General features: G+C 37.2%; 15 protein-coding genes, 7 long non-coding RNA genes and 9 pseudogenes across 39 annotated transcripts; 11 read left to right on the top strand and 20 right to left on the bottom strand.

The window, feature by feature from the left end:
- The first annotated feature begins 8,093 nt into the window (after positions 1-8,093).
- Positions 8,094-10,402, top strand: LOC147508258 (uncharacterized). Its single transcript, XM_086597035.1, has 5 exons — positions 8,094-8,293; positions 8,398-8,876; positions 9,042-9,223; positions 9,329-9,448; positions 9,920-10,402. Exons 1-5 carry the CDS (start codon positions 8,094-8,096, stop codon positions 10,400-10,402), a joined length of 1,464 nt encoding a protein of 487 aa, XP_086453161.1.
- Positions 10,403-11,823: 1,421 nt separating this feature from the next.
- LOC147508257 (uncharacterized) lies at positions 11,824-15,146 on the top strand. The gene is made up of 2 exons (XR_015217978.1): positions 11,824-14,055; positions 14,282-15,146. It is a non-coding gene; the product is annotated as an uncharacterized LOC147508257 (long non-coding RNA).
- An 18,720-nt stretch (positions 15,147-33,866) lies between these two features.
- Positions 33,867-45,969, bottom strand: LOC147508256 (uncharacterized). 2 transcript variants are annotated; one of them, XM_086600810.1, is made up of 12 exons: positions 44,626-45,969; positions 44,319-44,350; positions 42,060-42,103; positions 41,519-41,578; positions 41,038-41,086; positions 40,812-40,945; positions 39,806-39,921; positions 37,123-37,168; positions 36,912-36,990; positions 36,221-36,293; positions 34,250-34,314; positions 33,867-34,150 (listed from the first exon to the last, which is right to left on the bottom strand). In XM_086600810.1, the coding sequence occupies exons 1-9, from the start codon at positions 45,717-45,719 to the stop codon at positions 36,958-36,960; spliced, it is 1,608 nt and encodes a 535-aa protein (XP_086456936.1). In that variant the 5' UTR covers positions 45,720-45,969; the 3' UTR covers positions 33,867-34,150; positions 34,250-34,314; positions 36,221-36,293; positions 36,912-36,957. The 2 variants fall into 2 exon arrangements, with proteins under 2 accessions (XP_086456936.1, XP_086456937.1); XM_086600811.1 differs by having other exon boundaries at positions 41,534-41,578; positions 44,626-45,855.
- A 14,284-nt stretch (positions 45,970-60,253) lies between these two features.
- LOC147508255 (uncharacterized) lies at positions 60,254-61,601 on the top strand. Its single transcript, XR_015217979.1, has 2 exons — positions 60,254-60,424; positions 60,754-61,601. It is a non-coding gene; the product is annotated as an uncharacterized LOC147508255 (long non-coding RNA).
- A 13,200-nt stretch (positions 61,602-74,801) lies between these two features.
- LOC147508254 (ubiquitin-conjugating enzyme E2 7-like) lies at positions 74,802-78,576 on the top strand. Its single transcript, XM_086599117.1, has 6 exons — positions 74,802-75,091; positions 75,187-75,289; positions 75,712-75,809; positions 75,892-75,992; positions 76,883-76,960; positions 78,178-78,576. The coding sequence occupies exons 1-6, from the start codon at positions 75,049-75,051 to the stop codon at positions 78,253-78,255; spliced, it is 501 nt and encodes a 166-aa protein (XP_086455243.1). The 5' UTR covers positions 74,802-75,048; the 3' UTR covers positions 78,256-78,576.
- A 1,036-nt stretch (positions 78,577-79,612) lies between these two features.
- LOC147508253 (syntaxin-61-like) lies at positions 79,613-82,201 on the top strand. Of its 6 annotated transcripts, none has more exons than XM_086600803.1 (8): positions 79,613-79,670; positions 79,759-79,860; positions 79,932-80,045; positions 80,206-80,319; positions 80,568-80,764; positions 81,200-81,290; positions 81,759-81,824; positions 81,928-82,201. In XM_086600803.1, the coding sequence occupies exons 2-8, from the start codon at positions 79,807-79,809 to the stop codon at positions 82,036-82,038; spliced, it is 747 nt and encodes a 248-aa protein (XP_086456929.1). In that variant the 5' UTR covers positions 79,613-79,670; positions 79,759-79,806; the 3' UTR covers positions 82,039-82,201. The 6 variants fall into 6 exon arrangements, with proteins under 6 accessions (XP_086456929.1, XP_086456932.1, XP_086456930.1 ...); XM_086600806.1 differs by having other exon boundaries at positions 79,630-79,670; positions 79,772-79,860; XM_086600804.1 differs by having other exon boundaries at positions 79,632-79,670; positions 79,766-79,860.
- On the bottom strand, positions 81,925-84,630 carry LOC147508252 (short-chain dehydrogenase/reductase 1-like; annotated as a pseudogene). Its single transcript, XR_015217977.1, has 5 exons — positions 84,530-84,630; positions 84,187-84,429; positions 84,028-84,105; positions 83,766-83,951; positions 81,925-83,617 (listed from the first exon to the last, which is right to left on the bottom strand). The product of XR_015217977.1 is annotated as a short-chain dehydrogenase/reductase 1-like (transcript).
- A 15-nt stretch (positions 84,631-84,645) lies between these two features.
- On the top strand, positions 84,646-90,624 carry LOC147508251 (E3 ubiquitin-protein ligase UPL4-like). Its single transcript, XM_086597029.1, has 4 exons — positions 84,646-84,710; positions 86,080-89,407; positions 89,496-90,286; positions 90,420-90,624. The coding sequence occupies exons 1-4, from the start codon at positions 84,646-84,648 to the stop codon at positions 90,622-90,624; spliced, it is 4,389 nt and encodes a 1,462-aa protein (XP_086453155.1).
- A 2,292-nt stretch (positions 90,625-92,916) lies between these two features.
- LOC147508250 (uncharacterized) lies at positions 92,917-93,982 on the bottom strand. Its single transcript, XR_015216332.1, has 2 exons — positions 93,248-93,982; positions 92,917-93,158 (listed from the first exon to the last, which is right to left on the bottom strand). It is a non-coding gene; the product is annotated as an uncharacterized LOC147508250 (long non-coding RNA).
- Positions 93,983-94,416: 434 nt separating this feature from the next.
- Positions 94,417-95,721, bottom strand: LOC147508249 (protein FAR1-RELATED SEQUENCE 5-like). The gene has a single exon (XM_086597027.1). The coding sequence runs from the start codon at positions 95,719-95,721 to the stop codon at positions 94,417-94,419; it is 1,305 nt and encodes a 434-aa protein (XP_086453153.1).
- A 3,751-nt stretch (positions 95,722-99,472) lies between these two features.
- LOC147508248 (uncharacterized) lies at positions 99,473-99,991 on the top strand. The gene is made up of 3 exons (XR_015216331.1): positions 99,473-99,549; positions 99,637-99,688; positions 99,958-99,991. It is a non-coding gene; the product is annotated as an uncharacterized LOC147508248 (long non-coding RNA).
- Positions 99,992-100,999: 1,008 nt separating this feature from the next.
- On the top strand, positions 101,000-103,397 carry LOC147508247 (carotenoid cleavage dioxygenase 7, chloroplastic-like; annotated as a pseudogene). Its single transcript, XR_015215640.1, has 6 exons — positions 101,000-101,051; positions 101,239-101,370; positions 101,668-101,940; positions 102,104-102,189; positions 102,624-102,942; positions 103,267-103,397. The product of XR_015215640.1 is annotated as a carotenoid cleavage dioxygenase 7, chloroplastic-like (transcript).
- A 10,107-nt stretch (positions 103,398-113,504) lies between these two features.
- Positions 113,505-117,418, top strand: LOC147508246 (subtilisin-like protease 4 pseudogene; annotated as a pseudogene).
- A 198-nt stretch (positions 117,419-117,616) lies between these two features.
- Positions 117,617-120,321, bottom strand: LOC147508245 (eukaryotic translation initiation factor 5A-4-like). The gene is made up of 5 exons (XM_086600802.1): positions 120,126-120,321; positions 118,502-118,624; positions 118,310-118,366; positions 118,117-118,188; positions 117,617-118,037 (listed from the first exon to the last, which is right to left on the bottom strand). The coding sequence occupies exons 1-5, from the start codon at positions 120,246-120,248 to the stop codon at positions 117,933-117,935; spliced, it is 480 nt and encodes a 159-aa protein (XP_086456928.1). The 5' UTR covers positions 120,249-120,321; the 3' UTR covers positions 117,617-117,932.
- Positions 120,322-122,178: 1,857 nt separating this feature from the next.
- On the bottom strand, positions 122,179-125,420 carry LOC147508244 (putative LRR receptor-like serine/threonine-protein kinase At2g24230 pseudogene; annotated as a pseudogene). Its single transcript, XR_015217973.1, has one exon. The product of XR_015217973.1 is annotated as a putative LRR receptor-like serine/threonine-protein kinase At2g24230 pseudogene (transcript).
- A 6,605-nt stretch (positions 125,421-132,025) lies between these two features.
- LOC147508243 (uncharacterized) lies at positions 132,026-132,702 on the top strand. Its single transcript, XM_086597017.1, has 3 exons — positions 132,026-132,167; positions 132,416-132,543; positions 132,595-132,702. Exons 1-3 carry the CDS (start codon positions 132,026-132,028, stop codon positions 132,700-132,702), a joined length of 378 nt encoding a protein of 125 aa, XP_086453143.1.
- A 2,670-nt stretch (positions 132,703-135,372) lies between these two features.
- Positions 135,373-139,284, bottom strand: LOC147508242 (protein POLAR LOCALIZATION DURING ASYMMETRIC DIVISION AND REDISTRIBUTION-like). 3 transcript variants are annotated; one of them, XM_086600799.1, is made up of 3 exons: positions 138,960-139,284; positions 138,405-138,871; positions 135,373-136,146 (listed from the first exon to the last, which is right to left on the bottom strand). In XM_086600799.1, the coding sequence occupies exons 1-3, from the start codon at positions 138,976-138,978 to the stop codon at positions 135,700-135,702; spliced, it is 933 nt and encodes a 310-aa protein (XP_086456925.1). In that variant the 5' UTR covers positions 138,979-139,284; the 3' UTR covers positions 135,373-135,699. The 3 variants fall into 3 exon arrangements, with proteins under 3 accessions (XP_086456925.1, XP_086456926.1, XP_086456927.1); XM_086600800.1 differs by having other exon boundaries at positions 135,373-136,128; XM_086600801.1 differs by having other exon boundaries at positions 135,373-136,125.
- An 887-nt stretch (positions 139,285-140,171) lies between these two features.
- LOC147508241 (uncharacterized) lies at positions 140,172-149,214 on the bottom strand. Its single transcript, XM_086600795.1, is given in 16 exon segments — positions 140,172-140,572; positions 141,680-141,775; positions 142,137-142,809; positions 142,909-143,427; positions 143,513-144,498; positions 144,601-144,877; positions 144,879-144,929; positions 145,032-145,076; positions 145,078-145,158; positions 146,142-146,468; positions 146,555-146,620; positions 146,622-146,728; positions 147,105-147,146; positions 147,149-147,214; positions 148,586-148,700; positions 148,861-149,214. Coding segments are annotated over 15 exon segments (3,651 nt in total). The 5' UTR covers positions 149,110-149,214; the 3' UTR covers positions 140,172-140,572; positions 141,680-141,728.
- Positions 149,215-160,964: 11,750 nt separating this feature from the next.
- Positions 160,965-172,735, top strand: LOC147508240 (uncharacterized). The gene is given in 21 exon segments (XM_086596995.1): positions 160,965-161,190; positions 161,748-161,851; positions 161,924-161,945; positions 162,855-162,925; positions 163,018-163,093; positions 163,190-163,264; positions 163,415-163,468; positions 164,556-164,615; positions 165,129-165,245; positions 165,792-165,886; positions 165,982-166,184; positions 167,094-167,191; positions 167,701-167,740; positions 167,743-167,803; positions 167,887-168,052; positions 168,227-168,349; positions 168,945-169,027; positions 169,633-169,666; positions 169,668-169,775; positions 169,975-170,005; positions 171,633-172,735. Coding segments are annotated over 21 exon segments (2,280 nt in total). The 5' UTR covers positions 160,965-161,151; the 3' UTR covers positions 172,253-172,735.
- Positions 172,736-177,363: 4,628 nt separating this feature from the next.
- On the bottom strand, positions 177,364-182,062 carry LOC147508239 (U3 snoRNP-associated protein-like EMB2271; annotated as a pseudogene). The gene is made up of 7 exons (XR_015217975.1): positions 181,486-182,062; positions 179,996-180,338; positions 179,551-179,775; positions 179,237-179,466; positions 178,909-179,087; positions 178,054-178,118; positions 177,364-177,638 (listed from the first exon to the last, which is right to left on the bottom strand). The product of XR_015217975.1 is annotated as a U3 snoRNP-associated protein-like EMB2271 (transcript).
- Positions 182,063-183,348: 1,286 nt separating this feature from the next.
- Positions 183,349-191,555, bottom strand: LOC147508238 (putative disease resistance protein At4g27220). Of its 3 annotated transcripts, none has more exons than XM_086600797.1 (4): positions 191,427-191,555; positions 184,357-187,969; positions 184,198-184,271; positions 183,349-183,704 (listed from the first exon to the last, which is right to left on the bottom strand). In XM_086600797.1, exons 2-3 carry the CDS (start codon positions 187,850-187,852, stop codon positions 184,246-184,248), a joined length of 3,522 nt encoding a protein of 1,173 aa, XP_086456923.1. In that variant the 5' UTR covers positions 187,853-187,969; positions 191,427-191,555; the 3' UTR covers positions 183,349-183,704; positions 184,198-184,245. The 3 variants fall into 3 exon arrangements, with proteins under 3 accessions (XP_086456923.1, XP_086456924.1, XP_086456922.1); XM_086600798.1 differs by lacking the exon at positions 191,427-191,555 and adding an exon at positions 188,917-189,188; XM_086600796.1 differs by lacking the exon at positions 191,427-191,555 and adding an exon at positions 188,924-189,187.
- Positions 191,556-192,562: 1,007 nt separating this feature from the next.
- On the bottom strand, positions 192,563-195,253 carry LOC147508237 (caffeic acid 3-O-methyltransferase-like). 2 transcript variants are annotated; one of them, XM_086600794.1, is made up of 5 exons: positions 194,764-194,903; positions 193,825-194,669; positions 193,333-193,643; positions 193,082-193,146; positions 192,563-192,973 (listed from the first exon to the last, which is right to left on the bottom strand). In XM_086600794.1, the coding sequence occupies exons 2-5, from the start codon at positions 194,232-194,234 to the stop codon at positions 192,677-192,679; spliced, it is 1,083 nt and encodes a 360-aa protein (XP_086456920.1). In that variant the 5' UTR covers positions 194,235-194,669; positions 194,764-194,903; the 3' UTR covers positions 192,563-192,676. The 2 variants fall into 2 exon arrangements, with proteins under 2 accessions (XP_086456920.1, XP_086456919.1); XM_086600793.1 differs by lacking the exon at positions 193,825-194,669 and having other exon boundaries at positions 194,764-195,253.
- Positions 195,254-201,814: 6,561 nt separating this feature from the next.
- LOC147508236 (uncharacterized) lies at positions 201,815-203,863 on the bottom strand. The gene has a single exon (XM_086596994.1). It carries the CDS (start codon positions 202,595-202,597, stop codon positions 201,815-201,817), a length of 783 nt encoding a protein of 260 aa, XP_086453120.1. The 5' UTR covers positions 202,598-203,863.
- A 19,811-nt stretch (positions 203,864-223,674) lies between these two features.
- LOC147508235 (uncharacterized) lies at positions 223,675-224,226 on the bottom strand. Its single transcript, XR_015217972.1, has 3 exons — positions 223,991-224,226; positions 223,875-223,900; positions 223,675-223,719 (listed from the first exon to the last, which is right to left on the bottom strand). It is a non-coding gene; the product is annotated as an uncharacterized LOC147508235 (long non-coding RNA).
- Positions 224,227-225,403: 1,177 nt separating this feature from the next.
- On the bottom strand, positions 225,404-227,454 carry LOC147508234 (general transcription and DNA repair factor IIH subunit TFB1-1 pseudogene; annotated as a pseudogene). The gene is made up of 2 exons (XR_015217970.1): positions 226,614-227,454; positions 225,404-226,540 (listed from the first exon to the last, which is right to left on the bottom strand). The product of XR_015217970.1 is annotated as a general transcription and DNA repair factor IIH subunit TFB1-1 pseudogene (transcript).
- Positions 227,455-233,504: 6,050 nt separating this feature from the next.
- LOC147508233 (glutathione S-transferase U17-like) lies at positions 233,505-234,639 on the bottom strand. The gene is made up of 2 exons (XM_086600792.1): positions 234,113-234,639; positions 233,505-234,028 (listed from the first exon to the last, which is right to left on the bottom strand). Exons 1-2 carry the CDS (start codon positions 234,440-234,442, stop codon positions 233,639-233,641), a joined length of 720 nt encoding a protein of 239 aa, XP_086456918.1. The 5' UTR covers positions 234,443-234,639; the 3' UTR covers positions 233,505-233,638.
- An 8,669-nt stretch (positions 234,640-243,308) lies between these two features.
- LOC147508232 (uncharacterized) lies at positions 243,309-244,192 on the bottom strand. 2 transcript variants are annotated; one of them, XR_015216330.1, is made up of 4 exons: positions 244,128-244,192; positions 243,921-244,028; positions 243,742-243,830; positions 243,309-243,380 (listed from the first exon to the last, which is right to left on the bottom strand). It is a non-coding gene; the product is annotated as an uncharacterized LOC147508232 (long non-coding RNA). The 2 variants fall into 2 exon arrangements; XR_015216329.1 differs by lacking the exon at positions 243,309-243,380 and having other exon boundaries at positions 243,518-243,830.
- Positions 244,193-245,266: 1,074 nt separating this feature from the next.
- LOC147508231 (uncharacterized) lies at positions 245,267-246,316 on the bottom strand. Its single transcript, XR_015216328.1, has 4 exons — positions 246,253-246,316; positions 245,797-245,849; positions 245,529-245,641; positions 245,267-245,440 (listed from the first exon to the last, which is right to left on the bottom strand). It is a non-coding gene; the product is annotated as an uncharacterized LOC147508231 (long non-coding RNA).
- Positions 246,317-261,548: 15,232 nt separating this feature from the next.
- LOC147508230 (uncharacterized) lies at positions 261,549-263,043 on the bottom strand (annotated as a pseudogene).
- A 342-nt stretch (positions 263,044-263,385) lies between these two features.
- On the bottom strand, positions 263,386-264,460 carry LOC147508229 (glutathione S-transferase U18-like; annotated as a pseudogene).
- Positions 264,461-274,133: 9,673 nt separating this feature from the next.
- Positions 274,134-275,177, bottom strand: LOC147508228 (beta-ureidopropionase pseudogene; annotated as a pseudogene).
- Positions 275,178-288,358: the final 13,181 nt, after the last annotated feature.

Genomic DNA, 288,358 nt, shown 5'->3' with positions numbered 1-288,358 from the left:
TTTCCCAGCCTTCCTTCTCTTCCCTTTTCTATTCTCTTCCTCGCGAACTCCAGCTCATCATTTGGTGTAAATCTCATCCATCTCGAATAGGTAATGGTCGCAGTACTTTTGCTCGAAAGCGACGTGCGCGAAGGATGGGGTGGTGTATGAATTGTCAAACACCTTTCTGTTCAGGTCTTGATTTACTATCCGATATGAGCCGGTATAAGGTATATTATCGGTTCCGACACCAGCTCAATGGGATAAACTTAAATCGTCGTCCGTTGCTCCCACAGGGTGGGATTCGTCTTGAGGATCTGACGTTAAAAGACTCACATTCGTCTTGAGGATCTGACGTTAAAAGACTCACATTCGTCTTGAGGATCTGACGTTAAAAGACTCACATTCGTCTTGAGGATCTGACGTTAAAAGACTCCACATGTATATACTCGTGTATTTTATTTTCACCCTTGCATTGTGCACAAAGAGAGTCGTGATGAACAGCATCGGATAGTCCCACGTTCGCACAGGCAATGGATTTCACCAGGCCAACCCCGTTCAGTTTTCTATGTGACTGTTTCGGGGCGGTTTGAGGCTATACCATATGTACTAAGGGTAATATTATTATTAGACCATTGCACATTGGTCAGGGATGGTACCGTCCTGAACCCTAGGCCCCCAAAACATAAAGGTTAAAGCCACGGTCACGGGCCGGATTGGGTTAAGCCCTTTGAGCCGACATGACGATATTGCGGGATTCGATTTTATTGTAATGATTTTCTTCTTGTAGTCCGGTGTTGTTGTCACGTTCTTTTGTATAATGACACATATATCTTCCCTTGTACATTGCCACGTTCATCTCCACTTGTACATTTGTATATAAAAAATAAAAATAATAATAAAAAAAAAAAAAAAAAAAAAACATTCTTCATATTCCAGTGGATGGCATTTTTAATGCCGATCATTTTAGCATTCGATTCGTTTAATTTGGAATTGAAATGAATTGAAATGAATCGAAATTCCGTGTTTGAAATTTTGGGACATAAGGGAAATTTCCGGAATTCATTTGGGCTTGGACCAAAAATTAGAACCGACCCAAATCACGTGTCTGGTCACAAAACCCAAATATTATCTCCATCGTAATTATTACAAGGCACATAACGGTCGGATATCCACATAACGGTCGGATATCCACAAAAGCGGTCGGATATCCAAAACGGCCGATTTTTGCCTATAAATTCCGACACTCCTCATCACCCTTCCTCACCTCATTCTCTCACTATCCAAAGCTTAATCTTCACATATTATCTTTTCATTCAAAACAATGGATCCGATCGGCGATTGGAAAAGGAGCAACGATGAATGGGCTGTCACAAGATTAAGTGATAACAAAAGTATTTGTCATTATTCTACTGTCGATCATGCATAACTTCATCCGGAATATCTAGATCTATGTAACATCAATATCTCTTCCCCTTTGTCGCTTTGTATATTACTATGGTGTGTTAAATAATTCTCAACCATTTATACGGGTTACGTATTAAATGGAGGAGCATCTTTTTTAATAAATTGTGTATATTAGTTGTATTTTTACCTTATCATAAACATAAAATAGTTATCAAAACCATAACAAATAAGAAAAATCAATAACGTAATAAAATAAATCAAACTCAACTTATTGTTTTCAGAGAAGATCGCGCACGCTACACGGTATGCCTAACACTTCTCACGCACGCAGCTCAATTATTCTATCCATCTTCTATTATTGAGGTATGATCATAAATTTTGAAATTACGTGTAGGTCTAACTGCCCTGTGAAACTTTCCTCCGTTTTCTCTATCATTTTAAGACCTCATTAATTGTTTTTGGACACCTGACATGAAAAGACATACTATGGATACCATAGTTGCTGTACATAATTAGGGATACCAACATCACATGTTTCACTTGTAAGTTGAGATCTAGATGCACTTGGCATCCTAATTCGTACCAGTTCCTATATTTGCTATAAATCTCTTCTTTTCAGCCATTCTCATTTCACAATTTTTACACTATCCTTCCATCAATTATCTTTCCAAATGGATCAACCAAGAAAGATAGTACCGAGAAGAACTACACGAAAATTTTTGATGATGGCCGATTTTCTCCCTTTTTATGACACGAAATTGTATGCGTCGAGGATGGATGCCTCTTCTATATAATGCGTATGGCCTATTCAGAGATTTGGTCTTGATGTTCTACCAATTTAGCGGAACTGAAAATGGAAAATTCTGTTTCCATGCCTATGGACAACGTTTTGAATTAACTAAGGAAGTTATCTCCGACATACTTCAAATTCCAATGAATGACTCGGGGTTCGATCTTTCAGAATCCCCTTTTAATTCCGTCAAAAAGTTACTACGGGCCACCGTATCTCATGGCGAAGTCGGAAATAAAAATCACGTTGTTCTTCAACGCTCTTTGAAACAAAATCAACGAGCTGTGCTCCACTGGTTGGGACACAATGTGGTGGGTACGTCACACCAATCTGAAGTCACCAAGCCTCAATTACACCTACTTTGGATTATGCAAAATCAAAGAGATGATTTTTGTATAATCCAACACCTCTGGAACGCAATCACCAGAAGAACAAAAAGGTTAGCACCTCTGCCTACTTTAGTCACGAAAATTATGATCGTTGGGGTTATCCAGCCAGGTTTCTCGAAATACCTCTTCAAAGAGCATTTGTTACTATACTTCACAAAGACTGTGCGGTGGTTCTTGGACGCCGGATGATACTCGCGGATGAAATAGATGGCCAAAACTCAAACTCGCACATTTCTTTGATGAAAGTGCCATGCGAGAACATTTTTAATCCCATGGAAGGTATTCAATTTCTTCATCAAGGAATGAGGGGAACTCCACATACGTCGGAAATCATCATCAAAAGTCTTATGGATTTCCAAGAACGCGTCAAGCGATGCATGATCTTGATCAAGAGGCACTATTGGAAACTCACTCGGGTCATTAGAAAATCACACTCTTTTAATAGAGAATCAAACTACGATCTCTGGCAACCAGGGGAACCTTCAAATCCAGCTTAGCCAACAAATTAATGACCTGAACAGTGTTGTCCACAATATGCATTCCTATCACCATCCTTATCATCATTCTGAACCATAAAAAAAGGGGGTTGCGTTATGTTTTTACAAAACTCAACTTTCCCCAAAAAAAGAATTATTATTATTAAGTATTTCATCGTGTGATCCTTTAATTACAATTTTTGTTATCTTTGTATCTTCTTTTGTAAGGAATGCCTACTAGGAATGTCATATTTCAAGTTGTGATAATAACAATTTTAACGTGTTCTTTTAAACTTGATTACAGGAGGTTTTATCTTCTTGCATACTCATTCCTCCATCCAGTCAAAATTCTCTTGGACATATTTCTTCTCATATCTTTCCCCATCACTCCATTCCATCAAACATGGCATCTTCATCAAACGTAGCATCTTCATCAAACAGGACACCTCGAAACTTCATCCCGAAAGCAATCATTTCAAGGCCATGATGGATTCCAATACTTATGGATTTTATTTCCGTGATTGCATTACTAACATCGGGTGGTCTTCCCTTGTTATTTGCCCTGACCAAACTTATTCTCCAAGTTTGGCGGCCTACTTTTATGCTAATATGGAAGATACACCAAAGATTCAACGCCGCTCATGCTTTTTCTTAGACGGATTCACAATCAAAGTTGGTGGCACAAACCATGTCTTTTCAGAGGCAACACTTGCCGCGACCTTAGATCTTCCATATCGCGAGGCGGCAACAACATGGCCATACATTTATCACAACTCTACTCGTTCCTTTTCATGGCGCTTTTAAAGCAAATATGGTGTGATGCGGGAAATTAAAGATGAAGGAACTAAACTTGGCGGATGGCGGACATCACCATTCCTTAGCCGACATGACCATGAACATGGGAAATGCGATGTTGTTTGTCCTTCTTAACATCATGGGAGATTGGCATTTTTCCGCCAATGATCGCATGTGTAGTAGTCTTCAATCGCGCTTTGCTTTCGAGGTCATACATTCTTTGATATCTTAAAGCGTGTTATCTCAATTTGAACGAGCTCGTACTTTTCGGGATCAGTATATACTTTTACATGTAAATCGCGAATTATGAAGACACATTTCCCACGGTTTTCAGCTACTTTTCATGACTGGGTCAAAGTAGATTCTATGTGCCAACAAACAAGATAATTCGTTCATTAAGGTTTAGGCAATGGAAACGCGTCTCACGACGATACTTGAGACATGTTCGTTGTTATCAAGCGATGATAAGATGATGAAACATTTGAGCGAATCGGTGAACAAGAATGGGCCACCATTTGGGAATACGTTATCTTTTGGCGATACTAAGGAAATGCATTTCATCGAAGAAGAGCCGGACCTTCACCACATCTGGATGGTAAACTTGAATAGGGGAATTGTACATATATAAGCGTATATAATTGTATATAGTGTGCTACTCTTTTTTTTTTTTTTTCAGATAATATATTATGTTACCACAACTTTACGTTCCAAGCAATCCGGCTCTAATTTTGTTCACGGTTATCGGGTAATTCCTTTCTTTATCTATTTCTATTTGAAGACTAATCATCACTGTTTTGGGAGTGATATATATATATATAATGTTAAGCAACTTGTAGTGCGTATATAGTTTCTATTTTCTTGTTAGTAAATGTAATTAGTGACAAGGTCTTGTTTCTTTTCAATGATGAAAATTATCTAGAAGTCTCACATTAGCATTGAATGATGATTCGCTTTTAAGAAACTTAAGCTAATCGTCGCACTTAATAGTTTTTACATCTTTTCATGAGTATTCATGCATCGAGTATCATTGATTGTACATGCCGGTAAGTTTGGAACCCAACCCACGGTTAGTCTTTAAACTATCAATCCTGTGAGAATCTAACCAAAAGCCTCGATATGAGTGATTTGTGAGTAATGATGACCGAGGAGTAGTTTTTTCGAATAGAAAATCACACATCGACTTACTTGATCACCATCCGAACCTAGGCGAGAATTTAGGCATTCTTTGGATCGACATAGCTATAAATTATTACATTTACAAATTTTACCGCTAGTCACTTTAATTGAACCTTTCATCAAACCTTTCACTTTCACCAAAAATTCCTTACCCATATATTAACCCCAAATAAAAGAACCTACTAAAGAGATGAGTATGAGAAATAGGGGCCTAAATGTAGAAAAAAAAAGAAGACTTGTTCCAAATAAAAGTTAGTTACCTGCTCAAAAATAAAAAAAAAAAAAATAAATAAATAAACAGAATCATGTTTCTTAAGCCTTACAAAACGGAAGGCTTAAGAGCAAGGTGGGAAAACTTCGGTGGGAGCGGAAAAGAAAACAAGGATTTCTCGAGTGTAAATATCTTGAAGACCTTATTCTCTCATACTTATCATTTTTGATCTTCCACTTCCATTTCTTTCTACACTATCACCTAAGCCCCATAATACCTAATAAAGACCTCTACCAGCTCGATTAGGAGTAGGATGGTGTGATAATAAGTAGTAGATGTGATTGATCGACCTCGGCTCCTCCGACTGTCATCGAAAGTATGCGAGGAAAAGTGTGCCCATCGCATTAATTTGGAGTTAACAAAACACGAGTGGGAAAATTATGAGCTTAATTTGTGTTTCTACACATACATGTGAGAACCCATTTAGGTACACTCTCCAAAGGATCGAAATAGCCCTGTTTGTGCAATTCAATGTAAATTCACTGTATGCATGCTCATATGTAGATGTTTTACTTATTGTATGTATATTAACTTGAGTTTGAAAGAATTAATCCTCGTTCCCATTAAAGAGATGTATAGATATCCGAGATTAATTTAGGAAACAAGCTTTTGTTTCTTGAGTGTCGTTGTAGTATAAATGAAGTTTGTGAGTATCTTCTCTGGAAAACTCTCACGAGGTTATAACTTCGTCCACTAGGGAATTCCTAGTGGTTTAAGGCCTTGTTGCATATGGTCAATGCAACCAACTCTGCTGAAAGCGGGACTTAGCTTAGAATGCAGATTTTGGCAACTTATCCTGTTTTTTAATGTCTCTTCTTTGCTTGAGGACAAGCAAAATGCTGTTTGGGAGTGGTGTGATAAGCACCCAAAACTGTATTATAAAACACTGTAGAGACATAACATTTCGGGTCAATTTTGTGCTTAATAATCATGAAATAATCGCGATCTTCGTGTTTTTGCGGGTTGGGGCAACTAATGTAAAATTATGATAAAGCCCGGTATTTAAGCACGGAATAGGGAGTATACGATGTCTTCCGATCAAGCCCATGTGAAGCCCAACAAATCAGGACTAAAGCCCAAAGACTCAAATAGTGAGAATCCGGTCGAAAGCGGGATTACGCTGCGAAGCATCAAACTTCGAAGCTCATATCTCTTGAACCGGGACTCGAATCACGGCGAGTGAGCTGCTCCGACGATCAGTGCGACGAACTCTACGAATAGGCGGGGAAGTTGTAAAATGTCAAAAGACCGGTTGCCATCTTTGGACCTTTGTCGTGGGCCCACTCAAAGCGGCCCATAAGATTTGATGAGTCATCATGCAAGTCAAGACAAAAGTGCAAATAATTGGTGCAAATTTGACACCTTGCATGAAGTTAATGAGTTGGTTGGATTTAGGTGATGATTATCTAAAAAAATGAAAGGTGTCAAATGGGGGTTAGTTGTGGATAAGTGAAAAATAAATGAGAGGAGAGTGTTTCACGTGGGAGAAGAGAAAAAGGCTTTCTTATGTAAAGGGGGGCTGATTTTGGGAGTTGGCAAGCTTTTACTTCTTTGACTTTTACTTTTCATTTACTTCTATGTCTTTAATTTTGGTTTTGGAGTTCTTAGTTTTTAGAGAAAAGCTTGTAACTTGTTAATGGGGAACTCTCTCTAGTTTTAATAAACTTTTCTTCTTTTTAGGTAAGCGGTGGTAGTTTTCTTGTTTCATTCTCTTTTTTTTTTTCATTTCACTTATCTTCTTGTAGTTTAATTCAATCCTAGGATCATGAGCTAAAAAACTCTCCCAAGGGAGGGTTAATGATGCTCATGTGAGGATCATGCTACAAATTTAGGATTCAAAATCACTACTTAAAAGACTTAGGTTCTATTTTTTTCATCTGTCCCAAAATGACAGAGATTGACAATTATCGATCAATTGTTGTAAAAGTAGAACTAGGAGTTGGAATGATATTTCGAGATGAAATATCATTTCAATTCTACATTCTAGCATGATATGTTTAGAGATAGGTATATTATGTTAGGGATTTGAGATGGTAGTGACTGTTTTTCGAAATAAACTTGTAGCTAGGCCTTGCATGAGTAGGATTAATCCTTCCCTATCTTTCTCTCTCTTTCATTTAACTATAAACAAACTTACAAAATTTAGATAACTTGTGTAAAAAAAAATCTATCTATCAAATCCTTCTCACTTAGTTCTCCAAGGTGTAGATTTCAGTTGTGATCATTTAAATTCTTGTCTTAGAAGTTGGAACGAAATCCCTACTCGAACTAGATTGACATTCTAAAAGAAAAACAGTGAGTAAGGAAATATTGAGTTTTAGCACGTAGTAAGTCAACTTCTAAAAACACTGAAAAGTGCTAAGATCAGGTGGTAACGTCGAACATTACTAGTTGTTCCCCATAATAACTCTCTCATGATTCTTTCAAGCATGTTCACAACACTTGTAGGAATAGTGAAAATTAAGTGAGAGATAGCATTTAGGGAGACTCGAAAGTATAGATTTGATTAGGATCAACCTTCCACCTTTTGGTAGGCATTTTCGCTTCCAAATTGCCAACCTACAAGTGAATCTTTCAATTATTGGAACCCACACAACTTTGGACTTGAATGGGGCAGCAAGTGGAAGCCCAAGATATGAAGTTGGCAGACTACCAACTTTGCACCCCATAAGATTTACTAGATCAGGAAAGTTTGGTTCCTCAATCACATTGAAGGTCATACTTTTTCCAAGTTCACATGAAGCCTGGATACCGCTTCAAACCACATTAGAATTGCCCTCAAGTTCAATACTTGCTCATCCTTTGCATCAATGAAGATTAGAGTATCATCTGCATATTGGAGGATCGGAATCGGAGAGCTAGAAAGTGATGCACTAAAACCTGAGATCAAGTCCCTATACTCATTATCCGTGAAGTGCAATCTTAAAACGAACAGTTTATCTTGGCTCATGAGTCGCACCCATTTTCTGAATGAGCTGGAAGATATAAGGGCATGGTCTGATTTACCATGGTGTATCAGTGGTGAATTTAATATTATATGGTTTAGTCATGAAAGAAGTGGTGGGAGTAGACTTACAAAATATATGCGTAAATTTGATGATTTTTTTTTTCTAGGAACTGCTTGGTCGACTATCCTTTAAATGGGGCCTTGTATACATGGGCAAATAGGCGAAGTTTGAGTAGGATAGATAGGTTCCTTGCTTCAGTGGAATGGGATGAACAAAATCCTCAAGCTAAGGAAATTGCCTATCCTAAATATATGTTTGACCACCGGGTTATACTGTTGGATTGCAATCAGTCAACAAGAGGACCTTTACCGTTTCGTTTCGAGCATATGTGGTTCGAAGATGAGAATTTAATGCATTTGATTGATGAGTGGTGGTCTTCTTTTGCTTTTGAGGGTCCTCCAAGCTTTGTGTGGTGGTGCAAGATAAAAAAACTCAAGAAATATTTGAGGGTGTGGAACAAAGAAGTTTTCGACAGGGTGGACTTGCTTATCAAATCTAAGTCTCAAGAGATTGATGAACTTGACAAAAAAGATGAAACATCTACACTATCACTAGATGAAGAAGTGTACAGGGCGTGTCTTTGGAGTGAGCTGAGAAGTCTCATGAGGAAGAATGAAATATGCTAGAGGCAAAAGTCTAGAACTCGGTCGTTCAAAGAAGGTGAAGATAATACTAGCTATTTTCATAAGTTTGCTCACGCGAGAAGAAGAGTTAACAATATAGACCGTTTGGTTATTGGGAACGATGAAGTTAGCGATGAAACAGCTATTCGAGATCATATTGTTGAGTTCTACGAAGCGCTTTATTCAGAAGAACCACTAGTGAGGCCCGAGATGGATGAAATGGAATTTATCAGAGTTACTAAAGAGCAATCAGCAGGTATTGAAGTCCCAATTGATGAAACTGGGATATTGGCTGCAATTAATGAATTGGTAGGGGAGAGAGCTCCAAGGCCAGACGGTTTCCAAATGATTGTATTATGAAAGTGTTGGCAAACATTTCGGGTAGATTTTATGGCTGTTGTAACCAAATTTCAGGAGCTTACGTCTATGAACAGAAGAAGCAACTCAACTTTCATTACCTTAATCCCTAAAAAGGAGGGTGCATTATCTATTGGTGACTATAGACCAATTAGCTTGGTCGGTGGTATTTATAAGGTAATCTCCAAAGTCTTGGCTACACGGATTAAGGCAGTTTTACCGACAATTGTGTCGTGTGTGCAAAGTGCATTTGTTGGTGGTAGATAGATATTGGATGGCCCTCTTGTTGCCAATGAGTGTATCGATGCCCGTTTTAGAATGAAGGAGTGTGGCATATTATTGAAGGTGGATATAACCAAAGCATACGATTGTGTTAATTGGGATTTTCATGATTACTTGATGAAAATGATGGGTTTTGGTGATAAATTTTGAGGGTGGATCAGATTGAGTATCTCTTCAGCCTCTTTTTCTGTGCTCATTGAAGGTTCGCCTATAGGGTACTTTAGAAGCCAGCGGGGTTTGAGGCAAGGAGACCCAATATCTCCTTTTTTGTTCAATATTGTGATGGAGGCTCTCGGCCGTTTAGCCTTAAAAGCTATGGACCTGGGATATATGAAAGGCTTTAAACCAGCTCCTACTGGTCTGTAGGTGGGCATTCTACAGTTTGCCGACGATACGTTGTTTATGATAGATTCTGCAGTGTCTCAACTTTTGGTTGTCAAAGCGGTACTTCTGATTTTTGAGGTGTTGTCAGGCCTCAAGGCTAATATGACGAAGATTAATTTGTATGAAGTGAGTAAGACTGATAACCTGGAAGAGTTGGCTCAAATTATAGGATGTGGTATTGGTACTCTACCTTGTCGATACTTAGGTTTACCTCTCGGTGCATCATACAAGAATAAGAAGATATGGGATCCCGTGATAGAAACCGTTCAAAGAAGAATGGGTGGGTGGCAAAGGAAACTTCTTTCTAAAGGTGCGAGATTGATTCTTATGCAAAGTGTGTTAGCTAATTTGCCAGTTTACTACATGTCCTTCTTACAATCCTGGTTAGTGTGGCTGAGAGAATCAAAAGAAGGGTTAGAGATTTTCTTTGGGGTTCCACAGAAGTTAAAAGGAAGTACCATTTAGTGAAGTAGAAGACAGTATGCACACCCAAGGAGAGTGGTGGTCTTGGTTACCGCAACCTTGTGACAATGAACATAACACTTTTGGGACGTTGGTCGTGGAGATATGGAAATGAATTTGATCATTTATGGAAAAGGGTAATTGTTGCGAAATACGGAGTTAGTAGGTATGGTGGATGGCCTAACCAGGTTACACACTCACATGGTGTATGTCTATGGAAAGGAATTCTCGTAGCTCTCCCTGACTTTCGAAACGGCATATCCTTTGTCTTGGGGAATGGTAATAGCATTCGGTTTTGGTCGGACCCATGGATTGGTGTTGAACCACTACGAGTGAAGTTTCCTTTCATTTTTTAGGCTTTAAGTTTGAAGAACGGCATGGTCAGTGAGTTTGGCAGTATGGATTTGACTAGTATCTCTTGGAACCTTCATCTCAGGAGAGCTAGCAATGAATGACTGGGAAATGCAACAATATGCATAATTTATTGCTATGTTAGTCAACATTGTCTTAACAAATCAACATGACTCATGGTGTTGGCGTTTGACTAATAATGGTATTTTCTCTGTTAGTTCCTTCTATGACACCTTGACGAGAAGTAATACTGGAAATGCTCACGGCAGTACAAGCTTCCCCACAAAGTTGGTCTGGAAAGTCGCCATTCCACTTAAAGTCAAGTTCTTCTTTTGGGTAGCAGTGCATGGACGAACTTTAACAGCAAACTCCCTTATTCATAAAGGAATGGACATCTCCCCTGTATGCTCTATGTGTCAAGCCTTTCACGAGAATATTTTTCACCTTTTTTTCATTTGCTCTTTTGCATTGGAATTGTGGGCGCTTATGATGCAGTAGGTATGCATTGCATTTCCTCGAATAGCTCAGGTAGATTTTTTTGAGGAATGGCTAGTGGCATGGCCTAAACTCAGAGGAGTCGGCTTCGCTGCTAAGGTATGGAGAATGACTCTGTATGCAGTGATTTGGGTATTGTGGAACTCAATAAACAATAAAGTCTTCAGAAACAAGTGTACTACGGCTGAAAGAGCTTGTGTGGAAGTGAAGGCTTTCTTATGGTATTGGTCCTCGGCAACACTAGAAAGGAAGGACTACAGGTTCAGGGACTTGGTGCTTAATTAACTGGCAGGGGATCATAAATAGTGCTTTGTAACTGGTGGAGTGTTATCCTTCAGGTTGGGGTATTCTTCTAGTTGGTGTAGGTCTTTGCTTCTGTCATGTTTGTGCTAAGGGTGATCCTCTATGTCACCACAGTACATCAATACTGTAGGTTTGTGTGGTAAGTATATGTAGGTATGTAATTGATTCTTTCCATTAATAAAATTCAATTATAAAAATAAAAAAAAAAAAAAAAAAAAAAAAAAATCCCTATCCTGAGCTCTCAAAACCATTCTAGTAAGAGCTTCAGCCACCAACACAAAGATGAGGGGGGATAGGGGATCACCTTGTCACAATCCCTTTGAGTTAGTGAAAAAGCCCGCAGGACTTCCATTGACGAGCACCGAAAAGTGGGCAGTACAAAGATAAGTCCTGATCCACCCTCGCAATTTAGGCACAAACCCATATCTCTGGAAAAGGATAATCTACAAAAGCCCAACTCACACTGTCGAAGGTTTTCGCAAAGTCTAGTTTGCAGACTAGACCAGACATACCACTTCTTCTTCTAGAGTCGATCAATTCATTTGCTACCAGGACACCATCCTGAATTTGACGATTTTCAAGTGATGACCCCTGATATTCTCCCACTAAAAGATGCATCACCTGTTTTAATCTGAGTGTTAAAGCTTTTGCCATGGTCTTGCAAATACCACCCAACAAGCTAATAGGACGATAGTCTGATAACGAGGATGCACCATCCATCTATGGGGCCAAAGTGATGTATGTCGTGTTATGTTGTCAATTGATGAATGAGTTGTTTTGCAATTCCTTGACCGCTGCCATGATCTCATCTTTCATGAAGTGCCAACATTTCTTGTAGACAATCATAGGCAAACCATCAAGTCATGGTGACTTTTCCCCATCAATGAATCAAGTGCTGCCTTCACTTCATCTTTCCCTAAGTCCCTTTCCATCCATGTTGACAAATCTGTGCCAATGGTAGGAAATTCCAGCCCATCAAGAGTAGGCCTCTCAGTGTTTGTTTCCTTGTATAAGTTAGTGTAATATTCCACAATATGCTCCTCTATCACATGTTGATTCTTCACCCAGCTCCCATCAATTTTTAACTTAGCAATAAAGTTTGCATGAAACCATGCATTTGCAATTCTTTGGAAATATGCCGTACATCTCTCCCCATCTTTGGACCATTCAGTCTTGCATCTTCGAAACCAATAATCCTCCTCCAAGTTTAACTGGTCATTCAACTTTGTACGAGTTTCAGCTTTCTTTTTAATCTATTGTATGGACAAATCTGTTTGTTCCTCTTTATCTTCTAGACCCTTTAGAATTAGCTGGAGCTCTTTAATCTTAACATCAAATCTGCCGAAATGCATTTTGTTCCTATCCTTGAGTTGATGTTTAAGATGTTGGAGCTTTTTGAAAAGAACGTACCCTGCTCTGCCATTAGTACTTTCCTCATTCCACCAAGTTTCCATCAGACCAAGCAGTTCTTGTTTCTCCATCCACATTAATTCAATTCAAAACGAAATGGCCGCGGTCCAGCCCCACTATTAACATTTTGTCAGAAAGATTATATCCTAAAGCAGTTTCGACATGATCGTCGAAAAACTCCATCCAAGTAGGTGTGACAAGGAACCTATCGTGGCTGCACACGATGATCTGAGTAAGTAATTTAACCCCATCTAAACAGAAGTCCATCAATCCAAAACCACTGACAAAATCATCGAATCTACGCAGATTGGAGCAAAGCCTACCACCACCTCTTCTTTCTTCACTGAATCTGATAGCGTTAAAATCGCCACAAACACACCAAGGTCTATCCCAATACCCACCTACAACAATGAGTTCTGCCCAGAATTGTTCTTTGTCCGCCATATCCATAGACTGGACCATAGACTGTTGTAAATACCCAACTGAATTCGACCCGAGCATAGTACAGAGAATCGAAAGAGAAAATGCACCTTTAATGGAGTCTTCCACCACTACCCTGTCAGTATCCCATAACACCAACATACCACCTGATCTTCCAATCAACGGAACAGCTTCCCATCCATGCGGTTTTCTGCCCCATATGTGTCTCGTAAACCTTACAGTCCTCGCGTTTTGTTTCTTGTAACCCAACTACTAACGGCCTGAATTTACGAATTACACACCTCACCCGACGAGCTCGAGCTTTGTCCTTGCTTGCCCTCATATTCCATGTTAGAAAGTTACTCGACATTGGCAACTGAAGTGCCCTCAGATCAACCAAAGAAACGTCGAGCTTCTCCCCAATTTGTCTCTTGTATGCTGCCAACTCCCACTCGGCTCTGCGATTTATTTCTTGTAAGGTTTTAGCAGCACATATGCATCCAGTATCCAAACATACACCCAACTCTTGCCCAAGAGGGACCACTCTATTGTCCACCCACTCATCAGATAATTGGAGTTTTGGAGTCCTTGACGATACCTCCAAGTCCGCTGACATTGCATCATTGTGTGAATTATAGTAATACTTGTGTAGTTCCAGTACAAAGATGGGCTATAAGGTACAGTCTCACGGATTAGATGTATTGATGAATTGACATGGCTTATGCAATTTCACTATTGCTCATCCCTATTAAAACTGGTACTTATGCCAGCAAAACATTTTCTTTTAGATTACGTATATCTGTCTCGTTGAATTTAGAAGCCATATTAGAAAGATCTCTCCTGAAGATATTCTGATATTGGTTTTCTGCTAAACCTGACTACAAAATGTTTTTTTTTATGCAGGATTATTGAAATCACTCTGCAGAACTTGATCGTGTTAGAAGTCTGCATGTTCAATGTTGAGGTGGAATGATGGTTATCAAGTTTGCCGAGTTGAATGGGATATAATTAGTTGTAATCTATGTTCTGATTGTCCAAAACAATGAATTTATGAAGATGAATCATTTAATGCTTGTTTTAAGACGATTGAAGCCATAGACAAGAGTAGGAATTTTGACAAACCGAAAATTCAGAATTCTACTTAGTGCCTCTTAGCAACTAAGCAAAAGCCAAAAGCTATCGAGCTAAAAAGTTGCTACGTTCTGATAAGCGTTGTAGATTTCTCACAGATAGTAATACCAACATGTTATTTGGTTTTTGTCGTGTGTATATTGGAATGATCAGCAGCTTTAAGGTATAATTCTGGTTGTCTGTATATTGGGGTCGAGAGTCTTTCTGTGATTTTCTCTCCCCTGGCCCGACCACCACCCCCATCCCCCTCTGGCTGAGCCATGCTGTGGTGTACTCTGGGCATCTATCTTTACCTTTTCTGTCTGTGGCTTTGCTCATCTTAGTTTTCTTTTTGGCCACGCCTAAAGAGTTCCCAATGAGGAAGTGCACCTCTGACCATTTTCTCCCGCCCTTTCTTGGTGTTATAGTTGGTGCTGACACCTGCTTGAAACTTAACGAGCTAGCAGATTGCGGTAGGCTCTGGGTAATGCAGTGTTTGGGGAAGGTTAAGCGTTAAAAATGGTGTCAAACACCTGCTTGTAGCATGTGAAATATTTATTTTGTGGTCGTCTGAAATTTGAATTCAATTTTGCTGGCATACATGTACCTGGAGTGATGGTATTATCAAGAACTTAATAATGTACATAGCTGCTTCTGTTTCTGCTTCTGTAAACAGTTTTTAATGTTTCGAAAATGATTTTGCTTTTGCATCTGCACTGATGCTTAGTGGTTAACTAGTCTTTTTGTTGACTGGTAAATTTTCGAGAGGGGTTTGTGCCTCTTTGGTTAGCTTGTGTGTGGGCGAAGAATTTTTTAGTTGACGATTTGGTAAAATCTAGTTTTTCTTGTTTGTGGTAATCAACATTTTATATATACATCCATTAGCCATGGTGGAGGTCTATCGACCGAGATTGAGTTACCTGTTCTTGACCCCCAATCAAAACTAAAAACATCGTAAGTAGTAAAATTACTAAAATATACACCGCATCATCTAGTAATTCCAGGCCATGCTACCCTTATGCTGTTTTAGGTAAGTAATAGCAAACTTTGCATCCATTTGTACTTCTAGTTTGGTGACAGAGAACTCCCAGTTCGATTCAATTGCTCGGAGTAGGCACTTGAGAGTTGAGACATTTGAGAGGTTAAGAAAAGTGGTTATATGATTTTAGAGAATTTTATTTTATTAATCCCAAGCAGATAATTGAAATGTCAAATGTGACTAAGACCTGGGCCATAACATTTCTTTACTTCGTAAGCCTACTTCATTATTTTTATTCAAAATCTACCCTGGGCTTCGATCCGGGCTAGCCCTCTCCTGGGTCCGCCAGTTTTTTTTTTTTTTCCTCAAAGATTTGCATATTATTATACTAAACGTGCCGTTGACACGCCGATATTGTCGTAATACAAATATTTACAAATGAAAGCAGGTGGCCTGGCATGCCAGCTCATGTAACGGGATAAAGAAATTCCATGTTGTGCTAGAGTATCAGCTGTGGCGTTTGCCTCCCTGTAGATGTGAGTTAGAGATAGATTGGTGAAGGAGGAAAATAGTTTGCGGATATCCTCTATAATTCCGGCCGCCGCCCATGGAGTGTCCTTGTCATTTCCTTTAATACAGCTAATCAACGCCTCTGAGTCGCTCTGGATGTGTAGCTGTGGGATGTTGTATGAGGCTGCCAGAGAGAGACCAAGTTTCATTGCCAATGCTTCTGCAATGAATGATGTGGAGATAGGGACAAAATCGACTGCTGCAGTGACGGAAGTCCCGTCAGAAGTCCGTAGTACACAACCCAAACCCAAAGGACCCGGGTTTCCATGGCAGGCGCCGTCTGTGTTCAAAGTGATGTGTGGAGGTGCATTCGACTTCCAGCAGGGGTGGACTAGCTGTTTCGTTCTCTTGGGTTTAAGGAGTAGATTTTGGGCTTCCTTTGTACTTCTCCAAAATGCCAGACTAGCTTGTAAGGTGCCTTGTGGTGTTACCCTTTTTTGCTCAAACAGTCTCTCGTTTCGACTATTCCAGATGCTCCAGCAGAGGATGGCGAATAATTCTATAGCAAAAGGGATAGTGCCATGCGTGTTCCGCAGCAACTGTTGGATCTTTGTTATCCAAATTTGTGGGGTCTCAATGAAGGGGACATAACCTATTTGGGGAAGTGGACTAGTTTGCCATACGGTCTAGGTAAAAGGGCATTCATGAAAGAGGTGTTGTGCTGTGTCCGGGTGGTTGTTACAGAAGATGTAGTCGGGGTTAATGTCCAACCCAAATCGGAATAGATTTGAGGATGATTTCAGAGCATCTGGGGAGAGTTTCCACATGAATACTTTCACTCTAGGAGGACACTTGAGTTTCCAAATGATCCTCCAATCAAAGAGAGGTGTTGTGTTGGTGGAGTGGAGGCGTGGTAGCTTTGATTTGCCATATATTTCCCATTGACTGAAAGAGTCCAAATTCTTTCTTTAGGGTTGGATACCGAGGGAAAGTGGGATGGAGATGATCTGTTTAGCAATATCTTCCGGCAAAGCAATGGTAGATGATGTTTGAACACCATTTAAGCGTTGTACTATCAATTAGGTCGGAGGCGAAAGGGGGTGATCTTTGTTAGTCAAGGTAATTGGGCGATGACACCTTCGTTTCACGGAATCCAATTTGTCGGTGGAAAGGTTTATAGAAGTGCCATCACCTATTTTCCAGCCCTAAGCCTTTATGTAGGACCGAGCGAGCTTTGAGGATATCTTTCCGGACTCTTGAATCGGTCCGGGTTTGGGCGCATCGTTAAGAAATCATGCTTAGGAGATATTTTGCCTTTACAATATCCACCCATAGGGACTTGCCGCTTGCAATGACTGCCCATGCTTTTTTTGCTAGGAGGGTGAGATTTTTATGTTGAAGATTGTGGACTCCCAAACCTCCCTGAATCTTTGGTTTTTCAATAGTATCCCAGTTAACCGAGTGCACTTTGCGAGTGTTGATGTCATGGCCCCATAGGAATGCGCGCCGATGGACATCAATTGGCTGTGTGATCATTTCCGGTAGTTTAAAAACCGCCATTTGGTGATTCGGAATAGCGGAGCAAACCGCGTTGATGAGTGTCAGTCTACCCGCTTGAGAGAGGGTAGATGCCTTCCATAATCTGAGTCTTTGTTGCAGTCTCAGAATAATTGGGTGGAAGGACTTGCTTGTAACTCTGCTAAGGCAAGTGGGGCTCCCCAAATAGATTGTGATTGGTAGCTGTTTTTTGATGCCAAATACTGATCGAGCGTTGTGCTTGAAATCTACCGTCGAATGAGGGCTGAAGAGCATGTCAGATTTATCAAAATTTATTTGATGGCCCGAGGATCGGCAAAAAAGTTTCAAGGCAGAGACCGTTTCATTTACTTCATTGAGGTCGTTGTTGCCAAAGAGTACAAGATCATCTGCGTAGAGCAGGTGGTGTATAGTTGGCACACCACGGCCAATGGAGATTCCCTTTATCAAATTGGGCTGTTGGGTATGAAGGAGATAAGTGGAGAGGACCTCCATACCTAGGATGAAGAGGTATGGTGACAGCGGATCCCCTTGACGAATACCTCGCTTTGGGCTTAAATATCCGCAAGGTCTACCATTGACGATGACCGAGTAGGATACGGACTGCACACAGAACATCACCATATTGCACCAGTGGTCATTGAAGCCAAAAGAAGAAAGAGTTTTCCTAAGGAAATTCCAGCCTATACGGTCATAGGCTTTAGATAAGTCTATCTTTGCATCCCATTTTTGCGAAGCTTTTTTGTTTCTGGTGTGGATGTGGTGAAATAGTTCATTTGCAATTAGGATGTTATCATGGATGCTCCGAGAGGGAATGAAAGCGCTTTGGAAAGGTCCTATAATCTTGTGCAGCAGTGGACAAAGTCGATTCACTATTACTTTGGACAAGATTTTATAGGCCACATTACAAAGGCTGATAGGACGAAAATGCGACGGATGATCAGGTTTTTTCGTTTTTGGTATAAGGACGATGTTGGTGTGGTTTAGAGGTTTAGTGAATTGAGTAGTGATGTAGAATTGTTGGATGAAGCTAGTGACATCTTGACCGACGGTATCCCAGTAGGTATGAAAGAACTTCCCAGTAAAACCATCGGGTCCTGCCGATTTATTTGCTCCAATTTGGAAAGCTGCTACCTTGATTTCTTCCTCCATTGGGATTTTGATCATGTCAATGTTGTCCAGTGCAGATACCCGTAATGTAAAGGAGTTGAAAATTTTGCTTGTCGGGTCATCATCCGACTTGTCAAAGGATTTGTGGAAATGTTCCACAAAAACCTTGGAGATGGCTTCTTCTTCATGTTGCCATAGGCCTGCCGTGTCTTTGATTGCAGCTATACTGTGTGCTTGTCTGTTGATGATAATAGACATATGGAAAAATCTTGTATTATCATCGCCGTCTTGGTGCCAGGTAGTATTCGCCCGTTGTGCCCAATGTCTTTCTTCTCGCAGCACTAGGTTGGCAAGGATCTTTGCCAAGGCCTTTTCTGGTTGGTCCGTAGTTCGAAAAGGGCTGAAGGAGGGGTTTGTTGGATATCGATAAAAGTATTTCCTCAATTTCACATATTTTCTTTGCGGAATTTCCAAAAACATCAGCTTTCCACCGAATGAAGTTTTTCTGGCATAGTTTTAGTCGCTGTGAGAGTTGATAGGAACTAGAACCTTTAAAGTTTTGATTCCAGCTGTTTTGTACTGGGGATTTGTTGTCATGATGTAAAAGCCATTCATTTTCAAAGCGAAAGCGGTGAAATTTATGGGAAGGTGGGTTTATGACACTAGTGAAAACCAAGACTTTGTGATTTGATTTCTGAGAGAATACATAGTTAAGTTGGGAATTTGGATATAAAGAACGCCATTCCACATTACAAAATAAGTGATCAATGGTTTGAGCAACTCGAGCTAGGCCATCGCGCTTGTTTGTCCAGCTGAAGCATTTCCTGTGAGGTTCATACTGCATTAGATTGCAGCTATCTAGCATGTCTGTGAGAGAGAGGAACGACTCTTCCCTATGTAATTGGGACACCACCTATCTTGTCTTCCTGGGAAAGCGCCTGATTGAAATCACCAAATATTGCCCAAGGACCCCGCATATGTATACCAATAGCCGAAAGTAGCTGCCATTGAAGTTTTCTTCCATGATGCTTTGGGTGGGCATATATACCAGAGAAGGTCCAAGTAACTGTTGGTGTGGCGATACAATGAGCAGAACCATGTATTATCCAGCTATCAGATTGCTCGATGGTCACCGACAGATTATTTGTCCATAACAAACTCATTCCACCAGATCGTCCATTTGAGGGGACATGAAAGTAGTTTACAAAACCTTGTCTTTGGATTGTTTGGGATATCTTTGGAGATTTTACCTGGGTTTCAACAATAAGAATCATCTCCGGTCGAAATTTGCGAATTTTCTTAAGCAAATCAGCACCTGTCGAGGGGTGACCAAACCCTTGACAGTTCCATGAAAGGAGACTCATTTTGGGGGTGGGGGTTGTTTACGGCCAGCCGCCAGCACCGTTTCAGTACACTCGGGTATCTCCGTGGAAGTGGTATCATCATCATGGATTTCCGTAAGGGAGACCGATGCATTGTGGGTAGAACTATCTTCAGAGAGTTTCATGAGAGTGAATTTTCGTTTGAGGCTTGACGGTTGAAAGAAACAGCTTTCTAGAACTTGGTTAACATCTAGGATGACTTGATTTTTTGAAGCATCTAGTTTCTGTTTCTTCATGCCTTGAATGGGTATCGGGCATTTGCCTCCGAGGAGCAATTCGATATCAGAAGTGGGTGAGAGGTGTGAAGGTGAGGGATGATGGGAAATAGATGTTGGAATAGGTGAGTGTGTTGGTTTTGTGGGTATGGATGAGGGTACAGTTGTGAACATGAGCTTTGTCATTTGCATCTCTATAGGTGGGGTGTCAGGGATGAAGTCAGAGGAAGGTAGAAATGTTTGATTTGGTTCAGAGATAAGTTGTGGGGTATGATAGGAGGCTGTGTGGCGAGAGTAGTTGGGGTGGGATTTTGGATTTTTGTGCTGATCGGTTGGCCCCTCAAGATTCTGGATGCAAGTCTTGGCTTATATTTCCTGACTGGGAAGGGTTTGGTGGGTGTAGGGAAAGTGTCTAGATCCTTGAAAGCAGGGTGCATGATTGGTAAGATTTGGCCAGATCCTTGAAAGCAGGGTGCCTGTGGTGTCACCCTAAAATCAGGTGGTTTGAGTGTTAAACATGTGGAGTGGGTAGTAGGTAAAGGTGGATGTTCCGTGACAGCCGGGGTTATGATGTGTTGACTAACTGTTGATTGAGGTTGGGGGACATGATTGATCGAAGTTTGAGGAATTTCCGGGTTACTGTGATGTGCATTATTGGTTATGTTTTTTGTCCGGATCTGAGTTTTCATGGGGTTGTGGAAGATCAGAGGGTGTCGATCATTGGTGGGGGTGTGGTGATGTTTGTTGGAATTGAACCGGAGGTTTGATGTGAAGAGAGGTTTTGTTCTAGTGAAAGGGTCAACCCGTTGATAGCCTGGAGGGGGTATATTTGCAATGCAGTGTTTGTAGCTGTGCCCGAGAATGCCACATCGAAAACGGACCAGAGGTAGATGTTCATATGCATATTCAACCCAGATACCACCAAATGTGGATGGGAGTGCTGCACCAGCGGCTGCTATTGGTTTATCCACCGTTATTTTAATTTTTGCTTTCACCATGCAACGAGGTGGTGCATCATCTTCCTTTCCGGTGAGGAGAATGCTAATGAAAAGAACTTCGCCACACTTTGGGACGCTTCTCTGATCTAGAATACTACGAACCGTTTGTTCGTCATAATAGCAGTGAGGGAGGTTTACAAGATGAATCCAGAAGATAGCTTCCGGAAATGCTCTATCCAGAGAGTAGTCCTTCCATGGCCTTAACTGTAAAGTAGTTCTTACTGGATTCCATGGCTGATTTTCTAGGATGAACTCTGTATCCTCCTCGTTATTGAACACAAATTCAAAGAGGCCTCCTGGGTATACCATAGATTTAACTGGTCGAATTAGGTCCCAAGCTGTAGTGAGATCCAATTTGATAGTGTTGTACCCAGTTTTGTCCACAAGTATCTTCCCCATTAGAGTGAAACTGTTATGCTTATTGAAAAGTAATGCCATCCGATTATCCAGTGGGAGAATATTTTGACCATCTGAAGGTAAAAGATATGTGTCCTGTGGGGTGGAAGAACCCTCCGTCAGTGGTGCCTTACCTTTGTCTTCGTAGTTGGAGGGCAAAGCATGGGTTTCGTGGCCAGTAGTTGTAGTGGTGGATGACCCTAAATTACTCTGCAGGGAAAGATGTCGGTGGTCTTTATTGGTAGTATCCATTGGGTAGACGTTGGGTGGTATGTGAAAAGGTGTTGATGTTGGAGTGGAAGAAAGGTGAAGAAACCCTTTTATAGGTGGTTGTACCCAGCAGGTGGTACTGATGGTTATGCTTTGAAAAGATTTGTGGGCACAAATACTCTGATCAGTGAAGTTACAGATCATCCAGCATGTTGCGTGGGGGGTCATTTGATTTATGTAGAAGGTATAGTGCCAAGAGTGGTGGTGATGATAACCTCCTGAAAAAAAGAAGTGGACTTGATGTTGAGTGGTTGGAGTGATTTTGGGATATGGTGATGGGTGATACAGGAGCGTGTACAGTTTAGTTTTTGGGGGGGATGAGTTGAAATGGTGAGGAAGAAAGGCCAAAATTTGATTGGAAAAAAACTTTCAGGTTAAGTTGGGTATGGACACATGATTTGCTCCCAGCAAAATAATCGGGCAGTATCAAGAAGGGATTGTCTATTGCCGTAATTTTTGGAAACCCAGCAACAATTCAACTAACCCTGTGAGACCTTTCCGATGTCCAATGGGGGTGATGATCATGTTAAGACACAAAACACAACCTTTATCTAATGCATTTTTTTAAAACCATCCAAATTGACCCTCATCATCAAAACATTATCCTACTTCATCTCCACCAACTACCTCTTGAAACACACTTCTTCATCATCAAAAAACAGTATCCTGCAATCTCTGCAAAACTTGACCTTCTCCTCCAAACTAAAACTAGACGACCCATATGCCTTAGGAAGAATATAGAAAATTTGGCACTCCAAATGGTCCAACGTAGAATACAGTGTCCGCCAGTTATGCCCCTTGGAAGTTGGAAGTGATACTTAAGCAAAATACATCTTATATGGACAATCTCTTTCCTATGTGGCGCATTCTTGAGACATAGGTATGCCCACATGGACACTCTTAATTAATCAGAAGAAATTTCCTAATATAACATGAACTCTTAATCTTAATAAGTTTCCTAATACATCACAACTCTAATAAGTCAATCAACATTTATACCACTCCAATAAGAAAACATTGCTAAATCAACTCCAAAAACTTATGATAATAATTATCAGTCATTTAGTTTCTCACAAAAATTTAGGGGATGTGAATTTTAGAAATGATTCCGGCCATATGGCTGGGTCTAAAACCTTGTCTATATACTAAAGTAGAGACCTCCAATAGAGGAGAGTTAGTCTTTTTTAATAACTCCTACAATGCCACATAGACTTCTCTCTAAATTAAAACTCTTGATTTCTTGAGAAACCTAAAGACCTCCAAATTAGCAAAACTTTCTATACTGCCTCTGCTTATCTCTCTCAAATATCGACTTATATATATATTTTCTTGATGGGTTACATTGGTTACATTTTTTTAAGAGGCAATATTTATGAGTTGGGAACTTTTTGATATAAACCTTTACATGGGAGAGTGTGCATAAACGTCTATTGGGATCCTCAGAAATTGTTGACCTTAACTCTTCAGATATTTTTTTATCTTCACCACTGGTAATGTATAACCAACGACAAAGAATAATTCATCAATATTAGCGATGATTATTGAAAATTTGCATTATTTCAATTATTAGTTTGTTTGTTTACTTAAATTTACACAAAATAATAGTCAATTATAGAAATTATATTATACGTTGAAAAATAGTCTAGACACTATGTTTTCTACATTAATTTTTGTTTAATATGTTATTGTTCCACTCAATCCAACATTACATGAATCACATTATAAAATTGATACTTGAGGAGAGAGATTGTGCAGATGAAGCAAATTGTTAGTAATGTTAGTAGTGGGTCACAGGTTTAGTATCTTATACTCATAAGAGACTTCCATGAAAGAGCCATATAACTTAAATCTTTTGTGCCATATGCTTTTGTGGTTTTAGGTACAAAAATGTATATTATTGGTGGTATTGAGAGCACTATATGTGATTTCACATCCTCCCTAGTCATTAAACCTTTTCATTTTGTTCCATCTTCCAAAGTATTTGTATATGCATAGATGGATATAAAGGGGGTGTTGCACTCTCTGAGATTAGAAAAGTTCCACATAACTAATTGCCTAAAAAAAATCTTCAAACTATAAAGACTCACACCACCCAATTTTTTTTAGCAAACTTCTACTAAAATTTTCACAATTATAGTAAGAATATAATCAACAAAAAAAATAGTATGAAAAAAAAACTAATAAAAAACATTCCAATAAACTAACGTTTTTTTTTACTTCTCTTTTTGCTCTTACAAAATTATCATTTATCATTTATTTTGAGTCCAAAACTATTAAAGAGAGACAAATGTGTCTTTGAATAATGTTTGATGGGTTAATGAGACTAAAACAAATAACCAAATGCCCACAGCCCAACCGGTCAGTTTGTATAATTCTAATCACCCATAACAAAATTGTAAGCTCTCTCTCATTTCTTTCACTCTCAATTCTTAAACAAGCGTTAGACCTCTACCCAAACAAAAAAAAAAACAAATTCATAAAAGAACTTGCGGCGCAGCTTGTTACACGCTTGTCCTAATTATATGTAAAACTCATTATCATTATCAATAAAATTTTCACTTAAAAAATAATTATAATAATAATTTTTTACTTCAATGTTAATATTTTATAGTTTTCTCCACATGATAGTAGGGTTATATAGACTTATATATAACATTATAGGAAGTAAACAATTTGTTAAATTGTAATAGACTTATGGACTAGATTATGTAGATATATATAGACATAGTAGTATTAATTAAAGGCTTAAGTGTTTAAGTAGCTAACTTTGTTAGTCCATATTAAATTCTTAGTAGTCAACGTACTCTAGTTTTGTGAATTGAAATAAATACATAATTCTGTTAATCTTTATTGTTTAGACTTTCTAACAAAAAAAAATTGCATACTTTTATTTTTGGGTGGGGTGTGCACATAATCTCGCACCCCTTGGCTTAGAATCCTGGCTCCGTCCCTGTGTATATGATATCCGTTTTTCTAAATGTTGTTAGACTTTCGAGGTTCCTATGATAGGTGGAAAGACTAACCCAATAGTGGCTGCTGTTGATGGCAAGATTTTTGTGTTAGGCTTTAGTCATTCTTCTTTCTATAATGTGCTCGGTTTGGAAAATGACTCTAATTCCATTTCGTGGTACCAAGTTGATCCACATACATATTCATTCGGGGACGATTCGGCTACTTGCGTGTCTCGGATACCGACAATACGTGAATGTGGTTTCCCAGTGCGATATGCTTCCGTGGTTTTAGGTACAAAGATTTATATTATTGGTGGTATTGAGAGCACTATATGTGATTTAACATCCTCCCTAGTCATGAAACCTCTTCATTTTGTTCCATCTTCCAAAGTATTTATATATGATATCCGTTTTCCTGAATGTGGTTGGAATTTGGGGGTTCCTATGATAGATGGAAAGGCTTACCCAATAGTGGCTGCTGTTGATGGCAAGATTTTTGTGTTTGATCGACTCTAGTCATTCTTTTTTCTATACTGTGTTCGGTTCGAGTTCTCCTACCACTTCGGTTTTCACTGTGCCTGCTGAGCCATGGGCTGAGGTGTTCGATCCACTCTCTTTTATGTGGTCTGCCTTGGCCTATCTTCCAAACTCTGTTTTTGACTCCATAACAACTGGTATGGCCAAATCGGTTGTTAGTTATAGTATGAAAAGTTTTCTACTAAGTTGCCTAGGGGTTGGTCTCACCGCATTTGATGTGAAAGACTATTCATGGACGTGTCACCGCGATACACTGCATAAGCATAGGTCTATTTATGAAAGATTTGATTCCTCTTTGAGAGCGTCATTGTTGGAGCAGTTGTATATATGTTTTGTGCGTTGGTTGCTCCAAGGGGATTATCAGCCACACACGTCTCATTTTCAAAAAAAAAAAAAAAAAAAAAAAAAAAAAAAAAGTAGTTACCCCTCAGACAAAATCTTTAAAATTCCCGATTTTACTAGTTTGTGCCTTAATCATAACTAGAAAGGAAATAAAAAGGAAACCGAGACAAAACAAAACACAGAAATCAAAATATAAAAAATATGATGGATGTATTAAGAACAAGCTAATAATAAGATGATATTATTGTTATTAACACATTTATGCGGGAAGAAGATAAAGAAGAAATACACACATTTGTTGGTTTATTTCACTTTACAATTTTTTTATTTCTTCTTTTTATTTCCTTTACGAGGGACAAGCTCTCTATCCATTTATTTCACCTTCTCTTTTTTTTTTCTTCATCAATGCAATTGTTATAGGTGCTCGACCTAGTCTGGTCTCCATCTCTTTGGGGTCTACTAGTACTTTAATATTGCAATTAAGATTTCCATAGATGAAGGAGAAGACAAACGCCCTGGCTGAGCTTTGAGCATGTAAGATTTCCCTAGTTGGGAAACAAACGCCTGGCCGAGCTTATAGAAAGCTAATATGCGCTAGATCAATTACTTCAAGAGTCTTTTAAATTTTGAGAGAGAGAGTGAGAGACGGAGAATGAAAAATTAAGTTGGGGCAGTCTTTTGCCATTAAAAAGGGATATAATTTTGCTTTTGAAGTTTTTGCAGAAAACTTTACCCAAAAACACTCACCCATGGAGGGGCCTGCACTGGCCTTTATGGTTATTAACCCAACCACAGTAGGCAGCTTTTGTTGATTTATAAACCAAGTGTGATTAAGTTAATCACCCATAGGAAAACTGCACAACTCAAAGGTGCGGATCCATTGATGTTGCCATGTCAGAAGTAGGTAATCTAACTTGGGAGCAATTAGACATGGGAGCTTGTGAACTTGTTTCTGTCTAGGTAGTTTAAAATTTTCAGAGGAATCAAACTTGTAGATTTTGCTTATTTTCTCTTACCTATGCAGTAACTACTGTCATCATCATACCAAACATTGTGGCATAACCGCCACTTTCATATAATGAGAGAGACAATTGAGAGTAACATATAGAATGGAGTGTGGTGAAGGTTTGGTTATCGAATGCTTTACCCTGAGGATTTATTTTATCCAATCTACCATGGAGGTCTGTTCACATAGGGGGCACAGCGGACTTGTTGATCTTGCATTTTCCCTCAAATTGCTCTTTCAAGTTCAAGAAATAAAATCCTCTCTCTCTCTCCCTCGTCACAAATCTTAAACTCGGTTTTCTCTTCACAAATTTCACTCGCAGGCAACAATCACATTTGTGTGACTGACTGCCTGCCGGTCACACTGCTTGGGTTTACTAGTATATAAATAGTTAACAGTAATGAATTTACAATATAATCTAATATCATAATTATACGCACTTGTAGGTTGGTATTTTTTGTATCCAAAATCTTCAGCTAGAAAGGAAGTACAATCTGTTCAGATGCACGAACATTTGACACTTCAAAATAGAAAGATGAACATAAATAGAGGCATGACTGCACTATGACCCCTAGTGTAGATTTACGTTACCAATGGGTTCCAAACCTGCACTACTATTAGTGTTTTTTTGCCTCTAAGAGCATCTTTAGCAGATAAACCAAAAAAACACTAAAATTTTAAACAAAAAAAACACCAAACTAAAAAACACCAAGCAATTTTAGGAGCAACATAAAAAAAACACCAAGCAACTACGTGGTTTTGCCAAAAAAACCTTATATATAGCCCCACGCGTTTTGCCAAAACCGCGCCACTAAAGCCCAACCGACAAAGCCCAAGCCCACGCGGTTTTGGCAAAACCGCTACTGTTCGTCGTAACACCGCGTGCTACTTCTATATAAACAACTCCAAAGTCGAGCGGTTCAGTCACTTTCACCTCTTCTCACAATTATAAAACCCTCTCCTTAGTTAAAAAAAAACAAAAACCTACCTAAACTCTTAAAATTTAATATGGATCATTTTGAACCTTTCGACGGTGATGATTGGGCAATTATAACGCATCTATACATTGGCGATGAGGGAGAAGAACCTGAGAAAGTAGAATACGGTGGGGAGAAGATAGTGGGGAAGAAGAACCCGAGAATGTTGCGCCGACTGATAGACATCCCTATGTACTGGAGTATCAGATGAACGACTTCGATTGGCAATTTGCACGTGGAGAAGCACTTGATATGGAAGTTGTGTCTTCTACACGTGATACAAAAACGCGGTCGAAAGTGCAAATGGCTAATACTCGTAATTAATTAGGTTTGATATTTTGAATATTAATTGTTGAGTTGGACCAATTAATTATTTATCTTATCGCATTATTTTTTTTTTATAATATCAAAGATGTTGTTGACTACCGAAGTTAGATCGGCTTTACTTGGTGTTAGAGAGTGGTGGAAGGTTATTAGGAGTTTGGATGAGTTTGTACATATTAGAGATAGTATTTTGTATACACCTTTGGGTATTTTGATTGATACTGATTATGAGAAGGCCGATCAAGTGCTGGTCATAGCTTTAGTAGAAAGATGGTGGAGTAGAACTCATACATTTCATTTTCCTTGTACGGAGTTAGGGTTCACACCACTAGACTTCACTATAATTTCTGGGTTGAGTATCGGTATAGGCCAACCGATACCTTTTCATACAAATTATGAGAATAATGATAGTATGCTTATGAGTTTTCCTCGTTTGGGTGCGGATGCTTATGATTCTTCTGAGATTAAGCTATCTCATATTAAGACTGCATATATGGAACCCCTCTTGCATCCTGATACACGAGCGGAGTTAGCTTTGACTATTCTATTGGGTAGTGAGGGTGCTGATCTGATCAGTATGTTAGGGCTTTTTTAATATTTTTTATTGGGCATGTTTTGTTTCCTAATGGTCATTCTACGGTACGACTGAGATATTATGCTTATGTATCTGATTTGCATACTATGAGAGATTATGACCTGGGTAGCTCAGTATATGCCACATTGATATCGGCGTTAGATAAAGCTTCACAGACATTCGGAAGTAGAAGTCCTCAGATTGCAGGATTCACAGGACTTTTAGAGATTTGGTTTTATGAGTACTTTCGATGTCTTTGTCCTAACATATACATGATTGCGATGCGCCCTAGATTTGCTAGTTGGTCGGGCCTCATTTGACTCATATGAGAGGGCGATTAGGAATAATATCCGTATGGCTCGTGCTTTCGATTGATATTAGATCATTGTCATCTATTGAGTGGAGACTTGGGGTTTTCTCACGCCTTTGATGATCGGGACAAAGATGCTTGTGTGTTGTCCACGTCCACGAGTTGTTTTGCCGTCGACGTATTTGTTAGGTTTAGTTTGGTTGTGCGGACGATGATGTGGGCGTTATGGAGTTCCATGTGCTCCCATGCCGGATATTAGTGATGCAAAGTCGTGGGGTAGAATTCAAGTTCATGAAATTCATGCCGGTGGTGGTCCTTGGCGGACGCGTCTTCTTTTGTTGTTGAAAGCGCATCTGCCGATCAAGATATAGATGGTGGAACCCGTGTCTCCATGGGTCCGTTGTTGCCTCCCGTTGGTAGGGCTAGCAACTTCGAAGTTTGTGGGCTGGAAGGGATGAGGCGTGAGCTACATATTCCTCATCCGCCATACCGCTGTTTACAACCCACAACCTCGAATGGATATCATCCACTCCTCGGTTCCGCCAAGAATCCTCGGATGTTTGCCGTGTGTGGGACGATGGGGGAGCCTACTTATATTTCCATTCCTGAGGTGCCTCATGCTCGTTTATCTGAATTAGAGCCGCATATTGATCAATATACCATAGTGAGTTTAATTGTTTTATTTATCTTCTTCATTATATATATAATATGTACTCACACTGTATTTTCTTGGATTTTTAGGCTGAGGTTCTAGAAAGATATGAGAACCAGGTTCTTATGTTTGATGGGATGAGGACAGCCCTGCATCATTATTGCCAAGAAAGAGAGGAGGCATATTCTCAGACATATCAGCAATCTCAGCGTGCATATGACGACACTTTCGAAAGCGTGATGAGGATATGCAACACAAGTGTACACTTAAACAACATTAGGGATATGAGGAACTTGGGGCTAAAGTAGTTAACCTCCGTGCGCAGAGAAGATCATAATTCTCGATTAGGAACTTAGAGGGAGCAAGGCTTAACGCCCAAATAGAGAGAGAGGAGGGATCGAGTGGTAAGGGGCGTAAGAAGAGAGTTAAATAAATTTGATGTAATATGATAGATTTTGGATTATTTTGGATATTATATGATTATATCATAATCATAGATTTTGGACTGCATAATCATAATCATAGGTTTTTAATTTCTTTAATTTTTTCGATTTTGAATTACAATTCTTAATTTCTTCAATTGCACAATTGTTAATTTATTAACTTCTATGCACAACTCATAATTTTTCAAGTTCTATGCACCACAATTCTAATTTTCAGAAAAAACGCACGCGGTTTTGACAAAACCATGCCCATTGAAGCCCAAGCCCACGCGGTTTTGCCAAAACCGCGTCATAGAAGCCCATTTAGCAGAGCCTAAGCCCACGCGATGTTGGCAAAACCGCGCTGTTTTGCCAAAACCGCGGTTTTGCCAAAACCGAGTGAGTGATTTGATACAACATCAAACCTAGAACTAAATATTGGTCGATTTGGTGTTTGGTTTGGTGTTTTCATCACCATGTAGTTCTCCTGAAGTTGAGAATTTGGTATTTGATACTAGATTGATATCACTGCTAAAGATGTTCTAATTGAAATTTTGATGTATGTCTAGTCATCTAACATTTCCCTGGCATATGCAGTTGTGGAGTTCTGTAATCCGTACTATCTTAAAGTTCCTATGATTTCTCAAACATCTTTAATTGTCTTTGGTTATGTTAAAATTTTGTATATGAGTATGTAAAACCAAATTATGAAGGTGGTATAAATTGGATTGTTAACGTTTAAATAAGTTTTTTGGTTTTCTGATTCCATCGTGACGATGTCTTTTTAAATTTCAGGGACAAGACAAAACATGGTCCCATCTCCACAATTTCATTTTGCATTTTCAGACACGAGCCAAGTGATGATCCCGTCACAGTTAAAACAGGTGCTAATGCCCAAGCAGATTCACGTCTGTAATATGTTGCAGACAACTCATATATTTATTTAGACAACTCATATATTTATTTTAGAACTTTTATCAATCAACACACTATAAGAAACTATTAAGCAATGCACTGATGAAGAGTAAGAAGCTTTTACGCCATATTTAAAATTTGTTTGGCCTCCATTCACGATGCACAAACAATTGAATAGATCTTTATTTGATTTTCGTGTGTCTTTCCAAATTTTTGTACAGGTTACGAGGCATGCACATGTTGGTGACCTTCCTACTGGGGCAGATAGGCAGGCACTTTCTGTTGTTATTTTCCAGCAATTTATTCATGTTGCAAAAAAAAAATCATGTCATCATATTTGTAAGATAAACTCTGATTGCATTGTTTAAGTTTCTTTGAGGTATGTCTTCTACATTTTTTTTGTTTTTTTATTTGAAATAAAAAATCTTTAGTTGTAGGATGAGATAGCTACTACTATATGGAACCAAAAAGACGAAGACAATCTAAAGATAAAGCTACAACAAAGTAGGCCCCAATCGGTCCTGCCCTTCAAAGAATCCACTTAAACACAACACGTTCTTTTGGCAATTTCCTATTTTCCTCACAAATCTTTGACCTATGTAACATAAATCCTTCGATTGCAATAATAACCTCCGTGAAAGCTAGTGATCTGCCCTCGATCTGTCTCTTGTTCCTTTCCTTCCAGAGACTTCACATAATTGCGAATAGTTTAATGTTCCACATTGTTTTATACTCCAAGGTATGAGCTATGATGATCCAATATGCTAAGAAATTCCTCACTAATTAGGGGATACTCAAACAACTCCTGGTTGCAGGGGCGGATCCAGTGGGGGGTGCAGCACACCCAACTTTTCTGTCGAAAAAAAAAAATAGTTACAATAGTGTATAATTCACCTAAAAAAAATATATTTGTAGTATATGTTAGTTGTAGCAGCCCCCTTGAGTGGCAATCCTGGATCCGCCCCTACCTTGTTGATGGACAAAATAGCAACATACGTGCCAATAATACTTGGACTGAATGAGAGTGTGAATAACTGACTCTCCAAGAATCCATCAGACATACACAAAAGACAAAAATGCACAATGGTTTATGTCCTGTAATTACTTCCAGAAGTAATGTGTCTTGCCATCAATGCTTTCTCTCGGCATGTGCTCTCAGTTGTAACCAATGTCATTGTTTTAAGAGAGTGATGCTTGTAGTTATATGTTTTCTAGGAGAAGGGACAATTTAGCTATATTTATTTGTTTATCTTTTCTTTTTATACTTTAGAACCTGTACAGAGATGGATTTTCAATTACAATTGGGGTTTTTAGACTTTGGTCTTATGTATAGTTGGTTTATTAGACTTTAGTTCAGAAAAGTTTAAATATTAGGGTTTAGTCCTAATTCTATTAGTTGACTTGACATTATTTGTGAGAACCATTATCTGCTCTATTTTGCACCTGTTACTTGACAGTCGTAAACTACTAGACTTGCCTGATCATTGGTTACTTTCATTTATAAAGTTGACAAGAAAATCTGCTATTTATAAGGCAACATGGCCGCGTCGTAGTTTATTAGATCAAGGCGTGTGATTGAAATAAAATATTTGGTAGCCCAGTAGGCCATGAAGATCAGTATCAATCGGTTTGGTTCGATCTCAATTATTTTGATATACATTCGTTGGACGCTACAGTTTTCCTTCCCCTAATATCTCAAAAAAATCTGCTTTCCATGTCAGAGCTAATATGAATAAAGATGAAATTGAATCCTCTACTACAATCTCTTTACAACGTAGCAAACAGTTCGGAATCTCAATATTCCTCCTAGAAGAAAGCTTTCGGTCTGGAAGTTTGGTAAAAATATATTGCCTACTTGAGATGTTCTAAGAATGCATAAGATCAATGTGGATACCGTCTATCAATTATGTGTATTGCACAAACGAGTCCGTTTTGCATACTTTTTTCACTCAAAAAATTAGGCCCATTTCGTTTCAAAACAATTCTAAAAGACATGGTTTTTTCAAAATAATTCACGTGGACAATTATCGGGTGAAAATAATCCAGAGAACCAATTTTCGGGTGAAAATAACCAATATCCTAGATTTGAAATAATTTTTTTCCGATTTTATTTTTTATGTCGTTTTGGTATGAACAATTCCTACATAATGTGGGGATGGAAGTGGAGGTAGAAGTGGAAGTAGAAGTAACAAGGGGTGAAAAGAAGAGGATGAAAGAATTATAAGATAGTGGAGGAGTATTTTGCAAAAATGACGAATGTCACCGCCTATAGGGTGAAGTTGATAGAACTCAAGCAAGAAATAGAAAGAAAAACAAAATATTAGCACAAGATATTTGACACATGAGCCAGAAGTTGTCGAATATTTCAAAATGATGAAATTAGAGATAATTTGGCAAAAAGTAAGAGCGGTACGTTTGGAACTCCAAGTGATGCATCTAGTGGTGGTGGTGTTCCTACTACTTAGACTAATTTCAATATTGTTAGTTATTTTATTTTCATTTAGTTCATTTTCTATATTGTAATTTCAATTTTAAGTTTTGATATAATTTCAATTTGAATTGTTTCGAAACAACATGAAATCAAATGAAATTAGTTGAGACGGTAAGAGTTGAGACTTTGATAACAAGTAAATACATGTCCGTGGAGAACTGGTTGAATTTGGCTAAGTTAAAACTGGGTTGAGTTTCTGGAAAGCACAGACAGCAAACTTTCTACCATTTGTCACATTTAATTAAAACGGAGTACAGACGACACAATTTATATCGTCTATACGCAATTTACCAAAAGACGGCACAAACTGTAATATGTCAAGCTAGGGACTTCCTATGTGGTAATCGAAGGGGTTCCCTTCCACGCAAAAGCACCTCTGTAGAACCCACAGACGTAGCAATATTGGCAGATTTGTCAGCTGAGAAATTTGACTCGTTGCTGTAGTCAAGCATTGTGCGAAGCCTGTTAATCACAGATTAGATGTTTGAAGCCGAGGCATGTGAATTTAATAGTCATTAACTACTCTCACTATATGAGCACAATGGAACAACCATATAACAAGTGTAACTAATTACACATTCAATCCTACATCTAGTACAGACCAGGCATCTATGGTAGTAAATTGGCGAAATAACCGTAGTCCCCATTCAGGTATTCTTCTTCAGGATAATAGACAGCAATGTGACGCATATTTTTTAACATCCTCCCATTGATTCCTTTCACCGCCTTGACGGAACCAGCAATATCTGTATACTCGAAGAATACCTGAAACAGTGGGTTCACAAAAATATTCAACAATCAACATCGAACAAGCGTGCTTTATAACATATATCCAAAACTGGACCTCAAGAACAAATAACATACCGTTACAACTGTTGAATTCTCCTCGTTAAATATTAAGCGGGGACTATCAGCATCTTTCAAGGTTCCTGATTGATTCAACAGAGTAAAACATATCAATGATAGCACTTGAAACCTATTACTTCTCTATAAGACAACACAACTTGATTTCAAGTTTATATGTGCCTAGTAAGTAGTAACATTACTTTCATTTCCAGATGCGCAATAAAATTGAACGAATTGATGCCTAACACCTAATTTCACACTAGTTGGTAGATGGCCCAGCCAGGGCAGCAAGGTCCTTTAAGAAATGGCACAAAGGTAAATATAGCAACATAAAGCTTGGATACCCAATTTGCTTTTAAGCTATGTAATATGGACACGCCATATTTCAAAAATAATCTGCGTCGGACGTGTTCGTGTCGGGTGTCGGACAAATATCGGACTCATATTGTATGTGGTATTCCTCAATTTTTAATATTTAATATTTCGTTGTAACAGACACTTCGTCTTTGTGTCGGATACAGACACACCTATCTATGTCAATGTAACTTAGCTTTTAAGGCTTAAGCGACTCTCTTTACTTATTGACTTAATGGCCTAAAAAGTAATACAATTATACGAGTAACTTCAATTTGATGCCAAGTTTTCCCTTACAAAGGAACTTTTGAACCGTACCCCATCCTTCCTTAATATATAATATATAGATAGATGAATGGAATATTATGTTGGATTTTGACAACAGTTGGAATTCTTGAGGTCGCTAATGCAAATGTTTCTTTTCGAATAAGGAGTAATTAGTTGGTCAATAGCAAATAACACTTACATAATTATCTGAATATCTAGGCTCCATCATCTTATTATCCCCCTTTTGTGGAATTCCCACAAGAGGAGGTTGAGGAAGTGGTTGGGGAACCTTTTGTTATCAAAGAAGTTTTTGCTATTTGTGGAGATCTGGTGGTCTTACTACTTCATAGGAGAAGGCGGCGGTAGAGGTAGGGGAGGTGTTAGAGGGTGCTGTCTCTGTGACGGTTCCACTTAAGTGGGGAAAGGATCAAGAGTGGTGTTTGTTAACTAAACGTCTATGGGCTGGTAGACTATTCACTAAAGGAAGGTTACATGTGGACTGCAGTTGGCCCATACCCAAAAGGAAAACAGCAAAAATCAGAAAGAAAGAAAGAAAAAGAAAAGAAATAAAAAATAAAAAATAGACACGCACACACACAACAAGAAGAAACCAAAACACTTGTGCAACCTAGACGTAGGCCTAGACCAGCTGTGTCAGACTAGAACTTCTGGAAGTCATCTAATTCCACAACTGTATTTGGTACACTTAGCTGTCGATACTATTGAAGATAGGCATCCAACTTAAAACCAATTGGTGACAAGTGGTGAGGCCCAAAAACTTATATATTTAAATGCAAAACTTAACATATCCTATGTGGGACTAAACATCTCTCAACACGCCCCCTCATGCGTGGCATTACTTGAGCCTAACACGTGGACCAACATATTAGGTAACGTGGAGAGGAAACAGGCCCTTTGGGCTAACAATAATAGCCCGCTCTTATACCATGAAGAAGATAAGCATCCAACTTAAAACCAATTGGTAACAAGTGGAGAGGCCCAGGATCTTATATATTTCAATACAAGGCTTAACATATCCTATATGGGACTAAACATCTTTCAACAAATACATATGAATGGTGATCCTACTCTCCAGAACACAACAGTAAAGCCTGATGGAATTCGTGGAGAGAACTACAATATTGGGTGCTAAACTGGGAAAACCAAAAGTTAGTCATTACTGGTCCTTCTTGGGCGCAACAGATGACAGATAATTATTTCTTCAAGTCATGGTTGTAGCATTCAAAGCAGCCCAATATTAGAATAGGATACGCTTAAATATACATTGACACATTATGACATGATTTACGTGGAAACCCCAAGTCATAAGTATATATGTAGTAGTTGCAAAGATGGAATTGTGCATACCGTATGTCTCTGCTTCACTTCTTAAATACTGCGAGAAAGAATCTTGGTCATCCCATATATCAAGAAGAACAGCCTTCGCATTACATGACAAACATGTCAGGATGAGTAAACAAGTCAAACATTACATAAACACGAAAACAAACACAATTTCCATCAGATGTTGCTTTAGTTTAGACTCCTACTAATGAATAATTTTAACATCACATCACCCCAAGTAAAGATATCGTTTAGAAATCCCACAGTACTGATGTTCCTGGTAGCTGTAAAGTGCCAAGTAAACAATTTTATGGCCACGACTAAAAAAGTGATCCTATGAAAAAAAGAAAGTCAATCTTATTGCTATTTCCATGTCAGATAAACCTTCATGTCCAAGACAGGTTTAGCTAACACTCATGGACCTATTTGTGGATTTTGCGATGAAAACAACAGCTTTCCGTGAATAAGCCTCAACCACAAGTCACACTTTTAGCCCACAGTTCAGCAATTGGCAAGAAAAACATTATGGGGTCTGTGGAAACACAAAACTGTATCAATTGATAACTTTTAGAGACGTTTTGAAAGCGACAACTGTATAAAGGACAAAGTGGCGGGTACAAATGTACTAAGAAATAAAGAAGAACGGAAACAACAAACCAAATAGTGAATATGACTTGAAAGTTGAACAACTTACTAGTGAAGATATAATTAATACCTTTAGCAAGCAGAGAACACGTGATGGCAAAATATCACATTCATATTTAATGCTGGATTCTAGCTTGCAAGGCCTGTGCCTGCATAAACACCAAACGTCAGAGTCGAGCAGGAACAGAGAACTACAGTAGAACCTCCATTCCATAATTTAATACTTTGGGACCAGGCAAAATCTGCTCTATTATGTAACTGCCCGAGGCATTGGGCCTTACCTGCAATGTCCGTCCAAATTTAGTATCCAGATCTATCAATGTATCACTGTAACCAAGAAAAGATGATGAAATTTATCAAATAATAAGACATGATACTCCTCAAGATATTCTATATTTTACTTAAAGTTGCATACCCGCAACATGACCCAATTCCAAAAAGATTATAGATAATAAATATTCATACAATAATATATACATAACACTGGCGATTCTCATGGGGTTTGAGATTGTGTTGCATGGGTACGGGTATGGGTACGAGTGTCCGATTTGGACACGGGTACGGCACTTTGGACACGGCAAGGTGTAAATATCAGACACGGGGACACGGCTACTATTTTTTATTATATTTATTTTTTTTATTAAAAAAAAACAAAAACATTTGATTAGGCCCATTAGCCATTTAAACCAGTTAACACTAAGTTTAGGTCTTGAATATAATACCCATTCTAGAAGAAAGGCCCAAGTCCACGTTAACTGTTAAAGGACTAGCCCATTTAATATTGTCCATCCATTTTATAGTTGCCTTACGTCAGCTATACATAAGAGCATCTCTAGGTGGTAGTATAACCTGTCAAATTCTTCAATTTTGAAGAAAAACTTCGAAATTTCTCGGAATTCCATCTCTAGGTGGCCTCAAATTCGATCGCATCACCTGCTTGTTCGTATTCTTGTTCGCAAATTTGGCAATTTAGATGCGGATGCGGTCGCGCGCCATTGCAAATGTCACCCCAATTTTTTTTTTGACTTTGACCAGCACCACGCGCCACTACTAATGTCGTGTGGTTTTTTTACTTTTGGAATGGTTGCGCGCCACTCCTAATGTCACGTGGGTTGTTTTGGAATTATACATGCGACACTCCAACTGTCGCGCAACAGTGGTAATGTCGCGTGGGTTGTTTTTTGCTAATGGAATTTGCGACCACCTAGAGTTGGTCGAAATTTGCGACCAGATTCTCCAAATTTTTTCTTCAAATTTGAAGAGTATACTACCACCACCTAGAGATGCTCTAAGTTTAGGTCTTCTTTTTTCTAACATAATAGAAAGTAGAAACCCTAGATCTGGGTTGGTACAGCCGCCATGAAAGAATTGGTCTTAAGAGAAATGAGAACAAAGAGAAAGAAGAGGGTGCATAAGGAGAAGAAGACACTGCAAAATCCCTATCTCTCTTTCTTTCTTTCTTTATCTTCCTTCACTTTGAATGTTTGGCGCGATTTTTCTTTGAAATTGAGAATCACTGACTTCCGGCGAATCTGTGTCGAGTCGGTGTCGACAGACACGGGACACGCCACCAATATCGTCGTACCCATGCAACACAGGTTTGAGAAGAGAAAACCCAGCAGCAAATTATATAATATGGAAAGGAGATTGGAAAATTGAACTAAAACAAAAGCACTTTGCCAAGAGTTGCTGCCAGTGCCAGTGCCACTGCAAACTAAAGATACTAACCAAGGAGAAAGGAGTTAAGTAATTCTTTCTTTTTCAAAGATGAGCTACGATGTAGATTATCCTCATCAAAGATCAGCTATCAAGCTTAAGAACTCATCCTATGTGAAGAACTTTTCAAATTGATATATTGTTAAAATGCATTATATTGATACAACTAATGACATTACATCAACAACCAAAAGCTACCAAGAGCTACTTCCCAGCCAGGACCATAGAACCCTAACCCAATAGCCCAACCCTATATAATACCCCAAGTACAATAAGTGCAATACAACAGAAAAGAGAAAGAAAGGCTAAAAAAGAGGCAAAACTCAAAAGGCACCACCAAGATTCCATAGATGTGCAACTTGGGCTGGGCAAACCCAAGCCAAAACGGACTGAAACCCGACTGCAGTCCTGGGATTGGAAAGTTCGACCTCGACAAGCACTTGGGTTAGACAGGCTAGAGCTGAGTTGGGCTCGGGTTGGGACATCAAATGACAAAAATAACAAAGAAATAGGATGAGATATCCTATAGTACAACTGTACAAGTTACAAAAGCAAAACAAAAAGACAAAAATAGCAAAATCCTCCATCAGCTCATTCTAGACTCCCATCTACATACGAAAGTCTCAAAACTCGTCGTGCACTTCCAACCAGAAATACAAGTGCTGGCCAAAATCACTTTCTCCATGAACAACAAAGTGTCTTCAAAATATCTATTATTCCTCTCCAGCCATATACCTCACAGAATCGCAAAAGGAAGCATGCCTCAAAGATGGTATCCCTTCAGAGAATGGATTCTCAAGTTCCATGAGGCTAAAAGCTTTTTCACTGACCTAGGACAAACCCAAGAAACACCAGATTCTAGAATAAAGAACCACCAATTTCTCCAAGAAAAAGGCATAACAACAAGTGATGATTCATTGACTCTCCGTCCCTCTTGCACAAAGGACAAAAGTTGACGATCATCTCTTTGATACGTATTTTTCTAAGATTATCTATTGTCAAGATTTTGCCTAAGGAGGCACACCAAACAGAGAAAGCTACTTTCGAAGGAACTTTGGAACACCAAATAGTCAACATTCAGCAAGAGCGAATTAAGAATAAACATTCAAGTTGGCATTGACTCCTAAATGTTAACTCATCAACCTTAACAGTCCAAACTATGATCATTGTTGTATCAAAAAGTCACCAACCTACAACCCACTAAAAGTTATCCTTTACAAAAGAAAACAATAACACAGTAAAACTTACAGTGCTTGACGGGGAACAACCTCTAGTTTCAGAAAACAACTTGGTTGCGTAGGTCCAAGAGCCGCCGCTAACCAAGGGTTGTAATCATTAGGCCTTCGAATTCTCAAAGGGGATCCCTGCTCAAATAGAACAACAAGTGCGCTTAGCAACTACAGATTTAGTATTTGTATCAATCCTATTTAACAATTGATCCTTGGAAGCCATCCATAATGTGACTTCACGATGAAGCATTTGTATATATCATATTTCTTTTATGTAGATTTGTCAGCTTGAGGACGACTTCGTGTGACCATAGATGTGTGTGTTTTTTTTTCTTAAGGTTTTGTTGTTGTAGTTGTACTGCAGAATTTCTCATCCAGTCATCCGGTAAATCCTTGTCTCTCATGATTACACCTAATATGTATCAACATGCACCAGATGTACCTATTGAAAATGGGAATCAAGTTCACTTTGCTCATCTATGTAGGAACTTATCAATAAGCATTTTTCACCCCCATTTCATATTACTCATGAATGACCATCCCCCAAAAGTCCAAAATAAACAACTAAATCCTCTGCATCACTCACATTTGCAACAGATTCCAATTTCTATCTGAAGGCTTGACAGGAATCTTGGTAAAAGACTACAAATGTTTAACATGCTTATAATTGAAGCACAATTGCCTAAATTTCCTTACTTTCCTCATTCATTTAGGTATATAAACCTTTCAAACAATAACCTATTTAAGAAAATATACTTTTATTTTAAAATTCCATAACATCTAGAATTAGAAGGGGCAACTAGTTATAATTTAGTGGTTTTCTATACGTTGTAAGTATCATATTTCTTTTTATCTGTATATCTGTTATAACTTGTAACAAAAAAGCCCTCCCTCCCACCCACACACATACACACACAAGTGAGTGATTGCAAGTAATCAAAACATGTAAGGAAATCAATCAAATCATGACAAATGACATATCAAAATTTTATGCTTGAAAGAAGAAAAGAATATCTTAATGTTACCTCAAATACGACACCATCGAGCGCCATTGCATTGCTTGCTAGTTCCACAGAGCTCACTTCGACAATAGCAAAGTTCATATCACTGTTCATGTAGATGTCCAGTACAACATCATACATTCTTTCCCTTGAAGCGTCTACACGCACAAAAGCCAAACTCATATATCATATCCCCTGGATGTATGAGAGGAAATAAGACAGCACATACAGAAATCTTATTATGAATCACCTATAGAAGCAATACGAGCCATGAAGAGGTTGAAAAAATTCGCCAAACTCTGTTGAAAATAAGTACTGAACATCAGCAAAACAGACCAGGGAAATTTAAAGAAGGAAATTTCGAAGAGAGCTAAATCATTTAAAAAAAAAAAAAAAAAAAAAAAAAAAGTCTTAAAATCATGTCATTGTCAAATGCAATTACAGAAGGCACGGCATGGAGGTCACTTTATAAGAAGGTTTAACACCCGGTTGCTTAAAATACCATTTCATTTTACAATCTGTGGTAGTCTACATTCACAAAAAGGTGCTAACAGCCCATAATCCTCAAAAGTTAAAACTATCCAGGTCTCACAGTAGGAATGTTCCCCGACCTCCCCAAGAGGGCAGAAATGCTCAAAATATCCCCAACTGTCATGCCATTATGAATGCCAACGTCCCAACCTACGTCCATTATTAAAACGATAAAAAAAAAAAAAACATTATAGCAAAACCTGCTTGTTTGCCACCTTAGGAAGCCCACCAACAAATACTCGACGTGCATGCCTTGAGACCTACAACGAAAAGTTAAGAAACAGAAACAAATCAAAAAAAATTGTTGTACATACACCCTAAGCAGTAAGGATCAAAGTTACCATCTTAACATGCTTGTTGCCAGAGAGAAACTAAGGGCCTATGTCATATTTTATGCTTATCTGAGGAGTTCAAAATTTATTTTGACAACTACAGAAGCTGCTCTAAAATGAGGAGAATCCCTTTCAATATGCAACTATGGGAATCAGCTGTCGTTGAAGACACTGTTGTGTTGTGGGGACGTACAAACTGGGTCAATTTTTAAGATAAGAAGCTACTGCTGCAGTACTAACAGAATATTTCGTGATGTCATACATTCAAATGATGATCTCCGTGGTATGTCTCCACAAAAAATCCACTCTTAGTTCATTGTATATCAAAAGAGACGAAGAGACTGGTATGATGTTTGTATGTGTATCAAAAGCATGTCCAATACCAAATGTACAACATACTAATACATACCAAACTTTGCTGATCTCTACTGACATTGGGCCATGGGGTCGTCCCTGAAATTTCCACATAGTCAACAAGGACGATATTAAGAAAAGAAAGAAAGAACCTTTACAATTGCAAATCCAGAGAAATATTTGAAGTCTAATCATATGCCAAAATTCGACTGTTGAAGGCAAACAAATCCAGTCCAACTAATATAGCTTGCAAGCAGATTACAAAATATAAAGATATCACTTGGGGCCCATAGGTCGCACAAGGGGTATGATACACTGCATATGGGTTCATATAGAATTCAATACTGAAATCAGCAGTTCAGCACCCAACTGAATTAACAAACCTTAATTTACACAACTTTGAGATGAAATCTTAACATTGAATGTATTTTTAAATCACAATTCCCAATTGAATCAATTGAGAATAAAGAAGAAAGAAAATCAGATTGGTATGAAAACCAAACATATATTCAGATCTATAGACCAAGGTTTGGGGGTGTTTAGAGGACAGAATATTAGTAATTACATATTTACACAGAGTAAAAATTGGTACCCTGGCAATGCGTTTTCTTTAAAGGATTATGAAGATGTGCATAATGACTAAAGTTTAATTGTGACTTGAAATAACGCACCAAACTACCAATGGAGCATAACCCAACATACTGTGTAACGATCCCAAGTAGCGCACCCTGCATCCATACCACGCACTGGAAGAGACCCAAGATGCCAGCCTTCCAGGTATCATTGCCTTAGGCAGATATATGTAAGTATCCATCACAAATTTGTGTCAAGGCCTTTTGTGAAAAAGCTTACACCCGTGATGGGCTCTGGACCTTTGGGTGGCTAAGTAGGCTTTTAATATCGAATATGGTGAGGTGTTGGTCGTTACTAAGATGTATCATAGCAGAGGATGACTCATTCCTAAGCTAGTTAGATTGTGGTTAAATCCCAATCTGATAAAATGTTTTCTCAGTTTTCTTTCCCTTATCCCCCCACCCTCTTTCCAACTGATATATCCAGCTTTCCTAGCTCCATTATCTCTGTTCCATCAAAAGTAGTTTTTTTGTGTGGTCTGCTTCTCTGGGTCTTGTTTTAACTATTGATAACCTCAGGAGAAGAAAGTTCAAGGAATTTTTAACCAACTTCTGTCCTATGTGTTTAACCAATGGTGAGTCAGTTGATCAAACCCTTTTATCTTGTCCTTTCACAGGGCGAGTTTGGAGTTTCTTTTCTTGTTGTTCAGGGGAGGTACTTCTAGCCTCTTGGAATTAGAATGTTCACTCTCGGAAAGAAAAATGCTTATGGAGCATGTTACCATTTGCAATTTTGTGGGGTGTATGGTTGGAGAGAAATAGAAGACATTTTGAAGGCGTGGAGGCATCTTTGGAGGAGGTTATTTGAAGATTAATGGTCTATTGTTCTTTTGGTCGAAAGTGTGAGGAGATGGGAGATGCTTCCTTTGAGCACTTTGTATGTAGATGGGAAGCCATTATGGTTTGATTTGGCTACCTTGTGCAGTTTCGCGTTTGTATGTCTTTTGTTTTTGCTTTCTTGTAATTAAAGGATATCGCTTCTTTTCTCTTTTAATTGATTTATAAAAATATATGATACTTTAATGATAAAAAATAATAACATGTTTTCTTGGATCATGGATACAAAGTGATCATCTGTCTACTCTAAGTCCCTAACAATACTAAAATGCTATCCCAAAGGCTATCATCATTTTACAAGAAAGCTACATCATTAGCTTGAAATCTTAAATTGTATGGCCCAAAACCTTGCATATCGCTTTTCAAATTTTACGGACATTAACAGAACCATGAGTTGGGACTTGGGGTGGTTCTCAGTTCTGACCAGTCATTTATCTGAATCAAAACGTAAACAACAAATACAACCTATATATTTTATTTCAGGTCATATGTTTTCATTTACCTGAATCAATACGTATACAGTTTCAAAGTTTTCATAGAACTCCCATAAAGAATACATGTATTTTTCATTAATCTGCAAAGATCAACAGTTTAAATCACTTCAAATTATGACACAAAATGACCCATGACATGATAATAGGTGTGACTTAGACTAACCAAGTAGGAACCAAATAGGAGCATACATAGACAGAAAATAAACACAACACATATGAATTACAGAATGCAACCACTATCACGAATCAGAAGTGCTAAAATATGATACTAAACAAGAACACATACAAGTAGCATATGACCTAAGAAAATTCAGTCAGACAATGAGTGAAAAGCAGGTTTAAAGTGCGCACCTAAGACAACGGGACCAGAAACTGCTTGTTTTCTGTAGATAGAAGTACATATGAGACGAGTTATGCATCAGTAACTCCTATTAGGAAAGTGGAATCTGCGTAACAAGTAACAAGTGAATCTAAAAACAATGGTCTCTTCTTATCTATGCTTCTTTTCTCCCTGCTCTTCCCTACATCTCAAGTATTTTTATTTATTTTTCGACAATTATGTGTCTCAAGTAACTACAGTAAATGTGTGCATCTACTTTGTCTCATATAGGAAAGCAATAATCCCATAGAGAGAAAGAGAGAGATCAAGTATACTTACATTGATATGCAATCCAGAAGCAGACTTCCTGGAATGATATAGGAATCGAAGTGATGGATTACAGCATGCAGTTCATGGTCCTGTACTTGTATCCCAAAAGTTAAACAACAAAGTAGTTGTTTTTCAGGAAAGCCCCTCACAGACCAAACCAAACATAACTTTCCGTTGCCTAAATAAAATAGAAATGCATCAGTGAAATCTGGATCGAAATCCTCAATGGCATCCTGCAGACCTTGAACTTGAGCAGATGAGATTACCCCAATTTTAGCCTCCAAATCATAGGCATATAGTTCTCCATCATTAAAAACATATAAAACTTGATTCACAACTAATTTTGCCGACCCAGGTGATGAAAATTTGCGAGGTACAATGATCTTGGGTTTTCTCTTCCATGACTGCGTACTCAGATCGAAACCATACATGCCATGGCCATAACATTCTACAAGAACTTCCTTGTTTCTTTCATTAAACACGTGAGCAGTTGTAAACAAGGAAAGAGTATGCATGTTTTCAGGGGAAGGATTAGAGAGATGAGACCATGAATTTTTGGCGGTATCAAATACTTCACCCCAAAGTTCAATTGGTATATCATCGGGACCGATAGGGTAACCTAACACAAAAATTTTACCATTGAAAGCAACGACTATAGGGCTACCACTTGTCTTCCCTCCGATCATTGGAACTCCCTCTACCCAACCAAGCTCAGGCGAACAAGTATCAAACACAAAGACTCTGGGTGAGTAAACATACATTATAGTTCTGTTAGTGATGGAGTGGTAAGAAGGATATGTATATTCACCAACCCCAAGTAGATATATTTTTGAACCCAGGGCTACAAAGTTCATTCTGGAAAACATATTATTCGGCAAAGGTATCACGCCGATTCGAGTTGGGTGACCATACTCTGAACGCTCCTCAGAATCGGGGTCTATTTTATACAATGCCAATTCATCACCATTATCCTCCTTGGAAAGAGGCCTGGAGAAACACACGTAGAGAGTTACCTTCTCCCCACCCTTGTCCTCATTCATCCGCTCGATTTTTGAAAACAAGTCATTTTTATGTCTCATCTTGTTCCTCAATGGCATCGACATCTTCAAAAAAATTCCAATCCTAGCCCCTTCGTATAAATGTACCAACGGATAACTAGAAAACCGCTATGGGCGGTGGGTGTTGACCGACGTTACGATAAATATTCAAACTTGGAAGAATTTTAGATGATGGAGAGAGTTTTAAGTACGTAGAGTGATTCCTAAATTAATTAATAGTTATTAATTTATCCAAATATTTATAAATTTTCAAAATTTATTCTACCGATATTTTTTTATGAGGGGTTAGAGACCCATTTTATATTTACACATAAACAAACTTTTAACACATTTATAAGTTTTGGATTCGGCTAATTTTTTGTAGTTATGATCTCCTAACTATTCTAAAAATTAAAAAATTCCAAACTTGCCGTATCAAAAATAGTGAAAATGAACGGTTTACAATTAACCAAATTTTGTAACTACATTTGGCAAGTTTAGAAGTTTTTTATTTTTTTGATTATTTGTGACAATATTTAGAATAGTTAGGAAATCATATTTACACAAAATTAGCCTAATCCAAAACTTATAAATATCATAACGATTTTGAATTTGTTTACTTGTCAAGATGTTAAAGATCATATTATATTATCTTCATATATATAATATATTTATTATAATATATAATGCATTACAAAAGATTAGAGATAACATTTCTTAGCGCATTACGAAAGATTAGAGATAACCTCCTAATGTCGGATAACGTTGCAAATACACACTGGCACGTGTGTCAAGGTAAATCAATGATTATCGTTAGTATGTCAGTTAAGTAGGTCAACTTAGTAGGTGTAATAGCCATTTTCATAAGATGGGCCTTTGTAGGTATTGGGCCCAGAGAATAGGCCCAAGACCCTACTAGGCCCCATGAAGTAAACCTAAAGAGGAGATATAAAAGTGAGGAGAGGAGGACTTGAAGGAGGAGGAAAAAGTGAAGGGAAGGAGAAAAGAAGAAATGGAGGAGGCACCAGAGAGAGAAAAAGAGAAAGGTTGAGGGGAGGAGGAGGGAGGAGACAACCAGAGTAGGTGGAGACGACGGCCAGAGGAGACGTCGGCCAGAGAGGAGGAGGAAGAGGAGGGGAAATCTAGAGAAGGGGAGTATGGAGACGTCAGCCAGAGAGGAGGAGGAAGAGGAGGGGAGATCTAGAGAAGAGGAGAAGAGAGACGTCGATCAGAGAGGAGGAGGAAGATGAGGGGAGATCTAGAGAAGGGGAGTATGGAGACGTCGGCCAGAGAGGAGGAGGAAGAGGAGGGAAGATCTAGAGAAGAGGAGCAGGGAGACGATGGCCAGAGAGGAGGAGTAGTGAGATGATGTCCCGAGATGAGGAAGAAGAGAGGAGGAGATATCTATAGTAGAGAAGAGAGAAGACGACGGCCAGAGGAGACGACGGCCAAAGGAGACGACGGCCCGATGATACAACGGCCAGAGAGGAGGAGTAGGGAGATGATGTCTCGAGATAAGGAGGAATAGAGGAGGAGATATCTATAGCAGAGAAAGGAGAAGACGACGGCCAGAAGAGACGACGGCCAAAAGAGACGACGGCCAGAGGAGACGACGGCCCTAGGATACGACGGCCAGAGGAGACGACGGCCCGAGGATATGACGGCCAGAGAGGATGAGTAGGGAGATGATGTCTCGAGATAAGGAGGAAGAGAGGAGGAGGTATCTAGAGCAGAGAAGGGAGGAGACGACGGCCATAGGAATGGCGGCCAAAGGAGACGACGGTCAGAGGAGACGCCGAGCAAAAAGGAGACGACTAGATGAGACGACGACCCGGAGAGGATGAGGAATAGGAGGGGAGATCTAGAGAAGAGGAGAAGGGAGACGACATCCAGAGAGGGGAGGAAGAGTAGGGAGATGATGTCCCGAGATGAGAAAGAAGGGAGGAGGAGATATCTATAGCAGAGAAGGAAAAAGACGAAGGTCAGAGGAGACGACGGCCGAGGATAAGACGAAGTGGAGGAGGAGTAGTGAGATGATGTCCCGAGATGAGGAGAAAGAGAGGAGGAGATATCTATAGCAGAGAAGAGAGAAGACGACGGCCAGAGGATACGACGGCCAGAGAGGAGGAGTAGAGAGATGATGTCCCGAGATATGGAGGAAGAGAGGAGGAGATATCTAGAGCAGAGAAGGGAGGAGACGACGGCCATAGGAACGGCGACCAAAGGAGACGACGGTTAGATGAGACGCCAGCCAAAGGAGACGACAGCCAGAGAGGAAGAATAGGAGGAGAGATCTTGAGAAGAAGAGTAGGGTGACGACATCCAGAGAGGAGGAGAAACCTAGATAAGAGGAGCCAGAATGAGGAGACAACGAGAGGAGAATAGGGAGACAACCAGAGGAGATGACATCTAGAGAGGAGGAGAATCCAAGAGTGAGATAGAAAAGAGTGGAGAGAGGAGAGAACTACGGTGCAGCTTGATCCCTCGATAAGGGGGTACGTAGGCAACCCAAATGGGTTCAGCTGATGAAGTCAGATTAGGTGTATTGTTCGCCTTTAGCATCTAACCAAGTAGTCGAGAATTATAAAAATAAAAAAAATTGTGAAATGGGTTGCAACAGTAGGTTTGTGTCCCCTCCCCTGCAAAAAAGAATATAATACCTGATCTGAGAAGTCGATGGTCTTCAAATAGATCAACTGTAAGAGTTTTTAATCATTTGGTTATTCAATTTTTATTGCTATGTAACTCTATTGTGGATGGTTTTTGAGACGTAAAATATGTTTTTCAGACATATATTTTTTGTTAATTTTGTGAAAGAAATTTGGGTGCGAGCTCGAAAAATTGAGAGAAAATGAGATCACATTTTGACTACAATCATATTCGTATCTATTTATTTGATGTACCGTCTTAATCATTTTCAGCTGAAAATGAGAAACACCATTCGAGCAAGACTAAACACATTTCCCTATAAAACTTTTCAATATATAAGTCAGTCTCAAAACTGCAGTACGCAGGCGAAACAAGAGGATTTCAATTTCTGAAGCCTTGAACAAAATTAGAAGCAAAAATTATGTAAAATGTGCACACTCCAAGGGAACCCAAAATCAGTATTTACTTCTACAAACTACAAAATCATTTCTCCATCTCAGAAGTGCTGCCCAGCAAATCTCTTTGCATCATCCTGTTTCTCGTGGTTGTTCTTCCACTACAGAACCCCCCACCCAAAAAAATAAAATAAAATAAATAAATGATGTAAATATTAGTATCTTTCGCACAAACAACAATGAAAAATAAAGTCAAAGTTTAATAGGACTTATCATTGCAACTCTTACCACAAATCCTACAGAATCCAAAATATCTAAATCGTAAAATCACCCACGTGCGGCATCAACCTGGCAAAAAAATTCCCAAGTAAGCATCTTATGCGAAGAAAATATGTACAATAGCGATACTCAATGTTATTATTCTTACCAAAACTTCGAGCAAAATGAATAGGCTGGTCACGATTTTCAACTAGAACATGCACTGTTTGCAAAATGAGAAAAATGAAACTGAGAATGGGCATCTTCCATTACAAACTATAGTTTTTTCTGTTAGCATTGTTAGGGCAGGTAAGTTTGTCAAGTCCTTTAAAACACACATGAAACTTTATTTTCTTCTTGGTTTGCTCTATATCAATACCACCTTTATATCTTTTCAGATTCTTTGGGTGACGCAGGACAGTCTGAGTCTTTTATGAAAGGAAAGCGGCCTTGGATGCAACTATGGAAGTACTTGGAATCTTTGAAGGAAACTTTATGAGCGATTGGAGAACTAGGTGAATGTGACTGAGAAAATACGGAAAAGAGGGAATGAAGCAAGTGAAAGACAAGGAAATTCGGAGCCCATACTATATTACGCTTTGGCGCTTTGGAGGGGAATAATGAGTGGTTATATAAATTCAACAAGAGTTATTTCTTTTCTCAACCTGGTGAGTCGGTCAATTTTGTTTCGGCCTGATGCATGTGGAGTCACAACTCTTTGTAAACGAGGGCTTGTATGGTTTGGCTTCGGAGAAACCAAATAACAACATATGTATCTTAATATTAAAGCTCCCACAAGGGGTATTTTTCGAGCTCTATTAAAATTTCACATCATCTCCTATTAAAACGGAAATTTCTCTCTTATTTGAAAGATGAGAATCTTTTTTTTTACAACAGGAATTCATCTCCTATTATAACGGGAATTCCTTTCATATTAAAACAAATTCTAACACTTCTAATTAAAGCGGGAATTATTATTCTATTAAAATGAGAATTCCTCTCCTATTGAAAAGAGAAAATCTAACATATCTAATTAAAACGGAAATTATTCTCCTTATTAAAACATGATCTCTCTCCCAATTGAAAAAAATGGGTTTTTAAAATTTAATTAAAATTTCATTTAAAACAATTTATTAGAAAATTAAAATGGGTTAGTGACTAAAACGGTAGTCCCAATTTTCTAAAAAAAATCTAAATGTTTTCAAAAGAGCCGGTTGAAAAACGGGAATCTTTTTTTACAACGGAAATTTCTCTCCTATTATAACGGCCATCTCCTATTAAAACAAATTCTAACACTTCTAATTAAAACGGGAATCATTCTCTTATTAAAATGGGAATTCCTCCCCTATTGAAAAGGAAAAATCTAGCATATCTAAAACGAGAATTATTCTCCTATTAAAATATGATCTCTCTCCCAATTGAAAAAAATGAGTTTTTAAAACTTAATTAAAACAATTTGTTAGAAAATTAAAAGGGGTTAGTGATTAAAACGGTAGTCTCAATTTTCTAAAAAAAATCTAAATATTTAAAAAAAAAAAAAACGGTGCATATGCACGGGCCTACAAGCTAGTATGGTTTTAAATCTATCCCCCCCCCCCCCAAACTGATTTTTTTTTTTGGGACTTCTCAAGAGAATCCAAACTGTGTATAACTTTTTTTTTTTGAAAAGTTAAGCTGGGGTTAAGACTGACCCCACCTGTTTTATTGATAATCAACTTGTTACATATGGAGTTCCTGAGGCATCATCCTCATACATACCTTCTCTAAGAGTATAGTCATTAGAAGGAGGTTCAGCAAAAACACAAGTTCTAAGGCCTCAAGCCTAACACCAAATCTATTCAAAGTACACCATTACTAGAAATACCTCATTCCACTTACTTTCCTTTCGAGAATTGTTTTGCCAAAACTAGGTGATCTTTCGAAACATGCTTTTGGGCCTGATCAAACTCTCGGAAGAAGGTTCCACAATGGATGCAAGGAAATGTCTGACTCATTCGCTCATCCCAAATCTCTTTAATATAACCATCAAGATGCTTGGCTAAAGAGGAAACTTTCTTCATCATGGCGAGAGTGGGATCATCAATTTCACCATGAGATCGTTGAACGTGCTTCTTAGTTTTCTTTTTCTTCTCAATAGTTCTCCATTAATCAGAGGTGTTACTGCCAAAATTTCAGAAGTAACCTCAACAGAATCTTGAGGATGAGTGCCTTCAACTTGGTTTGTAGTAAGAATAATGTGGTCATTGAAGAACTCATTCTCTTTCTCTCTACCAACCTCACCATCGATAGTATTCGAGCACTCATCCTCACTTGTATTCACAAGAGCTTCATACATTTGGTGGTGTTTGCCTTGGAGAAAACATAGTCTATCTTGCTGAGTTTCTATGCCAATGGCACATTCTCTCATTGTAGTAGCTTGAACAATATCAAAGATAGTAACTAGTGTTGTGTCATTTGCAAGGGCAGCAAATTTGTTACCTACATTCAAATTTGCATTACACAGTTTTTTGAATTTCTCACTAGAGGGAGGGAAAAAACTGTGTAATGCAAAAAGGAAGCATAGTAATGATGATTACACAATGCAATTAAAACCACAAAAAGAAAAGATAGAGATAAGAATTGCAAATACGATCAAAGAAACGAATGGTACTTACTTTGCCGCAAAACACCAGATATTGGTCGCATTGACATGATATTTTGCAGTGGAGAAGATCCTAGCATTAATATAAGGAAACCGTTTTGAGTCATCTATAACAACCTTAAATGCCACGACGTTGAGATAACTGGTACTAGACCAACCATTCTTTGGTGTAATCCACACTAGACACAAGTTCCCACTCCCCAAGTCCAACACAGATCATACCCCAGCCTCTGCCCTTGTCATGGATCCAAAACTTGGTCGAAACCAGGTACAGGGCATATACATATTTTCTCTTTAAAATCATAAGCAGCTAAAGTCCCAAACCAAAATGTCAATAGAAAACCATAAGCAAACACGTTTTGCTGGGAAATATGAGGAAAAGTTTGATGAATTGTTGTGCAGTCTTCCTAGAGGCAACTGATAAGATCAAAAGCGAAGAGCTTCTGATCAGCCTCAATGTATATACGGTCTCCACATGCTGCAACATGACCTAATTTCGAAGCTCTAACCAGCTCAGGCGGAGGTGGATTGTCGCATCCCAAATTTCCAGACAATATTTAAAACAATGATATTCAATCATCTTGAAACCCGAGGTGCAACAAAACCCAATACCCTGTTATCAAACACGATATAAAAAAAACTGAAATCAAAAGAAAACTAAAAGGAACAACTTTTCATCACATTATTAAACTACAAAGAAACTAACCAACTATACATCTGTCTCAAAATAAAACCGTACACTTCAAAAAAACTTAAACTAAAAGACTCCAAGAGCAACTCCAAATCACGTGTCCTCATCCACTGCACTCCACTATCTATGTTTCCAAGAACACACCCACGTTGCAAAACAAATCAAACATGGGTCAGCAAATTGAATTTGCTTGTATGAGTAAGACTAAATATAAAATAGCAATACGTTTATATCTTTCGAATAAAAAAATATACTATTCAATCATTTCAACTTGGAAGACAAGTTAGTTCCGTATTCTCAAAACGGCATGCAGTTTCTTCCTAAGTAAAATTTCAACCCCCAATATACATTCTAAGAAATCTCAGATAACAGTATTTATCATGCCTAATTTCCAAAATAACTCACAATATAATTTCCACTTACATTCAACTTATTACATACACATATGATAACTTATTTAAATATGAGTTTGATACACTTTATCTTTAAGCCAGCACGTCGTCTTAGGGTAGGACAACGTCTCTGCATAAAAAGTTAATAAGTCCTACCCTCCTGCAAAACAAAGTTAGATTTTTCAAACCTAATCATTTATAGTATACCTTTATTTCACTCTCACTGCAACCATCATAGGTATATATAATCTGACATAATATATTGCCAATATTAATTAACATTCATGTTACATTCCATTATATCATAATATATCACCAATATTAATTAACATTCATATCACACCACCATATCCATCATATCACGCTAACCCTATTCACATTCCTCCGTAAGAAATTATATGCATCAGATCATAATATATCACCAATCATATCCAACCACTCGCTCATACTTAAAGCCAATATTTTTCTTAAAAATCACTCGTCTACTTATGAGAACGAGGAAATATATCACAACCAGGGAGTACATTCATCCCTCGTGAGTATCAACTCACACAAACCACGCATACATTTCCTTGTAAGAAAATCATGTACATCATAATGCATAAATATTCATATGCAATAACTCAGTCATACATAAAATCATGTACATCATAATGCATAAATATTCATATGCAATAACTCAGTCATACATAAAATCAATATTTTACTTTAATATCATTCGTCTATTTATGAGAACGAAGAAAAAGTCACAACCAAGGAGTACATTCATCCCTCGTGAGTATCAACTCACACAAACTACATAAACATTTCTCATAAGAAATCATATATATCATATGTAATAGCTCCATCACACGTAAAATCAATATCTTACTTTGCTTATTAATTATCTCTTGACTCATTTATTAAAAGACACAGCCCAACCTTTAGTTCCTACTCCACGATTTGCACTACACACATTTGCCAAATCACATATATCCGTGTGCCTCACTCACACCGAATACCACTACAAGACATATGTCCCAAGCAGGAATATCACCTCCAGGAAACATATTTTCATCTTGTAAACTCATAACTTGTGAGTCACAACCATCTCTGGGCTTTCCATACACATAATCATAAAGCCTCCTTTGGGCATAACAAAATATCAGGTCATTCATGTCACATTCAATAAATACCTTGGGTCATTCCCGCCACATTCAAGGAATCAAGCTGCCTACGTATCCAAATCAGCCACATTCAGGAAGTATAGTGTAGTGGCTGCACTTTTGCTCAAAGCTGCCTACATATCCAAATCTTTCAAGATTGGAATCAAGCCTTCGTAGTTCTTATCAGCCACATAGTCAAACTATAGCTTTTTCTACATTCATCCAAATGATATGTAACTTAATTATTTAGAAACTAAGGTATGTAGATATACGTTTTCATGTAGAACTCGAAGTCCCAACCTCAGCCCATCTAGAAGAAAACTTAGGTCGAAAACGGTAAAAATCTTAATATTCAGCAAACTAGATTTCTGACGGACTATCTTCCGAATGACACAACTTTTTCCACAGGTATCCAAATGTATCAAGACTTTTTTTGTTGAAAATATAACACACAGAACGTACTTTCTTATGTTTTACAAAAATACCCAATCTCATTCTAAATGTTCGAAAACTAAACTCGAACACAGTGCGCAGAAACTGATTTCTGACGCACTGTTTTCTGCCAGTCAAACTTCCAAACACCATAATTAATTTCACAGACCTCAGAATGCGATGAGGCTAATTGGAATAGAAAGTAGACTTCCAAATATTACTTTTTCATGTTTTCATAAAAATCTAGTTCAAACTCTAACTAAATTAAAACTGGACTTAAACATAGTGCGCATAAACTGATTTCGGACGCACTGTTTTATGTCAACCACACTTCTAGACATCATATCTACCACCCCAGACCTCGTAATGCAACGAGGCCAATTGGAATAGAAAGAAAACACAGAAAACTCACTTTTTAATGTTTTGGCGAGAGTTTGAATCTGAGCTTAACTAGGTGAAAACTCGATTCCAACACAGACACAGATCCTGATTTCTGCAGTCAACAAATTCTGACGTGCCAACTTCCGAAGGGTGTAACTCCTTCTACATAAACCGAAATGCTATGGGGCTTTTTGAATTTGAAAGATGGAGGATAACACTTAGTTAAAATGCTTTAAAGAAAACCAAAATTAATCTCTAAACACACTTAAATTTGTCTCCAAATCAGACAAAATTCATGACTTGAACAAGACCAAACAACACCAAATTTTACAACAACATAGACAACCATGTCAGTACTTATACATCCGTTATTAGTATTAGATATATACGATTTGAGACCTCATATGATTTAATAGGAAGGGTCATGCTCATCTAGGGTCTATATACAAAAGCAAAGGTAATAGATAAGTTCAAAACTAAAATAAGGTTAAGCTAATGCATTACTAAAGTGTGACGACTTAGCCTTGTACAATCCATCTGAGTAATCAAAACTCATCTAAAATACCAATATGTTGGCATCCCATGTCATGGTTTATTTCTTATAAACATTCACGTACACAAGCAAGATAAACAAATAGTCGGCAGTGTATTTTAAGCACACATAATCATCATTTTCCAGATGTTAGATATCATCTTGTGTGTCAAGTTAAATATGACAACACTGTATTAAATCATTGAACAGGGAGAAATATTTTCATGTATAATAGCCAAATATTTCCGCTATTGAGCACGTATCATCAATCAAAGTCGGATCTAAAAATATTCTATACGGTTGTACCTAAAACTATCTCATGCATGGCAAATAAATATTTCCGCTTATAACCTAATAACACTAGTTAAAGTAGTAATCTCTAAAGTTCACACCTGTAGCTATAAACAACCTTTATATATATAAATTAAGCACTTCAACCTTTAAAGTTCGCATCTGTAAGCTTCTAACATGAATATATAGACACTTTAAGCCATGCACTTTACTTCACCATATTCCCATTGAGCAAATAAACGATGCCCATGAAACCCATATTCCACAATTAAATAAACTTTGGCATTTGTAACTCAGTATACCAAATGTGTCTTTGTTCAATTCAATAATTTTTTACTTCAAAGTTCTAACAATTAAATCAATACACAACTATTATAAACCACATGATAATCAATTAATTATACATATATATACAGATTTAGACTACTCACTCGTGATACGCTCCTGTTGCCAGCAAATCCCCAACAAGAAACCTCCCTTTTCTTCTTTGAGTAAAACTCTCTCTCTCTCCACTGTTTAAAACTCTCCGTGTAAACTCCTGTGTAAACACTATTTTTTTCAAAAACCTTAAAAATAGGGAATGAGGTTTATCTTCTTTACCCTATCTCTTTCTAATCTTTATCCTTTTTATTTTTATCTATTATTATTATTGTTTAACTTTATATATATTTAATTAAAAAGGAAAATAAAAATAGGGGTGTTATATGGATGAGATGCTGCGCCATGGAGTTCATTCTTGTCCTTACCTGTATGGAAAGTCATTGCCCATGACTTTGCGGGATGGTCCCGCCTTGAGTAACTTCCAAATACATGGATTCTGTCTTGGAATGCAATCACTACTGGCACAAACCTGGCCATGGTCATTTCACCTATTCTCTTCCAACAAAATACATCACGAGCAACATCAGGATCTTTTGGGTCGAAGACCAAGATATCCTTGTTTCCTTCCACATCAATAGCCGTATGACTACCACCCCCACCAAAAGCATACAATACTGAGTCGTGTGATGGTGATTGGATACAAGAAAAACCAGGACAGTACCCATGAGAATCACTTACACGCTCCAGAGGAATGAGTGTGTCGATTTGCACATTAGGTTCGATTATATCAATGCGGCACCATTGAAAAGGATCTCTGGCCAAGCACACATAGAGAGATTTCATCTTATTAAACAATGTCGTATAACTACATAGTTTTTGCTACATATTTTGGAAGCTCTGTGGCTAATCGCAATTGAGGGACGCCCAGGAGGTTTAAATTACAATACTGAATTTCGAGAGAAAACTCCGTTCACCGCTCGGTAACATGTAAAATAACTTGCTTTTATGATATTGTTTAAATCAATTTATAGTTAGATTTTAAATTGATAGATAGTTTTTTCTTCTTAAAGTTTTGTTTATTTATTTATTTTATAGGAAATAATATGTTATTAACAACCATCACTTTATATTGACTAGTTCGGAAAAAAAGAACATAATCTAAAAAATACATGAAAATTTTAAATTTGAAGTTCATGTGGCACTACAAAGAGCTCCATGACTCTTCGACTATAGAAATCTAAAGGGTTTAATAAAAGAAATGTTGGATGCGGCAGAAGAAAAATCAAAATTACAATCTTTCGAGTTTTATAATAGTATAAAGGTCGCAAGAAATTACTATTTTCACAGCGCTGATTTTAAAGTAAGATTTTTTTTTTTAATTTTAATGTTTTTATTTATTTATTTAATTTTGATAATAGTTATTTATTCATGTCCGACATTTATTTTTCATCATTAACAAAAAATCAAGATTTATGATGATGAACATCCCAAGATCGTATTTCACATAGATTACAATTATGAACATGTGGAGAACATATTTTATGAGTATTACCCAGACTTTTGGAAGAAACTATTTGATTGTCTGATGGCTTGCGACCTCCTATAACACTTTGTTCGCAGAGAGGTTCTTTTCTACTTTTGTAATTTCATTTTATTTTGTTTTTGTGAACTATAGTTTTTTTTTCTTAAAGTTTAGTTTTTTTTTACAGAAAAAAATATGCTCTTAACAACCATCACTTTTTACTGACTGGTTCGGAAAACAAGAATATAATCCAAAAAATACATTAAAATTTTAAATATAAAGTTCATGTGGCACTACAAAGAGCTCCACGACTCTTTGACTATAAAAATCCGAAAGGTTTAATAAAAGAAGTGTTGGATGCGGCTGAAGAAAAATCAAAATTACAGTATTTCGAGTTCTGTAATAGTATAAATGTTGCAATAAATTATTATTTTGTCAACCCTTTTTTTGTTTGTATTATTTTACCTTTTAGAGTTGTGCGGATAGATTTAGAAACTGTGGTTCGATGTCTTCATTCACACCACGTTAATATTAGATTAACTCGGATTTGAAACTTCAATGCAGGTGTGTGCACTTATACAATATCTTCTATTTTCATTTATATACCGTAATTAGTATCGGTTGGATTAATGTTTTTATTTTATTTTTATTTAGAGAAATTTTAAAGGCACTAGGACTTCATCATATACAAGAGAACAAAGGCCATGGTAATCTCACCCTACAAAATATTTGGTATATTACATCCAAGTAGTAAGTATTTTTGTTTTTTTTTTTGTATATCGACTTTAACAAGTTTGTTTTTTAAATTAAAGCGGAAGCAATTCGATAGAACATGACTACATAGTTTTTGCTGATATTTTGGAAGCTCTGTGGCAATCGCGAATTGAGAGACACCTGGGAGGTTTAAATTATAATCTTGAATTTCGAGTTTTAGAAATACTCCGTTCACCGATAACATGTAAAATAACTTGTTTTTATGATATTGTTTAAATCAGTTTATAGTTAGATTTTAAATTGCTATATAGTTTTTTTTTGTTTTTTGTTTTTTTTACAGGAAAGAATATGTTATTAACAACCATCACTTTATATTGACTGGTTCGGAAAAAAGAATATAATCCAAAAAATACATGAAAATTTTAAATTTGAAGTTCATGTGGTACTACAAAGAGCTCCACGACTCTTTGACTATAGAAATCCGAAAGGTTTAATAAAAGAAGTATTGGATGCGGCTGAAGAAAAATCAAAGTTACAGTTCTGTAATAGTATAAAGGTTGCAATAAATTACTACTTTCATGGCGACGATGTTAAAGTAATATTTTTTTAAAAAAAATAATGTTATTTATTTATTTTTTATAATAGTTATTTATTCATGTTCGATGTTTATTTTTCATTATTAGCAGAAAATCAAGATTTATGATGATGAACATCCCAAGATCGTATTTCACATAGATTACAATTATGAACATCTGGAGAACATATTTTATGAGTATTACCCAGACTTTTGGAAGAAACTATTTGATTGTCTGATGGCTTGCGACCTCCTATAACACTTTGTTCGCAGAGAGGTTCTTTTCTACTTTTGTAATTTCATTTTATTTTGTTTTTGTGAACTATAGTTTTTTTTTCTTAAAGTTTAGTTTTTTTTTTACAGAAAAAATATGCTCTTAACAACCATCACATTTTACTGACTGGTTCGGAAAACAAGAATATAATCCAAAAAATACATGGAAATTTTAAATATGAAGTTCATGTGGCACTACAAAGAGCTCCACGACTCTTTGACTATAAAAATCTGAAAGGTTTAATAAAGGAAGTGTTGGATGCGGCTGAAGAAAAATCAAAATTCTGATCTTCGAAGTTCGTAATAGTATAAATGTTGCAATAAATTATTATTTTGTCAACCCTTTTTTGTTTGTATTATTTTACCTTTTAGAGTTGTCTTTGGATAGATTTAGAAACGTGGTTCGATGTCTTCATTCACACCACGTTAATATTAGATTAACTCGATTTGAAACTTCAATGCAGGTGTGCACTTATACAATATCTTCTATTTTCATTTATATACCGTAATTAGTATCCGGTTGGATTAATGTTTTTATTTTATTTTTATTTAGAGAAATTTTAAAGGCACTAGGACTTCATCATATACAAGAGAACAAAGGCCATGGTAATCTCATCCTACAAAATATTTGGTATATTACATCCAAGTAGTAAGTATTTTTTGTTTTTTGTTTTTTTTTTGTATATCTGACTTTAACAAGTTTGTTTTTTTAAATTAAAGCGGAAGCAATTCCGATAGAACATGACTACATAGTTTTTGCTGATATTTTGGAAGCTCTGTGGCAATCGCAATTGAGAGACACCCAGGAGGTTTAAATTACAATATTGAATTTCGGGAGTTTTTAGAAATACTCCGTTCACCGCCCGGTAACATGTAAAATAACTTGTTTTTATGATATTGTTTAAATCAGTTTATAGTTAGATTTTAAATTGCTATATAGTTTTTTCTTCCTAAAGTTGTTTTTTTTGTTTTTTGTTTTTTTTACAGGAAAGAATATGTTATTAACAACCATCACTTTATATTGACTGGTTCGGAAAAAAGAATATAATCCAAAAAATACATGAAAATTTTAAATTTGAAGTTCATGTGGTACTACAAAGAGCTCCACGACTCTTTGACTATAGAAATCCGAAAGGTTTAATAAAAGAAGTATTGGATGCGGCTGAAGAAAAATCAAAGTTCTGATTCGTAATAGTATAAAGGTTGCAAGAAATTACTACTTTCATGGCGATGATGTTAAAGTAAGATTTTTTTTTTAAAAAAAAATAATGTTATTTATTTATTTTTTATAATAGTTATTTATTCATGTTCGATATTTATTTTTCATTATTAGCAGAAAATCAAGATTTCTGATGATGAACATCCCGAGATCGTATTTCACGTAGATTACAATGATGAACATCTGGAGAACATATTTTATGAGTATTATCCTGAATTTTGGAAGAAACAATGATGAACATCTGGAGAACATATTTTATGAGTATTATCCTGAATTTTGGAAGAAACTATTCGATTGTCTGATGACTTGCGACCTCGTACAACACTTTCGTTCGCAGAAAGGTTCTTTTTTACCTTTGTAATTTTATTTTCTTTTGTTTTTGTGAGCTGTAGTAATACTTGTGTAGTTCCACTACAAAGATGGGCTATAAGGTACAGTCTAATGGGTTTGATGTATTGACATGGCTTATGCAATTTCACTATTGCTCATCCCTATTAAAACTGGTACTTATGCCAGCAAAACACTTTCTTTTAGATTACGTATATCTGTCTCGTTGAATCTAGAAGCCATATTAGAAAGATCTCTCTTGAAGATATTCTGATATTGGTTTTCTGACTGCTAAACCTGACTACAAAAGTGATGTGTGCGTGTGTGTGTTTTTTTTATGCAGGATTATTGAAATCACTCTGCAGAACTTGATTGTGTTAGAAGTCTGCATTGGTGGGATTGTGCGGGGTTCAATGTTGAGGTGCAATGATGGTTATCATGGTTTCCGAGTTGAATGGGATATAATTAGTTGTGATCTATGATCTGATTGTCCGAAAGAATGAATTTATGCAGATGAATCATTTAATGCTTGTATTAAGAGGATTGCAGCCATAGACGAGTAGGAATTCTGACAAACCGAAAATTCAGAATTCTGCTTAGTGCCTCTTAGCAACTAAGCAAAAGCCAAAAGCGACCGAGCTAAAAAGTTTCTACGTTCTGATAGGCGTTGTAGATTTCTCACTGATAATACCAACTTGTTATTTGGTTTTTGTTGTGTGTATAGTGGAATGCTGAGCAGCTTTAAAGTCTAATTCTGGTTCTGTATATTGGGGTCTAGAGTCTTTCTGTGAGTTGCTCTACCCATGGCCCGCCCCCTCCTGGTGTGCTTTGGGCATCTATCTTTACCTTTTCTGTCTGTGGCTTTGCCCATCTTATTTTTCTTTTTGGCTATGCCTAAAGAGTTCCCAATGAGGAAGTGCACCTCTGACCATTTTCTTCTTGGTGTAGAAGTTGGTGTTGACACCTGCTTGAAACTTGATGAGCGCTAGCAGATTGCGGCAGGCTCTGGGTAATGCAGTGTTTGGGGAAGGTTCGTTAAAACTGGTGTCAAACACCTGCTTGTAACATGTGAAATATTTATTTTGTGGTCGTCTGAAATCTGAATTCAATTTTGATGCCATGCATGTACCTGGAGTGATGGTATTACCAAGAACTTATTAATGTCCATAGCTGCCTCTGTTTTTGCTTCTACATCTAGCATCCTCTGGAGTAAACAGTTTTTAATGTTTTGAAAATGATTTTGCTTTTGCATCTGCACTGATGCACAGTGGTTAACTAGTCTTCGATGGAGCGACTATAACATTATTGCAAAGGAGACCTAGGGTGGTGTTGTGCTATTTGTTGATTTTCTGACAAAGAATTGCTGTACTGGCGTTCTGGGAAAACATTGCTTAACCCGAGATCCATTGATTTTCTGATGTCTATAGTTTTTCAGTAAGATTTTGATTTCCAACTCGTCATTCAGTTATCTGAATACATCATTCAGTGAATTGGGCGTCATCCCCAATTTCTGTTGGATTGAAAAGGGCTGTGGGTAGGCTAATTCAGTTTCTAGTCTATATCTTAGTGTTTATGCAAGAAAATGATCCCAATATCAGCCTTCCACCGCCTAAAAGGCTGATTGAATGGGATGTAACAGATTCTCCCTAAAACAACAAGTAAGTGCTGTGAATTGATGAAGTAATAATTTTGTCACGCATCATGCATTTGTCTGTTGAAGCATAATACATCTGCTCACATTAGGTTGCATGATGCATTAGGATGCATTTTACGCAATTGCATATGCATGTCACACAAGTGGCCATAGGCAACCTTCAACATGCATCTATCTGATAACTGCCTCGCAATACGTAACAGGGATGTAATATGCAAAACGAAGTGGCAAATACAAGTCATAGACATCACAGATTTTTTATTAGTTGACCACATCACATATTGGAATTTATACCGAAAAGGTGCGACCTTTCGAAATAAGCACTGGTTCGAAATAGTGTATCATGCCGAAAAGGTGTGACCTTTCGAAATAGTGCTTTATGCCGAAATAGTGTGTCTTTTCAAAACATGTGACTTTTCAAAGAGTTGCTTACTTTTTCCCAGAAGTCACTATGTTGTTACAAAGAGGCACGACTCACCTATAAATAGTGGATGAATTTAGAGAGAAAGACACACCAGATCACACAAAGTTCTGATCTTTCTCTTCTCCCCCTGTTCTTAATCAAATACTATGTTGTGTTCGCTGATTCTATAGAATTGAAGTGCTAGCTTTCTATAGAAGGAAATCCGTTCTATCTTGGGAGACAGTTTCCCATCAACCTTCAAGCACCGTGAGGGGGGAAATCTGTCTTAAGGACATAGTGAATCTTCACTAGGCTCGGATTTAATAATTGGTAAATTAAGTTCATTAATTTAACTAAAAGTTTGTTCATGATATATTTGTTATATCAATTTGATTTTCTTGTTTATTTAACAATACCGAAAAGGTGCGACCTTTCGAAATAAGCACTGGTTCGAAATAGTGCATCATGCCGAAAAGGTGTGACCTTTCGAAATAGGCACTGGTTCGAAGAAAAGGTGCGACCTTTCGAAATAAGCACTGGTTTGAAATAGTGCATCATGCTGAAAAGGTGTGACCTTTCGAAATAGGCACTGGTTCGAAACAGTGCTTTATGCCGAAATGGTGCGTCTTTTCAAAACATGCGACTTTTCAAAGAGTTGCTTACTTTTTCCCAAGAGTCACTATGTTGTTTCAAAGAGGCACGACTCACCTATAAATAGTGGATGAATTTAGAGAGAAAGACACACCAGATCACACAAAGTTCTGATATTTCTCTTCTCCCCCTGTTCTTAGTCAAATACTATGTTGTGTTCGCTGATTCTATAGAATTGAAGTGCTAGCTTTCTATAGAAGGAAATCCGTTCTATCTTGGGAGACAGTTTCCCATCAACTTTCAAACACCGTGAGGGGAAAAATACGTCTTAAGGACATAGTGAATCTTTACTGGGCTCGGATTTAATAATTGGTAAATTAAGTTCATTAATTGAACTTAAAGTTTGTTCATGATATATTTGTTATATAAATTTGATTTTCTTGTTTATTTAACAATAAGTATATTTTTTGAAATAAGTTTCCTACAAACTTAAGACAGATCTTTTTTTTTTCTTGAATTAATTTGGCCGAATTAATTTTGGCTATACTTATTGTTTAGTACAAATGCACTAACAATTTTGAAGCGGATTTCGTTCTTTATTGGTAAAGACGTTAGCGGAAAAGATTGTAATGTGACAGAAAATTTTAACACCATAAATATTGGATTTGATGCATGGAATTGGTACAAATATCAGGTATGTCATATGTGAATTGGATTTCTTTGATAGCGCCAAAAATGGTATTTGCATAACTACAGGGCAGTTGCTTCTCGTTGGTTAAAGTGGGGTTTGTTAATTAATTTACGTTATAATTGTGAAAAGTTGTGAACAGGTACATTTTTTTTTCCAAACCCGTTATGTTGGCAGTTATATTTGTTGTGAATAAGGGCATCACCAATGCAGGCCCTCATAATAGAGGGCCACATCAGCGTTTTGAAGATATATATAGGGGAGAGAAGGGACATAGAGGACCCTTATATTTTGTGTCCTACAATGCTAACCTTTAAAATTAATTTTAAATCTTGTATTAACTTTCAATTCTTGTGAAATTGGCATGGTGGAAGTGTAGATAGCCCAAGACCCGTAGGTTCTGGGTTCGGGTGGGGTTTCGAACCTGGGATATTTCCCAATATATAAGCAATTTTGACCAACTTTGCTGGTACCACTCAACTGAAATTATTATGACCCATTTTGGTGTTATATCGCGAAACGGACCGGGACCTCTATAAATGTGATAGAAATAGAGATAGTTTTAAAGGATGGTAATTATAGGGGCCAATATAGAGGCTGCATTGGAAGCCCATTTATGTATTGTTCTCTTAAATTTGAAGATACAGGGCCATATCAAGGTCCCATTGGTGATGCCCTAAGATGGTTTAAGGTACAAATTTAGAGAGTCTAATGTCCTAACCGCTAGACTTACTTAATAGATGACATGTGTTAGAAAGTACAATTGCACATGCTAAACTAACGATTCAACTTTAATAAAGGTTTTGTACCTATTACTCTATTAGAGAATTGTTATGTTCTCCACGTGACTTTCAAAGCAAATTGTTTCTACACAGTAAAAGACAGAAGTAGACAATCGTTTCTAATTAAAGTCTCGAGGTTTTGAATTATCGACTTTTACCAGTTGGTAATAACCAGCAAGAGAGTCACAACAATACTATAAAGTGATAAAGTACTTTAATTATTGATGTGATCAAGGAGGAAACGGTGAAGAACTGAAATCATCCATTGGTTCCAGTATTGAACTGACATAAAGGAAATTTGACAACAAATTACTTTTCACACTTTCCATTTTTTAACCTTATGAAAAGGACATCTCATGCACTGTTCTTTCTCTCTCAAACTGAAGCAAGTTCACATATTAGTTTGTGAGTGTATCTTTTTTATAGAATTCGTTTCTGTTTTCCTTTTTTTGGTTTTAAAGAATAGCAAAGTGTGTTTCTATTTCAGAATAGAAATGACAACACCACCAGGTTCTCCTATTCATGTTGTTCCTATTTCATTTGCTAGCCCTACTAGTCCGTTGAATGGTATGAACATTTTGGTCCCCGATGACAACCTTATGTTCATAGAAGTGGAACTCAACAACTACGGGTGTCTACTAGCAATGGTGGATACTGGTTCAACTCATACGTTAATCTTTGAGTATGTATCCGAGGCTATTGGATTGAAACTCGCAGAATATACAGGCTCTATGAGAGGCTTGAACTAAGAAGCCGAACCGGTGAAAGGACTCGCTTTGGAAGTTGACATTAAGATGCACAACTGGCGAGAAAAGGTGAACCTGATGGTAGCTCGCTTAGACCATTTTCAAGTCATTCTTGGAATGGACTTTTTGAAAGAGAACAAGGTGGTAGTAATGCCACACTTGGGGGGAATTATGATCCAAGATTCCGAGAATCCTTGTTTCATTCTAGATGTTATGAATGGCTGGTGCTAAAAGGGTTCTAAAAATATTTTATTATTTGTAAGATGTATGCGTTTTACTATTGCGCCAAAGAGTGCCAATAAAGAAGATTGTTTAAGATATTGTTACGTAAGCATACTTATCGAAGAAAATTGAGGTCTTATAAGTGTTTTCGACACTATATGAATGATATGTGATGATCTTTAACAAAGGCATCACTTACTAAACATATATCTAAATGGTTTTCCAATTTATTGACTTTGTCATGAGAAATTGGAAAATGTGGGGGATTATGAATCTCCTTAAATTAATTAATTTAAAATTGGAAATTTGTTGAAGCATTACTCAAAAGACATCAAATGTGGTGTTTTACTCTAGGAGAGATGCATAAATTTTTTGGAAATCCTCAAAACAAACGTGCATAGCAAGGTCCACTATGAAATCAGAATTTATAGCGTTGGACAAGGCTAGAGAAGAAGCTGAGTGGCTTCAAAATTTCTTAGAGAATATTCCAAACTGGGCTAAACCTATGCCAGCAGTGTGTATACACTGTGACAGCCAATCTGCTATTGGTAGAGCACAAAGTAGCATGTATAACGGGAAGTCTCGACACATACGTTATAGACATAACACCGTTATACAATTGCTCTCAAATAGAGTTATCTCAATCGACTATGTAAGGTCAAAAGATAACATTGTGGATCTACTTACAAAAATAAGAGAGCAAGTAGAACGATTATCAAGGGGAATAGGCTTAAAGCCTTTAGAGATAATCAACCAAGAGTCCTCATAATGGAAAAACCAACCTAGTTGACTGGAGATCCTAAGATCTAGGTTCAAAGGGCCAACTGAATTATGTCTGTGACTTAGTTAGCACTGGATATAAAACAGTGCATATCTGCCGCGAGAACCAGGATAAGTCAAGATTTTAATGATTTACTATATCTTGGAAAGTTATGTTATCCAAATGGAGTATTGCAGGATACTCTTTATAGAAATCACCTATGTTAGTGTGGGAAGTGGAATATTCTATGAGAATTTTAAAGGCAAATGTCTCAAAAGCACTATCTGAAACCAAAAAGTGTTCAAGGCCAAAATGAACACAAACGTGAGAACCAACAGTATTCGAGAAGGTACTGCGTGAAGATGATTGTCTAGGTTTATACAAACGGCTAACAGTTCAAGGACATTAATCGAAGTCTACTGATCGTCCAATTAAATCCGATCGTCTTTCACTAAGGCAAGTTCAAGGCCTCCCATGCTACTTGACCGATCGCGGTATCTTTTATTTGTAAAAAGAACGTAAATCCGATGTTTATGCTAGAAGAAGCCAAATCTTCATTCATGTGGGGGATTGTTAGAAAAATAGATTTATACAAATCCATTGAGATATGAATGAGTTATTTGTCTCCCAAGTTACCCCACTTGAGATGAAATGGGTTTCTCTTGAAACAGTACGTAAAGTGAGAAAAACCTTTTCGAAATGGTGCACTGGTTCGAAACAGTGCATTATGCCAAAAAGGTGCAACCTTTCGAAATATGCACTGGTTCGAAACAATACATCATCTTAAAAAGGTGTGACCTTTTGAAATAGGCACTGGTTCGAAACAGTGCTTTATGCCGAAATGGTGTGTCTTTTCAAAACATGTGACTTTTCAAAGAGTTGCTTACTTTTTCCCAAGAGTCACTGTGTTGTTTCAAAGAGGCACGACTCACCTATAAATAGTGGATGAATTTAGAGAGAAAGACACACCAGATCACACAAAGTTCTGATCTTTCTCTTCTCCCCCTGTTCTTAGTCAAATACTATGTTGTGTTCGCTGATTCTATAGAATTAAAGTGCTAGCTTTCTATAGAAGGAAATTCGTTCTATCTTGGGAGACAGTTTCCCAAAATCTGTCTTAAGGACATAGTTAATCTTCACTAGACTCGAATTTAATAATTGGTAAATTAAGTTCATTAGTTGAACTAAAGGTTTGTTCATGATATATTTGTTATATCAATTTGATTTTCTTGTTTACTTAACAATAAGTATATTTTTTGAAATAAGTTTCCTACATGTTGTCTTATTCAAATACCATCCAGACGCTGGATAATTAGGAATCCTCTGTGTTCAAAATTGAAAATCGCTTATTCCAGCTTATTCATTCTGTTGCAACATAAATTTTACACCTTAAGTACCTGTGTGATGATTTTTCCTAATCAAGAAACACAAATATTTTGTTGATGATCAAAGAACAACTAGAAATATTGAATCAATAAGAAGAAGAGATTTAGAAGATGATGAGTTGAACCACGTCCTTTAATGGCTGCCTACGTATCCTGTGTATAGGAATCAAACTCAAAGCGTAGTTCAACTATTCTATTTATAAGAATAGATGAGATTTCCCAATTAGTGTTTAACTAGGAAACCGTCTCTTGTTAAGTATCATCTTGATGAATAGATGAGGTTTCCCAATTAGTGTTTAACTAGGAGACCGTTTCTTGTTAAGTCTCATCTTGACTCTTCTAGAAGCCCCATGTTTCCCAAGTCAAATAGGTCTCCTTTATTGACTTAAACAATATAAAAACATGTTTAGGTTCGGAGTAGTAGTTAGAGCTCCGAGCCTAGTAGTTGAGCTCCGGATTTGGAGTTCATAATTAGGAGTTGGTTCTCCGAGCCTACTATTCCGGCCAACCAGTTCCGAACCTTCAGTTCTCCAAGCCTACTCCAACCAATTCCGAACATCCTCTTCTTATTTCACTCCCGAACCTAGGAGGTGAGTTAGTCAGGACCTGGACTTAAAGTGTGTTCTGGTACTTCCTACCCACACTAAGACCATACCCGAGCGTTAAGAAAATGTTGTCACGTGTCACATATTTATTTGCTAAAATATGTACACACAGATGCCCCTCTTTTTTCTTCATGGGTTGTAGTTTAAACCCTTAAGGAAAAAGGGTAAAAAGGGATACGCTCGTCACGGCGCGCAATCATAGAAAAAGCAGCGAGCAATATACCTATATCTGCTCCGTGAAATTCATACATAAAATCTCGCATTATTTCAACTCAAAAAACTATGTTATCCGAACATGCCATAACCATGACCCGGACCGTATATATTAAGCGGGTCGGCTTGCATATTAGAAGATTTCAAGGCGGCAAGGAATTAAACTTTCTCAAATCAGGACATGTCCTGCCATGAACCGAACTCGAACTGATCAGCACATGCCCATAAGCCCATTATCACTTATCCGGAATTGACAAACAAAAAGTCAAAGTGTCAAAACTAAAAACCACACTCATTGCCTTTGTATTATCTTCAAAAGAGCAAAAGATTATGGTGGTGGGGTATTCTCACTTCGCAAAGAATCCGTCATGAGCGATCTCATTCATAAAGATCTTACTCGATTTCCTATCTTAGATCTTTGCTGATTTGCCATCCGCTTTCACGGAGGCTGTAATTGATGGTGTTATTGCTCTCTTTGAAAAGCTGCATTTGCATGCATACCACATCGCTTGGATGCATTGTGCTTGAATAACAAAGGGCCGCAAGGCGTTAAGGATTGCAAATGCTTTGAGGTCCTTTGTAAGAATATTTACTTCGGGGCGTATATGCGGGATCTTTCGGGATGCTCTGGGATCATTGTCATTTCAAAGATTGGTCATGGGGTTGAAGCTCCTTCCTTGTCCACTGAATCAATAGGTTGTTCCCCCGATGTTCTAATGGAAACCGATGAGGAAAGAAAGTATTCGGTTTATTTGATGATGATGGGGAATTTTCAAAGATGGAAACTTCATAACAAATAACCGAGGCATCTCGATGGTTCTTTAGCAAATATTGAGTCTTTCCTTCCTAGCATAAATAATCTTTGCCCGTCTTCTTGAAACGATTCTTCATAATGCCGATACATGCCATATTATTTCCTTGTAAGCAATGCCAAAATCCTTCAACACATCAAAGATCTGTGGACCCCAATTCAAAACCATATTGCTAGAACCTTTCAACACCAAGTTGGACAAAGCCGGGAAAGAATTCCCGACGACCTCCATTTGCTTTCGAGTCAAGCTCAGCTAGATGAATCCCACTCACCGAAATTAAAGTTTCATTTGTTGCCTTGAGACGTTCCCTCAAAATGTGCATAGTGTTGAACTAGAGTAGCGAGAATGTTGAGGTGAAAAGTTCCTGAAAGCAACAGATATACTCTGCCCAACTGAAAATGTAAGCGGCATTAGTGGTAAGGTGAACAACTGCAGAACAGCTTCAATCCCTTTCTTATCAATAAATATACGGCAACGCTCAAGTACATGCATCCGTCGTTAGTTCATGAAACTCTGAAGATCTTGTTGCAAACTACTCATCCGGAATTGAGTCATCAGTATTCTAATAGCTTGTTGCAAACTACTCATCCGGAATTGAGTCATCAGGAGATGTGAAGCCCACTACCTATCCGGAATTGAGTCATCCGGAATTGAGTCATCAGGAGATGTGAAGCCCACTACTTATCCGGAATTGAGTCATCCGGAAGAGAGAATAAAGGAGAATCTTTATACTTGTTGAAGCCTTCCTTGAATTCGTTTCCTTGCTGAACTCCTTTTCTCTTTCTATTTGTATAACTCCTTTTAGTTATGAACACTATATAAACCTCCTGTGAGCCTCCATTACCACCTCAAATTTATAGTTAGACTCTTCTGTGATAATTTCTCCAAATAAACTTTACTTTCGAAATCCAATCTCATACATACACTCTTGCTTGCTGCCACCACTTAAACGGTCAAGGTGTTTTCGAAAGCGTCTTGTTTCCGCCGTTTATCGATTAAAGTCGAAATAAAGAAAACAAGCACGAAAATATTCATAACAGCTTTGAATTTGTCTCTCGCCTATCGACTTTGGGTCCGATGTTCCTCTTTTCGACCGCTAATAAAACTAAAATCTTTGACTGGAATATTATTCCATTCGGTGATATTTCAGATTTGGGAAAGATCCTTAACACATTTGCAATTCCAAAAGAAATCAAAATTGAATATCCATGGACTTTGAAAAGTCGGACTCGACTCCCCCCTTCGCGTTTATGGCGGATGCTCTCGAAAGTACTTCCAAGTCTCGATCAACAGAGTAATGCCTTGGTTTGTTCGCAACCGTCACATACATACACATATTGGCCCGAAAGCACAATATATTGGTGACTTAAGGAAATTGAAGTTTTGGTAGGTATAGCCAATAACCACATTAAGAACTTAAACAATCAGTTCCAGTGTTGGTCAGTACTCAGTATCGGCTTTGCTAGTGAACCAGCACGTCCATATTGATCAAGTTAGTACCATTGCTATCACTGCGTATTCCCAAATCCAATGTCTCACCAATCAATGTCGGGCTCTTCAATCCACAAATTAAAGCAGTTCCGAATCCAGTACTGGGCAATGCTATTGTTGAGGCAGTTCCGGATATGTTAAGTTACAATGCAATTCGGATAGGCCGGGTACTATAGTTAACAATATAGTTTCGGATTCTTCCGTCCACAAAACAGTTTCGGGTTTGTTATTCGAGAGAACAGTACCAAACTTGGACATTATGTGTTCCTTATTAGCTAGGAAGTGGAGCTCTGAACTTAGACAAGTTCCGAAAGTGGAGTTCCAGGCAAGCTAGGAAGTGGTGTTCCGAACTTGGACAAGTTCCGAACGTGGAGTTCCAGACTAGCTAGGAAGTGGAGTTCCGAACGTGGAGTTCCTAACTAGCTAGGAAGTGGAGTTCCGAACTTGGACAAGTTCCGAACGTGGAGTTCCAGACTAGTTAGGAAGTAGAGTTTCGAATGTGGAGTTCCTAACTAGCTAGGAAGTAGAGTTTCGAACTTTGACAAGTTCCGAACGTGAAGTTCCAGACTAGCTAGGATGTGGTGTTATTTTCTCCTTATTTGCATAAATATGTATACACAGATGCCCTACTTTTCTCTCATACGATGGTTGCACATTCGACCGTTGAGGGAAAATGACAAAAGTGTCAAATTATATTTTATACAAATTCATATTCCGAATCTTAGAAAAACAAGGTTTTGTAGAAAAATAGGGTTTGCCCCTATGTCAATTCCTGTAAATACCTTTAGTTTTGTTAAGAAATAAGACTTTGTATGAACGTAGGGTGTGCCCTCAGATTATTTCTGTAGAGTCTTTAAATGATCGATATCTAATGCATAAACCAACACTTATAAGCATAAAGCATTAGAACTGCTCTTAGGAGGATAAAATCCAAGCTAAGTTAAACTTTCTCCATCACACGAGGAACAACACATGAGATCTTTCACTCATTATCCCGAGAAAGCTTTCTAAAGGTTCTGATACAACTTTGGCCAACATATGGGATCTTTCACCCAACATCCAAAAAGTATCCCAACAAAAAATTATAAAAGAAATAATGCTCTGAAAAGAGAAATATAACTTTTATTGAGAATTGATTGGCATAGATCATGCCCCCAGTATAGTGGAAGCAGATCCAAATTTGTGAAATTTTTGTCTCTTAGAAGCTAAGAGTAGTATAACATTACTTGGAAACAGTACATGTTAGCATCGAGATTCACCGCTGGAGGATCTTTCATAAACATCTTGTTCCTGGTTAACTTCAAAGATGTCCTCATAAGGATAAGTTAAAGTGGTAAAGTCCCTATCTGTGGGGGTAATTTATTACTTCGAGCGTGTCACTAGTCTTCGTCTCTTGGACTTATCTTGATAGGAATTCTGTCGACTAACTTGTGCTCGATTTGTGGTTCCTCGGACTTCCTATCATTATAATGACTAGCAAAGCTCCTACCAACAGGAACGGAAGTGACACTGGTTATCACTCTTTTATAAGAAGATTCCCTATCCAATTGGTCTTCTTCTAGTTCTGCATACTTATCGATCCGAGCATACAACTCTGTCATGTTCGTAGGCTCCTCTTTCTTCAAGGACATGTATAGACCAGAAGTGGGATCTAACCCCTTTCTAAAGGCCACAATGGCAAGGGTCTCATCGACGTTGTCAATATGCAATTGCACCTTGTTAAATCTTTTGGTGAAATCCCTAATATTTCGTCCTTTCGGATCTTCATGTCAAATAGTGCATCGGCCGGTTTTAATATAGAATTCGGTTGCAACTGAATTTTCACAATGAAATTGATGGATGACACCTTAAACTTCGTGAATGCTGCCCTTGGGCTTCGTGTACTAGATGAGTGCCGAAGTCCGTCAAACTTGAAGCAAAATACCCGCGACAAATAATGATCTTTCTTAGAAAGACCCACCATTGCTTGACGATAAACGAGCACATGAGAGACTGGATCTCCTTGCCATTAAATTTAGAGAACTCCGGTGGTTTATAATAATGGGGGATGTATCCACTCATAACATGTCGTGAAAAAGGAGTTCCAATGTCTCCCTCGATTGCTGACTGAACAACTGACTCATCCATCTTAGTTGGTTTCGAACCTCTCAATTCCTCCAGTATTTGCGCCTTGAGCTGTGTAAGAGTAGTCGGTTAATGAATTTGAGTTCTCTCGTTGTTATACCTCGGACCTGGACTCTCGTAGTTCTCATCTCGATGATAACGTGGTTCCGGATCCCAAGATCGAGTGGAGGAGTTTGCAAAACTGGATCGGGGAACTGAGGGATTCTGAGGCAATGAAGGTTCCCTTGGAACTGAAAGTCTTCTTCGTACTGAGGGTGACCTTGATAGTTGTGGATTCCGGGAAAACACATTCGGACGTCCATCCCTCGTACCTTTAGAACTTGAATACCAAGAGAAGTCAGTTTCGTGTGAACTCGAGTGTCGGGTTGGATCCAATTTCAGATTATAATCCGAATTTGGTTGGTCGCTATGATACCCAACGAAGTAAGGGATATAAGGCGTAGGGACGTAACCCTCACTATGGTCAAGACTTGGTGGCGGAAACGCCCTCGAAGTTTCCATCAGTAGGCAACACTACTCTTGGGGGTGAACGACCCTCCTGCATGCGGTAGTAGTCTTGTAAAAAACGTAAACGAGCCTCTTGTCGACCACGTTCGGCCATCACAGCATCCATGATGGCTTGGTTGGTTATGGCAGATTGGGGAGTATCGTTGTTAGGCTCATCTTCTTCACGACCCTGTCCAAAACGATGATCTCCTCTACGTTCAGATTGTCTTTGAGAAGTAACATGTGGGTTATTGATCTCGTTATTCCCCTCGTTACTTTGATTCACATTGGCTCTTGTAGTAACTATGATTTTGAATCAAAGTGAAGATAAGAATTATTTTTTTTTAAAGAACAACAACCCAAGAAAAATTGGTGGGTAGGAGAACCTAGAATCGAAAAAATTTCAACCAAGAAATCAAATCAATTCTGTATGGTGTTCCCACAGACGGCGCCAATTGTGTGATGATTTTTCCTAATCAAGAAACACAAATATTTTGTTGATGATCAAAGAACAACTAGAAGTATTGAATCAATAAGAAGAAGAGATTTAGAATATGATGAGTTGAACCACGTCCTTTAATGGCTGCCTACGTATCCTGTGTATAGGAATCAAACTCAAAGTGTAGTTCAACTATTCTATTTATAAGAATAGATGAGATTTCCCAATTAGTGTTTAACTAGGAAACCGTCTCTTGTTAAGTATCATCTTGATGAATAGATGAGGTTTCTCAATTAGTGTTTAACTAGGAGACCGTTTCTTGTTAAGTCTCATCTTGACTCTTCTAGAAGCCCCATGTTTCCCAAGTCAAATAGGTCTCCTTTATTGACTTAAACAATGAGAAAAAAACATGTTTAGGTTCGGAGTAGTAGTTAGAGCTCCGAGCCTAGTAGTTGAGCTCGGTTGGAGTTCATAATTAGGAGTTGGTTCTCGAGCCTACTATTCCGCCAACCGGTTCGAACCTTCAGTTCTCCGAGCCTACTCCTACCAATTCCGAACATCCTCTTCTTATTTCACTCCCGAACCTAGGAGGTGAGTTTGTCAGGACCTGGACTTAAAGTGTGTTCTGGTACTTCCTACCCACACTAAGACCATACCCGAGCGTTAAGAAAATGTTGTCACGTGTCACATATTTATTTGCTAAAATATGTACACACAGTACCCATCTGATCGAGAGCTGTAGAAGTAGAACTTTGTAAAATTGCTTATGGCGAAAAATGGAGACTCTTCAATGACTATATCCGTAGTAACTGGGTTGACGCAGTATCAGTCCATGCACCATGTTGGTAACATTTTCCCGACTACTGCATCCAAGATTTAGATATAAATTAAGTACAAGTCTTCTAACATGTTACTAAATCGTGGCAGCAGGATAGAGTGATATACGTTTAGGGACTTCTACTCAATTTTCCTATACGGTGAGAACTCGAACAGGCATTATATATACAACCATAACAGTAAGGCTGACAATAGAATGGGCGTGGTAATATCGTACTACACTTGCTAATAATATCAGGTTTCCCGAATTGTGCACCTTCTGTCTCTCTCCAAATCTACTTATATAAATCCAGTGTCGGCGTCTTTAGGAATACCTTTGCTTTAAGTCTCTTTGTTTTCTTTTCAACCTTAAAAACACACACACACACTCTTCTCTCCAAGTTAGTGTGATTACCTTGCAATGGCTACTCAAGCAAGCCTTCTTTTGACCAAGCAACTCAATGGTATTAATAAGATCATCTTTTTGTTTTGTTTTGTTTTGTTAGAAGAAGTTTGACTATGTTAAGAAGTAGTGTAATATCAATGGTTACTATTGCAGATCTTAGTAAGCATCCAGTGGATGGTTTTTCTGCGGGTTTAGTCGACGACAGCAATATCTTTGAATGGAGCGTCACTATCATTGGACCCCCCGACACTTATTAGTAAGCAGCAGCAAGATTGTATATTTCCTTTTTCGTTTCATGCATGTTTTTCATGATTAATTAATACTTTCTTTTGTTTTTTATGTTGTTTACAACGATTGATCATTAGGCTTCCTTTTGTTCTCTTAGGTTGTAGGGGGTTGATGTATTTGTTCGCCTATTTTGCAACTTTTTGGTATTCGGGGTCGTATTTTAATTCATTGTTTCATACTTGTATATATCCAATCCGTTTGTTTGTTCGGATTCAGTGCGATTATGAAGGGGTTTGGTTATTGACTAATTTGCAAGCATTGAGCTTTGTTATTCACCTAATTTAAAACCTAGTTTATCTCCTAAGTATAATTTGAGAGTAGGTTTGAGTACTTTACTGGACGTTCTTCAGTTTTACCTAAATAATTAAGCGTTGTTTTTTGTAATTATAGTGACGGAGGGTTTTACAATGCCCTCATGACATTTCCATCCGATTATCCAAACAACCCTCCTTCAGTAAAGTTTATTTCCGAGATGTGGCATCCAAATGGTGAGTTGATTTATTTTCTTGTTGGCTACATACTAATTTGTAATAGACGATTATTTGAAATTAAATTCTGTTTTGTCTACAGTTTATCCCGATGGAAAAGTTTGCGTATCTATTCTTCACGCTCCTGGAGACGATCCAAATGGCTATGAGCTTGCAAGTGAGCGGTGGATGCCAGTCCATACGGTACAATTTCATCTTATTAATTCAACTTTACCTTTCTACGTTTCATTTTCCGGGGCATTTTTTTGTATTATATGTTGTTTGTTATTAGCGTTTTATATGCATATTGTCTGAAGTCCATACTTAATATTTAATATTAGACCATGGTATATATTACTCTAATTGTGTTAAAGCTGTATTAGGGTGCTCATCAATGATTGGGGTAAAAGTGGTTCTGTTACAATCCTTTTATGACATTTTTAGGTACAGGGGTCAGCTATAGACTTGATTCAGGTCATGTTATAGTAGTCTAGTGGCATCGATTGTGAAAATTAGTGCAAGCATGAAGAATCTGGTTCCAGTTATTGTGTGTCAAAACAAGATGGGAATAGTGATCTTGGATGCATAGGCTCATTGTTGAAACATGAAATTGAACCAACGTTGATGTAGTAGATAATGGTTGTCTCACGTCAGGCTTTGCCGAATTCATATCCATATTTTGACACCAGTAGAATGTGACTAACTTTATACAATTGCGATGGACATCATAACAAGAGCTTCATGGGTATAATTTTCTCCACAAGTAATTATAGTAGGGAGGTAGTATCCTTGGCTGAAATTGCAATTTCAAGTTCTAGATATGTCGTCTTTTAGTCTGCTTGCAAATATTGGGACGTCTGACATAACATGTACTTTGTAGCAGTTGTTGGCTTGTTTCTCACTAGGACTTTTAGTGTGATCCTTATAACTCAGTTCTGTAAGTTTAAGTAAGAGTTTGATTGTCATACTGTTTTTCCTATATAATAAGTTCTGTTATAGGACCTTGTAAGGTATTTCTCCATTTCTTTTTAACAATCAACAGTTGTTTATTTATATATGTATCACTCAGTAACTAGGTAGCTTATTTTCCACAGGTGGAAAGCATTGTTGTCAGCATCATCTCAATGCTCTCATGTCCCAACGATGAATCTCCAGCAAATGTAGATGCTGCGGTACGTTAGAATATACTTATAAGATTGCACTGTCACCATATTCCAATTGTATTCATGTAGCCGTTTAGTAGTTTCTAATTTTATTTTTTGATCTTTCTTGTTTCCTGCCACACACATTAGCATTACAGATCAAAAGTTTGCAAGTGCTAATTGGGTGGGATACCTTACAAAATGATAACCTTTTTAGGGTAGGCTTAACTAGTAAGAGTACTGACCAGAAGAAGGGTTTGTTCATGTTCATGAACCTCTGCTTGTTGGATTGCTACCTGAGTTGGACATGGGCATTGTCACACAAGGCACACAACGCTTTTTTTTTTTATGTGGTCCGTAGTTTAGCTTTTAGGGGTAGACGGGCACCGGTGTACTGCTGCTTGGGTCATGCTACTGCAAGATCCCTGGTAGACTTATATGTGTGTCAGTGTCCTGAGGGAGCTCCTCCTAGCGGAAATGTCCCTTAACGAGGGGAAAAACACAGCCCTTCTGTTTTCCCATAATTACTATTAATCTTCTTTTAGAACAAAACTGAGGGAAGGAGAGTAGCAAGTGGGATTAAATAATTTCAGGAACTTGGAGGTACTTGTTATACTCGTGCTTTCATGTGCATGTGTTTTTCTTAGAAGGCACTAGAAGCCTAGAAGGTGGCTGTTACAGATATTAGATTTCCTAGCAAGGTCTCTCACGAATGTGGCACATCATGCTAAAGGTGGTCTGAACGACATACTCCATCATTGGCTATGTATTATTCTTCAGTGTACCTGACACTCTTTTCCATAATATTTGGCGCGCAAGTACTTTTCCCATTGCTGTTCTTAATGGAAGAAGGCTCAAAATTAGTAGATAAACATCGAAACCAATTTTGTGCGCAAGATTCCTTTAGACCTCTTGGCTAAGACTTGAAACATGAGATCTGTGCACCTTGTTCATTGGAAAATGAGGAGCTAGATGCTGACCATAGGAAGGATTATGCTTATTCTTCATCATATAATAAGTTTCGTAATTTTGTTTTTGTTTTCCTTAGAAGTGATTTTTCTCTTGTAGAGTTATTCTCGTGGTAAACTCGCATGTGTCCCCACTACCATTTATAATAATTGGGCTTAAATATGTGTGCTGCACGGTGTGCCTGTTGAAATATCTGAGCTCTGTTAGAATATGCTAGCTATATGAGTTTGGTTTTACAGGGTTAGTTCCTCACATATCATTATATACACACTTTGCAGATAGAATGGAGAGATAAGAAGGATGCATTCAAGAAGCGCGTTGGCCGCATTGTGAGGAGATCCCAAGAAATGTTATGAATATGGTGCAAACTACAAAGCTGCGTTCATAATATTTTTTCTCTGACTCGTGTGAAAATCTCCATTAGAGTTCTTTAGTTGTTTCCCATCTTTTTCCTTTACGCCCCTATTTCTCTCCGTCCAAGTTTTCCTTAGTATTGATGTAACCTATTGGGCAGATTGCAAATGGTACGGGATTTTTAAATTTTCTGGTGGGGAGTTTGGACCCTTAACTTCTGGTATACATTTGATTCTGGGTGAAGTCATCATCCTGACTTCCTTGTGTGAATTTTCTTAATACTGTTAATGTAATTAATGGTGCTGTAAGGGAATTTTTATTTCTTTTCATGCCATGTGGCTAGGAACTAACTAAATTGAGGAAACATTTCGCACGAATACAAGCTCCCATTATTTGACAAAACTGCGATTGAACTGCATACAATGATACAACGTACCTGGACCCTCTTGAGTAACCAGCAAAACAACACTGCTCCCAAATAGGACGTCCGTATCTGGCTATAATCATTGTTAATCCCAGTATCATGAGGTGGTTCCCAATTTAATATGGTCCTATTATTGACAGACCCCATATTGTGTTGGGTAGACCCCGGCCCAATTTGGGGTCTGTAATTATGTTGGGCACTAGATAGAGTCTCACTGTCTCGTACCCCCCCTCCCAAATTAAAAAAATCCAACTTAAAATAAAAGGTATTTGTTACTGTCAGACCCCAATTTGTGTTGGGCGGACTCCAAAAAAAAAAACGACTATTACAAGTGTGTCATTGGTTTCAAAAAATCCAAAAAAATAATAATTATTACAACTATCGCCATTTGATTCCCAAAAATTGAATTTGAAACCCCAAACTTAAGCGTCAATTGGCTTCGTTTGGATTTAAGTCCCAAACGACTTGGCCACATTTGTTTGGGGACTTAGTCTAAATGACCCTACCACACGGGTTAAGAGCCCAAAAAGCGAACTTTGAATTTTTTTCAAAGTTCAAATCCCAAACGACGTGGCCAAACCGTGCGGGTCGAGTCCAAAACGATGTGGTACGTAATCGAATTTGGACTTATAAAAAATAGTCATACCGTTTGGACTTAGAAAAATCCCCAACGATATGGCCACACCGTTTGGACTAAGTCTCCAACGATATGGTCACACTGTTTGGACTTAGTTCAAAACGACCTGCGCACCATAGATTTAGCCTTAATATATTAACTCTATTCCGCTTTGTCAAAATCAGTCGTACTGAGTTCGGGTAATCGGGTCGTTTGGATTGGTAGATTTTAACCCATGGGCCAAACGTTTTGGGCTGGGCTGAATATATTGTGGGCACCCAAGGTATAGTATTGGTTTTGTTTTGACAAAGTTTGATTTGACAATTTATTAAGTTCCAGTTGGTGCATTCCTCTCGCTTCCATCGCGCACTACGTAGGTAACGCTTCTCTTTCCAGTCAAGCTTTTTCTTTGACTTCAACTCAATCGGATCTATATTAAATTATATATATTTCATTAATATTCAGTAATCAGTTGCAGAATGTTGTTGTGACTTGTCAAGGGAAAGAAAAAAAATGTCTTCAGCTCAAGATCCGTTTTACATTGTTAAAGAGGAGATTCAGGATTCTGTAAGTGCCTACCTGACTTTTGAGTTTGTATAATGTAACTCTATATGTTGAATTTGTTATTTTCTTTTCAGATTGATAAATTGCAATCGACCTTTCACCAATGGCAAAATATTTCTTCCAATACTGGAGACCGAGTTCGTCTTACAAAGGAGCTCCTTGCTGCCTGCGAAAGCATCGCGTGGCAGGTACAAATGTGTTTTTACTTTTGTTATGCCCTACTACTTATGTGAATATATACCAGCTCCAATGGAATTATATCTCTTTAATCCTTTTTGGTTATAGATCGATACGATTCTTTGTAGAATTATCTTTGCCTTCTGAATTCTCCAACTTTTGCATAGGAAGGTGGATGAATTGGATAAGACGATAGCTGTCGCTGCCAGAGATCCTGCCTTTTTTAGTATCGATCAAGTGGAGCTAGAAAAACGAAAAAGATGGACCAGCACTGCTCGTACACAGGTATGATATTTGACGGTTCACTAGATACTCTTGTTTTCCTGACTTTATTACTTCACTGAAACCAATGTATGGATTGCCAGTTATTTATTTATTTATTTATTTATTTTTAAATTATAGGAATATTGGATCTTACTCATACAGGGAGTCCCTCCCCTAATATTTCGCACCTATAATGTGTATCATGCATTGCACGATTTGTAATCTGAAAAATGAGTCTGGATCTCCTGATGTGTTATAATATTCATTAGGTAGCTACAGTGAGGAAATCCGTTGAAGCTGGAAAAGAGCAGAACAACACGATCAGTAACGTAAATGGCATGCGCCAAGAGCTGATGAGGTTTCCAAATGACAGTCCGTATCAGGCAAGCAGATCAAACCAGTATGGTGCCCGAGATAATGATGACTTTATTTCATCAGAATCGGATAGGCAGCTGCTTCTCATGAGGTAACCCTTCCCCCCATTGCGTTCTTTCCTTGTCTCCCTCTTTTCTATCTTTTGTTTAACATTTTCAGCAGTTGATCTTCTGGAGCTCATGATTATTGATGCTTAGGAACCATAAGATCAAGTTTGGTCGTTCTTTGTAGCAAAATCTATTTCAAGAAATATCTAGAGTTCAAAATATTTTAAACTAGAAGTGTTTATTTTCTTAATGCTGAATTTGAGGAAGAAATGATGTTGATGAAACCGTCATACTGAGCTTTATGGAGTATGCATATACAGATATACCAATAAAAAAAGGGATAATGTATAGGTTTTCCACATTGACTACCAATCCACTAATGCTTAGGCTTGTTTGTGACTATTAAGGAGATAAATATGTACCGATCAAGAAACATAATTGGATCTTACTGACTGCTGGTGTCTGCCAATTGCTTGTAGACAACAGGATGAAGAATTGGACGAGTTAAGTGCAAGCGTCGTGAGAATCGGAGATGTTGGGCTTACTATACATGATGAACTTACTGGACAGGTATTGTTAATTTGTAGAATGTCTTGAAACACATTTTTCTGGTGGTTGTTGTTGCTTATATAACATATAGAAGTATCTCGAACTTATGCTGTGTTTTAGAAGAGAGAATATTGGAGGCGGGAATGAGGGGAACAAATTCTGTTATAAATTATTAAAAATAAATACCCTTCATTTTGAAGGGAAGTTGCTTACCCAAATTTTCATATGCTTAATTTTTTTGCTTTTGGAATTCATGTTTAACTGTCTCGGTCCATCGTCTCTCTCTCATCCTGATTCCATGAACTAAAACCACAGCCTTAATGTTTTATACCTTCCAGAAGATCGTGCATCACTCATAATTGGGTACGTGATACATACCAGTAATACTTAAATTGAAATCATTATCCTAATCCAACCAATCGAAATTGAGTGTTATTTTAGTCAATCAATTGCCAATTCTTGTGCATTTATCTTTTCCTATTGCAACAGGAGAAGATTATACATGAACTTGGCTTGGATATGGAGAGTACCTCCAATCGTCTCGATTTTGTTCAGGTTTACCACTTTATCTCGGATAATGCTTTTTCAGCGTTATCAAATTTCATTTCTGTGGTCTAATCCATTACTTTAATTTAACAAATCAGAGCTTTTATTGCAGAAAAAGGTTGCAATGGTTATGAAGAAGGCAGGAGCAAAAGGTCAGATTATGATGATAGTGTTTTTGGTGATTCTATTCATTGTTCTATTTGTTTTGGTCTTTTTCACTTAAAATTAGTGTATGTTAGTGGTTGTATGTGGAAGAGTTCTGGTTGAACGGCTTATTTAGGCATCAGAAGGGAATATAGACTTGGTTTCTGCTATGATCATGTATATTTATTTTTATAACAATGCTTACAACAGAAATAAAGTATATAGAGTAACCATGGCCTCCATATTCTTTAGTACCATTCAATGCGTCTTTTTTCCACTATAGATTCGATTCATAAGTCAACAATAAAAAACCACGACTCAAGAAAGGTTAGAGTCCATTCCTCAACCAAGATTCAGGTTGATCACACTGTTGATGGTCCTTAATGCGCATGGCCTTCATATAATTATATTCTCTATGCCCTTAATCACTCTTCACTTTACAGACTTTCTTCCTCCTGTGCTTTTGACTTCTTCATGGTCCTGAGAATCTACACCCTTAAAACCTTCTCTACACAAACATGTGGGGTTTAAAAAAAATGAGAGATCACTTAATTGAGAAAATTACCATAAGAAGCACTTTTTTGAGATTAGTACTAAACCTCAAAGAGTTTTTGCCAAAAGAGCCACTAGAACATAATCAAATTGTTTCATTTTTATAACAGAGTGCCTGTTGTTTTCTTGGTACACCAAAAGATTGGTTACTAGATCGCCCATATTGAATTTGTTGAACTTAACTTCATATGAAAGTGCAGTATTCGCGTGCTTGGAAAACATTACTTCACCCGAGTGACACGTGGGACCTGGTAGAACAAAACTTGTAGAGTGATTTCCTGATACTTTAGCTTTTAGTAAGAGTTCAAAGTCCCTTTCTCTTATCATTCAGTTCTTTACCTAGGTAATTGAAAATGAACGTCCAATCAGTCAGTGTCTTCACTATGAATAAAAATATCTTTGTTCATCACGGTCTGATAGGCTATGATTTTACTGTTTGAAACTTGGATGTTTCAACAGAAATACCTTATGAACAAGTAAACTTTACTAGTTACTATAGATCAATTGTCCCCTGAACTGTGCTCGGAAAGTAAGAGTCCGTATAGATTTTACTAGTCACATTGCATAATTTCAACCTAAATATTTCTATTACAGATACCTGGTGAGCAACCTTGCCAGTTTTTTTTTTTTTTTTTTTTTTTTTTTTTTTTTTTTTTTTTGTGGTTGATCAAATAGAAATGTGGTCTTGAAATGCAACAGTCATGACCATCCCATTCCATGACTGCTACTTAGAACTCTGCCATTTGTGTCTGATCGAAGTAGCATCCTGAAGGACTTCCATCAGGTAGCAAAGCCAACAGTACTGGACTTCTAGCTCCCTCATCAACAGTCATGGTCCCTGTATGCAGATTTAGATCGGTAGCGACAAAACCTGGGTGGACACAATTAATACACATTTCTTTGTACTTCTTAGCTACAATTCTAGTGTACGCATTGACTGTTGCCTTAGAAATACTATAAGCAGGGACCATGGTCGGCCATCCATTGGCTACAAGTACCCCTTCTTTTAAGTCACGGAGAAATGTTTGCAGCATTTCATCCAGTTTTTCAAGTGATAAAGTGTCTAGGTCTCCAAGTGACTTTCTGATCTGTTCATTGGGAATCCTCTGTATTCAGAAAATAAAATAAAATAATAAAATAAAATAAAATAAAATAAAATAAAAAATATATATATTTATAATAAATGCATGTTGTCTTATAGGGCCAAAGTAGTGAAAATACTGTATAGACGTATAGTAATCCAAATCATTTCACCTTTAGCTCCGATCTAAGAGATGACACAATTACAATTCTTGCTCCTGATATTGAGAGCTGTAGAAGTGGCAAAAGAGCTTCTGTGACTCTTACACATCCGTAGTAATTTGTGTCGATGCATTCCTTTGCCTTCTCGTAAGTTTGCCGCATCAGTCCTTGCACCATGTTGGTGGCGTTGCCCGAGAGCTGCAGTGATGTTAAGGATTAGATCAAGTATAAGTCTTCTACTGATCAAACATCAATAGTTTTACATGCCACTAACCCAGGTAGCAGAATCAATGTTAAGGGACTTCAGACCTTCCGCATCAACTTCTACTCCTGATGCTCCAGCGTTATTTACCTGTAGAAGGAATTAACAACTTAATAAGAATGATAAGACTGTTAGTGAAATGTACATAGGGTTGGAGTGACTTCTGTTTACCAAGATATCAAGTCTACCAAACGCGTTCGTACAAATCCAGCTAACGTTTCTACACTGGCAGAGTCTTGAACATCAAGCTGGTGGAACACTATGTTTGGCAATCCCGACTTCGTCAGTGTTAATGCTGCTTCTGTCCCACTCTCCTCATTTCTCGCTGTTAACACAACAGTTATACCTTCAATGGCCAATTGTTGAACGATTGCAAGTCCAATGCCCTTGTTTGCACCTGTAACCACTGCATATCTGTAACACGAGCACATCAACCTTATGGTTATGTCTGGAAAGAAATATGAAAAGCTACTATTCGATTTAGTTGAGAAAAAAGAGAAGTAAAAGACCGTACTTGTGTGTTGATGTGTTTGTTTGGTTATCCATTTTCAATTCTTATGGCTGAGGAACCTTACTGGATCTTGTGTATGCAAGGGTAAGTGGAACACGCCTGAGCAATGTGCTATTAAGATGGGAGTTAGGCTTAAGATCCAGAATTCTGCTACTGTATATTTAAACAGCTCTAAGAAGAATCGGTTCTTAGTAGATACCGTTATCCTGTGGGCCATGACAAAACAAAACATTTTATCATCTTTGGATTGCACATAATACCAAGGGATATTCAAAGATACCGCTATACTCACATCTCAAGCAAGGTTTAAGATTTGAGAATGTTAGCCTCCATCTGAATTTCTGATACCAATTATTCGGTGTGCGAAAAACCGAATGAACCCACAAAACCGAATGTCAATGCCATATGCATTCCTAGCGTAAAATTAACCAGGTAAAGAACTAGGGTAGGACATTGTGGAGTACAACGTTATGGTAAGCTCACGTCTTCTCTGCTGAATGATACATAAAAATTGGTGATTAACGTTAGTGTTGGCAGGCTAAAAGCGCAAGCCGCAACGATCTTTTTTATTTTCTCTCATGTGCGAATTTTAGAATGGGTCACTGCCTAAAAATTAGAATGGCCAAGATGCCCCTCAGCCACCTTCTTTCATATTTTTCTCTTAATTTTTCGTAAATGGATCATTTTAAAACTTTGATTAATGGTTTGTTTACCAATAAATAAATAAATAAATCATGGATTTTTATGTTGATTTTGAAACTCATTTTTGTTGAAAATTAGACAAACTGGTGGTATGTAGAGCTCCAGAAACTCCTCCAATCAGAACAAACTAGTCCAGATTTTCTCCATATTTGTCCTGGGTTATTCTAATTGTTCTTCTCTCACTATCAAACACCAATTACTCAGTTCTACCTTTTGGGAATTGGGACTTATTTCTTCAACAATGAAAACAATTTTTGGTTGCTCTTTTTGGTTAAATCGTGACGTATCTCTTTTGTACATTACAATCCACAAATGATTGCATAGTTTGAGTACGGTGTAATTTACCTAAGTGCAATTTAAGAGGATATAATTTATGCTGGACTTGGATATGAATTTAACAAGTTGCAGGAGAAGATGGTTTCGGTTTTGGACAGAGGATATATTCGGTACTTGAGTGTTTAAGGTCTGGAGAGAATATTGACACCCTTTTACAATGAGTACTTTTACACATACTATTAATTGTGATTGTTCCTTTTTCTCGTGAAATAGTTTGGAAAGGAAAGAAAAATATTTACACGGTTTCCTTATAAACTTGGATTCTTTCTCCTACTACAAATATACAACTCCGAGTTAGAATGAAAGATAGGTTGCCGTGCCTATAAATAAGAAAACAATATACTCGTATACTACTTTCAGCACACATCCTCTCTTTCAACCTCTCATCTCTTAGAAAGATCAAGAGCCCAAAAAAAAAACTCTAATGGACTCTTCCGAAACTACTTCTCAAGAAAAAGATCTTGATGAATTCTTATTCTTAGACTATCTTGACGACAATACAGTCTGTGAACAAGAAAAGAAGAAGAAGATCATCAGGACAAAGATAATGACGACCATTCAGACTCCAAAGAAGAAAAAGATCATCAAGACGACAATGATGATGATGATGATTATGATGACGACTACGACGATGATGATTCAGACTCTTTATCTATGTTGGAGGAGATTGTGTCTGGTTTAACTGGCGAAAATATAGATTCCTCGTTTAAACTGGCTTTACTAACCAGCCTTTGTGATGACTTGTCCTTGAGACCAGAGGGGTCCCTTTCTCGTACGACTTCTGAGTCACTTGCTCCGCCTCTAGTCGTGCTAGCAAGACAGGAATCAAGTCACAGTCCCGATGTAATGCTGTTTGCAATAAGAGCTATTACTTATCTTTGTGAGGCGCACCCTAGATCGTCCAGGTTTCTTGTTGAGAACGATGTTGTTTCTGTTCTTTGTGCACCACTAATGGCTATTGAATATTTGGACGTCGCAGAAGAATGCATACAAGCATTAGAGAAGATTTCGCTAGATCACTCACTGGAGTGTTTACAAGCTGGAGTTATTGGGTATATTTTGAACTTTCTTGATTTCTTTTCTTCTTGTGTTCAGAGGTCTGGCATTAGCACCATTGAAAATATATGCCTAGTAGATGATTTCCCGTCTGACTGTTGGACGCAAGTTAGGGAAGCTGTTCCTGTTTTGTGCAATCTTCTCAACTATGAGGATCAAAAGCTTGTGGAACATGCAGCTTCTTCTTTAATGAGGATAGTCAGTAATGTGCGTAAATCTTCTGAGATGGTGGATGAGATTTGCAAGCATGGATTGATTCATCAAGTTGTGCGGTTTATAGCTTCGAGTAGTGGGACTAAGACCATCTTAAGTCAATCAATGTACACTGATTTGATTTGGCTCCTTTCGCAACTTGTGTGTTCTGGCTCTATCACAGCTTCAAATACTCTTTTTGAGCTTAATGTAAGCTGCGCATTGAAGGATATTTTGTGTAGTTACGAACAATCACAAAACAAGCAGCCTTATTCCCAGATGATACATGAAGTTATTGATTTACTTAATGTACTTCTGCCTCCTGTCTCGAATGAGGGTGAAGATGATAAGGAGATTTCAGAATCCAAGGAAAGGATTATTGCGCATCAGCCTGGACTTTTGCGGCAGTTTGGCGCAGATGTTCTTCCTGTCTTGGTCCAACTAGTTAATTCGTGTGCAGATCTGGATGTTTGTTACGGCTGCCTTTCTGTCATCGACAAAATAGTAGTACACTTCAGCAGATCCGTTGTTCTTGTTGACTTGCTTAAAGGTACTCCACTTGCGAGTTTTCTAGCTGGTATAATTTCATGGAATAAGGATCCCCATTTTCTCATGTTAGCTCTAAGAATCGTCGAGACTGTTATTCAAAAGCTTCCTGCAGTTTTCTTGGACTCTTTTATGAAGGAGGGAATTGTTTATGCCATTAATGCACTTGTAACACCAATGCAAACATCGAATGGGAAAATGGCTGAAAATGATGAGAATACGTGCTTGTGTTACACTTACAGTAGAAACAATCAGACTTCACCTTCGGATGGTGAAACTTGCATGCTTGAAGAAAATTCTGTTCCCACTCTGGCGAAGCACATAACAGATAAGTACTTCAATACAGCAACACAGTGCTCCGAGTTTGGATTGACGAAAGTTCTTCAAAAGCTCAGAAATCTCTGTGCAATATTATCTGATATGGTGAATTTGTCGACGAAGAATAATAGTTGTGAAGAGGAAAGTTTGACTCTTATTCTGGGTCAAATAATGGAGGAACTTAATGGTGAGGAACCACTGTCCAACTTTGAATTCATTCAAAGTGGATTGGTTACATCTTTAGTAGATTATCTATCAAATGGCTGTTATCGAACTAAAAAGGTGGATCCTTGTGACTTGCCAAGTCATCTGGATGTTGTACAGAAGAGGTTTGAGGTGTTTTCCAGATTTTGCTTGTCATCAACTAGTCATCACCAGAAGGACATGCCTCTCGCAATATTAATGGAAAAACTGCAAAGAGCAGCATCCTCGTTGGAAACGTTTCCAGTGATTTCACATGCTTTTGAGCCTGAAGAAAACTATGCGACTATTCCATCTGGGCGTCCCACAACTCATCCATGTTTGGAAGTTTGTTTTACCAAGGTAGAGGGCGAGGCAGCCCTTTGTGATTATTCTTCAGATGCTGTCCATGTTGAAGCTTTTACTTCAATCGAAGCCATTGAAAGATACATGTGGCCTGAAGTTAGCACAAGTAGATCTAAACATGATGAAGAATTAGCTACTGAGTCTAAAGAGCAGCCTGAAAGTTCTGCACCAGAAGTCTCCGTATCTGCCTCTACAAGCGGCCTAGAATGTTCCCTGGGTGAACATCTGACACCCAGTATCGAAAGTGATATTCAACAATTAATATTTTACTTGGATGGGGAGCAACTCGACCGGTCTTTGACACTATATCAAGCGGTTCTCCAACTGGAGATGAAAAAAGAAAATGATCTTGTTGATGGACCAAGTTTCTGGGACCGACAATATAAAATAGCATATGGAAAAGCTACAGAACAAAAGGAAATCCATATTCCTATGGATCATCCTCGGAATAATTTGTGCATCTCCAGCATGTTGTTTGGTGAGCCTCCTTCTAGTTTTGAGAAGTCAAGCCCAATATATGAGATATTAATCCTGCTCAAAATTTTGGAAGTTGTAAACAAAGCAGCATCTCATGTAGCGTCTCATGAAAGGAGCAATGCATCTGCTGACGGGCAGAATAATAGCTTGGATAATATGTTGGTCACTGGTTGTAGAGTTCCACAAACTGAATTTGTTAGCATCAAGTTGACTGAAAAGTTGGAACAGCAAATGCAGGAATCTTTAATTGTGTCCGCTGGTAGTATGCCTTCATGGTGGATGCAGTTAATGGAAGCCTTCCCCTTCTTGTTTAGTTTTGAGGCAAGGAGTAAATACTTCCAACGGACATCTCATGGTTCTTTTGAAGTTCAGGCACACTCAGAAGATAACTCAAATGGTAGGCAATTACATATTTCGGGTTTGGCACGCAAAAAGTTTAAAGTTTGCCGGAGCCGTATTCTGGAGTCTGCTGCAGAAATTATGAGTTCCCGTAAGTGTCATGAGGCTATTCTTGAGGTGGAGTACTCCGAAGAAGTTGGTACAGGTCTAGGTCCAACTATGGAGTTCTTTACCTTGGTTAGCCAGGAATTTCAGAAGGTTGGACTGGGTATGTGGAGAGAAGACCATGGCCTTTTAACTTCAGGGGATAGTTTGGAGGTTGAGAATTCTGGATTTGTAATGGCTCCTTGGGGGCTTTTCCTCGCCGTGGTCAGCTGCATCGAAAGTACTTCAAAGCGAGACACAGTTTTCTGAAGTGATAAGCAAATTTATTCTTCTTGGACAAGTTGTCGCAAAGGCACTTCAAGATGGAAGAGTTTTGGATCTTTCCCTCTCCAAATCGTTTTATAAGCTTATTCTTGAGCAGGATCTCAATATGTATGATATCTGTTCATTTGATCCTGCACTTGGGAGGACTTTGGTTGAATTTCAGGCTCTAGTTGGCAGAGAAAAGGTGCTCGATCCAGTATCTGGGAAGATGACATCTGATCCATATTTCCGAAATACCAGCATTGAGGATCTTTGTCTTGACTTCACTCTTCCTGGATATTGTGATTACATGCTTACCTCTGTTGTGCAGGACCAGGACCAGAAAATGGTAAGTATCACCAACTTGGAAGAATATGTCTTGTCCATAGTAGATGCAACTGTAAAGAGCGGGATCCTCAGACAAGTTAAAGCTTTTATAGCAGGATTTAACCAGGTGTTGTCTGTAAGAAGCCTTCAGATTTTTACAGTTGATGAGATTGATCAGTTACTATGTGGAGATCAGAGTGCTTGGACGTGCAATGAACTCGTCGACAACATCAAGTTTAATCACGGTTATACAGAAAGCAGTCCTCCAATCATTAACTTGCTGGAGATCATCCAAGAGTTCGACTGCAAACAGCAACGAGCATTCCTACAGTTCGTGACAGGAGCACCTAGACTACCACCTGGGGGTTTAGCAGCTCTCAACCCAAAACTAACAGTTGTTTGCAAGCACTGTGATGGACAGGTTGATGGTGATTTGCCTAGTGTGATGACTTGTGCCAATTATCTGAAGCTTCCTCCTTATACTTCCAAGGACACAATGAGGGAGAGACTGATGTATGCTATAACAGAAGGACAAGGGTCCTTTCACCTCTCTTAGCACTTAGCATATCGACCTCTTAACATTGGTATACAAACTATGGTTTGGTAATCACGAATTTGGTGCTGAACTGGTAGTGTATACGTACAGAGGAGACAAAGTGCATGGAACTGACAAGAACATTGGTGGCCGGCGAGCTGCTTCTGCATTCGCAGAAGGAAGCTCCCCCCCCCCTCCTTTGACCAAATTTGAATTGGCATGGTTACAAAGTGCCATGGATCGAACTGACAAGAACATCGATGGCAAGCTGCTTGTGCATTCGCCAAAGGAAGTGCCCCCTTCGTCAACCAAGTGAACGTGAATTTAAATCTGTTAAGGGAGCTATGCAGGTTAAAGATGTGGATCTCTTCAGAAAGTGTTAGCGATCTTCCCTTTAGTAGCTAGTGTGCGAGAACTGGAGAAGTAACTTCTGATTGTATTCTTCAAGGAGGTGCAGATACAATGTAGTGTACATATTTCAGTTTGTATACAATAAGATAATAGATTTAAGTTCACTTTTCATTATGCAAAAGAAAACGCCTACAACTAACTTACAAATCAACAATTCTGTTTGTTTGACATCAACATAAATGTGTTTGATTGGCGTCTTATTCAAACCATAGACCTAATTGGCGTTAACATGAAGTTGTGCTTTTCACATTTTCTATTTTTAATATCTTGTTTTGAGGATACTGTATGGGAGAATGGGAGATATCCAAATTTTTACAATCATTAAAAACAGGTGTACCAGAAGAAAAATAAAAATAAAAATAGCGTGCATATACGCCCATGTACATAGTGCAAAAATGTGGCGTACTATTATTTTTGTGGCCATTTATTGCACTAATTGTCAATCCCAATATCAGTTAAAATGGGTGTTATAGGTTGGTCTTCAAGTTTCATCTCTTTCATTCAGTTCCTACCGAAAGTTCTGTACAAAGATCTATAGAAGATATGCATTTCCTCCTAATCATATCTGAGGAGCTAAAGGAAAATATTTGCTTAGTTGACTAGACACTATGCTGTGTAAGAGCCTGCAGCAATTCAACCTGTGGTCGAACTCTAAACAAATTAGAGTGGTACGTATGCTCAGGTTGGTCTAGTACTATTAGTTTTGACTTAAGTAAATTTTTAGTAAAGTTGGTAAAACTTTTGGGTGATGATACTACTTGGATTATATATAAGGGAGGGGATCTAGGGACATATAAAAATGACACACAAAGTCACTCAAGATCTGGGCCACTGGATCATTACAGATCTAACGGTTAGGAAAGAACTGAGAGAGCAAGTTTTTAAACCGGTTTTTTGAGTTAAACCCGGTTCAACAATGAATTAAACCCGGGCTGGAATTCTTTTATTTTCTTCTGAAAAACAGAATACGAAAGTTGGGGTGAAAGAGAGAGAAGAAGCTCTAATCCTCTTCTTCACCAACCTAAATACTTTTCTTTCACCAAAAACATTTCCGTCAATTATCGTAAACCGGCCTCCTACTCCTCTCTCTCTCCATCAAAATATCTTTTCTCTCTTCTTCCTTTTCCAATTTTTGTTGCTACATCAGCTCTTCATGGAGAAGAGATCTTCCCTCTCCTTTTCCATTTTGTTGAGACGAACCGAACATGAGGAAAAACGTACTTCTACCAAATTTTTTTTTTTTCCAGAAATTGAATTTAAAAGCAATTTCTACTAATCAATATGTTTGGGATTTGTACGGATCAATCAGTAAAATTAATATGTTTGGGATTTGTACATCAATCAGTTGTTTGGGATTTGCCAAGTAAAATTAATATGTTTGGGATTTGTACTGATCAATCAGTTGTTTGGGTAGTCTTTAGCTTGTCTGAATGGTGCAGAAGTATTGATGGATAACACCTTGCGAAAAATTGATGCATCAAGTGGCAAACAATATGTGGAAGTGTAGAAACAAAAAAACAACTACTATTAACAAATGAACGACCTTGTCTAAGCAGTTCTGTTTCACACTGACCAGTTGTTTATGTTGTGCATGTCCCAAGTGTGTATTTTACAAACTTAAACTCTTGAAGATGGTTGCTAATGCTTAAGAATCAGACATGCACTGAAACCGTCGAACTCAAAGTTGATCCAATATCGGAAGGGGGCATGTTCAACTTTAAACTAGAAATTCCCATTCTGAGAGTGCATCCTCTTGAGTCTTGTCTAGCAATTAAAAATGGCAAAGAGTCAGATTTCAAATGTATACACCGTTGGATTTGTCACACCATAGGTCATTCATTCAGATGCATTCAGAGTCCACTGGATTTGTCTTTCTTTCTTTCTGGATTAGTAGTCCATTGGATTTGTCACCATTGGTCACTCATTCAGAGTCAATTTTGAACTATTGAGCATTGGCAACATCCATTGAGAAAGTTCCACAACTAACTTCATAAAATATAAGAAACAGAGTATAGATTTGATGTTATATTTATATGCTATGTGTTTCTAGATCCAACTGCTACAACACCTACTATATATATCAGGGCACTAAAACAAATCAGCAACATTAGAAAAACTTAACTATCAGATGAAAAGAAAGATTCTTGACCTGAACCAAATCCACGAAGATCACGATATCAATGAACAAAATCTTCAAAACACAAAGATGCCATCACTTACTATTCATATACAAAAGAATGTATGCCCCAACATATTTAATCCACCAAAAAGAATATGATTCCTACATATTTTGTCCATCAAAAAGAATCGGAATTCTAGATATTTAATCCACCAAAAAAAATGGCAGCGTCTTTTCGTCCTCGATCGTTCCCTTTTCAACCTCAAAAGTGCATTTTTCCTCCTCGATCATTCCCTTTTCAACCTCAAAAGTGTTTTTATCTATTGCAAACATGAACATGTAAAATAGTTTTAGTACACAATAAATTAAGTTAGAAACTTACCTGTAACAGTCAAGAGAAAATAATTACCTTAAAATCACATCTTCTCATTGTTGTTTAGAATGTCAGTATGGTCATGTCCCAAGTTTTCAGCAGTCTCGTCAGTAGGGGTTGCATACAAAAATAGTTAGTACAAATCTATGAAAAAAATAGTGTGGAATTCCCACAAAGTACTTACAAGGCATAGATAAGTTTGCTTGCAGCTTTGGATTTTTTGGACATCTTCGTCTATCATGCTCAGTGCTTTTACATAAGACACACTTCCTTTTCTTTTTATTCGAAGCTATCTCAATAGCGGGCTTCCACCTCTCATTGTTATTAGCTTTCTCCTTCCTCGTGCCACCCTTCAGTCTTCCTTTCGTTTCAGAGATAACTGGATCCAATATTGGCATTTGTCGTGATCCCTTAAACACAAGTCCTTCTTGATGGTTCTGGGCACTTGAAGTCTTGACATTTTTTGCAATCTTAGCAATTTCATCACGCTCATTTAAAATATTGAGAAAGAGTCCTTCAATTCCCACTAATGCCATCTTATACAAATTTTCATCTTCGGAAGCAACACACCACATTTGGGTAGATCTACAACATAGATGACTTAGCCTAAATGCTTTAGGACAACCATGAACACCATGTAATGCTTGTTCATCCATTCCTCTAAATAAGTTAGCTCCTTTGGTCCATCTCTTCAAAATGTACGGCAATGGAATTTTATCCACATCATGACGAACAAATATTTTCTAAACATGTCTACATAGTATGCCTGTAAACTCGAAGTGACCGCATTCACAAGACACCGTTTCTTTCTCTTTGTTCCACTTCACGACATATTGATGACCAGAAACAGCAAGCATAGAAGTAACCATGTAAGTGTCGCAAACTCCATCCCATATTGGTTCACTAGCTTTAAGTTTATCCACCAATTCCAATTGGATACGGTCGAACATATTCCGAGTATAGACACTTGCTGCATGTTTTAATAGCAAGTTGTGTTCACTGACGATTCGATCTTTATGTTCTGAAACAAAATCCTCGTCACATTCATTCCAAACTATCCTTTTTAAAGCTTCATCATATCTATTAACGAAATCACCCAGACTAGTTCTATAGTTTAGAAACTCATTGAAGAAGGCATTGACCCCCTTACTATGACCTGTTGTATTCATACCAGCAAAAAATGTACGACGATGATATATAGGTGCCTAACATTCTCTTATATCAAACAAACCCTCAAGCCAAGGGTTCTTAGTCAACTTAAATTCTTCCATCAAGTTTTTCCATATCCTTTCAAAGTCTTCAACCTTGTATGTAAAGTGAGTGCATTTCTCCAATCCATTCTTAAACTTTGAGTTTTCGAAATAAACATGTCCCAACTTTTCACTAAATTTCTTTTTAATATGCCAAATGCATAGGCGATGTTTCGTATTAGGGAAAACCTTTTTCACAACACCACACATGGCAGCATCTTGATCAGTGATGATGGAGGTTGGATGTCGACCACCCATTGCTTCAACCCATGTCTTGAACAACCAATAAAAAGTAGCCTCTATTTCATCGTGAAGAAGTGCACATCCAAATTGTATAGATTGGTAATTATGATTGACACCGGTAAAAGGGGCAAATGGCATTTTGAATTTGTTTGTCCTGCATGTGGTATCAAATGTTACAACATCACCAAATTGTTCATACGCCATACGAGATCTTGGATCAACCCAAAAGAAGTTTGTTGCTCTTCCTTTTTGATCAACTTGCACATCATAAAAATATTGAGGATTTTCTCGATACTTCTTTTGAAAATAGTTAATAACTGATTGAGCATCACCTTCCCCTAGTCTTTTTCTGATTTCCCTTGTTGTCCGCAAGTGGTTCCAGCAATCTCTGTCACCATACCCAAATTGGTCACCTCCAAAAATCCAAGGAACCTTAGACACTCGCAAATTCTCCCTATCAAATCTCTCAGTCAAATCCTTAGCAGCAGCAGACATATTCCTATTAGACGGCAAATGGTGTCTTTTAATCGGTGTAACAAAATTATGGTTATGTCCCTTTTCATAGACAGAAACTTTCCACTTCTTAATTTCCTTCATGTACAATATCCGCATGCTTGCCAAACAAGCTTTTTTGACAGTGGAACAACTAGGAGCTTTTCCCTTGCGATTGACGTTGTGTTCCTTCTTATGAGTTCCCTCACGTGAACATACAAACAAGACATTTGTCACTTCATCCACGCGAGATTGAGTTTTCTGTGATGATCTTATTCTAATGGTAAATCCCTCTTGTCGACCATATTCTTGATAATATTCCTTCGCTTCATCAATGGAATCAAAAAGCATGCCCACTTGTGGCTCTTTTTGGTTTTCAACCACTGTAGGACTCGAAGTATTTCTGTCACCATTTTGTGGCAAGTCATTTCTTTGACTTTGATTTTCATATCTATCAACTTCTACCAAATTCAAACTTTTGCACCTTATTCCATTTAAAACTTCAGAACTAACATGCTCCACCATTTGACCACTTCTGATAGAATCTGAAACAATTTTAGTTGGTAAAGTCAATGAAATGCGTTTAAAGTCTACAAAAAAGCTGAAATTTCAAAACTTTGGGTTGAGAAATTTCTATACTAAAAATGTAGAACAACATGCTGGAAAAAGAAAAATAGAAGATGCAAGTAACATAGGAAGAAACAAAATATTTCATAATATAATTAAGAGAATGAGAAAACTTGTAAAAATTACCTTATCCCTCTTAAAACTCTGTGTCTGATTCCTCTTTGAGCAAATAGAGAAGAAAGGGGGGACAAACTTGTCTTCGTTGAAGTGTTGCTATAGGGTGAATTATGAAAACCAAAACAGAGAAGGGATTTTTTGATGGAAATGTTTTTGGCGAAAGAAAAGTATTTAGGCTGGTGAAGAAGAGGATTAGAGCTTCTTCTCTCTCTTTCTCCCCAACTCTCGTATTTTGTTTTTCAGAAGAAAATAAAAGAATTCCAACCCGGGTTTAATTCATTGTTGAACCGGGTTTAACTCAAAAAACCGGTTTAAAAACTTGCTCTCTCAGTTCTTTCCTAACCGTTAGATCTGTAATGATCCAGTGGCCCAGATCTTGAGTGACTTTGTGTGTCATTTTTATATGTCCCTAGATCCAGTGACCCAGAATCCCGCCAACACCAAAAAGTTACTGATCTCGTTTAAAACTAGGCTTGCCAAAAAAATAAAATAAAAAATAGTTCCAAATACACGTTGCAAGAAGGGCTTGACGTTTTTTTTCGATGCAAATCTACTTGGATTATATATAAAGCACCTAAAGGTGAACTGGAACACAATCCACATCAAGCATACACTTCGGAAGATCAGACCCTCCCAGCTGATGGTTAGCCCATTTTGCTAGTGAGTCTACATCCCCATTTAAAGTCCTACTAACCCAAAAAAAGTTGCATGAGTTGACCTCCAAAACAATAGAGAAAATAGAAGTTTTCAGCATATCCAGGGTCCAAGGACAGTCAGCCCTTTGAAGCACCTTTATCACTTCCAGATTATCACCTTCCAAAACATAGTTGTTATGTCCAAGCTGTTTGGCCAACAGAGCTGCCACTTCAGCTGCGACCATCTCTGCTTCCCCTATCTCCTTAGCCTTGAATCTCCTGACTGCAGCTCCAGCTATTTCCCCCTCGTTGTTGCTTGCTATTGCTCCAGCTCCTGCCCACCCTGTGTTCATGTTGAATGAAGCATCAAATCTAATCACAATACAATCATTTGGTATTACAGGAAACATATTATCCAAAGAATCATGAAAAGAGTTAATAGAAGCTCGAGGGTTTAAAGGAGCTTCTCTGAATGCATCAAAGCACTTGTCTGTAACCCTTTGCTCAGTCTGATGATACGGTCCCTATTTGCCTTCCTGTTGTCAAATTAGACCTCATTTCTGGCTCTCCAAATGTGCTGGAGCAGGTACATGATGTGCGTCCCAGCCAAAGATAATTCATTGTTTTTACTATGACACCAAGACAAGAACAAGTCTAGTCTTTCCCTCAAGCTTTGGTATTGCTGGTAGTGATTGATTCGCAATCCCACTTGCGAGCTAAACCATACTGCTCTAGTCCAGTCATAGGTGAAGAATAGGTGCTCAGCTGTTTCAAGCTCCTTATTGCAAGAAGGACTCGACGTTGCAAGAAGGGCTCGGGTTATGTACCTCATTTACTTCTCTTTTAGGCACATCGCACGTTGCCATGTTGGTAACATTTTGGTTTTCAGCATTGGATATTTCAGCCAATTCATGAAATCTTCAAATGTTGAAATGTTTCGTGCCTTTGTTCTATTGCTTGTAGACGACAATGATGTAAAACAGTTTCTTTGTCATTTTATGATAGTAAACAAAATCCAGTTTCAGACTTGCAGCTAAACGTGGTATAGCCGGCCAAGTTAAACAATTACCCGGCTTTAATTTGCTACACGTACTTGTGGGGCAAAGCAACAAAGATATAAATAATTAGTTAGATCTTAATTGTAACTTGTATAAGTTGTGGTTGAACAAGCCGGTGTTTCATAAAATGTTTTTGTGAAGGGAGACTGAATGGATATAAGATTTCTAATATAGAAACCTGAAAATTTCCTACAATAGAATGGCTTCATAACAGGAAAGCAAGATTCTTATTTACTCCTTCAGTCCTTAACTAGTTGACTACTATCGATCATAAAGCGTAATGTACAAGTAGAAACTAGAAAGACGGCAAACCAAGCACAAGGTTGAAACGACTCGTTATCATTATCAATAAAATTTTCACTTAAAAAAAATAAAAAACAAATATATAACAAAACAAAACAAGATATTTTTTTTTATTTTCAATATTAATCTTTTATAGTTTTCTCCACATGATAGTAGGGTTATATAGACTTATAGTATTATAAGAAGTTAACAATTTGTTGAATTGCTGTAGACTTGTGGACTAGATTATATAGATATATATAGACATAGTATTATCAACTAATGGCTTAAGTGCTTAAGTAGTTAACTTTAATGGGTCAATATTAAATTCTTAGTACTCAACGACTCTAATTTTGTAAATTGAAATAAATACATAATTTTGAGCCATACACGTTTCATCTTTTCTAAAAAGTTACAACCGACACAAAATCCACAATTTTACTAGTTTGTCCCTCATAAAGGAAATAAAAAAATTGTAAAGTGGAATAAACCAACAAATGTGTGTATTTCTTCTTCATCTTTTTCCCGCAAAAACGTGTTATTAACAATAATATCATCTTCTTGTTAACTTGTTCTTAATGCATCCATTGTGTTTTTCATATTTTGATTCCTATTTTTTGTTTTGTTTCCATTTTCTTTTTATTTCCTTTCTAGTTATGACTGAGAGACAAACTATTAAAATCAGGAATTTTGAAGATTTTGTCTGAGGTATAACTAACTACCTTTAGTTTTTTGGGAAAAATGAGACATGTGTGGTTAATAATCCCCTTGGAGCAACCAACACACAAAACATATATACAACTGCTCCAACAATGACGCTCAAAGAGGAATCAAATCTTTCATAAACAGACCTATGCTTCTGTAGTGTATTGTGGTGACACGTCCATGAATAGTCTTTCACATCAAATGTGGTGAGACCAACCCTTGGGCAACTTAGTAGAAAACTTTTCATACTGTAACTAACAACCAATTTGGCCTTACCAGTTGTTATGGAGTCAAAAACAGAGTTTGGAGGATAGAGCAAGGCAGACCACGTAAGAGAGAATGGATTGAACATCTCAACCCATCACTACAACAGAGGGGCCCTTTTGCAACGCACCCTTTTGTCACGCCAAAAAATTGTTGCTAAAACACATCTATTGCAACGCCATCTAGCGTTGCTACATCTTTCTCGTTCCATGAGAGCCCACTTTACTTGTATTCACATATTGTGACGCCTAGACTGTGGCAACTGCTTGTTTTTATGATATTTTAGAAACAATAATAAATATTTTTTGAGGGATTTTAACATTGGCAACGAGATGGTGCTACTATTTGCGTGAAATTATTTGCAACGCCATATTCATCACAATAAGTTTTTATCGATTTAATATTTAACTTTCTCAATTTTTGGTATACATTTGTTACGGTGAGGTAGGCGTCACAATTGGGCTTTTTCACAGCCTACATTTTTTAGCGGGCTTCTTTTTTGTTTTGGCTCCTACAAAATAACAAAATAGAAACGAAATATTTAGCAAAATAAAAATAAAAATAAAAACCCTAAAAATACTTCTTCTCTCTCCCTCCCCCCTTACTCTCTTCAATATAAAAATTGTTATAGCTAGGTGGCTTCAATCTTCCACCCTCGAATTAAGGTTAGTCTTCTTCCACCGAAAAAGATAATTGAGATAAGCTTTCCAGATTTCTCACGATCTCTTTTTTCCTCATATTGCATATTAAAGTTCCAAGCTTTGAATTAGGTTTTAGGCTGCGGATTGGGGTTTTGATTGTAAGGTAATCGCCCACCACTAGAATAGTGTCGATTTTGAGTTTGGGTTTGTTGAAATTTGTGTTTTTTTTTTGATAAAAAATTCTGTGATTTATTGTAGTGAATGGTTTCTCTTGTGTTTGAATGATTTATGGACATGGGTTTAAATTTTACTAATTAATCTTTTGTTTGACATCAGTTTAGACTTGGAACTTTGTAATACATTTTATGTTTTTAGGCTGCGAAAGTGCTCTACTTCCGAGAACTAATCTTCTTTCTGTATATTCGCATGCAGGTCTGTGTAGGTGAATACAGGTTTCAACCCAGGTAATTTTCAAAAGCTTTCAAGGTGGTTCATTATCTCTTCGATGAATTTCTCATGATAGATCTTTGCAAGTTCTTGTTTGTATGGGATTGTTAAACTGTTAAGGTAGAATGAACATTGGGTTGTTTGACAAGTAATGGTATTGTTTAATTAGAATAAATAGTTTTCTTTCGTCTGGGTATATTTTGTTTTGAATTGATAATAATGATGAAGTTGTGCAATCAATAGATTTTTGTTATTAGCTAATATGGCATGGTTTTCACCTTTCTATAATTGGGATTGGAATGTTGACCGGCTTTTGGATCAAAGATGGAAACTTGAAATTTATTTGGAATTAATTGAATGATGAATATCAAATGTTATATATTCATAATCTGAAGTGCTCTTTGTGATGATGTTGGTTGTCTTGATTGGTAATGCAATAATTTGATGGTATATGTTAATTGACCTAATTGCTAGTATTGCAGAAAATGTGATTTTGAAACGATGGATATCACTCATATTGTTCTTTGAGCGATGCGGTTTTTTCTTTTCATAAGATGTATACCTAGATCCATCAAATGTTATAAGACCTCTTTAGCTTAAGTTATTTATTGTGGTTCTATATTTTGTTTTTAAGGTGCTGATTATCTAAGTGCGTCTCTCGAGCATACGATCGAGGTAGGCCAAGTTTATTTATTTATTTTCTACACTTTTTATTCATTTTGCTTGTTTATTTGGTTGGGATTTATTTTTTTGTTAGTGAGGCAAAGAAAAAATCAGGTTGGGTACATTGTGTTAAAGCTTGGGTAGTTGGGTGTCAGGTTTTTTATGCATGTTTACAACCTAATGTTTACTATAGCACATTTAATAATTAACTTGTCTTTTTCTTTTTTGACCTTGCATCTGATGTATGAATGGATTTGCTCTCTAGACGGGAAGTGGGAAGACATATACAATGCTCGGTGAGATTGACGAGCTAGTTGGAAGTAAAGCCCAGTCTAGACTGTGGGATGACACCACGCATATTTGAATTCTTAATGCAGAAGATATGTTGCTCCCTCAAAGCACATTCACCTTCTACGGTATGTCTTTGTATTTGTTATTAGTAATAATTTACATGTTATCGGTGCCTGTATACATGTGTATTGTTCATCACATCTAACCCGTGTAATGCGATATGCCATTTCAACTTTTCCTGAGTTGTTTCATTGTATAATCGATTTTGTCATAAACTAACCAGTAATAACTTGCATTTTTTTGTTGTTGTAGAGTTTGATTCAAATTTCAAGTTAATGAATAAGCAAACATATAACATCTCAGAACACATGATGGTTCATGATTGGGCCTTCACGGACACGCACTATATTTTATTTGGGAATCGTATTAAGCTCGATATTCCTGGTGAGTTAAACTTTAGATATGCAACATTATCACTGTTCCTAACACAAGTTTTGATTTACGTAAGTGCCTAAACTCAAATAGATCATCATACACATGAATTAGCTTTCTAGCATTGTGCTAAGCTGGTTCTAATAAGCTATTCATGCAAATTACAATTTATATTTGTTCTGAACGTGAAAGTTGCTTTTAGTTTGGAATCAAAATTTCACAATATTATGTAAACACTGATTTAGAAGGACCATTGTAACATTATATATGCTGCATTTGAATTAATCTAGTCTAGCATTTGAATTGCAGGGTCAATGCTTGCATTAAGTGGGATATCTCCGATGATATCTGCGTTGTCTATGGACGATAGCAAATCTACATCTCCTATTTACTTGCTTCCTCGATTTCCAAATGAGATTGTTGAAGATCGAGATTGGAGGGTACCGATTGAGGCTCCAAAACAGATGTGGCTATTACATGTGGGTAATGCCTTCGAGCAGAGGGATGTGAAAGGGAATCTAGAAATTCAAGTGCATGCTGCTGCTTGCTCCTACCAATGGTTCAATTTTTGCAAAATGTTTGGTAATTTCTTTTACTATCACACTATTTCTCTGTTTTTTATCACCACAGATATGATCATTTTTTTTTCTTATTTAGCTGAATATTGACTTTTACTACAATTGGTAATTTGTAAATGTTGCATGTAACATAAAGCAAGGATTTTAATTTTTTCATGATTTTGTAGGATATATTTGGAGAAGTGGTACATTGGACCCTTCTTTTATGAATGCAAGAGAAGGTGAAGAGGATTCTTTGCCTCATCTAGTGGAGGTACTCTTTGTGTTCCTGTGTATGTTTTTGTGATTAAACTGTGTGTATGTTCTGTGGACTCATCGCCTCATCTTCTCTGTTCACCATGTTTATCGTGACATCAAAAAAAAATGTTTGTCATTTAAAACTTCTAATAGGATCACCCAACAAACCATATCTTCACCACATGGAATCACTCCAATATTTTCTACCTCAAACAAATAAGATGTGTACTTTTCTTTAGAGCCTTCTAATAATACGAAGGTAATTTTCTTTTAATTTTCAAAAGAACACGATTACACTAGAAATTAGAAACATTTGAACCGAAGTTACGTGGTTTCTTATGTTAGTAGAATATGTAGTAATCTGTTTAATTGAATGATCTTTTGAGCGATTAAGAAAAAAGATCCCACAATTCAGGTTGTAAAGTTCGACTAAATCTTATGACAATGTAGGTGTCTATGAACTTTGACAAAGAAGGAAATTGTAAATATTGTTCCGTTGAGCCCTTGAACCTTTGGACTACACCTTCTAACTTTCCTGTGATCAACCCAATGGTCTCAAGTAGAAAAAAACAAGTACATTTATGCTTTGCCACATCTTACGGTTCTCGCCAAACCTTGCCACATTTTCCTTTTGATATTGTTGCAAAGCTCAATGTGGACGAAGAAGTCGGGTTCGACTTGGTGGGTTGGAAATCGAAGATTTATCGGTGAGCCCATCTTCATTTCTAAAGGTGACAAAGAGGATGACGGATACCTCCTTGTAGTAGAGGTAAGAATGAACACATCAGAGTAGGTACTTACTCATGCTAAATGACAAAGAAGGATGAATTTGGGGAACTGATCTTCCTTATAGAACAATAGAAATTCCCTATGTTATCCCCCTCGTTGCCATGTTATGTTGGGTGCATTTTGTATTTCAACATGTCCTTTGGGTTTCAAGGTAGTTACATATTATGGCAACACAGCTAACCACATTAAAGAAAAAGAGTATATGGTAACTTTTTTGTATGTACTCCGTTAATCACAAAAGTTGTGGAACTATCTACTCTGTCTCTGTTTTAATGGATGTTAATCTATGTTTTTGATTTTTCATTATGCGGTTTCAAGACAAAGATGTTACCTTGTGATTTTAGATCCAAGACGGATAGGAGAAGCCGATGCAGTCATAGCAAGGCTTGAAGTTCCCAAAACTTAAATTTTCCTCTTGCTTTTCATGGTTTTTGAAATTTTGGAGAGAATTAGTTGTATCGTTTAGATTTGATTGCATTATTTTTACGTTAAGCAGTTTGTGTCGATAATTCATTTTATACATAATGACCCAACGCGCATACGGTTTTTCAAGAGGTGAGTGGAAGCAAAGCAATTATCAAATACAAATTATGTGTTATATATTGAAATTGCCATTGAAGCGACTAAAGCTTATGATCGATGCAACTTTCAATTCAAGATGCATGGAAGCAAATCATTTCTCGGATGCCTCTTCAAGACAGGAAAATTTGAATATCTGTGTCACCAGTTCACCACCATTGAGTCATGACGAGAAAAACATCGATATACTTTCGGGGAGAGTACCATGCGAGAACTCAAGTTGAGAAACAAATTTGAACAAAAGATTTGGAATGTGTCGTGATCGCGAGTTGTTCAACTGTTTTACGGATATTTGTTTGAGAAGATTTTGGATGGCAAAGGGCTATTTATTATCGGCACTATATGCTCTAGTTCAAGTTTACATTTATTTTTCGTTTGTTTATACATGGGGTGGCCTAAGTAAGATGTTTTGGGTGTACATGTGGAGTTAATAATGAGCGAATAAAAATGCATTTCTTTTGCCATTTCATTGTTGTTTTACTGCCAAATAAAGTGTGCTTTTCTGGAATTTATATCATTCGCAACAATTTTGGTGTAGCTAAAAGATTTGATTCTACCGTAACGTAGACACTTTTTGCCACACTTGGTGTGTCGCTAAATTTATGGACGTCTGTTGCCACGCCAAATGTATAGCTAAAAATTCAAACTTTCCGCAAGAAATATTGTAGCGCAAGAGGTTGCCTTTTGCGATGCCTAGTTGTGCAGCTAAAGGTATCACTTTTGCAACGCCATCCTAGTTGTTACAAGCTCTCTTTTGCGACGCCAAGCGCTGCAAATAGTTTGAAATAAATTTGCAATTAATTTAATTTTCATAAATGAAGTAGCAACGGAATTAGTGTATTAGCAGCGCCCATAGGCGTCGCAACAAACTAGGAACATTTGCCACGCCACTTTTGGCGTTGCATTTGAGTATTTGAGACGACTTTTTATGCGCCTTTGCAACGCCATCCGGTGTGTTGCGACAGATCTTTTGCCACGCTCAAAGGCACCTTTAGCGATGGGGGTGCTACCGCTAAAACCATGCTCTGTTGTAGTGCATGGCTCGGCAGTACGCTGAAAACCGGTGGTACCATAACCGAAAGCACATTATAGAAAGAAAAATGACTAGAGCATAACACAAAAATCTTGCCATCAACAAAGACCACTATTGGGTTAGCCTTTCCACTTATCATAGGAACCTCGAAAGTCCAACCACATTCAGTAAAACGGATATCATATACACAGGGACGGAGCCATGATTCTAAGCCAGGAAATGCGAGATTATGTGCACACCCCAGCCAAAAATAAAAGTATGCAATTTTATTTTTTGTTAGAAAGTCTAAACAATAAAGATCAACAAAATTATGAATTTATTTAAATTCACAAAACTAGAGTGCGTTGACTACTAAAAATTTAATATGGACTAACAAAGTTAGCTACGACTTAAACACTTAAGCATTTAATTGATACTACTATGTCTATATATATCTACATAATCTAGTCCACAAGTCTATAATAATTCAACAAATTGTTAACTTCTTATAATACTATAAGTCTATATAACCCTACTATCATGTGGAGAAAACTATAAAAGATTAATATTGAAAGTAAAAAAATATCTTGTTTTGTTTTGTTATATATTTATTTTTTGTTTTTTTTAAGTGAAAATTTTATTGATAATAATAACGAGTTTTACAAATAATTAGGACAAACGCTATGTCTATATATATCTACATAATCTAGTCTACAAATCTACAACAATTCAACAAATTGTTAACTTGATACTATAAGTCTATATAACCTAATATTTTGTGTGAAGAAAACTATAAAAGATTAACATTGAACAAATTGTTAACTTGATACTATAAATCTATATAGCCTAATATTTTGTGTGAAAAAAACTATAAAAGATTAATATTGAAAGTAAAAATTACCTTGTTTTGTTTTGTTTTGTTGTTTTTTATTTGTTTTTTTTAAGTAGAAATTTTATTGATAATGATAATGAGTTTTACAAATAATTAGGATAAGCGTGCAACAAGTTGCGTCGCAAGTCCTTTATGAATTTGTTTTTTGTTTGAGGTCTGACGCTTGTTTAAGAATTGAGAGTGAAAGAAATGAGGGAGAGCATATGGGTTTGTTATGGGTGATTAGAATTATACAAACTGACCGGTTGGGCTTTGGGCCTTTGGCTATTTGTTTTAGTCTAATTAACCCATCAAACCACTTCAAAGACACATTTGTCCATCTTTAATGATTTTGGACTCAAAATAAATAATAAATGATAATTTTATAAGGACAAAAAGAGAAGTAAAAAAAAAAAAAAAAATTGGTTTATTAGAATATTTTTTATTAATTTTTTTTTCATACTATTTTTTTTTTTTTTTTTTTTATTATATTCAAACTATAGTTGTGAAAATTTTGGAGGTGCAATAGTGGAAGTTTGCTCAAATAAAATTGGGAAAGTGCGAGTCCTTATAGTTTGAAATTTTTTCTAGAAAATTAGTTATGTGGTAATAGAATCTTTTCTAATCTCAAGGGTTGCTGCACCCTATATCCATTATATCCATCTATGTCTGCATCTGCATCATGCAAATGCAGTCGCTATCCATTATATCCATCTACGTCTGCAGATATCTGCATCATGCAAATGCAGTCGCTAGCTAGTTGTTACTTGTTACTTGTTACTTGAAAATGAGGGTGCTTTATTCTTCCATCACGCTGTACAATTAATTAGTAGGACAAATTTGTGGAAATTGAAGATTATGCTACATAAAATAAATGGTCCTACAATAATTGTGATATGAAAGTTACAGGGATAATTCTCATGATGAAGTTTCCTGAGTCGACTTAAACAAGATTAGAGCAATTGAAGCCTTTTGGCCTAATACGCTGATAGTCTGATACCATCTTGTGGCTCATGCAAGTGGACTAGCGTTAATAATCAAACAAGCCCACCTAGTTCATTCACCCATGCATACATAATCCCACTTCTAAATCCAAGCCGGCATATCTTCGGAACTAACAAAAATACTAATCACAAAAATGGAAAGGTCCGTCCTTACTGATTACTCAGTGCAAACGACCACTTTGTATTTTTCCAAGCTGGTTCACACAATCACACATATAAGTAAGTAGATAATTAAGCAAACACACACTTCATATTTTCCTTCATTATGTACTTATGGAGTCCAAGAAGTGTGGTTTACTACCAACTATGACTGTTTTCTTTCTTTTCACAGTTATTTTCTTCTTTGATTTCACACCGTCGAATGCTAGTAATCGATATGATCCCATGGTATACATAAATCCATTAAACAGCGAGAGCGTAAAAAATGATGTATAGAGTATAGACGTACATTGTTCACGTAAGACAGCAAGAGTCCACTGTTCTGATTACTACAGATCATTCTTGCCTCTTAGTATAGTGTTTCAACCCCCACCTACGTGGCAAACGTCTATTAGTAGGGGTCTCTATTTTATTCATTTAATCAACAGGGCCCGCAATGTCATGGATCAATGTACAGGCCCATTAACTCATGTGGCTAAATTTGAACCTCACCTACATGGTTGCCACTAATGTATATTGATTTATGTCCGGGATTAATTTCTTATCAAAGAGATAGTTATCGGTTGACGGTTATTATGCTTATCACAATTACTCAAGATACAAGATTACTTCGAGCTATAATGACTCTCTACTCTACCTCTATAAATATCAAACTATTTTTCATATAGCGAACTACGTTGAAACTTGATCCCTAGAGAATAGATCTTGCACGTGAACGGGCGTGACCATTATTTGGTTCGGTTTCATCTCCCCAACATCAAATTCCTCGCTTTTTAGTGCATTCTTTACCATTGCTTCTCGTTGTGTTGAAGCGGTTTTTGCCGAAATAACATAATTGGCGCCGTCTGTGGGGACTTTAGAATTCATTATCACGTGAAACAATCAAGATGGTAAGCACAAGAAGCATACCAAATAGTCAACATATTCCTCCTGCTAATAGGAATTGCAACCCTCGAAATTCAAATCGGCCAATGCAAGAACCGTTGAATAATCAAGTTGCTCCTAGTGGTAAGATCAATTCTCAACATCCAACCGTAGCAGCGCCACCGCCACCGTTACCGCCATTCCTAATACGATTGAGCGTGAGTTACGACGAGTCAAAAATTTGAAATAGGAACTTCAGAAGGAATCTGGCAAAGAGGCAAAGGCTGGTGGACGAGGCTGCAAATTCAACAACATCAATTACCACGAAGGGACGAGCCATTCCGTTGTATGGGACCATCTTGAAGATCCACTTCATCGCCCCTCAACAACGTGTTATTTCTCAAACACAATCAACCGGTGCACACTCTAAGAGTAATGACCCTATTACCCGCATTACTTATGGGGAGAATCGGTTGGCGGGGATAACTACTACCCTAAACATGTCCGATCTCAAATGGAAGATTTACCTCGAGAAGCAATTTCGTGGGGGGAAGACCGCCATCCGAGATATGTCCGACATGACGGGAAGCGGGCATCCCGCACAAAAGCAACAAAATATGGAGACGTGGTATAATTATACCGACCACCCTGCGGCCAAGGGTGACTACCGCCTGCGAAGCCGGGTTACGAGGGATAGATAAAGACAATCACCGGCCTGAATCGATCGTCGCGTCGCCAAAGATCTCTAACTCTAATAAGAGATAATGGAAGGTATCCTTCTCCACATGGGCACGACCGGGCCCGGTTGTTTGAGCCAATACTTTAACTCTAACGTAACAACGGTTGAAAGAGTTGATTGCAAAAAGAACTTAACGATAGAGTCGAGGGGGTAAGAATGAAAAACTTGATAGTCAATGATGGCGTACTTCATAAGTTTTTGCTTGACATTCAAGAAGCTTACCACCATCCCGACTTCAAACAACCCGATTTTGAACTTTATGATGAGTCGGAAGGAGATCCTGGCTTGTATTTTCTATCGTTCAAAAATAAGTTGGTGTTATGGGGTGGAGATGATCCGCTCATATGTAAGCTCTTTCCATCAACTTTAAAGGGAGAAGCATTACGCTGGTTTAATGAGTTGCCTTCAAGATTAATTCACCAATTCAATGAACTAGAAAATCAGTTTGTTAATCGTTTCCGCCACAATTGCAAGACGCCAAAGGATGTCGACTCACTTCTGAACATCAAGCAACAACATGACGAAAAGTTACGTACTTTTGTTACTAGATTCTGGAAGGCAGAAGCATCGCCGCCGCCGCTACCGCAAACGGCGATACAAATGCCTCCGAAAGAAAGCGTCACGGAAGAAAGTATAAGGAAAAACTTCATCCCAGATTGGACCGGCCTGACAGGGAAGGCCGACCTCGCAGATTTGCGGAAAATCGCCATCCTAGACAGTCCATCCGCATTGGGGAAAAAGGCGCCGGAAGAAAGTATAATGAAAACCTTCATCCTAGATTGGACCGACTCGACAGGGGAAGGCCGACCTCGCAGATTTGAGAAAACCGCCATCCCGCAGTGTCCCACTGGCGGGGATGGAAGGTGTCACGTATAACTAGAGGGAAGACCACAATCCCAGACAAACTACCGACCTAGATAGGTTGGTTACACGCAAAGAAAAAGACAATCTCTAGTCGGACCCAAAAGTGTGTACCGCCTAAAATCTCTAACTCTTGTAAGAGGTAATGGCAGGTGTCATCTTCCACATAGGCTCGACCGGGGGCGTCTATCTGTTTAAATCTTCTGGGTGAAATGGATTTTACTCTTCAGTACAATTTTTTCCGATCTGTTGGGAAAAATAATGGAGGCTTATATCGATGATATAGTCATTAAATCGAACAATACGGGTGATCATCTTTCCGATCTTTAACTTGTTTTTGATAGGCTTAACAAGTATAACATGATACTCAATCCCGCCAAATGTCCTTTGGGCCTCTCTTCTCGGAAAATTTCTCGGGATACCTCATGACTCGTAGAGGTATTGAGACTAATCCTGATCAGATAGGCGCCGTTATTGATATGCCATCACCCAAAAATAAGAAGGAAATTCAACGACTTACCGGGTCGGCTTGCCGTTCTTCATAGATTTATTTCTAAATATTCGATCATTGTCATCCCTTCTTCCGGACTTTAAAAGAGGGCAACTTGGAACATTGATTGTGAGATGGCATTGCAACAACTGAAGAAATACTTGGTTAGTCCTCCTATATTAACAAGTCCTTCAATGGGTCAACCTAGTGGCATATAGGCGGCTACATTGATGGAAAAATCTATGGAAGACATTCCCGCCGCCGCTTAATCAGCTTAGGCGGAAGACCGACATGAAAACGCAATTCCTAATCCCAATGACATATGGATTGTTTACTCAGATGGCTCGCATAGTAAATCTGGGTCTGGAATTGGATGTGTTTTTGTTAAACCCGACGGAGAAAAGATTGGGAAATCTGTGCGACTTGGCTTCGCCGCTTCAAATAACGGCCGAAAGTATGAGGTCGCCATTTGTGCCTTGAGAACGGCTTTGACAGGGGGCAAATAAAGCTCCAGTTATACACGGATTCTTGCTTTATTGCCAATCAGTTTGGTGGGTCTTTTGAAGCAAGAGATGAGTGTATGGCGGCTTATCTTAGTTTGATATGTAGTCTTGCTCGACAATTTGATAGCATCTCTATCACTCAAAGACCCCGAAATGACTTACGTCATGCAGATTCATTAGCTTATCTTTCCGCCGCCGTTAGAAGCAAAGGGTCAAGACACATCACTTTTGCAATTATCTTTTCGTCAGTCTAAGTTTGAACGTTTTTACGCTCGCTTCATTCGTTACTATCATTACGAAAAAATCTGACGAAGTTACCACGTTTAACTTCGTCAGTTTAAATTTGAACGTTCTTTACGCCGCTTTTTAGTTCATTACTATCATTAAAAAAAAATCCGGGACGGTTACCACATTTAGCTCCGTCAGTCTAAGTTTGAACGTTTTTACACTCGCTTAATTCATTACTATCATTATGAAAAAATCTGACGAAGTTACCACATTTAGCTTTGTCAGTCTAAGTTTGAACGTTTTTTACGCTCGCTTACTCATTACTATCGCTACGACAAAATCTGACGAAGTTACTACGTTTAACTTCGCTAGTCTAAGTTTGAACGTTTTTACGCTCGCTTAGTTCGTTAACATCGCTATGACAAAATCTGACGAAGTTATCGCATTTAACTTTGTCAGTCTAAGTTTGAACGCTTTTACTCTCGCTTAGTCTATTACTATCGTTCTGACAAAATCTGACGAGGTTACCACGTTTAACTTCGTTAGCCTAAGTTTGAACGTTTTTATGCTCGCTTAGCCTAATTTTGCAAAGTTAAGTACGCATTGGGGGAGTTTTTCTCTACATGGGGGCGTCTCGTTCTATTTCATTTCAATTACATAAATCTACAACATTGTCAGTATTCCGCAGGTATGTTATCTGACACAACAACAATATTCAATAGCAAACTCATATTTATTTTTATTTTTCATCAAAAGAAGTTTTAGCTCTATGGTATTACATTCACACAATTACTTAATCAATTGTCTCTGTCAATTGTCTTACGGTTGTTCGATTAAATCTTCGTTTTCTTCTTGAAATCTGCATTCGTTTTCGCTTAGCTTTCGGTTAACTATCTTCCGACTTCATTATTTTTTCTAAGGCACTATGCCGATCTTTCTCTTAAAAAAATTTTCGGCGAAAAATTTTCACGTCGGCTTCATTATTTTTCTAAGGCATTGTGTCGATCTTTCTACTGAAAAATTTACGGCGAAAAAATTTTCGTCAGCATCGTTATTTTTTCTAAGGCATTGTGCCGATCTTTTTACGAAAAATTTTCCGAGCGAAAATTTTCGTCAGTTTCATTATTTTTTCTAAGGCATTGTGCCGATCTTTCTACGAAAAAATTTCGAGCGAAAATTTTCGACAGTTTCATTATTTTTTCTAAGGCATTGTGCCGATCTTTCTACGAGAAATTTTCCGAACGACAATTTTCGTCAACGTCATTATTTTTTCTAAGGCATTAAGCCGAACTTTCTGAGCGAAACTTTCCGAGGCTCGTACAACCGTCGTTTCTCCGTACGGTAAAAATTCGCATTACGTTAACTTTCTAAATGAAAACTTTATTTTAGGGCTGTTCACAAATAACCGAAAACCGAGAAACCAAACCGAACCGCACCGAACCGGCCAATTTTTTCGGTTTTCAATTCATCCGGTTCGGTTTTCAATTCTCAAAACATAAAACCGACCACTTTGATTCGGTTTTCGGTTTCATACATCGGTTAACCGTTATAAACCGAACCGAACCGGACTTGTTCATATTTTGCATTACTCAATTTTAAATATTTGACTGTCCATAAATATTTGACCAAGTCCCGTAGTCAGCAACTTGAAAACACAACTTACAGCAACGAAATTACTCGTATATATATATATATAAGGACATCACATCTTTTGTTAGGCATATGCGCTGAATATGGGACTATAGCAAAACTGGTAAGAGGTCGTTCCACCTTCAAGAAACTCTCAGCTCTCACACACCCTTTCTTCCACCTTACTGCCTCTTGCATCTCTCATATATATTAGCTCAAAAGCTTTCAGATATATTCATCATACAATAAGCACAAAATGAAGAAAAATGAACAAGTTCTAGAAGTCATAGAAACATTTAAAACAAGCTTCTCAAATTCTAACAACCATCTCACAACCCCGCTTCACAAAATGATGATTCCAACTCATAAACCAAATTAAAATTTTGTTAGAAATCCAAAATGAAGGAGAAAACATTCTCAATAATTACTAGTTTAATTGAAACATAGATTAGAGCATGGATCGATCAATTACTCTTAAAGTCATTTCATGTTCTTAAAATTAAATCAAATGGAGCAATACCCAAACTCATAAACTTAATAAACTTAATAAACTCATAACATTGTCAACCAAAGTGATAAGAATAGATAATGCTCTTGAAATTAGATATTGGAAAAAAGAAGCAATAGAAGCTATAATAGAAATGGGGGTGGGGGTGTTGAGAAATTGGTAGAGTTGCAATTTGGTGAAGAAGAGACAGTAGTGATGGTAAGTGAGCAATTACTAGTTTTAGTCCCGTATTGCTTAAAAGACCAAAAGTAATACTAAAAGGAAGGTATAAATACATTAGCTGGGACATGGGCTTTCATAGTTGCACTTGAGGGCTTTATTATATGGGCCTGTTGGTGAGACTAATAAATTATTTCAAGCTGTTGGCAAAATGTCGAATCAAATTTAAAACCGAACCGAACCGAAAATTCGGGTTTCGTTTTCAATCGGTTTTAGACAGTTGATGGTTCGGTTTCGGTTGCTATTTTACAAAACCGAGTACTTTGATTCGGGCCCAGTTTTCACCTTAAACCGGACCGAACCGAACCGTGGACAGCCCTACTTTATTTAGCTTCTTTATTATTATTATTATTATTATTATTATTATTTTTTCTCTCAGCATTGTGATCTTTCCGTTCGAAACTTTTCGTCAATATCTTTTGCTCGTAATTCCGTCGTTTCAACCTACGACAAAAAAACAAATATTTTCGTCAATCTTTCAGACTTAACCAAAATTTTACGATAATTGATAAAAAAAATATACTTACATATCTGTTTCCGACACCGCTTTGTCATATTCTCCACACTTTTCTCCGTTTTCTTCGTCTTCTTTGACAGGCCAAATTTAAGTTTTATCGAAACTCAATAATTTAAGCTTAATATCCTAGCTGATCCAATTTGAAGCTGCTCGATCATGAGCTAGATTATGTCGTGGCCTCGTGTAGTCATTATATTTGTCACCTTCTTTCCACCTCACCAAGTCTCGCGATCGTCATCGAAGTTTTCTTCTCGAAAGTATTTTTCGCCAGATAGTACGGTAGTTCTACAAAAAAAATAGAAAAGAAAAACAACGGGTCGATAGGTCAAAATCCGGGTCAACTAGCTCACAAATCGGCCATGTTAACAAAGGGCAGGTATGGTGCCCCTCCTTTATTGGCGCTGCACCATATCATGTTACTTGTATTACTTTTTCAAATAAGAGGCGCCATCACTCTCATCAGTATCACCAAGTCCAAGTCCATGTTCACATTCGAGTGCTCTTTTCATTTACCGCCACCAAGCATTTGTTTCACTTTGACTTGACATACTTCTTCACACTTTTAATTTTTGAACTTCTGTTGTTATATGCTGCAATGAGCCCACATACCTTGCCTCTTTTCCTGTTTTGGCAGTCCTCTTTATCTCCGCAACTAGCCTATTTTCTTCCAATTCCAATGAAGTAATTTCCTTCTCATTGCCTCTAGTGGCAGTCGTCATTTCTCTTACCGCCCATAGTGCTTCTTTAGGAGGAGGAGGGGGTTTTGCGAATATATTCATGACTCAATTTCCCAAAAATAGAAACACCACAGATAGATTGAGGAGACGATGACCCTTAGTTACTGGGTTCAGAACAAATATTTCAGGCCAAATATCTTCTCTAAATTCGCGGATAGGTCCATTGCATGAGTTTGTGACAGATACATGACTTCCCCAGAAAACTAAAGATTTTGGTCTGGAATACTCATTCGCCATCCATCTGTTCTATTGAGAACGTGTTCCATCATTAGTTTAGTCTTTTGTTGATCTAGTTTTACATTGCAGGTTGGACTCTTATCTAATCGAACTCTTGTCTAATCCAACTTCATCCCTAATCTCAATTCTTATCTTCTCCACATTCTTATCTCATCCGAACACTTTGAGTCCAAGTAGTATTTAACTTCTTTTTATTACTATTATTACTATATTGCCCCTACGTATATTTTCAACGGTATAATCCAAGTATCGCTATTCCGTTTGGCACCTCGTTGAATTCAAATTTCAGATTATTACTTTGACGGCGTTGATGCAGTTTAAGCCACTCGAATTTTTTGCAATTTTATTTCGTGCATATTTTATTTATTTATTTATTTATTTTTTTATTTTTTTTCGTACATTTTAGGCCATCTTTTATTTAACTACATCAAGGCCCCCGTGATATCGTTAGTTTGACATTATTTCGTTCCGATAATTCGCGAATTTTTTTCGATAATCAATTTTCCAATTTTTTTCTTTTCGCGACGACACTTCGTTATACATTCCGCTCATTTTTCCGATCGTTTTACGTTCACACTACACTTTGTTATACACTCCGCTTTTACTCTTTTTTATTATTTCACGTTTTCCGTGATTTATCTTCTCTTCTTTGCCATGTGAACTTTGTTACCGACAAAAGGGCGGTGTTTCGACCCCCACCTATGTGGCAAACGCCCATTAGTAGGGGTCTCTATTTTATTCATTTAATCAATGGGGGCTAAAGCCCAATTCAGCATGTCATGGATCAACGTATGAGGCCCATTAACTCATGTGGCTAAGGCCAACCCACCACATGACTTCTGCCACTAATGTACATTGATTTATGTCCGATTAATTTCTTATCAAAGAGATAGTTATCGGTTAGCAGGTTATGCTTTCTATCACAATTACTCAAGATACAAGATTACTTGTTTTATAAAGGACTCTACTCTACCTCTATAAATATCAAACTATTTTTCATAGGAACTATGTTGAAACTTGATCCCAGATAATAGATCTTGGGTGAAAAGGCGGCCATTATTCGGCCATTATTTGGTTCGGGCCATCTCCCCAACATCAAATTCCTCTGTTTCTTAGTGCCTTCTTTACCATTGCTCTCGTTGTGTTGAAGCAGTTTACTGCCGAAACATATAGCTAGTTCAAATGATTCACCAAAACATCAGATTATCCATTCGTATCACAACATGATTAGTGGATTTGCGGTGAAGCTAACTGAGGAGGAATTGAAGGCCATCGAAAAGAAGGATGGATTTATATCAGCTACATCAGAAAAAAAGTTCCAACTACACACCACTCACTCACCTGACTTGTTGAATTTCGGTAAGGGTGTGATAATTGGAGTACTGGATACGGGTGTATTGCGTAGCTGTTCAGCGGTTAAGGTATGCCTCCTCCTCCAGCAAAATGGAAAGGCCAGTGTGAATTCAATATAACTGAGTGTAACAACAAAATAATCGGTGCAAGGAATCTTGTTACTGGAACGTCAGGGCCACCTCTTGACGTTGAGGGGCATGGATCTCATACAGCAAGTACAGCTGCCGGAAGCATTGTCAAGAATGCTGGTGCACTAGGAAATGCCCTTGGCACAGCTGCTGGGATGGCACCTCACGCACATTTAGCAATCTATAAAGTATGTTCTATAGAATGCTTAGAAGGTGATATACTAGGAGGGATGGATATTGGAGTGGAAGATGGTGTTGATGTGCTTTCATTATCACTTTCTATATCACCTACGCCATTCTATATGGACAACACTGCCATAGGCGCTTTTGGCGCCATCCAGAAGGGAGTTTTTGTTAGCCGCTCGGCGGCAAATGGAGGTCCAATTGCTAGTTTACTTTCTAATGAGGCTCCATGGATTTTAACTGTTGGAGCAAGTACCATGGATAGAGAAATAAGGGCTACTGTTAAGCTTGGAAATGATGAAGAATTTGATGGAGAATCTCTCTTCCAGCCAAAAGATTTTACCTCCACACTGCCTCTTGTATATGCTGGTGCAGATGGTAACACCGAGTCTGCATTTTGTGCGAAGGGATCGTTAAATGGCACTGATTTCAAAGGGAAAGTAGTGTTGTGTGAGTGTGGAGGAGGTGTTGGGAAGATTGACAAAGGCATTGAAGTACAAAATGCTGGAGGTGCTGCTATGATACTTGCTAACAACGCGCCCAACGCCTTCAGTACGGTAGCAGACGCCCATGTTCTTCCAGCAGCTCATGTAAGTTTCGCAGCAGGGTTGAAAATCAAAGCTTACATAAACTCTTCATATGAACTACCCATGGCAACAATTCTTTTCAAGGGCACAGTAATTGGATCAGCATATTCTCCAGCGGTAATATCCTTCTCTTCAAGGGGTCCTAGCATAATAAGTCCTGGAACACTGAAGCCAGATATAATAGGACCAGGAGCGAGTGTTCTTGCTGCATGGCCATTCTCTTTGGATAACTCCAGTTCCACGTCGACATTCAACGTGATATCTGGTACTTCTATGTCATGTCAGTCCTCCCCTTGGCGGTATAGCCGCTCTGATAAAAAGTACTCACCCCGATTGGTCCCCAGCTGCAATAAAGGCCGCTATCATGACAAGTGCTGATTTACACAACTTGAAAGGTAAACGAATTTTGGATCAATTACTGCATCCTGCAAACCTCTTTGCTACTGGTTCCGGTCATGTTAACCTGACAAGAGCAAACGACCCAGGCCTTGTTTACGACATTCAGCCAAGTGATTACATACCTTACTTATGTGGTTTGGGATACACGGACGGACAAGTTGGAATTCTTGCACATCAAACCATCAAGTGTGCATATTCTAATCGCATTTCTGAAGGACAACTTAACTACCCTTCATTTGCAGTTAAACTTGGAACTAGTCAAACATTTAGTAGGACTTTAACCAATGTAGGTGATGCACACTCAACTTACACAGTTGCGATTTATAACCCTAAAGGAGTCTACGTGAAGGTCGAACCCGAAATTGGTATACTCAGTGACTTTTGGTCCGACAGCTGATGGAGGTGCGCAGAGTGGTTCGTTTGCTGAAGGATTTCTCAAGTGGGTATCTCGTAAACATTTTGTTGGGAGTCCAATCTCAATAACGTTGAGTAAGATGTGGATACTTGAAAAGTGACGGTCAACTACTTGATTGACAAAATTCACGATCAACTTAGTTATATACAGAGTTCATAAAAACACTAAAAATTAAAAAAACATATACATATGCTGTTATATATCATGTCATTATTTGCTTCCGATTTTACTACGTATATTTCCGAACAAAAATATCAGGCAACATATCACTATAATCTGTAGAAACTCTAGGGGTAAGATTCAATTGCATCTATGAGCTCAGTGGTGCCTGGTGAGAGAACAAGTTGCATTCTGCTATCAGCCATTGGCAAATTTAGGACCCTGCTATTGCCAACGATAAAACATGACCAAGAAAAGAAAAAAGTTGCTCCATGAGAAAGCACATACTTTTAATGACACTGAGAAATAAAATACCAAATCCTCTGAGTATACACTCAATATTAAAGGTAAAGACTTAGGTTTTAAACTCAAGTTGAGCCCATAAAGAAAGATTTTTCTGGATCTGGCCCCTCTAAAGACCATCAATTCCTGTCTTCTTTCGTTAAATCCTTACAGAAACCCAGAAACAAGTCTAACAGCTCAACTACCTGATCATAGTAGTGGACATAGATCTAACAGAAGCAAAAGACAAAGCAATTATTCCACATAGTTACTCCACCAGGTAGGCACATAGGCTGCTGAAGAGAAATTAGTTTTTAGGGCCAATGTCTTTGAGAGTTGAGATCTGCTCTTCTCCCATCGAAGACATGACAGTCACCACCAGATCTTTTCCTTCAGCAAACCCCTCTGTAATCTATAAAAATGACAAGGAATTAGTTGCAAAGAATATGAAAAATCAGTCTTAAAGAGAGGACAATAGAAATAGTACACACCTGGGTGAGCAGTGGCTCTTCAGGAAGCCTCAGATCATCCTTGGTGTTCCCATTCTCAGTTAACAGGCTCACCTGAAAGGACCCAGCCTCAGTCACTTAGCTAATAAGAAACGCTAAAATTATCTTGGATAAAGGGAGAAAGCACTTTTCCTGACTTAGATTATGTGATAATAGTATAATACTAATAACTTACAAAGCCATCTTCAGAAATATCGATCAGCTGATAGTCTGTACGATTAACATGAGGAACCTGGAAAATAGATATCAACACGGCCAATCAGCCATCCAAAATTTCATATGCTAATGGTGAAGAAAAACAGGATTTTATGATAAGGAAGGAATGAGAGCATAATAGATCGAGAAAACAATCAAATTATGAACGTACATCACAATTGTGGGATGAGGGCACAATGTCTTCAAGCTTCTTTGATGTGAATATGTCAATTGCTACGAAGTGACACTTGGCATGGCCATGCTTGCCAGTTTTGGAGGTGGAAACCTCAACAACCTGATTACACAAAAAGCACCAATAGAGTGAGTTGATCCATGTGGTCACATGTGAGGCTGAAAACCTAAAATAGTTGTCTTTGTATTATAGCATTGACAACAACCCTAAACCACAACCTCCAAATCCAAGAAACTGGTTTTAGCTCTTATGGTAAATATGCATCTAAAATGAAATCATATCTAGTTGCCAGTGGACTGATGGCATAAACATGAGTAACACACAAACATGTGACCATGGGATCTCACAACTTTAGATGACCTACTTTGTTGGGACATTAACTATTGGCAAGACAGTATATATTTCCATGTAAAACTTTCACAACGACTTCTGGCTACAGAACACAGGAATAGTTCCGACGAGTCTTACCAATACTATCAATCAAGATAATCGTTCCATGCTCTAGTGACTGATGACTGGATACCTTTATAAATCTGGTAACTGCCAGCCATTTGTGGCTAAGCTCAACACTTCAACAGTAGTAAGACGCCTTAATCCCCAACCCAGGCACAGACAGACACTCACAAATTACTTGTGAAAGAGACATGTCACTCATGGAGTGTCTAACTAGGAAATGTTCCTTGAAATGGAAATACACACATCATCTTCCAGCCTAATGGTGCAAACGACATTCCACTACAGCTTTATCTTTCCTAGAGGCATGTGCCCTCCATCTGTGCTATTTTTCAGCTCTGTTTATGTCTTTAGTTCTCTCACCAACTCAAAAAAATTGACTTGAACCAAACCATCATTAGAGACTTAGATATGCTGCTACTGATTTGTCCCTTAAACTAGTCTAACTAAATCTATGGATGGAAGGTTCAAAATACATGTGTTCCAAATCTCCACAAGTAATGAAGAAGTACAAGCTAAACTCCATAAGGTCCAAAAGTGAACATATTAACGCCTAGATGAAAACCCCCCCTACTACTTTCGCCATTGATGAAGTCAAAGGTCCAAGCTTTAGCTAATGATAGTATGACATGATAAAGACGAGTTAAGAGTTCCAACCATGCTTACAAACTTGTCATCATTGATCCATGAACTATTTACAGTAGGTCGACAAATTCTGAAACAAAAATTCATGTGTAAAGGAAAGTTATCCGATAATGATACCAGGATTCATGAAGCTTGCAGATTACATTGATAACACCTTTGAGTAAAATATTACAGTTATATCGGGAGAAAAGAAAGTTGTAAATTTGTAATCAAACCTAAACTCATCAATCAATTAAGACGCGCTTCGTAGATGGTTTGGTACAACAGCAATTATAAGCATGAAAAACAAAAGCACAGGATCAGGCTTTGATTATCAAAATTTCTATTGAGAAATGACCGACATACAATTACACTTATAAATCATTCATTCATTCATGTTTTAAATATATCAAAAGGGAGATCTACCAAACAAGCTTAATTACAAATCCATTTTAAATCAATTTAATAAATCCACATGAATACTAAAGCAAAACAGATTGAGAAGAAATAGAGATAAAACATAAACCTTGCAGGGTCTGCCTTTGATGACGATGTAACCACCTTTACGGATGGCACCAGCTTGTTGAGGATAAGTCTTTGATGCACCTGCATCACCCTTTGCCTCGAAATGATGTTCTTCATCAGACATCTTTGATCTTTCTCTCTTTCTCTTTTGTGTCTTGTGTTGCTGCTGCACCTCAACAAAATATCTTTTCCTTTTTCTTTATCAGGATGAGTCAACTTTTTAGTCTCTCAGATAAATCCAAATTCCTTTTAGGGCATAATATGGGTTGTAAATTAGGGCTTAAAATGGGTCGGGTCAGACTTCGTTGACCTGACCCTTGTTTACCCGTGTGTAACGTGGAAGATCATAATATATATAAAAAAGAATATTATCTTTCTGGAATATGGCTAACCTTTTTATAGATAATAATAACTTTTTATGCTATTTAATTTATGATTTATTTTGGTTCATTTCAAATCAGTATTCACATTTCTTATTTTGATGGAAATTTCTTATTCCATTAGTTAATGCTATAGTTGTTCAATTCTCTGCCTGTGTGGATTGTTAAATTTCAAAGTATATGCGTCTCAAAAAGAGACATGATTACGAAGATATACACAATATATGAGACATGATTACGAAGATAGATGGGTACATGATATTGTGGAATTATAAGGAAGTGAATTTTGTAGCTGATAATTTTTATGGTATTTAATTTATGGTTTATTTTGGTTCATTTCAAATCAGCATATTGACATTCATTTGTCATTTTGTCTTATGAATTCAATTCCAATGTTTGTTTCCAAAAGAAAAACAAAAATTATACGCTACCATCTCACTTAACAATTTCACACATGTACAAGAAATTCCAGATAAGGCTGATGTAATATGTCCCCAAGTCAGGGTCGGCATTTGCCACACGTAATGAGCAAAGTACTCTCCGACTAGGTAATTCTAAGATAAATACATATGCCTCTAAGAGTATAGGAAACCGACTATTATGTATACGAGGCAATACATACAAAGAATATATTGAAAATGATAAATATTTAAGACTTGCCAAAATTCTATTATCTGTATTTTGAACAAAATATATAGAAGAATCTCAATGACAATCCTTATCCTCTAATGATAGGATCAAACATAATTTCAAGTTATGAGATTTCAGTTCCTGATTCAAGCTCTCATGCACTCTCTGTTTCCCACAGAAGGAACCAGTACAGTCACTCATTAGAATCTAAATCACTCCAGTCGGGCTTACCATCGAACACTTGAGCATTTGTATTTGTAAGTCTAGCACCAGCTTTAGAAAGCGCATCTGCTGTAGTGTTTCCTTCTCTCCATATGTGAGTGATTTTGTTCTCTCCATATGTGAGTGATTTTGAAATGCTGAAGTTGTGGTAGACAATTTGTCTATCTTGGTGCTATGAATCAAGATATAGACTCAGGGGTTGATCTTTTCACTGCAAGCTTTGTTCATTCTGGCATATATAATCTCTAAAGAGTGAAGTAGATCTTTTTCATCCTTGATCTACACTCTGAAGTGATCAAAACGTGAAAGTTCACTGTACAAAACGACAATTAATTTTGGGAGTGTCCACTATATGTACAGCTATGGACATGGTTCTCCACACCATTCAATATTCTGCAACCCATTCAAGTCTTTAGGGAAGCCATTCAATTATCAATTACTTGGAGCCTAGCTTCTACAGTCTACTGAAGTGAATGTGGGATTCTGGTCAAAGTGTAGGTGGGCTGAGCATATGGAAGATCAGGAACAAAGTTTTCTTTTGCAAAGAAAGTTCCTAATCTCAATGACTGCAAGAGAATAATTAATCAAGATCTCAGATTAACTTTCCCAAATCCCCCCATCATCTGAGTCAAGCCACCATGTAGAGTAAGCTTCTGGGATTGGAAGTGAGTTACTGATATGATTGATATCATAAAATATTAACAAAAGCTAGGACAGTTGAAAACATGTACAGGAATAAGAACGTAGAATGTAGATTTTCTATTCTTTCGTCTTCAGATTGCAATGATAACTGGTTAAAGAGGTCCTTCTTACATACAAGGATAACAGAAAATGAATATTTTACTCCAAAAAGAACAACATCCTCAATTGCTAAGCTTGTATATGTATATAGTGTAGAACTGAAGTTCTAATGCTTATAACATTGAAAGAAGATAGAAAAGCAACCGAGTTCAAACAATTCTTAATTGAAGCACTGTACATTTCCTTCCATGGAAGCATAATTAAAAGACCACCCAATGAGTATGTGTGTTTTTGCTCCTTCCTCATTGATAGACAACAGGTTCAATGTCCTTCAGGAGGCCAACTATTTGGTGCATACTTGGCCTTTTCATAGGCAAATCAGCTGTACATAAATAGCCAATCCTAAGGGCCTCCTCCATTTCCGTCTCTGATCCTGTACCTCGTATTTTTGGATCAATCGCCACTGCACACTGATTCTTTCTAACCAGTCCTCTGACCCAACTTACCAAACTAGACTCTTTCTCCTCCGAATAATCATCTCCGATTGGTTTCTTCCCAGTAATCAGCTCAAATAGAACAACCCCATATCCAAACACATCTGATTTTAATGTTGGTGGACCAGTTTCTGGCTCATAAAATTCTGGAGGTACATATCCTGGTGACCAATGAGGAACATCATCCTCTTCACCATTGATCAATCCAAAATCAGATAGTCTAGGCTCCAAACATGAATCAAGATAAATACTACTAGCCTTAACGTCTCTGTGGATTATCGAAGGCGAACACCCGTGGTGAAGGAATGCTAGTGCTCGGGCTGTACCAAGTGCAATCTTGTGTCTGAATCTCCATGTAGTCAGTAGACCTTCAGAACTAACATTTTGAATTCCATTAGTATTATCCTCTTCCCATGTATCCGTGCTCCAATCATCTGCCCTTGATATGCCAAGAGGAAGATCATGAAGCAAATTCTGCAAATTCCCGTTCTCCATGTAATCGTAAATGGCAATCCTTTGATCGCCAGCTAAGCAGTATCCTGTCAGAGGAACAAGATTGGGGTGTCTAATTCGACCGAGATATTCAAGCTCCCTTGCTACTTCTTGGTCTGTCATGGTTGAGACATGAACTAGAACCTTGACAGCTACATGAATTCCTCCAGGTAGGAATCCCCTATAGACTGGACCGAATCTACCTTCTGCCAATAGGGTCCCTCTATCAAAATGTGATGTTGCGGATAAGAGATCCGAAAAGGTAATGTTTAGTAACGGCTTTTCGAATATCACCACAGGGACCGAGGTGGCAACCTTAACATCGGCAACCCAAGTCGTCGAATCTGTCTGAAATGAGAAGGGACCTGAGATGTTCTGTTCTTCTTTGCTTACAGATTGATGCTTATTAGCTTCCCAAACAACGGTTTGCCTTCTGCAGCCAAAGGCTAGGCAAAGCAATCCAACTAGTAAAAATACAGTTGATAGACTAACAGCTAGAGAAAGCTTTAGTCCAATGTGTTTACTGGTCTTTCTTCGAAAGAGATCCGAGTTCGCAGCAATTGGGCAGCTGTTTAGTGACCCAATGAATGCAGTTCTGAAGATCTCGTCTGATAGTTCAGAAGCACATAGAGTTAAGTTGTTGTAAGAGAAATTATATCTCTCCATCTGGTGTAGCTTCTGAAGCAGCTGTAGTGGGACTTCTCCTGTTAATTTGTTCAGTGAAAGGTCTAAGACTTCAAGTTCATTGCTACGCAGATAAGGAACGCGGCCATTGAGATGGTTCTTAGAGAGGTCTAGTGTACTTAAGCTAGTCAGTTGTGAGATTTCAGAGGGAATTTTACCTCTAAGACCAGTGCCAGACAGGTTCAGATATTCAAGACTAGAAAGCTTTTTCTATTCGAGGGAATACTTGTCCGGAGAATCTATTATGAGCAAGATTAAGGTGCTTGAGATTTTGGGCTTCATTCCAATCATGAAAAAATTCTCCGATAAGTTGATTCGAGGAAACATCAAGAACAACCAAATGAGACCAATTGAAGTTAGAAGTAGAATTCATATCAGAGAGGTAACCTTGAAAATAGTTTCGGCTTATGTCAATGACTTCAAGTTTCTTCTGAAACACACCCATTACAAATCCATGAAATGAGTTGCTAGAGACATTAAGATAAGTCATGGAATTCAATCCAGAAAAGACTGAAGACTTTCCATGAATCTCATTCCTAGCAAGGTTTAAGGCCTTGAGCTTGGGAAATGCGGCACTGAAACCATCAGGAAGAGTACCAGTAAGACGATTCGATGAAATGTCTAGTGAAACAAGACTTTGACAATTCAGAAGCCCAGATGGGATACTCCCCATGAACAAATTTTCATTAAGATTGAGGACTTGAACGCTCAGAAGAGAGCTAAGCGATGCAGGAATGTTTTCAGAGAAGCTGTTGAAGGAAAGATCAAGGCTCTCCAAGGCAGCAAAGTTGCCAATGTTATTAGGAAGAATTCCAGAAATTTGATTATAGGAAAGATTAAGAGTCTTGAGATTCTTTCCTATACTCCAGAAATCTGAGGACAAACTGGTGATTCTGTTATTGCTCAAGTCCAAAGACTGAAGCTTACTGAGCTTCCCAATTGTGGTCTCAGGAATTACACCAGAGAGACCAAGACTAGAAACTACTAAACTAATTACATTTACACGTTGGGCGTCACAGAAAACACCTTGCCATGAGCAAACAGGAGCAGAGAAATTAAATTCTTGTGAAGAGGTTACAGCCATTTTCTTAACAAAATCAGAAACATAGAACTCATCTGTGTTTGGTTGTTGGGAATACAATGGCTTGAAAAACAATGAAACAAACAAAATGGAAGTAATGAAACCGAACCCCATTTGAGATAAAGGACTGAATGTCGTCAACAAGTTACCTGTAATGAGAGAAATGATCTTTGTGTCGTTCTGACAATTGTCATTTGCCACCAGAAAGAGCAATGACTCATCTACTTTGCATCTTCACCAAAAATAGTGGTTCTGTGCTACAACTCGTAGCAAGTATAGAAAGCAATCATCTAGAAACTTGAGGTTGGAAGTTAGTGAAGTTCTTGGCCTGGGTGTCAAAGAAAGAATGTGAACTCTCCTTGTCTGGCTTTCCAGTTTCTAAGAACAAACAAAAGACAACCAGTTGACACTTCACTTTCTTTGTCATGAACATGAGAAACTTTTAACTATAATGTATTGTTAACACACACAAAAGAGGAGCTGGAGGGAGGTTGGAAGGTGCAGGGGAGTAAAGATGATAGGGTAAGGTGGTCACATGAGTTATTCGTTTCTATAAATAAGAGTGAAAAGAAAATTCTGCCTTTGGTAAAATCTATGAGGGGTACGGTGGTAGTTGGATACTTGGATTCAAATTCAATGATTAAATTCATCATCTTGTCATTTAAATAAATGTACGTTACTCACCTGCTGGTGCCCATGTACTGCAGAATATCGCAATGTCTGCCTAAATCTTGGGAATTAGCAAATACTTTACTGTGTCAGTATTGTTGCCATGCGAATATTTCTGGCTTTGCACTTTGTAATGTTAGCAATTAGAAGTTGTGTAATTCACTATTTCAGTAAGCTAGACATGTTTTTTTTGGTATTTCAGTAAACTAGACATAATGTGTAATACTTGGCTATCTTCAGTACGTAGAGTCAATACAAAATAAATGGTGTCTGGACTCTGGGTCACCATAGCAGTCACGTCTTTAAGAAGTTCTTTGTGGACAATAGCCAGTAGTGGACTCCATTGAATATAGAACCAGGCCCTATTTTTCCTGCAGGGAAGGTTTGTTAGTCAATTGGGAGAATCAAAAGGTTCTTCTGATTATTTAATCTGAGCATTTTATATTGTCATACCATTTCTTTAAGGCTAAGTGATTGATGATTGATCTCTTAATCTTCTTTTTAGCAACTTTTTTAATCTTTTTCTTTTGGGTTTCTTATAGCCTTTCTAGCCTATAAAATATGAAGCCCATGCCTAAAATCAAAAGCACCCAAGGATCTGATACACAAAAGCAACTACCTTAATAATAATGGACTTGAAATAGCTGAAGAAAGTTGAGATACTTAGGTAATCCAATGGTTTATATTGATCAGTTGGTGTGATACTGAGATGTGGTTTCCATAAACATTGGTGGTGCTCACATCTACCTTTATAGTAATACTAAATCATTCTAATTAAGTTGAAATGGTTAGTGGAGCATAATTATGACTATGGATTCTAACACAGTTGTATCACGCCTTGAACACAAGCAAATGAGTGAAGACTTTCATCATTTGCATTCATGGAGTTGGTGGAGTAATCAGGAATCTTGATAATCAACTACCTTGTTGAATTATAAATTCAACTAGCAAACTTACTCTTGACACAATGAAGATTACAAACCTATATGTGAAGTATGATTATCAACAGAGTCATTATATCTTAATTCCTTTCATCAAAAGTTATGAATGCCCAAAAAATTAAAGTAGGCCTACCGGCGTGGTAAAGGTTAATTGCTTAACTCAACCATGTTATGCTCCGATAGAGACTTTTTTTTTGGTAACTGCTCCGATAGAGACTTCAAAAAAATGTCAGACTTTTCGCTCTTTTGTTTCATATTATGGCATCCATATATTGTTTTACTTTCTTTGATGTATGAACCCGACTTTTATGGTTCGCTACTATCAGACGTAATCAGAATTCAACCTAATGAGTGTCCCTTAACAATTTCTGTATTCACTCCAATAAGTTGCAATTGGACTACATTTCAATTTTTGCATCATGGTGTGCATGGCTCACGCGCACTATTCTCTCTATTTTATCTTCTCCAATACCTCAATTACGTTCTTTGAGTTCTGCAGAAAAATTATGAGCAGAACCAACTCCGTGTTAAACAACTTTTTACATATTTTAACTAGCACCAAATGACTATAAATGGTACATTGATGAAGTGTATTATCTGAATGACATATACTTCAAAAAATGTAGGTTAAGTATGACACAGGTAGGGGTGGAACTCGGGCGGGTTGGGTCGGGTTGAGGCATAACTTGAACCCGGGACCAAACTCCAGTCGGTCCTTAAATTTTAAGTTCAAATCCTAGCTCGACCAATTCAGGTTGGGTCGGGTTATATCAGGTTGGTCAAACTTTTCAGATTTTATTTGAAATTATGAGATAAAAAAACACTAAAATTGAAATCTTCTAATGAAATAAAAGAGATTTGATTATTTGAAAGGGAAACTAACCTTGTTGATTACATTATTCTCTCTAAAATAGAGATTCTCGACCTTATTTTTGACAAAAATATAATGATTGAAATATATATGTACATATTGTTCATATGCTCGAGTTTTTCGGTTTTTTGATATTCTAACCCAAGGCCAACCCAAAATTGAGCCGGGTTTTGATTTTACAAAACCAAGCCACATTACAGATCTAACATGTTAACCCAAAACTAACAAAAATCGGGTTTTAATCCATCGGGCTTGGGCTAACCCTACCCAAGTTCCACCCCTAGACATAGGTAACTTGAAGTTGGTCGTTGCTAGACTCAAGCAAAAGGACCAACTCATCATGAAACTACGATCTCAATCGTATTAAATCACCCATAACTCCATAAGAAGCCTGAACTGGCCTACACTCTACTCTGGCCCAAAAGGGAGATAATTTGCTATAATGAGACAAACTTAGTTAAGTAGGGGCAGAACTGCAGAAGGGCAGAATGTAGAGGCCGGGGCACTTAAAGCAATATAATGGTGTCGGACTTTCAGCTAATCAGTTGAAGTAGAACTGGATGCGAAAGATGTTTGCAACTTTTTGGGAAATAAACCATCAAGCATTTCCTGGTGATGTAATAGAAGAGCTTGTTACTTTTGATAATGTAAATATTAAGTGGATCAATAGATCTGCCAACTCTGTAGCCCACAAGTTAGCATTTGTTAGGCATAATTTACTTCCTAGTTCTGAGTGGTTGACAATCCCACCAAGTTGGTTGAAGCACTTTTTGGAAGATGATACTCTGTCTGTAACCTCATCACTTTCAATATCTTAATATATATACATTGATTATCAAAAAAAAAAAAAAAAAAAAGGAAGAAGAAGAAGAAGGTAACTAGATTTTTAAATGGGGCTAGCTTAATTTAGTATGCCTACTTTCTGATGAAAATGTAGCTATTCTTAACATGAATTTAGCTAATACACTAGCCTGTGATAATTGCCATGTAGAATCTGTTGGAATACGACTCAGATTTGGATAAACCACACAGTTAAGGTTTTGGTTTCCTATTCTAAATAGGATTCTAATTTGATACCCACCTCTATAAATACGAGACCAGTTTGTAGGATTTGTAAGGTTCAATTTGTGAGAGAGAGTTTGTGAATTCTTCGGGATTCGTTTGTGAGTGATTGTACTCTATTTGTTTATCTCTTGATTAGTAAAATTCTCCTTTTTTGCTTGGTGGATTAGGCTAACGCCAAACCACGTAAATCTCGTCTCCACTTTTATTGGTTATTCGCTTTGCATTGGTAAGTATTTTAATTGATTTGTTTTTTGTCGATTTCTATCACCACATTCAATCTTCTTTGTCCAATTGTCACGCTTCCGCATTCGTTTATATAACAAATTGGTATCGGAGCCAAGGTTCTACCTAGGGTTTCTTTTGTTGGTTTATTGATTGTTTTGTGGTATATGAAAGTTTGAGAAAGTATGGCGACGGATCCTCCATCGGGTACTACTTCTATGACATCTAAGGAGAAATCACCTCCTACGACTTTGAATATTAACCATGCAAGGATTGATGTGGAGAAATTCGATGGATCTAACAATTTTAGTATGTGGCGTTGTGAAGTTATAGATGCACTATGCCAACAAGACTTGGATGATGTGTTAGACGAAAAACCATCGGATATAGAGGAGAGTGTTTGGGTTAAGAAAAATAGGCGAGCTTGTGGTATCATAAGATCGTGTTTGGCTAGGGATGTGAAGTACCTTGTTCTCAATGAGACTTCGGCCAAGGAAATCTGGAGAATCCTTGAAGAGAAGTACTTAGATAAGACAATAGAAGGTCGTGTCTTTATGAAATCAAAGTTGTATGATATGAGAAAGAAAGAAGGTATTTCATTGTCCAAAGATATGAGCGAAGTTTAACAAGTTACTTACCCGACTTGTTGAACATTGAAGAAGAAGCGAAGGATGAAGACAAAGCTTTCCATTTGTTGAGATCTCTTCCCAAGGAGGAGTATGGGCATATAAAACCACCATTATGTTGGGAAGAAAGCTTTGAACTATTAGAGGTGCGATCTGCGTTGACAAGTTGGGATATGATGAACAACAATGAAAAGGAGTCAAGAGAGTAAACCGAGCCTTCTTTTTTTGTGGTAAGAGGGGAGGTCTAATGACCGTCCAAACTCGGTGGTGGAAGAAGTAAATCTCGTTTCAAGTCGAGAGGGCCAAAACTAGCCCGTGATGAGTGTGCTTTTGTCATGAGGTTGGACATTGGAAGAAGGACTGCAAGAAGTTGAAACACAAGCGAAAGATACCGGCGCGCTTGATCCTAATGTCAACATTGCTCAAGGAGGTAATGATTCTGATAGTTCAAATTTCTCTTTTCCTGTTACATCGAGTATTTGTTTCATTGATTCCAGTCATTGGATTTTGGATACGGGTGCTACCTATCATGTTTGTCCCATAAGAGAGTGGTTTACAAGTTTCAAGAAGCTTGAAAGTGGTGATGTGTTGATGGGGAATGATCAACCCTGTCGCATTATGGGGATGGGTAATACTCGCCTCAAGATGTATGATGAAACAATTAAGGAAATAAAATATGTTCGATATGTTCCCACTTTGAAGAAGAATCTTATCTTTGTTGGTACTTTAGAAGCTAAGGGCTACAAGGTAGTCATTGACAGTGGTGTTCTAAAGATAGTTTCTGGAGCAATGGTTATCATGAAAGGCATACGTCAGAATAACTTGTACTATTTGAAGGGTGGTACAGTTAGTGGAGAAGTAGCTGTTACTGAGTATTCAGAGGTAGTTACTAAGGAGGCCACCAGATTATGGCATATGCGTCTTGCACATGCAGGTGAGAAGTCCATGCAAACGTTAATAAAGCAAGGATTGTTGAAAGGTGTTAAGACCTGTAAGTTGGATTTTTGTGAGCATTGTGTTCTAGGCAAGCAGACAAGGGTAAAGTTTGGCACCGCTATCCACCGTACACGTGGAACCCTTGATTATGTTCATTCGGATGTTTGGGATCCTTCTAGAAATGCATCTCTTGGAGGGAACAAACATTATTATGTGACCTTTGTTGATGATTACTCTAGGCGTTTGTGGGTATATACCATGAGAAACAAGGATGAAGTCTTAGATATCTTTGTGAAGTGGAAGAAGTTGATTGAAACTCAGACTGACAGAAAGATCAAAAGACTCCGAACTGATAATGGTGGTGAATATACGAGTAATCCGTTCTTACAAGTATGTCAGAATGAGATAATAGAGAGGCACTTCCGCGGTGAAAGGTGCTTGTAAATGAATGGGGTATTTGGCGTATGAACCGTACTCTAATGGAGAAAGTGCGGTGTATGTTGTCCAATCTTTGGATTGGGCAAAGTTTTTTTTGAAATTTTGTGAGTTATGCATGCTACCTTGTTAACAAGGTTGCCCGGTACAATTGGAGGTAAAACTCCTATGGAGGTTTGGTCTAGTAAAACCTTTCGGGATTATGATTCCCCGTGTGTTTGGGTGTCCCGCTTACTTTCATGTCAAAGATGGTAAGTTGGATCCTAGAGCAAAGAAAGATATCTTTGTGGGTCCGAAAAGTGGAGTTAAAGGTTATAAGCTATGGGATCGAAGATAAGAAATTCATTTTGGCGAGAGATGTGACATTTGATGAGGCTTCTATGTTGAAGTCTGGCGACTCTCAGCGGTGGGAGTATGGCCAAAGAGGTATTGCAGCAGGTGGAGATTGATGTGTCTTACCTAGTCCAGATGGTTCTGTATCTAGTAAATTGACAACCATGGATAGTCAGTCAGTTAATGTTCCAGTTGAAGACACAGAAATAGTGATTACAGGTGATGGAACAAATGATGATGCAGAGGATATGGCTCCATTAGAGGAGCAAATGAATATTGGTCCTTTGGCTCCGGTTCATGAGCCTATTGCAACTGGTAAATTTAAGAGAAATGTTTCCCCATTGTATTGGCTAAACGATTACGTTACCTATGCACTTCCTGTTATTGAAAGTCTTGATGAAGATGTTCCTTCCTCATATTATGGAGCAATCCAATGCTCCAAGTCAGAAAGGTGGAAGACAGCTATAGATGAGGAGATGCAATCTCTTCATAAGAATGATACTTGGGTGCTTGTAAAGTTACCTACGGGTAAGAAGGCAATTAGCGGAAAATGGGTGTTTGCATTGAAAGAAGGATCTCTAAGTAATGAGTTACGTTACAAGGCAAGATGGGTAGCTAAAGGCTACTGCATTTCGAGAGAGAGGGATTGACTATAATGAGGTGTTTTCTCGGTTGTGAAGCACTCCTCCACACGCATCCTTTTGGCCTTGGTAGCTCGGTATGATTTGGAGCTAGCCATTTCGATGTAAAACCGCTTTTACATGGTGATTTAGAATAGGAGATCTATATGACTCGGCCCAAGTGGGCTTAACGTTGCAAGCAAAGAGGATTTGGTGTGTAAACCGAAAAAATCGATATATGGTTTGAAAGCAGATCTCGGCGATGGTACAAAAGCGGTTTGATCGGTTTATGCTAGGGCTCAAGTACACAAGAAGTCACTCACGATCATTGTGTCTATTTTTAAAACTACATCATGGTTCTTTCATCTACTTGCTCTTGTATGTTGATGATATGCTTATAACCTCAAGAAGCAAGGCTGAGATTGATAAGCTTAAACGACTTTTGTCCTCGAATTTGAGATGAAGGACTTGGGTGAAGCTAAGAAGATTCTTGGCATGGAGATGAGGAGAGATAGAGCAAAAGGCATAGTTTGTTTGTCTCAAAAAGACATATTTGAAGAAGGTACTACGAAGTTTGGTATTGATGGGAACACTAAGTGCTGTGAGTACACCTCTTGCCCCTCATTTTAAACTTAGTGCTACTATGTCTCAGGAGTTCGATGAGGAGCGTGAGTACATGACTCATGTTCCATATGTAAGTGTTGTTGGTAGTTTGATGTATGTGATGGTGTGTACTAGGCGGACATTTCACAAAATTTGTTAGTGTTGTTAGTAGATATATGCATAACCCCGGGAAGAAACAACGGCAAGTTGTGAAATGGATTCTACGATACATTCTTGTCTTTGTAGATGTTGGTTTGATATTTGAGAGGGATACTAGTAAGCTTTGTGTGGGTTATGTGGACTCGACTATCGCGAGTGATTTGGATAAGCGTCGGTCCACTCTGGGTATGTATTTACTTTACTTTGGTGCTCCGGTAAGTTGGAGGTCTATTTTGCGATCTGAGTTGCATTGTCTACTGAGGCAGAATATATGGCGGTGGCCCGAGGCTATGAAAGAGGCTATTTGGTTGCAAGGTTTGTTAGATGACTTGGGTATTGTGGGAATCATTTCGAGATTCACTGTGATAGCATGAGTGCTATATATTTGGCCAAGAACCAAGTTCATCATGCCCGTACGAAGCACATTGATGTGCGTTTTCACTTTGTCAGAGAAATTTTAGAGGAGGGTGATATCTTACTCACTAAGATAGACACCAAGGAGAACCCAGCTGATATGTTAACCAAAGTGGTTTCTGGAATCAAGTTTCAACATTGTTTGAATTTGATTCATATCCTTCATTTGAGATGATTTGGCTCTTAAGGGCATTGGTGAACTCTGATCGGCTTGATATTTTAATAAAAAGTGCGTGGCGTGACCACTATGTGAATACGGTCGTGTTTGGTCCGCCGGGACATTTTGTTATTTGTTTGGTCCTTGGACATTTGTGCTTTGAAAGGGATTTGCTATTCGGTTGATCGGCTCAGATTTGGATAAATCTTCACCGAGGTGGAGAATTGTTGGTATACGACTCAGATTTGGATAAACCACACAGTTAAAGTTTTGGTTTCCTATTCTAAATAGGATTCTAATTTGATACCCACCTCTATAAATACGAGACCAGTTGGTGGGATTTGTAAGGTTCAATTTGTGAGAGAGAGTTTGTGAATTCTTCGGGATTCGTTTGTGAGTGATTGCACTCTATTTGTTTATCTCTTGATTAGTAAAATTCTCCTCTTTTGTTTGGTGGATTAGGCTAACGCCAAACCACGTAAATCTCGTCTCCACTTCTATTGGTTATTCGCTTTGTATTGGTAAGTGTTTTAATTGATTTGTTTTTTGTCGATTTCTATCACCACATTCAATCTTTTTTGTCCAATTATCACGTTTCCCCATTCTTTTACGTAACATAATCTATGTTGACTCTTAAAAAGACCATTTGTAGACAAACTTCGCAGACAGCACATTCAAACCGTGTGAACTTTTTTTTTGGGTTCAGAACAGCAGATTTTACTGCATTTTGGGATCAGAGAGAATCCGCTGGAAAACCATGCGTTGCCAAACTGTATCTTCTGAAATTGAATTCACAGAATAATTTCATCCAAAAAGTATTCAGCAACAAAGATGCAGTAGTACACATTCTCCAAATAACCAATTGGAGCTTTCCTAGTTACAACTTACAACCATCCTGGTGCAATATGTTTAGATACAACTTTCCAAATGCTCTTCAACTTGTTCCTTGTTTTTTAAAATAATTATTAATTAAAGTAATTGATTTGGACGCTTCCTTGTCTTTACGTTAACAAATGATTAGAAGAGTAGGTATAATCTTACAAGTAATAATCTTAATGAAACGATAAGCAATATGTCGGTGGTTTTAAAAAACGGGATAAGTTTCAGGGCATATAATAAGATAACCATTAGATAATATCTGAGAATCTGAGATCATGGTAAAGTATCATGATATGGTTCATAGTGATGATATTAGGCCACTATTACAATTTAACATGATGGTCTTTCAGATCTATTAAGAAAAATCTATAAGTAACTTGGTAGAATCAGATTCCTATAAACCTATTCACAGGAAAAGCTGAAGTGGGATGGGATTTTGTTATTCTCATATAGAAATGTAGACTATTAATAGATAATAGTTGGCAAGTTGTTGTTTGTTATAGGTATAAAGAGTCTAATATGGGTGCAGACCCGATTTCAAAGAGGGCACAGGGCACTGATGAATGTAGATGCTAATGTAATTTTAGTAAATGTTGATGCCGAGCTACATTCTACATGCTGATGCAACGGGAGGGCCTTCCCCGATATGTGATGCCCTTTGATCAAAGTATACAAACAAGAAGTCTGAAAAAAGAAGGAAAAAAGAGGCCAAATTCCTTTTCCTAAATAAACAAATATTGTAAAAATAAATAAAATTAGAATAGTACGATTGGAATAGAGAATTTTGCATCACAAACTTAGATGGGATATCCCAACAAGGCCCTAACCATTCACAACCTACATATCCTACCCGTACCTTCAGTTACAGAATCCGATTTGGAAGACATATGGGCATTTCAAAGGGCAAGGAACAAGGATTAGAAGTCACCAGAAAAGCAGGGATGAAACAATGATTAGAGGCCACAAGTTCCAATTTCAGAAGGCCAGGAACAACCAGCTATAGCACAACACTCTGCACTAAGGTAGCTTCTCCTGTTCTCCAAGTCTAGCTGATCAAATTCGTGTTGTCGCAGAAAAACAGGAAATGTATCTAAATTTTGTTCATCGTGCATGAAGCTACAGATGAAAGAAGAATATATATTCTAGATGAAAGAAAAACTTTTCTTGGATACTTCTAGAGAAAGGAACTTCCATGTTCCAACTTCTGACTGCTTCATTGGGATATGAGCTCTGGAAAACTATAATGTCGGTTTTCCACTTTCAAGAACCATGAGGAAATTCAAGTGGTCTTTCGGTATGTTTGAACATGTTCAAATTGATTTGACGGCATAAGTTTACAGGGGGAAAACCATAATACACCCAAAATACTGCAGTAATTTTGGATCAATCTAGATTTCACATAGTTTGATCAATAGATACAAAAAAAATGAGCCAAACAGGCTGAGTGCACTCCGGTGGACTAATAACTTTTGCATAGAATGAAAATGTGGCTTGGTTTCAAATACTATGGAGTTACAGTCTTTGCCACTTTAAGCATGGTGTTGAGGCGCTGTGGACATTTATGAAAATGTGGCATCTAACAGGAACAAAAACATACACTTAAAAGTACCTTCTAAACTTTAAATCATGTAACAAAAGTAACATAAACTCAGATCCCATCCCTAATTTTCCTCTTCAGTGTTTAACGATAAACTGCCTTTTCTCACTATTTAAATCTCTAAACTGTATTTTTAAAGGTTTCTCACTCCAAAAAACCAAAAATCAATTTTTCCACCAGCCCCTCTGACACATACATACACAGCAAGAAAACCCACTATGGATTTACATAACTGAAAACACGGCCAAGCGATCACGCATACACACCAAAAAAACAACGGAGAAAGACCACCTTAGAATTTACATAACTTAAATGAATTGGTGCTTACCTAGGCAGATTAATGACATCACTAACATGCTGTGAAATGAGGTGTGCGATATCTTTCCACCAAGAGACTTCCAATTCTTTCTGAAGAAGCTTGCGCTGGACACATTCCAAAGCCAATTCCAATTCTTCTATCCGTTCTTGTTGCCTAACTTCCAGTAACTCATTCAACCTCCTTTCCAGTGTCTTAGGAGAAACTCCACCATTTTGCTCACCACTTTCTGCTACGTCAGTATTGTCAACTTCTCCAAAACCTGAAGACTCAGTTGTGGATTCCAGCACTTCTGCCCGTTGTTGCTCTCTTTCTTCAAGTAACTTACGCAACCTCCTCTTAAGTTCATCGGGACAAATTCCATTTTGTTCCTCCCCGCCATCAGGATCATCAACTTCACCACGATTTGCAGTAAGACTTTCTTCATGAGCAATCTGCTGCACAATCAATTGAGCCTTTTAAGGAATAAATATGTGACTAGGAATAAGTAAACAATATATGAGAAAACATGTAGAGGGAGAACGATTTTAAGTAAATAATATGTTAAACATTGTATCGTATTACGTAATTACCTGTGGGTAGTTTACTTTTAATTCTAAAATCTAAACCAACTTGAACACAAATAATATTGTTTCCAGTTTTTCTTTTGAACATAAATTAAAATGTAAACCTCATCAAAATAAAATAAAGAATCAAATTAGATAATCTACCAACATTTTCCACCCATCATCTAAATGTATAGCGGAAAATGATTCCATGGTATGGACTACTACTTTTATATCTGAATCAGTTGGAACTTTGAACTTCTTCATAAATCATAATATTGCACTGAAGTTCCCGACACTGTTAGGAACGTACAAACTGAATCCTATAAGTTAGCAATTTCATATTAATTCTATTATCCTCATTCTGGTCACTGTAGGGTTATTCATCTTTCTCTTGCTCAACTAGGAGCAGTTATATATAAAACACTGTTAGATATTGGTCCGACCAAGGACATGTCCTATACCAAATTCCACGACACAGTTGATCCACTTGGTCGTGAAGGTCAGGGAAGTCTATAGCATAATGATAATAAATCCCATGCAATATATCAGAACCAATTTCAATACAACTCTATGACAATTACCAAAAATAATCTTGTTTAGCCACTACTTTGTTCTAGATGGATTAGGCATTTAGATATGGTAAAGCATTTAATAATTTCAAGAAATATTGGCATTGAGTTCATAATCCCAGGAAGTCACAAACGATTTTTATGTTCATAATCTCAGGAGAAGGGCAGTAACTATTGGTGTTGTGTTGCTAATTTCCTAGGACTCTTTCCATATTAGTGTCCACAGAGACGTTTTGAGTATTTTACTTCTTGCCCAAGAAAGTAAGCTCTCAGTTCTTCAACGAAGTAAATCAGGGACATTTCAAAGTTTTATATATATCAACTAGAAACCTTGGACATTTGCAACAGACTTTGTGCTTTAAGCAATTTTTCCAGCAAAAATTAGAAATCCATAAAAAAAAATTGGGGAATCGAGAGCAAGTTTAAAACCAGCAGATAAAAAGCGACAATGTTGTTGGAGTTACCCCTCACATGGGGAGAAGGAGAGAAATCAGTTCAACTTGTGTGGAGAAGACAAAGCGCGCCCCACGCCCTCTACAAGCCATTCTAAAGCGCGTCCTGCGCTAAAGTGCCTGGACATCGTCCAAAGCAAGAGCGCGCCCCGCGCCCTCCACAAGCCAATATGAAGCACGCCAGGCGCTCAAGCGCCTGGACATCGTCCAAGACAAGAGCGCATCCCGCGCCCTCGATAGCACAATTCCTAGTGCGCCCCGCGCCCATGCCTATTTTGGCAGGATTCTATTTTTGCGGAACCGCGAGTTTTGCACTATATATTTGGGTTTTTTGGCAAAACCAAACACACAAGAGGCAATACAAAAATCAAAGAAAACCCAATCTGGAAAGCTATCAAGATTGAGAGATAACATTTACAGAGATACAACCCTGTAAAGAGATAAGAGTGATCTAGTAAGGTGAGAGACTGAAAGGAGATTGTAATCTTCATTCCCACTTTATATAAGGACTAGCTCTTGTGAAAGTAGGCGTCATTGGCCGAATCACGGTATATCTTTGTATTGTGGTTTGCTTTTACTGCTTTACATTATTATCTATTGTTAATAGTTGTTTAGCGAGTTTGGCATGTTAGTTTGGTTGTAGAGAATATGTAGATTATTGATTGGAGTTGAATTGTGTTCAAATACTAATTATCTGTGTAGTGGGGGAATCGATTGGTATTGGTATAAACCCCAACAAATATTTAGCATAGCAGCAAGGACGATACTGAAGGCTGGTGTTTTGACATTTTAATATGAAAATATTGATTTAAGCAACTAAAATGGATATGTTAAATGCTATTACATTAAAGTTGGAGCATTTTTGAGGTCAATATGATACACTAGAGGAACATTAGTATATAACTATGGATAAAGTTCACAGAGCAAATTAGGGTCAATCAAAAGGAGGCACATTATACTTCTAAGACTGGATTCCACACTAAATGCGCGAAACAAAGAGAAGACAATTAGCAGTCAGCACTCTGCACTCAAGATCCCTAACCGCAAAGTCATGTTGTTGATTTACTCATGTAAAAAGCACAAATGGGACATCCATTTAAAGGCAGAAGTATGCAGTAGAATATAAAATCTGCTTACTGCATACCTCTGTCCGTTGTTGCTGCGGATGTTCCGAAAGATCTTCAGCATCCAAGCGAAGCTGCAAACGTTGTAATTCTGCTTCAACTTCGGCTTCTAGCTGATCAATTTCTGGTCTCCAATCTTCATTCCTAGGTATATCACATTGCAGATGATTGTCACATGCCATTGTGTTTTCCACCTCTTCTAAAGGGTAAGATGACACACAAGTGACACAACTCATAATGTTGGCATGGTTGTCCATACTCCCAACTTCAGTTGAAGTTATAGCGGAGGAAACAAGAGTGTCACTTGATTCAGAAGGCTTAACAGTTGCATCCTTCCTATGTCTTTCATCCTTAACTTCTTGTATAAGTGTTTCCATCTCTGAACGTAGCTCCATCATCTTGGTGAATTGCTTCTTGGTAGCAGCAGTAAGGAAAATCAGACCTACTCCAAGTCCTAAAGTGAAAGAGACATCCTTGACATGTCCACCTGGTGAAAAAGAAAAACGAAAAATCACTTCATTTAACTGTAAATCACGCCATACCAACATAATTTGAAGATTGAAAAGAAAATTCACCTGAAGAGTCGTCAACCATGTGAGTAACTGAATTACTACTCTTCAATCCCTCATCATCAAACTTACATCCCACTTCATTTTTCTCACTCCTCTCTTGAGACACGTTCTCAATCTTGTCTTTCAGTTTAGAAAACTCTAGTTTACTACTACTACGCTTAGAAGAGTTACAAGAACTACTACTACGTACCACCCTTCTAAAAGAAGTACCTTTAAACAAAACATCCAACAATCACTACTTGCACGCCCACAAAACTTCTCGTCTTCTTCATCGTCTACACTTTTCAATACATCGCCGATTCTCATTTCTTACGTTCAAAACTTCAAAGCTTCATTTCAGGTTTGTTGGTCTTTTTTATATATATGGGAGGATAATGTGGGTAATATGGTAGAACGTTAAGGGTATATATGAGATTTAGTTTGGTGATTACTATTATTAGTGGGTGAAGTTGATTTGTCGTTGGATTTTTATTTGTCGTGGAGATTTTAGACAAACAATGATTAATTGATTGATTTCGTTGAATAATCTAAATTTGCAATATGAATCACATTTCTTAGATGAAGATAAGGCAGGATATTAATTAAGGTTATTAGAAATTGTTGTAAATGTTTATTAGATAATTAAAACTAATAATATTGACATATACGAGTTTCTAATATATTAATAGAATTGATATTTTTATATAAATTCAAATTTATAGATAAATTAACAATTTAACATAATATTAGAACCACTTATTTTTAAAAAGTCAAGAGTTTAGAATTAATGTTCTAGTTAGAAACTTAAAACTAAGGCTTTAGATTTAGATTCGATCAATGAGTATGATATGATTTTCTAACTTAAATCTTATTAAAATATATGGGTGATTGATGCATGAAGCAGAGAAAGTTATTTTAAAACACAAGTTTTGTCCTTAAGTTCAAAATCTTTTATGGTGATGTATCATGTATGGGTTAGGATGTATGACTAATGTTGGTTGTAAGTAACCGAGGAGAGGAATAAGATAACTTGAGATTCATGACAGTTGTTAAAAGTATAGTGTCAAACTGTCAACTAAGGTGTTCATAGTTGTGTGCTTGCTTCTGCTCTCAAGTACACCGTTCACCGAGGAACTTGGCTATGTGCCTGTCTCGGTGTCCTGAGCTCATAGTACCTTTTTAATGTTCTTTCACCTCTATCTACTATTTTTTCAGAGGTAGCAAAAGTCAAGGGTATGTAAAAGCTAATTTTCTCATAAATATTTACGAAAAGAAAAGCATGGAAATCCAGGAATACATGATAACAAATCTCTATTTCCCCTCCCAAAAAAGGAAAAGACTCTTTGAGAACCCAATTACTCATGAGGCTTCTCAGCGTTACATTTTCCAGACAACAGCTATATCAATTACATAAATATTTTGTATATAACAGCGGCAAAACACCAAAATTTCTCCCTACCGGCAATGATTTTATGCTTCATATCCTGAAGGGTCGGTTTCCAGACCTTGTCTGATCCATCTTAGCCTTTTTCACTTGGGACTTCATGGTTACAATTTTCTGGAAAGGATTTGATCCACCTGACCCTTTCTTTGAGCTTCCAACTCTTTTTCTCTTTCCACAGTCATATTCTTCGTCCCTGACAAGGTTTAGACACTTCAACAAAGTTAGTACAAAGCTCACAATGAGGTAGGCAATTAAGTTCCACGTGCTGCTTAAATCTAACTTCTTCTACGCCGAGTTTCTCAAAATATGCAATAACCAGAAGTGCAAAACCACTACAGTGCACTCTATATATCTATTTACTAAAACATTGAATTCACCGTTTCTCATAGAGAAATATTGGTGTTATAAGCCACATAAAATTTAATACTCATAGCTCATAATAAGCTTCTGGTCAGTACTATTCTTGCCACCATTCAAATGAAAGAGTACTTACTACTTACTGCCAGCCATACGACAACAATGTCTTCAAATCAAACTAGTTAAAACACTACTATTCTTTTTTTCAGTTTAGTTAGAAACTGCAATGACAAATCGATCTTTGGCTATTGTAAGTATGTAACCACCAAGAGATCAATTATTATTATTTTACTTTTACTTTATTGGCAGGTCACATTTTTCCCCAGATAATAAGTCTTAAGATCCTTGCAAGGGAATAAAGTTAACGTACAACACAAAGCAAACTTCTCTTCTAAAATTAGCCACTATATCTAGATGTTGTACAAAATGTAGTTCATAATAATCTTCGCGTCCTCTCTTCACTATCTGCTTTCTCTTCTTCTCCCTTAACTTCCTTGCCTATCCTTTCTCTTCTGACCCTTTTCGAAAACCCTAACCCTCCTCTTTTCCAGTTAAAGCAAACCACAAAGGAACAGAGAACAAAAAAGACAAAACAAAACAAAACAAAGAGGAAATCACAAAGAATAAAACACGAAAAAACAGAAGGAGATCATGAATAAAATTAAGAATTCATGAAGGATGGCTGCAAAGTTTGGAATGCACTGTGAATTCCAATTTGGAGTTCATCGTGCACTGCAAATATTGCAGCATGTGTATTAAGAAAAGGAAATGAAGAAAGGGGAAGAATGCACAGAAAGAAAGGACATCAAGAAGTAAAGTTGCATAAAAGAATTGGAATATGATTTGGATCATGATATTTCAAATGGGTCAAAGTTGAAAAAACATGGTTGTGGTGGTGCTGACAATAAATAGTAACACCAATCTTCTGAAAGAACTAACTCACCACTTGTCTGCCACATAACCAATGCTGATACTTTGTGCCTTGCTCACTCCTATAATCTCTGAAGGCTGTGATTCCATCTCACTCCCCACAGCGCAACTGCAATTTAATAAGAAAACAAAATGCAGGTTAAAACTGATACATCAGTGCTGAAATAGAAGTTTGAACCAACTTGACAAAATAAAATAGGTACAGTTTCTTCAAATCTTGAAGAATGCTCAAGATACATATTATTTCCCACGAAATCCAATTAATAGAAACTAGCCAACCACAACAACCCAACCTTCACTTAAGACTTTCCTAGTTAGGATACATGGAACTTTGGTCAACAAGGCACATGCACCATATGTGCATTTGATAGTGGATTAGTGGACAGTTCATAGTACTCCTAAACTCTAAAAGTTAAAGCAGAGTTGATAAGATTTGAAAAATGGGAAAGGCCTTGTGGAGAGGTAATTACCAGTTGATTCCTCTAAACCTCTTGTCAGCATACTCATCATATCGTGAATCGAACTTTTCTTACTCTCTGAGCTATCAGATTCTTTAATGCGGAATTGGTTTGACGTCAAAGCTGAGCTAGATGTCTTGACTGGTGATTCACTGCTACCAAGTACAGCACCATTATGACGACTTCTCTCTGTGAATTCTTCCTCCATATTTGTTTGAGATTCACCACATGAATCCCTGGCAGCTAATGTACAGTGTGTATCATTTGCAACAAACTTTTCCAGCAGTCCTTGAGAGATATGTGAATCAAATGCAACCATCCTGGTTTTCTGAGATGATGATGCCTTCAGACCTGAAATTGGATCTTCACTCAACTCTTCCTCAGTCAATTTGCCACACTCCAAACCACGCTTTCTGTTCCGTCTGTGTTTCCTTCTTCTGCGAAGACTTATGGATGCCCTGAATAGTAGGCTCGACCTAAGATGCATACTTGAAACCTGAAACTTCATCAAGTCCTTCCTTGGCTTCAACACAATATGGTGGTGCACATGATCGATTGCTTCCTTCTCGTCACACCTAATTATCTCGCTTGAAGTGTCTACATTTTGAAATTCCTCATATCTTGGACAGCTGTATTCTGAATCCTTCTGCTCACTTGAGCTCCTCCCTTTCAAAGAACCGCCAATCTGAGAAAAGAACCAAACCATATCTAAAATTTCTGCGCTTACAACCAAACTTGATGATTGACAAAAGAATAAGATCCTGAAAAGGGAAACAGTCATTACCTGACCATCTTCAGTGCCATGTTGACTTGATAAAGGCATTGAACCAACTTTCCCAAGTACGAAGTCACTGCTCTTGCATACGGCTTCTTCAGTGCTTAACTGATTTACTAAATCCAAAGCACCTTCCCCAGGTCCTGAATCACTTACCCCTTTGCACAGAGCTACCTCAGTACCTGATTGACTTGATGGCAACATGGAACCAACTTCCCCAGGTCCTAAATCACTGACCCTCTTGCATGATTCTTCCATAGTTAATTGACTTGATAATAGTATGGAATCAACTTCCACAGGCCCAATGTCACAAGCACTCATGCATAATCCTTCTTCAGTAACGGACCTGCTTGGTGACTGCACCAAATGTTTTGCCTCGGGGCCTATATCACTGACCATCATCCATACTGTCTCTTCAGTGCCTGTTTGACATGATAACCGCATTGGATCCAATTCCTCAGGTCTAGACTCACTGGCCCTCTTGCTTAGTGCTTCACTTGGCACAACCTTAGTCACTGAGGTACTCTGCTGATAACAAGACAAACGATAAACAAAGCACAGAGACATAGAAATGTGAAAAAAGATCCTGAAGAATCAAGAAAAAGTTGATTACCTCCTGTTTCATGTTTGTGACAGATGTTGTACAAGAAATTTCTTGGGAAACATTGCAGTCAGGTACTGTGGCAACTGGAGCTGCCGAATATTTCTTACTTGCCTCATGTTCCATGTTCGTGGCTGGTGAGTTAGAAGCAAATTCTGGGGAAACACTGCATTCAGGTAGTGGCGAAACTGGAAGAGTCAAATCTTTCTTATTTACCACATGTTCCATGTCCGTGGCAGATTTTTTAAAAGAAAATTCTTGGAATCCATTGCAGTCAGGTAGTGTGGCAACTGGAACAGTCAAACCTGTCTTAGTTACCTCATGTTCCATGTCTGTGGCAAGTGTATATTGGGAAATATTGCAGTCAGGCAGAGTGGCAACTGGAACAGTCAAACCTGTCATAGATAGCTCACGTTCCATGTCTGTGGCAGAAGTCTCTTTGGAAAAATTGCAGTCAGGTAGTGTCACAACTTGAACAGTTAAATCTTTCACATTTACCCCAGGTTCCAGATCTATGGGAGACTTCTTAGCAACAAATTCTGGTAAAACAGTGCAGTTAGGAAGTATGGCAACTGGAACAGTCAAATCTTTCTTAGTTACCTCCTGTTTCATGACTATGGCAGATGTCTCTTGGGAAACACTGCAGTCAGGTAGCGTGGCAATTTGAACACTCAAATCTTTCTCCTTTTTCTCATTTACCCCAGGTTCCAGATCTATGGGAGATTTCTTAGAAACAAGTTCTGGGAAAACAGTGCAGTTAGGTAGTGTGCCAACTGGAACAGTCAAATCTTCCTTAGTTACCTCCTGTTCCATGTCTGTGGCAGATGACTCTTGGGAAATACTGCTGTCAGGGAGCGTGGCAACTTGAACATTCAAATCTTTCTTAGATTCTTTGAGCTCGTGTACAGCTTCACATTTGGCACCAGTAGCTACATCCATAGGATCAGACACAGTGCCACCAACCTCAACAACTGAAGAAGCTGTTTTCAGCAAGCCTTCTGCGGAAATAAGGTTGTCATTAGAGTGCTGAACTGAAATTATAGTTAACTCCTTTAATAACTTCATCCAATAAGGTTCCAGTACAGTTGATAGGGCTGCACCTTCTGTAAGCTGTCCCTTAGTGGTGAAGACAGAAGAATTTTTCAAACCAGACTCTTTTCTTGAATCACTAGTCAATGCATCTATATTAGTAAGAATGGAAGGAAAAACTGGAGCACTTGATCCTTTGGTTAACGTGTCATTTCGAATTGTTTCTTTAAATCCCATGATGGAAAGTGAATGCCCTTTATGCTCCACATATTTCACTAATGAGTTTTCTTTCCGAACAGCATTAACTGGTTTCTTTGGAGCAAGACTTTTTCTGTTCTGAACATAAAAACAGCATATAAGCCTTCTGCTCCAACACAGTCTTTTCACTAACTTGGAAGACCTGCAAGTTGCTCAAGAAGAATATACTAATGAAAACGTCTCTATCAAAGTCAATCACTGGCGAAAGTACATAGATGTCAGGGAACTATTTATGTTTCTTTACCTCGTTGTCATCAAGAGCATACCCGCCCCCGTTGGCGTCGCGAACGGAAACAGTAATAATGACCTGAATGGGTACTGTAACCAGCATGAACTAGAACTCCATAAAGGGTGTACTTCAGATCGCCTTCCTGCATATTTGGAGAAGATTATTTTATAAAAGAAAAAAGTTGTGATATCCTGTTTGAAACCCAAGATAGCAGTTTTTAAGCTTCTCATTACCCGCAGGAGATATAAAATCCCTTCTGCAAAGAAAGTACAAAATAGAAATAGAAATATACCCATAGCATGGCATTTTGGATAATAGACTTGACTGGACATCTTGATCAGAACTACCTGAAACATCTTCAAGGTCATTAAGCATCACCTGACTGGATGATTATTGACCATTCAATCATCAACTATTTCATGAACCACTGAAACATTTTCAGTAAATTACCAAATGTCGCGGAAATTTCTAACTCTTCTGACAAAAGGCTATGTTACATGGGCACACCATCTTTCAAAAATAATCTGTGTCGGATCGTATCCACGTGTCCATTATCGAGTTCTACACGGACACATATTGTGTGATATACCTTAGTTTTTGATATTTTTTAGTCGTGTCCGGACACTCGTGATCCGTGTCGAATATGGACACGTGTCCGTGTCAATGTAACTTAGCAAAAAGGTCACTCGAACCGTGCATTTCAATGCCAAAAACCGTTATTTAGGCATGAAACCATTAAAGGAAAGGTATAAGGTAATCTCTTGAATTTTTAATAGCCTTCAGACAGTAAGGTCCAACTTGTTCCCAACGGAAACTCTCAGCTGATTTTCTTTTTAATTGGTATAATAGAGGTTTATGTTAATATAGAAAGGGAAACTAGGACGAGATATACTATTACAAGGCGAGAAGAAGAAACAAATAAAGAAAAAAAAACAGCAAACAGAATACGAGAAAACTGAAACTAGTTTACGTAACTGAATTAAAATAGACATTCCCGCCATCTTTTCCCATATTACTTAGTTAACAATGTCTTTAAAATAAATAAGAAATGCCACATGTATCTTGTTCGTGTAGAATAAAAATCAATTTGAGTAATGGAACATATATAACATAGAACCTACTCACATAATTGCCACTGTAGAAGGGTTTCAAGTCCAAAGTAGTTCTAAATTCGACTTTCTTGTCAATCTTTTGGCCAAAAATAAGTGACCCAAACCGCTTCAAATGGATTGTGAGAACGTAAGGCGCCTTATTAATGGTAAGCTGTTTAACAGCCCTAACTTTCTGCTTGCAACGCTGACACTGGTACTCCCTCTCCCCTCCATCCAAATGCTCCAGAGCTGTGAAGTGCATAAGTGCCTTATGCAAGGAATCTGCCTTGGCTATTTCAAGACTTAAATCCAAGAAGGGGTCATACTTGTTGGAGCCATTGAGACACTCCGTACACTTGACCTAACAAAGTAACGGCAGAGTTAGAAAGGTCAAAGGTACTTAGGCCCCAGCTCCAACAATGTATCTGAAAGGTATGAAAATGCTACCTGACTCCTGAGACGACCACCAAAGATTTTATGGACCAAGCTTTTGTCATAAGCACTAGGTGATTCGGCTTGGAAATCCTGAAGGTAAGCAGCATTTGTGCATTGATTCCAGCAAGCTAACCATGTACTCATGTGCATCCTCCTGTCTAGCATTTCGGAAGTTCCTAGATATGCCTGATCATTTGGTCAAAGACAACAAGAACTGGGAGCAGGGAAATGGAAAAATTTGTACACCAATTGAAATGAAGTTGATGAGAATGAAGATTACTTGGTAAAAAGATCCCATCACTCCCCTAGTAAGATGAACATTATTTAAAAAGACCATAGCAATATCTACTGCATGTGGACAATTGATTTGCTCACCCATCAGTCCATCACTAAGGGAGACAATGTTTTATTTTCACAAGGTAAACAATCATTGAGGGAGATCATCAAGAAATAGAAAGCTATAATCGGACAAAAAGCTTGTTTTGCAAAGGCACTAAGGCGAAGTTCTGTACTGTAATAATTACTAATTTACCAACACAAACATGTTTATAAAATAGGATACACCGCAAATTCTTCACAAGATCCTTTGGTGCTAATATTCTTCGGTTGACTGCAGAGCACACCTGACATGATTTTGAATCGCACACATTGCACAAAACCCAGCAACGCGACCTTAAGAAATCATCACAAAAAAATGAAAGTGAAAGTGAGTGAAAATGAAATGTAAAGCAGTGATAGGCTTGCAAAACACAGCAACACTAAAAACTTGAATACCAAATTACAGTTGAAACAAAATATAAACCTATAGGAATAAACATTTCAATTATCTTATCAGCTGATTCACACACAGTTTTCCACACAGAAAGATCATACAAACAATCATGGACATCCCGAAAAGTGTCACATCTTATAAGCAGGGATAACAGTCTTTGGTCATTGATTGGCCTGCGTGTATGAAAATCACAAAGAGATATTCACTTTCCAGGAACACATAAATTACATCACTAGCGTAAGTGCCTTCTAGCTTAGTTGGTAAAATCTTTGGATCAGAGGTCTGGGACTTGAACCCCGCTACACACAATTGAGTTACTGATCTCTTTAAAAACAGGCTTGCCCACACATTTTTTTGTAAAGTGTCTTCTTGCTTAGTTGGTAAAACATTTGGGTGATGATACCAGAGGTCTGGGGTTCGAACCCCGCTACACACAATTGAGTTACTGATCTCTTTAAAAACAAGCTTGCCCACAAATCTTTAGTAAATGCCTTCTAGCTTAGTTGGTAAAACATTTGGGTGATGATACCACAAGTATGGGGTTGAACCCGCTACACCTGAATTGAGTTACTAATCTCTTTAAAAAGGGCTTGCCCACACATTTTAGTAAGTGCCTTCTAGCTTAGTTGGTAAAACCTTTGGGTGATGATACCAAAGGTCGGGGGTTCGAACCCCATTACACACAATTGAGTTCATCGATCTCTTTAAAACAGGCTTGCCCACATTTTTTTTTATAAGTGCCTTCTAGCTTAGTTGGTAAAACCTTTGGGTGATGATCTGGGAGGAGGTAAAGGGTTGAACCCCGCTCCACACAATTGAGTTACTGATCTCTTTAAAAACAGGCTTGCCCACACATTTTTTTTGTAAGTGCCTTCTAACTTAGTTGGTAAAACTTTTGGGTGATGATACCAGAGGCCTGGGGTTCGAACCCCGCTACACACAATTGAGCTACTGATCTCTTTAAAAACAGGTTTGCCCACACATTTTTTGCATGTGCCGACTAGCAAAGTCGGTAAAACCTTTGGGTGATGATACCAGAGGTCTGGGGCTCGAACCCCACCAGCATCGAAGAGTTACTGATCTCATTTAAAACAGACTTGCCAATCAAAAATAAAAATAAATAAATAAATAAAATTACATCACGAACAATATTAACAAAATGACAATTTTAAAATCTTTTCTACCCACAAAAAAAACCAGGAATGTAACGGCATAAGTGTTGCATCAAGTAATGTGTAACAAAAAAAGTAAGAAATATTTGAATCACTCACAAGAAATGTTATGTTTTCCGCTCTGCATATATGCAGCGAAAGGCTCGGTGTAAGTAAGGCATTGCAAAACAGAGTTGAGGAAACATGTATTCCCAAGATTCTCCAAACCAGCACCCTGTAAAACATACACATTCATCCAAGAAGTATAAAAATTTCACTGGAAAGAAAAAACACAAAACGCTTCTACAGAAATGGAAGGCCAGCAAGTTGAGACAACAAACATACAAAGCATATAGCTTTCCAGCAATCGCAACAAAAAAAATGCAAATACTCACAATTTTCCTAAACGTGAATCCAAAAGTGAGCTCTGGGTCAATAACATGTTCCAAAAAATCTCCATTAGTTTTCACTCTCTGGATGTCACTTGAATTGGTATTTAAACTCTCTAAACGAATATGACCATTATTACCAATGTTGTTAAAAACAGGAGAAGGCTTGTTTCTTTGATTGTTGTTATTATCATTTGATCTTTTTACATCTCCTTGTTTGTTTGTTTCTGTTGGGCAGATCAAACTCTCACCCATTTTTGAGATTAATGGATTGACAAGTTCACTCAAACATTGTGAACAGATAAATTTCTTGCTACTGTTTTTTTGTGTTAGAAAAAGTTAAAAAAAAAATAAAGGGAACTAAACCCTACTACTACACTCTTATTATATAGTTCACTGTCTGCTCTCTCTCTCTATGGGCTTTTTAAGGCCCATCTCATGTGTGAGTCTCCTTTGTTTTTTTGTAGGTTTGCTTGCATAAGATAGTGGGCAAGGGGGGTCAGTGTACAAATTAGGTGTAAGTTGAAACTGGCCTTGTACAACCTTCAAAACCAGTTCCTTTGTTATTAAACAGGTCGAGAAACCCTTTGAAACAAGGTTTTTAAAGTCGCATCTTATAGAAAATAGCATGGCAGGTGCTTTGGCTATGAGTAATTTTACTTGCACAAAAATAACCTTATGTTGTGTTATTTTGAATAAAATAAAGAGGTGAACTTGGGCTTGGCTTATGCTCTCTTTGATCCTTTATTTTCTTTTTTTGGTAAATTATTTTTTTAAATTGTTTCGGATAAGTTTGGAAACAGATTTGGATATGAATTGGGAAACGGATGTGATAGACTTTGTAGAATCCAATTCTTATTGGAAACTGAATCGATCCCTATCCGGATCTACTAAGTGCTCCACATTTTTCCTCTATAAATACTCCAGAAGCAAAGACTAAAAGACATGGAAACAATTACTAAGTTGAGGGCTATTATAAGACCATTATGGTGGTTCTTATTTTTTTCTTTGGTTTATCCTGCAATAAACAAATGAGAGTCTATCTATTTGTTGTATCCCGGAGGTTGACGCTTTGCTTTTCTGCATAAAGAGGAATGTAATTTTGAAACAACTTTAAAGAAATCGTTTGATCCGTGCCTCGCCTAGCCTTTTATTCATAGTTTGTTCATTTCATTGCGAGCAATTGTTACCAACAATTTTAAGGGTTGTTTGACAATGAATACAAAAAGAGGTTAAGATTTGTTTATTTCTTTTTATGGATTAAAGCGATTAAGAGGGCAAGGGTGAGTAGGACTATCTAATTAAATATTTTAGGGTGAACTCGTTATTACTTAATCGGATGGGAATTAGCATGTTGGACATTAGGATTTTCTGTCTTGGATTAAAAACACACAAAAAAATCTTTGATGTCAACCCACTTCGAACTTTTTTTTTGAGCAGGCATTTATGGGGGCTTTTTTTTTTGTGTGGGGAAATCCTAATTGGCTCATCTAGTGGGGGGGTAATACTAGTTAACCCAATATTTTATGGTTGAGTGGCAAGAGAAGATAGAGATATTATTTTCTATGAGATCTCTTCGTTCTTGATGCTAATCAAGGACCAAGATTTGCATGTTAGACATGCGCGCACTTGTTTTGCTGTCTTGGATCTGAAAGTGTTAGTTGGGCTATGTTGATATCTGCTGGTGATGTTTGTGCATGCTTTGGGGGCCAACTTAATGAATGGATGTTGGGTCACCGAGAAGAAAGCTGCCAATTTATGAGGATGGTTTTTTTTATTATCTTAGAAGTATTGACTGTTCTGATGTTGAAGTATATCTATGCTGTTACTGAGGGCTCAGTTGTTCCCAAAGATGCCATTATTAAGAGTTGAAGGGCCCGTTGTAGTGAGTACAATTTAATTGGTTCAACTGCAGGAAACTCCGTTTGTGAATCTCATCAACTATGCTTCTCTGGTTGCAACAAATGCTGCTAGGCATCGATTTGTTGCTGGGAAGTCCAAATCATTACTTGAGTTCGGATTATGACGGTCCAAAGGGATCTGATGGTGGAATCATTTGCATCAAGATACTGCTATATTGGTGGTTTTGACGCAACAATTTCGAGAATTGGAGATTATCGAAAAAAGGAAAATAGTTGAAATTCAGAATGGTGACAGTTCTAACAAAACGGCTATAACTTTGTGCTCAATGATCGGATTCACAATCCGCTTTTTGATTAGAAAGCTAATTCAAAGATGTTTCCAACGGGTGTATGGCTTGAAGCCTAATTTGTCAGAGCTGATTTAGTTATACAATTCTTTATGGGCCAATTTCGTCAAATATAAAGCGTGGTAATCCGGATTTTTCAATCGATAAGTATAAATATTCCTTGCCAAATATATGCAATTATTTGTTTTATATTGTGAGACGGATTAAAACATAGAATTATATGATAGGGTTTTTAATTTAAGGAAATTTAAAACCTAAATCTATATGTTCTAAGCCATTTATTCCAAATAATAAAGTAATACGTTCCTTCCCATTTTATTAAGAATCTGGCTCTTTGTGGAAGTAGGCATCATTGGCCAACCACGGTAAATCTTTGTGTTGTGGTTTGCTTTTACCGCTTTACATTATTATTTGTTTGTTGATAGTTGTTTAGCGAGTTAGGCATGTTAGTATAGGTTGTAGTTGATATTTACATTTTGTCCGGAGTTGAATTGTGTTCAAATACAAGTTATCTGTGTAGTGGGGGGAATCGATTGGTATTTGTATAATCCCCAACAATTACATCGACAATGGCAATCAAGAGGAAATGTAAAGATATATATCTTATCCAAAGGCTACTACTCGGTGGAGTTTGAGAAAATAGATGAATATGATCATGCCATTATAAATGGGCCCTGGGAAGTATATAACTATCTCTTTTCCATGAAAGAATGGGAGCCTTTTGAGAAGATTGATGAATTAAATTTTAACATGGTACGTTTTTGGATCCAAATATGGGGACTACCTTTGGATCATATCAATAAGGAAAATATTGAGGAAATTGGATGCAGTTTGGGTACAGTGCTAGAAATAGATGATAAATGTGCTGCAGACATTGTCACCAAGTACGGTACGGGTTTAAAACGGTGTATTTGAAAAAAACTTAGTTCGTGCTTTAAACGGAACGTCTCGGGAAAAAAACGGAAAAAAAAGCGTAAAAAAACGTGAGGCATACAAAACGGGTTTAAAGCGTATAATACGTAAAAGAAACGGTAAAAACCAATGATAAAGAATATAATAGATACAGAATTTGATTTTTTTATAAGAGTGGAAAAAAGAATTGACACATAAAATAAAAATAAAAATAATACAAATGAAAGAAAATTCAAATACATGAAAGTATCAAATTATCATTACTCATCCAAATACTATAACTTTTAGATTCAGTACCAAAACACGACTCTAAATAAGATACTACTAATTACCAACCATAATATAATGGCATAATCAAGTTCTACAAATAAGTTAATAATTTTAAAATTTATAATTAATTATTAATAGTCCAAAACAAAATAAAACTGTCTCAATAAGTCAATCTAACGCTCACGCTTCAAAAAGGTAAACTCCAAAACCCCTTTTTATTCTTCGTGTTTTCTTTTAGATTAAAAAAAAAAAAAAAGGTTTTAAACGGGAGATTTTCAAAACCTCGATTTTAAACGTTTTTTAAGTTTAAAATGTTTAAAATAGGTTTTTTTTTAAAAACCCGGGTTTTAAACTGGAACCAGACGCCTTGCCAATATCTCGGGTTTTAAACGCGTTTTTAAAAAAAAAAACGCCGAACTTGGTGACAATGGCTGCAGAATTCATTGATCCAGTGGTAAGAGTTTGGACAGAGATAAATATTAAGGAACGCTTAGAAAAGGATGCTGATTTCGAAACAGCTCAAGGAGTCAAATATCCGATTCACTACAGGTATGAAAAACTACCAATGTTTTGCTATTTCTGTGGGGTGATTGGTCATGAGTTCTATAGCTGCTCAATTAAAGAACAATATGTAAAACATCTGGTAAAGAATGGAGGATCCCCAAAGGATGCAAAGTTGAACTTCAAATTTTCACTCCGGTCTAATATTTTCTTCAACAGGCTGTCAAGCTCAACAAAGAAGTCATACATCTTCTCTGGAACGCCATCTAGACCACACTTTGATGAAGAACCTGGAGGAAACAAGGAAAATTTTGAGTCACCATGGGGTAAGGGTAGAGTCACTCACAAAGGTAAGACGGTGCAGGGGAACAACATTCCTATGCAAACACGTGCCTACGAGGACTGGACAAGGTTCCGTTGGGGGTGGGTCCATAGAAAACAGCTCACAGAGAAGTGGGACCACTGAAGATAGAGCCGTTGGATTAGAACTGGCTAACAATCTTTATGAAGGAGTGGGCTCAAATGGGGGTCATCAAAAGACTAACGATTGTTCCAGTCAAGATATGGGGGCCAAGAAAACATAGAAAAAGATATGATATGGATGTGGACGCATGCAAGTGGTTAGTAGAAAGGGCCCCATAACCCAGTAAAGAAAACTTGGAGCTAGTCCGATCCACCTAGTTGCATGGAAGCCTGTTACTCCGATATCCATTGAGGAATCAACAGAAACATCTGGAGTAGGTTGTCCTAGCCAAGGTCAGGATGTTGGAATTGAAAGTCAAACTTTGGTAAAAGAAGGTTGCTTAACAAAACATGCAGCTCTGGTAAGGATGGGTGGTAAGACTTTCAAGAGGCTAGTTGCCCGAGGTACTAAAAGAGGAAACAAATATCAACACCAGAGAACTATATATGACCAACCATTCTCTCAACTGCTCCACACCTATTCATCAAGCTAGACAAATCTCTTTCATAAGAGGAAATTACATAGAGATATGGCGGATCAACATAAATCTGATGAGATGTTGGAAAAAGGGGTCGGGAATGCTCTCAACAAATCAAAAAAGGCAAAGAATTTTGCAGCTGAGATGAGGAAAAACGGAAGGATGCACAAGCTGATACCAAAGAATGCACATTTTGTGGGTGTATCGAGTGACTCACATAGTGGAAATGAAAGGAATAACAGACAAATGGTCGCATATACTGACCAACAAGACTATGACGCCTTGGCTAGGTATGATTTAGGGTTAGAAGAAAGGGTTAACCAACCATTGCCTTTAGCAATAGATGACTCAATGGTTGGGCAATTAGTGGCTAGAAGGTTGAGTTTTCAAGGAGATGGTGAGTATACAGGAAAACAACAGACTAGGGCTGAGACATCTGAGCTCAGGGATTTGGATGGGTCAGTATCAAGTGGGTTGTGGGGGAAGCACGACAGTGAATATGATCTTACTCCTCTCAAAGGGTTCACGGTGGCTGTCCCAACACAGCTACCTCCACCTCAATGATTTACGCCCAGAACTGTCGGGGAATTGGTTCCTCCATGGCAATTCAACACCTAAAGGACCTAATCCAACAACACCAGCCGGATATCGTATGCAGTATGCTTGTCTGAAACAAAGGTGGATAATGATAGTATCAGTAGATTAGGTAAGGCAATAAATTTTGATAACTGTTTTTCTGTTCCTGCTGCTGGCTTAAGTGGTGATTTAGCAATTCTCTGGAAAGAGGGATGTGAACTTGAAATTTTGGGAGCTACGCAGCATCATGTTACAGGTAAACTTTTAAATTATATGTCTAGTAATGTTTGGTATTTCTCTTTTATTTATGGCTCTCCGATTGCTCATTTGAGAAATAAAGTTTGGGATGAGTTAATGAAGTTAGCCCCTCTTATCCCTAGACCATGGATTTTGTTTAGGGATTTTAATGCGATCACTTCCCTTGATGAAAAAGTAGGAGGTAAGACTATTATGAATAAATCCATGTTAGATTTTAACAGCATGATTAGTGATCTAGGTTTGGTGGACTTAGGATATAAGGGGCCTAAATTCACATGGAATAATAACAGAAAATACAATTCTCATATTTTGGAACGGCTTGATAGGGCCTTGGCTACCTCTGAATGGATTGATATGTTTCCTAATGTTGAAGTGAAGAATGTGGGGGGTTTTTTTTTTTTGCACTCAAGTAAGGTGAGGAATGTGGTCAATGCTACTTCCGATCACTTAACTTTACTTATCAATTTGAAGAAAGATGATGAATGTGGAAAAAAACCTTTTCGTTTCTTTAACATATGGCTTAAGCATGACACCTGCTAGCTTACTATTGAACAAGCATGGAATAGTACTTATGATGCTAAGCCTGATAGTAGTGTTATTAATAAACTTGGTTATACTCAAGCATCTCTTGTTAGTTGGAATAAAAATGTTTTTGGCAATATTTTCTATAATATAGAAAAAGTTCAAAGGGAATTAGAAAGAGTCCTTTTGAAAGATCTTTCAAAGGAAAATCTAGATAAGGCTAGATTTCTTAAAGCCCAGCTTCTAGATTGGCTGGAGAAAGAGGAAAGCCTTTGGAAACAAAAGTCCATTATACACCACATCAAAGAAGGGGGAGGAATACCAAATTCTTTCACCTCTTAACTGTGTATAGAAGAAGGAAAAACACTATTCATAAGATCCAGGATGATGATGGTATATGGAGTGAGAGAAGAAAAGAAGTGGGAAATATTGTTAATAATTATTTTCATGATATTTTCACTTCTAATAATCCCACATCTAATATGAACATTTTGGATCTGTTCTCACCTTGTATCTTTGAAAAGGAGAATGATATTTTGACTAGATGCCCATCTAATAGTACATTTGGAATGTAGTCAAGAAGATGGGCAGCCACAAAGCCCCTAGACCAGATGGGTTCCAAGGGGTGTTTTATCATATATAAATGTTGGGACATTGTGGGCCTTAGCATCACCCTGTTCATAAAGGATTTCTTTAACAGTGGGTCTCTAAATCCCAAGTTTAATGAGACTTACATTACTCTCATTCCTAAGATTAGCAATCCTGATCACATGGCTAAGTTCAAGCCTATTAGCCTATGAAACTTTAGTTACAAAATCATATCTAAGTTGTTGGCTAATAGACTGAAAGCTCACCTTCACAAGATAGTGTCTCCCTTTCAAGGGGCATTTATCAAAGGCAGAAGTATATGTGACAACATTGGCTTGGCATGTGAGATTTTTTATGAAATGAAACATATGAAAGCTAAGAAACAAGGATGGATGACCTTGAAGATGGACATGGCCAAAGCTTATGACAGGGTGGAGTGGTCTTTCATTGACAACAATTTTGAAAGACTTGGTTTTTGTGAGAAATGGAGAACCCTCATTCTTCAATGCCTCACTACCGTGTCTTTTAAAGTGTTACTAAATGGCTCCCCCTTGAATAGCTTCACCCCTGATAGAGGTTTAAGGCAGGGGGATCCATTGTCCCCATACCTTTTTATTATTGCCTCTGAAGCTCTATCAAGAATGATAGCTAAAGCTAAGGCCAATGAAGAGATTTATGGCATCAAGGTCAGAAGGAATTCCCTATCTATCACACATTTGTTTTATGCAAACGATTTGATTATTTTCACCAAAGCTAATCTTAATGAGGGTGGTAATCTCAAAAGGCCGGATTCTGAGTGATTATTGTGAAGCTTCTGGCCAGAAGATAAACTATGAGAAATTTAGTATTTTCTGCAGTAAGAATATTCACAATAGATATAAGATGATTTTGAAGAGATTTTGGAAGATGAGAACCTTTGATAGCAAAGACAAATATTTAGGGGTCCCTATTGTTCTTTCTCGGAAGAAAAGATATGACTTTGAATATTTGGTGGACAAGGTTAACAATAAGATTAAAGGCTGGAGGTCAAAAGTTCTTTCTCAAGCTGGAAGAACAGTGATGATACAAGCTGTGGCACAAGCTACCCCTTTGTATGCTATGTTTACTTACATGTTATCCATCTTAACATGTGACAAGATAGATAAAGTATGCAGAGATTTCTGGTGGAATGATACCACAGACTCTTCTAGTGTTCACACCATTGGGTGGGATCACATCTGTACCCCAAAATTTTGTGGTGGTTTATGGTCCAGGAAAACACATGACATGAATATGGCTATGCTCTCAAAACTAGTTTGGAAAGCTATAAGGGAACCTCAATCCATTTGGACATGAGTGTTCTCTAGCATATATGGGACAAACTAGATTGATAAAAAAGAGGAGCCCCCTCCATATGCTTCTTGGCTCTGGAAGGGGGTACACAGAACTTATTCCCAAATAAAAAAAAAATGGGATTCTTAAGTCTATTGGAAATGGCATGGGTACTAAGGTTACTGATGATCCGTGATTGGTCTGTAATGGACTACCAAAATGTATAAAAGACTTGGGTTACTATAGTGCATATTTGGAAGGCATGGAGGTTAAGGATTTGTTTACTGATGATGGGAAGGGATGAAATACTAATCTGATCTTTAACCACCTTCCCCCTTACATTGGTAATCAAATTGTGAATATGGTAATCAGACCAAAATATGCAAAGGCAGATAAACTTATCTGGATGCACAACAAAAGTGGGAAGATTACTGTAAAATCAGCTTACAATTTTCTGTGCCAAAAATCATGGAATGAACATGCCTCGAGTTTTGATATCAACACCATCAGAAAACTATGGAGACTAAAACTCCCAGCAAACATTCAAATGTTTATGTGGAAGACCTATAATTTTGGGCTAGCCACTAGAGATAATCTTGAGAGGAAACACATGGTAGGGGACTTCTCTTGTCTCTATTGTGAAAAAGAAATGGAAGAGCCAATGCACCTCTTCTTTGAATGCAATTGGGCAAGAAGCCTATGGTTTGCTGGTTTGGGAATCAGGGTGGACAAGATGCCATGTAATGACATCATATCTTGGTTGAAGGAGTTCATTACATGGGCAAGCAGTAAGAAGGAAGAAGAAGTTGAAAGGGGGAATCTAGCCTTAACTTTATTGCATGCTTTGTGGGAAGATAGGAATGACATCAAATTTGAAGAGTCTACTATGAACAGGACAAGGGTTATAAGGAGAAGCCATACTCTCGCTCTTAAATATAACAATGTGTTTAAGGAGCCAGGAGATATAGCTTATTCCTCATCCTCAGTCCATAATCATACGGACAACTCAAATTTTGATGGGATGTTTCCTGTCAGTAATCCATTATCTGCCCATGTTAAATTCGATGCTTCTTATGACAGGGAGACATGAAAAGTTGGGGCGGGAGCAATTGCTTAGGATCATGATGGCAAAACATTAGGAGTAGCAGAGAGGAGTTTCAAAGCTAGGATCCCAGAAGAAGCAGAGATACTCGCTACAAAGGTGGCAGTACAACTAGCACTGAAATTGGGAGGAGCAACTTATACTTTCGAAGGAGATTGTTAGGAAGTAATAAAAGCTCTTTATGACATCAATGTTGAATGTCACTGGAACCTCCAACAAGTTAGGAATTCAATCTGTAGGACTACTTTTATGGAGTTATCATTTTGTAAGTTTAGATGGCTTTGTAGGATCTTTAATGGGGAGGCCCACGACCTGGCCAGATGGGCTAACCACAAGCAAGGGATGGGTCCTCTTCCAAAGTGTATGCAGAATCTCAACATTGTTTCTTTTAAGTTCTAAGAAAGGTAAGTATGGGTTTAGCGAAAAAAAAAGAGAAGAGATTGGAACAATAATTTTATTTTGGGTGGGCTGGGCTAGAGTACAAGACCAAATTCATGTCCATGAGTTCGTGAGTACATTTTAATCTAGAATTCTAGATGTGTGTTTGTGATTGATGTGGGCTTTAGCATGGATTGCCCTGGCTATGTATCTATTTCGATTATAGTCAAGCTTGCCCAGGTACCCATTTCAGTTTTGGTTGGTGAAGTTGTACACCGTGTTCATTAGGGCAGGGAATCGGGTCGGGTAGATCTGAATCCGACCCGACCCAATTACCTAATACATCGGGTTCGAGTGCATTTTCGTATCCGTTTATTTATTCAGGTTGGGTCCGGATAAAAATTTTGGGTTTTTTTTGAATTTTTAGTGTTATCTAATCGGGTCGGTCGGATTCGGATATTAAATTTCGGTTTTATTCGGGTTCGGATATTGTGAAACTATTCGGGTTTGGATTTGGATATAGCCATATCCGACCCGATCCCTGCCCTATGTACACGGGTCATATGGATAGTTTGCATATTTCACAAGGCACTCAGGCGGAGAAGGGTATCAAGTCTCAAGAATAGGGCAGGAAATGGGTCGGATATGCCAACATCCGAATCCGAACCCGAATCCAATTTTTTTGTAAATATTTCTACCGAATCCAAACCTCAAATCCAATCGGTTAACACTAAAAATGTGAAAAATTACTCAAAATATACAAAATATACGTATCCAAATCCAAATTATCCGTATTTGTATCCGATACGAATTTAAATATAATTATATAGAAATATATTCGGTTCGGTTCAATTCCCTGCCCTACTCAGGAATTTTATTTTTGGTTACATGTATTGAATTATGTAGCTAAATTACTCAAGGCTTTGTATAATTACTGATTTTAATTTTGTTCACCGGCCTGTTCAATTGTATTTTTCAGTTACGAAATTCTCTAGTCCCTGCTAGAGATGAGTGCTAGTCCTTCTCCTACTGTCAGACTAGATTGTTGTTGTTTTCAAGAGAAGATCTCCAAGGCAAAAGCTATTTCCAGTTTTTCACTGTTTTCGGCCTTGTGAAGTGCATGTCTGGTTGATGTGTATAGTGAAATCAGCGCATATCATGCACGCAGATCAGAAATACAATGTTATTGTGGTCTGTGGACTCTCAAGACAAAAAAGCAGCTCGATGTTTTACCTGATCGATCGAGACTTAAATATTGCTCTTCGAAGAAATAGCTTTGTGCTTTTCTTCTTTAGCATTTCCAGTCCCTAGTAATTAAGTTCTTACAATTCTTTGTGCTTGTACGTACATCAATAATAATAAAATCTAGCTTTTATTATTGGGTTTGCCTTGCTACGCAACCAAGTTAGTTCAATCAACTTGGTTCTTCTAATGACCATGTAGAAAGACAGACACAGAATTTCGTTAAGAAAATCTGAAGAGTGAAAGAAGCAGCACCTCTAAGTCTCTAACACAACTGTGTTAGAAATCCAGTTTACAAAATGCGAACTATACTAACACAATAATGGTTGCAATTTGCGAATTGGGTGTGACTATCACTCTATCATATCCAATGGGTTTGGCCTGGCCTGATTTTGCTCAGGCTTAAGCCCATCATACTAATAAACCCATGAGCCTAGAAAGAAAATGTTGAAATCCAATAGTCCTATTCATTTATTCAACCAAGATAATTATTCTCTACAACTTTTTTTCATTTTTCTTTTTCTCTTTTCATAATTTGTAAACTAGTGGCCTGATATGCTTTTGTAAGATAAAACAGGATGCAATGATTAATATAAAAAGATCAGTACATTATAGTTTTTTTGAACAAATTATTTCCATGATCATATTGAGGTTTAACTACTTGAGCAGAGCAACAACGCCCTTTTTCAATACTTAGAACTTGTGTGACCAAGTTTCCCTTGTGGGAACCAATTACACTCGAACCACTTATATATTTTTTAACGTTACCAATCAATTAACCTCAGCTTCACATCGCCCAATCGGGTAAACTTGAGTATGGACTTGTTAGAGCCACCACGGGTTCATTGAACTAGCTAAAATGTGACCACTCAAATATATATATCTTCGTTTACATTTTTACCATACCATACTTAATCACAAACAACACCTTTCTATTTTCTCTATCACTCTTCATATGCAACTGTCATTTTCACTAAATTTCAATTTTTCCTCCATTTATTTTTTAAAAAGTTACTATATTATATGTATATTGTCATTTGTCTCCAAAATGAAAAAAAAAAAAAAAAAAAAAAAAAAAAATAGTATATAGCAAGTAGCAACACATAAATGCACCAAAAGTTTGGAAGTTTTTGCCCCATCATTTTTAATCACTAACTAAATTCACAAATCTAGTGAAACATAATTTTATATTTATTATTATTTATTTATTTATATAACTTGAAAATATATATAAATTAAAAATTACCATTAGTATAAATAGTTTTGATCAAAAAAGTTTATATTTTTTAATTTTTTTTCATTTTCATTTTCTCTCTCCTCTCTCTCCCGCAACTGCTGGAGATTGGTCGTTGCTTTTTCCCAATCCTCAAATCTCAAAAAAACTTTCCTTTCAATCTTTTAATCTTTAATTCAATCCTCAAAACCCTTAAAGAACCAATCTTTACAATCAATTATTGAATTGGTTTCCTTTAATTAGATCTGACAAGATGTTTTGGCGTATGGCTGGTTTGTCTACTGCTTCTCCTGTAAGTTTGAATTTCAATTTTCTTGTTCAATTCATTGTAATATGTGGACTTTTCTTGATTTGATTGATATTGCTTGTTATATTGTGATTGGAATTGAGGAATTGAGCTGAGTTTGCTAATTTGAATGGAATTGTAAATATTGGTGTGTGAGGAAGAGTGCATAATTTGATTTGGGAATTGAATTATAATGAAATGAGAAAGAAAATGTTGTGGTTATATATATATAATGATGTCCAATGAGGTGCAAGAAACATAGTAAGCAAATCCTTTATTGGTGGTAGTGCTCGTATCGATGATTTAATGTGGAACTCGATTGGTGGTTTTTGGTAATCGGAGACGGTGAAATATGTAGAAGGAAAGTAGGTGCAATGGTCGTACTATAGAAATCCTAACCCGCTTTAGGTACTTGGATTATAATTACTTGCACTTAGATATTATTTCAACTAAAGAAAAGTGTGTAATGGAACACAAACAGTTGCATCTTATTTGAAATGCTTGGGATTGGTGAAGGAGATTCCCCCCACCACCATTTTTCTAATGTCTGTCTTTCCATTCAGGTCGAGACGATTCTGGATAAGGAAAACTACACACTGGAGGAACTTCTCGATGAGGATGAAATAATACAGGAATGCAAAGCTCTCAACGGTCGTCTAATCAATTTGTAATATTTACATGCCTTTTTTTTTTGCGTATCTCGTTTGATGTTTACATCATTTACAGTGTTTCTTTGGAGTTGGGATGATAAGCTCATATTGGTTTTGCATTCAGTATCGATATTTGGATCCGTTTATGTATGGTATAATTACAAGAATAAACTCTTTCACAGCAAGTGTATAAGATGATTTAAAGTTCACTTCGGCCAAGTTGAGCGAATTTAAACAATAGTTATACTTTTTGTGTGTCTGTTCCTACTCTCTTACTGTTAGTTTTTCCTGGTCCTCTCGATTACAGTGTTGCTTGCAATTATTTGTTTCACTGATCTAGTGTGATCACTGTGAATATTTGGTTAAATAGAATTGATTCATGAATCTTGTGTACATATATCTTGTGCAGTTCCTATTTTTAAAATTTTGAATCATGTAGATGGAATAGATTCGAAATTTCAAGTACATTCATATTTATGAAGAATTGTCATGGTTTATTGGGTTATGTTACGTTTACAATATATTACGTGTTTCTAGACTATTTGTACTTTCTAATGTTTGTTATGGTTCCTCCTCATAAAGAGGTGGGATGCCTAAGGATGAGTACATAAGTGGTGCCAACCTTGTTGGGACGTCTTCTCTTCTTGCTTGTTGTTTTGTACTACTTATAAGTGGTAACTAGTTATAAGTGCTTGCTACTTATAAGTGTGTGTAAGTCAGGTTATCCAGCTTAGACTTTTGGTACTTATGGGTAGCGAAAAAGGAAAATAATGGGTCTGCCACTTATAGCTGATCAAACACCTAAAAAGTGGTCCATTACTCTCAAGTCAGAATAAGTGGCAATTTACTAATAAGTACTAAAAATAAAAATGACTTAGTTTCCTATTTAAATTCCTGTGAACCTCCTCTCTTGGATACAATGATTTATTTTATTGATAAAGAAATGTTTGTTCTCGTGATGCCTCTGTTAATGTGCCTCCACCCTCTCTTTAACAGTCTCTTGAGAAAGGGCACAGGTAGAGCAACTCCTTCCGATATATCGTTGAAGAAGCTCCCGAGGATGCTGAAAAGAATCGTTTCTTTCAAGTATGGTTTCCCCACCTCACACTCACACTCCCCATTTCTTTATTCTCTATTATTTTAATCTTCAAGAACTAACATATGTCAGAGTATTTCTATGTAGGTTCCCATTTATTGCTTGCGAGATATTTACTTGTGAGGTTGATATTATACTGAAAACACTGGTAGAGGATGAGGAGGTTAGATTCTATATTCTCTTTATTTAGTTTTATTTGTGTATGTCTCTGACTATCGAAGCTTTGATGATTAATCTGTGTTTTTTGTTGAATTTGCAGTTGATGCATTTGTTGTTCTCATTCTTAGAGCCTAACCGTTCACATAGCACCTTATTGGCGGGATACTTCAGCAAGGTATGTATTCTTTTCTTTGCATTGGGAAATTTTTGTATTATGATCACCTGTCTTTATGAAAATGATGGAAGAGTTTAGGTTTACATAAGTTTGTGATTTCATATGGAAATGGGAGATACTGATGGTACATGTATTTTTTGGTTTTGGTAGGTTGTCATATCCCTGATGTTGCGGAAAACTGTTCCTTTTATGAATTTTGTTCAAGTAAGTTGACGGCCCGGTGTACTTATTGATGACAGTTCTGTTTCATTTTTTTCAACCATGAGTAGCATGGAAATGGCTCTTAGATGTGGATTGTGGTTTATTGAATTGGAAGCTGTGTTCATTGTGATCTTCTGTAGTATTTACTTAGAAAGAATGATATTAAAGATAAATAGGAAAAAGAAGTCATAAGGATGCCTTTATGTCTCGAATTCTCGATAACTTGATGAAACTGTTAACCTCCAAGAAATTTCATGAGCATATATAGATATTCTGGGAGAAGCTGTTTATCTGTCTTTTTTCATTTACCTGTATAGTTAATGACATATTGCATAAAATCAAATGGGGGTTGTAGGATGAATTACAAGAGAACATGAAAATAATGAGAAGGAATACAATAAAACTGCAGAGATAAACACCTCAATCGCTTTCACTGCCACCGCCCAATAAAGACTCCCATCTCAACACAAAATTCCCAATGGGATTCCACTCCTCCCAGATTTTTGACCAAAGGAAAACCAATACTTTGATTGTGATGATGACATCCTTCATAGTTAGCTTAACAGCTTAAAACGCGTGTTTTCTAATCCAAATACCCGTCATGGGAGAAGGTGATTAGCTGAGAGTTAGATAAATCGAGCTACTGGACGACATAATTATCTTATGTATGTGTCTTCCTCTTCTTTGAAAGACAGTCTCAAGAAAAATCTTAGGTTGTGCGGCTTGGGGTTCTTAATGCCTTGTCCTAAAAAAATGTTTAATTAAATGTGTTAAATGGTCGAAGTCAGTGTGGACTCGAATCACCAACTTAGCTGATTACTTGCTTTTTATGGTTCCGGTTACTCGCTGATTTGTGGGTCCGATATTTTTTGGGCTTAATTAATTGGCTAGGCAACTTAATGGGTTCTTGAGCTGGTAGTACTCAGGGACTAATCACCGATTTAACTGTAGTGATCAAAAGTTTGATTGATTCAATTGCGATTGTAGTAAGTTTTTCTTCCATTATATGAAATGGATAATTCTCTTCCATAGTTGTAAAACTTTTGTTTACAATAGTTAATCTTCATTTTCATTTTTTTCTCTTATATAGGCACATCAGGAATTTTTTCGTCAGATGGTTGATCTTATTGGAATTACATCCATCATGGAGGTTGGTAATTGACCCCTTTTAAGCGTATTGCTTATTTGTGCTATTTCACTATTTCAAAATTAGAGCTATGCATACTTATTTCTTTTTTAATCTGAAAATATCTTAAAATGCTGTGGTACTGTTCCTGCTTCATGTTATATCTGCTCCTATCCATCCATGTATCCTTCATCTTTTTTTGCAACTTATTGGTATGTAAAAAAGATAATCACATCCTTTTGAATTTTTTGGTTGTTCTTCTCGAAAAGAATGAAAAGTTAAAGGTTGTGCAAATCAATATTTCAACACAATTATTAGATGTTAATTTGCATATTGAGTTGATCATCTAGCTTGACGCATAAAAAAAATGAATGTAGAAATTTGCGCAGAGCGCAGATCCTGCGATCGTCTAGCTCGTCTCCCTCCCGTCTCTCTTCTATTTCATATTGTTTGCTGTATTTATTCTGTAGATTTTGCAATCTAGTAGTTAGATTCTACAATTTGGAGTGATTAATGTCCTCCTCCCTGTTAAAATAGGTTTTAATACGCCTAATCGGTGCCGATGAACATATATACACCAACTACATGGACGCTATGCAGTGGCTAGAAGATACAGATGTGCTTGAGATGATTGTAGATAAATTCAGCTCATCGGTAAGCATCAAACAATGTTCTTTGGTTTTATTGATATTTATCTTGATCCGGTACTTCAGTGCGTGGTTGGGTACTCTTTATCGAAATATTGTTTCTGGATTTATCCAACTTTATAGTTTTGGTTGCAGTATATTTAGGGATTGAAAGAAGAGATGCATCTTTGCAAAATTGCCTCTACATTTTTAGACCTTTAGGATTCGGAATTTTACGAAATTTTACGAACATGGTCATTTAGTCATTAGGATAAAGCTAACGGTGATATAGATGTGATTCATGTATAAGCACAGTGTGACTTTAATACTTCTCTGTTTAATCACATGGTCATTTAGTCATTAGGATAGAGCGAACAGTGATATCTGCTACCGTGATTCCACAGATAACGATGTATCAAACAGTGTTACAATATTGTGTGACATTTTGGACAGCCTATTTGAGTGTGATATAGATGCATTCATGTATAAGCACAGTGTGACTTTAATTCTTCTCCATTTAATCACTATCATGGTTCTACTTTGAACTCTATAATTAAATATTGGTGCAAAACAGGATTGTCCTGAAGTGCATGCAAATGCAGCAGAAACACTTTGTGCTATTACTAGATATGCTCCTCCAGGAATTTCTGCCAAAATTTCCAGTCCAAGGTACTATTATGTTTTCTTCTCATTACTTGGTTTCATGTCTCTTTTGTTAAACTATGTTGTATCCATGTCTGATTAAATCTACTTTTGTCTTGCAGCTTTATTGGAAGATTATTTCAGTCATGCTGGGAAGATTCAAGGCCCACTTCTGTTTTAGTTCATTCATTGTCTGTATGCATATCTTTGTTAGACCCTAAGAGGTCATCATCAAGTCCGTATCATATGTATAGAGGCCAGCTAACTCAAGGACCAACAATTACTGCAAATCCGGAAATGGTGGAGGGCATGTTGGAGAGCCTTGGTATGGTCTTCTTATCTGTTTATAGTTACATGAAGCTCCCTTGCTCATATTCTTATGAACTTCCCAAGTACCATTGATGTCAATCTTGCAATCAAGCAAAACAAGATTAAACACCAATGGAGCTTGATGTTAGAGGTTCAAGTGTCAAGTATTAACCTTAATTGAACATAATTAAATCATGATTTTATCACAAAGAGAAACACACACATAATGATAAAACCAAAAGTCATATGTTACTATTAAGTTACAATGATGCCAAAATTGCTCTTTTATAACTACAGTTTCCTTGGGAACCAAGAATCCAAGTCTAACAAAGGAAACTAAACTTCGTTACCTAAAATGAATTACATGGATCAAGGGAAAATCGTGGTTAGTGCGTGTTGACTACATAGTTTTACTTCCTTGTCTCATGGTGATGTTGCCTCAACAGTCAAATCCTATATTTGAGCTCCAATAAATTGCTAGTAATGTTGATAAACTTGATAGACAAGCCTGTACAAATTATTGTTGGAGCATGGAAATAAGTCGGGTAAGAAGAAAAAACTCAAGATGAAGAGATGACTGCAGAAGTTTTTAATTAAGTTGAGAGAGTTGATGCCTATATCACTAGTTTCTGGTATGGTTGAAGGTCTGGGCCTTGCATGTGTGTATCAACTGCAATCTGTTTAATTTATTAGTTGTCAAGTTGCTAAAGATAATTCGGAATTTGAGCAACAGTCTTGTCCTGCATATATTAGATCAAGTGTGGTTAGAGCTTTGCAAGGTTTGCCTATATTATTCTGATCCAGTGAGCTAGAACCTTGAGAATATGACACCACCCTTGATTATACTGACGATAAGGGCGATTCTAGGATGATAATTCCTTCATAAAAATCTCTTATATAATTGGTACCATTTGTTCTGTTGCAGGTGACTTGCTCAAGCTGTTGGATATATCATCTGCTGTGAATATTTTGGAAACCACATATGGGAAGTTGCACCCACCTCTTGGAAAGCATCGTCTGAAGGTATTCTTCAATTGTATTAATCCTATATTTGGGTGACATTTAGAGTGCTTAAAGTGGTGATAAATGGCGATTGAAGAAAGTTATGGTACTTGTCAAGTAAATGGTTCAATTAATGGTTGTACTACCCCTAAAACTCAGATTCAAATACCCTCTCTTGATAATGATGGGATGGCGGATGCAGGGGGGGGACTTAACTTTATTTCTCTTGAGAATGAGATAATTTAAGCCAGTCTGACTTGATCAAATGTTCTACAAAAATGGATTTATTTTAATATTTCACCCTATTTTTGGAGCATTCATTGCAGTATTTTTATCACACCTAGTTCAAATCTTTCAGTTGAATGACTTGAGAAGTAGATAATTAGGGTGAACTGCTGGCTGACTTAGTCCGTCCTCCTGTATGTGAAATAATGAAGGATACATTGTTTATTTTTTCTTATGATTAAGTACGTATTGAGGGATTTTGTGCTACCAATATAGCTGGTGCTAATTTAAACAAAAACTTTCAGATAGTGGAATTCATCTCCATCTTACTTTCAATCGGTAGCGGCGCGCTGAGAAGGAGCTGATTCGACTCGGAGCAATCCAACGTATTCTAGATTTGTTCTTTGAGTAAGTTTCACAACCTAGAAATTTTGTTCATGAAATGACTGGTTTCTAGGAAACTAACTCTCTTCTTGTCATTATGACTTTAGGTACCCGTTCAATAACTTTCTACACCACCATGTTGAGAATATTGTAGTATTGTGTTTGGAGAGCAAGAAGACTGTACTTGTTGAACATGTTCTCTATGAATGTAATCTTGTTGATAAAATAATGGCAGCAGAAAGCCAATTCTTATTAGCAACTGACTTCGGCAAGGTAGCCATTTCTGCATCCAGTTTTGCGGACATTGCAATTGTTATCATTTTTCGTTTTCACTGCATGGTTTCTATATCTTGGTCTTTGTCTGTGCGTGTTTTATGTGATTACCGCGAGTTGCAGATTATTGAGCTGAGGTGAATGAGTAAGCTTATTCGATCTTTTATTTTGCAGCCAACAATTCCCACCGAGGGAAGGTCACCACCCAGGATAGGAAATATTGGGCACATAACACGGATATCCAACAAGCTACTCAATTTGGGAAATAACAACACCGAAGTTCAGGCTTATCTACAGGTTTCTTTTCATCAGATTGTGCATCATTTGTCGGTTCATATGTGCATAGATCCTGGATAGCAAATTATCTAAAATGAAGTGCTTTGTAGAGTAACGTAATTTTAGTGGGCAGGCCTTGCTTTGATGAGGCCAGATTCTGCTATGTTCAATACCGTGATTGCTTCATGAACCTTTATTGTAAACATAGGGATGAAATGTTAGCAGTTATCTACATAATTTATCTAATACTCCACATGGGGCATGCATTTCTTTTGTTATGCCTTTGATTGCTATGGTCTCCCAACTGGCAAGTATATAGAAATGTTTTCTTTATACATGATTTATGATATCCATTTGCAAGAGTAGTTGGTTCCATATACGAAAGAAAGTAAAGTTGAAACGTACAGCTTCTATAATTTTTTTTTCCTTTCTGTTTATTTATATCGTTGTTTGTTTTGTGAGACATATAAAAATATTATTTTGTAAGTGGAAGCATTGTTAATTAATAATTACCAATTACTTTTCGCTTCTTTATTAATTATTTTCAAATTTCTTAAGTTTCATAAATTGATTTCTTTTAGTGAGAGTAGAACCGCTTCGTTTTTCTTTTTCACAGGAAAATACTGAATGGGCAGATTGGCATACAGATGTCCTACTTAAACGCAACTCTCTGGAGAATGTTTATCAGTGGGCCTGTGGGTATGTGGGTTCTCAACTGTTTTAGAATTGCACGATGGCATGTACCAATGTTGCACTTCTATTGCATGATGGCATGTGTCAATGTTGCATTTCTAGAAGTCTTCTTGGTGCTTTGAGACAATTAAGTCATTATATATGTGGTATCTAAAACAAAAGAACAAGTATGGGGTAAAACCCCGCAAAACAAACATTTGATCTTAGGAACATATTTTACTCCAGGAGGAACTATATTGGTGCCATTTATTTATTATTATTATTTTCCCATTACTTTGAACTTTTATTCCCTGGCATATCTAGTAATAGCAAAGATGTGCTCGGTAACACTCAAGTTCATAATTCACAAACCTTTTAGATTCAGGAAACATTTAAACATCTTTGTATATTTCTTCAATACAAGCATCACGTGCATATGCCTGAGTAATACTCAGTACATAATATGCATTTTATTTTCCATTTCACATTTTCTTCCTCTCTATTTCAGATTTTTAGGGTTGCTTTACCTTAATCGTTTTCCCCAAAAATACAAATATCGGACATACTAGATCAAAAAGAACTCAATCAATTGCTCCTGTACAACTAATTGTGCATCATTGTCTATTTTACAGGAGGCCAACCGCATTACAGGATCGAAATAGGGATAAGCGGCGATGATGATTTTCGAGATAGAGATTATGATGTAGCAGCCCTAGCAAATAATTTGAGCCAAGCCTTTCGATATGGGATTTACAATAACGACGACGCCGAAGAGGTATGCTTTTGTCAAGGAGATTGAACCTGTTGCTTCTTATATAGAAATAGTTACCACATGAAAATCAATATAAAATTTCAGGATTCTTCAGACTCAAATTGTTGAGGGATATACCAACCATCATAACCGTAATTTTGTTTCTCAATCCTCATATTGATGTTAGTTTAACATATTTTTTATATACTGTTGATGCTTTCAGGGCCATGGTTCACTTGAGCGGGATGACCGAGGTATTTTCAAGAGCAAGTTGTCTTTTATGTGTTTCTGTTGCGGGCACCATGAAAAAGTGATTTCACAAGCTATGGCAATTAGTTTTGTTGCATCTCTGTGTGTATGTGTGTAGGGTATGGTTATTATTACACGGTCATAAATGAAGAAGAGGTGTGGGACTCTTCCCACCATTAAGAGCATCTTCATAACATATCAGCGCTCTTACTGGAGTTTCTAACCTTGTCAAAAGTTGTTTTTAGCTTTTGGATTTATCATTTAGCTGACGACTAGCAGTCCAGAATATTCAGCTTTGCTACCTTCTTTGGATAAAGTTAGAAATACCCGAACGAGCTGATTATTGGTGGTGATGATCTTCATGGTGGGGATATCTTATCCACCCGCGTTGGGCACACGAATTTGTGTGATCTAGTCGTTGTTTAACCTTACACACACATATACATACATACATTAATGGTTACTCAATTTCATGAATAGAAAAGATAAATTCTTGAACTAGGAAAAACAGGAAAGCTGTCCCCTATAAGTGGGTCATATAAGGGATACTGAACATTTAACTCCAAATTAGCCGTAAAAACTTAAAATCTGGATTTAACGTAAAGAGTGGCTCTGGAGTAGATTATTTGTGTCAACTTGAGCTGTATATAAGGGTTAGTATATTCTGTAAACTTATGGCCAATTAAATCACATGTGTAGATGAGTCAAGGACTGATATGATTGTGAAGATAAATTTGTTTTGTCGAGGGTTTTGCCCATGCAAAATGTTAGTTATCTTACCTTTTCATCAGAGAGTTGAAGTTGAGGATGTTGCGTAGCTATTCATTTCCCTATGCTGACTTAATATGCTACTCTGTTAATGTCAGCAGATAGTAATTCGTGTATTGTATGATAGTATTATTCTGATCATATCAGTCCTGGGAAATCATAAAATTTCCTAGAATAAAGAAAATTGTTTTCTTGTGTCTCTGTGGCGATTGGATAAGTGTTTTCTTATAGAGGATTTTTTATGCAGGATGTGTACTTGACGATGAATCTGCAGAAGTTGTCATATCTTCCCTCCGTTTGGGGAGATGAGCAGGACAGGTTGTAGGGCATTTTGATCGCCACTTATTAATTAATTCATTCATTCATTCATTTTTATTTTTTGCCCCTGCTCTTGGGTGTTTGAGTTGTAACAACAGATCTTTTCATCAAGATACAACAAGAAGGCAGTGTCTTTCCTGTGGCTAACATTGATGTTAAGAGTCATTCATTCATGACTCAAGCCTGGAGTTTCTCCTCCCCTATAATATAAGCCTGATCAGATGGTCCTGGCCATTCTAATATTCATATGAGAAAAAAAATAAAAAATGTAACTCCTGGTATAGAATGATAATTTTCGGTTCTCCTAGTTACTGTATTTAACATTTGAAAAATGAGGTTGTCTGATCGTTAGAATCATTTGATCAGTTTGACAGCTTGCTTAGGATGTCCCTATACTCTCTTGGTCAGTGGTCTTATTATTCTGCATAAGATTTATTTCTGTTTTGCATGGAAAGCATACCACACCTGGTGCAATTTGCTTTATCTAATTCTGCAGTATTTGGCCTTTCAGTGGTTCTCTTTTTTACTTAACTCCAATTGGTTAAGCTTTTGACGGAAGAAAAGCATTCAAGTGGCTCACCCCCTCACCATCACCAGATGCTGAGGAAACAGGTATCGTTAGCTCTAGCAGTGATGATGAGGTTGTTCTTGGTGAAGATGATGATCTAGATGATAACACAACGTCTTCACCAGAACCTGACTCAAGCCCAAAAACCAATGATCCTGGAATTTTAGGTCCTGAAAATGGCGTGCCTGAAGATCTTGATAAAGACACAAGACCGTCGTCTCCTGTTGAAGGAGACAAACCGCCAGAATGGGTTCAATGGAGAGAAACGTCAGATTTGAGTGATCCATCCGATGCAGAACAACCTCCAGCTCTACCAAATGGTGAGTTAGCCTTGGATTCTGAGAATGTGATTGATAGTTCAGTTGCTGATTCATCTAAACCGTCAGTATCTGCTGGTGCGGTAGTAGATAGTGGTGATCCTGATGCTGGAGGATCACCAAAATCTCCCAATGAGAGCTCAGTCTCTGACCCATCAAAACCAGGTGACGAGGACTCAAGTTCTAAACCTACTGCAGTTGAAGACATGACAACCGTAGAACGTGATGACACTGACAAGGCTGTAGAACATATAGTTGTTGAAAATGTAGCAGGAAAGTGAAAGGTTGGGAAAGATATTGGTTGGTTACTTGAGTTTGGGGAGCTCTCTGATGCTGAAAGATGTAGCCGCTGGAGCAAGAAAGGGTCAGTCTGTCAACTACTGTAAAATTGTATCTCTGCATCTTTTGTACATCTCTGAAGAAGTGTGATATTCCCAAGGGTTGATGTTATTCGTTACCCATGGTTATCCTGTACAAAATGAGTTTTCTTCTCTCTCTAACCTTGAGTAAAGGAAGAGAAGGTTCTCACTTCAAAATTTTCTTTCCCCACATTTTCTCAGCAGTTCGATTCTCGCTGACCACTGCAAATAGATTGGACGATGATGTTCTCCTGTTTACTGTAACTGTTGATCTGTTGGATACTAATGTCATAAAGAGGGCACTGCCTCCTGCTTGTGTTACCAAACAAAATTGTAGATGCCTTCGCGCCTTTTTCAATCAGGACAAGATTCTTTCTATATATTTCGTTAAAAATGTTTTTCCAATTCCAGTATTTTTGCTTTTCTGCAAGTGTTTCGAACTGGGGTACTGGCCTGTTAACTTGAACACAATCCTGGATCCTGTTGATTAAGCAGAACAGGTGATTACAATGTAGTACAATAATGATCAATTTGCTGAAGGAACTTATCGACCATGAAGAAATTGATACTAATGAAAACATAAAACGTATTGGCATAAGGGAAAATTTTGATATGAACGCATAAAACTTGTGAATCTATATGTAAACAGTTGAATAAAGATAGTGGTCTTATATTTTACTCCATAACACGTTCACAAGTTACAAAACAGAATTTTTTAGTATAACCCAATTATGTGCATTAGGTACACACATAGATGGATATAGTGGTTGCGTGTGGGGCGGTGGCACCTTTTGAAATTAGAAAAGCTCCACTACCACATAACTAATTGTCTAGAAAAATCTTCAAATTATAAAAACTCTCACCCCTAATTTTTTTTAGCAAACTTCCACTACCTCACCCCCAAAATTTTCACAACAATAATAAGAATATTATATATATATATATATATATCAACAAAATTATCATTTATCATTTATTTTAAGTTCAAAACCATTAAAGAGGGACAAATGTGTCTTTAAATATTTGATGGGTTGATGAAACTAAAACAAATAGCCAAAAACCCAAAGCCCAACCGGTCAATTTGTATAATTCTAATCACCCATAACAAACTCGTATGCTCTCCCTCCTTTCTTTCACTTTCAATTATTAAACAAGCGTTAGACCTCAACAAAAAAAAAAAAAAAAAAAAAATCGAAAAAGGACTTGCTTGTGCGGTTTTGTTCTTTGCGTTTTGTCTTAATTATTTGTAAAACTCGTTATCATTATCAATAAAATTTCCACTTGAAAAAAAAACAAACAAACCAAAATAATTTTTTTTTACTTTCAATATTAAACTTTATAGTTTTATCTACATAATAGTAGGTACCACATAACTAATTGCCTAGAAGAATCTTCAAACTATAAAAATGTTAACTATTGTATTCAATATTATGAAAATCCTAACTATTACATGCTTTATATACCACATACAATTGCAAAGACCTAACTACCTACTACCATGCCATTACCTTCTATAGCCCGGTTGCAGTGGGTACCACAGCCGGAAACCCAATTCAATTTCGTAACTACCAGGACCGAGACATACGCTCTAATACCATGTTAACTATTGTTTTCAATATTATGAAAACTCCAACTATTACATGTTTTATATACCACATACATTTGCAAAGACCGAACTGCCCTTACATAATATTTTATATATCTAACAAAAAAAAAATTTATTTTAAGTTCTAAACCATTTTGGACAAATGTGTCTAAATATTTGATATAGTTGATGAGACTAAAATAAATTATAAAAAATTAATTTATCATTTATTTTAAGTTCTAAACCATTAAAGATGGACAAATGTGTCTTTAAATATTTGATAAGTTGATGAGACTAAAATAAATAGCCAAATGCCTTGCTAAGCTCAACTTAAATTTATAAAACTTTTAATCACCCATAAAAAACAAAAAACAAAAAAAACCCCGGGGTAATTTTTTGCTTTCATTTCAAACTTTATAGTTTTATCTTAAACAAGGTTATATAGACTTATAGCAAAAAAAAAAAAAATTGAATTGGACTAGATTTGTGATGAACTTTGATTATGTAGATATTGTCATAATTATTTGTAAAAAGTGTTTAAGTAGTTATCATTATCAATAAAATTTAAAAACAAAAAAAAAATCAAAAAACAAAACCGTAATAATTTTTTTCTTTAATGTTAAACTTTATAGTTTTATCCTACCCATAATAGTAAGGTTATATATGGTGGTGGTATAGCATTATAGGAAGTTCAACATTTATTGAATTGTTGTAGTTGGTGAAGGTTCATGTAATGTATATGGTGGTGAGATTTGGTGGAAAAGGTTCATAGTGTATTGGTGTTGGTGGTGGTGGAAGAGTGTAGAAATACATAGTGATGGTGAGTTTTATTAAAATAACTTAGAATAAAAGTGTTTAATTGTGAGTTGTTTTTTTTCTTGAGAATATGAGTGTTGATCAAAATTGCAGAAAAGGCTTACCTAAAATGGGGGTTTTGGGAAAAGTGGGGTGGTCCATTAAGGCAACAAAATATGCTAAAACATTGTATTTTCATATTCATAGGTGCTACACCCATAGTCTATAGTATGGTTTTTGGTTGTTGTGGTCCTAGGTTTGATCATTCTGTGGAGGCGTAGTGATGGTTGTATTTAAAAGATAAAATGAGGTGACAAAAAAACAAAATTCATAAAACTTACTTGCGGTCATAGGACTTGTTATGACCCTTTGATCGATAAAATTTTCATTTAAAAAAAAAAACAAAACAAAACAAGATAATTTTTTTCAATGTTAATTTTTTATAAAAAAATCATATAACGTATTATATAACATTAGATCTACACATAGTATATATCCTTGTAGCATTATAGGAAGTTAACAATTTGTTGAATTATTGTAGGACTATGAATTTAGATTATGTAGATATATATAGGGTTTAACACAAATTCATAAAGGGCCCTGCAACTCACCTCAATTCTTCAAAAATGACTACTATATTTTTTGTTCTTAAACCATCAAAAAAACAACCAAAAATAAAAAACTCCCTTTTCAATGTTAACATAAAATCTCCCCATTTTATAATTTTATGTATTTTTTGACAAAATTGAATTATTGTAGACTGTTTTTCCTTTTTTTAGAAAAACAAAAAGATGAAAAAGAAAAAAAACGCTTAATAACATTTTCAAATCTCACTCCCAAAAATAATTTCCCCTAACTATGTATTTTATTGGTATGTTTTCCTAAACCTTAATTCCCCAAACTCTTTATTTTTTTAGTTTTTTATAATAAATTTTTTTTAGTTATAATTAATGAATTTTATTGTATGCGTCTTTAAATGAATTCAATCCATGATTACTTGAGTCCATTACAATTTTAATTTGTTGCAAAAATTGTAGTAAATTTACTTTTTAGATCTACTTAAAGCATTTTGGAATTTAAAGATTAAATGAAAGCGAAAACAATTAAAATAAATCTAAAGTGACCACAAAAATGTCTTGGTGTCTAAACATGTATAGTTTTAAAACAATGGTGGGATCATAAACCATGTTGAGAACAAGCTATTTGAAAATCCAAATTTTGCTTACCCACTATAGATTTTGAGAAAGCGTAAACATGAGAATTATGTTCCCAATCTAAAATCATAAGTCCTGTAACACCATTTTTTTGTTATTAATATAGGCCCAAAAAAAATGTCTAAACATTGTATAATATTTTTATTGTCCTATGTGTTTATTTTTTCCCAATGCCTTTTGGACTATTTTCTTTTGATTCTAAAAGAATTCATTGTTTTTTTTCATTTGTGGAATTTTAAAGTGGTTTCCATAAGCATATATATTTGTAAAATATATTTGTTTTCTTCTTAAAGTTCCTAATTTTCTAAAAGCTAAATATCCGTGTAATTTTTTTTCTCCTAAATCGATCTATTAAGCAATCTAGTCTTTTTGTAATTCCAAAATTTACATATCTTTTTGTGATGGGATTGGAACTTTTAAAAAAATACAAGGGAAAACAAAAATTGTTAGGTGATCTTATTTTAGTTTTTTATATAAATGACTAGTTGTGGCTCACCTCACCCAATTTCACTGGCTCCCCCTTTTGTGTATAGACATATTAATGGCTTAAGTCTTGAAATCTTAACTTTATCGGTCCATATTAAATTAGTAAATGTTTTTGTGAATTGAAATAAATGTATATAATTTTGTTGATCTTTATTGGTAAGACTTTTGGCGAAAAAAAATAAAATAAAATAAAATTGCATATGTTTTTTGGGTGGGATGGGGTGTGCTTTGTATCTCGCACCTGGCTCCGTTGGTGGAATACACAACAATTTTGACATAATAATTTTTTTATTGGTAGACATGCTTTATTGGTTGACGTAATAAAACAACTAACAAATCAAACGATGTGTCTAGAACTATACAGTATAAATATGTATACACATAACAAAGAGAGGTGATTTAAGTTTTTGAAAAGGCAATTATCTAATTTCAACTTCTGCAGAACTTAATCATCACAATGACTTTGTTTCCCCGAAGCTATAATCTTAGAGATATTACTAAGAGTTCCTGCAAAGGATGTTCTAAGATTTGAAGTTGTATGCAAAACTCACTTATCTCTAATTCTAGGCATGAAGTTGCAATGGATCCAGTTTTATTGAGAAATAAATGAAGTTGTTGACTTGTTGGTTATCAATTCTTAGGAGCCGAGTGAACTGTTCTTAGAGTACCTAGATTGCAGGGTACGTGTTGGCTAATCGCTAGCGATTTACCAACAAACGATTAACCTTCCAGTTCTAAGCACCTGAAATCCAACTTTCTGTTAAAAGTTAAAACTAGTATTGGCAGATAAAAGAATCTGCAGTTTCTCGCTAATGCTATGGAGAGAGAAGTTGGAACTATTTGCTTGGGAATCCAGTGTCAATTTAAATGAACTGTTAAGGCCAAATCTTAGTAACTCTTAAGCCAATGAGCAACTGTTGGAACTTGGAAGACGCAAGACACATAAACAGACCTTTGTGGTGGGAAAAAATGACTATATAACATTCAGTGAATTTCTCTGAAGAGAAAAATAGTACAATAAATTTCTCTGCTTTTACTTCTCAAAATATTATTGGTCTCACAAAATTTGAGAAATTTCTCTGCTTTTACTTCTCAAACTCATACAAGTACAATAAATTTCACATTATCAAAATTAATGAGACTTCTCCTCTTCAAGTATACTAAGGGACTGCAGTAGAACTCCGTTCTTTGAAGCCGGAATACGACCCCACCGTCCCAGCCGTGGTTCCTGTTGCAAAGATTACAAAACATCAGAGAGCTATTGGTAGTGAAATTTGCATAATCAGGATTTGGCAATTCATGATAATTGATTTGAACTTTAGAAGGATTTAACGCAGTGCGTCAGACTCCATTTGGATGGCGTAATTGAGTAAAATAAAATTGTAATGACTTGAATGGAATACTCTAACAATATAAAGACTAGATGTTATGGAACATCCAGAAGAGAGACAAATTTGAAAAAAAAAGGTCTAAGAGAGCAACTTTGTTTTTGTGCAAAAGTCAAGACACAGAAAAGAACATGAAAGCATCAGATCAAGATACATGCACTACCAAAGCCACAATAATGTTGCTCATAATATGACAAAGTCTACAAGTTATTCAAATTGTTGAAGCAATTAAAGAAAATAAACAGGGAAACCTACCTGGCCAACTCCAGCCACAAGGAACCTCCCAGATTTTGCAAAAGCTAGGAATTGACAAACCCAGCCTATATCAACCTAAAAAAAAATCAAATTGCTAATTGAACATGTTTAAACAGTATACCAATTAATACCTTTATGTCATACTAAGAGGTACCAAATTCACAAGATCAATCACAGGATTCACAGCATAAAAACATGCAAATTAAGAAATAGATCAATGCTAATTCCTTTGTAATGTTCTCAATAGGTGTATGTCATACTAGAAGTACCAATGTACCATTGTCATCATGAGCAACTAACATGCAGTTCCTTTAGAATTAAGAAAGTAAGAAATTAAAACGAAAACACTCAATTAAGGTGGGTAACAACTCATGTTGGGATTTTTTTTGGGGGAGGGAGGGAGAGAGATCAAATGAGAGCAGAGTTGTCTAAGTGATCGTTGTCTTTGCAATATAACCAAGGAAAAAATCCAAAGACTTCAATTTGAGGAGGCAAGTTTGGCTAAGCTTACCGATATGACCAACAGGCATCCAGGCCAGAAATCAAAAGTAAAACAAATATAGATAAAACCACAGTAGTTAAGGTGGAACATCACGTGCAGGTCCAATTTACAAGACTAGACCGCTTTTCTTTATTTATTTATTTATTTTTGTGTGTGTGGGTAGGGGAGGAGGAGGAGGAGGAGGGTGCCAACAACAACAGAACCCCAAGAGAAGTTTATCTCTGCAAATAATATGATGTTATTATAAATAATACCCTCACAAAAGTATAAACAATAGCCACATAAATTGAGAGGCTTCTGTTAAAGGGAGTAAGCTCCCACTGTTATTTTATTCTTAAAGCTTGGTAGCTTACCAATGGAAGATCATATAAAGGTTGAACTCTTTTGTTGTCACTATCAACTGTCCATAAACGAACCACACCATTGCCAGCTCCAGATGCAGCAAGATCACTGCTTCTACATACAGTAACCGCACCAACCCATGAAAGTGCAGATGTACAGTAACTTATAGCTTTTTTGCTACCATTTTCTGCTGGAAACAAAAGGGAAAGCAAGGAGATATCATTAGTATTAAGGGGAGGGTTGGCAACTCAAAGGTACATCCCAAACGCAATTGGATGACTACAATACTTGCAACAACTCTAATTAAGAAAATGAGTAAATGCCAATATATTTTCTTACCTGTATAATCTCCGTTAGACGGTGCATCATCTTTCGCCTCACAGTTGTCATCAAGTGCAAATGCAGCATGAGCATTTTTAATAATATAAGCAGGTTTCTTCCTTAATGTGTTCCAAAGCTCAAGACTTCCATCATCTGATCCAGATAAAAATTCATCATTGCTAATAAAACTGCAGCATTCCAATGATGTTGCTGGAGCACGGAAAAAACTAACTGTGATTCCTCCGCACCTACACTTTGAAAAGAGAAAATTCTATTGTGCAAAAAGCAGGAAAAAGAAAACCCACAAAAGATACAATGGTTAAAGAACCCACCTTCCACAAAGCGCATTGTTCGATCCCGTCCCAACAGTCAGTAAACGTTCTTTCCTTAGACAATCAATCGTCAATACCTCACCTTGATGACCAAATAATGTGTCCATGTAAGCTCTGTCCTCGGCATTCCATAACTTAATTGTTAGGTCAAAGGAACCGAAATTAGTTCTGAAGTTCCTGCCTAAATGTCAAACATGACACAGGACCTCTGTGACCTGGAAACGCCTGTTAAGTTGCAACAATGTGTTGTGAACATATGACAAGAGCAAATAGTGTAATATAAGTATTTCTGTTGTATTCATTTAGTTTTACTTATGGGGATTATGATTATATTGGTCAACAGATAGCACCTACTAAAATAATGTTAACCAATATTCTGTGTTTACACATAATGAAGATATGCAATAACAACTAAATGACATCACGAAGAAAGTCAGAAACCCACCTGAATATGTTGCCGTGTGCGTGTATCCCATAAATGAACATGACGATCTAGGCCTCCAGTTGCCAAATATCGTCCATCCGAACTAGCAGCTAAAGCTAGAATGTGCTTACTCCACTTAGTAGAAGGATTTTGTGGATTCTTCGCACCGTGAGAGCTCAATACTTCTTTAGTTGGCCATATATATTTTTCACTTTTTCCTTTCTCTACATTCCACTGAATAATTGTTCCATCCTTGGAAGCTGAAAATCCCTTCATGTCATCCTCAGCTAAAGCTACCGCAGTAACAGACTGACGATGCCTCACTAATAAGCGAAATCCATCACCGATTTCTGGTTTCTGAACCCTAGATATTTGAGTCGAACTATATTAGCATCTAAAGATAGAAAGTGATAAGAGTATCGCATGTAGAAGAAAAGTTCCAGACAGTACCTTCCCTATATATGACATGGATGGTATCGAGAAGCACATTTGGGTCTTCACCTACATCGTTAAGCATGTGGCTCACCAATTAAGTAATCAAGCTGGTTAACGAGAATACCATGTCATTTTCATCCACGTCAAATATGGAGAAGGCTCTGCCAATAAGCATACTTTAGGCACAGAAAGATCTGTTCCGGCATTGTGAAAATACTCTATGTACAAAAAACTTCACACCCATTCTTTGGTTTCACAATCGGACTTACATCAGCTAAAAATATCCAAGTTTGTAGTAGGGTAAATTACAGGAGATTCTATTTATTTACATCATGAACTGCAAGGCCTGAGCTCTAAAGAGCATGATCCACGTGCTATGTGGGTAACATTAACCCAAAGCATCCAATTTCCTAAGGCTGAGATCTTTAAGACCGTAACATTTTCCTCCTCAATGTTTCGGATTACTCCATTCTACCAAATGCAAATCTTTTCTGTTGAATGTTGGGACAATCCAAATGAGTTAAGAACTGACCTAAATACCTAAGGTGTGAAAATTATGTACTTATACTTGAGAAGCACAGATCAATCATTAATATATTTAGGTTATCTACTGTCCAAAATTCCCCAGCCTAAAAAAAAGTCACTCAAATTGAGTAGACAATCACTATAGCTTTGCATCTTGTGCTCGAGTGAGCAGAAAATTCAAATGCTTATTTCTCCATAAAGTTCAATACTAATCCAACTCCATTGCTTCATCTTTCGATATATTTATATTGCATCAAGTAATGGATATGGCATACATCAGTATAAACTAAAAACTAACAGATAACAAGCTTCTTTCCTCTGTCCCTTAACACGACCTTAATCCTCTAAACCACCTACTATAATTCAGACATGTCTCTCACTTCAAATCCACCTAACAAAAAATTACCCAAGCAAGTTACAAACTTTACCTCGACGCAATCAAACTACTACATTATTCACAAACTAGACCAACCTACATTATTCATAAACTAGACCAACCTACATTATACATAAACTACAAAATAAACCACATTTTATAAAAAAACAATTACCTCGACGCAATCAATCTCCTAACACGGCCACTATCTACAAGCTGTTCTTTCTGCAACAAATCAGCAACCATCAAATTCCTCCTCCCCACTTTCCCATCATATTCATCATCACTTTCTTCCACATCCTCTTCTTCTTCTTCTACTTTCTTCCTAAACTTTTCCAACTGTTCCATACCCAATCTATATCTCTTCTCATCCACAGTCTCTTCTTCAGAATCATCTCCATCTTCTTCTTCTCCCACCTTTTCTACCAAATTTAGAAAAGGAGCAGTCTCATTTTCTTCATTTTTATCACTGTCTTCTTCACTTTGGATTTCTTCATCTAGTTTTGTTCTTCTTCTTTTTTTAGTATTTGTTTGAAAGAATGAGTCTTGGTCTAATGTTGCTACTTTTTTTGTTGGTTTTTTGTGTAAAGTTTTGTTCTTTTTTGTGTTTGTCTTCATTTTCGTTGTCGATTTTGAGGTTTGAGATTGAAATTTTAGGGTTTTTTTTAGGGTTTAAGGAGAGAAAAGAGGGGAGAGAAAAGAAAAGACACAGTTATTAGGGTTTAAGAATGAAAGGTTTTTGTTGTAAGAGAAGAGCGGTTATTGGGCTTGGGCTTGGGCTTGGGCTTGGGCTTAACAAATCTTTCACTTGGGCTGGACTTGTGCTATTTGCAGTCACATTTACAATTAAATAATTAAATAGTATACTACCGTAGCAGTGGGGTAGGGGTGGGCAATGGGCCGGATTGGGCTAGTCTAGCTCTAAACATTTAAAACCCTTCAGATATTAAGGCCGGGTCGGGCCGGGTCATAAGTCTAAATCTCAAACCCTGACCCTATCCTAAGCCCTCTTTAAAGGCTTTAGGGCCGGACTTATATATTTACCGTTTTTTCTTTTTATTACATCAGTTTAGGCTAGTGCTCATTGTTCTTCATTTTTTTTTTTCGATAGATTCATTGTTCTTCATAGTTGCTAGGTTGACAAGTTTTTGTTATATACGACAAGTTATTGGAAGTAGTATTTTTGGGTGTAAGTGATAAATTACAAAGGACAATGCTATTTTAATTTAAAATATTTAACAAAGAATTGGACAATTATGGTATGTGTATTTATAGTGAAAGTGTAAAACTATAACTAGGACTTGGTTAGGATCGGGCCTATGTTTCAGAACCTTAGCCCTACCTAGAAGGCATTAGGACCGGGCCGACCTTGCCCTAAACTTTGTGAGGGCTTTAGTTGTGAGGGTTTTATAGGGCTTAGGGTTAGGTCGGTCAGGGCCGGGTTAGAGTCGTTAGGCCAAATTCCCCCCCCCCTGAGTGGAGAGGAGGGAGGAGTAGAGAGGGGAGAGGGAGAGATTGAGAGGGCGTTAATAGGGAGAGAGACGAAGAGGAGAGAAGAGATGAGGAATGAGGACAGACATAAACCAACCAATTGACTGTCCAAATACCCCCCTCGGCCCATAACGTTCCCGCTGCTCACTTGATAATTAATTTGATGGGGAACAATGTTGCAGAATCATGTGGCAACCTTGTTCATATGGGGGGTGCGGTACTGTGCATGGCTTTGGTATGTTTCTCCTCAAATGATACAGCCTAAACTTTTGCAAATCAATGTTTGTTATTAAATTTCAGTCCACGAAAGTGATCTTAAGAAGCTGTAATTTCAAGTTGTCGCTGGTAAAAATGTCTGGCACGGTTTTGAGCTACAAATTTTGAGTAGAGTAACAAAGCTGTTTATTTGTGGGCAGCCACTATTGAGCATGTGGTGTACGTACTGGTGTGGAATCGCTGCATGGCATGGATTCTTTTGCTTCTATAGGAGTGTCATTGGAAGTAGATTCCATAGGATCGATGGCAGACATCGTGAAAGACGAAGAGAGCAGGTAATAGGTCTATGATACCAGTTAGTCCAAGCGTAAAAGATTACAATCAAAACTAGTTAACTGCATAGTTCCATTTTGCTACTGCATGAGCCAATCTATTACATAGGGGCCTTGGAGTACTTATAAAAACACAAGAAGAAAATAAAGGAAGCTTGTCAGAGATATTAGACAGAATAGGGCTCCACGTCCAATCCTGGTTGAGATCTCCATTCTTCAGAGCTTTAATAACTTCCACAGCATAACCTTCTACAATGACAATTGACCATCCAGCTTGTAGTGCTTTAGTCACTTCCATTTCTACCCAAGAGCTCTGCTTCTCCTGCTGAACCGACTATGTCCTTCTTTGTGTACCCTGCTATCACAACAGATAGTACACATAAATTATGATAAGCTGCATCAAAATTTAACTTGACCCACCCCAGAGGTGGAGCTATCCACTCTTCATATCTACCAACAACATTAGAAATAGCATAATCAATCCTATCTCCACTGTTCAGATTATTACACACCCTATTCCTCTCCTTCCATATATCCGTTGCATCATATAAACAATTTTCAATCGACAAAGGGACATGTTCAAACAACATAGCATTCCTGGACATGCATCCATATAGACTCCATGATGTAGCATGGATGTCCAGGAATATTATGTGCAATCCCGCACCAGTCTCAAAAGCAGTTAAAATGTTACTTTATCTTAATACAAATCCTAAAACTTACATGGTAAAGTTTATGGTTTCTACTACAAAATCATTCTGAAAATGTGATATATAAGAATACACTAAAATTAATCAAAATCAATGTAAGCAGTTGTGATCCTATAAGAGACTTGAAGAAGGAATTACCTTTCATTATTTTCTACGGTCTGCAAGATTCAGGTAAAATATTCGCCATTAGAAACGCGAATATGATGAAGAAACTGAAAAAAGAAAATGGGGATTGAGCTCCTTCTTTGTTGACTTAACTTAAAAATGGTAAGTAATGTAAAATAATTTTTTGCTTACCTGGTTCACCTGCTTCAGTGGCAACAAAGAAAGGTTGGAAGCAAGACTTGAGGCTTTCATCTTCCCATTCTAGTCCTTCAAACCATTTAGTTTCTCCCTCGATCCTTTTAAGATGTGAAACAGCTTGGGCTACAAGAGGAAGTTTTTTCAAATTTGGACATCCAATAACTTCAATATAACTCAAAGGACAACTGATAGGTAAGTCTCCCTGGTACAAGCTTGTTAGACTGCGTAAGCCTTTAAGTCGGAGAGTTTGTAGCTGAGGAAGCAAAATGCGATGGTCTGCAACTTCATTTACATTTTCTTCTTCTCTTGCAATTATTTCCTTTAAATTGTCGCAACGCTCGATCATGATATCTTTCAGCTGTTGCAGATCTCGTGCGACACCAAATGAGAAAACGTTCTCCAGTAGTTTACATTTATATATAGTCAAATGTCGGAGATTTGGAAAGGTTGGAAGGGAGGGTGATTTTTCAGTGTTACAGAAAATAATGTGTCTTGTGGAGGAATCACTTGTTGTAGCTATTTCTTCCTCCCTTTTCGAAAGTATCAGCTTCTCCATTACATCACATTCTTCGAGACTAAGGTTCTCTAAGTTTTGAAGCCTCTCTGCCATAATGGTTGACAAGAGATATTCCAAGCCACTGCAATTTCTCACCTTTAGTTCTTTAAGATTTTCAAGGCTCCCAACCGGTATGACCCCCTTCCAAATACTTATCAGTTCAGGTAGCTCATCCAATTCCATATACCTTAACCCAAAAAGCATAGCTGGAGTCCCACCAATATCTGTAACTTCAGGTTGTACAAACCCCCCTTCCTCAGTGTTGAACACTTCCTGCAGTGCGTGACACTCACTTATTATGACTACCTGGAGGTTTCCCAGTCTTTTTGCTGGTGATAGAAGATTGGAGGAGAAGATGTTCTTTAGTCTGCGACACTTGACCAATTGTAGAAAGCTTAATTGTTCCAAGAATCTACATGATGGTGCTTGGCTATGGATGATTTTCTCCATCCTTTCCATATCATACATCCATAATTCCTTCAATCTCACAAACAAATCTTGAGGAGCTTTCTTTGCTTCTTCAATGCTTACAAGATATTCAATTTCATCACACCCACTAACTTGTAGATCTTCCAACTGTTTGAGACTGCCCACTGTATCCAGATCTGCAACACTTTTGAAACCATTGCAATCATTTAACTTCATTCGCTTCACCTTTGAGTTAGATAACAACTTACTAACCCAATGCTCAATCGGGTTTACTTCATCAAGCTGCAGCTCACAACTATTCCAGATATCCCCCTCTACCACTGGGGCGTAGGAAGTTTTGGATTTATTTGTTATGGAAACAATAAATCGTTTCACATTATCCCACGAGCATGGCCTGTTATGGGACACATTACTTCTCACAACAATTTGAAGAAGTGAGAGATGAGTTAAAGATGCCACTTCAGCGAAACTAGCATTTGGTTCACCATTCTTACTGTATGTGTTCCAACCAATAAAGGTATTCACCATTAATTCCTCTAGATTTGATAGCCTTGATATACTGTTTCGTGCCACAGTAAACAATTTTGCATCTCTCAAATCTAAGCTTCTTAGATTAGTCAAGTTGCCTATTTCTTCTGGCAACTTCTCGATTCTTGACCTCCTCATGCTAAGTAATTCCAGATTCTTCATTCCCCCAAGTAGAGACACTTTATTTAACAAATCACAGTCATGTAGATTGAGAGTCCGAATACTTGTGAGGTATGAGAGTGATTCTGGAACAGACAACTCTGGCTTCCATAAGGGCGAGCCCCTCAGGTCCAGGACAACGAGTGCTTTAGTACCTTCGAAGAAACTATCTCCCTCTGAGTTGATATTGTCGTTGTCTCTGATTATTAAACTTCGTAGTCGTGGACATTCCAATGGTAAAGAGAGCACAAGATTTTTATTTCTCATAAGCGAAATGCGCTTACATTCCTTCAACTTTTCCCCATCTGGCAAATTCCTTAACCCTCCATCTACACATGCCAGAAAACCATTCTCATCGTCTGATGCAATAAGTAAGGCAACGTCCCGGACTACATCATGCAACTTCACACACATATCCTTGTCGCCATCCAACAACAGACAACATTTCTTTAATTTTACAACAAAAGAAAGTAATTTGTTATATGCATCCTCTAGTGTCCCATTCACCTTTAGAAACCCTTCCCCAATGCCATAGCATCTCAAGTCGGGCAAATATATATTGTAATCTTCAGGATATAAGCAACAGAACAAGAAGCATTGCTTGATTTCTGAGCTGGACAAATGGTCGTAACTGTATCTCAGGGATGTAATTACTTCTGGCATGATACCTTTTAGATCACATGGAGCAGGATTTTCTAATACCCTCAATGCATTGGTCCATTCAAATTCCTCTGCTTCTCTTAACACGGATGCTAGAGTAACAATTGCCAATGGTGAGCCCTTGCATCTTCTTACTATCTCCTTTGCTATTGGTCGCAAATTTGGCAACATGGCAACCTTACCTGTTTTTTCTAGGAATAAAGTCCGAGATTCATCTTCCGTGAGGGGTTCCATTTTGATTATTCTATGAATTTTCATTTGTTCACAAACTTCACGATTTCGAGTAGTGAGTATGACTTTACAGCCCATGTGCTCACTACCAAGAGGAAGTCCTATTTCAGCCACCTTCAATTTCTCCCACACGTCGTCCAGAATAATAAGTACCGTCTTCTCTGCCTTCAATCTTTCAAACAATTTGACCGCTCTTGTAAGTGCTGAACTCTCCGACTGAAGTGGTAAACCTAGCCGGGCAGCAATATTGTCTTGGACAACCTTCAAATCTGGATCTTTGGACACTGTTACCATTATAACTGTTTTGAAGAGATGGCTACTCTGAAGTTCATTGTTCAGATTTCTCACAAGCGTTGTCTTCCCTATTCCTCCCATCCCATGCACACCAACAGAATGGATGCTCACATTCTGTAATCCTTCCATCACCTCCTGCATAATCAATTCTCTAGAAACAGTGGCCAAAACACTATCCATTCGCGCGAGTTCTACACAAGGAGGAGCTGGAACACGAGAAACTGAATTGAAGTTCCCCTGTTCTTGAAGACAACCACTGACATCCATGGTTTTCCTCACTGCTTGCTTACTTAGCCTCATGCGGGAGCCAAGATCTGGACATAGGCCCTTGAGACGCTTTCTGTTAGCCTCCACTTCTTCATTTAGAACCCTCATTTCTTCTTCCAGTTTTCCAGTCTTTTCCAGCCAGTCTAACACAGTTTGAAGTGGTTCTTCCAATCTCCTTGTTGCCTCATCAACTGAACTTTGAACATCTTCTTTCGTTGCTTTCAGTCGGCTCATGTGGCTATTTAGGTTCTGAATGTTTTCACCATAATTTGTAACATAACTGATTTGGCGCTTCATTGCACTAAGAAAACTCTTTCCCATTTCTGTGACGGGTGTAACCACAATGGCCAAAATTTCCAGAATCATTTTCTCACACAATATTCTTGACGACCAAGAATGAGAAAAAGAAATCTAGCCTGTGTCTCCTGGGACCAGATAGTGCCCTCGTTATACAAAAGCAACAGTTTTAGATGTGAATCCAATCTGCAGTGGATATATAATTTCATGAAGCACGAAAAGCTTAAGAGAACAAAGAAAATTCAACCGAGTAACATATTCTCATAAATATATGCTAATTGTAATATTGATCAGCTAAGAAGATAATTAACACCCAGTTAAATCAATAACTAACACTCATTTTCATGAAGAATTGCATGCACCACACACACACACACGTCCTTGTTTTGTCCAACACTCTTTTCTTTTTTCAGTTTCTGTCCACCCATGTAAAACTAGTAGTACGTAGACTCATTTTGATGCAGACTAGGTAGGTATCATTTATTTGAAATGTTACACAATGGAAGAATTTGTGACGAGCATTTCAAAAGTAGGTAAAAGAGTCAGTAAAGAAATATATCTGCCTTACTCCAATATGGAGAGGCCAATTTATCAGATGATGCAGATGCTAAATCCTGATCTACTTGAGCTAAAGACAAGTGTGTGCTGTAAACATAACCCTTGTGGAAATAGAACGGAGATTCTTAGTGAAATAATTTTAATTTGACTGTAAAATTAAGCTAGTTGTGAGTGTGTCAGGTGTTCTAATGCATGATCTAGGATTCTAGGCAACAAAGAAGTAATCTTTGACATTATCTCATTTTAGTTTTACATACATAAGAACAACGATATAAGACTTTAAGCTGCATAATTGAGTAAAATATTTAGTACAACTGGTTTTGATTACTTGCTGTATTTTTTTTTTTGTTTGGTAAGCCTGTTTTAAATGAGATCAGTAACTCTTTGATGCTGGCGGGATTCAAACCCCAGACCTCTGGTATCATCACCCAAAGGTTTTACCAACTTTGCTAGTCGACACCTGCATTACTTGCTGTATTACTATATATGTTCATCATAAATGAATTGATCAAATGATCAGCCATAACAACTCACTAACACATATATAAAACAAATATAGAAAAATTATCACTTGCCAGTTACCACAATTTGAAAACTGATAGTAATAGCCTTGGCCTTGGTAGCTGCTGATGAAGTAGTTTTTTTTTTTTTTTTTGGTTTGGCTGACTGCTGAAGAAGAGGAGTACGTTGAAGTAGAAAGATGGTACAACTTGAGAAAATTTGCGTGAAGACTCTGATTGACTATGGTTCCCTATTGAGTCTTTGAGATGATGAAACGTCTTTGCACCTTCCAAAAGGAGTTGTAACCAACTGGTGCTAGTGCTAGTGCCACCATGGGCCCCGGGATAAAGAATTTTAATACTGGTGAAACAGACAACCATTATACAATCTCGTTAGAATAGCCATTGCTCTTTATTTTGCATTTGCTTTTGTCTTTTGCTTTTGCAATTGCTTTAGTCTGTTGAGGCGAGCCACACTTAAGTTTAAATTTTTTACTACTAGCTAGTGCCTAGTGGTGATTTAATTTTTTTTTATTTAATTTTATTTCTCTACTTGGTAAGTAAGAATATAGTAAAACTTGAAACAAAAAACAACAAATATTGTATAGGTTGGCCAACATGCTAACCACTATTGCATGCTCCTACTTGATGACTATAACCATAAACAAGTATGGTGTATCAATTTAAAATCTGTAGAAAAGCTGAAAAGTGCCTCCCACTTGTGTAACCAAACTGGTAGATGCCTCGTTCTCAGTTAGTGTGGCACCCTGTTTTACAAATAAATCAGTTGTGAAGTTTCCCGATCTCCAAATTGTTGAGATTCTCCACCTATGCAAGTTCTCAGTGCATGTTAGCCATCTATGTTGCAGCATCATATCCATGGCACTGAACCAATTTCAAAAGCTTGAGCTGCTGCTTCAGAGTCGGTTTCGATCCAGATTTTTCTCCACCCCTTTCGAAATGTTATCTCTACACCTACAAGGATGGGCGTACACTTAGCTCTGTAGTTATCTCCATGACCTATGTTCATGCTGTGTGTAAAAGAATTGACATCTGCTTCCTCTGAAAGAGACACCAATTCCAGAGGGTCCAGGATTTCCCATTGATGCACCATCTGTGTTAAGTTTAATTGGATCTGGCTCGGGTACATGGGAACCAATTACAATGTTTAACTTGTGGTGCCCTACGTAGTCTAATAGCCACATTCCAAAAAATTTGAATGCTAAGTTCCAACGGGTTATTATAGCAGTGACCTCTTGAGAGTTTACTTGTAACCTTGAGTTGTAGTCTTACATACTGTTTGCAATCCACAAGCCTCAGTTTCTTACCATCAAAGTGAACCTTAATTATTTCTTTCTTTCCAGATGCTCACTAGACATGAAGCAATACCAGATTTCCACAAATCTTGTATCCTAGAGCTCCATCTCTGACTAGGCTTTAGAATGTCTTGTAGGTTATTAGTGGCAGTACTGATGTGAAAAACCTGTTTAATCCAGCTCCACAACTGTTTAGAGAACTTGCATTGCCAGAATAGATGTTTATTAGTTTCAGTCTCAGCTCCACACAATCGACAACAAGAGGTAAAGGAATACCAGTTTGTTGTATACGATCATCCAGTTGCTATTCCCCTTTGTATGATTTTCCAGGCTAGTGTTGATGTAGAGGGTGGATACATCCACTCCATATAGTCTTGTACCATTCAACCACTGGCTTTCTTGATCGAATCTCTTCATATGCAGACTTCACTGAAAAGTTACCCTACAAGTCAGGGCACCAGACGGCATAGTCTTCAAAATCAGCACTACATTTCAGTACCAACTTAGAGTGTGAGAGAAGAAAGAGACAGCCCATGCGCGCTTCAGTTGCACATGATGAAGGCGCGTGCGCGCTCAGTCGGTTCATGACAAGTTCGACTATTTCTATAAAAGGGAAGACTCCATTCTTAGAATATATATACAATTTTGTGCACTTGTGTTGTGCCTATATATATCTCTGTAATGGAACCCTAAAAAATCAATCAAGCAATAAACATTTCTTCTCCCGTGGACGGAGGTTGTCACATTGGCACCAAACCACTATAAATTCTTGTGTTTTGTCTCTTTTTAATTGGTTGTTTAATTCTACAGTACTCCATATATATTTGTTTGTGGGAGCGTCAACTCTATTGTTCGTGGTATGGTATGTGCTACCATGTGTTCAATCTTTTGTATACTATGTCGAAGCCTCCTTTTCTTCTACAAGTTCGAGCTTTTAGAGCAACTGGTTCTCAACATGGTATGGGCCATGGGAGATGTTAGTTTCTGGGATTTTTGGGTTCTAGTCTGATCCGCAACAATAATATTTAAATAATAAATATTGGAATCTTCTCAAGGAAAAATCTAGTTGGAGTGACTTGACCGAAAGCAAGATAGTGGTGAGAACTGAAACTAGGCTAGATCGAATTCTATCAAATATGTAAGGGACCATATGTATGGTAATCCTACATTTTTCTTACTAGAAAAACAAATAAATGCATGTTAACAACTAAGAACAGTTATATGCTTTGGCTGGCATTAAAACTAAATAAAGAAAAGGACTTTACATACCTCGATTATATTTTTATGACGGCGCGTAAAGGATGAAATTGATCTGAGAGAAGTTTAAAGATATAAATGAGAACAAGATGGTATCAAGACTTCAGTTGAAATAGTGGCTTGAAGAAACAAAAAGACCATCACATATAAGTATAATGGACAAGATTAAGGTTGCTATTAAGGGAAGATGTGGCATCTTCATAGTTTATCTTCAATAGTCATAAGTCAGGTAGTCGGTTTTTGAGAGTCAGCATAGTTATTACATTAATTGCTGGATTTAATACTGTTATTATCATAGCCATTCTTCTGTAAGATACTTGTAGCTAGTGGTTATTCTACGGTTTCTGTGATTTTTTACTGTGCCTTTTGCACTTTTGAATTATGTATCGAGAGTAAATTACAACACAAGATACAATAGAAAAGTAAATTTTATTCATCATTACTATTTATCAGAATTATGTACTTCATAATTGCTATTTGTCAGAAGAAATCAACACCAGAAGCATTGCAAGAACGAAATTAAAAAAATATGCACTGCAAATCAAAATACTTATTATTATCTAGGCTTGCTACCTGAGTAGCAGTTCTCTAGATAACAAAACTATGTGCAATCCCACACCAATCTTCTTTACCCAATTTTTATAGACCCAGTAAGAACAGTCTACGCTCCTCTTCAGAAAATGAAATGATCAACTATACAACTCACTAACGTATTAAAAAAATGTATAGAAAGATTGAAGAGTTTTAAAAACAAATTAAAGGAGGATATCAATGATGCCAACTTAAGATAATTTGAGTAAACATGTCTTTGCATCTTCCAAAAGGAGTGTGAATGAATTGAAAGTGGGGTACGTCACAACTCACAACGTCTCAATTATCAACAGTATATATGCTTCCACCATCTAGTAGCCTATTGCTATGATTTTTCGTCTTGTTCTTCTATGAAAAAGCTAATTTGTAATTTTGTACCACGTACTGCCACCGTGGGCACCATATAAAAGAGTCCATATCTTCTCGCATTGTAAAATCATGAACATGATAATGGACATCCTGATTAATGGGTAGGATGGGAGGGTAAGCTCTGAACATAAAGGAAGACATATATATATATATATATTCACTTAAAAACAGTAACATTAATGCATCAATTGGACAAGAACAAATTTCTTGATGAATTTTTATGGAAATTAAAACAGCATGAATCAAGCAGTTTACATTTCAAAGTGGACGGTTTATTAAGAACTTGGAAGGTTAGAATTTCATCATTTGCAGAACTCAATTACCCAGTAATTATAAACACAACACGCCTTATTGATACTAGCAAAGCCAGCTCCCTTGGCCAAAGTTTCAAACTCTTTTTCACTTCGTTCTTTACCTCCTGGATTTTGTGTCATCATACTAACATCTAACTGGCATAGGCTTTTTGCAGCGGAATCAGACTCCGGTGCAACAGGTAAAATTGCATCCACAACGATCAACTTCCCATGTTCTGGCAGTGCTTTGTAACAGTTCTTCAGCAATTTTATGCATTCGTCGTCACTCCAATCATGAAGTATCCACTGCAAGTAAAATCAGTAGTATTTATAACATAAACAGCATACACATCATCATATATGAATGTACTATTTGGCTGCCAAAGGCATTGGATATCATATATTTCAACTTGCCTTCATGAAAATGGTTTCACCACAGGGAACACTGTCAAACATACTTCCTCCAACGTGTTCTACACCTGCGATGCAGCCAATCCATTCTATTAAGGTATTTGAACATGGTAATTACCTATGCAAATAGGAGTATATGTGAAGTATATATTCTCATCAAGACTATACGAATTCCTATGATATGCAGTGTATAGGTACTTGGAAGAGTATGTAAGGTGGTCCTAAAACATTTAAATTGCAAACTAAAATTATACCTGGATATGATGGTGCATGTTCAACAACGTGCGGCAAGTCGAAGTTAATACCCCTAAGGGCAGGATATTTTGAAGTGATTATGCTAAGTGTGGTTCCAAGACCACCACCAACATCTACAACTTCTTTCAGATCTTCAAATCCTCTGTATACTTCAAGTATCTTTTTTACTACTATTGTGGTGTGGTTGAACATTGCTCTATTAAACACTTGATTAAATTTGGGGTCAATCCCTGGGTACTCAAATGCATGCATTCCATGGGCTTTGTTGAATGGAATGCCCCCTTCAAGAACTGCATCTTTCAAGTGGAACCTATGGTGAACCGAGCGAAAAACGTGCAATACAAATCAATTAGACAGGTAATAGGCACGTACAACACGTTTCATCAAGATCTTTTTAGATCATCATTAGGAGACAAATTTGAAGCTGTGTACATACTGTATATATATAGTGCTATTGCATAATCAACTATAGTTTATTAGCGTGTACATACCAACTGTCTATGAAAACCTTGTCCTGAACTAAAAGCATAAATGGAGAAACTGAAACACCATCTTCATTTCGAACGAAATATTTGCAAACTGGTTCCAAACCATATAATCTTTCAACTAGGCCATTGTCGCCGGTGACAAGAGAAGAATTTAGTACAGAATAGCTAGTAAGAAGGCGCAGGATTCGGTCAATCATATTATGGGCATTTGGATTTTGAGTAGGTAATTGATATGCAATACTCTTTGGTGACAACTGTGCACCTGGACCTGCTTTAGCTATGATCTCAAACACATCGAGATCGATTGCCACTCTCATGACCATTGGCAAAGCCGCGGCTCCTGTTAATTGCATGGCAAATGAGAAATCTTCCTCTTCATTGGTAGTCTTGGTTTGGTTTTGGATTGAAACCATGTTGACTATAGGGAAGATCGAGATAATTTGGAGGGCTAGATAACAAGTTCGTTCCAAGTATTTCAGTTATAATGCCCATACTTTTATGGTCCATTCCATGACTACTCCATGTCTCCGTGGATAGAATGATTGGCCATATTAAAGTCACAACTTGTTATAGAATAACAAGGTTAAAGGCTGGTCAATACTCAATAATAACTATGAGATATATAAACATTGAGATCCACGCAATAAACCAGTAGATCCAAAGAAGCATATTTTTAAGCAAGTTGTTTTTCTTTATATTTTTATTTATAATCTAGCATCTCTAAGCAATTAATTAGTTTATGTGTTTCCTGAATTCTTAAGTTCGGTATATCATGTGTTACACACTTACACCGCCAAAAATATTCTAATGGTCTAAACTCTGCAAGAACTACATCTTTCAAGTGGAACCTACAACAACGTTTCGATCAAGAGTTCCCTTAGACGATCATCTTAGGAAATAAATTTGAAAATGGCGGTATACTGTATTGTACGGTGTACTTACCAACTGTCTATGAAGACTTTGTCCTGAACTAAAAGCATAAATGGAGCAACTGCAACACCATCCTCATTCCGAACGAAATATTTGCAAACAGGTTCCAAACCATATAATCTTTCAACCAGGCCATTGTCACCGGTGACAAGAGAAGAATTTAGTACAGAATAGCTAGTCAGAAGGCGCAGGATTCGGTCAATCATATTGTGGGCATTTGGATTTTGAGTAGGTAAATGAGATGCAATACTCTTTGGCGACAACTGTGCGCCTGGACCTGCTTTAGCTATGATCTCAAAAACATCCAGATCAATTGCCACTCTCATGACCATTGGCAAAGCGGCTGCTCCTGTTAATTGCATGGCAAATGAGAAATCTTCCTCTTCGTTGGTAGTTTTCATTTGGTTATTTTGGACTGAAACCATGATGAATTGTAGGGAAGAAGGAATTTAATTGGATGGATAAATAACAACTTGTATCTATGTATGAGCCCCTACTTTAAAAGATAATATTAATTTGGTGAGGCTGCTAACTACTACGTAATTTGAGCACATGCAGAATGACTTAGATATATATAATATATTCACGATTTGTGTTCATAATGTCAACAAAAGCATATGTTTTACGTTTTGGTCATCATGTTTTACACACCAAATTAATCTAATTTAATGATATGTGCTCAGGAGTCAGGAAGAACATTTTCTTCTACAATAACAATTAGCTAGGAAGTTAGAAGAAGAACCCTTCACGTAAGTGCATCTTCATTTTATAAACAACTAGGAAGTTAGGCACCAAGGGTATTGTGCACAGCTAGGTGTTATGATATGAAACAGGACTTGTGTAGTTGTGTCTTTATCACCTAAGTATACAGTCTCATCGCCTTCACATCCCACAAGTTCATCAATAAAAAATGGGTTAACAATTATTACGCTAGGACCCATTTAGTGGGAGAGAAATCCTAATTAGCTCATCTAAGAGGTAATACTCTTAACCCATAAAAAAGTTCATTAGGAATAAGAATGTTTCTAAAATTTTGATCACCCTTCTCATAATCCCATATAGGTTATTTCAATGCAGTTGCATCCAGTTTTCGATTGCTCATTAATTATTATTTGTGGTTAGTTCAATACATCTACATCCAATTTTCAATTTCATGTTAATTGTTCTTTGAGGTCAGTTCAATGCATTTGCATCAAGTTTCTGATTTCCGGTTAATTATTCTGTGAGATTAGTTTAATGTATTTGCATCCAGTTTTCGATTTCTCGTTTATTATTTGATAAGATTGCATTTGCATCTAGTTCCCGATTTCCAGTTAATTATTGTTTGAGGTTAGTTCAATGAATTTGCATCCAATTTCTGATTTCCCGTTAATTATTTCTTGAGGTTAGTTTAATGCATTTGCATCCAATTTATTATTTATGCTTTAAGGTTAGTTCGATGCAATTACATCCGGTTTCTGATTTCTCGTTAACTATTCTTTGAGGTTATTTCAGTGCATATTTGCATTTAGTTTCTGATTTCCCACCAATTATTCTATGAGGTTAGTTCAATGCAGTTACATTTGGTTTTTGATTTTATGTTAATTATTTTTTGAGTTTAGTTCAATGCATTTGCATCCAGTTTTTGGTTTCCTATTAATTATTATTTAAGGTTTGTTTAATGTTTAATGCATACCGTTTACGATTTCCCATTAAATATTTTTCAAGGATTTGCATCTATTTTCTAATTTTCCGTTAGTTGTTCTCTGGCGTTAGTTTAATGCAATTGCATCCAGTTTTCGATTTCTAGTTAATTACTTTTTGAGTTTAGTTTATTGCATTTGCATAAAGTTTTCGATTTCCCGTTAATTACTCTTTGAGCTTAGTTATGTATTTGAATCCAGTTTTCGATTTTCTTTTAATTATCCAATGTGGTGTACGTGTAATACCAACTTCTACTGATCTATCTATAGTGTCCTTCCAAACATGACATAAAAAATAAATTATGTTTGATTTATTATGTTGGATCATCAAAGATTATCTAGTTCCCAATTTCCCATTAATTATTCTTTAAATTATGTATGACTCACTATATGGAATCTGCAAAGATTATCTACGAACGGGTGTTGTTATATTAATTATTCTAAAAAATATTTACAAATATGAAGAACTATTATATATTAATATTATATTTGTCACTCATCCAAATTTCTTATAACGTGAAAACCTCACTCTCTATTAAAAAAAAACTCACATTTGATAAAACTCTTCAATTTCATTTTGTTGTTTAATAATAGAAGTTTAATTGAAGTTTTGTGAGATTGCCTAATAAAGCTAAGTTCATATATATTGAGCTTACTTGAACGAGCAAGAAGTTACCAATCATAATGAAAAGAGATAAGATAAACACAATTTTAAATGCAAAACTATACTTATCGAGACATTCTCACAACATATAATCCAACTATGTTTTGAGGTTAGTTCAATGCATTTGCATCCAGTTTCTGATTTTCCGTTATTTATATTTTGAGGTTAGGTCAATGCAGTTGAATCTAATTTCGATTCCCGTTATTTTTTTTTAGGTTAGTTCAATGCGGTTGCATCTAGTTTCCGATTTCTCGTTAATTATTCTTTACAGTTAGTTCAATACATTTGCATCCAATTTCCAATTCCTTGTTAATTGTTCTTTGAGGTCAGCTCAATGCATTTGCATCCAGTTTCTGATTTTCAGTTAATTATTCTGTGAGATTAGTTTAATGCATTTGCATACAGTTTTTTATTTCTCGCTTATTATTTGATAAGGTTGCATTTGCATCTAGTTTCCGATTTTCTGTTAATTATTGTTTGATATTAATTTAATGAATTTGCATCCAGTTTCCAATTTCTTGTTAATTATTTATTGAGGTTAGTTCAATGCATTTGTATATAGTTTATTTTTTAAGATTAGTTCAGTGCAGTTGCAGGCGGTTTCCGATTTCCCGTTAATTATTCTTTAAGATTAGTTCCACACATTTGCATCATGTTTCCAATTTATAATTAATTTTTCTTTGAGGTTAGTTCAATGCAGTTGCATCCAGTTTTTGATTTCCCATTAATTTAATCTTTGAGGGTTAGTTCAATGCATTTCCATCCAGATCCGATTTCCCGACAATTATTTTTTTATATTAGTTTGATGTATTTGCATCCAAGTTTTGATTTCTCGTTAATTATTATTTGATGTTAGTTTAATGCAGTTGTATCCATATTCCGATTTTTTATTAATTATTTTTTAAGATTAGTTTAATGCTTGCATTTGCATCCAGTTTCCGATTTCCCGTTAATTATTTTTTGAGGTTAGTTCAATGCAGTTACATCAAATTTATATATATATAGTGTTGAAAATTTAAAAATTTAAAAATTTAATTGGAATATGTCGTAATTATTGTGGCTAGAATTGTGATTTTTGGAATCCTTAACTATGAATAAATATTTAAATCTCATTGTGGATGGCGCATCAAATCGAAAAGGTTTTAGGAAAATTATTTTCGGTGGAAACTATTGTTTTTAGCAATTTAGTTTTTTGTCTCATATTTTTTTTTTCGTAATTAGCTATATTGTTTAGGAAAAGTTGGAGACTGTGTGACACTCTAGATGAGATTATTTTTTCATAATTAGTTATAGTGTTTAGGAAAAGTTAGAGACTCTCTAAAACTTTATATGGGATTGTTTTCTTATTTATATCATATTTTTTTATAAATAGTAATAGAGTTTAGAAAAAACTGGAGTTCCTGCGAGTGTTCCAAAAAAATAGATTGGTGAGGGTATAACTATAATATATATCTAAAGAATTGGAATATGTCATAATTATTGTGGCCGTAATTGTGATTTTTTGAATCCTTAACTGAATAAATGTCTAAATCACATAGTGGATGACACATCAAATCGAAAGTGTTTTAGGAAAATCATTTTCGGTGGAAATTATTGTTTTTAGCAATTTAGTTTTTTGTCACCTATTTTTTTTTTCGTAATTAGCTATATTGTTTAGGAAAAGTTGGAGATTCTGTGAAACTCTAGATGAGATTGTTTTTTTCGTAATTAGCTATAGTGTTTAGGAAAAGTTAGAGAGTCTGTGAAACTCTATATGTGATTGTTTTCTTATTTATATCATACTTTTTTATATTTAGTAATAGAGTTTAGGAAAAACTGAAGTCTCTATGAAAGTATAAAGATAAATATGTTAGAAATTAAACCGATTTGGAGAAAACACCACACTAACTTAACATTAACTTAACATGTAGATTGAATCAATAAGAGAGAGAAAGAGATAATTCTTATTTCTTTCAGATAAAACTAAATGGGAGGAGGTTACCTTTATATACAACTAGGTAACCTCCTTTCTAAGATAAGGGATTAATAGGATAGACAGTAAGAATGAGGATGATCATGATAAACATCAAGATAGAAGGTTATCAGGATAAATACCAAGATAGAGGATTATCAGGATAACACATATCAATGGTGGGCATCCATATAAGCCCATGGATTTCATAACACTCCCCCTTGGATGTCCACCATTCTTGTGGAAATTATGGTGGATGCATCTTTTGTAGCATTCTTCTGGATGCTCTATAACTATCCAATGGCGGTTGCCTCATTAAAACCTTTGCTAAGGAAAAAACCAATTGGGAAAAACCAAAGCTAAGGAAAAAGAGTACAACATTACTTAGAATCATTGTGACTTGCTTAATATCGCCTCATTAAAACCTTTACTAGGAAAACCCGGTGGGATAAAACCTAGATAAGGAAAAAGAGTACAAAGCATATGTCCCGGGACACATTCTTCGGATGCTCCCCCCCGCTCAATTACTCCCTCGATAAAGACAAGTCTTAATCTGCTTCTATTACTTGCTCGACCTTAATCCTTCTTCTTCTTAATCGATGAGTGTAAAAGAATTTTTGCTAATGTGTTTTGTCATGTCTCCTTTTATAAATCATTCTTGAATCTGGGCTATACAAGCCGGATTATCCTCATAAATAATGCTAGGAACACACATATAGAAGGCAATTGGCAAGAACTACTTAATATGCCCAATTAATAACCTTAGCCATACACATTCACCCGACTAGCTTCATGAAGAGCTAAAATTTCAGAGTGGTTAGAGAAAGTTGCCACTAAAGTTTGTTTAGTGCAATGCCAACAAATGGCAAAGATTACCACTAAGAAATACATACTGTTTGGGAGTGACCCTTCCGAGGGTCGATATAGATAACCAAATACTGCATAGCCAACTAGATCATAGTCATTAGTGGAACCATAAGAATAAAATAGTTTCATACAAGTTAATTCATAAAAATATCTCAATATGTGTTAGACATCATTCCAAAGTGTCTAAGTGTATGTGCACAATTATATCTTGATAAGAAACTAATAGAAAATGCAATGTATGATCTTGTGCACATATTGTGCTAGATACATAAATGCTTCAATATCACTCAAGTAGAGTGGTTTCAAGACCAAGAACTTCCTCATTGTTCTTCCTTTAGTCTAAATGGATTCTTATCCAAATCCAAGTTTAAGCACAACCATGTGCTTTGTCCATTTCATTTCAAAAATCTATAGTCAGCAGTTTTCTCCAATTCCTTAGGAGTCCCAATCAAGTTTGTACCAACCAAACTTGTTGCTACTATATTGAATCCAACCTCGGATTTTACTATAGGTCCACACCATATTTTTCAAAGAGTTTAATTATGCTTTAATAGCAAATTCCAGATTGGCCAATCTTTCATTTGTCGACAAAATGTACACGTGGTTCATTTATTTTCATCATTGTCCTTTGATGTTCCAATAGCTATACCATAGCTAAATATGTCATCCATGACAAGTGCTTTCCTATCCCACAATTCACCTGAACATGCATGGAATATTGAGATCGATCTCTTTATTTTCAGGTACCTGTGCCTCTCCATGGGCAACCATATATAGGCATTTCAAAAATAATTTGGATATTTGCACATTATTTGTTTATGGAGCTCCAACATTACGGCTATTAATTGGACAAGATGGTTTCTCAGTTCTCCTCTCCTAGGAGCTTTGGATCCTATAGGGTCTACCACGCTTTTAGCGTATAGTAGATTCATTTGCCGCCATGTTTGGACCCCCGGCCCAAATGGAACATCAATTACCGCACATTCATGGTTACTTTTACCATATCATTAAATGCTTAGGCATTTTTCTTTGCAACCGCTTGCAAGTGTATCATTCTCCTTATCTCTTAATGAGACAGAGGACGTGATCCAAGTTGCTTCACGTCGTTCCTTAGAGCAACCATTGCTCTTCTCCCCCTAACGACGGGAATACTATCTCATTAAATTGACAATTATGTAATACAGACTGTCTAAGTGAGCTTCTGGCTTCCAACGTTAGATATGATACACAATGTCTTTCTCATTTATGGGTATAGTCGACCAGACATATATCCATAATACTTTTCTCCATTTATATATCCATACATTTCAACATAAAGCAAAATAAATTTGTAAAGATTGATACTAGTGTATTGTGATAGAATAAATTCAAAATAAGGAAATTCAAAATATTAACGACCATACCAAGGCTAGAGAAATTGATACTAGTGCATTGTGATAGAATAAATTAACGTAATTAGAGAATCACGAATAATAACTAATAATGCCTAATTCCAATTCAAAATAATATTAGGAAAACAATAGTGACCATTACCTAATGAGGAAAAATCAAACTTAAAAACAAAATAACTAAGTTGTCTACTAATAATTAGACAATTAATAATAAAATTTAGATCTTCCGATCTAGTTTGGTAATGGTTTAAACATAGCATCAAATGCTTAATTATCGAGAGGTCGACCATCAACATCCTCGAAGAAATCATTACAATTCAAGGGTGTAATGTCCAATGGTATTCCAAGATCAAATCCTTCCACCACATTTGTCTCCAACTCCATGGCATTAATGTAAGTTCTCAGATTTTTCTACTAGATGTGTCGGTGTACGACAAGTGCGTGACCAATGCCCGTGTTCTCCACATCTATAGCAAGTGCTCTCGGAGTTCGAGGATTTGAGTCCCTTTTATCTGGAGCCGGCACTTGTTCCAATTTCCCTTTTGTTGGTCATTAGTATTCCAATGGTCATTTTTTCTATGACCATTGCCATCTCTATAAGGATGATAACCTCGACCACCTCTCCCAAAAGATTTCTGCCTCTTCCACGCCCTCCCATGTCCTCTACCACTACCATTAGCTCGAAGTCGGGCATTGGCTTCCGGAATGGCCATTGACCCGGTTGGTGCGAGTTGTGGTTCTTGATTAAAAGATTACTATTTTGCTCCGCAACAAGGAGACATGTGATAAGATCAGAATATTTGGAGAATCGTCTCTCTCGATATTGCTGCTGCAGGAGCACATTCGAGGCATGAAAGGTAGAAAGAGTTTTCTCTAACATCTGCTCATCAGTTACATTTTCACCACACAATTTCAACCGAGAAACTATATTAAACAAAGCAGAGTTGTATTCAAAAACTGTTTTATAGTCTTGGAACCTCAGGTTGAGCCATTCATTTTGAGCATTTGGTAGTATGACCATCTTCTGGTGATCATATCTATCCTTCAGGGATTTCCAAAGACCTGCTGGGTCTTCCTCTGTTAGGTGCTCATTCTTTAAGTCGTCATGAATATGATGACGTAGGAATATGAGAGCTGTGGCTTTTTCCTCTGGGCTCATTTCGTTTCCTTCTTTAATAGCATCACCAAGTTTTTTAGATTGTAAATGGATCTTGGCATCCAACTGCCATGATAAATAATTGTCACCTCTAATTGAAAGAGCTTGAAAATCGAGTTTAGTAAGATTTGACATCTTTCAAGTAACTGTAACAGAATAAACAAAATTTAGGCATCAAATTTTTTTCACGTTGGTTCGATATTTGGGCTAGTATTTTGAGTCACATGTATAACAACTATTTATGTGGACTTAAGAACAAAAACAAAATATGTGGGGTTTGTAAAACTGGTTCTGGTTAATTGATTGTGGTTCGGTCTGTAGGGGTTAGACCTGACCCACTTTGAATTATAGGGACCAGCCCCAAACAAAAAAAGTAAAACCGGCCCAAAGAAACAAAATTCTTTTAGCCCAAGCCCAAGAATCTAAACAGATCTAGTAAATCTAAAATAAGACCGGGAGCACCGGATCGTGCTCTCGGTTGTCTCCCTCACCAGCGAATCTGCGTCCACCTCCGACACCACGAGTTCCACCACCGGCACTCTAAAACTAACCGAAAACACTCAGGGGAAAAACCCAACAACTTTAATAATTGATTGGCCATGGTACGTCAAGTAAAAGGCATACATACTGAAAGGGATGAGAGTCTGACAGTAAACAAACACCATTCCAACCTTGTAATTAATTCTGATAATCTTTCAGGCATTATATATCAGAAAATCACGGTACCGACCTATATCAGTTAATAGCACCATCGATAATTTTAGTTTGACGATATTACCAGTGTTTGCTGGTGTGTACTCACAGTCTCACATTCAATTCAAAGAAAAAAATCCCAGATATCACCTCCATAGAGAAAGTTCACTTAATTACAAGACATCTGGAGGTCAATTGAATTCAATAACATGGGAAAACGAGTAACATTTAAATGAGTAAACGCCATATCAGTCAAACATCAAAATTCCGTACTCCAGAGGCAACTTTGACTTGCGTCAAAGGAAAAAAATCCCGCGCAGTCACACACATTGTGCTTTGGTTACTGCTTTGAAAATGTTTGTCGTAGTATCTCTGTCATAGATAGTAGCTACACAGAGAAGAAAGGGACAAATCGCGAGTACGCTATTGCAATCAAGCCGCATGTATATGGTGTGTAGGCACATGGAACAATCGGATTAACGTGCTTTGTACGATAAATATACTAATTATATTCGACAGATACGACAACATAGAATAATCCAACATAGTATATATATTCATGACAGGCTATAAATATCATGTTTCATCACTCGTCACATTGAAATTTACACGTATAAAAAAATATCTACTCAGTTAATCACATACCATTAATCGTAAGTAAATCACATACCTTTAATCCAAAGCTAGAGACTTTCGTGCTGATAACGTGTTAGAAATTAAACCGATTTGGAGAAAACATCACACTAACTTAACATTAACTTAACATGTAGATTGAATCAATAAGAGAGAGAAAGAGATAATTCTTATTTCTTTCAGATAAAACTAAATGGGAGGAGGTTACCTTTATATACAACTAGGTAACCTCCTTTCTAAGATAAGGGATTAATAGGATAGACAGTAAGAATGAGGATGATCATGATAAACATCAAGATAGAAGGTTATCAGGATAAATACCAAGATAGAGGATTATCAGGATAACACATATCAATGGTGGGCATCCATATAAGCCCATGGATTTCATAACAAAATATTTGTTTTCTATTTTATCTCTTACTTTTTCTTAATTAGCCATGACACGTGGACACTCTAGAAACGCTTCCTCAATTGAAGAGGATAGAGCTATAATATATATATAAAGATAAATCCTATTTTGTCTCCTACTTTTTCTTAATTAGCCATGACACGTGGACACTCTAGAAACGCTTTCTCAATTGAAGAGGATAGAACTATATATATATATATATGGGGTGGGATAGAGGCACAGTTAGGGCATCACCAATGCAGGCCTTTAAAACCCAGGGACACGTCAGCATTTTGGAGGGCAATAAGGAGGAGCTAAAACTCTATATCAGGGGTGTTCCAACGGAGAAGATGACTGCTCCTTTATAACATGTAAAACAAGACTGAAAAATCAAAAATGAAGTCAATGTCTTGACTTAAGTGAAGTCATGTGCAAAGTTTTGGGCTTCGTGTTCTTTATAAACATCTCAGTAGAAATGAAGACAAATATCCGGGATGGTTAAATTGGAGGTCCATTTAGAGGTCGATTGGAAACAGCTTTTTTGCTAAAGTCCGTTAAATTTGGAGATAGAGGCCCGTGATTCAGGCCCATTGGTGATGCCCTTATCAGAGCCACATTATGGGCAATGTGAATCCAAACCATTGATCTCAGAGCAAATCCTATGGACATAGTCTACTCTACATTACCAAATCGAAATAAACGAAATTTCGGAAAAACAAAATTTTATAAAACAAAAATCGTGTTTTTCTTCTTCTCTCCAAAATTAGATCGAAAATTTTTCTACCATCTTCTCTCCGAATTCCCAAGATTGAGGAGGTTGATTAAGTCTTTTCAATTTAGCCAGCTACATCCGATTTCGATTTCTTGTTGGTTGTGGTATATTCCTCGAAGTTGTAAACAAGCAATGCTTTTTAAAGAACCAATGGAGATCAAGGAAATTGCTTGTGGGCTTTTCACGATAGGTTTTAAGTACCCTTTTTCCTTTTGGTGATTGAGATGATGGTTAAATTATAATCGCACTTTAGCTGCCAAAGATGTTTGCATTGACTCGTGTTTTAGACAACCTACTCTGCGGGCTTACCCCCAATATATCTCTTTTTAATTGCTTAGTTTCCTTTTGGCCGGAGGTTTCTTAGCTTTTGTTTTGTTTTGTTTTTTTTTCACCTTCGCTCTAAGTTGCGTTGAATATATTGGAAGTGTTGAATTGTATTGTATGCTCATAAAGTTTTATTTTAGTATTTTTCTCCTTTATTTAAATGATATTTGCTATCCGACATTGTTAGAAATTAAGTGGTGTTTCCCCTCTTTCAATTGAGTGTGGATTTTGTATGATAAAGTTGACTTGCAATACAAGATATAATTTTTAGATTCCATATATAAGTGCTTACAGAGTTATAGTTTGATCCTAAATTAGTTTATTTTCCAATGTATTGCCAAGAAAAAACGTGTCCGATGGTGTTCATCTTGTGCTAGGCCTATCAATGTTGTCTGTACTGGAAGCGTGCTATTTTGTTGGAATTCATAGACAAGGTGTGTTGATAAATGAAGCTTACTAGATTCAGTTTGATTTGTAATAGAGCAAGGAGCGACCACCTAGCAAACCATAAGTGAAGCTAAAGGTCATTTCTCAAGTTTTTTGCTTTGCTTGGTAATGGTTACCATCGAGGTGGTCAAAGTCCAAGGTGACAATCTACTTCACTACACAATTGAGACAAATATCATCCGAGTATTCACAATCCAGCCCTTGTCGGTCTCACTCTCAAAACAACCGGATACCACCATTTTACTTTACATGCTTAGGGACCCAACACAAAACCAAGGCTTTCCAACTTCAACTCCACTTCATCTCCTCCAATCACTATGCTTCTTTTCTTCTCGTGTTGCAATGTTTTGACAAACTCAAGTTTGAAATTTTCCTCGCACGATTTCCTTCTTCATTTGTAATATATGGGGGATTCAAAGCAAGCTTGGTTTTGTGTGGGACAGGCTTTTAAAAGCCGTAAAGGCGGCATGGAGTAGACTGGAGTGTATATATATGTGTTTAAAACAAATGTATGAAAAATTCTATTAATAAAATTCGCTCAGAGGCCATTTTAGCATGGGCCGCACTCTGCCTCTGGACATGTGGTTCTACGCCCTATTGTATACAATATACTGGTCATGAAAAGCATCAAGATTTCATTCTTTTTGGGAACTTCATTGAAATTTCCACAAGTTCTCTTATAAAGAGTTGCTAATGCCTTTCTCGCCACATAAGAATGAAGTTTGTGTCGGGTTGTTCTTCTTTCTCTGGCGACCGATGTCAGTCCCTAGTCGAATCGACAATTTATCAACTTCCAGTTTAAATAATGCCTTGATTTCCAAGATTCCTTCCAAGATCCGACCGGATCTTAATCTTCCAAGACCAATATTTAGCATTGGTTTGTTTGTCGATACACTACTCACTACGAAAGCACCCTAAAAATGCAATCTTGTGATACGATGATGCTTTTGGTCTAAAGATCTCAACAATTCATCACTTTTACTTCTACTTGTCTTTTGGTTTCACTCTTTTATTTCCACTTTTGATTGGGTTCATGATCATATTACCCGGTGATGTTTTAGAATATTACGATCGATCAAACTCGCCTCAGCTGGTTCCTTCAATATTCCAAATTGTCTTGAGGGTATGTAAACTCACCCAGTGGTTCCTCCTACATTGTATGAAAAGTGCTCATGGGTTATAGGTCAATCTTATTTTGTTCTTCTATATTACTATATGTGTTATTACTTCCCCGATCTATTTTATATTTTTTCTTAGTTATATGTTTCTAGTGTTGCTTACCTTATTCCAATCAATTCAGTTTAACTTACTTTGGAGTTCAATCTCTCCTACTTTCGTGTACCAAATCTGCTGAGTTGTCAAGAGAAGAAGAATAAGACAACACCTCGGTCGAAAGAATATATTTTTCGGGATGCTTTCATTTGTCGTCGCAAGAAATAAACCAATTAAGCATGTTAAATCTCTTGATAATTTAGTGAAATAATTGAATTGTAGACTGTGTAGGGTTTGATTGCAATCACTAGTGATAATGAAGGTTTCAAAATTTCATTTGATTGTGCTCTCTCACTATGATTACTTCTAAGTAAATCTGATTGTCAATTTTAGGTTTAAGAATTTAAACCGTAATCAGCCGCTTTTTATTTTTTCGCAAGGCCACTTCAACAGATATTGTTCCTCACGCGAGAGCCCCGACCGCATTGACCATGTTCTGCCAATTTCACGTGGTGGAGAATGGGAATGGGAAAATCTGGTAAAAACCTCATATGTTGCATTTTGAGTAAACTCTTTTGATGGTAGATTTCTAAATGTAAAAGTTTCTTTGCTCTCGTGTGGGTTTCATGGCTTAGTTTCTCAACTTGTTTCAACCTAAGTAAAACATCAAGAACTTTCCTACAGGTTGAAACACTACTTTAATCTTCATTTGTGACTATGATTTCTAAATCACACAAGATGTATGCTGTAATGATGTAAACAAAGCAAGCATGTCAAGTAGATTTCTGTTTCATTACTTGTTCAAGAGTATGTGGGAGGAAGCATGCAAGTGCTTTTTAATGTCCACGCCAAGAGGGATTCTTCACACTCTTACTTTGTTTACATTTTGCTTTTACGCTCTTAACATTTTCCAAAGAACCTTTCTTTCTATACATTTGTGTATCCTTGTAGATCACAGCATGTGCAAAATGCAATTCAAGAAAAGGTCGAAAAACTTTGGAGGAAGCAAATATGAAGCTAATTCAGGTTCGAAGGTAGTTTCCATCTTGATCTTTGTTTACCCATATTGTCTAATGGGAATGGATTACGTTGTTGGTCCCGATAAGAACTAGGTTAATAGTTGTTAATCTTGCAGGCCCCAAAGGACTCGCATTTCGTTTGCATTACCAATCGGCCGGCGCAGCTTTAAAGACCCGAGAAAAAAGAAAAGGTTTGCCTAACGAGTGGCGCCAAGACCTAGGGATACCGCCCTCAAAAAAAGTCATAACATCAATGGCTATGTGATGATCCTCAGTACATATCAATAGTATCTTTGAAATTGTCTTGTCAACCCTTTCTCACTAAGGTCATGACCAAAAGAATACCTTGTAACCTAGTGTACGATAAATCATTTATGTTTACAACAAGTATTTCAATTTAATTGAAAAATCAATCGCCTTTGTCAAAAGTTGTAATTGGATCTCTTGCACTTTCTTGATAATGAAATGCTTGTATTTCTGCAAAGGTTATTATAGAGGTTAACAATTCAAAATACAACTTGAAAAATACGACACAATGATTCAAATATAGATGGGATTAAAGAATTCATTAGAATTACCTTGAAGTAGGGAGGTTTCCGAATCCTCTTAAAACGACACTCGATTCTAACATCACCACGACAAAATCCCAGTTAGACCATGTAACAACAAAAAAATTTGTGTGCTTAATTCCCTTGTCTTCCAACCACTTATCATGCATCAAGAAAGCTTCACTAAGAGGAACGCCTCTTTCTACTTGGCACCACACGCAGTCGTTCACGGGATTATTATTAGCATTACTGACCGATGCATCAATAGTATGGTTCAATTATCGAATGAGCACGATAAGAACTATCGTATGGAATGGGTATTAATAGATCACTTTCAGGACTCATTGTAATCAAAGAGGACGAGAATAGCCGATTAAGGGGACAAAACATCGATATATTGATGACTTGGTAGTCATCATCATTTGTGGCCCAACTAAACAAAATAAGTCAATATGTAGTGAATTTCGCCATACATGTATTCAATGATTCTGCAACAATGTGAAATTGAAGTAAGATGGCAATTTGTAGAAACTCTATCCTACTCTTAAAAATCATATCATGTTTACTTGCTCCACACTTCGCTTGAGACTCGACAATAAACAAGAGCTTGAACACGAGTATCCTTCTATGAAGCGTTGAATACTCCATTGGCAAACCGGCATATGGCAATCACGTAAAGTCCAAGGGGAACAAAATCAACAGACCCTAATAAATAGATACTGGTTTTAGAAAATCAGAAATGAAGGTCAAGGAACAGAACACTAAAAACTGTAAGCAAAAACTCAACTATCGACAACATTAACAATGAGATCAGTCCTTAGCAGTTCCATAGATAACAGAATGACGTTGATGATGGGAAAATGGCGAACATGAAGAACATTATCTTAGATTTCCAAGCAATAAACATCCTAATAAAACATTACCACTGCTTTTCCATAAACTATCAATTATTGCAAACACACTTGCTCACCCAGGAAGAATGTTATCATATGTTAGAGCTTCAGTAACTGTGCCTATATCCCACCCCTATATATATATATATATATATCTTATATATCTTATCTTATATATAATGGGAAAACTTGCCCCCGTTATTAGTCTCCGTATTCTCCTTTTTATACCAAGATTTTTAATCTAAAGGGTACCCGAAAGTTTCACCCATAAAATTTTCGGATAGCACTACTTTCGAGGGTAAATACGTACTAAAGTTTGTTTAAGAACAGTGACCGTTTTGCTTATTCTCCCAAAACAAAGTATTAAGAAGGAAAAAAAATTGTTCGGTGTTAGATAATAGGTAAGTTCTTCTTCTTCTCCTATTTCACATTTTAATTTACTTCTTACCGAACATGCAGTCTCTATTTTATCTGAGAAAAAAAAAAAAGTTTCCCTCTATCTCTTCCCATCAAGTTCACAGGCAATGAAGACTTGCAACCCTTAATTCCAATGAAAACTCAAAGTAATTCCATTTTCGTTAATTTTTTTTATTTACTGTTGTTTTCCAAACATTTCAATGGTTTATTTCTATTTCAAATTTTGTTTTTTTTTGGCTTTAACTTTTAATTTTGCAATTGTTCCAGTTTGAGAATAATGCCGCGCTGCTCAATACTTCGAATCCCGCTTTTAAAGTTCAGACGCACTCACGAACATGTATGTCATCTTCTATCTTTTTACTTGCCACCGTTTATTAGTTTCCGCATTCTCGCTTTTTAACACAATCTTTTAAATCAAAAGGGTTTCCAAAAATTCCACCCGCAAAATTTTTCTGATGAAGCCTTTTTGTAAAGGGCAAATTGGCAATTATGTTTCCCCATAAGAACTACCCGAGAAACACATGCACCATTTCGGTTTGCCGCTTAAACTTTCAAAATTTATTTCAGAAGAAGGTGAGTGAACTCTTCGAATACCTTTGGCGTGCAATCGCTTGAAAAATGTTTTTTTTCTTCAAAAACAGTGTGTTCCTCTTCTTTTCTCTCTTCTTCATCACTTACATCTTCCACAAGATTTTTTATTGTTTCAGAAGACATGTTTAATCACAATTGAATTTTGAAACATATCGTCAATTCATATTTTTTGTTTTTATGATTCAATTATGATTATGGACCAAAGGTATGCGGCTTAGAGTCAAAAATTTCTTGCTACTTGGGGAACACCGCCATATGAAACTCTGATCTATTACTTATTAAGGTCTCTGAGTTCCTTAGGTCTGTTTCATAGTTATTCTCACAAATTCTTCACGTGCTATCAATTTTAAAATCATTCCAGGCGCAATGAATCTCGAAAAGTCCACTTTTGTCCTTCTTAATACAAATCTCTTTGTTGTAATCGAAATCTTTTTGATTCATTATTTGGTGGAGTTCGTTTATGTTACAATCACTTATAGGAATGCATTGATGATGCTCTTACTTCCCCCGAAATATTTTTGTTTATGTAAATTTTAGAAAGTACCCTGGTAATTCTACCACTGATGATAATGCAAAAGTTACGTAATCTTTGACTTCTTGGAGAGGATGGATGGGTATGCTCAGTCAAGACTCAAAAGACACTCTATACTCCATTATTTAGACAAAAGTATGATTGCAGTGTTGCTATAGTTGGTTGGTTGTGCTACCAATCTTGCCAAGGATGGTAATTGATGAGAAGGATTTTAAATCAGGACCACTTTTTCTAGGTAGAGCTAGATAGCTGCTCTGTTTGGTAGCCTTTTCTGTGAATTTGTTACACATGTTCAGACTTCAGTGTTCATATTGCCAACTCTTAATCCTCTAAATTGGGGTGTTTTTAATTATGCACCTCTTGCTCTAGGAATAAGTTTGTTATTGATATTGTTGTGTTGGTTTCAGATGCAAGACATTGGTTAAGGGTGCTTTTGAGTAACTAAATTCTACTGTTAGTTCTATTAAAACTTTGGCATCTACATTATTCTTGCAGGTCACTCTTAAAGGATTTAGGTCGGGCAAATTAAGTACGTTGGTCACAACAAATGCCGCGTCACCTGGTTTGAACATCAGATGAAACTGTTGATCATTCGGGTTTGGGTATGTAATTTTCATGTTCCTCCGAAAATTTCTTGGGGATTCGTTACTGGTATTTGATTTGATGATCTTTTTTTATTTTGTAGTATCTTGATGTGTAAATGACATCAATCTAAATACAACATGACTTTTATTGACATGGCTTTTATTGGTGTTTTACACCTGCCGACTACATTTGCATACTTACAGATATTAAGCTATTTTCAATTGTATCTAAAATCGGCAGCTTATGGCCAATTGACTTGATCAGATTTATCAACAATAAATTTACTTGCAAAGGCACTCTCCAAGGCAACTGTGTAAGTCCAAATTCTCATTTAGGGCTTGATATAGTAACTATTTTCATCATGCACTTACTAGCCATGGTTTCTCATGGTTATACCTTTTATTAGTCTTCTTTGAATTATAGTCCTACATCTACTCTAACTTTATCTTCTTTACTCAAGTTAGCATACGTGTTTCCTTTCCAATTTTTTATTTCTATATTGTCTCTGCACTTTAAAAAATTATGTCCTACTTATATTTGTATCCGTATATTGATATTTCACATTTATGAGCCTATTGTTTAGTAAATGATGCATAGCAATATAGCAGGCAGTTAGGTAACCCCCATGTCCCTACCGTGTAATATAGTGTGTAGAAATAGGTTTGTGAAGTTTTAACTTGCTTATGTCAATTTTAGAAGACATACACTGAGATTTTTATTTAATGGTAAGCAATATGTTAAGCACTGTAGTGCTCAGTGTATGTGAGCACTACATACACTGAGATTTTTATAAATGTAATGATTTTTTCGAATGTTAAATTTCAATTGAGTTGTCTTGCTTATGAATGCTTTTGTTCTTCACTCTACCTTAAAGAAAATTTCAAATGGAGTTTGGTTGAATGGTGCAGCTTGAGTGTAAACTTGCAACAGGCAATGCGACGGAACTATTAGTTAGGACTTCCACAAAAAAAAAAGGATAGTTTGAATAATACAACATTTAATTTCACCACCAAAAAAATTATTAGTTAAAATTTCTACTAGCAGCTCCCCCTTGATTCAAAATCCTGGATCCACCCCGGAACCTCATTAAATTTCAATTCTAAGTTTATGACCCATTATTTGTGCTTAAATATAAAATGGGTGGTATTACTATATGCAAAGTTGTTAAGGAAGTTCAATGTTTAGGAAATAGATTCACAGCTTAAGACGGAGAATCAGTGCTTCTATCAGTTAGCATTGGTGTTCTCCAAAGCAGCCTCATTGAACTTCAATCTCCTTTACCTGTAAGTTATCTTTGAACTCTGTAAGATTTCAATCTCCTTTACTTCGAACTCTAAGGTGCATGATTAATTTAAATAGCACGCCTTTTTTTATGAGTGGATTGATTTGATTGGTAGTACATAGTGTAACTTGGTTAGTTGTACATCTTACTAATTCTAATTGGGGGTGGGTTGAGTGAAGTGACATGATCGTTCCCAAAAGAGTATATATAGCAATATAGCAGAGTGCAAGACAACTTGACTTGCAAACATTTGGGAACTTACACAGTTACGCCGGGGTGCAGACACGGTACAAAGTGGTAAACATCAAGGTTTGAATTGGATCGAGAATCGATAAATCAGCCCAATGTGGTTATCCCGTGCGGTGCTTAAAGGTTGTTAACCTAAATTATCTTTTTTCTGGTTTTGACTTTCTTTTCTTGGTTAATGTCGGTTCTGCGAATGGAGTTGGATATTCGAGAGCTTTATGCAAAACCATGATCGCCGAAGTTCGAAGTTTCAACATTTTCCTACGTCCAGATCTTCGACTTGTCGCCTCAATGTGTCATTTGAACATTATAGGTTGCGCCTATGGTAGCCGATAGTTACGTGGATGGCCCGAGAACCCGAATCGTGGTGAGGAAAACTGCGGCAGATACTTGCTTATTTGTCTATCCGGGTTCTTGATGAACATCCGGAAAACAATAAGCCTGAACGGGTTGAGATTGCCATTAAGCAGAGGTCACATAATACTTTTCTTAATGGGGAACTGGTGCAGGAAATAAACACAGCACTTTGAAAACTATGGAAGAGAGGAAAGCGGAGTATGACAAACCACGGGCTCGCATCTTCAATAGCTCAAGCAATACCTTCTCAGGGATGGCAATCTCAACCCGTTCAGGCTTATTGTTTGAGCAGAGATGTGAATGAAGGATCCAAGATTTCTATCAATGAAATAGATAAGACTCCTATCACCAGGGATGGCAACACGACCGTGAGTTGCAATTCTCGAGATTGGGGAAAAGGATCAGAGTGACCCGGATCACGACCGCAATTATGGAAGGTAATTACTTCTATCTTATATCTCTAAGTCGATAGAAGTAAATGCAACAGTATGTCAAATGCCTACTACCCAATCGAGTTTCAGCTTTGGGGCCTTACAAGATACGGTTTTCAACCTCCGTTTGTGCAAGATGAGTCCGGTTTTTCGCAACATGGCATGTTGCCGAGGTCTCAAGCATCGCCAGCGACGTGTCTTCTACTCAAATATGAACCCATTTGTGTCATTTGGAGTAAATCGATATCTTGCAATGATGTACACAGCTTTAGTCATTATGAACAAGTTTGACATCTTTGCTTTTCCGTAGGAGGGCCGAAAGTTGCAGAGTTTCGTGTGTACATTTAGTTTAAGGTAACAACACAAGTATGCAAATGGTGCATTTTCCATTTGATTTGTCCATTTTTTATATCTTAGTCATAAACTAGATTAGATGGTGTGTAAGCCACCTAATTTGGCAGAATAGGATCAATTTTGGTTTTATTTATTTATTATTTATTTTTTTGCGGAGAAAGACAATGAGAGTGTTGTCTCTCCATTGTTTGGACGGATTAAGTGTGAGATGTCATTGGATGGACATCTTCAAGGACTGGATTTGTTGTGGTTAAAAGGAACAAAAAAATGGAATAATGAGGTGCCTAATGTAGGTCCATGTAAAGAAAAAAATAATAGTAAAAAGAACCGTAATAATGATAAAAAAGGTTTTTACCATGTATATTATGATCGTGGATGGCTTTCATTTGTAAGTTATTTATATTTTCTGATTGTGTTTACGTCGTTGTTTGGGTCATGCAGGCTCCAGAAGTGATTAATACATACCTGATGGAGTAGGACATTGATCGTAAATATTTCTCGATGACATTTGACAAATTATTTTCCAATGAAGTTGTCTTCAGAATTAGAGAACGACTTTCTCAAAGCAAGTTGCTTCTGAGCAGTGGTCAGTTATTTCACGTGCGTTGTGCAACAAATATTCTGAATATGATTGTTCAGAATGTGTTGGAAGCATTACATGAGGTAACACACAAAATTAGAGAAAGTGTAAGGTATGTTAAAAAAGCTCAGATACAATACAAACAAAGCTTCAAAGTGAGATGGCTCAAAGAATTGATAGGTAATACTTTCGTGAGGAGTTTGTGTCTTGATTGTCCATCTCGGTGGAATACAACTTATGCTATGATTGAAGTTGCAATTGAGTACAAAATTGCATTTTCTCATTTGCAAGAATGTGACTTTGATTACAATTTAGCACCATCCGATGTAGAGTGGGAAAGGGCAAGTACTTGTTTGTAGATATTTAAAGCTTTTTATTGAAGTTGCTAATGTATTCACGGGTGCGACAACCGCCAACCTTTATTTCCCTTTAGCTATGTGATATTCATCCGCAATTAATTGAACGATGCAAGAGCTCGGACCCTTTCATTCATTCCATGGCACTAAAGATGAAAAGCAGGTTTGATACATATTGGAATATTAGCAGCTTGGTTTTAGCAATTGCAGCCATCTTGGATCCTCGATTCAAGATGAAGTTGGTGGAATATTACTATCCTCGGATCTATGGTCCCAAAGGTTAAGCTAGATCACATCAACGAAGTTTTTAATGGTATCAAGGATATTTACCATGAGTATGCAATTTAAATCAACAATGATTTCATTTGATCATGGTTTGACTTCTCGATGTTCCCGTAGTAATGGGCTAAAATGTGCCCTACATAGCATGAATAATGATACCGGGATAGGCTAAGTGGGTTTGACAAGTTCCTAATGACACTTCGAATTCGATAACTAACACTTACTGAAGTCGAGTCGGATAAATATTTGGAGGAACCTGCTTTCCTAGGAATGTGGATTTTGACATTTTGAACTGGTGGAGAGTCAATGCTACCAAATATCCAATCTTATTCTTGATGGCTCGTGACATTTTGGGGATTCCTATGTCAACGGTTGAATTTGATTCAGCATTTAACATTGGAGAACGAGTACTTGATCCATATAGGAGTTCATTAGAGACGGAGAACGAGTACTTGATCCATATTGGTAATCTAAAGTAGCTAGCCAAATAAAGGTATTTCCATAACTATAAAGGTCAACTTCTTCGGCCAACAAAGGAAGAGACACCGTTTCGGCGGTTTCACAATTAAAAAAAAGAAAACTGCTCGTAATTCTTCGTTCATTAGAAAACCCTTTGTCTTCCTAAACTCCCATACTTTAATTAACTTTAATTGTTTTAGCAAACCGATGGTCTTCTACTCTTCTCTCGCCATCTACCACCTAACTCTCTCTCTCTTATTGCCTGCTTCATCAAGACCGACGCATTGTAGGTAAAAAATATTCTCGGCTTTTCCCTCCTGTAGTACCCGTTCTTGATTTGTTGTTTCATTTGATGTTTAATTTATTAGTAGGTGTGAACAATGATTTCCAAACTCTGATTTATCAGCAAAAATGGACTACTTGCCCATGTGGCAATGCACTTGCTACTTGTAGCTAGCGGACTCTCGTTTCTCATTTATAGAAAGATATATAAATTGTTTTTATCGGGCATTGATTTATTAAATGGTGTGCTCGATTTATCTAATCGATATAAAAACATATCTTTTCTCACTTCCTTTGGAGATTCAAAGCGGGAAGAATTGGAATGATACTTAAGCCGCCTCGCACCCATGCATGTAGCAAGGCCAATTTGAGTGAGGCCTATCTTTGAACGAGATAAACTTTGTAGCAAGCGTTTGGCTAATGATGTGCCAAGATAAATTTTATGTACTTAAGTGTGAAGTGCCAATGCTCGTGATACAATAAAGTTGTTAAACATGAAGGAACCTAAATACTTGCTTTTATAGTTAGTTTATATATTTCACTTTTCTTCTTCTACAAGTATTATTTGGTCATACACGCACAATGGCTTTTATTATTTATGAACAAAACCATGCATGATCTTTTAGGCTTTTTCACTCTGTGCTTCAAAGTCAAACCAATAAGTGGAGTCTCCGGTATTTATATTCCAAGCCTCATAAACCTACCTGTCAATATAAGAAGGCATGTCAAAGTTTATGATGCAATTCATTTTGTTCAAAAAATTCCAACGAGCAATAAATTCCATAATTGGTGCTCACATCACCCAAATTTTCATACTTTAATTACTAATCTTTGTATACTCTGTAATAAATTTGTTTGTCAACCATGTGTAGAGCATTCAATTCACTCCACATACTGTAATATATTCCATAATTTGTTTGTACCACAGACATATTTTAGAAAGTTTTTTTTTTAATTGGTTACGGGGTTGAGGCAGACCCCTACCTGTTGATTAAACTTCAAAGAGTTACATATACCTCCTCAAGAATATGATCATTGGAGGGAGAATCCTTACTACTACAATAACAATAGGCTAGCTCGAAGTCTTACAATTATGAGAAACTCATGAACATAACCCATTCGGGTACATACACAAAGACTTGATAACATAAAAAAACATCTAATGTCTGCCACCAAACAAAAGTTTATCCCTTAAGACCGGGTGATTCCAGAAAGCTTTTACTTATACATTCAATTCACTCCACATATTATATCCGACTTAATGACTCTATAGAACAACTATCAACAGAGGCCAATGTATTTGTTCTAATTGTTTTTCAATGTGATCATTTCTAAATTAAAAAAAAAAAAAAAAAAAAATGGCATTGTTAGCTAGCTACAACTTTCTCTGTCCAAGCTATCTGCTTATTTAAACCGACCAAAATATATCTTATTTAAAGCTTTTAAATGGTAATCTTGCCACATAGCCATCTTCCGGAGAACTTTTATTTACACATTCAATTCATTTCACATATTATATCCGCCTTAATAGATCTATATATAGAACAAATATTTACAATGTCCAATGTATTTTTTCTAATTGTTTCTCAATGTGATCGTTTCTAAATAAATAAAAACACCGACCAAAAAATTGCTTTTGTTAGCTACCTACAATTTCTTTCTCTGTCCAACCTACTTACTTATTTAAATCGACCAAAATATTTAAAACGACAAAAAAAAAAAATGATGGATTCGCTAGATCATTCTGAAGACAATGATAAAAAAAAGGTTATTCTTCTTGCATTTGTTTTGAGATATTTTATTCTCCAGTGTAGAATAACAATTACGTTGCACGCCATGATATAATATTCTTATATCTTACAGATAGTATACTCATATGAATCCAACAATGTTCCTCAATCACATATAAATGTTCGACAAGATAATTACACAACCAACATCACAAATGTTAATTTCATCAACATAATACCTATTTTTTTTTGGTAAATTAGTTTGACTAAATTACACCGATATTGACTAAATTACAAGCGGTTAAATACCTCTTTGAATATATTTATTAGCACCATGGCGGAAGCAAAGAAAAACAATCGGCCAAAGAACACAACTAAGCGTGCTAAAGTGTTATTTTCTTATTGAAGTTTTTAGTCATACCTCGACCTGTATTAATCTAAAATATATTACATAATATATCCATTCAAACAAATGTAATATGTTACTATTCTAATTTATATGTGTTCATTTATTTGATTTTCTCCACCCTAATTTTCTTTCCTAGAACGTGCAACGCACGTACCCGTTTACTAGTATAAATAAATGAGGGAATGGGACCTCAAAAAATAGACCTCAAAATAGAAATAAAGATAAAAAAAAGTAGGGTTGGTCCCATATGGACGTCATCTAAAAAGAATAAATAAAGTATCCGGTTCATGGGACTCAACTTTTTTTTACTCATATTTAACTCAATTTTTAGACCTTTGATTGAAATAATCTTAACGGTTCAAATTAATCAGATTAACCAGTTGATATTCTCTTTGGTAGTGACGTCATTAGGACCCACGCACTTTACATTTTTAACTTTTTTTTCCTTTTGTTTTTCTTTCCCATCTCGTCTTCTTCAGTTCTTCTTTGTTAAAACTCAAATTGAAACCAATGAATGCAAAATAAAACACAGTAACTAAAAAACAGAAAGGAAAACATCTTCGCGGCGGCAGAAAAGTTTAAATTAAGGCAATCATTGACGATGAATTGAATAGAAGACCAAAGAGTCAAACACCACTTACAAAAGGTTTTAACTTTTTTCCTCTACTTCCCCAACTTGTTAACACACTGGTGTGAGGTTTTCAGCTAGGACACTCAACTGTGAATCGTCTTGGTCCTAATTGATATTGCATCTTGGCCCCCAATTAGTCAACTAAATGGTGCGACTGAAACACCAAAGATTTTTGCCTTCAATATACTTAAGCATCTTTCTGCTCAACCAACACAGTATAGAAAAATACGTCTCACTCGTACAAAGTCATCGGAATGCTATAGACAAACTAGCCAATTAACCCGCCTGCGGCCGGGCCTGCTACATTGATAATTTACGATTCAAAATCCCAAAATCCACTTTAATAAATAATATATGTACATTGATAGCTAATAATTCAATAGCCCCAAGTCCACTTGAATAAATAATAGAAAAATGAATTTCGTTCGTGGAATTACATCCAAAAGTTATTCACACTTCACTGAAGCAGATAAGGACTGGGAAATATAAATGTCAAGGCGTCTTACATACCTGAAAGTGTGGTATGAAACAATGGGTTATCTTCTCCCCCAAAACCACCTTTTTAGGTTGCTCCCGTTTCAGTTTTTCTTCTTCTTATAGTTTGTTAGTAGTTTTTTTTGTCATTTTGTATTTCCTTTTGGTATAAAAAATATGAATAATAGTAGCCATTTCTTTTAATAACGTTCAGTGAGATTGTAATATGATAAGAGCAGTCCTCTTAGGGTATGTGGTTGTCCCTCTCTACCATAAAAACAGTTTTTACAGAACACCTAAATTCAATCCAATCTCCTAACCAACGGAACCCCATAACCCGTTCTTCGATACAAAATCCAGCCCCTCTCTCTACAACAACCCAAAACAGTTTAAAACAAATCTACACATTTACATTGCCCATATGCCGCAACAAATTCATTTACTCATTACATGGACAAAGGTGTTAGAACTGTTGCTGCTGATGATAGCGTTGATTGGTTAGACCTTCCCGATCACATCCTATTAATAATTGCTGAAAAATTAACCCCAAAGAAAGATTCATACATTTCGGTGCAGTTTGTCGCCCATTACAAATCAGATATACAGCGGCGTGCTCAATCGTCGTGCCCTAAGAGTTCCTCTACTCATGCTTGGCAGTTGCCACTGAGTTCAATTTGAATGCATAACGAACCACATTTTATATTTATAGGAAAAAAAGAATCTACATTTTAATATTAATGGTGACGAAATTTGTCTTTGCCATAGCTCTTATGACCTATCAAACAGAGCCTAAGAATTTAAGATCCATTTATGCGTTTGATCTCTATGGCACTATTTTTGTCCCCAAACTGTCGAAGCATTAATTAAGCAGGAGAGTCGAGCATTTATCGGTGCTGGATGTACATCTGGCAAGGATAAGTAATCCTAAGAGCTTTGGTCTTCCAGGCTGATGCCAGCACCACTCGGGTTATTTCCTCACCCATCCCACCTTGCAACTCGTCATTCCATCCCAAGCCATTTATGCTTCTATCTCCGTCACATCACCTAAGGTCATTCCATTCTCCGATTAACTTTCGGACCAGGTTTGCAAAGTAATGCTTAGTCACCCTCGTCGGATCGGTTAGCTTTGTACGAACTCCTCGGTAATCTTCCAGTTCCTTAGCATCAAGGAACCTTTTAATCCATTCTCTGCACATTCATGAAGACGTTCTAACCAAAACTCAGCCTCACCTTTGAAGGTACTCAAAGAACCGCCTCTTTGCGGGTTTCATCTTCGTAGGTAATATCCATAGGCATAGGTCCACTTGAGCATGCGCCGCAATCAATTATTTGTGCCTGTGCTTCGTTATGAACTTGACCGGCCTGTCCTTCGATTCATGTTGTCCATCATGTATATTGTTAATGAGCACGGTTTACGCTTTGATGTAAATCTGCAACGTCACTTATTTATCCCTTTGTCGTGAGTTATATGCTACAATATTTATTTTTTATGTTAGAGATTAACTCCATATTTAGCAATAAGATCATGTCTAAAGAATAAACTAATACTAAAAATGAAAAATGCCCCCGCTTATAAGCTCTCTGCAAAAATGATGAGTAGATGGCACAGAAATGCTTAAGGCCTTCACAAGCCAATCCTGCAGCAAATGTGACAGCATGTTGTTCTGAAATCCCAACATCAAAGCATCGTGTGGGACTCTTTATCCAGGTCAGAGAAGATTCTTCCTTGGAGATTTACACCCTCGAGATTCATATTACTGAAATACGCATGCAGAGAGAGTGTGCTAGGAAACCTGATATACACGCTAAATCGCCCGCGTCCATTACACGGTTACTGTAAGCAACAGAAACCTCCAAAATGATTTCTAAAATATTGGTAGAGATAGTGAAGAAGAACTAATGTTGTTTTGTTATTCTTATTCTAACCATGACTGCTCGAATGGCTTCAAGTTGAGTCCGGTGAGTACTAATCCAAGTTTTTTTTTTCATTACAAAATTAATCGTTTGATGATATGTCACATGTGTAAATTAGATTGTAAAGTCTAGCAATTCTAATAACCAAGTACTGGCTGGTGGTGGTTTCCTTACTTTATTGCAGGTATAAGGTGTTGTAGCACGTGATGGTATCGCCAGATAGTACAAAGATTCTGTGTCTAATGCCTTCAAAACCTTACAGGGTAATAGGTACTCTTTCTATGTTAAAGTATTGATTTGCTTAATTAGACTATTTTTTGTTCCATTATGTGATCAAGACAAGGATAAGTTGCTCTGCTTAATTAGACTATTTTTTGTTCCATTATGTGATCAAGACAAGGATAAGTTGCTCGAGTTATTCTAAGTTTTGCAGTAAGAAACAGTATTATGAGATGGTGGTTTTTCTTGAAACTAAGACACTAAAACATTAGAAATGCAATTGCATTGAAAATATTGCATAAAGGGAAAGAGGAATAATTTTTTTAACTTTTAGTTGCAATCCATTGTGGATTGGAATGTAGTAGAAGGTAAAAGATAACTTTTACTTGCAATCAAAACAATGAGCATTGAAAGAAATCTTGACTCCATTGTTTCTATATTTTTTTGCTTAAATTCAAGTGTTGTTGGATATAAAATGGTGTTAGTGGTGAAGCTATAGATATGATATTCAAGTTCCAGGGAATTTTCTCCACATTGGTTGGATTATGGCCGGGTTTCATTATAAGAAAAAAAAAACAGGTTGGGAAAGGTAAAAACATATTTCGAAAATACGTTCTATATAAGTTGTTAAATAATGGTACACACCAAAAGCTGCGTGTGTTTCACCTTTTCCCACCTAGAGACAATCAAACAAATGTGAAGCAAAACTACTTTGATTAAAGAAAAAAATATGGATGCCACAGATAATATTATACCAAGCTTGAGCACTCATACCCGTTTTCATTTATGTGGCAGGTGAGTTACAAAGTTTACATCCCCCAAAAAACCCAACTTTGGCAAGGAGGCAACTCAAGCGGTGAACTGTTTCACATGACTTGGACCACTGGGGATGTTTTGAATTTCGTTCGTGGAATTATAGGCAAAAGTTATTCACACTTCGCTGCAGCGGATAAGGACTGGGAAATATAAATGTCAAGGCGTCTTACATACCTGAAAGTGTGGTATGGAACAATGGGTTATCATCTCCCCCAAAACCACCTTTTTAGGTTGATGCTTTGCGCATTGCCTTGCCGTCATCAGGTGGAGATCATATTATGTCATAGCTGGCCTAGGAAGTATGCTCCTGTTTCAGTTTTTCTTCTTCTTATAGTTTGTTAGTAGTTTTCTTTGTCATTTTGTATTTCCTTTTGGTATAAAAAATATGAATAATAGTAGCCATTTTTTTTAATAACGCTCACTGAGATTGTAATATGATAAGAGCAGTTCTTGATATACTGGTGATTTGGTGAAGCTTATTTTTCTATGAAACAAAAGCTTGTATTCTTCATTTCAATTTCTCAGACTTTGTTTCAGATTTTGTTTTGCGACTACATATACTTATAATAGATCAAGATAGTTGAATTATCGAGGCTGGCTATGTGCTTGTCTAAGTGCAGGAGTTAGACAGGGGTCTAAGCGCCCTTATGTGCTGGTTGGCTCTCTAGGGCATTTTATAGGATTTGATGATTGTCAGGGAAGACTGTTAATACAATAGTACACAATCAGTGGTAGTGTTAGTAGTTTAGCTAGTGCATACGTGGTAAGTTAAACCACCCCAAAACATAAAGGGGGACTACTAAATTCACAGACAATAATAGGCAGGGGAAAAAAGGGTATACTTACTCTTGAATTGGGGTTGGTCCTTGCAAATAAATTTTTTTAGCTTTTAACTAATCAGGCCCTTCAGAATCAGGAATAAAACCCAATGGTACAAACTCTTCCCTCCATTTCTTCCATGAAACCAACATCTTAACTGCTTTCATTGGGTTCATCAACCTTGCTACTAAAAATCTCGTTAACATGGCATCACCATAATTCTGTGAAAGCACCAACAACAAATTAAACCAATACATTCATTTATAGATGTTATTGAATATCAAAACTATATAAACATTCAAATCAAAGGTTATTAGCTCGAACGGACTTTTCATCAAATTAATTCATAGCAGCAACTATGAATTATCAAACTAAATATATCAAGGAAAGTATTCAACAATCTAGAAAAGTGTATAGCCGTTGGTGAAGGCACATAACTCGGAATTACTGTAGTGAAATGAAATGCAGGGAAGAAACAAAGAAGAAGATATTGGAAAAATAAAGAAAAAATTGATACCTCTGTTAGGTTGCACGATAGGGTTTGATGCAAGAGTGATAAAATCTGCAACAAATTCGAACATAAATAATTTATAGCGCGAATGTCTATTAAAGTGGTTTTAATTTTTTTTAGGAATAAAGTAAATTGCTAATCTATTAAGCTAAAAGTGAGTAGAAAACTGGATATGTTTACAATTGTTAAAGAGACTTGAAAAACACCTTTCTTCTTCTGTTCAAACCGCAATCTATAATTAAAAACAAAACAAAAAAAATTATGTGAGAGAAATTGAGAGATTCAGTCCATGAGATTCATGCAAATGGCAGGAAACTAAAACCTTCACATTGTGGAATGCAAGAGGATATTCTGGGTGGGTCTCAATGGATACAACTTCTGCTCTCCACCTCCTTCCGAAGCAAACAGTATGTGTGAAAGCAAGAAAACATTACTGTGCAATATCAAAAATCAAGGGATGAACCAATGGTGAATGAATGGAATTGATTGATATCATACTTCTTAAAAAGTATTAGAAGGGGCATCATGTTTTGATTTTCGGCTAGTCCTTAAAATATAATCCAAAGATTGAGACACTCATGTTTACTGAATATAGGCAGTCAGACTTACACTGTACTTGGAGAATATTTCACAATGGTAAGACATTTTTTCCTCTTAGGCTCCTTCATGGTTGCACCTTTTGAAGTTTTCTGCATAGGAATGCAGCCTATTGAGAAAAGACTAAAAAGAGTAGTACCTAATCCCTTTGATTGGTCAGTTTCCAGTTTCCACCTCCAATATGTCTTCAATCTAGAGCACCGATTTATTGTTTGTTTTATCATCAAATAGGTTGAACAGTTTCTTTTAATGTTTACTCCCACAATCCCACGTCGCAATGTACTTCGAACAATCAATGGGAATAGCAAGTATCTTTAGCGACGGAAATGAGCTCGCTTTAGAAGAACATATCATTTAGGATTATGTTTGTTAGTCCATTATGGTCAAGTTTCTCACCCATTTTTCTATTTTAAAAGAAAACATTGAAGTTCTTTGTTGTAGGATGGGTGATTAAACCTTTCATTATGTAGACTCTTTCATATGAGAAAAATCTGATTTACAATAAAACTTACAAATTACTTTCTCAAAAATTTCAACCCTGATTTCTATTTGCCTACTTGCCTTTATAAATATTTTCGACTTTCAATATTTGAGTACAGCCTAATCATACATGGCTGTGTCAACTGATGTATTCTTTGTGGTTTGGAAAACCTAGCATCTAAAGAAACCTACTTTGCCTATCTAGAATTCAGGGTAGATGAATGCCTTATATTTACCAACCATTGCTGTAGAAAATACTACCAGAATTAATCAGAGCTTTTGTACTAAACATGTGTTTTAGTTAGTATCATCAACATCATTATCGTGTATAACCGAAAGTCATAAAATACAACAACACATATAATGATATAAAGGTTGTTTATGATTGGTTTTCATTTTTGCTTAAGTAGATAACAATTGTTGGCTGCTAATTGGCAAAAAAAACAAACAAACAAAACAAACAAACAAACAAACAAACAAAAAAAAGAAAATATATTATTGAAAAAACTATGTAAAGGGTAATCAATCAAATTATATATAAAAGAAGAAAACTCGGGCTTACTGGTTCGAGGAGAAGTCCTTGATGTTTCTCTTTCTATGGACCAGACAACATTTTGAGCTGATACATACTGAAAGGAGCTACATGACCTGCATTATTCAAAGGGAAAAATTGTCACATGCCTTTTAGAATCGGTAGAATGGAGAACCCAAAAAGAAAAATGTAATCATCACCTTGATCAGCTTCCATGTCTAAGGTTGGATCAACTCATCTAAGCTTCCGGCGAACTTCATTTGCCAATATTTCATCATGCTTAAGAAAAACAGCAAGCTCCTCATCTTCATAGGTTCTGCTGCTGCTGCACAACATTTCTTGTCCTAAGCAGATATTCTGCTCGACAATATTTGGTCTAAAAGTCCATTTTTGACATCTTGCGAGGAACAAAATTCAGATATGCCTTGTGAACTGTTGGTTTTCAGCAAAAATCTGATGGATGATCTCTGGGGTCAAGTTAAATGTGACTTTGTTGCTCCGACCATCACTCAATGGTCTGACATCTGCAATCATAGCACTTTTAAATCCCATTTGTTGTTTTGGAGCCTTTTTGACATCAGCAGACAAGCAACTCCTTTCTTGTTGCCCAGAATTCAGTTTCGGTCAACACACCACTGATGACAAATTGCTTATGTAATTTCTGCAGGTTACTATCCTCTTGAAGCAGCTTCATTCGAAGTTCTATCTCAGCAGTACTAAGTTGTTCATCACCAGATTTCTCAGAAACCGGTTTAGGATCCTTCTCAGATGATTTGGTAGCTTGAAGCTTAGTAAGGACTTTGCTCACAAAATCACGGCAAACATCGCGCTCAGAGAACTTCTCAAACTCAAAAATGCAACCTCCCGCCTTAATAGAAGGATCTATTGTAAGATTTAGAAGGGCTTGTTTGTGGTTTCCTTCCTTCATAAACTGGTGCTTTTGAATTGAGCCGACCCCAACATTAAGTTTCACAGATTACGTAGGATCATCAAGTGTAAATGAAAATTTGTCTTCCATGATTATAAGCACGCCCTGAACACCAGGATCCTTTACTGAAGTCTTATACTTGGCCCTCATAACCACCTGCCGAGTTGCCATGTCTTTCTTATAATTGATCCAACGGGGAACAGCCGGAGTTCGAACATTATACTACAATCACCACAGAATGACGCCAACCACGTGTGACAGAGAGCCTCCACTTCCAAAGTAGGTCCACTATACTTGTAGAAAAATGGTCTAACCTTTATTTCATTCACACACCACTGCACATAGAAGGAAAGATATTAGCAAAACCTATGAAAAATAGTTTTGTATATCTTCGATTTTCAACTCAACCTGCTCATATAGTACTTTCGGAAGAAAGGTGGTGTTATCGAATATCTTTTCCCGAAGTTCCTTAGCAAAAGATGGGGAGGGATTTTAGAGGTGTTGCCAGAGAACAGCATCTTCTGTAACCAGATATTCCACTCACACCACGATGCACACAACAAACATTGTCCCTTTTTGCCCAGAGTGCTTGCATTCCAGTAAGATCCCCTTTCCTGAAACAGTTATAAAAGCAAGCATTTGCTGCCAAAACTGAAGCCTTGCTATCCTCTTGGAGAAAACGAAGACTATCCCTGATTTTTGCAGCTTGTACATAGTTATCTTCGTCGATAGCAATCAAGTTCGAGGCAAACCAATCACAACTTATATGAACGTAGAGGCAACCAAACCAAACTAACAGTTGTCTAATCATCTCTCAAGACCAAGGTCCACCATACTAACGGCAAACTTGTTCCCCTCCCCCTCTCAAACCTGGCACACATAGAGAAGGAAGAAAGCAAAACCATGCTTACGGGAAATCTCATACGAAAACCTATATCTACTGCGCTCCAGAAATATTGGTCGAGCGAGTGACTGGCATAGGATCGAGGCAACCCAACACAACAGGGTCAGAGTGTCAACCAAATTCTAACAATCAGTTGTCTATCAGGACCAAGGTCCACATTGGAACTTTGATATCACTAATGTCTAGTGCGATTGGGCAGCAAAAGGGGAAATTGAAACAAAGGGAGGAAAAGAAATACTTACTTGATTTCCGAAATTTTGTGGCTGACCAAGCAGAATCAGATAAAAATAAACTCCTTATGCAAAATTCATTTTGTTTTGAGAAGTGTGAAGGAGAGACAGAAAGTGTTCCATCTTGAACAATTTCTTAGTTTAATTTTGGAAGAAGAAATGAATAAGAGAGAGGGTTTGAAGAGATAATTTTTTTTTTTTTTTGCAGAGTTAGGAAGTATTTTGTAGAATTGAAAAGAGTGTTTTATAGAATTGAAAAGAGAATATGGAAATAAGTTTTTATCTATTTTGGGTTACCAAATCGGCAAAAAAAGGCGTAGAATTACTTTTTTTATGAAAAATCTTATGTGTCAGTCTCAGAGAAAAAAAAAAGACTGACGTGGATCATTGGAAGCATTCTCAACTACTCAATATTAATGGTATTTGATGTAGAGACTTGACTAACAACTTCTAAAATTATACATATATGAATTTGCTATAACAAAGCTTAAATCTGTCTCATCAATCATCTCAATCAGAGAAAAAAAAGTTTAAAATGTAAAGTGCGTGGGTCCTATTGACTCACTACTAAAGAAAATATCAACTCAGATTAAGAAAACCCTATGACTAAGAAATTGAGTCAAACTTTGAGTTAAAAATAATGGACCCATAGATGTACCCAACTGCATAGTACAAAATATCAAGATATGGGTATTTATCGATATTCAATTTCTGTATATGTATCGTGGATATATCTCCTTCTTTGGGGATATTTGACATTGTTTCACATGCAAATATCGTGGATATATCCAAAATATCGAAAAATATCGTAGATATTGTGGATATTTCTTGATATATCATGATACATTATTTATATTTATTTGAAATATAATAGTAAATATTAAATAAAATTATTATATACACAAAATATCGCAAAATATCTCCAAATATCGCAAATATCGTTGAAATATCACCGATATTTGTAGTCGTATATATCTCTGAACATATCGTGATATTTATATATCTTTTTCTGGAATATAGATAGATATCCCCAAATATCGGGATATATCGGGATATTTTGTACTATGCCCAACTGTATATCTACCGCAAAAGTCCTTTCCTTAGCTAATCTTCTAAAATGCCTGTTCTAATAATTCAAATCCTGTGGGCACTCCTTCTATAGCTGTTTTCTTCTCTTCCTCAGTCTTAGCTTTAAGAGTCGCCAATAATATATGAGCTGAACCACTGCAAAATACAAGCAACAATAAATTATTAGACGAAGTTTTTTTTTGCACTTCTAAGCACGCAAAGAATACCTTGTCATCAATGTAAGCGACCCGACCGAAATTTATGGCGCCGATCATAGGCATCGAAGGAAGAATAGAAGCACCGAGGTGAAGACCTCACCAATATATTGAACAATAACGAGGGATTCACAAATGGCTTGTGAACAATAACGTTGGAGTTATCCCTCACATGAGGAGAGAAAACAAAGCCGGAGAGAAACGGGCGAATTCGGCGTTGAAATGTCGATACCGCCCGATGGAAGCGACTTCTTCGCCGAGTTCCATGATCGAGCCCGGCCAAAAAAGCGCTTCCTTCGCTCGGGGTTCCAGAGAATAGAGGCAACCCGCGCCATAGAAGGCGACCAGCCTTCGCCATCTCCAAGATATTGAAGGCCAAGGCCAGTCTATTTTTCGTGGGCTTTGCTACAAGATTCGCGAAATTTGGTTTTGGAGATAAAAACAAAAATCAAGGTTTTGAAAAACCAAACAAAACCAAACAAGTTGGAATCCGACTAAAACAAAGAGAGAGAACCTTTTGAGAGATACAACCCCAGAAAAGAGATAAGAGTGATCTAGTAAGGTGAGAGACTGAAAGGAGAGATTGTAATCTTCCTTCCCACGCTATTAAGAACCGACTCTTGGGAAGTAGGCATCATTAGGGCGAACCACGGTAAAAATCTTTGTGTTGTTGTTTGCTTTTTTTACCGCTTTTACATTATTATCCGCTTGTTAATAGTTGTTTAGCGAGTTGGGCATGTTAAGATAGGTAGTTTGTGATATTTGAGATTTATCCGAGTTGAAGTGTGTTCATACAAGTTATCCGGTAGTGGGGGAACCGATTGGTATTGGTGTAATCCCCAACAAGTGGTATCGAGCCGTTTAGAATAGCCTAGGGTGTTATCCGAATCTTGGTCGGGCGGTGTTTGACGAAATTCCCGAGAGAAGATTTGAGGTTAAATAACTTGTAGAGATGGACCATTCCGTGAACACTTTCATTATGATGAGTCCGAATAGGAAGAACTACACCATCATCGGAAAGCCAAGATGGAAGACTTGCTATACTGCAAGGACTTGGCACTTCCTATTGAGAATGAGGGAGTAAAACCGTAAAAAGACCGATGAGGCCGAAGTGGAAAAAAGCTTGACGAAAAAGATTGGATACATTCGACAATGGATTGACGACGTTGTCTTTCACCATGTGGCCCAAGAGACTACAGCCTTTAGTCTATGGAAGAAACTCGAAGACCTTTATGAGAGGAAGTCGGGTGGAAACAAAGTGCTAGTCGTTAAGAAGTTTGCAGACACGAAGTACCAAGAAGGTTCTTCAATGTCTGAGCATCTTAATGAAGTACGTAATATCATCAATCGATGCATTTGATGAAGATCAATTTGGGAGACGAAGTTGAGGCTTTGTTTCTATTAGGCTCTCTACCCGAAAGTTGGGAGACATTAGCAGTTTCTCTACATGGAGCAACCAAGGATGGAATTGTTACCATGGAGATGGCTACCACGCCTGAGCTGAATGAGGAGACTAGAAGGAGTGCAAGAAGCAGCTCTTCTCACTCGGAGATCCTTTTCACGAGAAACGGGGGAGAGGTCGAAAACAAAACCATCTCGCTCTAGAGGTGATGACGTATAAATCTAGGGGTGAAGCTAGAACTCCTAAGACAGGAGGCAATGTTACTATTGTGCCACAAAAGGCCACTTCATATATGAAAAGTGCGAACAAGAAGGATGAGAAGAATAACCGTGGTACATGAAGACATGGTGCGAGGAACGGAAACACAGGCAGAGATACTACCGCACTAGTCGGCGACCTAGTGGGAATTGGTCGATTGTGGTGTGTCTTTGCCTTAGTACCTCATGTCGATATCTGAGTGGGTGATAGATACAGAGCATCCTATCACGCCACATCAAGATCGTGGATTCTTCACTACCTACACCGTGGTGAATATGGTGAAGTAAGGATGGGTAACGATGAGTCTCAAGATTATAGGCATTGAGATGTTCATGTAGAAACCAATGTCGGCTACCTTGACACTCAAGGTTGTAAGACATGTCCCCGACATACGGTTAAGCCTAATTTCGCCGGGAAATTAGATGACGATGGCTTTGTAAACTCGCTTTGGTAACGGGTATGGAAACCGAAAGTAGAGGTTCCATTGAAGCGGCCGAGGAAAGAAAACTTGCTCTCTTTACAAAACACGCTAGTTTGTGTAAAGCGTAATTAACGCGCGTAAGAAGAAGCTTCATCCGAAATCTGTGGCACAAAGAGACCGTCACATGGGCATAAAAGGGATGGAAGTTCTTGCTAAGCAAAAAGGTCGCGCGCACATTAAAGGTACACATTTAAATACATGTACTCATTGTTTGGTAGGAAAGCAACACGGTGTCTTTCCAAAGATTCCCGTCTCACGTAAAAGACACACGCCCTTGAAGCTAGTGCAACACGCACTTATGTGGTCCTATGAGAGTGAAGTCCCACCGGGAGCCGTGACTTCTTGACATTCATTGATGATCGTCAAGAAAGATATGGGCCTATAGTCCGCTACCCAAGGATGAAGTACTTGGCGTGTTTGAGAAATTCCACAAAGATGGTGGAAAGAGAGACCGGAAGTTGTTGAAGTGTATTCGCCGATAATGGGGGTGAGTACATTGGGCCATTTGAAGAGTATTGCTAGAGTCATGGGATTCGTCATGAGCAGACCGTTCCGAAGACACCGCAACAGAATGGAATAGCAGAGAGAATGAACCGTACCATTGTAGAGAGGATGAGATCAATGCGTACTGGGTAGAAGCTACTGGGTAGAAGCAATACTCTAAGCTATCTCACTCTAAGCTTAGTCTCCAAGATATTGAAATCGGCCACATAAAGGGGGCGACCAGCCATAAAGGGGCGACCCATCGATCTCGATCAAGATATCGAAGGCCACAAGGCCAGTCTATTTTTCGTGGGCTTTGCTTCTGATTCTACAAATTTGGTTTTTGGAGATAAAAACCAAAATCAAGGTTTTGGAAAACCTAACAAAACCAAACAAGTCAGAAGGATTGGAATCCACTATCTATATACTAAAGTAGAGACTTCCAATAGAGGATTTTCTCTCTCCTATGTGGCACTCTAATATGAGAGTTATAATTTTCTCTCTCTTTTATATGTCACTATAATATGAAAGATAGTCTTTTCTAATAGCCTACAATCCCACATACATATAATCTCTTTAGAAAGTTTGACTGTATTTCTAATTCTTATATTTGGAGAGTTTGAGTTAATTTCCAATTCTTATATTTGGAGAGTTTGAGTTAATTTCCAATTTTTATATATTTTATCAAATAAAAAAAATTGCTAAAAAATAGGTGATTTGTAGAAATTAACCTATTACGAGTCAAACACTTTTTGTGTTCCAATTCTTATATATTTGATCAAATAAAAAAAAATTGCTAAAAAAATAGGTGATTTGTAGAAGCTAATTCCCTATTACAAATCATATACTTTTAGTGTCTATGATAAAACACCGACTTATTTCGAATATATCCTTAACGTGGTCTAAAAAACACAACATGTTTTCCAGTTAATAACTTATTATAAGGTGTAAAATCAGTTTCCAATGGTTCTCCACATTCTCTAAGGATTATGTGAGATATACCGAATTAGAACACTCAAAATGTTATTCACACAACCCTTTCATATATACCTGAAATTTGTTGACTACAACAATTTAGATTTTGTATTCGGATATCATCGGGAAACACAAATGAACTCAAAAGTAAAATTGTATTTGGCACTTGATAAGCAAAACTTTAAGTATACTTAACTAATTTCATTTATAAACAATACATTTAGAACGACATGATCTTCTCTGTTATTCATATTGGAATTGAATAAGTATATTTTGTATATATACAAACAATCACATAGAAAAAGAAAAAAAAAAATACTTGGGGAGGTATTTTAAGTAGGTGAACGCATTTTCTTAAAAGAGATTTTTTTTTTATATTCATCAATTCATCGTAGAACACGTTCATGTGATAAATCTTTTCAAGTGGGAGTAGTGTATTATTTGATGATATAATAAAACAATCAATTTGTTTTAGTGATTTGATAGATATTCATATTTTAGTAATTTGTACAAATTTGTGCATAAGCCGAGCGGTGATGATTTACCACTAAATCACCATAAATCTAAAAAAAACTATTATACAAGCTAGATCGAGTTTAAGATAATTCAATTTGAAAATTACGGATTAATATCCTAAACTACAAAGTGAAGAAGCTATCTCAATTTGATCATTTAGTTTCCAAGTACTTATGCACCATAATCGCTGTTCATTAACGTATTTCGATTTATTTTCAATAAAAATATATTATGATTCGAAAATTTGTGAGATATTTTGTAAAGCCTTTTCGACACACAAAATATTTAATAGATCCCGGGCGTATGCCCGAGTCCAAAATCTAGTCCAGACTAAAACAAAGAGAGAGAACCTTTACAGAGATACAACCCTGTAAAGAGATAAGAGTGATCTAAGTAAGGTGACCGAAAGGAGAGATTGTAATCTTCCTTCCCACGCTATTAAGAACCCACTCTTGTGGAAGTAGGCATCATTAGTCGAACCACCACTAAATCTTTGTGTTGTGGTTTTACCGCTTTTACATTATTATCTCATTGTTAATAGTTGTTTTGAGTTGACGTTAAGATAGTATAGTTTTGTGATATTTGGTGATTTATCCTGAGTTGAAGTGTGTTCATACAAATTATCCACAGAATGGGAACCGATTGGTATTGGTGTAATCCCCAACAATAACGAGGGATTCACATGCTTGTATGATGGGCACCCAGTCCTATCTTTTGTTTCTTAGAACGAATGAACTGAAGAATTTATCAGGAAAAAAAAAGGAAAAGATGCCAACAAGTTTTATTCAACACACCACCTTTATGTACGCGTTTTTTATTCCAAACAAACAACATTTGAACGCGAGATAATTACACTAATCACAACCACTCGATCACTCTTACTGTCTTACACTCCCTATGATTACACATTCTCTCTATGATGTAGCAATCCATCGTATTTGGCAATCAGCGTTTTAACGAACTCCAAGAGCTTATCAGTCTCAGGAAATATACCCGCCTTAACCGCAGGAACGGAGCAAAACTTCTTAGACCATGCATAAAGATTGGGCGTCTTTGTTTCATCGAGTAACTTAACAAGGTTGAGCTTCTCGAACACCCTGACCCACGCTAAGTTGGTCCCAAATGCTATATCAATGTACCCAATTGTATCTCCACCAAAGAAGTCCTTTCCTTTGCTAATCTTCTCAAATGCCTCTTCTAGTAATTCAAATGTTGTGGACAATCCTTCTATAGTTGTTTTTATCTCTTCCTCAGTCTTTGCTTGAAGAGTCCCAAATAATGAGCTGTACCACTGCAAAATAGAAGCAACAATAAATTCTTAGATGTAATGTTTTTTTTGTACTTCTAATGGACCATAACTAGTGTCATTACGTACCTTATCATCTATGTAGGCACCCCAGAACCGAGCAACGGAACGATCATAAGGATCAGAAGGAAGGATAGAAGGACCAGACGTGAAAGCCTCATCGATGTATTGAACAATAATGAGTGACTCACAAATGGGCTTATTATTATGAATCAGAACCGGGACCATCTTGTGGACTGGGTTGGTTTTGTGTATAAGTTCGCTAAGTTCAGGGGGCCCACGTTCAGGGTTCCGCTCAAGGTACTCATAGTCCACATTTTTCAAATTAAGAGCAATTCTTACCCGCATGGTATATGGACTAGGCCATGCACCCAAAACCTTCACATTACTTGCTGCCATTACACAAACTCAACTGAAGTGATCTGGTTTTGTTGTTTGAAGATGTAATGAGAAGAACCATATGGAATGGGGTATATATATATGTCATGTGATTGAATGGTCAGATGAACGTATGTAATGGGGCCTATATGAACGTATGTAATGACGCCATGAAAAAAGAGCAATTCCTTCCTATATCAAGAGATCGATCTGTTGGCACTCGGAAACAACACCGTTGGATCTATTTGAAATATCCACTATAGTGGGGGCCACCAACTTCTCAATTATGAAAAGAACAAAAAATGTTGTCGACTAGGCTAAATAAAAAATGTTGTCACCAACTTCTCAATTATGAAAAGAATAAAAAATGTTGTCGACCAGGCTAAATAAGTACAATGGTTTGATGTGACATATGTCACCATAGCACTGTGCTGGGATAGCATAACTAGGCCCAATGGTTTTTCAATTAGCCGCCACTACTACAAATACTGTTCCAAAAATCGGTCTAGAGTCTCTAGGCGTTAGGGGTGCCCAACTGACTCACTTAGGCCCAAGTCGTTTTGGCTAGGTGGTGGACCCGATTAGGCCCAATCAAGTTGTTTTTTTTTTTTTAATGTTGACAAATTAAAACCTATGTAGGTTTAAGATTTGAATGAGTTTAAAAACTCAAGCCCAATTTAAATTATATTGTCACTAAAAGAAAGAGTATGTTTTTATATGAAATTCTTCTTCAACTAACTATTACGCATTTTTAAGTATCTTTATTTGTGTTTATTTTTTGAGTTATGGTAAATGATTTTCTTCATTTCTTGTAGTATAAAAAAGTGCATTACTATATATATTATAAGATATATTAGGAAAAAAAACCTAAGACCTAACCCGCCTCAGGCGCCACCTTAAAGCCTCCAGCGCTTAAAGCTCTCCCACCGCCCGACTACTGCCTAGCGTTTTTTTAGAACAATGACTATAGGTGTGTGGCCAAAGCCCACAAACAAAAAAACAAAAGAAAAGTAAAAAGAAATTGGTGGATACCACCACTAGTGAAAAAATCCAAAGCAAATTTGTAGCCGCTATTGATATAGGGCTATAGGCGTGTGTCAAATGGTTTTTATGTCCCCTCCTAATATAGTATTAGCATGGTGCTTAGATCTAAAATAGCTCACAAACAAGAACACAAAATAAAAAGCTCTCAACTCTATAATCAATATTTTTAATAACAAAAACCTATCCTCTAATGAGGGCGATTACAATTATTTATAGCCTAAGAAAACATAACTAATCAAGAAACCCTAGTTTTCTAAACCTAATAAATAACTTACTAAACTTAATTAAATCCTTATTTTTTCGTCCATATTATTTATCCTATTTTTACATTGCTATATTGACCCTCGACAACACACTTTGATTAATAGAACTTGTTAAGTAACCTTTCCATAAACTAAAATCTTCATTTCCAATCATCTAAAAGCTCCAATTATGTTATGCATCTGCATCATTCTCCCATCATTGGAGAGGAAACTTCGTCCCTCGAGTTTTATTGAGCAATAGTAGTATCATAGATATTGTTTCTTTTCCATATTCACTTTGAGACAGTCTACACTTTTCCTTCACAAACGAATCAAAAGAAGACGACTCATATACCAATCTGGATCTAGAGGAGACCTTCGCACACAACAAAAAAGGATCAACATAAACAAGAGATGATGATTGCTCCATAACAATCTTTTTTTCAAAATCTGGTAGTTGTAATGATACTGTAATCCTTTTATCAACAGTTGAATCATAACCAGAATCAATTTGATAATACATCACATCTCATCTTCAACAGACTCCTTATCAAACACAGGGGGTAAATCCCAATCGATAAAATCCAATTTTTCTTCAACTTCAAGAATAAAGATAATTTTTTTTTCAACCCCATCAACAAAGTTTGAAGTGTTATAATTTTTACCTTCAACTCGGAATCCAATCTTTTGGAATCATAAGTTGTAAGCAGCATAAAGAAATTCCTCGCAATCAAAGTCGACAAAAAAATAATGTTCTTTATCTTCGCCTTCCCAATCATCCGCAATAATAATTGGGATGGAGATTGACGGTGCTCATCGCTTTGCCGCCAAAGCTATCACTTGTCAAGTGAGCACTTGAACCCGCCGTGTAAGTTCGCCAATTGATCTCGCTTCATCACGCGTTCTAGAGCAGATTCTTGTACTATTCCACCATGTTTTCTTCTTTTTACAGGCCATGATGCAAGAACGCACGGCTCTAGATACCAAATAATGTAGTATTAGAGTGGTGTTTAGATCTAAAATAGCTCACAAACAAGAACACAAAATAAAGAGCTCTCAACTCTGTAATCAATATTTCTAATAACCAAAAAACTATCCTCTAATGAGGCGATTACAATTATTTATAGCCTAAGAAAACATAATTCATCAAGAAACCCTAGTTTCCTAAACCTAATAAATAACTTACTAAACTTAATTAAATCCTTATTTTCGTCCATATTATTTATCCTATTTTTATATTGCTATATTGACCCTAACAACACACTCTGATTAATAGAACTTGTTAAGTAACCTTTCCATAAGCTAAAATCTTCATTTCCAAGCATCTAAAAGCTCCAATTATGTTATGCATCTACATCACCTCCCCTTTTGCCCCTTTCTTCAACTCTATTTTCCCTCTCTTTTGTCACCTAAACCAAAATGTAAAAGACTATGGATAGAAAGGTAATTAGAAAAACTAAATTTTTGAAAATGAATTTGGTAGAGACACATTTCCTAGCCGCTATTGTGAGTGGCGTGTAGGAAATGTTTTTTTTTTTTTCATTATGGCCGCCACTCCCTTTGGCGTGTACCTTAGGTTTCTTTAGTCACACTTTCACGCCATATGCGCTATATCGTTAAAACTGGCGGTATAGATAAATAAACTTATACCGATAGCATTGGCGGGGTTAAGCGTTTTGATGCACCGTTGGAGCAAATTTCCGTCATATTTGGTGTTTTGCCGCCATTGGAATTAGCCTTAGGTTTTGGTCCTCCTAAATAGGACTGCACGGGTCCATTCGGTTGGGTTTGGGGCGACTAATTGGCTTATTAGGTTTTAGTCCTCCTAACCTTGGTTGATGTTTGTTGGCTGTTAGTATTTTGTGAATACCCATCATACCCTTATGTGTCGCGAGGCACATGTCAACTCGGAGGACCAAACCCTAAATATTTATTAGTTAGGAGGACCAAAACCTTAAAACCTTTCTTTTTTTTGTGTCTCTATATATGATTACTTTTTTAGTGATATCCTTCACGTTTTCTTGAGCATCAACTTTTCCTTCGGAACAACGTTGTGTTTACACATTGATATATAATTTTAGTTCAGGGACATCGAGGTGCAACATCTACCGAAAGTAGTGTCATTTTCTTCTCGATTCAATAGCTGTTAAATTTGGGACGGTTCTCTTTATCGCGAATCAATTATTACAAGGACTCACCGCGTGATGTTGTAGGTATTTTGTGAAGGCTGGTCATGCGCTTATATCTTTCTATATCGACGGTGAATATTATTTCTTACAAGCTTTTGAGTGTGGGTGAAGATATTTTTGTGTTATTGCTTTGTTGAATCTAATCGTACTTCATGATTTCTTTACACAATAACCTGACAGCCATACTGCATAGATTAACTCGATCTAAATCATTGTTATACAGACACGTGTATTATCACAATCTCAAAAATATGGTAGGAAAAAAGTGGGAAACTAAACTAGACTCCTTCCACTTTCTTTCGTGCTTTTTAAGGTTTGGTCATCCTAAATAATTGGTATTTGGGGTTTGATCCACACTAATCAACTTATTAGGCTTTGGTCCTCCTGAGTTGACACATGCCTCACACACATAAGGGTATGATGGGTATTCACAAAATACTAACAGCCAACAAACAGTCAACTTGGTTGACTGTTAGTCAGGAGGACTAAAACCTAATAAGTCGATTATTGCAAACCAAACCCCAAATACCAATTATTTTGGAGTACCAAAACCTAAATAAAGACCCTAAATAAAACCATACTAAAAAGGAATATAATTAGATTATACTAAGATGGCGACGTGGTTTTCCTTTCACGAGAGAAGGTGGTGGTCCCACATCGAGTGAATATCTTGAATCGATCTAATGATACGGTGTTGTTCCAAACTATCTTGGTAATACCAATGAGATCAATCTATTGGATCCGTTAATATCGGAGTGAAAAATAATCATTTCAAGTTCTTGGACCATTTGTTTTAATTTTTAAAGAGCCGCTTAGCTTGAAATGTGCCATGATGCATCTCTTTAGGCAATGTTCCCTAAGATTCATATTGATATATATCTATTGTCACCAAGTTCGGTGTTTTTTTGAAAAAAACGCGTTTAAAACAAGACATCTTGTAACGTTTAGAACCCGAAGTTTTCAAAATATCTCGTTTTAGACTTAAAAACATTTTAATCGCGAGATTTTTGAAAATCTCCGTTTAAAACTTTTTTTTTTGTAATTAGTAGTATCTTATTTAGGGTCGTGTTTTGGTACTAAATCTAAAACTTCTAGTATTTGGATGAGTAATTGATAACTTGATACCTTCACGTATTTGAATTTTCTTTTATTTGTATGATTATTAATTTTGTTTTATTTGCCCATTCTTTTTTCCACTCTTATATAAAATTAAACTCCTTATCTATCATATTATTTATCATCGGTTTTTATTGTTTCTTTTACGTATTATACGTTTTAAACTTGTTTTGCAGTTTTAAACCCATTTTTTATGCCCCGCATTTTTTTACGCTTTTTTTTTTTTTTTTCCTAGACGTTCCGTTTAAAATATGAACTAAGTTTTTTTCAAGTACGTCATTTTAAACTGGGAGTCCGGTTCCTCTATAACCGGGTACAGAGATCAATCTCTGTACCACACACACACCCATCTCGTATCTCGACGCATACACACACATCTCGGAGCACACACACAAGTATCGAGGCACACACACACATCTCGAATTTGAATGAACGGCGAGATAACACGGTTACAGAGATGATCTCTGTACCCGGTTGTAGAGATCTCAAGCCCCGTACCGTACTTGGTAACAATGTAATAATATATCTACACACATATACCGTCTTAGAGCAAGTCCAATGGAGTGTTATATGGGCTGCTAAAAGGCCATATAACACCTTAAACACCAAAATGTCATTTCAATGGAGTTCCTAGAAGAGTCTTAAATATAGCTGGTGTGATAAACCCAGCCAAATTTGTGGCCTTGTCAAGCAGCTGCCATAATAAGTTTTGGGACAGATGGCATAGTTTCTGCCGTTCGTGCAGTGTGTTAAATTTCGACGAACGACAGAAATTGTGTCGTCTATCCAAAAACAATTCGACTGAAGTTACAAAATAATGGATGGACGACAAAAACTATGCCATCCATATCGTTTAGCACTTCAAAACGGAAAAGGGCGATTGGAATGGTTTTTTGATTTTGGACAGCCAAATTTAGTTGGGCAAGCTAAAAGGCCTATGTGGCACCAAGAACCCAATTTAGCAGACTCTCATTGGACTTGCTCATATATATGAAATTTTAGTGATTTAGAAACGTTCATGAACAATTGTTCATATTAACACCGAAAAGAAAGAGAACAAAATGAGATATCAACTTAAGCTTGTTTACTTTTTCGACCATGGTCTATTGTCTATTCTTGATGGAAAAGTGATTCTAGTAAAAACAAAGGTCTCCCAGCATACCATGTCACTATGGTCATAGAGTCCCTATCCTCGAACTACATACTAAACCATCTCCTTTTTTCTTAGGGCATCACCAATGGGGGGTGTAAAATTACACCTCTACATAGGCTCCACCTAGGTGCCATTAGGATTTTATAACCCCAATTACAAATTATTGTATAGCTCATAAATATCCACTCTCTACTGTTCCCAATGGAGAAGTGTAAAAAAAGTTTAATTTTAAACTCGGACGACACTTCAAGTGACGTCTCTCTTTAAATTACTGAAATTAAAAAGGGATGTCACTTGAAGTGTCGTCCAAGTTTAAAATTTTCAAATTGTGACTTTAGAACTAGATAGATGATGCCCGAAAAGTTTTTACATAGACGCGTGTGTTCGAAAGTCATCCGACTATTTATCAACTAATAGCTTAGATGGGAAATTCCCCACCCCCTCTATCAACTAATAGTCTATTACCCACGGCATAACACCCCATTGGAAAGAGTTTTTGACACTTGGGGTGTAAACTTTTCACTCTATCGGTTTACACTCCCCATTGGAAATGCTCTTAGGAGTTTATCTTCTTCGATAGGAGAAGTCTAGGGAAGCACAAACATTGAACTTTTTAACATTGGCAAAGATCACAAGTGGTTGTTGAACAATGAAATAAAAATTGTACACTTACTTGTCTGTAATTGTTAGTTATTAAAAGATGGTTGGTTCTATAATCAAAATGAGAGAGAAAAAAGTGATGGTCGGACTTACCGGGTGTGAAGGTCTTCTAGCTTGTATTAGCTGATCCGAAAGTGTTAAGGTGAAACCCACGACGTAATCACATCTCATTCGTGTTTTCTTTATATAACACTAGTAACGGCACGCGTCGTTACGCGTGCTAGGAAAGGAAATTGGGGTGGAGAAAATTAAAGGAATGAACACATGTATAGGGTTTAGATTAATATAGGTCGAGGTCTCACAAAAAATTCAATAAGGAAAAACACTTCAATACGCTAGTTGTATTCTTTGTAATGATTCGATATTTGATGCTCTTATATGTTGCGAATAAATATATTGAAGAGGTATTTAACCGCTTGTAATTTAGTCAATATATAATTATTAGAAAAATACATTGGACAATCATTAATATTTGTTCTATAGAGCTATTAAATCGGATATAATATGTGGAGTGAATTGAATGTGTAAATAATAGATTTCCTGAAGATGGCTATGTGGCAAGATAACTATTTCAAAGCTATCCATATAATGTGGATCTTATTTTATGTGTATGGAGATTGAATGATTCAAATGATGAAGTGTTGTTTTTTTCAAACCATCTGTATGGAGGTTGCATCATTTGAATTACATCTGTTTCACACTATTGTTAGTCGCACATTCCATTGATGTACATGCATAACTTTGGCAGGTTTTCGGCTTCCACTTGATTAAGATAATGAAGAAGGTGTAGAGTGCATGTTAAAGGAGTGCAGTTTGTCAAGTAGTTATGCTATTTGTAGATGATTATAGAAACAGTTTGTCAAAAGCGGCAACAATTTTGATTATAGAAACATCCATGATACAAATTGGTGTAATTGAAAATGCTAAAGTTTTTCATTAAGGAAAAATTGTTGGATTGGTATAAAAAAGTCTAATATTGATTCTAATAGACAGAAACTTTTGTATGTCAGAGGTGTCATGTTGAATAAAAACCTCATCTACAAAATTGGGGTGGAAAAAATCAAAGGAATGAACGCATGTAAATTAGAATAGTAACATATTACATTTGTTTGAATGGATTATGTAAAATGTTTTAGATTCAAAACACTTCAATAAGAAAAAAAAACACTTCAATATGTTAGTTGTATTTCCTTGTTCGATTCGATTTTTGCTGCGCTACGATGCTGCTAATTTCGAGCATTTCATGAATAACTATAGTCAACGGTTTTAATTTGTATAATTGTATGCCTCCCTAGTCCCTAGATTGGATAAATTGGATCAGCTTGCCTTGCAGTCCTGCACATCCCATTTTACGCACCTTTTTTCAAAATAATAATCACTTGGTCCACCATATATTAAGCATTTCATGATGGACCTGGTTGGGCCATTTTATATATTGTTCTAGGCTTGAGTATTGTAAAATAATGAGTTGGTTTGGGCCATTATGTACTAACTCATTATTGAATATTGCTCACCAATGGCAGGACATATTCGATTCATGGAATCATGGATTGCTACGGATGCTGAACTTTAGCTGAAGACTTTGCAATTGGGTGATTAGGTTCTATGCCGGAGTTTCATTTGAACTTTGAAACATGGAATGGAATGTTTATTAAAAATCATTATAAACAATAATTGACAAGGCAAACAACAGGCAGTATAGCTCAGTGGTAGATCAGTCTTGTAAACTGAAGGTCTGTAGTTCGATCTTGCATGGGTGCATGTCAATACACTATATTTTTACAGTATTAAACACGATTAAAAAGCTGGTTGCTTTTGTGGGTAATCATAAGGCATAAGTATTTGCAAAATCATAAGTAGTGCCACGCTGGCACCTGTCGTCGATTGCCATTTGGTGGTGACGCTGTGAATTGGTTGGTGATATGTCATTGTACTTGGTAGTGGTGGCTTGGTTTTCCGAGGAGCATTATGTATTGATTGTATTGGGTAAATGGTCGTTTTATGTAGCATTGATTTAAGATATTTTGCCTGTTGATTGCATTGGATGAATGGTGTTTGTGCAGAGTCTCTTGACATGGGCTTACTGTAGCATGGTTCATTGCAAGGATGCAGAGAATTATATAAATATTGACCCAAATGGTAGTCTCGTGGAACATTTTCGTCAAGAGAATAGCTGGCAAATATTAGCTTTTCCATTAACATTACCATTTACAGTGAAAGGGATCTCTGTTCTTGTAACAAAGTATGGCCTGACGTTGTTCCCTACTTGGTTATCGTTTGGCTTCATGCCATTTATGAGTACCTAATCCTTCATTCCTGAAACTTTTTAATTTCTCTTAGCCATTTTGCTTCAAGCTACCAAGGCATGACATACCCTACAAAAGCTTGAACTGCAAGTTGATTGTGAATCAGGTTAAAAACATACATCATTTCCAATATACAGGAACTATAGCCATGCATTCTCAATGTACACCAAGAACTATAGTCATTCCTTCAGTTCTAAAATCATTCCGATCCATGAGTCCTGATGCGATGACTTGTATATCTTGAACAAACTGCGCGAAGTTTAAAAGTAAGAGGTAAGCACGCGGAGAACATAAGGAAAACTGGTCAGATGATGGGCAAATAGAACTATACACACTTGAATTCCAAAAAAGGTCAGTCCACAAATCGTATGGAAACGCATAAATCAAATCCCAAAAACACATTAAGGGTTTGCTCCTTAAGTGTAACAGTTGTTCTATGATATACCTAATGGGCTATATATGCTCGTACATCACAACTCTTGCACAACACACTTATCAAACAAATCATGAACCAAAGCAACAAATCATGAACCAAAAAACAGTATCAAAGAATAAAAAAAAAAACATAAATCCCAAGTTTATCTCTGTCGTTCCCTTGCTCTCATCTCACCAAGTTTCTTTCTGGTTTCCTCAGCAAACACAACTGTCAGCTCCTGGCCATGAAGAACTTGTCCATCCATTTTTGTTTAGGTCCTCCCCCTGTCGAAAGAAGTATAAGGCAATTAACCGACGCATAATAACTTACAAAAAGAAATCGTATCTGGTTTAAGATGCTACTAAAGAACTAACCTGGTTTAGTAGGTCAAGTGTTATGACTTTTGTTCCTTTCAATGCAGTGTCATGTATAGCTTTCTCAATCAAGCTATTGATATGCTTTTTTTGAGATTCTAACATGTACTATGTAATGTCCCACACACAAATCAAGAACCATTAAGCTTAAAATACTAATCACAATCCACAGCTTATAAGTCGTTGGAAGAAATATGACAGGCTTACATGAAAACTATATCTTGGGATAGCCCACACTTGCATGTTGAGTTTGTATAATTTGATTTTTTCCATCAGAACGTAGTTTGAAAATCCGAACACCAACACCGTGAAAGTCGTTACAGGTCACACCAACCATAGATACCATTTTGATGTATATGGTCGAGAAGCCAAGTAGGCAAAACCAAGACGTAGGTGGTAGATTGAACGAACATATTTCTGCACATCCATAAAAATACAAATATAAGTAAGATATAAGTCTATCTACAAATACATGCATGCAGGAACATAATCGTCAAACTTTGATTGTATTTTATTGAAATGTAGTGTTGCGCGCTGTTTTCTGCTTCGAGGAGAACAAATTCTTAATTCATGTAGTTACTGAATCCATACAGATAATGTGGCAGCCAATATCCACATAGCATCACCTAGATTGGTTGTACATAGCATTACTTTTCCAGTGTCAAATATGGCATGTACACTCCTGCGAAAAACAAAAAAAGATACGTTCTCAAAGCAAAATTCCAAGCAAGATGTAAACATTTCTAAAAAGTAAAGAGTAAAACTGAATGAACTATTCATGTCTTTGTTTTTTGTTTTAGCTATTAGTCGTGTGATTCCGGCTTTGTACATCAAAGAACATAGAAAAGCATAGTAAAGTTGTTTCCCCTCCTCCTTTATCTGGGCTTGGGACCAGCAATGCAAGAAAGGATTTTGCATTGGCGGAGCTAAAAACTTTTTTATATTAATTATGGCGATAGTCATGGGTTAAATGTTTTAAAAATGAGACGTATAGGAATAAATACACACCACTGAGCGCACTACGTAAAAAAAATTAGGAAAATAAATAGTAAAACAGGGAAAAATTAATAATGATACAAACTATCAGAGGAACTGCGAAGAAGTTCAATATTAAGCATTGCTAGTGTCATCATCTAAAAGCAGTACAGCATGGAAAAGAATATTATGTAGTCATGGGTTAAATCTAAAAGTTAAGAAAAAAGAATAAATTAAATGAGAAACATAAACCATCAAAACTTTCATCAAGTAACGTGTCCAATAACAGTGGTGTGTTTGAGGAAAATCACCAATTTTGGAGTTAACTTTGAAACCTACTTTGTTAGCACTGAAAATCAAAATGCAATGAGTGAATAAAACGGAAGGACAAATTGGTAAAAATTAAACGAAAAATTCAACATCGTGATTAAGAAGGTACATGTGGACCGAAGTTCCAGGTTGAAATTCGCAGACTCCTTAAAAAGAGCTGGGCAAAGTGAGGCTTGCAATTACATAACCACCTTCATTGAGGAATAGTTGCTCAGCTGAAAAAATGGAACCAAATTTTTAAGAGTTGGCTTCTTAGTATATCTCATAGTATGATGTAATTACTAACAATGAACCATATCTTACCCCCTTAATTAACCGGATCTGTCCAGCAGCAATAGGTTCAACTAAGCAGAATACTGTTTGAATGAGTGTTGTTTTGCCACTGCCTGTTCTGCCAATAATACCAGATTTCATGCCTACAGGAAAAGTGCATGTGAGACCTTACAGGATAAGTGGGGCATAGCAAACCTACAAAGATTTCCCAGCATAGAACTTTATCAACACTCATCATATATTTTGCATGTTCACTTATTATATTTTGAACTTCATAGGATGAGTTATTTTGAGTTACCCTTAAGGAAACCCATCTAGCAATGTATCATCTCCAAATCAATAGTTGGCATTCTGCATAAAAATCAGATCGGGGCCAAAATTTTAAATAATCGTAACATGTAAACACAAATAGTTTGAGAATAATAAAAGTGTATCACATGCATGCAAGGTTAGATAAATGTATATATGTAATTGTAAATTTACCACAGGAACTGGATGGTGGAGTCAAGTTAACATCCAAGAGTTCCACTAAATAATTAGCCATACTTCTATCTACCTCATGGTTTCATGATATTATGAAATGGTGTGTGCTAAAAAGCACTCTATGCTAAATTACACTTGTTTTCCAGTAATGTTACTTCTTTGATTCACCAACTAAATATTCTCTGCCTCTTCAAGTTGTTGAACACCCCACATAAGCTCTTGTTTTCCTGCATATTTAACTTTCTTTATAAACTTGGGTACATGGCATTACCTTTTGAACCACCTCGCTTTCATTTGCTAAAACATCTGGGGCCAAAGTTTCCTCGCTTTCTAACTGCAATGAAATGGGTTGTAAGTGCAGATAAAACGTGAAAAATATATACCCAAGTTCAATATTATCACTACTGAGATAAACTCACCGCTATGGCTTCTTGCACAATATTATTGTCTTTCTCAAATTTAGTTAGAGCAAGATGTTGTATGACATTTAGTTCCTTCCCCCGGAGAATATTCTCAACTGTGATAGATTGCATGACCATCTAGGGAAGGTTATACCAACCGCGAACTCTGGGGAAATCTTCAATGTTGATTTTCTCATGGACCCAAAGAAGGAATATGAAGATAATTAAGCCCAAATCACAAAGACCAACGTGCACCCGTATAATGTATATGATGATCTTGTATCTTCCTTGAGAAACTCGGAAGATTTCTCAAGTGAAGCCTCTAGCAAATCGAACAAAACTCTTCCCCATGGAAATGCATCAAAAGCCTTAAGTCTTCAGCTAAATCAACATATTTCACGTCGATCATCCTCAAAAGGCTAGGAACAATGAACACTTCTAACACATAAAGCCGATTCAACCGATAAACGTCTTTAACATTCGCATTGCCCTTTGCCTTATCCCTTGCTGCAAGAATTTTCTCAGCGGACACCACATCATCCTTGAAATACCGCTGCCTAAATTCAGAGGCACCTTTGACTCTACATGAGTAAAACGAAACGAGTCGGGGATATTTTTCACTCTCAAACCCAAGATTAAGGCAACATCTATAAAACCCGATTATCCTATCCTTGGACGGTATTTGGGATCGAATCGAGATGAAGGGCAGTAAGCAAAATTAGAAGAATAATATGAAGTCCGCCATATAAACCGGCTTAGAAAGGAATAGAAAATATGGAAAAAGTAAAAGTTGTTGAAACTAACCTCATCCATTGTGTCCGGTTACAAATTCCAACAAAAATGAGAGAGAGAAAATAGTGGAGTTTGGGGATATAGAGATAATAAGATGAAGAGAAGAGAATATAAAAATGATACAAAGGAGAAAATAAAAAATTGGAGTTTGGAATAGAAGAAACAGAGATGGAGAAGTGAGAGAGATGGAAAATGGGGGCGAAACGGTGCCTTTTGTGAACGCGGAATTTTCCGTTTTTTGTTGAATAAATGTACATGAGTTTTGTGAAAATTTTATGGGTGAAACTTTCGAGTACTCTTTTGATTTAAAAAATTGGTTTAAAACCGAAAATAGGGGAACTAATAAACCGCAGTTTTCCCATTATAAATAAGATTAATGTTGGAGAAATACGGTTAATGCTCCAAGGAACTAAATATAGGCAGGAGGTATCTCCGAAACTATTTACACAATACAAATTGGTGAAGTACCACTATGAGAGATTGAGAGCTCAGCCATAAGTTTTCTGTTTTTCTTTTTCTTTTTTTTTGAGATTATGACAAAAAAAAAAGGAAAAAACAATTAACTTTCACTTTGGTTTCAAACAAAGTAACGTATTTTTATTCAAACAAACAACAAACTTTAAAAAAGTTTCAATTTAGACACTCCGTCCAATTATTCAGACGGCATCAGTTAAGTTTTTTTCCCCAAATCATTTTTGTTGATATTTCGCACAAATTAATCAAAATTGAATCCGGTTTATGTTTTTTGAAATATTAGTGTAGTGGTATGTGCGAAATATCGGATTAATTTGTGCAAAATATCAGTCAAAAATAATTTGGGGAAAAACCTAACTAACCCCGTTTGATTAATTGAACGGAATGTCTAAATTGAAACTTTTTGAAAGTTCGTTGTTTGTTTGAATAAAAAAAAATACGTTACTTTGTTTGAAACCAAAGTGAAAGTTCATTATTTTTTTTTGGTCATAATCTCTTTTTTTTAGGCGAAGGAAAAGAATAATCTCTGGGCATTAATCTTGTACACCGTGATGAATATCCATAAGGGTCGTGATGTTGGCACCCACTCGATCTATTACATATTGCACCCTCTTAATTTTAATATTTTCAGTTGGACAAAAGAGTCCCTAAATGTTATTGACTGCACCCACCTTTTAACACTTAAGTTTTCTTTTACTCTCAACGCAAGTAAACATTGAATTTATTCATAGAATGATACGTAGTTGAATATAATCAACCACTAGTCCACTAATACATTTAGTCGACATTCCACACATTGCGAGCATTAAAACATATATTGTGGGAGAAGTCAGAGACAGACATGAAGGCGCGGGCGCGCTTATATTTCACATAATGAACGCGCGCGGGCGCGCCCTAGTCGGTTGTGACAGAGATTCGATAAATTTGTGTGTTTTCTATAAGGTTCGATAGATTCGTGTGTTTTAGAAACAAGAGATACAAATGTGCACTCATGTTGTGCTATATATAACTCTCTGTAACACAACCTTAAATCAATCAAGCAATAAACACATTTCTTCTCCCGTGGACGTAGGTTGCCACATTGGCACCGAACCACTATAAATTCTTGTGTTTTGTCTCTTTGATTGATTGTTTAATTCTATATAGTATCAGAGCGGAGTGCTTAATCTCTCCTCTAAATGAACCTAAATAAACACAAAACACTATGACAGATCCAAAACCAAACCACTACTACAGAATGACACATATACCACGGTCAATAAAAACGTTTATACCATGGTTCTTTCAAAAACCGTGGGAAATACTTATATACCACGGCGGAAATTTCTTTGGTCATTGGTTTATATGCCACAGTTACATGAAAACCGTGGGATAAGTTGGGCCATATACCATGGTTAGTTTTTTTTTCAGCATGAGAGTACTCCACATCCCCACTACCTTAAACATAAACAGTGGTATATAAATTTTCCACTTTCTACTGTGGTTTATGACTTTATGCCAAATAGTGAAATACGCGAAAAAAAAAAAAAAAATACACTTAATGGATTTAATCCATTGTCTATTAAATTGGGCCTCCAACTCGCAAGCCCAACCCGAAAAGCTTCTCATATTCAATTTTTGAGGAGGGAAAAAAAACACACACTGAAAAAACTCAAAATCATTTCCTCTTCTCTCTCTTGAAAAAACGAGACCACACCTCAAAATCAAAAGCAATGACAGAAACCCAAAAAACCACCCCAACACGAGGAGGAGGATGAGGACCAACGAGTCCATTATTATTCTCAAACAACGACCAACTAGAACGTGCACGTGCGCGTGCAACAGCCATTCGTCGCAAATCCATTCTTGTCGTTTCTCCTCCTCCACTTCAATCTTAACCCGACCCTTTATGTTTCAATAAAGAGCAAATTACTGAACTTTTCACAAACTGTATTAAATTAGCAAGTGAGAATAAGATTAATCAGAAGAATACTTGGGAGTTAAGGTTGATTGATCATATGTGTGAGATTATTAGAATTGATACTCAATATGATAATGACGTAGAAACTAATTTCCAAAAGGTGCGCCCCACTCAAGTTTTTTTCTTTTATTAAATGTTGGGTCTTTTTTTTATTGTTTTGTTTTGTTTTTGTGTGTAGGCAAGTTGTACATTGGAGGCTGGTGTTAAGATATATGCTTCGAGAGTTGATTCGGTGCATTCGAAGCGATAAAGGTTCTTGGTGGGATTAATCGGGGGTGAGATGATATACAAGGTATGATTGTTGTTGTTTAATATGGTTGACTACAAAGAAGCCTCCTTTGCTTTTATACTTAGGAGAGAAAAATGATTTGTTATATGGTTTGTTATATGTGATTTATGGTTTGTACAAGTTGTTTAATATGGTTTGTTATATGTGATTTATGGTCAGTAATACATCTTGATATACCTGCTCATAATATTGGATTTGTACAAGTGGTTCTACTAGCATGGTAATCGTGGTTATGCCCTCAAGCAAAGAATCATAGCCACCGGGCAAGCTTATAGAATTGCCCATACTCTTTATTATAATTCTCCCCATTTTGTTCTATGTTTCTTTCTTGATTGGATTAGTATGGCCTGATTGTATTGGTTCTTTGTAGAATCCTGCATGCATCTTTATGGCATTTATGTTGGCCCTCTTCCTGGGCTAAGAAGAGATAGTGTTGCATTATATTGGTCACCAATCTTCCAGGGATTTATTCTGAGTAAATCATAGCAATTTAGAACACATCGCTTGCTCAACACCATTATATCTCCAAAGGCCCTTTACCATTGTTTATCTTTAGAAGTATGTATTCTCCACACCAAGTCCCGGGTATCTTTCTGTAGAGAGTAGGTATCAGCCAACTTTGACTTGTATTTCTTAGACTCATCGTGGAGCTGTCGCCTGATTCTTGTGTTTCAGATTAGTTTTTCTTGCTCGTCTAACCTAGTGAGGATTCCTTTACGTCCACTAGCACATGTTGTGTTGTACTGATTGGTTTCTTTTGTTTGTTTGTTTTTTAACTTCTTGTTTTTGTGGTTGATTTCCATTAATAGGATACTAACTTACTGTTTCCAGAAAAAATAAAAAAAATAAAAAAAAAACACGCGAATTATTTTCTGAAGACACCCTAGACATGCATCGTATTAACCATGTCGTTTGCGTGATTATTTTGTAACCATAGAAAAAAGAGTTGGGACCAGCTTTCAATGGAAAAAATTGAAGGTCTTCAATATGGAAAAGAGCTTACTCAAGAAAATGAAAATGCATTGAAGTTGCTATAGAAAGAGTGGCTGAAAATATTGTAAGTTTTCTAATCGTTTATTATTTATGTTTTAATGTTAGACATGAATGCTAATTGTTGTGATTTGGACTTGCTAAATCCTTGTTTACTTCAAAAATTAATTGAAGGATGTGCTGACTAAGGAAGTGGAGGAGAGGAAGGTAGTTACTGAAGGAAGTAAGGACATCTTAACTCTAGCATTGGGCACACCTGAGCATCCAGGAAGTAAAAAGTGTGGGTATTACATAATTATGACATGGATTAGCGTTCACTTGTAAAAGACCGATATGGGGTATGAGATTGGTTTCGGGGGCTGCCGCAGTAGCTACTTGATTTAACTGGCATTTGTCGAGATGGTTAAGTAGCCAGTGCCACGAATCAATATATCTTTAGTAGTTGGGTTGCGACTGAGGTTGAATGTATTAAATGGAAGTATATTAGCTGATTTTCAGGTTAGGACAGGTTGTAAAATTTATGAGATGTTAGAAATACAGGAAAAACTCTCACCGATTTTTTTTTTTAACGCTGATGTTAAGGGGTGTTTTATATTTTAGTTCTAGTTTGGACTCGTGTGTGAGTCAAACCTGCTCCACGCCTTGGTTTTATCGACGGTTGAATATTTGGATTGAGCTTTTTTACCCTAATATTCGGTTATGCAGTTCCGAAAATTAGGCTAACACACCCCTTCCACCTTTTGACCGTTCTTCTTCTTTAAGGTACCCAAATCCTGGAATAACTTCAAAGAAACAGTCTTTGCCTACAAGTTCTAGTTCTAGACCCAGGTCTCTTACTGGTTCTCTTGTTCAACCTCATCAACTTGTTAATCAGGTTGGCCTTCTTTGTTTCTTCATCACTTTTCTTAGTAAAGTTTTATTCTTTATTGTTGATTGGAAGTTTACCATTTATAGGAAGAAAGTAAAGTAAGTAGCAATTTTGTTATTATCAAATAGAAACTACTGTTGTGATGCTAGATTGTATGTTTCTATTTTTTTTGTACTTTCCTTGAATACAATCATGAAAAATAGGTTTGAAAAGTTTGATTTGACAAGGACATATAATTGGGTTTACTGTTTACATATGGTTGTTGTGTCTTTATGGCTTTTGTTGTTAGAGGGATAAGAAGAAGTGTCTACTAGTTGGCTTCATTTATTGATCAAATTTGAGTTTCTGGGTTCACAAAATGAAATTCAGGTCTACTTTAATATTGGAAAGGGTCAAATTTTTGGGCCCAAACCCCAATTATGAACTAGGAGGGATTTACCTTGTACAGAATTTATGCTTTTGTTCTGTAAGCATTATTTTGAGCTGAGGAGGTAGTTTGATGGTTTGTATTTATTCATAGTGACTAACCGTTAAGTGCTCATCAATGTACACTAAAATTTGTATATACTCAAACTTCCTTTTATTGTCGCCGTGGCGGATCTTTTATGAAGAGAATGGAGGGATAAGAGAGTCAATCGCACCAAAGCCGCTGAATGTACCTATATATGGTTGCACCGGATGATTGCTCATGCAATCGCTTTTGAAAAGAATGAGGAAACCTCAAAGAACCCTCATATTCATGCAAATGCTTCGGGTGTCAAAGACGATAAGGAATTTAAAGGTCAGGAGATGCTTCATAATAGCACATTCTCTCTCCTTTATTCTTATATAGTAACTCTCACATGTTGTGTTTTAACTCATCCAGATGACAAATTTAGAACTGAAGGAGACGTACACACAAGATGAACTTGACGATGTTCGACTCGATATTATTCAGTTCATCCAGGAAAATGGGGTGTTTCAGCCGGGGCGAATGAGGATGATTTTTAGCTATGTTCGGACCCTTCCAGTTTAATTTATGAGTCTTACCTTTTTAATTTATGAAAAGGAATTTGAAATTTGTTTTCTTAGTGCACTCAAAAAATTAATGGAAGTTTTTTTTTTTTTTATTATTATTATCTTTTTAGCAATGTTTGATAGTTTATTGTACATTTTGGAATTTGTTGGGAAGATGGAAATGTTGTAAAATGATTATCGTTAGGCAAAATGTAAAATTTTGTTATGCAGGTTTGGTTTTAAGTGGAAGACTCATTACTAGCATTATTATTAAATAATATATATATATATATATATATATATATATATATATATATATATATATATATATATATATATATATATATATATATACCATGGTTTGGCATAAACCGTAGTGTTTAGTATAACTATATACCACGGTATTATAACACATACACTAATATAAACCACGGTTTCAATAGTTTATATGCCACGGTTCTCGTTGACAACCGTGGTATATAATGGGCATACAAAACCCACGGTTCTTTAAAAACCATGATATCCGTTAAAACATATATACCACGTTTTGTTATTATTATATACCACACCACCTATTGTCACGGTTGCATAACAACGATGGTAAATATATTTATACCACACTTAAAAACAAAGTGGTATAAGTGTCATTCTGTAGTAGTGAACCCAAAGTCTGCTGTAACAACAAAGACTGATTCAATCTCGGTTGGAAGCTGTCATCAATTCTTTTGAATGGAACAAACTATATACCTTGGTCTAGGGCTGTTTCGCTATCTCTGGGTGGCAAGAGGAAATTGGGATTTGTTAATGGTACAAAGGTGTGTCCTGCCATTAATAAAGTCGAATATGAGAATTGGGTTTCCAATGATCAGCTTGTTCGATCCTGGTTGCTCAATTCGATGGAGTCAACCATTGCTGGAATTTTTACTTTCTCGATTCCGCGCAAAGGAGATGTGGGATTCAATTGAAGATTTATACGGAAACCAGAACAATTCTGCCCGTGTGTTTGAACTCCAACTCGCAATAAGTGTTTTGCAACAAGGTGAGAAATTTTTTACAGAACACCTTGGGAATTTGAAGAAATTATGGGATGAGTTAAACATATATCGTCCACACACCACAAATGCTAAGACTATTTTGAAACGGGCTGAGGAGGATAAAATCTTCACAGTGTTTCGTAGTCTTAAACCAAAATCTGAAAATCTGGAAAGCAGTATTCTAATGGAAAGCACTCTTCCATCACTTGCTGCTGTTTGTGCAACTATTCGGAGAGAAGAAACAAGCAAAAAAACCATGAACTCCGAGGTGAAGTCTTCAATCTCTGAATCTACTGTATTACTTGCATAAAACAATTTTTGAAAGAAGTCACAGGGATTCGAAAAAGGTAAGGGAAAAAGGGAACCGTCTCACTATGATCATTGTGGAAAAAACTGGCATACCAAGGACCGTTGTTGGGAATTACATCCGCATCTTAAAAAGGAACTGTCCAAGAAAGATCATGTCGCAGTAGCCGAGACATCAATGTCCAACTCAGATATTAGTCATCAATTGAGTCAAATTCTCCAACAACTCACTAAGTCCATGTCTCAACTCATGTGTTAGGTAATTTACATGCCTATTTTACTATGCCAGAAAATAGTAACTCATGGATAATTGATTTGGGGGCTACTGATCATATGGCTAATTGCCCTGCCTCTGTCCATAATTTTGTGTCCAAAACTGAAAAACATAATATTTCCATAGCCAATGGATCCACCATCCCCATTCTAGGTAGTGGTCAAGTTGATTTTTTTAATCAAAGTCTCAAGAGTCACGCTCTAGTTGTTCCTTGCTTCCCTGTCCAACTTCTATCTGTTGGCAAACTTACAAATTCCTTAAATTGTGTTGTCATTTTTTCTCCTAATTCTGCCGTCTTTCAGGATCGAAAGTTGAAGAGGACGATTGGTGAAGGAATTTATTCCAATGGGCTCTATTTGTTGAAGTCGCATAAGAAGGCGTGTCAAGCTAGTGGTTTACTTGAGAGTTGCATTTTGCATAAAAGACTTGGGCATCCATCTAGTCATGTCCTGTCAAATTGTTTCCGCATGTTTCTATAAACTCTGATGATGTTTGTCAATTTTCTAAACAAACTCGTTTACCTTTTCCAAACTCGCATACTATGTCTAATAATTTGTTTGAGTTATTCCACTTTGATTTATGGGGACCTGCTCCCGTTAATTCTTATAATGGCTATAAGTATTTTGTGTTGTTTATTGATGATAAATCTCATGCTACATGGTTATATTTGTTAAAATTGAAGAATGAGGTTGTGAATGTTTTCAAAGATTTTCATAATATGGTTACTAATTAGTTTGGTAGAAAAATCAAGATGTTTAGATCAGATAATGACACTGAGTTTTGCAAAGGTCTGTTACTTGAGTACCTTCGTAACCAGGGGATAACTCATCAAACTAGCTGTGTTGGCACACCTCAGCAGAATGGCGTAGCTGAAAGAAAAAACAGACACCTTTTGGAGACCACTCGTGCTCTTATGTTGGGCATGAATGTTCCTAAGCAATATTGGTCTCATGGCGTCTTAACTGCTGCTTATTTGATTAATCGTCTTCCCAGTCGGGTTATTGGTTTTAAATCCCCATTGAAAGTGCTCAAATCTAGGCTGCTGGATCTCTCTCATCTGCAAGTTTTTGGGTGTGTTTGTTATGTACATCAGCAAGCTATTCATCGAGATAAATTCGATGCTCGGGCTACTCGATGTATTTTTGTTGGTTATTCAACCATACAGAAAGGCTACATATGTTACAATCCGGTAACAAGAAAACTGATTGTCTCTCGTGATGTACGATTTGTTGAATCTGAAGCTTTCTTTCAAAATCCAGCTATGCTTGGGAATCGGTCCCAGGGGGAGTGTTTGGCAGATTTGGCACCTCTCTCAGCAGTTATGGCAGATTTGGCACCTCTCCCAGCAGTTGGTGAAGGTATAGTTCCTGTCCCAGCGGTTGGTGAAGGTATAGTTCCTGCTGCTGAAGTTATTGAAACACATGAAGTTATAGGTTCTACTGAAGAAAGGGCACGGGCACGTTCACAGACTGAGCAACTAAGGGGTGCACGCGCTCTAGCTCCTGACGAATTTCCAGTAACAGAGGCACGGGCACACTCACCTACTGAGCAAACTGAGACGCGGGCGCGCTCTAGTGCTCCTCCAGCTCCTCCAGTTTCTCGACAATCTGAACGAGAGAGACAACCTCCAATAACTCTTAAGGATTACTATAAATATGATAGAGAATTGCATCCTCTAGTGACTCACAAGAATTTTTAGTCATTGCATGACGTTTCATATCCTCTACAGGAGTATATAACGTATGCCAATATCACTTCATCTCATCATGCTTTCTTAAGTACATTCGATGACGCGCAAGAACCCAAGAACTTTAGAGAAGCTAACTCGGCCCAAAGATGGAGAAAGGCGATGCAAGAAGAACTTCGTGCTCTAGGCGAGAATAAAACTTGGGAGATTGTTATGCTACCGTATGGAAAGAAAACAGTTGATTGTCGTTGGGTGTTCAGAAACAAGTTCAACAGTGATGGTTCCTTAGAGAGGCCTAAAGCTTGACTTGTTGCAAGAGGATTCACCCAAACATATGGTCAGGACTACAAGGAGACTTTTGCACTAGTTGCAAAGATGAACACGTTTAGAGTTCTTGTATCTCTAGATGTAAATCAAGACTGGAAATTATTTCAGGTGGATGTTAAAAATGCATTCTTATACGACGATCTTAAAGAAGAAGTGTATATGAGCATCCCACCTGGACATCCGAAGGAGACTAAGGTTGGATTAGTATGCAAGTTAAAAAAGGCTATCAATGGACTTAAACAATCTCCACGAGCTTGGTATGCCAAGCTCAGTTCTGTTCTAGCTATGACCGGCCTTAAGCGAAGTGATGATAATCCTTCCTTATTTGTTAAGTCTAGTAGGTCAGGCTTGGTTGTTGTTCTTATTTATGTTGATGACATAGTTATCACATGTAATGACCATATCGAAATCTCTAAGCTCAAGGATTTACTGCACAAGAAATTTGCCATCAAGGATCTGGGTATTATGAAGTACTTTCTTGGGATCGAAATTGCTTATTCAAAAAGAGGTATATTTCTTAATCAAAGAAAGTATGTGTTGGATCTTTTGAGTGAAGCAGGAAAGCTAGGGGTAAAACCATCTGATTCTCCAACTGACAGTGGAGCTAAGTTGGACAACACCGGTGATCTTCTTACTGACATTGGTCAAGATCGTGATAGTTGGTAAACTGATATATTTAACTATTGCTCGACCAGATATTTCTTATGCAGTAAGCTTGGTTAGTCGTTTTATGCATGCTCCAAGGACTCCACATATGAATGCAGTTTCTAGAATACTGCAGTATCTGAAAGGGTCGCCAAGCAGAGGTATTTGGATGCGGAAAAATGGGCATACATCTATTACTGCTTATACAGATGTTGATTGGGCAGGATGTACAGTTGATTGGCAGTCTACTTCCGGTTATTGTATCTTTGTGGGAGGTAACTTAGTCACTTGGAAGAGCAAGAAACAGAATGTAGTGGCTCGTTCTAGTGCTGAAGCTGAGTACAGGGCTATGGCTTCCACCACCAGTGAAATCATATGGCTTCGCGCTCTTCTGAAGGATTTGTGTTTTGGTTTGCATCTGCCAACTACACTTTATTGTGATAATCAAGTTGCTATGCACATTGCTACAAATCCGGTGTTTCATGAGAGAACTAAACATATTAAAGTTGACTGTCATTTTGTGCGTGAAAAAGTCTGATCTAACATTGTCACTACCTCCTTTGTTCGGTGACCAACGACTTGCGATTATTTTACCAAGGGACTTCCAGCTTCCAAGTTCCATGATATTCTCTCCAAGTTGGGCTCGGTGGATATCTTTGCACCAACTTGAGGAGAAGTCAGAGACAGGCATGAAGGCGAGGGCACGCTTATGTTGCACATAATGAAGGCGCGGGCGCGCCCTAGTCGGTTGTGATAGAGGTTCGATAGATTCGTGTGTTTTCTATAAAGGAAAGTCTCCATTCTTTTTAGAAACAAGAGATACGAATGTGCACTCATATTGTGCTATATATAACTCTCTGTAACACAACCCTAAATCAATCAAACAATAAACACCTTTCTTCTCCCGTGGACGTAGGCTACCGCATTGGCACCGAACCACTATAAATTATTGTGTTTTGTCTCTTTGATTGATTGTTTAATTCTACACATATTGATATACATTCCACCAGTTCATCTTTTTTGTTTTTTTACCTTAAAAGTGATTCATGAACTCACTCATCTGGTAAAGTTTTTTGTATTCTGACTTCACCAACGAAAAGATACCAGCCATCAGTGCCAATGACTAGCTTTTTCACCGCTGTTGTTGTAGAAGTTTTGGGTCCATTGTTAATCATTGATAGTAATACTGTGAGGAGAATCTCGTCCTTTGTGTTTTATGGACTTGAGCCTACATCAAAAGGAGGTTGAGATCACTCGAGGGATATTCTTGATAACCTGTCGAGATGTGAGAGCTTAATAATAATAGCAATGGTGTAAACACTCTGTTATTGAATGAGAGAGTATCAGCTATAAATACAAGCTAGTGAAGTAAAGCTAATGCCACTAAATCAGGAACTACTAAGCCACTCCTCAATGCATGACCATAACAATAGAAACTACCTAGACTCAGTCAATAACTAAACAAACTCAACAGACAACTCAACGGACATAAGCTTGGCACATGCTTAAGTGCATAAGCATAGGCTTATTCTAACTTCTTAAATCCTAACATTCCCTCCCTTAAACTGAAGTGATGCAGAAACTTTCAGTTTATAAAGGCAACAAGTGACCTACACTAGCTTCCCTCCCTCAAACTGGATTCGCCATCGAGCAAACACCAAGTAATTGACGCAACTTTATAAATTGAGCAAGTTTGAGGGGCTTAGTCAAAATGTCTGCAACTTGATCTTCACTCCTGCAATACTTTAGACCAATTGTTTGTGCTTGGACATGATGTTGCAAGAAATGGAATCTCACTTCAATGTGTTTATTGTGCCCATGTAAAATTGGATTCTTTGACAGCTTAATTGTGGAGCTATTGTTACAGAAAATTGTCATGGGACCATCAAGAGGATAATATAGTTCAGGTGAGGATGTTCCCTGAACCAAATAGCTTGACAAGCACAAGAGGCAGCGGACACATATTCCGGCCTTCCGTAGTAGGCGAGGGTGACAATGTCTTGCTTCTTGAAGACCATGAGATGGCGCTGAACCCAAGCAAAAAATAGAACCCGGCGTGCTTTTCCTATCATCGGGATCACCGCGTAATCACTGTCCGTGAACCCAACCAATTCAGATGATGCATCCTTCTTGTACAACAATCCCAAGTTAGTAGTACCTTTTAAATAGCGAAGGATTCACTTAACAGCAAGGAGGTGTATTTCCTTTGGGGTTTCCATGTATCTACTGATGAGACTAACATCATGCATTATGTCGGGCCTAGTTGTTGTCAAGTACATGAGACTACCCACAATTTGTTTATATAACGTGCTGTCAACCTTCTTCCCTTCAGGATCCTTTAGTAGCTTGACTCCAACTTCAGTTGGTGTGGTGACAGAATTGCAATCACTCATCTGAAATCTCTATAAAATCTCATGCACATACTTCCGCTGAAATATGAAGTTACCTGCATTGGATTGTACCACTTCAATGCCAAGGAAAAAATGCATTTTCCCGAGATCTGACACCTCAAACTCTGCCATCATTGACCGTTTAAAATCTTCAAACATAGAAGGGTTATTCCCAATGTAGATTAAGTCGTTGACATATAGACACACAAGAAGAAAACTCCCAGCTGCTCCAGATTTGATAAAAAGTGTTGGCTCATATGGACACTTTTGGAAACCTGCTTTAATGAAGTAAGCTTCTATACGACTATACCAAGCTCTCGATGCTTGCTTTAGTCTATATAAGGCTTTTCGCAGTCGGTACACCCTCTTCTGACTCCCCTGTAGCACATAACCAGGAGGTTGATCGACATAGACAGTTTCTTGTAGATCCCCATGTAGGAACGCTGACTTGATGTCCAACTAAAAAATGGTCCATGAATTTTGTGTAGCCAATGCAATGATCATCCTTATCGTGTCTTGCCTAGCAACTGGTGCAAAGACTTCTTCAAAATCAATACCTTGTTGTTGCTTGTACCCTTTGGCGACTAACCGTGCTTTGTACTTGTCCACTTCGGCCTTGGCATTTAACTTGGTTTTGTACACCCACTTAACACTGATTGATTTGTAGCCATAAGGAAGTTAAATCAACTCCCAAGTGTTATTTTTCTCTATAGCCTTGATCTCTTCATTCATAGCTTCTTGCCATTTTAAGTCTTGCACCGCATCTTTAAATTCAACTGGATCACAATCGGCATATAAAGCAAAATAAACAAGTGGATCATCAACAGAGGAAGCCAATCTGCTGACTTCATAATCTGCCATCCATATCGGATCACTCCTAGTGCGGATAGGACGTGAAGTTGCTGGAGTTGCAGGCTCTGTTTCTTGAGTGGAAGGACTTTGTAAAAGTGTAGAAGTTGAATGTGGTGATTGTGGAGTTTGTACAAGAGCTCGCATAGGACTTGGGGAGGCTGGATCAGCAACATTAGGTTGAGGATGGTTGTCAACAGTTGTTACACCCTCAAAACTAAGTGGAATGTACTACCCTTCAATTCATTAGTAACAGTCCACGTCCACGTCCTTTCTTCATCAAACACTACGTCACGGCTTATAAGGATTTTCTTACTGATAGGATTATATAGCTTGTATGCTTTAGAATGTTGGCTGATCCCAAGAAAGATACACTTATCCCCTTATCGTCAAAGCTTCTTTCTCTTTTCATCCGGAATATGTGCATATGCAATGCACCCAAAAATGCGTAAGTGATCGATACTTGGTTTCGTCCACCCCAAGCTTCTTCGGGGAGTGATATCACGCACCACTTTTGTAGGACTCGATTCAACAAATGAATACTCCAAGTGACTGCCTCGGGCGAAACTCTTAGGCAGATTGCTGAATTTTAACATACTCCGCACCATATTTAAGATGGTGCGATTCTTCGCTTTAGCTACTCGCCATTTTGTTGTGGCGTGTAGGGACGCTTGATGAGTTGCCTTCTAATGCCATTTTGCTCACAAAAATTCATAAATTCATGTGAATTATATTCACCACCACGGTCTGATCGAAGAGTGCAAATTGCTTTTCCAACTTCTTTCTCAACAGGGGCCTTGAAGTTTTGGAATACAGAGAATGCTTTTGATTTTTCATACAAGTAGTAGACCTATGTTTTGCGGCTATAATCATCAATGAACGTAATAAAGTACCTCTTGTTACCATTGGAGCATGGATTGATAGGCCCACAGATATCTGAATGAATCAACTCCAAGACTTGCTTTGCCCGCCATGAATCAACTCCAATGAACGTAATAAAGTACCTTTCGGAAAGACATCACGATGTTGCTTTCCAATGACACATCCTTCACAAACTTGCTGAGGGTGATCAATTTGTGGAAGACCAATCACCATATATTTCTGATGGAGAGTGCGTAGACCATGAAAGTTCAAGTGCCCATAACGAAGATGTCACAGCCAAGATAAGTCTTTGACAGTAGTTGAAAAACAAGGAAGAGCTTCAGTTTTAATACATAATGGAAACATGCGGTTTGAGTCATCATGTGCACTTTATGCAAAACAAGCCTTTCTTTGAATCCTGAATTCAACACATCCCGTCTTTGATACTAATTTCATATCCCTTCTCCTGAAGTTGGCCTACACTCAACAAATTTGTCTTCAAGTCTGGCACATAAAAGACACTAGAAATAGTTTGAAGAATGTCATTTCTGTCACAGATTGTTACATCGCCTTTTCCCATGACAGAAATTGTGGAGTGGTCTCCAAATTTTACACAAGTACGGAAGGATTCATCTAGGGCAGAAAATACAGATTTATCCCCACACATATGATTGCTAGAACCAGTATCCAGGTACCACATATTTTGATGAGTAGCTTCCTCCTTATGGCACACCATTAGAAGTGAAACCTCGTCTTCCCTCTCTATAAAATTAGATTGTTCACCCTTTTCTATATATGACTGTGTTCGACAATCAGATTGGTAATGGCCATACCTGTTGCATTTGTAACATTGTACCTTTGATATGTCAAAGGGCTGGTTTTCATGACTGCCTCCATTATGATGAATGCGTCCTCTTCCTCTGCCTCTGTTTCCGCCTCTTCCTCTACCTCGGTAGTATGTGGCTCGACCACGACCTTGTTCTATGTGTTTTGCAGGCTGAGCATAAGTCGAAACTTGCAAAGCTTGCTCCACGAACATGGTGATGCTGATTTATTCGTTGCTTTCGTGAAATCAACATCGAGCTCATTAGCTTCGTCAATTGAAATTTCATCAAGGTCATTTGATTCCTTAATTGAGCAGACAACATAGTCGAATTTCGAAGTCATTGATCACAGAATTTTCTCAATGATCGTAATATCCTCCATCTTGTCGCCATGGATGCGCATCTTGTTTGCAATTGTCATTGTTCTTGAGAAATAATCTGAAACCGACTCTCCCGTTTGCATACGAAGAGTCTCAAATTCTGCTCTAAATGCTTGGAGTCGTGCACGTTTAACCTTAGCCGTGCCTTGATACTTCTTCTTCATCGAATCCCAGATTTGCTTAGAGGTATCCTTCATGAGAATCGTCTCCAAAAGCGATTGATCAATTGCCTGGAACAGGTAATTTTTCGTTTTCAAATCCTTTATCCTTTGCTCCTTTAACTCGGCTCTTTGTGCATTTGTCAATGCTCTAAGTGCCTCTTCTGTAGCAGGTTATGTAAAACCTTTTTCAACAGTACCCCAAAACTCCTTTGATCTCAAGAAGTTTTCCATTAACATGCTCCAATGATCATAGTGACCATTGAAACGAGGTATCGACGGTTGCAAAAAATTGTTCTCTGCGGCCATTTGACAAGCTGGTGGTAGAGAAGAGCTGCTGCTCTATTGACACTCCTACTGCACCAATCTAACAAAGAAGAGCTTCGGCTCTAATAGGAAGAAAAAATGGCTCTGATACCACTGATAACCTGTCGAGATGTGAGAGCTTAATAATAATAGCAATGGTGTAAACACTCTGTTATTGAATGAGAGAGTATCAGCTATAAATACAAGCTAGTGAAGTAAAGCTAATGCCACTAAATCAGGAACTACTAAGCCACTCCTCAGTGCATGACCATAACAATAGCAACTACCTAGACTCAGTCAATAACTAAACAAACTCAACAGACAACTCAACGGACATAAGCTTGGCACATGCTTAAGTGCATAAGCATAGGCTTATTCTAACTTCTTAAATCCTAACAATTCTTATGCTATTGATGCATTTACCTTAATGTGCATTATGCCTCCAAGTTAGAGTTATGATTAGACTGGTAGTTCATAACAACAGTTCTCTAGGAAGGGCGGGTAAAACAATTGAGTGAGAGAGAGAAGTCTCGGGTTTTTGGGAGCGTGAGAAGAATTACTCTCGGGTGGGTTTCTTGATAAAAGTGGGTGCAGATTTTAAGTAGTGGGTTTAGTAATAAAATGGGTCTAGTCAGTAATAGTGGGGGTGCTAATATCATCACCCTTTTCATAATTCATGCGTGTCACTGGCACAAAGATCAGATCAGTGGGCATTTAGCCCACCTTTATTGGTCAATGGGTCTCTTGTTGCAACGATTTGACGAAAGGATGAGCAGTTAAACAATCTCTCTGAATTTATTTCAAAATACACATAAATGTGAACACTATTGCAATCAAACACTTCTCTGTTTGACTGTTTCCCTAACAAAATTATTTGGGAGGATCAAATTTGCCGGATAAAAGCATCTTAGCAAAATCCAAGAGCTTCTCACTTTCAGGCATCAAGTCCTCGGACGAAAGATCGAGCAAAACCTCTCATTAAACAGTTAGATTGGGTGTTGTTGTCTCATCAATATATTTGGACCCAGCTAGCGTCTCAGCAGCCCTGAGCCACCCCAAATAAGAACCAAGTGCTATATCAATGTATCCAATTGTCTCTCCACCAAAGAACCCCTTCCCTTTGCTAAGCTTTTTAAATGCCTGTTCTAGTAGTCCCAACCCTGTAGTCACTCCTCCAACGGCTGTCGCCTTCTCTTCATCGGTTTTTGCTCTTGCAATTGAGAACAATGAGGCGCACCACTGCATTGCAATAATCATGCACACCACACATAAACATTATGATATTGAAATGATGGTATATGTAAGGAAAGTACCAACTGCAAAAGAAGAACAATCATGATTACCTTGTCATCTATGTAAGCAGCCCAGAACCGAGCAATTGCTCGATCATACGAATCAGATGGAAGAATTGAAGGACCCGAGGTGAAGGCCTCGTCGATGTATTGAACAATGACGAGGGATTCACAGATGGGTTTATCTTTATGAATCATAACCGGAACCTTCTTATGCACCGGGTTACTTTTAAGCAGAAGTTCGTCTTTACCTCCTAAGTTCTGCTCAAGGTACTTGTAGTCCACATTTTAAGATTTAGAGCAATTCTTGGCGCATGGCAAATGGACTTGCCCACGCACCCAAAAGCTTCACATCACCTTTGCCATTACACCTCATTAAGCTCGAGGGTCGGGATCCCTTGGTGAAAGAAATCTTGACTCACTTAGCTTTGATCGACTCACTTAGCTTTGATCCCTAAGGTGGATAACCCTGACCATGCTTCTAAGTTCAGGCCCATCAGCTTATGCAACTTTGGATATAAGATTATATCCAAGCTCTTGGCCAATAGACTAAAAGCCCTTATAAATAAGATTATTTCCCCTTTCCAAGGGGCCTTTATTAAGGGTAGGAGCATAGGAGACAATGTGGGCTTGGCATGTGAAGTCTTCCACAATATGAAGAACATGAAAAGCAAGAAGGAGGGATGGATAGCCCTCAAGTTGGACATGGCAAAAGCTTATGACAGGGTGGAATGGCCTTTTCTGGACAGCATCTTTGAGAAACTTGGATTCAATGCCAAGTGGAGACAGATGATTCACCAATGTGTCTCTACTGTCTCCTTTCAAGTTATGTTGAATGGATCCCCTCTGGACAAGTTCGTCCCTGAAAGAGGGATCAGACAAGGGGATCCCATATCCCCCTACCTGTTCATCTTGGTCTCAGAAGCCTTGTCAAGGATGGTAGCTAGAGCTGAGCAAGAGGGTCAGATCCATGGTATTAAGATTAAAAGGAATTCCCCTGCTCTAACCCACTTGCTTTATGCTGATGATCTCATTCTCTTTACCAAAGCTAATGTGGGGGAAAGTGGGCAACTGAAAAAGGTACTGGATGATTACTGTGAGGCCTCTGGTCAAAAGATCAATTATGAAAAATCCAGTATCTTCTTCAGTAGGAATGTCAATTACAGACAAAAGCTCAAGCTAAAGAGGTTCTGGAGGATTAGGAACTTTGCTCCTAAGGAAAAATATCTTGGGGTCCCTATCATGCTATCTAGGAAGAAGTCCGAGGACTTTGACTACTTAGTGGATAAGATACATCAAAAGATTAAGGGCTGGAAAGCTAAGGTGCTATCCCAGGCTGGGAGAACCACTATGATCCAAGCTGTAATCCAGGCCACCCCTCTATATGCTATGTCAACCTATTTGCTTCCTGTCTCTACATGCAATAAGATTGACATGGCCTGTAGGGATTTCTGGTGGTCTGGATCAGAAAAAAAGAAAGGGATCCATACCAAAGGGTGGGATCACATCTGTCAACCCAAACAAGCTGGAGGGCTGGGGTTGAGAAAGACTAGAGATATGAATTTGGCCATGTTAGCTAAGCTACCATGGAAAGTCTGAAATCGATGTCCATCACTTTGGACTAGAACTCTTTCTGAATATATAGGAAACCTTGGATAGGTGATGTGAAGAAACCACCGTGATAAGGCCTCTTTCTTCCGGAAAGGTATTCATAAAACCTTTAATGCCATTAGTAAGGGCCGATCCGGGGCATTAATCTTGGGGATACTACCTCTGTTCTTCAAGATCCTTGGATCAAATGCAATGAGCAACCAATGACCTTGACAGAGCTGGGGGTGATTGATCCACTACTACAGAACCTGATGGTGTCAGATCTGTTCTTGCCAGATAAGAGTGGGTGGGATGAGGCTAAGATCAAAGCCAGTCCATCTTAGAGATCAAGGTGAGACCTGAAAATGCTCCAGCTGATAAGATGAGATGGAATAAGGACAAACATGGAGTCCTCACTGTCAAATCTACTTATAGTTTCCTTAAGTCTGACGAGGAACTGGGCCAAAGTTCAACCTGCAACCCCCTCACTCTGAAGCACATTTGGAAGACTCCCATTCCTGCATACATCCAAATGTTTCTCTGGAAGATGTATATGCAGATGCTGCCAATGGGAGATGTGATGGCAGAGAGGAAGTTGCAGGGAGAGTTCTCCTGCCCTTTCTGCTACAAGAAAATTGAGTCTGCAGAACACCTGTTTTTTTAGTTGTGGATCGGATTAGAAGTCCGTGGTTCGGCTCACATATAGGAATGAGGGATCTGAGAAGCTACGGACCAAACTCACGAGAAAAGAGTGGATACCTTTGTAGCCCGGAGCTGCAGCTCCAACACGAACAAGAGTATGGTAGGTATACACTCTGCATTCTTGCTAAATCAGATCCGAAAGGCGAGGAATGAATGCAAGTTTGAGAACGAAAACCAACCACGAGAAAGGATGCTTTCGAGACAATGGCTGGCGGACAAAGCGCCTTCAGCATTTGCAGAAGAACATCTCAATTCTAACCCATCTTCAAGTCTATTAGACAAATGTTTTGAGAAAGTTTTTCCAATTATTCCAAATGAGAGTATAATCATTAGATTTGATGTGTCATATCACAAAAGTGCATGACGGGTGAAGCCGGAGTCGAGCTATAGCGATAGATAGTGAGGGAAGAATAGTGGGAGAGGTATCGGAAGGTTTAGGGCCTTGGATGCGCCAGAGCCGAAGCTTGAAGCGGTGGATTGCGGTTTTGGCAACACAACATCTCGAGTGAAACATTTTGTTTTTGAAGGAGACAATCTTTGAAGTAATCCAAGCCTTACAAGGCAACTCATACCGTTGGGGATGGGCCGGCTTTAATAGCCAACATTACCTCCTTGTTATCTAGTTTTAACTTTCTGCGCTTTTAGATGGATTAGTAGAATTTTGAATGGGGATCACAGATTCTCTGCAGCTTGGGCTTACCACCGCCACTTCTGGGAAGTCCGAGTTGCCAAGTTGTATGATTCAGTCAAACTGTGTACCTCTAGTACTTTGATGATATATATATATAAAGAGTATGAATTGCACCAAAAAAAAAAAAAAAAAAAAAAAAAAATGCTGCCATTACACGCAAAAGTACACGAACACAGCTTAAGTTGATATAGTTTTGTTGTTTGAAGATGGAGTGAGAAGAACTGGAATGGAGAGTATATATAGGTAAAAGTTGAACATTAATTAATCGCTTTGTACGTGTAGTAGTTCTGTGGATCCACTTGGAAGAAAATCGTTTCATACTCGCATTACTTGACCGTCGACATTAAAATAAGACCAACTAAGCATTTATATGATGCAAACTTACTGACCCGCAGATTGATATAGTTTTATTGATCTATATTTTTCTTTTGGTAAATTTTATTGATCTATATAATCGTACGTAATGACGCCGTGAACAAAGAATGCATTGAAGACTGTGACACTAAATGAGACCATGTGAACATATCATAGAATTCTTATCCTCTAACTATATAATAAATTATACAGTTTTCTAATTTTACCCCCCATAATTTAAACTAATTAGTTTTATCCCCCCAAAAAATTTATCTATAGGTTTACCTCCAAAACCACAGCAGATCCAAATCAACCCTAAATTGACTATATTTTTCACCGGGGGCACCCATGAAAAAACTTCAATACCCTTATATAAAATACTAGTCATTGCATCCATAGAAGAGCACTAAGGTCTTTTTCATGAAAAGAACACACTCAACTTTATTCTAAATTGGGGGGTTAAAGCTAGAAAACTGTAAATTATATCCTTTATTCTAAGAGCATCATCAACTACGCTCCTAAAAAAAATTGTGACATCAGTTTTTTTCATCAGTCACAATTGTTATAAACGTGTCATATACCAACGTATTTTTGCGAAATTGTTGGTTTCTATTTCGGACATCAAAACTTGTCCCATCTAAATTTTTTAATTTCTATTCAGCCCAAAAAAATCTAGCCGTTTTAATTTTTTATTTTAATTTTTTATTAAAAAAAATTTGAAAAAGTTCTTGACAACAAAACTTGACCCGTCCAACATCTTGGGCCCCACGATACAAAATCAAACAGTTTTAATTTTTTAATTAAAAAAAATGAAAAAATTCTGGACGGCAAAACTTGACCCGTCCAACATGTAGACGGCTAAAGTTGTCTCGTGCGAGTGGCTGCTAAATTTCTGAGTATTTTGGTCGAGAATTTGACAATTGCTGAGATAAAAATGGGTATTTGGCAGCGCGTTGGTGAACGAAATTGCCAAAAAAAAGTTCTATCTATTACATTAGAAATGGTTTTTAGCAGTGCGTTGATAATGCTCTAAGAGAGTCTATCTTTCTTCGATAGGACGTCTAGGGTTTTTTTTAGGGTTCTATTTTTGCTGAGAGTCTATTTTTTAGGGTTTTTTTTTAGGATTTTTCCGGTAAAACACATATATTATAAATTACTTAACTAAAACCAGGTACAATATTCAAATCCACCATACCAAGTGGTAGAGGATCCCTAAAATGTTTGTGGAGAGCCTACTGAGCAACCTCATGTGCCTCTCTGTATTATAGTTTCTACTGATCCATTTAAAATTACAAGATAAAAAACTCCTAGCTATCACCAAAACATTGAACTTTAACACACCAACTTAACATTGGAAAATATCACAAATGGATGTTGAAGTGTTGAACAATGAAACAAAAACTACACTTAATCATGTGAAAATCTTACTAAAAAGATGGTTCGTTCTACAACCAAAAAGATAAATAAAAAGAAAGTGATGGTTGGTTTTGGATCTGGTGTCTAGGAGCATATTTAATGGAGACACCAATTTATATATCAATATCAAATTTTTAAAAATTTGATTAAAAACTATCTTTAGTGGTTCACCAATCAATCATCTAACATAAAAAAATCAGCAACTTTAATGCCAAAGGCTCTTATTTGGTGTGGCCTATATGGTGTCAAGGTTGAAACATACGTAACTGTTTTCCAAGAACTGTCGCAGTTTATAAAAACCTCGTGGGACTGTGGGTTTCTCTGGCGCGCTCTTTAAAAAGTAGCATGAGTTTACATTTCTGGCCATGGCGGTTCTTAGAAAATCTTCGTACATTTGGCAAAATTGTTATAGGAGTACAATTAATACACCAAGGAACTAAATCTGGGGCAGGTAGCTTCAAAGTTCAAACCATTTTCACAATACAAATAGGTAAATTACCACTGTGAAAGTCTAGCATAAGTATGTCAGTAACCTCGTCATCACATGTTAATAAGGAAATGGGTGAAGATGGATTTGGTCTGTGTCAGCCGTGGACTTGATCAAAATGAAAAACTAAACTTAAAAAGGGTAATACACACCCAGACGTGGGAATGAAAAACTAAACTTAAAAGGGTAATACACACTCAGGTGAAGTGGAGACGTGGGCACCGACACACATTAAAGACTGAACATATTTCTTCGCTGTCGCTCCCCAGGGACAATTTTTTTCGAAGACCGAGGGTGGTTATTTCTTGATCATTAAAGGGGAGTTTTCAGAAAACTCCCCTTTAATGATCAAGAAATAACCACCCTCGGTCTTCTATATATATATATATATATTAGCATCATGCACGTGCAATGCACGTATTAACAATACATTCACAACAATAGAAATCTTAACAATACTTGTCAATACTATTTGCTCTCAAAAGCGCAAGAGGGAAAAGTCGGGAAATTAACTGAGGTAGGGAACAACAACTCAATAGAAACGCACCTTACATACAAATATTGTACCATATATCAGAAGTGGTTCCCACAAAGTTGTAGGCCAAACTTGTTGTCCTTCACCTCTTAAAATTTAATTTCCCTTGAATGACGCATCTCATTTGAACTTTATCTACATTGTATACTTTGTAGTTTGTACTCATTCTTAGTGTTGGAGGTGATTGAGGAGGCTCTCTGTCACACCCCAAATTTTCAGACAATATTTAAAACATTTATATTCAATTATCTGGAAACCTGGGGTGAAACAAAACCCAAAATCCTGTTATCAAACACGATATATACAAAACTGAAATCAAAAGAAACCTAAAAGGAACAATCTTTAAATCACATTATTAAACTACAAAGAAACTAACCACCTCTATTACATCCTGTCTCAAAACAAAATCATACCTTCCCGGAAAATCTTAAACCGGGAGATTTCAAGAGCAACTCCAAACCACGTGTCCTTATCCATCGTTGACTCTACCATCTATGTTCCCCTAAGAACACACCCACGTTGCAAAAACAAAGCAAACATGGGTTGAAGAAATTGAATTTGGCGGTATGAGTAGACTAACAACAAAATATATATAAAAGTCTTTCAAATTAATAAATATAACATTACCAACCATTTCAACTTGGAAGACAATATAGTTCCGTTTTCCAAAACGGTGTAGTTTCTTCCCAAGTAAGATTTCACCCCAATATACAAATTCCAAGAATCTCATATAACAGTACTCATCATTCCCACTTTCCAAAATAACTCACAACATAAATACCATTTACATTCCACTTATTAAATGCACATATGATAACCTAATTAAATATGAGTTTGGTATACCTTACCTTTAAGCCAACACGTCGTCTTATGGTAGGATATTTACGTCCCTACAGAAAAGATTAATCGATCCTACCCTCCTGCAAAACAGAGTTTGACATCACAATAAAATGCTTTATCTCAACCAGTCAAATTTCATTCATAACCAAATCTCATTTAAGACATTTAAGTCTAATTGATATAACCTAGTTCGTCCTGCATATTCGAGGAATACCACTTATCATAATACCTATATCAAGGGTAGTCATTCATATGACATCATTACATCATAAAGTTTCTACGTGCATAACCATAGATCTCAGACTATCACAATTCATTAATATTTTCGAAATAATATATCACGTTATAGTCATTTTGCAATCACATAGAAATCACAATCATTTACTAATATTATTCACAGTCACCACTTCACATCCATAATATCACACACTTCATATATTTTTACTTAAAAACCACTCGTCTACTTATGAGAACGGGGAAAATATCACACCCAAGGAGTACATTCATCCCGTGTGGGTATCAACTCATACAAACCACGTATATATTTCTCATAAGAAAACATATACATCATATGCAATAACTCCATCACACGAAAAATCAATATTTTTACTTTGCTTATTAATTATCTTGTTGACTCATTTTTTCAAAGACACACATTGACCTTTTAGATCCTATTCCACGATTTGCACTACACACATTTGCCAAATCACACATATCCATGCGCCTCACTCACACCGAGTACCACTACAAGACATATGTCCCAAGCGGGATATCGCCTCCAGGAAACATATTTTCATCTTGTAAACTCGTAACTTGTGAATCACAACCATCTCTGGGCTTTCCATACACATAATCACAAAGCCTCCTTTGGGCATAACAAAATATCAGGTCATTCATGGCACATTCAATGAATACCTTGGGTCATTCCCGCCACATTCAAGGAATACCCATCATAACACTAACGGGCCATTCATGGCACATTCAATGAATGCCCTGAGTCATTCCCGCCACATTCAAGGAATACCCAAACCCTACATTCCCGTATTTCAAGGAATACGACCAACCCGCAAGGCGAATACCTTAGTTCCTCTCTAGGGCAGTCCAAACTATTGGGTCATTCATGACACAATCAATGAATACCCATCTATCACATGACATCACAAGTCATAATATCTCATTACCAAATCCTGAGACATGGCGAGTTCTAAAGATGTGGGCGACACATTAAAACATTATTATCACTTATAATTATACTAGCATTACTCATGTCAAAACAGACCACACATGTAGAGAGTCATTTTCGTGTCAAGGCAAATCAAGCACTTAAGCATCATTGAATGTAAACAGACTTATAATCAAACAAATACAATTTACATAACCACACTCATATATACAATATTGTAAACAAATAGTTCATTAACCCAAATTCAAGTCCACACACACTAATGTCCAAAACAGATCTACATATACTAAAGTCTATATTCATATACAACTTCTATCTCACACATATATATTTATGTAGTATCAAAACAACAGTACTTTCTAACACAATCACATAGTTATCACACAAACTAATATATATATATATATATATATATATATATATATATATATATATATATATATATATATATATATATATATATAGTGACTCACAAGACATATAAGGTCATTTTTCGATATCCAATCTTTTAAGATTAGAATCAAGCCTTACGTAGCTCTTAACCAATTCTCCAAATATTTTAATAATCACGATAAAATAAAACATATAGATATATTTTCATTCCACACCAATATTTTCAATGATATAGTAAGAATATATCGAAAAGTATAATAACCATCGACCATCTAATGCCATCATGTAACCACCCAACTATATCTATTTTAAACTTTAGCTAATTCTAACAACCTTGTTAATCCGTGCCTTGACAGACAACCCACCATTAGATCTGCCTAAAATTTGTATATGTCATTTAACTGGATATCAAGAATCTATGGATTAAATTTGAGGTCAATCTGATAATAGGTTGACCTCCATCTAAACAGAAACAAAGGACTGCACCCATCAGTTTTCTGGTGTAGTTTCTACTACGACTAGTCCCACTAATGGAAGCCTCGACAGATATCAAGCCATTGGATAAATCTAAAAATCTCATATGGAAGGCTAAAATGTGTCAGGAAACTATAGATTAAATTTCATACAAATCCGAGTACGGAAAGGTCACCATCTAAGAAGAAACAAAAGACTGCACACTGCAGTTTTTCTGGTGTAGAAACACTAGGACCTGTCACGCTTATGCGCACCTCGACAGAAATCCAACCGTTGGATCTATCTAAAATTTTAATATGTCAGACTACAATGTGTCAGGAAACTATGGATTAAATTTCATACAAATCCGTGTATGGGAACGACACCATCTAAGCAGAAACAAAAGACTGCACACTGCAGTTTTTCTGGTGTAGAAACACTACGACGTGTCACGCTTATGCGCGCCTCGACAGAAATCCAACCGTTGGATCTGTCTAAAATTTTAATATGTCAGACTAAAATGTGTCAGGAAACTATGGATTAAATTTGAGAGACATCCGATTGCGGAAAGATCTCCATCTGAACAGAATTAAAAGACTGCGCAGACAACTTTTCTAGAATGGTGTTTACTGTTAACTGTTCATCTTCTTCACAAAACTCTATACAATTTATTAATGGCTTTATCCTCCCAATATACAATCCATATGATCACACATAACAAACAACATATCCTATTTCTATGGAAACAATAAAAGAAATAAATATAACTCACCTTATTAAGTCTACAAGATGTAAACAACTATGAATATCAATAGTGCGGTGAGCCCAATACTTTGCATTCCCTTTTTCTCTTTTCTTCCTCTTCCCCTTCTTTTTATTGGAGGCTAGGGTTTTGATTTTGAATAATCATATTTTTACAGAGAAAATTCGCAGCTCTTCTTTATTCCATGTTTTAAGTCTGTTTAAGTTAACCTATGGGCCTCCAATGGGTCTAAAAACACCCAAGGTCCATACCTATATGAATGGGTACATTTTAACAATATTTTCAAGCCCAAAATGATTATAAAATACCCACATAAGTTCTAACAAACAATTCAAGTAAAAACACGAACTTTTTTTTTTTAAATCAACAATAACTAAACAAATTCTAGAATAAGCTAGACTTCATAATATAATAGTTATTTTCAATCAAATAATTTAATTTATGTTGTTTAAAAATTGGGGTTGTTATACTCTCGCAACAAAAGTTTATTTTATGCTAGTATTGGACTCTTTTAAAATCTTTGACGATGCAATGGATGATAGCTTGCATAACTCCTTTTTTAGTTTCTGTAAACAATTGAATGTGTTAGAGATGAAATTATATATGATTAATTTACCAGCAAAGAAAAAAGAACTAATCCAATTATGGCAACTGCAACATAATGTAAAAAGGGCAAAAGATAATCTCAATGGGCCACATTGGTTCACTGAGTTCACCAACAGTAGTAAAAGGGTTGATGACAATCTCAGCACCATTCAAACCGAAGGCTAACCAGTTCAAAGGATGGTGTCTTCCATATCATACGTTAACAACTATATTTCCATATGCAGTATCAAACACATGGTATGTGATTCTATTGCACATACCATTCAGAAAAATTTCAAATAACATCAGTACTCACTATGACCATATTATATTTTCGTGCCAGGTCTTAAAGAAATTGGATCAATTCCCCATCGACTGGCTCAACAAACTCACAAAATCTGTTCTCTTTGGTACAAAATGCAAACAACATTGTCCATGCCTCTTGGGATCAAAATATAAACACATTTTGAAATATTAATATTAGATGGAAATACATCTATGTATGATATTTGTGGATGTCGCAATTATGTAAAATTATTCATGTACATAGTTTGTCTTCGTTAGTGACTCACTTGTAAGCATAATACATTGACTCTTGAAGTGCTTGCAGCATCTATAAGAGGTTTCACTTTCTCGAAGATGACTCTATTCTGGTCTGAAAAGGATGTAGTGGTGGGAAGAGCAATAGAGTTCTGAATGAGACCTACTCGAACCATTCGAGGCTCTCATAAAACTTCTTTTTCAGCATAGAAACAGAAAGCCTACAAAAATCAAGAGAAGTCACTATATTACGACAAAACCCACGGTAAAAGTTACACATGTGTATGTGCGTGAATTTAGGAACTACAACAATGTTTCCAATAACCTGATCATGCATATCTTACCATTTACCTTGACATATACGACGACACAAATCTATCAGTACCTTAGCTAGCTTTTTGGAAGAGCTAGTTTATACAACTCATGAAAGGATTATGGGATCATATTTTACCTGCATGTCGAAGTAATATTTTGAAGATAGATCAATTGCAAAATCGGGAGACCGGATGATTCAAGTGGTTTTCCACCGTTTAGTCCCGTGAGCATGCATCTCAATTCCATCAAAATAATTCATTCTTGCAAAATAATTAACTAAAGATTAGAGTGTGTATTCCCGGTCCCCACTCTCCACCCAAACAAATCAAGAATAGTATACTCAATTTGGACAGAGGAAATTGAAATTATAAAATTGCTATCCTCGAATTGTATGAACACAATGAGCAATATTCGATTACGATGCAAAAACACATACCCGGATCCCATATTTTCCTAATATAGTAAGATATACTTTCAACATGAACGTAACATTTGCTATTTATTCTTTTACATTCTCATGAGTATTCCTCTATGTACCTAACAATAGCAATCGTTTGGATAACAATCACATAGAAGAAATAAATATATATATATATATATATATATATATATATATATATATATATATATATATATATATATATATCACGGTTTGTCTAGGGTGCCACTCTTAGAGTGCCACCCTTATCTCACTCTTCATTTGAGCCGTCCGATCGAGCCCTCTAGATCTTCGAGATCTAATTCACCCAATTTACTCGATATTTACCGATATTTCGATATTTCATCATCTTCTTTAAAAAAAAAAAAAAAAAATCTTCTCTTAAAAAAACGATCTTCACCAAAGAGTTCAAACCGATCTAACAACAAAAAAAACGAAATTCAATTTCTCTCTCTCTACCCGGCTCTCTCGGCTTCTTCTTCTCATCATTTGGCAATTAGGTTTCTTCACTTGGTTTCTTCTTCTCCTCGAGGTATCATTTGGCACTTCAACTATAGTCCACATTTGGTTATGGTGCTTGCCTATTAATAATGCTTTAATTGACACTTGGATTGTCATTATACCATAAAACCTTGAATTTTGATTTAATTTAGGTTGCTATGATTATAGTTATGATTAATACCCTCGCTTTAAAGATCTCCGCGACAATTTGGACTCGTGGACTTCGTGAACTCAGATTCTTCATGCCGATTTCGTTTTGAACTCGTTCGTGAACTCTTCATGCCGTGAACTTTTTCAGAGTTTTGAACTCGCCGAGTTTTGAATTCGTAACTCGCCGAGTTCGGTGAACTCGCCAAAGTTTTGAACTCGTCGTATTCTCGGCCGAGTTCGGTGAACTCTATCGTATTCTTCATGCCGTGATTCTCGTCGAAGTTTTGAACTCGCCGAGAGTTCGTGAACTCGTCAGATTCTCCGAGAGTTCGGTGAACTCGTCGATTCTTCATGCCGTGATTCGCCGAGTTTTGTTCGGTGAACTCTCGTCGTATTCTTTCATGCCGTATTCTTCATGCCGAGTTTTGAACTCGCAGATTCTTCATGCGCCGTCGTCAGTTTTTGAACTCGTGAACTCTATCGAGTTTTGAACTCTTTTCAGAGAGTTTTGAACTCTGTCGAGTTCGTTGAAGTAGCATATTCGTGAAACTCGCCGAAGTTTTGAAGTTTTTGAACTCTGTCAGTCAGATTTTGAACTCGGCCGAGTTCAAAACTCTTTCGAGAGTTCGTGAACTCGTCGATTCTTCATGCCGTGATTCTCGTCAGAGTTTTGAACTCGCCGAGTTCGTGAACTCTATCGAGTTTTGAACTCTTTTCGAGTTTTGAACTCGCCGAGTTCGTTGAAGTAGCATATTCGGTGAACTTCGCCGAAGTTTTGAACTCGTCGTGATCTCGCCGAGTTCAAAACTCTTCGAGTTCGGTGAACTCGTCCGTATTCTTCATGCCATATTCTCGTCGAGTTTTGAACTCGCCGAGTTCGTGAACTCTATCGAGTTTTGAACTCTTTCAGAGTTTTGAACTCGTTCGCCGAGTTCGTTTCGAAGTAGCATATTCGAGTGAACTCGGCCGATTCTTCATGCCGATTCTCGTCAGAGTTTTGAACTCGTGAACTCTATCGATTTTGAACTCTTTTCGAAGTTTTGAACCGAGTTCAAAACTCTTTCGAGTTCGGTGAACTCTCGTCGATTCTTCATGCCGATTCCGTTCGTCAGAGTTTTGAACTCGCCGAGTTCGGTGAACTCTATCGAGTTTTGAACTCTTTCAGAGTTTTGAACTCGCCGAGTTCGCTGAAGTAGCATATTCGGTAAACTCGGCGCCGAGTTCGTGAACTCGTCAAAGTTTTGAACTCGTCAGACTCGTCGAGTTCGGTTAACTCGTCGTATTCTTCATGCCGTTTCTTCGTCAGAGTTTTGAACTCGCCGAGTTCGGTGAAGTATCATATTCGTGAACTTTGACGCCAAAGTCCGAGTTTTGAACTCACATATTCTTCATGCCGATTCGGCCGAGTTCGGTGAACTAACATATTCGGTGAACTTTGTCGAAGTTTTGAACTCTATCGAGTTCGTGAACTAGCATATTCGTGAACTCGTCAGAGTTTTGAACTCGGCAGAAGTTCGTGAAGTAGCATATTTGGTTAACTCGGTCGAGTTTCGATGTTTAAGTTATTTACACCGCTTATGTACATCGGGATTTTTGACCGCTTAAGTTATTTATATTTTTAATTTTTTCGATTTATAGAAATGGAGACAGAGACATCAATCAATATCGAAGAAGACGAAGTGGGTCTTCGCCTACTAAAGCCCCCGCTCAAGGCACGCAAACATTAGCCGCCCTTATATAGGAATGACTTTTACAAGTATTGACGAGGCAAAGACTTATTACAAAGAGTATGGTCAACAAGAGGGATTTGAGACTCGTGTTCGACGACTTCTAAGCAACAAAATCAGGTGGATTTGGTTAGTGGTTGTTTACCGGTTTGCTCACGGAAGGGGTTAAGACTCCTAAGAGAGATGAAGTCCGATCAAGAAATACATCAACTATCCGTGGTTTGCCAAGCTAGAATTCGTATTAAGAAAAGAATGCATGAAGAGATATATGAGGTCAGCCGTTCATAATGACCATAGTCACGGTCCGGTGACCCCATCGAAGAGAATTTGCATGAAAACTAACAAACATATGCCCGGCAAAATGTGCGCTTGACCGAGATATTTAGTGATAACAGTTTATCCGTTGGGAAAGTGGCATCCGCTTTTCCATGGAGAGGAAGTCGGGTTTACACGTAAAGATTGTTGGAACCATTATTATGGTTTGACCGTAAAGATGCCTAAAGAAGGTGATGCAACCGCCGCGGCCGCAATATTTTATGCGTAAGAGTGCCGAGGATCCCCGGTTCTATTACGCTATTGATTTAGATGAAAATGGGACTCCGCGGTGAACTTTTTCTCGGGTTCATGGGAGGTCTCGATGCCGCGATGAATATTTCGAGATGTTGTGTCTTTTGATACCACATATCGCACTAATGCATATTCCATGCCTTTTGCCCCTTTTACCGAGTCAACCATCATTATCGGGCCGATTCAGTTTTGGTTGCGATTGTTGCTTGATGAGACGTAAGATACATTCATATGGCTATTTAAGGCCCGGGCTTGCAGCCATGGGTGGTCGTGGCGCCAACCGCAAATCATCACCGACTGTGATAGAGCGATGACAAAGAGCCATTGCCAAAGTGTTTCCTAATACTCGCCATCGCATCGCCTTTGGCATATTATGCAGAAATTCCAAGAGAAGATGTCATTTACCAAATTTGAGACATTGGTAACCGAGTTGAAGAACACTATTTCTTTTCGTGATAGGATTGTTGATTTTGAGAGAAGATGGTGTACAATCATTGAGAAGTATGAGTTGTCCGAAAAATCCTTGGTTGACAGAGATATATTCAATGCGGAGAAAATGGGTTCCTTTGTTATCTCGCTGGCACCTTTTTGTCGGTATGCACACGACCGGGTCGGCGTGAATCGATGAATGCTCATTATGACCAGCTTTGTCAATTCGACGACTACACGCTTTATGCAGTTTGTACATGGTAATGAGAAGTCTTTGACTTTGCTTGCTAGGAAAGAAAGAGATTCGACATCGCGATCGAGCATAGTTCACGGATTGTGCCTAACGATGCTTTCATCCTTATGCATGCCGCCAAGGTCTATAATGATCTCAATATTCAATAAATTTAAAGAGCAACTAGAAAAGGCAAAGATGGAGTACAAAATTGATGGGGAACAAATTGACAGTGTATGGAACCGAAGCTACATGGTGAAATGGAGAGACCCGACCAAGAATTCAGTTTGGAGAGTGAGTTTCGATAGAGGAACCTTAGAGGAGATCAAATGCAAGTACTTTCAGTTTATGGGTTTGCTTTGTGGTCATATCTTAAAGGTTTTATGCGATACGAGATTGAAGAGATTCCAAACCATTTTAGATTGACGCTGTGGATGCAAAAGTCTAACACTTATAGAGCCGGAGTTTGATAATCGGATTTGTGGTCGGGAATGTCTCAAATGAACCTTTGAGAGTGGCTCATTCTATCAAGGTTGCTTCTCAAGTGGCTTACGATGCGTCGCATACTTTTGAGGGTTATTCATATTTTATTGAAAAGATTGGTGAAATGGCTATTGAAATTTCAAAGTTTAATGAGACTTCCTACAAAGGAGACGCAGAAGTTGCAGAGCCTCCAGTTGCAGAGCCTCCAGTTGCAAAGCCTCCAGTTGCAGAGCCTCCAGTTGCAGAGCCTTCGATACCTTCGGTTAATACATCACAGGTTTTTTTTATTTGAATGTTTAATTTGATATAAATTTAGTGTTTAATTCGGTGTTTAATTTGATATAAATATTTATTTTAATTCGGTCTTTATTTCAGCTATTGATTTTGAATCCCAACATTTCTCAAACAAAAGGGAGGGGAAGAAGAAAAAGCGGATAGATGGAAATCCCCAAAGAGATAGCCCTAAACAATTCAGAAGAAAGTGTCACGATGTGGACAGATTGCTAACCATGACTCGAGAAATTGTCCGAGAAAAATAATAATGAATCGGCCGATTGTAAGTATAGATTTATTCAAAACTCTTTGATTCTAAATGTTCACTAGTTCTAATGATATTTTTATCTCAAGGCCATGGACTTCATTGATGTCCGGACTTGTTAAGAGTGGTTTAGATATGGCAGCCTTGTTAGAGTTTTATCAAGTGTTGTTAAGTTGAACTGCGGTCGAGGGTTGTGTTCCATTGCATCATTCCATTGATAGTATCTAATGTTGTCTCCGCTAGCTAGGCTCTAGATAGGAAACATCATAATGATAGACCGGTGCTTTTTTTATAACTTCTTTCTCCCTTTTTATTTTCAAATTTTAATATTGCCGGTTTAGGTTACATTTGGGGAGTTTAATTAGACCGAAGTTCTAATCTCATTGATATTGTAGAAAAGAGAAGTATGGCTCAAGGAGAAATGGAGAATCTGAGGCAAAGCTTTGCTTTAGGTAAAAAAATATCGCCTACTCATCCGTTCGCTTCCAGCCCCTCGACTTTGCATCAATCGATCTTCAGCCTTTTCATCATTCTCTCATGGTTATGTTTCTTATCGCTAGCCTCCACAAGATGCCACAAGATCACCGCCACCTTGACTATGCACCATTCAAGAAAGTGCCAAAAATTGAGTTATTAGCTATAACGGAGAAATTGTCGAAAAAGAGCGAGAGAAAAGCGTAAGTGTGAAAGAAGGTGGAGAAGTTGAAGAGAGTGAAACTTGGAGGAAAGGCTTGAACAAGCCAAAACTAGGTGCAAAAGCAGGCTATACTTGTTGCTAATTCATTCCGATGTGCTTAAATGTTGTAATACGTAACAATAATATTTGGGATTGCATAAAGCATTTTGATGTGCTTATTATAAATGTTATCATGTTGTTACAATAAGCGCGCCCACTTGCAATTTTGTTCCGTAAGTTGATATGATGTATTGATGCGATACTATACCACCAAGATAATGCCAACGCTTGTCAACAACAAATTTACCTCAAACTCATATGATCATCAATGAACATCAACACAAACAAACCAAACCGATAAATTGCCAAAACATCAACATCAACGATATGGACTTAGTACGGCGATATCGCTTGATTTGAATTTGATAAAAAAAAAAATGACTTGTTTGACTTTGTCCCCTTGGCGGCATGTACCACACCGCTTGGCCTTAGTACCAAACGGTGTCGCCATGCCGCTTGGGGACAAAGTCCAAACAGACACTCTATTTTTTTGCAAGTTCAAAGTCCAAACGACATGGCCAGACCGTTTGGACTTTGTCCCAAACGGCATGGCCACACCGCTTGTCCTTAGTACCAAACGGTGTGGCCATGCCGCTTTTGGACAAAGTCCAAACGGTGGCCATGCCGCTTGGGGACAAAGTCCAAACAGACACACCATTTTTTGCAAGTTCAAAGTCCAAACGGCATGGCCACACCGCTTGTCCTTAGTACCAAACGGTGTGGCCATGCCGCTTTGAGACTAAGGCCAAACGGTGTGGCCATGCCGCTTAGACTTTGAACTTGCAAAAAAAAACCGTTTTTGACTTTGTCCAAACGGCATGGCCACACCGCTTTGTTTTCCAAACGGCATGGCCACACCGCTTGGGTACCTTAGGACAAACGGTCCAAACGCCCGTTTGGGACAAAGTCCAAACGGTTCGCCATGCCGCTTTTGGGACAAAGTCCAAACAGACAAACCATTTTTTTTGCAGTTCAAAGTCCAAACGGCATGGCCACACCGCTTGACTTTGTCCCAAACGGCATGGCCACACCGCTTTGTCCTTAGTACCAAACGGTGGGCCATGCCCGCTTTGGGACAAAGTCCAAACGGTTCGCCATGCCGCTTGGGGACAAAGTCCAAAACAGACACTCTATTTTTTTTGCAAGTTCAAAGTCCAAACGACATGGCCACACCGCTTTGGACTTTGTCCCAAACGGCATGGCCACACCGCTTGTCCTTAGTACCAAACGGTGTGGCCATGCCGCTTGGGGACAAAGTCCAAACAAAACCGCCTTTTGAAAAGTTCAAAGTCCAAACGGCATGGCCAAAAGTCCAAACCGCTTTTTTGTTCAAAGTCTCAAAATGGCCACACCGCTTTGGTACTAAGGACAAACGGTGTGGCCATGCCGCCGGTTGAACTTGCAAAAATGGTATGTTGTTTGACTTTGTCCCAAACGGGCCACACCACTTTGTCCAAAACGGCCGCTTGGGAACTAAGGACAAACGGTGTGGCCATGCCGCTTTTGACTTTGAACTTGCAAAAAATGGTATGTCCGTTTGGACTTTGTCCCAAACGGCATGGCCCGCATCGCTTTGACTTTGTCCAAAACGGCTCGCCACACCGCTTTTGAACTAAGGCCAAACGGTGTGGCCATGCCGCTTTGACAAAGTCCAAACGGTTCGCCATGCCGCTTGGGGACAAAGTCCAAACAGACACGCCATTTTTGACGCAAGTTCAAGTCCAAACAGACACGCCATGCCATGCCGCTTAATGCAAGTTCAAGTCCAAACGCATTACGATTACACGCCATGACGCAAGTTCAATTGCTAGATTACTACATTGCTGTAAGCATTTCAACCGATCAAGCAATGTATACTAAATAAGCCCGAGGAATATACTAAAATAAGCCCGGAGTGAGAATGCCAAGCTTTCCGTGATCATAATTTCAAGATGGTGATCAAGTTATGCTATCAAGGTCTTACTCTTATTCCTTGCCAATCTTATTAATGAATTCATCACATGAACAAGGTTGATAATGCCCCGTAATCCCTATACATCAGCCATCACTCGTTTTAATCACCCGTAGATTGTGGGCATAAAGCATATATGGAAACATACATCCACGTAGAAATAATTCAGTTATAAGACCATCGAACCGACAGATTACAAACGTAAGGAAGAATTGTACTTCCATTATTTCAAAGTAAAACATATGAGTCCACAAAACTGAAGTAAAAGCCTGGATTATCATATTTTTACATATTGATCAAGAACATAAAACCATATGGAGGTATCGGGTTACAAATGTCTTAACCCTTTTCTTTGGTAATTTACACGAAAGATAATCTTTGACAAAACCGAAAATAACGTGACTTCGACAAAGACTCTATCACACAACCTTTTCCCTACCAAATACACAAATTTTCATCATGCTATTATTATACCGGCCGAGAGCACCCCCAACGGTGCAAAGATCGCGATCAATTTCATCACCGCCCTCCATTTCGAAAGCTACAAACAAAGATAACATAAAATTCAAATTTCAAATGCAAAATCATGATTTCTAAGATTTTCATATATATGCCATTGTCCAAAAATATCAAACTCATAGTTTGGGAAATTACGCCATGAGAAGTGGCGGCATTAGACTAACTACACATCGAGTAGACTAACTACACTCTAGACCCCGAAATACATTAAGTAATTGCGCATCATGAGAAACACCACCGTACAACACTATTGACCTAATCAAGACTTAACACTATCATATTTAAGTGATCATCTAATGACAAGTCAATCCTATGCTCAACATTTTCAAGAGCAAAAATGAAGCAATTGATGATACTACTAGGGAAGTGACTATATGGACACCTACATATAGGACAATGAGACTCTCCCATTCCACTCATTGCCCAAAGGACACACCAAAACAAGATATATGGCCACAAGCTGCAATCCTATGCTCAACACACCAAAACAAGATATATGGCCACTAAACCCTAAACCCTAAACTAACCAAACTCAACATACCTAAATCCTATGCTCCTTCACGATATCGTCCGGCCAATGAACTTGCACCGGGTCAAATTGTATGCCTCCATGAACTCGCTTCAGGCATCCTCCTGAATCGCAAATCCACCCAATTGCGTGCCTTGATTGAGCAAGCGAGAAATTTCATCGACGACGGGTGTCAAAAATTAAAACACAAAACTACATTAGTATATACATTTACATTTATAAAATACCAAAACAAAACAAAACAAAAAAAAAAATTAACGCTTGTAAGATATTAACTCACCGATTATGATATGGAAGACTCTCAGAGGGAGTAGTGACTAAGATGATCGTGGTTTATCATTCTCATATGACTATTATTTTCGCATTCAACTCATGTATCTACTAACACACTCCCATGGATAAGACGGAATGGGTCCGCTGTTGTTCAAGTTGAATCAAGTGATTCTCGCCAATTACTCCAAAGAGGGAAGACGCAATATTAAATTTTACATCATACCAAGCGTCCGAAGTAGTTCAAGCGTCGAGCTCTTTGGTTTTGGGGATCCGAGGGTACAAACTGCATATGACCTAACTGACGCGACAACCCGCAAACATTGTAATCGCCGACATTATCAAGAAAGCATATAAATCCCTCGAAAAATGCTATTTCATCCACCGGCCGCGTAGCTCTCGACTTCAACATAGGGATACCATTCAACCTGTCAAATAGCATATGATCGAGGAAATTAATCATTAATCACATACTAATAATATTAATTAATAAATAAAACTATTTACATACAAAAATACTTACATCGGTACAAGTCATATTATCAATGGTGGCTCGGTATACTTCAATGCAAATTGTTTGTTGGCTAGCATAAAAGACGAAAGTAATCGAAAGTACCTATTAGCATCGACATGCTCAAATGATAGTCCCTATTTGGGTATGGCCTAACACTCGGAAGTACTCATAAATCCATGCCTACATTAATATAGACACCGAAGTTAATATTGTAATAGATAGATAAAATTGACATTGAAAAGAAAAACAAAAAACTAATACCCGTAGGAGAGTGAAATAGCCTCGAACACCCTTCACCTTGGCACTTGTGGCAGTCCCAAGACCCCTGCATAAAGTAAGCCGAAGGTCGCACCCCACGCCAGAAGTCTCCGATCTCGCAAATTTCGAAAGCAGCCTCAGATAACAAACGGAACCTAGCCTCCAGACGGTCGGTAAAGGCGTACATCCAAAGAAAAATAACAGATAAGCTCTCACAAAGAAACTCACCTCTCTTTTGGGTTGACGCTTCTTCACAACAACCCCATTTTCATCACGTAAATCTTCATCTCTTACCTTCCCAAAGAAATCGCTTCATCAAGAAATCCATCCTAACTTTGAAGTGAACTTATTGATTTCATCTCCGTGATCTATCTTATCCATGGGTATGCCAAGATTTTTGTGGAGAAGTCTTTTTGTTCTGTTTCCAAGGTCAAATCGGTGTCCCTACCACCGCTTTGCCTCTCGATCGAACTCCTAAGAGTTGGGAAACATCATCCAACGTGATTGTCATCTCGCCCCAAGGCATATGAAACGTGTTGGTCTCTCGGATGCCACCTCTCCACAAACGCAGAGACCAACACAGATCCCGATGCCAGATACACCTAAGACCGTAGCACATAAGCCGGTCCTTTGAAGCTCCACGTGAAAAGTAGAACAACCAACACTCTCCTCTCGATATCCCATTGTACCAACTTGTTGAGGTGCCCATGGCACTTCAACACCCCGCCCGCCTAAAACAACAAAAAACTTAGTATTAATGTATGCACAAGTTTCAGAATACAAAATTTAAATACTAATAGACACTATATGATAATATTACCTGCCCCTCCCAAACATCGCGAAAGCTACGTGCATCGTGATAGTCATACAATAGATGTGACACACGAGGGCCACCTCCATAAACACCTCTCTCGAACTCCAAGTCATTGTTGGACTTTCTCACAATATTCACCGGAGGTACAGTGCAGGACTTCGTGGACTTCCTCGCCATCATCCTCCTCCTCCTCCTCATCCTCCTCCGCCGTCCCCTCCTCCTCCTCCGCGGCCATCAACACCCTCTTCGTCATCTTCTTCATCATCACCTACAGCTACACTCTTCCCACGATCCATATTTTTATCATCTACATCTACATCTTCATCTTCATCTAAATCTAAATCTAAATCTACATCTACATCTACATCTAAATCTACATCACTCATAATTGTTTGTTTTCTTCTCTTTTGATTTCCTAACTCTACACCACTTACTACATTACTGGGATCATCCGCTTTCCGATCCCCTCTACGGACTGATGCCGAGGTAGTTGTTGCCCTTTCTCTCTTTTTCTCAGGCTCCTCGCGACCAACTACTACTCCCCCCACCTAACAACTTCTTAGCACCCGTGAAAACACTTTTTGCTGCATTCTTCACATTCAGATTCTTTGTTCGAGGCATTGCTACAAAATAAATAGGAGTTAAAAATAAGACATTCAACTAATTCAAGCATGCGAAATCGACTAGGAAAAAATCTTTAAGAAAATCGACTCATGTAAAACTTTAAAGCCGCCATGGAGATAATGAACATCGAAAAAAGAAGCACATTTGTAAAACGAAAATAGTCGACGCATGCATAAGAGAAAGACAATATAAGACATGTGTGATTCGAAAACTAGCAAGTCGTAACCTTTTTAGTTTGTACGCGTGAGTTGAAATTTTACAACATCTAAACTTAAAAGAATTTCTTAGGCCATAAGCTTTTATTAAGGGGTGGACTTTTTCAAAGCCTTTAAAGCTTTGTGGAATATCACTGCTAGCAATCAAGGTATGTCATCAAGCATCAATAAACCAACTTTGAAAGCCTCAAGGGCGAAGTTCAGTTATTTATTTGAAAGCCCGCCTAATCACTTGAGATGTCTTTGGGTGCCCTTAGAATAGAATTCTAAACCAGCGTGGCGCTTTTGATCAATAGGAAGAGGATCACTCCGCCATGGTGAACGTAACTCTTGGCAACTTCCATCCGCCAGTAGCAAAACGCCCGGCTTAAGCCCGACCTTTAGGAAGGCCTATATGAATGAGGCTAAATGCAGGAGCTTACTCTCTCTTTTCTTTATGGTTTAGAGAGTCGCCAAGATACTATATCTTTTTATACTTATTTTGGCGATTTCCTATTGTGAGTAGTGATTCATTTCCTGCAATATAGTTCGCCCCTTCCCTTGTTAGAGTTGGAGCTCATGAGCTCGGCCTAAGTCCGTAAGCTCCGTAACTAAGTCGCTTCTCTCTACCCCTAAGGGTCGCTTTCATCTTCATCGACCTAAGAAGTTAGTGCTTTAGAGAGAGTTATGAGAAAACTTCTCATCTCAAGACCTATAAGTATAAGCATAGTTCTCCATTCTCCATTAGTTAGTAGCTTCGCTTTTATCTTCGCCTCTCAAGAGCTTTTCCCTCTCGCCCCTTCCCTTTGCTTACCACTGCTCAACTAGGGAAGCGCCCCCGCATGGGTTACATACAGATCCAACGATTATATAAGATATAAGATCCCCCGCATCGTTCCTCGGTCACGCCACTTAACGAAAGAGTGATTGTGGGGTCACCCTTTAGCTACCGAAAGTCACCGCCCTTCTCTCCTGCTTTTAAGATTTTGAAGTCATCGTGGATGGCACGAGTTGAGGAGTAGAATAGGGTAGACGCTGAAGGCTCTCTTTCGTAAAATCCCTTTTTGTGAAATAATAGGTTCTCCCCTATTTACTTTTATCGCAAGCTACTTTCTCTCGCTTTCACTCCTCTTTATACACGAAAGCAAGAGAAATTGAGTCTATAAAGAACAGAGCTTGATGACCTAAAACCAGGAGCTTTTTCCCTAACCGTAAAGAAGATCGAGGTATACAGCTTCTTCGATCAACGGGAAGAACGACACAAGATAACCTAACAGTTTAACGTTTAACAGAGTCCTGCCTTGCTTGAATAGGACTCATAATAACAACAAAAGCTTACTCCAACTACGCTTGCAAGAATGACAAAGCCAAAGCCTGTTCGCTCACTTTACTCGGTCTGACGGCTAAACCTTGCTTTAAGACAACTCACGTATAATAAACTAAAAGAATGTGCCTGAAGGCACTCTTTCGGATATTGCACTTTTGAACACATATATCCTTATATGTATATATAACGGTAAAAGTGCCTCTAAGGATAAAGTCTATCGGAATCCCTAAACCGATAGAGCTTAGACAAATTATGCTTGTTTAGATGCGGTAGCTACGGAGCAAGCGTAGCCTTGAGGTCATTAGGTAACTAGCCCACGTCAACAACGCAACCGAGACTGGAACTTCGACTTCTCCTTTTTTTCAATAAATAAATAAGAAAAACAACAACGAGGTTGGAGAGACCTATCGAAGAGCACTTTCTCACTTATTTAGTTAGAGAAGTGCGGAATAAGCCTCCAACCGAAAGTAAATAACGGCAGATGTGGAAGGCAAGGAGCGCGAGAGAGATGTAATCTCTTTCCTTTGCTTCCTCCGGGAGGGAGTGAAGTGAGAGGAGACAACCAACCCATTTTTATTCCAGCCGAGAAGACTAGTAAAAAAGGAAGGATCCGAATGTCATATAT

The sequence above is a fragment of the Coptis chinensis genome, chromosome 3 (genome assembly GCF_015680905.1).
Source record: "Coptis chinensis isolate HL-2020 chromosome 3, ASM1568090v1, whole genome shotgun sequence".
Lineage (NCBI taxonomy): Eukaryota > Viridiplantae > Streptophyta > Magnoliopsida > Ranunculales > Ranunculaceae > Coptis > Coptis chinensis.
The sequence above is the reverse complement of the archived record's forward strand: the minus strand, read 5'-3'. Positions and strand labels throughout refer to the sequence as shown.

Bases quoted from the DNA above. Each gene is read 5' to 3' on its own strand.
- LOC147508237 (XM_086600793.1), bottom strand. From the start codon at position 195,176: ATGGTTTCAGTCCAAAATAACCAAATGAAAACTACCAACGAAGAGGAA. The intron at 193,147-193,332 runs GTATAATTTTAG...GCTGCATCGCAG, and splicing joins ACATGCACCATCATATCCAG to GTGTAGAACACGTTGGAGGA. The intron at 192,974-193,081 runs GCAAGTTGAAAT...TTTTACTTGCAG, and splicing joins GTGAAACCATTTTCATGAAG to TGGATACTTCATGATTGGAG.
- LOC147508256 (XM_086600810.1), bottom strand. From the start codon at position 45,719: ATGTCGATGCCATTGAGGAACAAGATGAGACATAAAAATGACTTGTTT. The intron at 41,087-41,518 runs GTTTTGCTATAA...TATTTTCAACAG, and splicing joins CTAAGGTGGCAAACAAGCAG to AGTTTGGCGAATTTTTTCAA. The intron at 39,922-40,811 runs GTAACATTAAGA...CTATTTGAGCAG, and splicing joins TCGATGGTGTCGTATTTGAG to GGATCCCCTTTGAGAATTCG.
- LOC147508249 (XM_086597027.1), bottom strand. From the start codon at position 95,721: ATGGTGGAGCATGTTAGTTCTGAAGTTTTAAATGGAATAAGGTGCAAA.
- LOC147508238 (XM_086600797.1), bottom strand. From the start codon at position 187,852: ATGATTCTGGAAATTTTGGCCATTGTGGTTACACCCGTCACAGAAATG. The intron at 184,272-184,356 runs GTAAGCAAAAAA...TTCTTTTTTCAG, and splicing joins CACTGAAGCAGGTGAACCAG to TTTCTTCATCATATTCGCGT.
- LOC147508245 (XM_086600802.1), bottom strand. From the start codon at position 120,248: ATGTCTGATGAAGAACATCATTTCGAGGCAAAGGGTGATGCAGGTGCA. The intron at 118,189-118,309 runs GTAAGTTATTAG...GGGTCCTTTCAG, and splicing joins ATATTTCTGAAGATGGCTTT to GTGAGCCTGTTAACTGAGAA. The intron at 118,038-118,116 runs GTGTGTACTATT...TCATTTTTATAG, and splicing joins AAGAGCCACTGCTCACCCAG to ATTACAGAGGGGTTTGCTGA.
- LOC147508253 (XM_086600803.1), top strand. From the start codon at position 79,807: ATGTCTTCAGCTCAAGATCCGTTTTACATTGTTAAAGAGGAGATTCAG. The intron at 80,046-80,205 runs GTACAAATGTGT...TTGCATAGGAAG, and splicing joins GCGAAAGCATCGCGTGGCAG to GTGGATGAATTGGATAAGAC. The intron at 80,765-81,199 runs GTAACCCTTCCC...AATTGCTTGTAG, and splicing joins AGGCAGCTGCTTCTCATGAG to ACAACAGGATGAAGAATTGG.
- LOC147508254 (XM_086599117.1), top strand. From the start codon at position 75,049: ATGGCTACTCAAGCAAGCCTTCTTTTGACCAAGCAACTCAATG. The intron at 75,810-75,891 runs GTGAGTTGATTT...TTTTGTCTACAG, and splicing joins CGAGATGTGGCATCCAAATG to TTTATCCCGATGGAAAAGTT. The intron at 75,993-76,882 runs GTACAATTTCAT...TATTTTCCACAG, and splicing joins GGTGGATGCCAGTCCATACG to GTGGAAAGCATTGTTGTCAG.
- LOC147508233 (XM_086600792.1), bottom strand. From the start codon at position 234,442: ATGGCAGCAAGTAATGTGAAGGTTTTGGGTGCATGGCCTAGTCCATAT. The intron at 234,029-234,112 runs GTACGTAATGAC...TCTATTTTGCAG, and splicing joins GTGCCTACATAGATGATAAG to TGGTACAGCTCATTATTTGG.
- LOC147508251 (XM_086597029.1), top strand. From the start codon at position 84,646: ATGGGAGTTAGGCTTAAGATCCAGAATTCTGCTACTGTATATTTAAAC. The intron at 84,711-86,079 runs GTTCTTAGTAGA...TCTGTGAACAAG, and splicing joins AACAGCTCTAAGAAGAATCG to AAAAGAAGAAGAAGATCATC. The intron at 89,408-89,495 runs GTCAGCTGCATC...GTTGTCGCAAAG, and splicing joins GGGGGCTTTTCCTCGCCGTG to GCACTTCAAGATGGAAGAGT.
- LOC147508236 (XM_086596994.1), bottom strand. From the start codon at position 202,597: ATGTCAAATCTTACTAAACTCGATTTTCAAGCTCTTTCAATTAGAGGT.
- LOC147508258 (XM_086597035.1), top strand. From the start codon at position 8,094: ATGAAGATTAGAGTATCATCTGCATATTGGAGGATCGGAATCGGAGAG. The intron at 9,224-9,328 runs GTAGGGGAGAGA...ACCAAATTTCAG, and splicing joins TGGCTGCAATTAATGAATTG to GAGCTTACGTCTATGAACAG. The intron at 9,449-9,919 runs GTAATCTCCAAA...ACTGGTCTGTAG, and splicing joins TGGTCGGTGGTATTTATAAG to GTGGGCATTCTACAGTTTGC.
- LOC147508243 (XM_086597017.1), top strand. From the start codon at position 132,026: ATGAAGGACTTGGGTGAAGCTAAGAAGATTCTTGGCATGGAGATGAGG. The intron at 132,168-132,415 runs GTGAGTACACCT...TTGTCTTTGTAG, and splicing joins TGATGGGAACACTAAGTGCT to ATGTTGGTTTGATATTTGAG. The intron at 132,544-132,594 runs GTAAGTTGGAGG...CTACTGAGGCAG, and splicing joins TACTTTACTTTGGTGCTCCG to AATATATGGCGGTGGCCCGA.
- LOC147508242 (XM_086600799.1), bottom strand. The intron at 136,147-138,404 runs GTATGCAGTAAG...ATTCCTTAAAAG, and splicing joins CGCAGCAACAACGGACAGAG to GCTCAATTGATTGTGCAGCA.